Below are 265,201 nucleotides of genomic sequence, written 5' to 3'. Positions count from 1 at the left end.
AGGAGGAGCATTTAACCTGCAGCTCAGCCCTGCCCCACCCTTGAGCACCAGAGGAAGGGCTAGTCAAGGAGGTCCCGTGGTTTAGAGAATAATGGTAGCCTGGATCCCAGTCTCCAGCCCACACCAGCTTCCCAGTAGCTGTCATTACCTCTTGCAGACGTGCTGAGCCCCCTGAGTGTCCCGTCTACCTTCTGCCTGTCATTACACTCTGCTTGGCCAGCCTGTGCCAGCCTGGCTGCACCTCCTGCATGCCCATCAGCTGGGCTGGATCTCCATGCATCTGCTTCACCTCTTTGATTTCTAGGCATGGCTTTTTTTTTTTTGAGATGGAGTCTCACACTCTGTTGCCCAGGCTGGACTGCTATGTCACGATCTCAGCTCACTGCAACCTCCATCTCCCAGGTTCAAGTGACTTGCCTGCCTCAGCCTCTGAGTAGCTGGGATTACAGCCATGTGCTGCCACACCTGGCTAAATTTTGTATTTTTAGTAGAGACGGGGTTTCACCATGTTGGCCAGGCTGGTCTTGAACTCCTGACCTCAAGTGATTCTCCCACCTCAGCGTCCCAAAGCACTGGGATTACAGGCATAAGCCACCATGCCTGGCTCTAGGCATGTCTCTTTACCCCAGAGCTCCATGTTGTCAAGAGGAAAATTGCTGTTAGCAAACATGTATCTAGGTTCTGCTGTGAGCCAGGCACTGCTGTAAGCACTTTACCTATGTGATCACATAGCCCCACAACAAACGTATATGACATGTACCACATATTAGCATTCCTGTTTTACAGATAAGAAACTGAGACACAGAGAGGGTAAGAAACTTGGTCAAGGGCACACAGCTAGTATGTGTAGTACCAGAATTCACACTCTAAACCCTTGTGCTATGCTGAATCAGGCAATAAGGAGGCTGAGTAGTTCAGCACAGTGAGCCACTTGCAAGACAGGGGAGTGATCACATACAGCAAGAGACAAAAGGCTTCCAATGGTGAAGAAGGCATGATGCTTCCTTTCTGGCCATTGCTGCCAGCCAGCATGAACACAGCATGAATAGAGCCTCTCTGCATCAGGCTGGGACTCCAGTGATGGCAGGAAAAAGAGAAGCCTCTGTTAAGGAAAGAAGCCTTGTTATCAGAGCCGACTGTCTCCATGCTGGGCTTTGAAGCTGCTTCCCAGCGAAGTTCTGTCGTGGGTCAGGCCCTGCCGAGACCACAGCCAAAGGTCCCTGCAGAGGTAGGAGGGAGCCAGCCCTGCTAGAGCTCCAAAGCCAGTCTTGTGACCTTGTCATCTCCTCCTCTTCCTCCTCCTTTTCCACCATCACTAACTTCTGCTTCCTTTTTGTTACCTGACCTTGCCCGTCACTGGAATGTAAGCTCTGGTGGTCCATAGGCCTCATCAGGTTGTTTTTCCTTTGCTGCATCCCAAGCACCTGGAACCATGGTAAGATACAGCAGAAGTACAATAGATGTTTATTAGATATACACATGGGAATGAACGAATGCAATAACACACACTCTTTCAATCGAATAGAGTCAAGTGAACTGGTCATTCTCCAAATTTGTTTTGCAGCCTTTGTGGGCCTGCTCTGTGCCTAGGAGGCCAACTCCTCTGGCCTGCACTGCTCAGGCCCTATGGCTGGTGGCTGCCTGTGCACCAGTAGTCAATAGGAAGACAAGACCAGAGAGGGTGGGGACCAGTTTTATCCATCCCTCAAAAGCTCCCCGCTGGGCTCAGATGACACCACTTCCTCCCTCCTTCCTTGGGGCCTAGGTGGGGGAGGGCAGTCATCCCCCTGTTGCTGGCGTCTGAGAGCCTCACCATCCCCTGTCAGTTCCTTATCCCCACCCACTGCTTGGAAAACCGCTTTCATCAACATCTCTTCATCTGCACGGTTTAGGATGAACTGCTTCTTGTTTGAATCTTGTGTGATACATTAGCAGCCCTCCTTTTGTGTGTTTATGATTTAGATCTCTTTTCTGTATGTACAAATTTGGTGTGCACTCAATTTTTTCTTTCTTCACTTATTTATTTTAAAAATGTTTTTAAAATCGTGGCTCTTTTTATTTTTACATTTTCCTCAAGTACTGACATAACAATTGAAAGTACCTTACATCTGCATTGTGGGGTGTGTGTGTCTGTGTGTGTGTGTGTGTGTGTGTCTGTGTGTACAGGTGCATGTGACATTAAGGGAAAACTTGTTTTTTTAATTTTACTTTAAGTTCTGGGATACATGTGCAGAACGTGCAGGTTTGTTACACAGGTATACATGTGCCATGGTGGTTTGCTGCACCTATCAACTCATCATCTAGGCTTTAAGCCCCGCATGCAAGGGAAAACTTTTGACTGTATAAAATTTAGAAATGTTTAAACAACAAACAGTATCTTAAACAAAACAATAAAGTCTTTAAAAATTACAAAATAAGAAAAAAAGTGGTTGCAAAATATCGACTCCCCTAAATCAATCTATGAATTTAGGGCTAATCTAATAACAACATTATGATGTTTGAGTGGGGAATTGTTGTTGTTAAGGGGTGTTTCCCCTCAACTTTTTAAAACCAATCAAAATGTATTGTGGTGCCGGGCACGGTGGCTCATGCCTGTAATCCCAGCACTTTGGGAGGCCGAGGAGGGTGGATCACGAGGTCGGGAGATTGAGACCATCCTGGCTAACATGGTGAAACCCCGTCTCTACTAAAAAAATACAAAAAATTAGCCAGGCATGGTGGCGGGCGCCTGTAGTCGCAGCTACTTGGGAGGCTGAGGCAGGAGAATGGCATGAACCCGGGAGGCGGAGCTTGCAGTGAGCAGAGATCGCGCCACTGCACTCCAGCCTGGACAACAGAGCAAGACTCTGCCTCAAAAAAAAAAAGTGTATTGTAGTAAATATGAAATTACTTGAACAAATGTCTAATAGCTGTCCCTAGCGTACAGAAATGGTCTTTGTTGTTCTAAACATTGTTATTCAATGATAGTTTAAGTAACAGCGGACCCTCCATTTAAATTAAAATACAATATTTTGCTGGGCATGATGGCTCATGCCTGTAATCTCAGCACTTTGGGAGGCCAACGTGGGTGGATTGCTTGAGGTCAGGAGTTTGATACCAGCCTGGGAAACATGGCAAATCTCCATCTTTACTAAAAATACAAAAATAAGCTGGGCGCAGTGGTACACACCTGTAGTCCTAGTTACTCAGGAGGCTGAGGCCCGAGAATCTCTGGAACCCAGAAAGTGGAGGTTGCAGTGAGCCGAGATTGTGCCCCTGCCCTCCAGCCTAGGCAACAGAAAGAGACTCTCTCAAAAACAAAACAAAACAAAACAAGATTTCTATGGCCTAACTGTAGAGAGTTCAACAACATGAAAAATAATGTATTCATAAGTGTTATATAAAATAAACCTTTATTTGAAAAATACTATCTTAAAGGCCGGGCACAGTGCTCACGCCTGTAATCCCAGCACTTTGGGAGGCCAAGGCAGGTGGATCACATGAGGTCAGGAGTTCAAGACCAGCCTGACCAACATGGAGAAACCCCATCTCTACTAAAAATACACAAAATCAGCCGGGCATGGTGGTGCATACCTGTAATCCCAGCTACTCAGGATGCTGAGGCAGGAGAATTGCTTGAACCCGGGAGGCGAGGTTGCAGTGAGCCAAGATCGTGCCATTGCACTCCAGCCTGGGCAACAAGAGAGAAACTCCATCTCAAAAAAAAAAAAAAACTGTCTTCAAATTATAATGCTATGTCTACTTGAATAAGAGCAATGGTAGCATCCATTAAATAAGAGCAGCTGAACTAAAAAGAAATACATCAAAATCACTTTAAAGAGACAGCACAGGCGGATGTCCTGCTGTGATTGTGGGTGTTCAGGGCCCCCCTGCTGTGAGAACTGAGTGAAATCTGAAGGTGACCCAGATCCTTGAGCCTCATAGCACCGTCCTCCTCCTTCCTGGAGAACGTGATGATTCAGGGGACCCCCTGGTAGTTCTGGGCCTCTGTGTGTTGTGCTTGGAACAGCAGGAATAAAAAGGCCACTTGGGAAAGGTGAGACTTGAACTTGACGTTAGCCAGGATTTTCCTGCTGCGATCATTTTTTTTTTTCTTAGCACGTTGAGTTTTCTCTCAGTCAACAGAACTGCCATCCAATTTTTCCCGTACTGTTTCCTCATAGAAGAGAATCTCCTTTTGATAGAAGAAAGTGGTTCTTCCTTATTCTTTGTCCATGTCTTGGGTCATCTTCTTGTAGAGGTTGTGAATCTGATGTATGTAATTCACATTTCTACACACGCTGGGAAGTTTCTTCTTAATTTCCAAGCAGTGTATTTCCTCCTCAGCCATTTTCTCTCTGCCATTGCATTACATGTTCCGGATGTAATTTAGGCAGTATTTGAAGCTTCAGCTAAAGCTTCTATATCTCATTTTCAAGCTGTGAATTTTCACACTGCCAAAATGCTTCAGTTTGGGGCCTTTTTATTTGTCCGGCAAGCTCTTCATTCATTTTTATTTTCCTCGCACTATTTTCTGTATAGTTCTTGTTCTTTTCCTTCAGGCCTTTCAAAGGACACATTTAAGTCAAATCATCAATGTGACTCTTCAGATTAACTTCTGACCCATAGATGGGTGGTCTTCAGCATGGTTCAGCCAAAGATTCCAACCGGCTCATTTTATCACTCACGGCCGGTTTCATTTGTGTGTTCAAGGGTTTCAGCATTTGTTCCTTTTTATCTCAAATTCTTTGCTTCCATGCTACAGTTTCTTGTTCAAGAAGTTCTGGACTTCAGCGTCTTCAGAAACACTGTCTCCAGAAAGAAAAGTGTTTTCATTCAAACCACCTGGCATCTCCTTCTGAAGTTGTTCTTTATGTATGTAGTGCTGAATTTCTGATGTGTATCATTTTTGTTCTCTCTTAAGAAACACAGTTCTTGCAAGGCAAATCTACTTGAAACAAATTTCCTCAGTCTTTGTCTGGGAAAGTCTTTCTTCCTCCACTTTTGAAGGATAATTTTACTGGGTACAGAGGTCTAAGTTGGTGATTTCTTTTTTCTTCTTTCAACTCTTTAAATAACTCTCTTCTTGCTTATATGGTTTCTGAAAAGACGTCTGATGTAATTTTTATCTTTGTTCCTGTATAGGTAAGGTGCCTCCCTGCTGTCTGGCTTGCTTCAGGATTTTCTCTGTGCCTTTAATTTTCTGTAGTTTAAACATGAGATGCCTGGGTGTAGAGCTCTGATCTTCTGCACACGGCTTTATGACTACCAGATTTCTGTGGTTTTAAAGTGGGAATTTTCCCACATACACCAAATCATGTCAGGAAATTCTGAATCAGAAAAAATAAGAGGTTCCCTCAGCATCTATAAATATTCCCCTTTATACGAACAAGTTCCCAGACTTTTTTTTTTTTTTTTTTTTTTTACTGGAAACCTGAGCCAAGGCACTCCACAGCCATTCTGTCTATTCTTGGGCCCCACAAATAAACGCCTTGAATTATGTGGTGCTTTGGGCTTCAGCAGCACGTTTCGCCCAAACTAAACATGTGTGTGCACACATGCTTCTCCAGTGTCCTTTCCGGGGGAGACAGGTGGCCATGGAGAGAAGGTTGATGGTGCTGCCTGCATCAGGGCAAGGGTCAATGTGGCCGTGGGGATGGCTGTCCGCAGTCTCTGGACACGTGGGGATGCTGCGTGCTCCAGCTGCGTGTCAGGGGGACCAGGTATCAAGCAAGTTCATGTCTTGCTGTCTCACACTTCGTGGAGTGGGGAGGCGGGGCATGCGGCCCAAGCACACAAAGCGCAGGGGCCAGGAAGGGAGTAACACCCCGGGCTAGAGCAATGTTTTGATTGACACCACATGTGTGGGGATCCAGGTCACACCATGGAAGATGTGGAGAGTCCCTGGCCTTGGAGTGACCCCATTCACTTGGCCGGCGTCCCCCCGGGGTGCATCGGTCAGCTCCCCTGCACAGCGGAATTCCGCTTTCTCACTCCTCGGCCTCCCACCGCGTGGAAGGGAAGCCTTGGGCTGTGTCCACACACCATCTTGTGCAGGTCCTAGCAGGCTCCTGAGCCAGGCCAGGGGGTACTTATTTCAAGATCTGGAAGAGCAGTCTGTAGTTGAGTCCTGTGAACAATGGCAGGATGTCCTTTCAAGATGCCCGGTGACAAGGGCCTCCATCCTCAGGAGAGTCCTGCAAGGAATGAAATCCGGACAAGTCTGTCAAGGGGAGGGGAGCCAGGCCCCTGCCTGCTCCGCTGCACTGCTCCACGTGCACACACACTCATGTGTACATGCTCACACACTCACATATGTACACTCAAACACGTACAGTTACGTGTGCGCTCACACACATGCATACACTCACACACTCATTGTACACACACTCACACGCATATGTACACACGTACACACACGTGTGCGTTCACACGCTCACACTCGTATGTACACATACTCACATGTGTATGCTCACACACGTTTACACTCACAGCTGTGTACATTCACACACGTGTACACACGCATACACACACTGACATGTGTATGCTCACACACGTCTATGCTCACACACTCATGTACTCTCATATATGTATGCTGACACTCACGTGTACATTGCACACGTGTACACTGCACACGTGTACACCTACACACTCACATGTACAGTCACACACATTTGTATGCTCACACTCAGATGTGTACACACACTCACATGCATACACTCAGACATACACGTGTATGCTCACACACGTGTACACTCACATAAGTACACTAACATGCTCACATGTAGTCACACACATTTGTATGCTTACACTCATGTGTACATGCTCACACACTCACATATGTACACACATGTGTAGTCAACACTCATATGTGTATACTTACACACATATGCATGCTCACACACGTACACTCACACACTCGTGTGTACACATGTGTATGCGCACACACATACGTGCACACTCACACATGTATGTGCTCACACACGTACACTCTTACACACGTGTGAATTCACTCAACACTCTCAGAACTTACCCACACTTATACTCTTGCACATTTTCACACATATGAAGACACATATATATATACTTATACACACATTCATGGACACACACAAACACGTGCACTGTCATGCTCACACAACTCTCACATGCGCATACACACTCAAACACACACACTGTTACATATGTGCACACTGTCATGCTCACACGCATTCACTCACACACACCTCGCTTCCCTGCTGGAGACAGAGCCCCACCTAAAGAGGTCATTGACTTGTCTTAACAAAGCCCTTCATGTCAAACCTCTCTTTCTGCCCTGGCAGGACATAGCAGCCAGGCCAATCCACAGAGCGTGAATCAGGGAAGACTCCCTCAGCAAGACCACTCTAATTTTCTCGAAGCCACCAAGAGGCTGGTTTGCAGGTGGGCTACGGAATACCATCTGCTGGTTGGAATGGGCTTCAGTACCAGCTCTGCCCAGCCGGGCACCATGGGCTGGGGGACTCTCAGCCTAGTGTAAGCCTGTGTGAAGGGGGTTTCCCCGGGCAGCCCTCAAACAGTCGCCCCACCCACCCCCTTCTGCCCGCCCTGGTCCTCTTGCATGTCTCTTGGCCACTGTCATCAAGGTGATCAGCTTTTTTCCCTCGAAGTCTATATTCCTGGGATCCCAGACTTCCCAACACTTTTTTTGCCTGTCCAGCATCTCAGCTGTGGCTCGCAGTTGTTTGGGAGATCGCAGAGGACGAATTAAACCATTCGTTGCTCCTTCATTCTTTCTCTCATTCAGTACATAAACACTCACCTAGCACTCCTTGAAGCCAGGCTTTGCTCTGGGAGCTGAGAATACGGCAGTGAACAAAGCAGAGAGGGCTCTGCTCCCATGGAGTGGATGTCTCAGTTGTGGGGTTGAGTGGAGGAGCAAAACATCACTAAAAGAAGCACACATACCCATTCAGTATGATATTGGCCATGGGTGTGTCATAAATAGCTCTTATTGAGATATGTTCCATCAATACTTCTTATTGAGAATATTTAGCATGAAGGGATGCTGAATATTATAGAAGGCTTTTCTGCATCTATTGAGATAATCATGTGGTTTTTGTCATTGGTTCTGTTTATGTGATGGATTACATTTATTGACTTGCATACATAGAACCAGCCTTGCATCCCAGGGATGAAGCCGACTTGATCGTGGTGGATAAGCTTTTTGATGTGCTCCTGGATTTGGTTTGCCAGTATTTATTGAGGATGGTGGCATTGATGTTCATTAGGGATATTGGTCTCAAATTTTCTTTTTTTGTTGTGTCTCTGCCAGGTTTTGGTATCAGGATGATGCTGGCCTCATAAAATGAGTTAAGGAGGAGTCCCTCTTTTTCTATTGTTTGGAATAGTTCCAGAAGGAATGGTACCAGCTCCTCTTTGTACCTCTGGCAGAATTTGGCTGTGAATCCATCTGGTCCTGGGCTTTTTTTGGTTGGTAGGCTGTTAATTACTGCCTCAATTTCAGAACTTATTAGTCTATTCAGGGATTTGACTTCTTCCTGGTTTAGTCTTGGGAGGGTGTATGTGTCCAGGAATTTATCCATTTCTTCTAGATTTTCTAGTTTATTGGGATAGAGGTGTTTAGTATTCTCTGAGGTTAGTTTGTATTTCTATGGGATCAGTGGTGATATCCCCTTTATCATTTTTTATTGTGTCTATTTGATTCTTCTCTCTTTTCTTCTTTATTAGTCTAGCTAGTGGTCCATCTATTTTGGTAATTTTTTCAAAAAACAGCTCCTGGATTTGGTGATTTTTTGAAGGGTTTTTCACATCTCTATCTCCTTCAGTTCTGCTCTGATCTTAGTTATTTCTTGTCTTCTGCTAGCTTTTGAATTTGTTCACTCTTGCTTCTCTAGTTCTTTTAATTGTGATGTTAAGGTGTGGATTCTGGATCTTTTCCACTTTCTCATGTGGGCATTTAGTGCTATGAATTTCCCTCTTTACACCGTTTTAGCTGTGTCCCAGAGATTCTAGTATGTTGTCTCTTTGTTCTCATTGGTTTCAAAGAACTTCTTTATTTTTTCCCTAATTTTGTTATTTACCCAGTAGTCATTCAAGAGCAGGTTGTTGAATTTCCATGTAGTTGTGCAGTTTTGAGTGAGTTTCTTAATCCTGAGTTATAATTTGATTGCACTGTGGTCTGAGAGACTGTTTGTTATGATTTCTGTTCTTTTGCATTTGCTAAGGAGTGTTTTACTTCCAATTATGTGGTTGATTTTAGAATATGTGCTATGTGGCCCTGAGAAGAATGTATATTCTGTTGATTTGGGGTGGAGAATTCTGTAGATGTCTATTAAGTCCACTTGGTCCCTAGCTAAGTTCAAGTCCTGAATATCCTTGTTAATTTTCTGTCTCATTGATCTGTTTAATATTGACAGTGGTATGTTAAAGTCTCCCACTATTATTGTGTGGGAGTATAAGTCTTTGTAGTTCTCTAAGAACTTGTTTTATGAATCTGGGTGCTCCTGTATTGGGTGCATATATATTTACGATAGTTAGCTCTTCTTGTTGCTTTGATCCCTTTACCTTTGAAAACTGGCACAAGACAAGGATGCCCTCTCTCACCAGTCCTATTCAACATAGTATTGGAAGTTCTGGCCAGGGCAGTCAGGCAAGAGAAAGAAATAAAGCGTATTCAGATAGGAAGAGAGGAAGTCAAATTGTCTCTGTTTGCAGATGACATGACTGTACATTTAGAATACCCCATCTTCTCAGCCCCAAAACTCCTCAAGCTGATAAGCAACTTCAGCAAAGTCTCAGGATACAAAATTAATGTGTAAAAATCACAAGCATTCCTATACACCAACAATACAGAAGCAGAGAACAAAATCATGAGTGAACTCCCATTCACAATTGCTACAAAGAGAATAAAATTCCTAGGAATACAACTTACAAGGGATGCGAAGGACTTCTTCATGGAGAACTACAAAACCACTGCTCAAGGAAATAAGAGAGGACACAAACAAATGGAAAAACATTCCATGCTCATGGATAGGAAGAATCAATATCATGAAAATAGCCATACTACCCAAAGTAAGTTATAGATTCAATGCTATTCCCATCAAGCTACCAGTGACTTTCTTTGCAGAATTAGAAAAAACTACTTAAAATTTCATATGGAACCAAAAGAGAGCTCTTATAGCCAAGACAATCCTAAGCAAAAAGAACAAAGCTGGAGGCATCATGTTACCTGACTTCAAACTATACTACAAGGCTACAGTAACCAAAACAGCATGTTACTGGTACCAAAACAGATGTATAGACCAATGGAACAGAACAGAGACCTCAGAAATAACACCACACATCTACAACCATCTGATCTTCGACAAACCTGACAAAAACAAGAAATGGGGAAAGGATTCCCTATTTAATAAATGGTGCTGGGAAAACTGGATAGCCATATGCAGAAAACAGAAACTGGACCCCTTCCTTACACCTTATACAAAAATTAACTCAAGATTAAGACTAAAGACTTAAATGTAAAACCCAAAACCATAAAAACCCTAGAAGAAAACCTGGGCAATACCATTCAGGACATAGGCATGGGCAAAGACTTCATGACTAAAACACCAAAAGCAATTGCAACAAAAGTCAAAATTGACAAATGGGATCTAATCAAACTAAAGAGCTTCTGCACAGCAAAATAAACTGTCATCAGCATGAAGAGGCATCCTACAGAACGGGATAAAATTTTTGCAAGCTACCCATCTGGCAAAGATCTAATGTGCAGAATCTACAAGGAACCTAACAAATGTATAAGAAAAAAAACAACCCCATCAAAAAGTGGGCAAAAGAAGACATTTATGCAGCCAACAAACATGAAAAAAACCTCATCATTGGTCATTAGAGAAATGCAAATCAAAACCAAAATGAGATACCATCTCATGTCAGTTAGAATGGAGATTAATAAAAAGTCAGGAAAAAACAGATGCTGGTGAGGCTGTGGAGATATAGGAACGCTTTTACACTGTTGGTGGGAGTGTAAATTAGTTCAACCATTGTAGAAGACAGTGTGGCGATTCCTCAAGGATCTAGAACCAGAAATACCATTTGACCCAGCAATCCCATTACTGGGTATATTCCCAAAGGATTATAAGTCATTCTACTATAAAGACACATGCACACGTATGTTTATTGCAGCACAATTTACAATATTGCAAATACTTGGAACCAACCCAAATGCCCATCAGTGATAGACTGGATAAAGAAAATGTGGCACATATACACCATATGCAGCCATAAAAAAGAACACACTCATGTCCGTTTGCAGGCACATGGATGAAGCTGGAAGCCATCATTCTCAGTAAATTAACACAGTAACAGAAAACCAAACACAGCATATTCTCACTCATAAGTGGGAGTTGAACAATGAGAACACATGGACATGGGGAGGGGAACATCATACACCGGGGCCTGCCAGGGCATGGGGGGAAAGTGGAGGGACAGCATTAGGACAAATACCTAATGCATGTAGGGCTTAAAACCTAGATGACGAGTAGATGGATGCAGCAAACCACCATGGCACATGTATACCTATGTAACAAACCTGTACATTCTGCACATGTATCCCAGAACTTAAAGTAAAATAAAAATTAAAAAAAAAAAAGAAGTGGAGATGAAGCTGAGTGCTATGGACAGGCATAAAGTCTGGAGGAGGCACTGTGCATTGGAGCAGGGGCTTTGGTGAAGGTGACAGGGCAGGGCCTTGGCTTCCTCCCTGCTAAGGTGGGAAGCTGCAGGGCAGTGCCAGTTTCATGCTCCCAAGGGGTCACTCTGGCTAATGGCGGGACAAAGTGGAAGAAGGGAGAACAGCCCAGGAAGAGGACGGCGGTGGCTTGGACCAGGTGTTTGGGGCAGAGCTGGTGAGCAAGGGTTGGGCCTTCTGCCCAGGCACTTGACACAGGGTTCATTACGTGCCCGAGCCCTGCTCTTCATTTTCTCCGGGCACACAGCCCCTCATGCTCAGGCTTGGACTGCTCTATTTCAGTTCCCAACCTCCCCCCGACATCAACCCTTTCTCCTGATGTTGTCAGTTGGTTGGTTCAGGTTCTTGACTTGGCTGCTTAAGAGATTTTGAGAGTGAGTCAAAAGCAAAAGTAAGTAGTTTATTGCAAAGCGAAAAGTACACTCTCATAGCAGGTTCAGAGTGGGCTGCTCGAGATAATGAGACAGCACCCACCGACACTGGGGAAGCTCCCTTTACGGGAGTCTTACATGATTATTCATGAAGGGTGGGAATGGGCATTGTTGTTAAGCATGCCATGGGAGGTCTCCTGGATGCCCATGCACTATTGCTGTACACGCTAGCACATACATCCCATGTCTCATTAGCGTCTGAAATCTCTACCCAGGGGTGTGTTTTTAGCATTAAAATGAGGATGGTTCAGCTTAAGGACATTGGTCATGGACTTGTGCACCTGTGTGGGCTTGGGGATTTTTCCCTTTTGCCCCTGCTCCTCTCTGCTCCAGGATGTCTTAACCAGGAGCCCCAGATGCAGTTTGTGCACTGTCGGGTGGTTTGTTCTCTCCATCAATTTGGCAAGTTTCCTGTTTCTTTTCAAGGGAGGCTATGACTACCTTCTCCAACCTACCTCCCAACACTCTGTCTTCCAGCTGCCCTAGTCACTAGGAGAGCAAAGCCTTTCCTCTAAACCCAACTGGCTGCATCTCCCTTACTCCAGAGTCCTTGCCTTGTGGGCCTCGAACTCCAACCAGACACCGGGGAGGTCTGGTCACTTTCCCACTCCTGTTGCCCAGTGACAGGCCCAGAATTTGTATAGAGGAAAGTCTTGGGGGCAACATCTCATTGGAAGCAGGTCTTGAAGCCATTGATTCACTATGATGGAGATAATGTTGGTGGTCCATATCAAAGAAAGGTGGGGGAAGGGTGAAGACGGGTGCGAAAGCCCCTTCCCAAGCTGCCCTTGGTGCTGCTATTGTGCGCTCTGCTACTCACCACCCCTAGACTGGGAGCATCTTAGGGCTGTGGTGTCACATCACTTTGGAAACCCCAGCTGGTAACTCAGGCCAGGCTCCCAGTAAGCAAAGACATGAAGGATGATTGGATCTCAGAATTGGATTGGTGTCCAGGCAAATGTGAAGAGAGGGAAATTGTCCTCATATTCAGACACTTCCTTGTATTCCAAACTATAGTCCATCCTAAAGCTCTGAGATTCATTGCAATAGAAGCCAACTCTAGCCCCTGGGGCCCACTAGGTCTAGCTGAATTCTCAGACGACATTTTATGTCACATTAATCTACTGCATGCACAAAAACACTTCAATCACTCCCATTCCAGCTAGACATGAATTGTTCTCAAGCCACTAATATCTTCTGCCACAGAGAATCTTTTCTGATGCTTTCTTTATAAAATAAGATTTAAACTCTCCTGTGTCTTTGGGGTATATGTGTAGGGGGAGAATGGGAAGGCACATGAGAAATGGTCTTTGATAAGAGCGTGATTTGACCAGGAATACTTCAGTGATGAAGCATCACATGTCAGAGGGTCAGGGACATTTTGCTGAGTTATTTCAGTATGCATTCAGCTTCTCTGAGCTGAGACTAAATTTGCAGGACAGATCCAGTAAAAAGCCCAGAGTAAAGTGCAGACACTCAAAATGCGAGCTGGACACATTTAGCTTCTTTATGAAGGCTGTTGCTGAAGCTTGATCACGTCAAGCAATCAATTCTGAATTATCCACTTTCATCCAATTAAATAAACTTATGTATCTTGCAAGATACCCTGTTAGGTACTAGGGAGGGATGCTGAAGTCCCTGCCCTTGAAGGACTCGTAATTGGGTTGAGAGTCAGATGCCCCACAGCAAGCTCTAATGCAAGACAAATTAAGCAACAAAAGGGCACCCCTTGAAATTACTAGAAGCATACAGAGGACCCAGGTGGACTTCATGGAGGTAGTGGCACTTGAGCTGGTATTTGAAGGAAGGTGAGATCATGCTCACGTGAAGGTGTGGTGGAGAACGCTGCAGATAGAACCAGCCTGTGAAGTAAGGACCTATGCTGATGGATATTCCATTGTGAAGGTTCAAAATGGGGGGGTGTCAATTGTTTGGGGAGGGAGGGTGGAAAAGAAAGGCATCATCAGGTGATGTTAAGGGAACATCTGCAAAAGGGCAGGCATGGGTAGCCCAAAGGGGTCCAGCAATTCTTGAGTGTCATGTGGACCCTGGAGAAGATGAGAGAGAATGCTGGTCCTCCGCCCTCCAAGGTTGATGTAACAGCCTTCAGCATCTTACATCTGTGCTCACTTTCTTTTCTCTATTCCTTAACCTAACAGAGGGCCCCTCCTTTATCTTCCCAAGCCCATTTAGCATCTGATATGCAGAAAAACCCAGAATCATATAGAAAAACCTTCCCCAAACTAGGAGGGAGCCAAAAGAACACAGAATGACTCAGACACAAGTCATTCTTAGTGAGTAGATTAGTTTATTAGAACTTACATGTGAGGCTCTCCTGGATGGCAGCAGAATAGCTTTAGAGATCTGCACTGCCTCCCATCCTTAAGCTAATTTTCTGGCTCTTTGCCCGCTGTGTGTGTGATGGGACTGTTTTCCTTGATGGGTTCTCAGATACACTACAAGATGTTTGGGTTATCAGGGACGTCTGCTGTTTGGCTGGGCATGATGGCTTTGGCTCATCAACTGGCCTTCAGAGTTCAGGCAGTGGACATACACCCTGAAGTAACCTGGTGGGGGGCCTGCCACACTGCACAGACAAGCATGGGGTAACCTGGTTGTTGGTCTTGCCCAGTACTAGCTGGGTGACATTAGGAACCTACTGTCTCTATCTGAGTCAACTTCCTTGTGTGTCTGTCGGTGATGGCAATACCTGCTTCCCAGGACTATTGTGAGTGTTAAATGAAGTAATGCACGTAAGGGGACAAATAGTATATACACAATAAATGGTGGCTGCCATGATATCAGCCTGCACAGACATCAGCCACGGGCAGAACAACCTAACACACAACTGACCAGACAAGGCACCGTCACTCAACAGCTCTATATCAATGCAAGCGCCCACAGTGGTTGATCACAAGCACTTGAAGCATAACCAGCGGTTTCTTTGTGTGGCCTGGCTGTTATTAATAACAGCCAATTTATTAATAATGCTGATGTTGGCCTCTGGGCTTTGGCAAACACTTTTGGTCAAAGCATGAATCGACTCGGCAACCATAATGAACTGTTCACATGCTGAGGCAGAAACCACTCGTCCCTTTATCAGTCTGTTCTTGACACAATGTACTTTACTATGACATTATCAAAAGCAGCCTCAACTTGGCTTTCTCATAGAAAGAACTCCCCACCCCCAAAAAAGGCAGTTTCTGTGACTGCAAAGAGAAGAGTATATTTTATGGGTGTTATGAAATGGATGAAAGAGGGTCAGGAAGACCTAAGCTTGGGACATGGTGTGGCAGACACCATTAGCTGAATCATCAGCAGTTATTCCATTTAATTTCCTGCAAAAAAATAAAAAACTAAAAAATGGACTTTGCAGGTAAGTGGGTGAGCATACAAAAACACTGCACCCTAGAGAATGAGTCATGATTGGCCAAGCCTATCTTGCAATCACCTTCCTTTTGATTAGTGATTGGTCTTGAAGTGAGCATGTGACACCTTGCTGGCCAATGAGAAATAGGAGGAGTCTGCTGGGGCCTTTCTGGGAAAGACACTTCATTCGCAATCAAGAGTGAGGCTCGGCTGGGCGCGGTGGCTCACGCCTGTAATCCCAGCACTTTGGGAGGCCGAGGAAGGCGGATCACGAGGTCAGGAGATCAAGACCATCTTTGCTAACACGGTGAAATCCCGTCTGTACTGAAAATACAAAAAATTAGCCGGGTGCGGTGGTGGGCTCCTGTAGTCTCAGCTACTCAGGAGGCCGAGGCAGGAGAATGGCATGAACCCGGGAGGCGGAGCTTGCAGTGAGCCGAGATTGCGCCACTGCAGTCCAGCCTGGGCGACAGAGCGAGACTCCATCTCAAAAAAAAAAAAAAAGAGTGAGGCTCAGTAAGGACCGCTTTTAGGCACCTACTTTTTGTCTTCTATCCAGTCATTTGCGGGACATTCCCAGTCCCACATTGCAAGCTCACAAAGAACAGGGATAATGTCTTAGTCACACTTTTACCCCTCCAGTTCCTGGTTCAGGTAAGATGTTTAAATATTGAATTATCACACGGGTATTTGATACATATTTCCTGTTTGAATAAAATTGCTCTAACAGCAATGGTTCTCAACCATGGGTGGTTCCCCACCTCCACCGCCCCGGGGACATTTGACAATGTCTGGAGACGTTTTTGTTTGTCATGAGTGGCTGGGTGTAGTGGGTGCTACTGGCATCTAGTAGGTAGAGGCCAGGGATGCAGCTCAACATCTTACAAGGCACAGAACAGCCCCACTCCAAAGAATGATCAAATCCAGAATGTCAATGTGCCAACGTTGAAAATCCCTGCTCCAGACAACCAAATAGGAATGCATTCTCTAGATTCCTTTTGGTAAGGCTGAAATAAATGTTTGAAATTTTTTTAAGGGTAAAATTGTAAGACCCTAGACCCAGGATCATCTTATCTCATTAACAAACATACATGAACTGTTCTCTGTCAGTAGGGAGAACCCTGTGTAGTTAGTCTATGCTTCCTCAACACACCAGCAGCATCTCATGGCAAGAAGCTCCAAGGTGATTTTTCAGTAAAGAGGTGGGTACAGCTGGGGCCTCCCAACCTCAGGGTCATGTTCTGTACTTACAGGTGCAGTGAGTCATGGTAGCCACACTTCAGGGCCATGTAGGGGAATATCTACTGAGGGAGATGGTGGGAACTAAAATCTTTCCCTTCGTTACTCAGAAGAATGACCTCCTAAACAACAAAGTGCAGGCTGTGAGGAACACGCCTTGTGTGGCCTTTGAGGCAAGGAGGGCCCAGAAGAACACATTGGGGTGACTGTCTCTGGCAAAGGCTATGTGGCAGGGCCTCCTGCAGGGTTGGGCAGTGATTTGGGGGCTGCCTGAAGAAGATCAGAAGATGGCTAGTCTGGTCATGCTGAACAGGATGGAGGTCCAGCCCCCGCCAGTGGACAGAGTCCTCCCTGGGGCCTGAGGATGACGGGTCTGGTTGCCTGCCCCTCCCAGGCTCTCACCCCACCCAGCTTGTATGGCAGCTTGTTTTCTTTTCACCCCCAGAAAAGCAGCCCTTGCTGTTTCTTCTGCCTGATTTCACAGTCTTGGGTGATTAGTAAGCCTCTACCCTGGCCTTTCTGGAAAATGCAAACCTGGCCTGTACAATACAAGCAGAATTCCTTATGGAAGCATGGTTTCTGTGCGTTGCCTCTCTCCTGCCCCACCAGTTGGCCAGTGCAAGTCTAGCTCACAAGCAAGGTGCTTCTACACATCATGAGCGTGGTGGGGCTGTCTCTTCTCACACATGTTGAATCCTCACTTTTAGTTCCAGGAGCACTTTAGCCAACAAAGATTGTCTCTGGATTACCATTTTCCTAGCTAAGTCCGGGACCTCCCTGGATGAAGATGAGATGAAGGAGAAAGAGGGTGCAGGGGTTCTCACCCTGCCCGAGCAGACAGGAAAACTCACACTTCCTCTAGAGAAGCCCCCAGGGGCTCCTGGGCTGTCTGGTGAGTTTCCATTTAGGATTTTAGAAACAGATGCTGGGCTTGGGTAAGAGTCTGCAATAGCCGAGGCCCATCTTAACAGCCTTCACCTATCCCTGTCTCCTCCCAGGTCTGGGGCCCCCTGCTTCCATGCTATAAGCGCTGCTCCTGTCTGAGACACAGGGGACCTAATAAATGCATGCAAACTGAGGCACCAATGACATCATGCTACCTTTTCAGGATTTAAAAAGCAGCAAGGGGCCTCTAAAAATGCTATCCTAGACTCTGCCATCAGAGTGGAAACAGTTTTGTTTTGGGTCTTGGGAAATGTTCCCTAATTATTCCATTCTCGGGGTTCTCTGTTCATCAAACCTCTAGCTTCCCTTCACACACCCTAACCTCCCACACACAAAATTGGGAACTCCAACATCTGTAGTGTCAGACAGGCTGAGGCCATCCCTGTACGTCTGGGGGTGGGGGGTGGGGGGAGCAGGGAAACAATTGTTAGGAGTATCTTTCCAACAATTCTGCCTCAGCTGCACGTGACACTGAGCAGTGCTTACCCCTGCAAGGAGGAAAGTGCATGAGGGAGAAACCTCCTCTTCATTTCCTGGGGCTCAGTGGCCACCAGCACCAGCAGCAGCTTTGACCACATGCTGGAGCCCATCATCTCCAGAAGAGCCAGTTAGTAAGATCTGTGGCTGTCATCCAAGCACTATGGACCAAAGATACACTTGCATGCATGCACATCCCACAGATGGCTAGCACTACAGGCAAAACAGCAGAATGGGAAGAAAGGGGTCATCTGAATGAATGACTTGGAAGAACCTCATGCAATTTAGCAGCTTTCTCTCTCCAGATATTACTCTGGATCACCCACAGAAAGGATAAGAAGGGGGCAAGTTCTCTGTAGCTACAAGGGGCTTAGTTGTATAGCTGATGGAGGGGAGGGTGTTTGAGTTCATGAAGGCCTGGGCTTTCAAAACCCTTTCCCTGGGAATATGGTCCTCTGGATATGCTATGATAAATGGTCATGCCAGTGATTTCCATCTATCCTCCTGCCTTTGGCACTAAACCCTGAAAGGTGGGCCTGACCCACGTAGGTTGTATCACAACCTCCCTCCACTCTGGCTTCCAGTGGGAGGCACCAGCACAGTGAGAGGGAGCAGAGGATGGATAAGGGAGAGAGCTCCAGATATTTATTTTCCCAGCTCCTTTTCTGTTGAGTTGCTCAAAGTTGGCTGGGTCAAGCCAGCAGATGACACAGCCTCTTTCAGATAGCCCTTGCTGTTCTGCTGCCCTCTTTGATTGGGGGTAACCACTTCCTGTCTTTGCCCCTCCAAGAAAGGGGTATGTACTAGTCCATTTGCCCTGCTACAAAGAAATACCTGAGGCTGGATCATTTATAAAGAAAAAGGTTTATGTGGCTCATAGTTCTGCAGGCTGTAGAGGAAACAATGCTGGCATCTGCTTCTGGCGAGGGGCTCAGGAAGATTGCAATCATGGTGGAAGGTGAAGGGGAGCTGGTCTGTCTCATGGCGAGAGAGGGAGCAAGAGAGAGGGGGAGGAGGTGCCACACTGTTTTAAACAACTAGATCTCTTGTGAACTCATAGAGTGAGAACTCACTTTACCACTGTAAAGACAGTGCCAAGCTACTCGTGAGGGATCACCCCCATGACCCAAATAACTCCCAGTAGACTCCACCTCCAACATTGGGGATCACATTTCAACATGAGATTTGGAGGAAACAAACATCCAAACTGTATCAGGGTAGTAACAGCACTATGCTCTTGCTGGTCCCCAGGCTTCTGCACTGTCTTTTGTGGTTTCTCTAAACCAGTCCACATCTTTGTCAATAGGTTTTTTCTTTTAAGCAAACATCCCTCAGTTTGAGTATGCCTATGCTGGGACTTAGATAGAGTGGACCTGGATAGAGTGGACCCAGATAGAGTGGACCTGGATGGAGTGGACCCGGATGGAGTGGACCCAGATGGAGTGGACCCAAATGGAGTGGATCTGGATGAAGTGGCTCTGGATGGAGTTCACCTGGATGGAGTGGACCTGGATACAGTGGACCTAGATGGAGCGGACCCAGATGGAGTGGACCCGGATGGAGTGGACCTGGATGGAGTGGGCCTGAATGGAGTGCACCTGGATGGAGTGGACCTGGATGGAGTGGATCTGGATGGAGTGGACTTGGATGAAGTGGATCTGGATGGATTGGACCTGGATGGAGTGGACTCGGATGGAGTGGACCCAGATAGAGTGGATCTGGATGGAGTGAATCCGGATGGAGTGCACCTGGATGGAGCGCACCTGGATGAAGTTCACTTGGATGGAGTGGACCTGGATGGAATTCACTTGGATGGAGTGGACCTGGATACAGTGGACCTGGATGGAGTGGACCTGGATACAGTGGACCTGGATGGAGTGGACCCGAATGGAGAGGACCTGGATGGAGTGGATCTGGATGGAGTGGATCTCGATGGAATGGACCTGGATGGAATAGACCTGGGTGGAATAGACCTGGATGGAGGAAATGAGCCTCTGGGATTCCAGCTGGGTCTATGGAGCCTGACGTGAACCATCACTGTGATTAAAATAACATGGTATTTTCACCCTTCTAGCTCATTTCCACCCCTCACCTGATACTGAACTAGCCAGCAAGACCTCTCATTCATTCTGGTTTTGTCTCAAGAATTAACAAGCCACACCTATTTCAGCAACTGCCCCAGTGCATATCCTCTTTAACAGGCAGAGGTAGAACTCAGACTTCTTCCACGTGAAGCAGGAATCCTCTGCCCCTTATTCTTCAGTTGTAGAGGAAGGGGAAAGATGTTAAAGAGGGAATGACAAAGCCATTAAAATATTATATTTTATTCCTGGGAGAATATCTTCCTAACAATTCTGTGTCCTTGAAGTTACCACTTCCCCAGAAAACATTGTCTCTCTGTCCTCACTGGGATAGAGGCTCCCTAAGAGCAGAGATGTTTGTGTTGTTCATTTCTATATCTCAAGTGCTTAGTACAGTACCTGGTGCACAGGGGGTGTGGGATGTGTGTGTGTGTGTGTGTGTGTGTGTGTGTATGAGAGAGAGAGGGGCGAGGAGAGAGAGAAGAGGAGCAGGAGGAGGAGGAGAGAAACAGACGGGTGGATGAATGGATAGATAGATGATATAGTTGGCCCTTGGATAATGCAGAGGTTAGGAGTGCTGACCCCCATGCAGTGGAAAACCCCAGCACAGCTTTTGACTCCCCCAAAACTTAACTTCTAATAGCCTACTGTTGACCCGAAGCCCTGCCAATAACACAAACAGTTGATTAACACACATCGTATGTTACATGTATTATATCCTGTATTCTTACGATAAATAAACTATTGAAAAGAAAACGTTATTAATACAATCATGAGAAAGAGAAGATACATTTACTATTGATTAAGTGGAAGTGGGGCATCATAAAGGTCTTCATCATAATTGTCTTCGGGTTTTGTGGGCTGAGAAGGAGGAAGAGCAGGGGTTGGTGTTGCTGTCTCGGGGGTGGCAGAGACAGAAGGAAATCCACGTAGAAGTGGACCTGCACAGTTCAAATCATGTCATTCAAGGGTCAACTGTGCATGTAATCAGACCTGTCCCTTAGGCTGAGGGGAGGTTTGAGGTATTTCAGAGCTCCAACATCTCACAAGATGTGAGAGTCAGAGCAAACCTGAGACACGGAAATCCAAAGGGACGGGGCCAGTGCTGCCAGGGAGACCAGCCTGCTCCATGTGGTCCCTGGTCAGTGATGGGGGTGGCCAGCCTGGGCTAAGAGATGTGAGAAAAGGGAGGTCACTGACCCTGTGCCCAGGCAGCCAGGTTGAGTCCCTTGGCTGGTTCTCAAACTCTGGGCGCATAGCAGACATCTTAGGGAGAGGCTCTTGTTTAAAATGTTGACTCCCATGATCCACCAGCAAAGAGTGAACTGGTCTAGGGTGGGCCCAGGACCTGCATTGAAACAAACATCCCTTTGTTGTTTAGAAGCAGGTGGTCCCTGGACCATATCTTGAGAAACGTGACCCTAGAGGACAGAGAAAACTGTTTTTCCAGGTGGTGTCGAGAAACGTGGCCCTAGAGGACAGAGAAAACTGTTTTTCCAGGTGGGGACCCCAGAAAAAGTGCTCTCCTCTAGGTAGTTGCAAAGAGCTAAGAGGGGTCTGCAGGTGAGCCCACCTGGGAAAACCACCCAGCCCCAAGGGCACCTGAAGATGGGCACTGTCACTCGGAGGTATAACCCCAGGTACAGCTGTGCAGAGCGATGGGCACGGATGGAAAGGAAGCAGAGTGGCTACGAGTTAAGGGAACGGGGCTCCCTGCTGTCCCAGGATCTCATCAATGCCTGGCTCATGGTCAGCCCCTGGTAAGAGTCTGTTAAATGACTGGGGCCCATGAGGAGGGATGACTGATGATTTAGTAAAACCCACATATTTTAATTTGTTTTAGAAATTCTCAGCCTTGACTGCCTCTTGAAACCTCCTGGGGAGTGTTAAAAATCTTGTTGCTTGAGTTCCAACCCTAGAAATTTCAATTTAATTGGTCTGGGGTATGGCCTGGACGTGGTTTTTGTTTTGTTTTGTTTTATTTGTTTTGAAAGCTCCCCAGTGTATCTTATGTGTAGTCAAACTGAGAACCACTGCTTTAGCTGTTGGTGAACTTGTATGTATGAAGTTGGACTGTATAAATTTGGCCTACAAAAAACGGCAATTTTGTATGGTTGAACTTGATACTGCCCTTGATGGGTTGGCTTTGCTTCTCTTTAATTCATTTCTGCGTTCAGTTGTTGAAGTAAAAACACCTGAAGCCAAACAAAGCCCAAGTGGTTCTGATTTGCAACGCTGAATGAGATATATCTGAAGATGAGCTGGTTCCAGCTCAGGCATGGCAGGGAAACCCTCCCTCCTGGGAGCAATGACCCTTGTCATTGGAAGCTTTGAGATGCTTGCTCTTCGCTGGGGCCAAAACACGAACCTATTCTGTGCCTGAGAGCAGACAAAAGGTGTCAGTATGAACCCAGTTTCCTAATTCACCTTCTAACGTAGGAAAGGCTTAACAGGATGTATGTGCAAAATGCTCTGAAATCCAAGACGGTAAGTGCTCTGCCAAACATTTTCACTTCTTCATTGACAACTGGAAATCTGGCCCCAGTGGGGTCCCATGCAAGACAAATAGGGGGAAGGGAAGGGGATGATGGAGAAGGGGAAGTCCCAAACTTAGTCATAAGGGAAACACTAAGCTTCATTCTTTTTCATCCCTTTCCTGTCTGTCTCTTGCTTGGAAAGATGCAGTGTGGGAGCTATCCATCCACAGGACTCTCACTTTTGACACTAACTGCAAAGTTCAAGGGAACACAGTACCTATCCTGAGGCTCCGTAATTCACTAGAAGGTCTCACAGAGTTCACTGAAAGCTGTTATCCTTATGGTTATGGTTTATTCCAAGAAAAGGATACGGAGTCAGCCAAGGGAAGAGGAGCATAGGGTGAAGCCCAAGAGAGTTCCCACTGTGGAGCTTCCATTAACCTCTCCCATGGAGCTGACAGTGACACTCTCCCAGCATGGGTGTGGGACAATATGCACAGACTGTTGCCAACCACGGAGGCTCTCCTGAGCCTTGATGTCTAGAGTCTTGAATGGGGCTCCATCACTTAAACTTGGTTGGCTGCCCACATGGCTGACTTCAGTCTCCAGCCCCTCCAGAAATCAACAAATACCACATGGCCCTAAGCCCCCACACTGTATCACATTTTTGGTGTTGCTCAAAACTTCCGGGCAAACAAAGACACACCATGCCATGAAATCTCAAGGGCTTAGAGATCATCTCCCAGGAGCCATTGGCAAAGGCCAGATCTCTGTTTGATCAAGGTTCAAGGTTTTACTACACAGAAGATGAGATTTCTCTCTCCCTTCAGGGGAGTCTCATCCAGTTCTCTTCACTGAGCCTCACTCATCTGGACATACTCAATTCCTCAGCCTATTTATCTTATTTAGATCAGATACCACCTCCAAACCCTAATCTAGGTAAGCCCTGGGTCTTTGGGGCCCACCGGTGATGTGGGCAGAGACTGACGAGAACTGCAATGTGTGCACTCTGCCAAAACCTTCCATGCAGATGTGATGTCCAGATGCCTTAAGTATAAGCCAACTCTAATTCACTTTTTTTTTTTAAATCTTGGAAATTTGTCACCTTCACTAAAGTGAAGTTACAACATTAGTCATATTAATTGAGGATATTCAATTCTGTAATAGGTGACAGGAAAATGAATGGGTTGTATAAAACTGAAAAGATGAAGTGCAGAGAACGAGTAAGCAAGTAGCTTGTAAGATGAGCAGAAGCCATAAAAGATGTCAAGTACAGATAATAAGTTAGTGACATGTAAGAGATGTGTGAGTTTTTAAAAAGAATGGAGTAGCAAGAGCAATTATAGATAGAAAAGGATGGAAAGGAAGGAAAGACCAGGTTATAAGGCAAGGGGTCATGCAACCTCTAAGCTGATGGTTTTGTCATTTTTTACTGGCCACCCACCGGTAACACTCAGTATGTCCCACTCGAGATCTCACATGCTCTGCCCAAGGAATACAGATAAGATCCATAACTGTTCATTGAACTAGTTGGCAAACTACAGGAGTACCCCTTTATCCACAAGAGATATGTTCCCAGGCCCCAGTGGATCCCTAAACCACAGATAGTACTGAACCTGGTCACCATCAGTCAAGATACGTGTGTGTTCATATCTTCCACCCACAAATTTAATATATTTTCCATCTTAACTGAGCTCTGTCATCATGCACTGTGGCCATAACTTTTGCAGTTTAAGCTGAAACAGCAAAACTAGCACACACTTCTTTTTCTTTCTTCACAATTTCATGGATAGAAGATTCATCTTTACCATAGGTCTTAGCAACCTCAGTCAATGATCTTTTTCTTATTAAGTCAAGAACTTTCACCTTTTCACTTATAGCAAACATTTTACGGCTTCTCTTTGGCATATCTGAACTGCCAGCATCACTACTCTTAAGCTTTGGGGCATTATGAAGTCAAATAAAGGTGATCTGAAGGCAAGTACTGCAATACCTCAGTGGATCTGATCATCGAGATGACTTCTAAGCATCTACAGGGTGGAGACGCTGGACAAAGGAAGGATTCACATCTCAGGTGGGATGGAGTGGAACAGTGCAAGATTTCATCACACTAATCAGAATGGTACATGATTGAAAACTTATATATTGTTTATTTCTGGAATTTTCCACCAATATTTCATTTCCATTCAATATTTTCAGACCATGGGTAAATGGAACTGCAAAAAGGAAAACCTCAGATAACGGGGGAACTACTGTGCTGCTGTGACCAGGTGTAATTTCTCCTGCATCTCTCCAATAAAAGAAGCAAGTGTTGATTGCAGGCACCTCTGCCTGCTGAGCCGCTGTTCAATATTCCTTGGGGGAGGTAGATGCAGACAGCAGAGAAATAGGATGCATGAACATCATGTAACTCCGGACTGAGGTGTGTGGTCTTCCACCCCACCTTCACACTATACTCAGTGTGGCTACCTGTGATGGTTAATACTGAGTGTCAACTTGATTGGACTGAAGGATGCAAAGTATTGATCTTGGGTGTGTCTGTGAAGGTGCTGCCAAAGAAGATTAACATTTGAGTCAGTGGACTGGAAAGGCAGACCCCCCCTCAATCTGGGTAGGCACCATCTAATCAGCTGCCCGCATGGCCAGGATATTAAGCAGGCAGAAGAATGTGAAAAGACTAGACTGGCTTAGCCTCCCAGCCTCCATCTTTCTCCTGTGTTGGATGCTTCCTGCCCTCAAACATCAGACTCCAAGTTCTTCAGCTTTGGAACTCAGACTGGCTTCCTTGCTCCTCAGCTTGCAGATGGCCTATTGTGGGACCTTGTGATTGTGTGAGTTAATACTATTTAATGTACTCCCCTTTATACGTATATATACACATATATATGTGTGTGTATATATATATATAATATACTCCCCTTTATACATATATATACATATATATACATATATATACATATATATACATATATATACATATATATATACATATATATACATATATATACATATATACATATATACATATATATACATATATACATATATATACATATATATACATATATATACATATATATACATATATATACGTATATATACGTATATATACATATATATACATATATATACATATAATATACTCCCCTTTATACATATATACGTATATATACATATATACTAATACACTACCTAACCCATCCCTATCCCCTTGCTTCTTCTTGTGTGTTTCACGTAGATTTAATAAACCATGAGATTTGAGCATCTTAATTGGGCCTCTGTGCTTTCTGTTTTGAGACCACCAGAATTGTTTTCAGGGTGATATACTTGGAGGCTACCACTGGATCGTGGTATTTCCTACAGGATGACAGCAAGAATTAAGTGTTACAATCTATTTTAAAAGCAAACTTGACATCCAACTACGGGATGAACCCAGCTATCGTGACCTTTAAGGAAGGGAAGAGGAAGGTGTGGGCAGGGCTCCCTGAGGCTCCCGCAGTAGCATTTGCTCCCTCACAGACCCGAAAGGAGACTGAACGTTCAGGCAAATGTTGAGCCAGAGACAACCCTCGGCCTTAGCAATTCCTAAGCAAAAGGAAGATTCAGAATGCCAGAATCTGACTACTTAGTTTGCTTATCCCAAACTATACTACCAGTATTTTACTTTTTAAATGAGACAGGGACACTGGGACCACTATACTTTGTCCTCAGAGGAAGTTTCACCTAAAAGGAGGTCAGGATCCAAGACTAAAGGTCCTCTCCCTTTACCTGGAATGATTAAAAGCAAAACAAATTATTATAAGAATCACTTCTCAGCGTTTCGGCTAAGATCAAGAGTAGTAAGTTATTAGAGGAGAAGAGGGACTTATCCTAAGAGACTTGACATGGCCTTCGAGGAAAAATAGGAGTGGGGTGGAGGGAATCTAGCCCTGGGGAAAGAAAAGTCAGAGGGAGCTGGGGGAGGGCTTGAGAACAGTGCTCCCCACCTGGTTTCACCTCTCCCCCTTCATCCCCTACTGTGCACTTCTTCTCTTTCCCTTAATAATTCTCCATAATTCTAAAATGATTCTAGGAGAGAGTTAAGAAAACAGATGTGGGTCGAAGGCTCTGGAAGAATTGCAAATGGCTAAAAAACATAAGATGTTCAACCTTGCCAGGCTCAGTGGCTCATGCCTCTAATCCCAGTACTTTGGGAGGCCGAGGCCGGCAGATCACCTGAGGTCAGGAGTTCAAGACCAGCCTGGCCAACATGGTGAAACCCCGTCTCTACTTAAAATACAAAAATTAGCCGGGTGTGGTGGCAGGCACCTGTAATCCCAGCTACTTGGGAGGCTGAGGCAGGAGAATTGCTTGAAACTGGGAAGGCAGAGGTTGCAGTGAGCCAAGATCACGCCATAGCACTCCAGCCTAGGGGACAAGAGTGAGACTTTGTCTCAAAAAAAAAAAAAAAAAAAAAAAAGACGTTCAGCCTCACAAGTAACTCCAGAAATAGGAATGAAAAACAATATGATTCCTTGAGAAAAACAACAGAGGGATATGGTTTTCACTCTTACCAGATAAGGTAACTTTAAGCCTGTAACTCGCTGGGTATGCCTCAAGATGTAAATGATTCTGATTTGGGGTTTTTTTAGTGATAGTGAAATAATATTATACCAACAAAAGCTGCAGGTATTTGGGAATTTAGTAAAAGCACGGTAGCTAGAATCTATTGAAATCATAACTCAAGGCAGTTTTGTGAGACGACAGTGCTTTCTCTTTGCCATTGGTCATTTGGAGATTTCATTTGGTGAAATTGAAGCCAACAACAGCATTGAATTTTATAGGAGAAAATTATCCAGTCCCTGTGTTGCTCAGACTCTCCCGCACTCTACTGGCCCATGCAGCCCTGAGCCTGAGTCGGAATAATAGAACTAATAAGCTGTCAAAACCTAGGTAACTTCCTTGTTGGCAGCTCTTCCTCCGTCCCTGTTCACAGAAAATTGGGATTTGGAGGTACAGCGAAGAGGCTGGGTTTCTTCTGAAAGGACAGCTTAGCATCATCTAAGAACAGGAATATAGGAATGTGCTAGATGAAATGTTCACGTGTCCCTTTCAGCCTTCATTTGTTGAAGGACAGATTTTATTCCGTATGCTGGAATGAATTTCCTAATCCCCTTTTTTCTCGACTTCCTCTAATTCCACTCAAAAAGAGGAAGTGGTTAAGAAATGAAGATCTTGTGTTGCAGAAACGCCATGAAGCATTGTTCTTATGCTTTGGTCTATCCACATCCTACCTCCCAAAGTGGCAGTTCTACAAGATATCAGGGTTCCAGGATGAGGGAGGGCCCCAGGGAATCAGGCCAATCCCTTGGAAAGTTTTGCAATAGTTCCGAATGGTGAAAAGGGGAAAATTACTGCATTGTGATCATTAAGGATTCTCCAACCATGTTCTGGGCAGAATTAGCACAGAAAGGTTTGGTAGGATTTCACTGGCCACCAGCATCATGACCATCAGGGCAGTTCATCAAAACATTTAAATCAAAGAGCAAGACGATGTGAAACAAATACTGGCAAAACCTCCCACCTTGGTGTTCTTTTATAAACTGGTCTAACTTGTTATAATGGTACATTTGACCTCAAGCCTTTGAAACTAACAAGCCGGGGTTTACGGCCAGCAGGGAGGACTGCAAATACAGGCCTTGCCTTAAAATTCCCGGTTGTGTCTGCCCAGGAGCTGTTGGCACCACATAGACGGGGCGGGCTGGGTGCCAGAGCGGCCTGCCTGTTCCCGGCTACAGATTATGATGTCTGTGCAGCTGCCTTTCATTCACAGCTTCCCTGAATGGTGCCAAAGTTAATTCCTCCAGGAATAGCCCCACCAGTCACAAGGAAGGGGGGTAATGCCCAGGATGCCCCCTTCATTCTCACTCCTGGTGCGGGCTTGCTGCCATCAACAGCCAAAGGGAGAAGTCAGGCAGCAGAAAAGCTTGGGAGGCCCTGGAAACCCCCTAAGCTTCTCCACAACAGTGCCGGTCTTATCTGTTGCAGCCACGGCGAGAGTCCCACATCATCCATGTGAGTACAGAGACATGAACCTGATGCCAAGGGCAGGATGATCACTCAGAAAGGCTCCTGCTAGGCTCCTGTGACTTGATAGTGTGTCTATGACCCACCTTCATGGGGACTTCAGTGCTAAAACTGGGAAAGGCCTGGGCAAACTGGGATGCGGTTGTCACCCTGCCTGGAGGACCCCATGCCCTGTATCTCTCTATAAAGCCTCAGGTGGGAACCCTGCAAGCCTGTATTCCACCATGGGAAGACCAGCATGCTGTGCATTGGCTCCAGGGAGCACCACGCAGTCCCCGGCACTTCCAACTCTATGTCCTTTGCAGGTGAAGCAGCTCTATTAGCAGGTGTCTGAAGAAGGTTGCAGGTGCGAGCAGGTAGAAGGAAAGCACACAGAAGCTGCGGGATGCACACACAAAATGGGTAAAAGGGATCCCTGGAGGTCTGGGCAGAGCACCAGGAGTGTCCTGGGGTGCTCTTACCCTCCTATTGGACAGATGAGTAAAGTGAGGTACAGGGACATTAAGTAACTTGCCCAACATTAAAGAGCTTTAGTTTGGATGCCTTGATTTGGAACTTCTGGCCACTAGAACTGTGAGAGAATAAAATGTGTTGTTCTAGGCCACCCTGCCAGTGGTACTTTATTACAGCAGCCACTGAAAACTCAGGCAGGAGGGATCTGTGGTGACGGACTTGGAGGCGTGGTTGCAAGGGTTGTTTCACTGAACAGACACAGCAGGGGCAGCTGCTGGGGTATTGAGGTCGAGGTCAAACACGGTCACTGCTGGAGCAATTCTGTAATCAGCCATGGTTAGCTGAAACCTCATTCTCTATGCAAACCCCAAATGGCTGTTTTCCCTTTTGAACCTCAAGAACACACGCTAGAAATCAGTGCTCCCTGTCAGCCAGCCTCTTATGGTGAGATTTCCAGGTCTGGTGGCTTATTGCACCAATAAGCTAATAAGGAGATTGGCAATGCCAAACACACATCAGGGAGCATCTGTCCTCCCACTGTGCACCCCTGTTCCAGGTCACTAGGCTTGAGAAGTCACCCAGAACACAGGAAACCCAGTGGCCTGCCAGACTTGCAGCCCAGGGAGAGGGAAACTGGGTGTCTTGGAAACTCCTCCCTGCTCCTTCAAGTTCACTCATAGCAGGGAAGCCAGGGCCCCTTGAGTCCCTAGAGTAGTCAAATTCACAGAGACAGAAAGTAGAACGGGAGTCGCCAAGGCCTGTGGGGAGAGGGAAGGTGAAGTTGTTTAATTGGCACAGTTTCCATTTTGGAAGATGGAAAAAAGGTCTGGAGATGGATGCTGGTGATGGCAGCGTAACACTGAGAATGGTTTTTTTGTTGTTGTTTTTATTGTATTGTATTGTATTGTATTGTATTGTATTGTATTGTATTGTATTGTATTGTATTGTATTGTATTGAGACAGAGCCTCACTCTGTCTCCCAGACTGGGGTGCAGTGACACAGTCTCGGCTCACTACAACCTCCGCCTCCCGGGTTCAAGCGATTCTCTTGCCTCAGTCTCCCAAGTAGCTGGCATTACAGGCACCCGCCACCACGCCTGGCTAATTTTTGTATTTTTAGTAGAGATGGGGTTTCTCCATGTTGGCCAGGCTGGTCTTGAACTCCTGACCTCAGGTGATGCACCTGCCTCGGCCTCCCAAAGTGTTGGGATTACAGGCGTGAGCCACCGCGCCTGGCCTGAATGTTCTTAACGCCACTGAGCTGTGTACTTCAACATCTTTAAAATGGTCAATTTTGTGTTATTTGTATTTTACCACAATTTTAAAAATAAAAAATTTTAAAAATGTTATCGCTGTGGAACCTGGGGAAGAGTACAGAGGAATTCTCTGTACTCCTTTTGCCACTTATATGTGAGTCTAAAATTATTTCAAAATAAAAAATTTTTTAAATGAACAAACCATATAAAAGGGTAACACATGCATTTCTAAAGGTATAGAAAAAAATTATAAGAGGATACACCAAATTTAGGTCATGGGATTTGGTGGTAACTTTTTTTGTTTTTTTTTTTCTGCTCTTCTGAGCTTGTTAACTAGCACAATTAGGGTGAAAAAAACTTTTAGGAAGTCGCTACTTTTCCAGTAACACATAAAAATGTGATTCTCTTTTTGACATTCAAGGACCACAACGAAGTCACAGCTTAAAATCTCCAACAATCTTTACAATGCCCAGCGTGTTATAGATGCAAATAAATTTTTGTTGAAGAAATTGTAATCACTATTCCTATTATAATCATGATAAGATGAAAACCAGACAGACCAGTGGCTAATGAAGGAAACAAAAGGCATCAGTCCCAGCCAATGTTATATCCTGGGCAGGAAAGAATGTCATCGCCATGAACAGACTGGTGGCCTTCACCACTGGCGATCAGGAAGCTTTTCTATAAAGTTCATCACAACGTCGGGGCTCTGGTATCTTTCATCAGATCCTCTGTCCCTTTCCACACTCCCATCCTCAAGCCAGCCCATCCCACAAATTGCAGAGAAAAGTTTTCTCTGGAGTCACTGTGGGAAAGTTTGAACAAAATTTCTCACCCCCCAGCTAGCTGGCTGTTTTGGATTGAATTGTTATCTCCCTTAAATCCATATGTTGAGGTGAGAATGAGACCTTATTGGAAGACGGGTTCTGTTATAGACCAAATATTTTTGTCCCCCCAAATTTATATGTTGAAACCCTAGCCCCCAAGGTGATGGCATTAGGAGGTAGAACCTTAGGGCTAAATTTGGTCATGAGAATGGAGGCTCCATATGAGATTAGTGCCCCTATTAGAAAAGGAAGACATTAGATCTCTCTCTTTCTCTGCTGTGTGAGGACACAGGGAGAGAGGAGAAAGGAATCTCACTGGAACTCAGCCATGCCAGTACCCTGACCTTGGACTTTGCAACCTCCAGAACTGCGAGAAATAGATGTCTGTCGTTTAAGCCACCCAGACTATGGCACTTTGTTATCACAGCCCAAGCAGAATAAGACAGGGTCTTGAGACAGGTAATCAAGTTAAGACGAAGTCATCAGGGTGGTCCCTAATTCAATATGCCTGGTGTTCTTTTTTATTTATTTATTTTTTGAGACAGAGTTTTGCTCTTGTTGCCCAGGCTGGAATGCAATGGTGCAATCTCAGCTCACCACAGCCTCTGCCTCCCAGGTTCAAGCGATTCTCCTGCCTCAGCCTCCCCAGTAGCTGGGATTACAGGCATGCGCCACCACACCCAGCTACTTTTGTATCTTTAGTAGAGACAGGTTTCTCCATGTTGGTCAGGCTGGTCTCGAACTCCCGACCTCAGGTGATCCACCCGCCTCGGCCTCACAAAGTGCTGGGATTACAGGCATGAGCCACCACACCTGGCCCCCTGGTGTTCTTATAAAAGGAGAAGTTTGGACACAGAGACAGACATACACGAGTGGGGCCCTCAGAGAAGACAGCAGATGCGCGGGAAGGAGCACCCTGAGCATGGCTAAAGCACAAAGTTGCAGGCAAAAAAGAGTAAAAGTTGAGCTTGGAGGGTGAGCAGGAGCCACGCTGCACTGGGCCCCATATTCTTGCTAAGGAGTGAGGACATTAGCTGAGAGTTATTCCAGAGGCACCAAAGATGTTAAGCTTTAATGTTTAATGTCAAATGTTAAGGATTGACATGGTCAAAATTTAATATTGGTTAAGGGCAGTGGCCGGTAGGACAAGGGATAGATTTGAGAAAGCCCATCAGATGGTTGCTGTGATAGGCTTGGCCAGAGGCAACAAAGGCCTGTGTGATGGCTATTGAAGAAGGGGAGAGGCTTCAGTGAGGATGGGACAGAGCAAACTCTTGAGGCTTGTTGAATGTGGGAACCGAGGGAGAAGACAACTTAGCACAATGGCCGGGATTCTGGCTTGGGGGCGTCTGGGAAATACAGATAGAGGCCATAGGCATGGGGGCAGATTTACAGGCAAAACAGGTGAAACAGGGCCGGGCGCGGTGGTTCACGCCTGTAATCCCAGCACTTTGGGAGGCCAAGGTGGGCGGATCACCTGAGGTCGGGAGTTCGAGACCAGCCTGACCAACATGGAGAAACCCCATCTCTACTAAAAATACAAAATTAGCTGGGCGTGGTGGCGCATGCCTGTAATCCCAGCTACTCGGGAGGCTGAGGCAGGAAAATCACTTGAACCTGGGAGGCGGAGGTTGTGGTGAGCCAAGATTGTGCCATTGCACTCCAGCCTGGGGAATAAGAGTGAAACTCCGTCTCAAAAACAAACAAACAAACAACAACAACAACAACAACAAACAGGTGAAAAGGGGTAAGTTCAGCTTTGCACGTGTTGACTTTGAGGTTCCTATGAGATACCTGGGAGACTTCCAACCAGAAATTGGACACTCACATCTGAAGTTCCAGGGGACATAGATGTTGATGACTTTGGCTTGGGAATAGGAGTTGAAATGCTTGAAATGCTATGAGTGAGAAGGCTGTGGATGGAAGACAGAGACAGCAACACTCAGAATACTTGAAAGAGGAAATCTCCAGGAATCGTTGGAAAGGTGGGAAGAGAATCACAGAGCTGGGATAATAGAGTGTTTCTAGAAGGAGCGTGTGTTAGTCTGCTCAGGCTGCCATAGCAAATACAAGACTGGGTGCCTTCCACGAGGCATTGATTTTCTCACAGTTCTGGAGGCTGGAAGTCCATGATCCAGAAATTGGCAGGTGTGGTTTCTCCTGAGGCCTCTCCTTGGCTTCCAGATGTTCACCTTCTTGCTGTGTCCTCATGTGGCCTTGCCTCTGTGCACGCATCCCTGGTCTGTCTCTCTCTCTCTCTCTCTCTTCCCACCCCCACCTCCTTAGAAGGGCATCAGTCCTATTGGATTAGGGCCCTGCCTTTATGATCTGATTTAACTTTCATTATCTCCTTAAAGATCCTGTCTCCAAATACAGTCACATGGGAGGTCAGCGCTTCAACACATGAATTGGGGTGGGTAGCAGGGGACACACAATTTCTACCATGACAGACAGAGAGAGCCCAGAGAAATAAATGAAAAATGTCCATTATATTTTGCCACAAGGGAGCTCCTGGTGAAGCTAGAGAGCAATTTCAATGAGGCAGTGGGAGAAGAATCCAGAATGTGGGGGAGCAAGATGCACTGAACAGTGCTTAAATATGGGAGCAGCAATTTCTATTTCGGTCAGTTTCGATTTCAGCATTTTCATTAAATTTGGGTAAGTTGGGATAAGAAGGGAAAGAGAGAAGAGACTCACGCTGCAACTGTGTGGGATTGATCTAGGGCAGTACTGGCATGGTTTACTGTCATTGATGGGGGCTCTGTGGAATAGAGTTTGATGGGGAATTTCTGGGGGTGTCTCCTAGCTGAGTGACATGTAGTCCTTCTAAGGGCAGCACAGACATTTCTAGCTCTGCACTGTGAGTATCTGTCCAACCAATGAAATGGATTTCTGTGTACCCAAGGAGGTGTCCCTTGAGGCCAGTGGAAATCAAAGACCAGTCTTAACAGGGACTTGCTACAACCTGCCTTGCAGGCAGATTTGTGCCAGAGGGTAAGGAAGTGCGGGTGCTCATGCCTGAGTAAAAATGATAGCAGTTTTAGGAACAAAGAGCCTCACATTTTGCATAAAGTAACACAGTGGGGCCAGCAAGACATTTGACATGTTAAAAAGGAATATGTGGAGAAAGAGCCAAGCACAGATGGCAAAGACAAGAGTTAGGGGTTGTCATGGAAGGTTTAAGGAAGGAAGGAGATGGCTCTGCCATGGAGCCTCGTCACTCACAAGGGCTGTGGAAGTGCTGAACCAGGCAGTGCGCTGAACAAGTAATTGTGAGCACGTTGGCCGGAGTGTTACATTCAGAGGGAAGAGAACTGGGACAGCAGGGAAATTTCTGTGAAAACTTGCCAACAATTTTGAATGATAAACTTACACTCAAAAGCCTTGGCATTTGCTCTGATTTTTCAAGGGAGGTTTGAAAAAACAAAAAGCACATGTTTTAGAGAAAAATAATGACCGATCGTAGAACATAGTGTTTCTATTATGGTCCAGAAGTAAAGCATCAACGTTCGCTGTAGAAAGCCTCAACATCCCTGAGACGTAAGAAAAATACTTATTTCAAAAGTGAAGAGAATGCTCATTTGCTCCTTTAACATCAGTGACATTGTTCATGCTCAATGCATCCCACAAAAGCAGAAAGCTGATCAGATTGTTTTAGGCATAAATACTAAAGTGACTGGAAAATGTTAAAGCCTTTTTTTTTTTAAGACGGAGTCTTGCTCTGTCACCCAGGCTGGAGTGCAGTGGTGCCATCCCGGCTCACTGCAACCTCCGCCTCCCAGGTTCAAGTGATTCTCCTGCCTCAGCCTCCTGAGTAGCTGGGACTACAGGCACCCGCCCCCACGTCCAGTTAATTTTTTTGTATTTTTAGTAGAGATGGGGTTTCACCGTGTTAGCCAGGATGGTCTCTATCTCCTGACCTTGTGATCCACCCGCCTCGGCCTCCCAAAGTGCTGGGATTACAGGCATGAGCCACCATGCCCGGCCAAGCCTTTTTTTAAAAGAAACTCTGGCTGTGTTTGCTTCTCAGCCTTGACAATTCTTTGGGCTCAATGCTTACTTTCTGTCACACAGTGTTGGTTTTTTTTTTGGGGGGGGGGTTTAATAATTAATTTTTATTTTTATTTCAATAGTTTTTGGGGTACAGGTGGTTTTTGGTTACATGGATAAGTTCTTTAGTGGTGATTTCTGAGGTTTTAGTGCACCCATCACCCAAGCAGTGTACACTGTATCCAATGTGTTGTCTTTGATCCCTCACCTGAGAGAGAAGGTTGGGAAGGGGGGTGAGGGATAAATGAGTCCATTATATAATTCTTATGTATTTGCATTTTCATAGCTTAGCCCCCACTTATAACTGAGAACATACAATATTTCGTTTTCCATTCCTAAGTTACTTCACTTAGTTAGAATAATGGCCTCCAGCTCCATCCAAGTTGCTGCAAAAGATATTATTTCATTCCTTTTTATGGCTGAGTAGTATTCCATGGTGTACATATACCACATTTTCTTTATCCACTCACTTGTTGATGGGCACTTAGGTTGGTTCCATATCTCTGCAATTGTGAATTGTGCTGCTATAAATATGTGTTTGTATGCCGTCACACAGTTTTTGATGAAAGATGTTATTTAATGCTCTTGATTACCAATCTATTTCACCAGATATGATTCCAATTGACTTTTGGTTGTTAATTCCACCCACAAAGAAATTGAATTTGCCACTATTGGTAACATTCAAAAGAATGTAATGAACGAGGGCTCCTTGGAGAAATGGCTGATTCTAGGGCTGGAGCAAGGGAAATACAACATGAGCTTGGAATATCTTGTAGTGCCAGGAGGTGAGGAAGTGCTCAAAAATCAAAGGGAAGGAAGCATGTCAAAAAGAAACAGGAATCAGCCTGAAAGAGCTCCCAATGGCCAAAGCCGCAACAGTTTGAGCAACAACATAAATAATGCTGTATTGGATTATAACCCAAACTATAAAATAAATATCTATGACTCCATACTGATATAAATAAATGATCAAGTAAATAAAATAATGGGGGAAAAGAGACACATCTTCCTTAAAGAAGAATTTGAAATAATACATGTAAATATTCACCCCTCTAGGGGGTGGCACTCAATCCCTCCCACACCTTAAGGGTAGGCTAGACTTAGTGACTTACTTCCAAAGACTAGAGAAAGGGAGAAATAGAAGCTTTGCAATTGAGAAACCTGGGAAACTCCACCTTAAATGAGTGATGGTTAAGGTAAACTCTTCCTTAACTGAGGTCAATACCATAAGTAATATCATCTGGCTATCATGTACTCCCTGATATGATGTGATGAAAAGGACACTTCGCCTCTATGGCATTCTTAACAAAAATCCATAACCCAAGTTTATTCATGATGAAAGCAACAGGCAAACCCAGACGGGGGAACCTTCAATAGGATACTGGGCTAGTTCTCCTCAAGACTCTCAAGGTCATGAAAAGCAAGAAAAGACTGACCAATTGCTTCAAACCACAGGAGACTGTAAAGACATAACAACTAAATGCAATTGAGTACCCTGAGTTGGATCCTGGAACAGAAAGAGGACATTAAGGAAAAAACTAGCGACACCCAAGTAAAGTCTGGAGTTTAGTTAATAGTAGTAACCCAATGCCACTTCCTTCATTTTGACAAATGTAATGGATTATATAAGATGCTAACAATGGGAGAAACTGGATGAGGGGTATTTGGGGACTCTCTATACTATCTTTGTAACTTTTCTGTGAATCTTCAATTATTGCAAAATAAAAAGTTGATTTTTGTTAAAAAAAAAAAAAACATGATGAATTCCGTGGGCAAAACGGAATTCCACAAAACCATTTTGAAAAATGGTAGTGACACTAGAACATGTGTTCAGTCTCTCAAGGGGCCAAAATCAATTCTGATTTTGTTTTGTTTTGTTCTGTTTTTTGTTTTTTATTTTCAGTGAGGAATCTGTCCCTTGGTGGTGGGGGGCAGTGGGGGCAACTTGTCCATAGCTGCTTAATGCAGATCAAGGTTGAGAACCAGACCCCTTGACTCTATCCAATAGTACAATCGCACAGCCACCACCATGCAATAGCTAATGCTTCTGTAGCACCCACTTTGTACAGCTTGTCCTAAGTGTCTTGCATATATTAACTCTTTAATCATAGCATTGATCCTATGTCTTAGTCAATTTTCTGTTGCTGTAACTGGATACCTGAGACTGGGCAATTTATAAAAAAATTTATTTCTTACAGTTCTGGAGGCTGGGAAGTCCAAGGCCGAAGGGCTGCAACTAGTGAGAGTCTTCTGCTGGTGGGCACTTTCTGTAGAGTCCTGAGGTGGTGCAGGGCATCACATGGCAAGGGGCTCACAAGAGACAGCCAACTTGCTCTCCTACAACTAACCCATTCCAGTGATAAATCACTAATCTATTAACCCATTAACTGGGGAATGGGTTAATTCCTTCATGAGGGTAGAGCCCTCATGACTCAATCACCTCTTAAAGGACTCCCACCCCAACACTGTCACATTGGGGATTAAGTTTTAATATGAGTTTCAAAAGGGACAAAAATTCAAGCAATACCACCTTATTACCTCAAATCCCTGTTTTGTGGATGGTTCCTGATTTGATGTGTATTTCACTGCACCATGCTAAACGTCAAGCATAGAAAGAGAGTGGGCTTCATCCTCCCCTCTGGAGTTGGTACTGGTGGCCCTTGATAGCCCTTCATCTTTGGGGCACTTGACTTAGCAAGAAGCAAACAAGAGGTACAACTGGTAAGATTTGTAAATGGACTAGATGCAGGAGAGTGTGGTTCAGGATGATGCTCAGGTTGGCGCTTGGGCAAAGTGGAGTCTGTGATGCCCTTCATCATACAAGAGGGAGCACAGGAAGACCTGGTCTTGGGGAATGAGCTCATTGGCTCTGGACATAACGAATTGAATGTGGATCTCCTCTGGGTTTGATAAACCTGCCTGATGCTCCAGGGAATATTCTGTTCTAGAGATACAGTTTTGGGGTCAACAACTCATGTTGACAATCTATGTGCTTTTTGAAGACTCACAGGTTATGTCAAGACTCCATAAACCCCTGGCACAGCATTCCCACAATCAAGAGCCCCCACCCCGACCCCCAAGTCATCCTAGTTGTCTCTCTGATTCCTTTGTGAAAATCTATGTTAGGAGATCACCGGATCATCAGCTTGGCCCCAGGATCTGTGTTCCTTGGAGTGGGCCTGTCAATCACTCCACATGATCAGATGTGGATTCCTTTCCTCCCTTTCGTAAGGGTCCCAAAGTTTCCACCCAAAAGGTCACATCCTACCATCTTCTACTCTGGATGTCCCAAGACGTCACAGAGTTGAATCCCCCATTGTGGCCCCATGTCAGGTCCTGATTCATCAGGCGTTAAGCCCCGGTGACAGCAAAAGAGGGCCCTTAACTAGTATACTGGGTTGAATAGTGTCTCCTCCAAAATTCATGTCTGCTGGGACCTCAGAAGGTAAGCTTATTTGAAAATAGAGTTATTGCAAGTGTAATTAGTTAAGGTGAGTTCATACTGGGTTGGGGTGGATCCCTAACTAGATCCAGTGACTTGTGTCCTTAAAGAAGGACATGTGAAGACACACACAGGGAATAACACCATGTAAAGATGGCGGCAGAGAATGGAGGAATGCTCCTATGGCCAAAGAATGCCAAGGATTGCTGGGAGCCACCAGAAACAGGAAGATGCAAGGAAAGTTCCTCCCCTACTGCCTTCAGAGAGAGAGTGGCCCTGCTGACACCTTGATTTCAGACTTCTTGTCTCTAGAATTGTGGGAGAATACATTCCTGTTGTAAGACATCAAGTTTGTGATAATTTGTTATAATAGCCCTAGGAAACAAATGCAGCCAGGCAGACATGAGTGAGAAGACATCCCACCACTCCTGTAAGACACTGAATACATAAATGGACGACGGCCAGATCACACACAGCAATAGAACTCAGGCCCTCAGCCTCTGCAATAACCGATCCATGAAGCCAAACCTCTGCAGCTGTGGGCCCAGAGTGGTCAGGACTTGGTCAACGACTGCCAGCTTTCCTACTTTTGCCCTGATTTTCATCTCAGAAAAAAAGTCAAATATTTCGCCAAAACCAAAATCACATAAAATGTCTGATATGGTTTGGGTCTGTGTCCTAGCCTAAATCTCATGTCAAATTATAAGCTCCAGTGTTAGAAGCGGGGCCCAGTGGGAGGTGGTTGGATCATGGGGGAGGGTTTCCCCTTTGGTGCTGTTCTCATGATAGTGAGTGAATTATCACTAGATCTGGCTGTTTAAAAGTGTGTAGCAGCTCTCCCATTGCTCTCTTCCTCCTACTCCAGTCATGAAAGACAAGCCTGCTTCCTCTTCACCTTCCACCATGATTGTCAGTTTCCCGAGGCTTCCCCAGAAGCTGAGCAGATGCCAGAATCATGCTTCCTGGACAGCCTGTGGAACCACGAGCCACTTAAACCTCTTTTCTTTATAAATTACCCAGTCTCAGGTAGTTCTTTATAGCAGTGTGAGAATGAACTAATACAATGTCCTACTGCTAATTAGGCCACCTCCAGTTTCCCTGTGCCAACAACCTCCAGTCAGATCCTAGTTGAAGCCTTCCCTTTTCCCCCAATGACACTTTCCCACTCCTCTGCCTGCCTTTGAGTCTCTGCCCCATGCAAGTGATGGTGGCCAACTCCCTTGCTACAGCAAGCTCTGAATAAACAGCCTGTTTGTTCTCCGTGAAGGGGCTTCATTATTTCCACACCTGGGTTTGTGGGTATATCAGTTTACCAGGGTTGCCATAACAAAACACCACAGACTGAGTGGCTTAAACAACAGAAATGTATTTTCTCACAGTTCTGGAGACCAGTAGTCCAAGATTAAGGTGTTGACAGGTTCGGTTTCTCCAGAGGCCTCTCTCTTTGGCTGGCAGACGGCTGCCTTCTCACAGTGTCCTCACATGGTCTTTCCTCTGTGTGCCTGAATCCCTGGTGTGTCTTTTTGTGTGTCCCAATTTCCCCTTCTTATAAGGACACCAGTCACACTGGATTAGGGCCCACCTTAATCACTTAATCACCTCTTTAAAAGCCCTAGCTCCAAATGCAGACACATTCTGAAGTACTGGGGGACAGGCTTCCACATGAATTTGGGGGGCATAATTCAGCCCATAGCAGTGGAGAAGTGAGCAGGTTAGCTGGGGTGAGACATAGCTGTGTGAACATCATCTTGATTAGCTACCCATCTCCTGTGAAAATGCCTAATTAACCAACTATAGCTTTGAGATGGTTTTGCACAACACAGCTGGAAGCTTGGGCTGACAAGGCATGAAAGTGAGGCTAACACAGTACTTCAGTCAGGATTTACTTTGACTTTACAGAGCAGTTTGGGCCTCAGTACACTGGCCTCATAAACAGCTGTGTGGGTGGAGAGAGTGGCAGGGTACCTGTTCTGGCTTATTTGATAGTCACCTTATCTCCTTGCCAAATCCCTGTAAGGTCACCAAAAGAAAACAATCAAATAGACACACATGCGTTTGACAACAGGGGCAATGGCCTCACCGTGCAACCGGGGTTTGTGATTCCTTGCTTTCAGGGTGGTGAGTGAGTGGATCCATGGTAGGAGGAGGCAATGCTGTAAAGGCTATTTGTACCCAAAGTTAGAGCTCTATTTGTTTTCCAGGCCCTCTATTTTTTTGTTTATTGTGTATTTGAGAGTTTACACTGTGGATTAAGGAAGTATTTTCCTTTCCTTGAACTGCCCTCCCAGAAATCCACTAATCTGGTTCATCTAACTCCCCTTAACATTTATTATCAACTCAATTCATCCATCCATCCATCCATTCATTTGCCCACCCATCCATCCATTCATCACCTACCCATTCATCCATCATCTACCCATTCATCCCACCAACCATCTATCATCTACTCATCTATCCTTCCATCCAGCCATCTAACCATCTATCCATTCACCTACCCATCCATCCATTCATTGTCTATCCATCCTGCCATTCATCTATTCACCATCTACCCATCCATCTATACATGCATCTACCCATTCACCCATTCACCATCCATCCATCCATCCATCATCTACTCATTCATCCACGTGGTTGGATCACTGGGTATAGTTAAAAAGATATGTAAGACAGTGTCCCAGAGCCCTGGGAGAAACAGTAATGTAACAATTATTACACGTAATCATTGCTGCTAGGAGTACTCAGAGGAGGGCAAGACAAACCAAGCTTAGGAAGGTGAAAAGAGCACTCACATACACCCTCTTCATTCAAACACTCCTCACAAATCAATTTCCTTCTTCCTACTATGGCCATCACCATGTCCACCCTTTCTGTTGTGCAAAATTTTGCAAAAGGGACTGAGTAGACCTCAGACATCATGACACCCCAAGCACCCCAGATCCTCTTTTAATTCTGGGTTCTTTGTCCAGGTTCCTGGGAGGAGAACTGAGCTTGAAGGCAGAGGCTGTAACTGACAAGTTGTGAGTTCTTCAATGCATCATTTCTCCATTCTGGTCTCAATTGCATCACCTGCTTATTAAAATGATTCCCTGAATGCTTAGAGGACAATAAGGATTGTACTGACAAAATTCAACTGATTTTGTATCTGGGATACATAATATATTAGTTTTAGGTAAAAATGCTTTGTTTTGTTTTGTTTTGTTTTAAAAGTAGTAGTGAGGCTGGGTGGGTTAGCTCACACCTATAATCCCAACACTTTGGGAGGCTGTGGGCAGATCACCTGAGGTCAGGAGCCTGGCCAACATGGTGAAACCCTATCTCTACTAAAAATACAAAAATTAGCTGGGCATGGTGGTGCACACCTGTAGTCCCAGCTACTTGAGAGGCTGAGGCACAAGAATCGCTTGAACCTGGGAAGTGGAGGTTGCAGTGAGCCAAGATCGCGCCACTGCACTCCAGCCTGGGTGACAGAGGGATACTCTGTCTCAAAAAAAAAAAAAAAAAAGTAGCAGTGAGTTGTGAAAAGGATGCTCCAACAAGTTGCATTGTGCTTAGCCTGAGAATCTGAAAATCCAAAATTTCTTCATTCAAACTTCTGGAGATCTAAGCCCAAGGCTGGGTGACCACCATTGTTCCTGTGATTCTCTGAGTTGGCCTAATGCTTTGAACGTGAGAATGGCTCAGATAATTCAAGGGGCTCTGGGTGGTAAGGACTCTGAATGGCTCTTTGAAATTCTCTGACTCAGATGACATGATTCATCTTTCACTGGCGGGGACACTCGTCCATCCCAATGGCCCGCACGTCACCCAGTTGTGAGTAATGGTAATGATCTGTCTACAAGCATCATCCAGCTTCACATCTGCTCCAGATTTAGACTTGTTTCCTGAGACTTTGAGTAAGCTCTGTCTTTTTATAAGCAATTAAGAGCCCATTTTTGAGAGGCTATTCACAAAAGAGAAAAGGGAAACAGCTTGAATGGAAAACAGCTTGGGGACTAGGGCCATGTTCCATTCTGCACAGATGAAGACAGGATTGAATCTAAAGGTGGGGAACAAATAGTAATGACAGACTCGAGACCAGGATGGCTCTCCTGTAGCACTGCCATTCCTGTGGCTGGCAACCAACCCTGGAAATCTACAAAAAGCAACGAAGGAAGGAGTGGCAAAGAAAAGAGCCAGGGTCTCTCCCCACCTCCAAGTTCCCTTAGATTGAATCATTTTGCAAAACTCTTAACAAATTTGTTACCATTAGCCACAGGCCCTTCTGAGAGCCCACTGGCCCAGATGTCACAAAAGGAGCCCTCTCTGTCTTTCAAGTGGTGAGTTCCTAACATGAAAGTTGTGGTGTGTGATTGCAGAAGTCCTGATTGTGTCAACTGGGCATGATGGCTCACGCCTGTATTCCCAGCAATTTGGGAGGCTGAGGCAGGAGGATTGCTTGAGCCCAGGAGTTGGAAACCAGCCTGGGCAATATAGTGAGACCCCATCTCTACAAAAAACTTAAAAAATTAGCCTAGCATGGTGGCATGTGCCTGTAGTCCCAACTACTTGGGAGGCTGAAGTGAGAGGATCACTTGAGCCCAGGAGGTCGAGGCTGCAGTGAGCCATGATTGTACCACTGTACTCCAGCATAAGTAACAGAGTGAGACTCTGTCTCAAAAAACAAACAAAAACTAAAAACAAAAACAATCTATAAAACCCACAAAACTAATCTATAAAATAGAGAAAATATGACACTTCACGGAGTTTTTGTGAAGATTAAATCAGGGGTTAGCAAAATAACTACCTGAGGGCCAAAATCTGCTATGGCCTGTTTTTGTAGGTCCACCAGATAAGAACAGTTTTCATATTTTCAAAGGGTTATAGCAAAAACAAAAACTAAACTAAACTTAAAAACAATGCAGAGTAATACGCAACAGACTAATATGCAACAGTCATCTCCTAAGCCTAAAATATTTATTTTCTGGTCCTTAACAGAAAAAGTTTGCAGACCTCTGGATTAAAGGAAGAAAGAAACTTGAAAATAATTGGCACACTGAGCTTAAAGCACAAGAAACACTTAGAAAAGGTGGAATTTCAGGCTGGGCACAGAGGCTCACGCCTGTAATCCTAGCACTTTGAGAGACCAAGGCAGGCGGATTGCCTGAGCTCAGGAGTTCAAGACCAGCCTAGGCAACATGGTGAAACCCCGTCTCTACTAAAATACAAAAAATTAGCTGGGTGTGGCGGCGGATGCCTGTAGTTCCAGCTACTCAGGAGATTGAAGCAGAATTGCTTGAACCCAGGAGGCAGAGGTTGCAGTGAGCCGAGATCGCGCCACTGCACTCCAGCCTGGGTGACAGAGTGAGACTCTGCTTCGAAAAGGAAAGAAAAGAAAAGGAGAGGAGAGGAGAGGGTGGAATTTCACTCCAAAAAAGAGAAATTTTCTGGGAGTGATTTAGTCAGAAAAGGATAAATGGAAATTTGGCATATGGGGCAAAACATATGAGATTCCTAGAAGATGTAAATTTTACTATCTGACCTTTTCCCCGTGTTAGTCGGCCTGGGCTACTGTAATGAAATACCTCACCGGGATCTAAGCAACAGACATTTATATCCTCCCAGTTCTGGAGGATGGAAGTCTGAGATCAAGGTTTTAGCAGAGCTGGTTCGTCTTGAAGCTTCACTCCTGAGGCTGCCTTCTCTGTGTCCTCACCTGGTCTTTCCTCCGTCTGGTGTCCCATTGTGTATCCATATCTCACATTTTTTTTTGTTTTTGTTTTTTTGTTTTTTTTGAGATGGAGTCTCGCACTGTCGCCCAGGCTGGAGTGCCAGTGGCGCGATCTTGGCTCACTGCAACCTCTGCCTCCCAGCTTCAAGCGATTCTCCTGCCTCAGCCTCCCAAGTAGCTGGGATTACAGGCACCTGCCACCACGCCCAGCTAATTTTTTGTATTTTTAGTAGAGACGGGGTTCCACTATGTTGGCCAGGCTGGTCTCAAACACCTGACCTCATGATCCGCCCACCTCAGCCTCTCAAAGTGCTGGGATTACAGGCATGAGCCACCACGCCCAGCCCAGACCTCACATTTTTATAAGGGCACTTGTCAGATTTGATTAGGTTCCTCCCTAAAGGCTTCATTTTAACTTACTCACCTCTTTAAATGCCCTATCTCTAAGTAGTCACATTCTGAGGTACTGGGGCTGAGGGTTTCAACATATGAATTTGTGGAGGAAAGAATTCAGCCCAAAACACTCTCCTTAAATATTAACATTTACCAATGCTAATTCTTTTATTTTAAAAAAGTAACTCTTTACTAAGAGGTGCTATAATTGTGTGACAATGGGAAAAGGCTAGTCCAGTTTTGGGGTACCTTTAAATGGTAGGCATCTCGGCCAGGCACGGTGGCTCATGCCTGTAATCCTGGAACTTTGGGAGTCCAAGGCGGGCATATCACTTGAGGTCAGGAGTCCAAGACCGGCCTGGCCAACACGGTGAAACCCTCGTCTCTACTAAAAATACAAACATTAGCTGGGCATGGTGGCATGTGCCTATAGTCTCAGCTACTCAGGAGGCTGAGGCACAAGAATCGCTTGAACCCAGGAGGTGGAGGTTGCAGTGAACCGAGATTGCGCCACTGCATTCCAGCCTGGGTGACAGAGGGAGACTCCATCTCAAAACAAAAGCAAAAACAAAAACAAAGAACAAATAAATGGCAGGCAGCTGTACCTTCCCTAAGATGGGAGAAACATTAGCTGCATCCCAAGTAGCCCTATGCTCCTGTATTTCCCAGCCTCTTGCTCACAGACAAGGCAGTGTGACCAGTTCCAGTCAATGGGCTGTGGGAGAAGTGATGAGTCCCCTCATAGAATGTTTAAGGGCTGGTGGAAAACTCTCCAGCCGTGCCTTCCTGTGCTGGAGCAGCCAAAGACGTTTCATTTTGAGGGGACACAGCCACAAGTTGGATGTAGCCTGGATCCCTGAGTCACCATATGGAAGACAGCCGTTTTGTGGTCAGCCCAGCCTCATAAAAATATTTTAAGAAATAAACCTTTATTGGGCAAGTCACAGAGATTTGGAATTAATTTGTGATCATAGCAAAGCCTAATCTTCTAGCATACTGGTTGCCAGAGGAGGTGAGCACTGAACACTGATGAAGGAGTCAGGGGAAGGCATTCTCATCTCAGATCTGCCAAGAACTTCACTGCCCTACTTTCGGCAAGAAGACTTGTTCCCAATATAGGCTTGCAATTTGCCCTTTCCAGCTGGCTATGGTAACAAGACTAGAAAGAACACATTTTTAAAAAAAATTATAGAGTTTAAATGTAAACCAAAGCCTTTGCTTTCAAAATTGCTAATAGCCCATCTTCCAAGTAGGAAATACAAAGAGCTGAGGCCCTGAAGTCAGACCCATTTATTTTTTTCACCTGTAAATGATACAGCTTCCTGTGCCATCTTTAAGTTTTAAACCACTCAACTCCAATTGATCCTCAAGTTTGCTCCACATAAAGCTATTCTATCCTTCCAAAATTGGTTGCCCCAAATGCCTCATTATTGGAACACCACCAGCTCAGATGTGGATACATGTGGAGGGGGACTGCAAATCCTGAAATGCTCCTCACCTTCTCTTCCAAAGCCTCCTCAGCTTTCTCCCCCAACCTCAGTCCCTTAGTGCCCACAGACGTCAACTCCTAGAGATAACTGTGTGTCACAAAAACATGTCCACAGAGAAGAAGTACAAATATATATCCTATTTGTCTTTGCAACCAGATGTCTGGAAAGCTCCCTTAACAGAAAAGCTGCCACAAATAATATACTCATTTACTACTCAGGAAATGCACTCCCTTCATTGAAAAGTGATGACATGAAATTGAACCAACTCCCAGTACCGCTCTGAATTATTCTTACTGTGCCTGTAGCTCACAGAAGACCCCACAAAGAAAATAAATACACTAACCAACAGGCTTCCAGACTCCCCCAAAAGATAGCAGTTTTGCATTCTTTCTGAATTTGCTTCAGTGTATGATATGGCTCTATAGGAAATGTTTTATTGATTTAATCTAGTAAAACCCAATAGCCTCTTAATACCTAAAGTAGATAACAAGGCTATCCAGGGGTTTGCTGCTTACTTGGGAAGTCAACTGAGAAAGACAGAGTTCCCAAAGAAAGCTGTCTTTCCCCAGCTTCAAGAGTGGATGGGACAAACAGCATAAGGTTCAGGAAGCTGCACAGTTTTGAAAAGGACTTAAAAATGCAAGACCTAGTCCCTGCAGGAACTTCAGAAATACCTGTTGTGATGACGGCTTGATCTGTTGTTGACATCCCCCTCTGACCATGGCAGCCACTCTCTGATTTCTCTGTGTTCTTTGAGGGAGAAACTCTGCTCCAGACCAGCTCAAATGCCAGCTCATCTGGGGACTCTGGGGTGTCCTTAAACCATCTGGGTCCCTAGTTTTCCCTTCTTCAGAAAGGCTGGGGCTGAGCCAGAGAATCTTAGGTCCTTTTCTATTCTAAAGTGTTGGGATTCTTACAAGAAAACATTGTCATCAAAACTAGATACTTGTTCTTTTCCCCGGAATCCGACTACTGGGGCTTTGCACAGTGAACAGTGAGCTTCTCCACTTTCTAGCTATGTCACCCTCTAAGGCTTCGTCCCCTCACTTCCCAGGGGAAACAAGGTGGTATATATGAAAAACGTTTTGTGAACAGTTATGAAGGAAGCAGTAACTGGGACAATTTCAAGAGGTCATCTAGATCCCACCCTCCCATTCCATCCCATCATCCCTCTTCCCCTATCCATGACCAAGGCCTCCTACAAGGACAAAATCTAGAAGTCACGTTCATAACTGCCATTCTTTGTGTGCCATTTTCAGAGTCTCCAAGGAAGATCCTAATATCCCCAAATGAAAAAGGTTGATTCTTCTTGAACTGCCACCTGCAGTGTGTATGTCAGAAAGACTTTTGTAGGCACACCTATTGCAGGTAAAATAAGGCAGGGAAACTGGCCCAGAAAATGCCCCCCAATGCAATTCCCGCTTGTTTCCAGTCAGATGCTAGGTCAAGAGCTTTACATAAGGCCAGGCACAGTGGCTCACGCCTGTAATCTCAGCACTTTGGGAGGCCAAGGTGGGCAGATCGTTGGAGCCCAGGAGTTTGAGATCAGCCTGAGCAACATGGCGAAACCCCATTTCTACAAAATACAAAAAAAATTAGCTAGGCATTGTGGTGCACAACTGTAGTCCCAGCTACTTGGGAGGCTGAGATGGGAGGATCACTTGAATCTGGAGAGGTTGAGGCTGCAGTGAACTGTGATTGTGCCACTGCACTCCAGCCTGGGTGACAGAGCAAGACCCTGTCTCAAAAAAAGAAAAAGAACTTCACATAAAAGATGGTACCTGTACTATTATTTGCAACGTACTTAGTTGTTTTAAGATTTATCAGCAAATAAAGAAGCAGTCGTAGTGAGGGAAAAGTGTATTTCACAGTCATTACAAAAGTACATATATCTAATAATGGTGACATAAATATAGTCCTTACTTATGACCAAATCATACAATTAAAATGGACATTTCCTCCTAGACTTCACACAATGACAGTCCAGTCAATTTCTGTCAGTAACTACAGGGTGACTGGAATCACAGGCACAGACTGAGGAAGACAGTCACGGTCGAACAGACAACATGCTTCGGACTTACCAAAGGGAGAGTCGAGCTTTCCATATAAATATAATAAAATAATAAAGAATCTAACATTTCTCCTTTCACTCGGTTTCATAGATTTGTCAGGTGCTCACACACACACACACACACAAATACAGCTGATCCCCTTTCATCACTCCCCCTCACCTCTCACTGGGTTTAGAATAAACCTGAGTTCAGAGTCCAGGTCGCCAATGGCAACGCGGTCAGTTAGCGGCACATGTGCAGCTGTTCTTGAAGCCTGCCAGGAATAAGAAGCACGTTCTCCACAAGCTAACGGCAAGGCGGAAGTACCCCTGCTCTCAAGGAAAATGCATCAGGGGTTCCAGCAAGTTCCCAATGCGCAGGTATACACCCTGCAAGCCTGCAAAGTGGAGCCGTTGCAGCTGGAAACCGTCTTTAGAAAAGGTACACTTCATGTCGAATGGAGAGATGGTCTTAGATGATTATTTTCTTCTCTCTGCTTATAAAGCTCTATTTTCTTTTTTTGGAGACAGGGTCTCACTTTGCCACCTAAGCTGGAGTGCAGTAGCATGATCTTGGCTCACTGCAGCCTCGACCTCCTAGGTTCAAGTGATCCTCCCACCTCAGTCCCCGAAGTAGCTGGGACTACAGGCACGTACCACCACACCCAGCTATTTTTTTTTGTATTTTTCGGTAGAGACGGGCTTTCACCATGTTGCCCAGGCTGCTCTCGAACTCCTGAGCTCAAGCGATCCACCTGCCTCGGCCTCCCAAAGTGCTGGGATTACAGGTGTGAGCCACCACACCTGGCCTAAAAGCTCTGTTTTCAATGGTAAGTTCTGGAACCCAGTCTGAAGCTATACAAAAAATAACACCAATGGCCAAGGGGTCTGACCTCATCCTAGAATGCCCTAGAGCCGTGGTGATCCCCTAGGGAAGAAACAGGCAGCTCCAGGTCTCACCAAGGTCAGCCAAATATCCATTCTGTCCCGCTCTGTCAGAGATGTGAGGGACTGAAGGATGTCACCACTGGTGAATGAGAGAATGATTCAGAACTGCCTCTCTGCCTTCTGGCAAGGCTGCCTGCCAGGGAAATAAAGGCTGGCTTTGCAATTCTAGATTTGTGTTTTGGGATCCTTGGACTGAGATGACTATCTGAGGTGGCCACAGAGGTGGTCTCTGGTCACACCTGCACCGGTCAAAAGTTGAAGACTCCAGGCCATTCTGTAACTGGTCTCCTACACTAACCCCTATCCAACCTGTGCTGATGGGTCTTCTTTTTCTGATTCTTCTCACCAATGACTGCACCCTGTCAAGTGCCAGCTGGATACAGTCAGACAACACGGCTGTCCACAAAACACACACAGGGGCACAGACACAATACTGGAGACACATCTTTGGTTCGATCCTTGGAGAAAGGTGTGAAAACACAACGTGGACTGAACCCTGTTTGAGGAGCTTGGCTTTCCTCGAAGAAGAAACTGGCCTGTATCTGAACAGGTTCTCTGCCAGGCAAGCCTGCTCCCAGCTCCCAGCAAACTCGCCGAGCTCTGAGCCGCACCAGTTCTGTGGGCAGCTTGAAATCAGCATCGCACAGAGATAATGCTGCCTTCTCGCCATCTGAGTTATGCTCTGAATTGTCACAATCATCTTTTCCCTCTTTCTACAGAACCAGCTGTAACCGTGTTCTATGCCTTCCAGAAGGATCAGGGCTATGCCTTAAACAACAGGATGAACACAGGGCCACCGAGACTTGCCCTGCCTGTGGGCCACAGCACTCAGCAAATCACCACAGTCAGCTTTTTTGCTCTCCACACTGAACCCTCCTGTGAAAACATGAGTTTGGTGGAATTGCTTCTCATCTCTCCATCCAAGTTTTAAAAAATTATGTTATTTCAATTTACCGACATCACATTTAAAAAAAATCTTTGGAAAAGATAATTCAATCATTAGCATGTTTCAACAACAACAACAACAAAAATCTATCAAAATCTTGCTTGGGAAATGAGTGTCTCCTTCAGTCTTTCTCTTCTGTTGGGGTCCCCACTGTTTGGTTTGATCTTGGTCCGAAGCTCCTCTCCATCTTCCTCTGAGGATCCTGGGCCTGCCCCCGGCTCCTGCTGGCCTTCAGGTAATCCCTGCTATGAAAGGCAGGGCTGCTACACTCCGCAGAGGAAACGTGGCCTGGATGAATGACTGTGATATTGTTCTCTCCCTGTAACTGTGGCCAACTGCTGTGAGAGGCACACATGTAGCACAGCGTGAAGAAAGATCTGGTAACAGTCCATAATCTGAGTGCCCCAGAAGGCTCATGCCCTGTTTTCCCCCCAAGCCTGGGGGAAGTGGGAAGTGGAAGGGGTTGGTGAGTACTTGGGAGGAAGGAAGATCTGAATGATAGGAATTGGCTGCCCCTGGAGCCAACCCTCCTAGCGATTCCAGCATCTCTGGGGGTCCCTAAGCGAGGTTGGGTTGTGCAGGCTTTGGGTCTGTGGATTCAGCTACAGGTGGGACTAAGGATGCTCCACGCGAGGCCTTGGAGTGCTCACACCCTGACAGATGTGTGGAGCTCTGTTCAGTTGCTGTTTTCTAGAGATACCCCAAACCCCGCTGGCCCAAGTTAGCACTGGGTCTTGACCCCATCGGCCATGTCAAAGGCAAGGTTCACAGGGGCTAGGGGCTGCAGTGGGGGCAGGCTGGCCTCCAGGGGCCTATCTGCAGATGGCTGCAGACTCTGATGGCGCTTCCTTAACATCTGTCCGATGCCCATCATAGGGAACCGGCCTCGGCTTTTCACACAATTGGGGCTCCCCAGAGGCTGCATGGGGCCATTGCTGGGAACCGGAGGTGGGCAACACAGGCCCTCCTCTTTTGGGGGGCTGTTCTTATCTTCGTGAGCAAAAGAGACCAGAGTTGGATGCAAAGGAGTATGGAGAGGCGACATGCTTCCGGATGGCAGACCCGGGGACAGCGTCCTCTCGCTGGAATTTCTGCGAGCCAAGCTGACCGGGGAGTTCAGAATCCTGTAGTGATGAGAGGGAGACAGCACTTCTACGTGGTCGTCGCGATCCACAGACTCGAAGGAGCGCACCATGTCCAGCATCAGGGGGTCTTCCTTGTGGGGGATGCCAGTGCTTCCGGGCCCTGGCTGATGGGGCTCCGGTTTCTTCACAATCCTCGGGGTCCTGGGCGGTGGCACGGGGATGAACTCCATGGAAGAAGAAGCCACACAATTGGAATCTGAGGTTTTGCGGAAAATATTGCGGCAGCCAAAGGAATCTGCACACCAAGAAAGCATAAACAATCATGAGGACGTCCGGACAGTGCTCACGGCCCTTCTCCTGCCTGCTGTGACCTCCAGCTTAACTGAGACAGTTCCCGCCAAGGTCAGAAGAAACCAACCGGCAAACAGCCTTGGCTACTTTGCAAAAGTCACCAGCAGCATGTCACTCTCCCCACAGAGGTCGGGCAGTCTTCCTAGGATGGAGGGACAGAGGGCTGGCGACAGGACGTCTCCTGGATTCCAATTTGCCTCATGGCCCCAGCCTAACATCGTCCCTGCTTTTGGTTGCTTAAAATTCTGGACCCTAGGCAGCGGTGGCTCACGCCTGTGATCCCAGCACTTTGGGAGGCCAAGGTGGGAGGACTGCTTGAGCCCAGGAATTCAAGACCAGCGTGAGCAATATGGCAAGACCCCGTCTCTAAAAAAATTTTAAAAAATTAGCAGGGTGTGGTGGCATGCACCTGTGGTCCTAACTACTTGGGAGGCTGAGGTGGGAGGATCACCTGAGCCTGGGAAGTGGAGGCTGCAGTGAGCCGTGATGGCACTACTGCACTGCAGCCTGGGTGACAGAGTGAGACTCTGTCTCAAAAAAAGAAAAAAAAGAAAAAAAAATTCTGGACCTTGCCAAAGGATCTTGGAATAAAAAAGGTACATGCACTCAACAGCACATCCATAAAACTCCCAGAAGCACACCAAGGTCCCTTGACTGAATTCCTGCCAATCTGGTCCTTGGACAGCCCACAGTGGAAGACATGTTTCCCTTGTGACATTTAAAAAATTTATTTATTGTGGTAAAAAACACGTAGCAGAAATGTTATCATCTTAACCATTTTTAAGTGTACAGTTCAGCAATAATAAGTATATTCACACTGTTGTAGAATCAATCTCCAGAACTGTCTTCCTGTTGCAAATCTAACACCCCATATACATCCCCATTCTCTGAAACCCCCAGCAACCACCATTTTACTGCCTGTCTCTATGAATCTAACCACTCTAGGGACCTCATATAAGTGGAATCACACAGTATCCGCCTTTAGGGACTGGCGTAATTCACTTAGCATAATGTCCTCCAGGTTCATCTGTGTTGGAGCATGTGCCAGGATTTCCTTCCCTTTTAAGGCTCCCTCGTGACTTTTGATCTGGATGGAACCTCATCCAATTCTGAACGGGGGAAGAATATCATCCATCCATACAGTTAAGGCAACCTGCCAGATCCCCATGGTTTCTGTCTCTGGTTGGCATAGACTAGAATCCAGGTTTGGAAACTGGGCCAGAAAAGAAAGGGGAAACCCCCTACAGATTTGGGGATGAGGGAAATAAAGCCAAGTTCATGCGGAATAAGCTCTGTCTTAGCTTCTTTCTTCTCCCATAACGTTTTATAGGCTCTGTGGAGGCCCAGCTGCAGGAGCAAGCTCCTGCCCACTGGGATCGATTTTGGGAGTGGCTGAGGGCACTGGGAAGCCTCCCTGCCTTGCAGAAATAAACACACAGGCACCGAAATGAAAGGCCGGCGCAGGCACCTGAGATGCATCAGCAGAAAGAAGTAAAACTTCATTAATGGCCAAGGTCTCCAGTGTTCCAGCTGCCACATGGACACTGCTGCCCCTCCCCGATCCACTGCATGCTCTGCCCCAGGGAAAGCAGGTTGCTTTGGGCAAAGTGGGTACAGTGGCTTCTCTCCGGGAGCAGCATGGGAGATAGAAGGACAGGAGGCAGGTTCAAGTCCCGCTCAGGGACTAACTGCCCGCTACACCTGAGTGTATCTCAGACAGCCACGGCCCTCTCTGAACCTGGTCTTTCATATTTTAGGAGATTGAACTCCAAGAAGTGTCTCATCCCCCTCAGTAATAAGAACCTCTCCTCTACTTCATGGCTCTGCTTCAGGACGCCCTCAGCTCCTGTGTCCCCTCTTGGCGTTTCTACCATGTGTTAAGCCTGTGCCCAGTAAGGTCTGCCTTTTGCATCTTTTAGCACTCGTCCCAGAGGAGGGAAACATATTTGTCAGTTATCTGTGATGGGCTGGATTCTGACTCAGGTGAGGGAGCTTATATATGCATCTCATCTCATCTACCCAACAGCTCCAACAGGTGGGAGGCCTTACAAATAATCCAGTGAAGATCCTCAGCACTAAAGGAACTTGGACCTCTGCAGGCAGTAGAGCTGGGATTTGAACTCAGGGAGATACCCGGTCTCTGCTCTGCACCCCATCTCTACTCCCACAATTCCTTACAGCCTCATCTCTGCCCCTGCAGTACCACACACCCTGATCTCTGCTCCTGCAATACTGTGCCTCCCAACCTCTGTTCTGACAATATCATCCACCCCAATTTCTGTTTCCGTAATACTTTGCACCCCATCTCTGTTTTCTCAAATTCTTCCTGCACAGATGGCTAATGCCACACAGCTTGGTCCTGGACTGTGCTCAGGCAACCTCAGGTCCATTAATCCTGCTTTTCTGTGGGCACAGGAATCATCTCTGCTCTAGGGCCCATTCGACCATCCCCTGTGAGGGCTACACAGCGGACACACAGCCCAACACGAGTGGCCTGAGAGAGTCCCCAGAGCTGACCCACCTTTGTCGGGGAAGCTGGACTTGGAGGCCTTCCGGTCCTTCAGGAGGGCTTTGGTGTTCTGAATCTGTGTCATAAGCGAGCCTGAGGGCTGTTTGTGCGAGGGCAGGTTCTTGTCCAACTTCTTGGAGAATGGTCGATGAAGAAAATCCCCTCTTTTTTCTTGTTCTTTGGGCTTTTTATCCTACAAATCAGAAGCAAACATATGCACTTAGACACATACTAGAAGACACAATGGGATTCCTCTTTGAAAAGTCATCCAAACTGATTAGAGAAACTCCACCTTTTCAATACTCTATGCTCTCAACTGTGTGTTGAATGAGGGAGGAGCTGTGGCCCAGCCAATGCTCCAGGAAGCCCATCTCCCTCTGCCTGGGCAGCGAGAGGCCTTCAATGGACCCCAGTTCCCTTTCACTGTGCTCTTCCAAGGCATTCCAGCAAGGGCAGGGCATTCCTAGGAGGTCAATTCTTCTGGAACAAGCCCAACAAACCAAGGTGAAGCAGAGCAGGACTTCTGGAAACCCACTGTCTACATTTAAAGATTGTGCCTGCAATAACGGCTTTGCAAAGGCAACTGGAAACATAACTGCTTCCACCTTCACATCAGGTTCTATTTGGGGCAGTCAAGCCAAGGAGGTGCCAACACAACATATACAACAAATCCAGAGAGCCCTGAGCGGTCCTGATGGGCTTCCAGCCCTTTCTACCCTAATCGTGTGAGCACTTACTTGCGTACTTAGTACTCGTGTGTATGAACGTGTGTATGAAGCTTTTTTTTTTTTTTTTTTTTTTTGAGGCAGGGTCTTGTGCTATCACCCAGGCTGGGGTGCAGTGGTGTCATCATATCTCACTGCAACCTCGAGCTCCTGGGCTCAAGTGATCCTCCCACCTCAGCCTCCTGAGTAGCTGGGACTACAGGTGTGCATCACCATGCCCAGCTATTTTTTAAAAAAAGATTTCTTGTAGAGATGGGGTCTCGTTATGTTATCCAGGCTGGTTTTGAACTCCTGCCTCAAGCAACCCTCCTGTCTCTGCTTCCCAAAATGCTGGGACTATAGATGTGAGCCAAAACGCTTGGCAGTGGCCATTCTTTTGGTTTAAATCTTGCCTTCGTTGTACTAGAATATAATCCATCTGATAGGAATGAATTTGACTATTTTATGTATCTTCAAGTCCACAGCCTCTGGCATAAAGCCAGATGCTTACAGAAAGCTTAATAAATAGTTATTAAAATGTTTTTTAAAAGGGCTGGTAGAAACTGAACTGAACTAAAATTAACTCAGTTCAAGCTTCTGGGAAGGGTGATGTCACTAAGAAGCAGCAGCAGTTCTTTTTCCAGCCCTAAAGCCTGTGTTTGGTGTTTACTATTAAAGCAACTCCACCTCTGACCTCACCGTGGGTGAGGAGGAAAAAAAGACTCTTCTTTTTCACATTTTTGCCCTCAACTTTAAGAGCATTTGCAAACCAAGAGAGCTCGTCTATTTTTTCATTCATGTTGTTGAGAAGCTTCTCAGGGAAATATCTCTCTACACTTTTGCAGCCCTTTCTAATAAGGATGTTCAAAGTCTGCAGATAAGAGTTCATGATGTCCAGTTTTTGAGTGGGAAAGACGACAGGGTAGATGTGGGAAGTGGGGATGCTGAGCCTCGTGGCAAGTGCCACTGTGAGGGGCTACAGCTCTCTAGGGCCCTGGCCTGTAGCTGATGTGGCTCCTCCCTAACAAAGGGGTGACATGGGAAGACAGGAGAGGCAAAGCTTCCTCAAACTCCCTCCTCAGCACCTTCACAGCTGCCACCAGCCTTTTTTGAGAATATGCAGGGTGCCAGACACTGCACTGAGGGCATGACCCACCACAAGGCAAATTCTGCTACCTCCTTTACATGTGAAGAAACAGCCTGCAGTGCTTATGTCATCCACCCATGAGCCCGGTGGAAACGCGGATTTTCCCGGCCCTGAAGTTGATGTTGTCAACCCTTGACTTGACACCACACTCTCAGAGCCTGCAGCAGGGTCAGGCGGTTCCAGAGATGGAAAGGCCCAGAGGCAGGAGCATGCCACAGTCCTAGGCTCCTGCAGTGGGATCTGAATGTTCCAGAGAAGGTTATGTGCTCCAGGACGTTATCTGGGATGCCATGAAGGGGAACGTGTCCTCCAGGTCACCTTGGTTGAAGCCAGCAAAGGACAATCACTATTTTCCACGGCTTTCCTCTCCCTTTGTGTGCATGACACACCAACAGGCCACCTTCTCCAAGGCAAAGGAGAACAAGCTTTTGCACACACGCTTACACACACAGAGACACACACCCATCCAGCAGCAAAGGCAATGTTACCGGCTTTCCTGAAAAATCTGGCACAATCTCCTTTTACTTGGTTCCCTTTCTCTACTTTTATGCTAAAGTCACCAGCTCTACCTGCTAACACCTTCTACAGGAAAAAGTAATCAAATGCACCTTTGTCATACATTTCCAAACAATATTTGGTAGAAAAGACAACACGGCAGTTCCTTCTGTTTTAGGATTGCTTTTTAAATCGATCAGCAAACATTTTTTTCAGGCTGCTCTGTGGCCCACAGCCTTGAGAGCTGCCGGTGGCTGTCTAGGTTTATTTTCATTCCTTTCTAACCCTCCTTGGGTTCTCAAAAGCTTAACAATCAAGATGCAAAACTTCTGCGGACCAGTATCGCCACCCAGTTAGGGTCTATGGGTACCTAGTGGTGTGTAATGCGTGGGGGTTTGCTGTGCAAAGAGACCAAGGTTGGCCTGTAAGACCAAATTTCTCCCGTCACTGACAAGGGGGCTATTTGGCAATGAGCAGAAAGCTGCTATGGGGGCAGAAAAAAGGAAAAATGCACCCCCAGACAGAAAATTCCAGGAAACCCTGCCAAGACCACCCTTATTAAACTTCATCCCAACATCCTGCACCCTGGTATGTCCTCCAAGAACCCCTAGCATATCCTTCTCCAGCTGAAAAGAATCAGTGATTTCATAGTAACTGGTGTCTAAGGAGAAATCAAGAAATTCACCCCACCTGCTCCCTGTCGGGGACAAACCTCAGAGTCAGTCCACGCAGAAGGGTCAACCGCCCAGAGAAAGCATGTTTATTTACAACTAGCCAATCTCCCTGCCCTCCAAGCACATGTTACCAAATGCAGCCAATCACCCAATTAGACTTTTTCATTTGCATGGCCTGTTTTCTCCAAAAGAAATTTCCTAGGGAGCAGGATGCTAAATTGCCTTACATAACAGAAACAGATCTTCAGAGGGACTATCACCTCCCCCTTCCACATGCAAGCTCCTCACACGGCAAGGCTGCCGCCTGCAGAGACTCCTGGCTTCCCTCCGATGCGCTCCAGCACCCACATAGACTTGAGGGTGGGCGATGGAATTCAAGCTCTCGGTTCGAAGCCCGCCCTCTCGCACCTTCATGGCACAGTTCCAAATCCCCCAAGGCAGATCAGAGAAAAGACCACATGAGGCCCCAGAGGCAAGCCATACACTAAACACCTTCTTGTTCTCTATCAACTATTTCCACCCACTGCGGATGTGCACGGACATTTGCAAAGTGGGACATTTTGAAAACGCAGCCCCATGAACAATCATTTACCCAGGATCCTTAATGTTGTATATTGTCCTGTGGAGGAGACGGAGATGCCTACAGGAGGGGGAAACCCATCCTTAGCCTCTGAGGTCTGAGCTCCAGAGAGCTGGTTCCCTTCAGAGTCTTCCCTGATGGCTGTGCAACTGGGGGTATGATGGCCAATGAAGAATGACCCCAGGCTTCTGTGTTCCAAAGACCCATAGCGCCCCCTTCTTTCCCGGCATGGCTGCCACAGGTGCTCCACCTGAGGATCCCAGCCATGGTCACAGCTCGGCAGTCCGGAAGTCTGGAGTCCATTCCTCGCTCTCTCCATAATGTGTTGGGTAACCTTGGGCAATTCACTTCTCCTCGAGGGAGGTGTTTTCCCACGTGTAACCAAAAGTGTGGATCCTTCCCAGCTCTGGGAGGATAACAATGAACACACATCACACTTGCTTTATCGCCTGAACAGCAAATGCATCCATTTAACAGGGACGGATGCTTGCTTTGCATCCTCATCACCCCAGGCCGGAGGATGGATGGCTGCCTGGGAAATCTGCCTGTTTCCACATGTGGCAGAGGAGCCCTGGGAGCTGAGGTAAGTTTTCTTTGAGTAACTCTATCAAGTCCAGTTCGACATGGGCTTTTCTGGAGCTTTCCTTCCCTCTGATGATTAATAAGCCTCACCAGGCTGTTTGGTCTGTCAGAACCAAGTGCTGACTGCTGCCACCTGGGATGGCCCAGGGCCCAGATGTCGTTGGCTGGTTGGTTTTGGTTCCTTGTCACCCATCACATAAGAAGAAACCTGGTTTTGCTGCAGAAAAACCTACAAGTGAGTGGATAAAAAGAGGGCTTTGGGCCGGGCGCAGTGGCTCATGCTTGTAATCCCAGCACTTTGGGAGGCCGAGGCAGGCAGATCACTTGAGGTCAGGAGTTTGAGACCAGCCTGGCCAAGATGGTGAAATCCTGTCTCTACTAAAAATACAAAAATTAGCCTGGCATGGTGGAGAGCGTCTGTAGTCCCAGGTACTTGAGAGGTTGAGACAGGAGAATCATTTGAGCTTGGAAGGCAGAGTTTATAGTTAGCCAAGATCACACCCACTGCACTCCAGCCTGGGTGACACAGCAAGACTCCACCTCAAAAAAAAAAGGTGGGGTTTTGTTCATAAATTAGGCCATTGAGCCAGGAAGCTCTAGATAGCTGCAAACTCCATTTCTCATACAGGTGGTAACAGAAATGCACAGGCAGGTGTAGAGTTGTAACAAGACAATAAAAAACAGCCAATTCCGCATAGCAAGAACCAATGTGATCTAAAGGGATTCTGATAAACTCACTCACAACAGGATTCTGCATGTTTTAATTCTGGATAAGGATGGGGCTGGCAGAGCCTGCTGCCCTGGGCAGAGACTGACCAACCCTTAGGATCATATGTGATGGTTAATTTCATATGTCAACTTGCCTAGGCCATGGTACCCAGTTGTTTGGCCAAACACCAGTCTAGATGGTTCTGTGAAGGTGGTTTTAAAGATGTGATTAACAGGCCAGGCACAGTGGCTCACACCTATAATCCTAGCACTTTGGGAGGCTGAGGCAGGTGGATGGCTTGAGGTCAGGAGTTCAAGATCAGCCTGGTCAACATGGTGAAACTCTATCTCTACTAAAAATACAAAAGCTAGCCAGGCGTGATGGCGGGCACCTGTAATCCCAGCTACTCGGGAGGCTGAGGCCGGAGAATTGCTTGAACCTGGCAGGTGGAGGTTGCAGTGAGCCAAGATCACAACATTGCACTCCAGCCTGGGCGACAGAGCGAGACTCAATAAATAAATAAATAAATAAATAAATAAATAAATAAATAAAGTGATTAACATTTAAATTAGTAGACTTCAAGTAGATTATCCTCCATAATGTGGGTGGGTCTCATCCAATCAGTCAACGGCTTTAAAAAAAAAAAAAGAATGAGGTCTTCTGGCAAAAGAAATTCTGCCTCTAGATGGCCTTCAGACTTGAAGCTGCAACATCAATTCAACCAACCTGCTGGTCTGCCCTGCAGATTTCAGACTTCCAGCCAACCCCCACAAAACTGTGTGAGCCAACTCCTTAAAATAAATCTCAGTCTCAATCTCTCTCTCTCTCCATACTCTATTGGTTCTGTTTCTCTGGAGAACCCTGACTAACATAATAATCCCCCAAGTTCTTACCTGCACGGCATGGAATTCAAGATCTCGTGTCCAGGTGTCCAGAGAGGCCTGTGAAAAGGAACATCCTTCAACAATTCGAGAATCTGCACCTGCTATTTATTCCCTAAATGCTTCCCCTACGGCCCTGCAGCTCTGGTTGAGAATTATTCGTTTCGGTTTTCATAGACAGAAAGCAAATCCTGAAATTGCCATGGAAGTAGACAGCAGATGTCCTAACTCGTGTGCTGAATAGATTTTCTAGGTAAACTTTTTATTAAAATCTAAGATGCCGTATGGAGGAGTGCTCTAATGATAAGTCAGCAGCTCAATGTTTTCTCAAACAGCAAAGACACCCACAGAAATGGCACTTGGATCAAAAAACAGAACACAGCCAGCATCTGGAAGGTCCTCCCTGCCATCCCCATGTCCTCTGCCAGGCATTCTGTCCCCCAAAGTAACCAGGCTTTTTTTTTTTTTTTTTTTTGAGACCGAGTCTCGCTCTGTCACACAGGTTAGAGTGCAGTAGCACGACCTTGGCTCACTGCAACCTCTGCTTCCCAGGTTCAAGCGATTCTCCTGCCTCAGCCACCTGAGTAGCTGGGATTACAGGCGTGCACCACCACACCCAGCTAATTTTTGCATTTTTAGTAGAGACGGGGTTTCACCATGTTGGCCAGGCTGGCCTTGAACTCCTGACCTCAAGTGATCCACCCATCTTGGCCTCCCAAAGTTCTGGGATTACAGGCATGAGCACTGAGCCCGGCCAAGTAACTACACTTCTGATTTCTAATAGCACAGATTGCTGGATCTGATTCTGAACTATATTTTTTAAAGTTATATAGATTTTGAAATAAGACACAAAGTGAATATTTTAATATTTGCCTTTAAATGTTTCATCCCTGTGTGGGTTGAACTGTATTCTCCTAAAATTCATAGGTTAAAGTCTAACCCCAGGACCTCAGAATTTCACCTTATTTGGAGAGAGAATCTTTACAGAGGTAATCAAGTTTAAATGAGGCTATTAGGTTGAGCCCTAATGCAGTATGACTGGTGTCCTTTAAAAATGTGGAAATTTGGGCCAGGCATGGTGACTCACATCTGTAATCCCAGCCCCTTGGGAGTCTGAGATGAGCAAATGCCTTAAGCTCAGGAGTTCAAGACCAGCCGGGCAACATGTTGAAACCCCCTCTCTACAAAAAATTAGCCAGGCATAATGGTGCATGCCTGTAGTCCCAGCTACTAGAGAGGCTGAGGTGGGAGGATCACCTGAGCCAGGGAGGTCAAGGCTGAAATGAAATATGATTGTGTCACTGCACTCCAGCTTGGTCTGGAAACCGAGAAAGAAAAAGGAAGGAGGGGAGGGGAGGGGAGAGGAGGAGGAAGCGAGGGGAGAGGAGAGGGAAGGCAGAAAAAGAGAGAGAGAGAAAGGAGGGAGGGAGGGAAGGAAAAAGGGAAGAAAGAAGAAAGAGAGGAAGAAAGAAAGAAAAAGAAAAGAATAAAGCAAAAAGAAAAAGAAAAGAAAGAGAAAGAAAGAAAAGAGAGAAAAGAGAGAAAAATGAGGGAGGGAGGAGAGAAAAGAACAGGGAAATTGGGACACAGATACACACACAGGAGAACACTGTGTGAAGATGAAGGCAGAGATCATAGTGATGCATCCGTAAGCCCTGAACCTGGCCTCCAGAACTGTGAAAAGTTAAATTTCTACCCATTTTGTGGTGCTTGTTAGAGCAGCCAAGCAGACGAATCCAGTTCCCTGCCACCCTCTCCGTCAGTTTTCTTCCAAAACGCCAACATTACTTTGTCATTGCAGAGGAGACCTCCTAGCTGGATTTGACATTTTCCTATAAATTAACATTATTTTTCAAAAGACTTTAATAAAACTGGCCCTGGGCTCTCTAATGGCTTTGATAAGCCAATTTAAAATGATAACCTCCCCACCTCGACCCCCAAAGTCCTGGGGGGTTCTCTTTTTCAGAAAAAGGAGTCCGTCGGGCACACACGATAGGTGTCCTCCTCAGATGAGAAATGCACCCCACTTTTATAGATACAGTCTCTGCCTTTGACAGGAAAAAGAGGTAGAGAAAATGGTAAAGTTGTAAAATCACTGCACGGTTACCCCAAGAGGGAAGTTTTTGCAACTTAATTCAGCTCCTTTGTCTCCTAGGAGAAAACGAACTGGAATCAAAAGGAACAAAGAGGCCACTGCTTGCACTCAGTGCCCGGGACACGGGTTGATGACAGCCCTAGGGGACACGAGCCCTGGGCCACACCCTGGTTTGCTCACAATCTGAAACCTCTCCACCACTCCCTCTCCCCATCCAGCTCCACCCCCTGCCATGTGGTGCGGAGGACGACTGGAAGGTCCTCTGGCTCCGAATGGACTTTCCCTGTGAGGCCTGGGCCCTTCCCTTTCCTGAACTAGCCCCACTCCACTTTCTAGGTTCCTCGGGAGACAAGTTGGATCATCTGGTAATAGCTGTCATTTAATTAGAGAAGTATCACTGCAGTTTAGAGGAAACAAATGGATCATAGAAAATTGAATGCTGTTTGCCCATTAGGGTTCCTATTTAAATCCTAACCATTAAATATTTCAACAAATGTTTAAAACGCTCACCATGTGTCTTCAGGACAGAGGAAATAACACAGAAAAGGAATCGAGATGAAAGAAGGGCCCCTTTCCCACTATAGTTCTGGCCCCTTCCGACACACACTCGCAGTGGGGCAGGTGTCAGGTCAGCGTGGACCAGGGCATCGGCAAGTTGGCTTAGGGGCCACCTAGGGTACACACATTGGGCTCTCCATGCACCTAAGTTTGCATTGTTATTTGAGGTCCTCATGAGTGACATGCAAAGCACGAGGCAGGAAGTCTAACAGTGAATTCTGCATCCCCTGGACTCTGGCTGGGGTGACCACCCTCAGTGCAGGTGACCATAAGAGGTCCCTCCCTGCCGTAAGGCACGGCCATTTGGTGATGATAACGTCATATGTGTGCTAGGCTGCAGGTATCCCCCTGCCTTTAATCCAGCCAGGTATCCCACCTGGAATGTTCTACCTATTCCGGTTGCTTATCCCAGACCTATCCATTTTCTGAGACTCTGATCAGGGCCCACTTGATCTTTTCATTTGTTTATTGAGCAAATATTTATTGAGCACCTACATGCCAGGCATCGTGTGGCCTCTGGGAATATTGTGAGGAGCAAAAGGGACTCAGAGCCCACTCTTCTGGAACTCACAGCCCAGAGGGAGAGATGTTAATCAAACAACCCCAAAACAAATAAACAGCTGCAAATGGGACAGGCCCCAGGATGTAGAACGTGGTAGGCAGATAGGATCGATAGGATAAGACTGGATGGCAGAGGTCAGGGAACAGCAGGTGCCCATGGGGAGGTGATCTTGCTCTGGGATCTGAAGACACTTAGGTTCAGCAAAGAGGAGCAGGGAAAACACTCTGGAAGAGGGAGCAGCATGTGCACAGCCCCCACAGGCAGAGAGAGCACAGCAAGCCCGAAGGCTGTGGACTGAGCACAGGGAGGGATGCAGCGCTGTGTGTGTGGGCCATGTGGCTAGGAGACAAGGCAGGAGAAGCAAGCTGGGGCTGAACCACACAGGGCGACCATGCACGGAGTCTGCCTGGCAAATGAAGGAAACCTCCGAAGGTCTCAAGCAGGAAAGTGACATGATGCGGTGCGAGGGTGAAAAGCTCGCTCTGACGGCCAGGCAGGAGAGAGTGGCGGGCCACCATCCCGGAAGCAAGAGAGTCGGTTAGGAGGGCATAGCAGAAGTCCAGGACAGAGGTGATGTGGCTGGGACCAGGTGTGGGGATGGAGACAGAGAGAGTGCAGGGGTTGGAGGGGTTTAGCGGTCAAATTGGCAGAATGTGGTGATGGGTTGGCTCTGGGGGTAAGGGGAGGGTCAAAGTCAAGGACTCTTGGGTTTCTTCCTTGCACTGCTGGGGAGGATGGGGCTGCTACTGTGGTGGAGGGCGGAGGGCGGCGGGGGGAGAGTCTGGTTCAGAGCGTGCTAGATTCAAGACCCCTTCATTCATGCAAGAGGGGGTTAACATTTAGTAAGCAACTGGCCAGAGGGGTCTAGAGTTCAGGGGGCATCTGGGTCCCCACCACCTGGCTCTCTGGCTTTAAGCCTGAAAGCCACACCTGGGCTTGTGGCTTAGCTTCTGTGGCCACAGCCCACCTTCCAAAGGGCTTGTCTCCATCCTCATCTTCCCCGAGCCCCACAGCCTGTCTTGAGGAAGGGGGCATCCAGCCTGGGGTCAAGGCTAAGGCCCACCATTCCTGCCTGGCCTTGAGCATCCTTCTATCGAGGTCATGTTCTCTCCCTTCACTGCAGTGTCACTGACGGAGAGGCAGATGCTCACTGACTTCCCTTCCCCTCTCCCACCCCCCAAATCCATGCAACCTCTCTTCTGCCTTTGGCACTTCACGAAGCTGTTCTTTCTAACATCCTCAGGACAACTAGCTGCCCAGTAGACAATGCTGACCATTTCACATGTGACCTTTCCTCTGTTCCCACGGGCCCCACTGCAGCATCACTGCCTTCTGGCTGCCCCGCCCCCTGCCGGCTGCCCACTGCCGGCCACCTCCAGCCCTGTCTTTGCCAGTTTCTCCTCTCTCTCTGCCCCAGGGTCTGTCTGAAATGGAGACCTGTGCCATTGCCCACCTCTATGCCGGGGGCAAGTCCCTCTCCTGAGCTCCCATCACATTCGCACAGAGTCCTGCAGCTGGGCACTCCCTGTCATCAGTGTCTCTGGACACCTGCTTCACTGGCTGCCTAGGAGCCCAGTGTGGGCCCCAGTAACCACCATGCTCCACTGCAGCCCTGCGTGCAAGACAAGCCCAGAGAAGAATCTTCCAGAGCGATGTGCACCGCTCATGGGATCAGGATGAAAACTTTACGTTGGAAAAGGAAAGAGGGGAGAGGCCAGGCTCAGTGACCTCACTGGGGCATAGACAAAGGGTCCCTTTTTGATCCCTTCTCAAATGAAGGAACTTCTGGGTGGGTGACTTGATTTGTCCCCACCCAAATCTCCCCTTGAATTGTAATAATCCCCATGTGTCAAGGGCGGGGACAGGTGGAGATCACTGAATCATGAGAGAGGTTTCCCCCATACTGTTCTCATGGTAGTAAGTCTCACAAGATCTGATGGTTTTATTAAGGGGAGTTCCCCTACACAAGCTCTCTTGCCTGCCACCATGTAAGACGTGACTTTGCTCCTCATTTACCTTCTGCCATGATTGTGAGGCCTCCCCAGCCATGTGAAACTGTGAGTCCATCAAACCTCTTTCCTTTATAAAGTACCCAGTCTCGGGTATGTCTTCATTAGCAGCGTGAGAACAGACTAATAGACCTGGGTGTCCCAGGAGAGAGGTTCCTGTGGCAAGGACACTCAGGGGACATAAACAGGCTCCAGAGGGAAAAGGGAAGGTGGTTCCCAGGAAAATCACTGAGAGAAAGAAAAGCTCACTTGGCAAAAAGTGAATGAGGGGCCCTGAGGCTGCACCCCACTCCTGGCCCCCTCCCTGGATCTGGAATTCACAGACACAGTTTCCTAACAAACATGGATGTGGGATGTTTGCTACAGGAGCCTAGTTTTTATTCTGAAATCAGAGTTGTGTTCTTTTTCTCTAGGTACGTCCCAGGTTACATCAGGTCACCAGGGACAGCTGGCCAGGAAAGCCTGCCTGATCCCAAACTTTTGCGTTCCTCATCTCACTTTCTTCTGATGCCACGTGTTACACTCAGCTCTATTTTTAAGCATCTCATTTTTTTCTAGCATTTGCATTTTTTTCCTTTTATTTTTAGTTGACGCATAATCATTATACATCTTTTTTATGGGACAGAGAATGATATTTCCATCTATGTATTCAATATGTAATGATCAAATCAGGGTGATCAGCATATTTATTACCTCAAATATTTATCATTTCTTTTTATTGGGAACATTCAAAATTCTCTTTTAGCTTTTTGAATATACATAATAAGTTACTGTTAACTATAGTCACCCTACAGTGCCACAGAACACCGGAACTTATTCCTTCTGTCTAGCCGTAATTTCATGTTCGTTAAGCAACCTCTCTCTACCCTCCCTTCCCCCTGCCATTCCAAGCCTCTAATAACCACAGTTTTACTCTGTACTTCTATGAGATCAATTTTTGCTAGTTTCACTCACATATGAGTGAAACACTGAAACATCTCATTTTCATTTTGGGAGATCCTGACAGTGGTTTTCAACTTTGGCTGCTCATTGGAACATCCAGGGAGCTTTAAAAACTCCTGATACCCGAGTCTCACCTCCCAAGATTCAATGGAATGGGTCCCAGGTGCGGCCTGGGCATCCAGATGTTTAAACGCTCCCCGTGACTTTAACATGCAGCCACAGCTGAGAACCATGGTTTAGACACCGCAAAGCTGGTTCCGCTGTAAACCATTTCTCAAGGGCTCAGTTATGAGCGTAAGTATGTGTCTTTTGCTACTTCAGTGTCCCACAGTAATTGGTTTCTTTTCCAATTACTGCAAATGGAAATCCACCCTTCCTAAGAGACCCTGAGGTTTGCTTCAGGGGTCACTCACCTCATAGGACTCCTTGGGGGCCCTGTACTTTTCTATCTGGTAGAGCCGGGTCTTGTAGCAGAGGCTGTCCTGGATGTCAGATTTCTACCAGAGGAGAAAAGAAAAAGCACAGCTCAACTCTCAGAAATAGAAATGCCCATTAAGCAGTCATTAATTTTTAAACCAGCGCTTGGCTGAGAGAATGCTGGAAATGTTTGGCAGTCCAGTAAATTGCAACATCAAGTCTCACCCCAGGAAGGCCTGCAGGCAGGTTGCAGTGTGGGGAGAGCCCTGGGCGCAGAGTCAGGTCACCTACTTTGTGTTACTATCGCTGCCAGTAAAGGGCCAGGTGACCCTGAGTAGATCACTGCCCCCTGCAGGGCCTCAGTTCTTTTATCTGTGCAGTAAGACTACTCAAAAACACGAACAGAGAAACCAAGAAAATGAGCTGGAAAGAATAACTTATTTTATTGAACCACTGCATAGAACATAGATCTTGCTTGTTTGCTTTATTTTAAAACAGCACACGGCTGGGTGCAGTGGCTCATACCTGTAATCCCACCACTTTGGGAGGCCGAGGCGGGTGGATCACCTGAGGTCAGGAGTTCGAGACCAGCCTGGCCAACGTGGCGAAACCCTGTCTCTAGTAAAAATACAAAAATAGCCAATCATGGTGGCACACGCCTGTAGTCCCAGCTACTCAGGTGGCTGAGGAAGGAGAATCACTTGAATCCGGGAGGTGGAGGCTGCAGTGAGCCAAGATCGTGCCATTGCACTCCAGCCTGGGTGACAGAGTGAGACTCTGTCTCTCAAAAAAATAAAAATAAAAATAAACAAAAAACAGTGCACACACACACACACACAAACACACATGTACACACTGCTCCCCACTACCACCACCCAAATGAAAGCCATAACAATTCATAACATAGCTCAAAGAAGATAAACAGCTGCACCTAAGCTGAGGAAGGTGCAATCCTGTCTGGAAATGGGTGAAATAAAAACATGGATTAATTAATTAATCAACCAACAAATAGTTAATAAATGCCCTTACAGGCTCTCTATCTTAAAATACGAACTTCGTGGTTTTAAAAAGAGGAAACCAAAAGAGAAGGGAAGAGATGACAATTAAGAGATAACATTTTACTTTTTAGTTCACTAGATTGGGCTTCAAAATTATACACGGGGTGTAAATAATTGGTTGATAAAATTAATAACCGGGACAATGCATACAGTACAATTAAATTAGCCATGTGCAGAAATTACTGAGCAGTTGAGTTGTCTGTAGGGATTAATTCACTCCAGTTAAAAACAGCCACTCGCCTAGAGTATGGATTCTCAGACTAGGTATGCCCTATGATTTAAGCATTAAATGTGAAACAGACATCATAAAACTCACAACTGGTCTGAGAATCCACACTCTAGGCAAGCAGGTGTTTCTAACTAGAGTGAATTAATCCCCATAGACAACTTGTTCAGGAATAAGACAAAGAAGCCCACTCTTACTACTTCTATTCAACATAGTACTGCACGTCCTAGCCAGAGCACTTAGGCAAGAGAAAGAAATCAAAGGCACCCTCAGGAAGAATAGCTAAGGAACGCTGGGATTAATGCCTAGGTGATGGGTTGATCTGTGCAGCAAACCACCATGGCACATGTTTACTTATGTAACAAACCTGCACATCCTAAACATGTACCCCAGAACTTAAAATAAAAGTTGAAGAAAAAATAAAAATAAAAATATTTGGGAAATTGTTAAACTAAATAAATAAGTAAATAAATAAATAAATAAAAGGGATCAAAATTGGAAAGGAAGTTCAATTGTCCCTGTTTGTAGATACACGATCTTATATATAGAAAACCCTAAAGACTACCAAAAAACTGTTTGAACTACTAAATGAATTTAGTAAAGTTGCAGAATGCAAAATCAATATACAAAAATCAATAGTGTTTTCATACACTAACAACAAACTATTCAAAAATGAAATCAAGAAAGCAATGCCACTTACAATAGCCATAAAAAAATCAAATGCTTAGGAATAAATGTAACCAAGGAAGTGAAAGATCTGTACACTGAAAACTATAAGACACTGATGAAAGAAATTGAAGAAGACACAAGTAAATGAAAAGATTCCATGTTCACAGATTGGAAGAATTAATATGATTAAAATGTCCATACTATACTAAGCAATCTACGGATTCAATGGAATCCCTGTCAAAATTCCAATGACGTTTTTCACAGAAACAGAAAAAAAAAAAAATCCTAACATTTGTATGGAACCACAAAAGACCCTGAATAGCCAAAGTCATTTTGAACAATAAAATCAAAGTTGATGCATCACACCACCTGACTTCAAAACACATCACAAAGCTATAGAAACCAAAACAGCATGATACTGGCATAAAAACAGAGACACATAGACCAATGGAATAGAAAAGAGAGTCCAAAAATGAATCCATGCACTTACGGTCAATTACTTTTTGACAAAGCTGCCAAGAACACAGAATGGGGAAAGGAGATCCTCTTAAATAAATGGTGTTGGAAAACTGGACATCCACAGAGAATGAAATCAGACCCTGTCTCACACCATCTGCAAAGTCAACTCAAAATGAGTTAAAGACTTAGGCCCGGGCCACAGTGGCTCATGCCTGTAATCCCAGCACTTTGGGAGGCCAAGGCAGGTGGATCACCTGAGGTTGGGAGTTCAAGATCAGCCTGACCAACATGGAGAAACCCCATCTCTACTAAAAATACAAAATTACCTGGGCATGGTGGCGCATGCCTATAATCACAGCTACTTGGGAGGCTAAGGCAGGAGAATCGCTTGAACCTGGGAGACGGAGGTTGCGATGAATGGAGATCTCGCCATTGCACTCCAGCCTGGACAACAAGAATGAAACTCCATCTCAAAAAGAAAAAAAGACTTAGGCCCAGGCCGGGCATGGTGGCTCACGCCTGTAATCCCAGCACTTTGGGTGGTAGAGGTGGGCAGATCACGAGGTCAAGAGATCAAGACCATCCTGGCCAACTTGGTGAAACCCCATCTCTACTAAACATACAAAAATTAGCCACGTGACAAAAATTAGCCACGTGTGGTGGCAGGCAGGCGTCTGTAATCCCAGCTACTCAGGAGGCTGAGGCAGGAGAATCGCTTGAAGCTGGGAGGCGGAGGTTGCAGTGAGCCAAGATCGCGCCACTGCACTCCAGCCTGGTGACAGAGCGAGACTCCATCTCAAAAAAAAAAAAAAAAGAAGAAGACAGGCCTGGTGCGGTGGCTCACGCCTATAATCCCAGCACTTTGGGAGGCCGATGCGGGCAGACCACAGGGTCAGGAGTTTGAGACCAGCCTGGCCAACATAGTGAAACCCCGTCTCTACTAAAAATACAAAAATTTGCTGGGCATGGTGGTGCACACCTGTAGTCCCAGCTACTTGAGAGGCTGAGGCACAAGAATCGCTTGAACCCAGGAGGTGGAGGTCACGGTGAGCTGAGATCACACCACTGCACTCCAGCTTGGGTGACAGAGTGAGACTTCATCTCAAAAAATAAATAAATAAACAAACAAACAAGATCCAAAACTATAAATCTACTAGAAGACAACCTACAGAAAAGGCTTCATTACATTGGTCTGGACAATGATTTTTTGGACATGACTCCCAAAGCACAGGCAACAAAAGCACAAATAGACAAATGTAATTACATCAAATTCAAAAGCTCTGCACAACAAAGGAAATAATCGACAGAGTAAAGAGATCTATGGAATGGGATAAAATATTTGTAAACCATACATCTGACAAAGAACATATAAAGAATGCAGCTGGGCGTGGTGGCTTATGCCTGTAATCCCAGCACTTTGGGAGGCCAAGGTGGGCAGATCACGAGGTCAGGAGATTGAGACCATCCTGGCTAACACGGTGAAACCCTGTCTCTACTAAAAATACAAAAAATTAGCCAGGTGAGGTGGCAGGTGCCTGTAGTCCCAGCTACTTGGGAGGCTGAGACTGGAGAATAGCGTGAACCCAGGAGGCGGAGCTTGCAGTGAGCTGAGATCACGCCAGCCTGGGTGACAGAGCAAGACTCCATCTCAAAAAAAAAAAAAAAAAAAAAAAAAAAAGAATGCAAACAACTCAATAGCCAGAAAACAACCCAATTAAAAAGTGCACATAGGATCTGAAGACATTTCTCAAAAGAAGACATAGAAATGGCCAATAGGGGCCGGGCGCGGTGGCTCACACCTGTAATCCCAGCACTTTGGGAGGCCGAGGCAGGCAGATCACAAGGTCAAGAGATTGAGACCATCCTGGCCAACATGGTGAAACCCCGTCTCTACTAAAAATACAAAAATTAGCTGGGCATGGTGGTGTGCACCTGTAGTCCCAGCTACTCAGGAGACTGAGGCAGGAGAATTGCTTGAATCCAGGAGGCAGAGGTTGCAGTAAGCAGAGGTTGCAGTGAGCCGAGATCACGCCACTGCACTCCAGCCTGGTGACATAGCGAGACTCCCTCTCAAAAAAAAAAAAAGAAATGGCCAATAGGTATGCTCAACATCACCAATCATAAGGGAAATGCAAATTAAAGCTACAATGAGATACTGCCTCACATCTGTAAGAACAGCTTTTATCATAAAGATGGAAGATACCACATGTTGGAGAGGATGTGGAGAAGAAAGAACCTTTGCACACTGTCGGTGGGAATGTAAATTAGTACAACCATTATGGAAATCAGTATGGATCCTCAAAAAATTAAAAGTAGAACTACCATGTGATCCAGCAATTCCACTTCTGGGTCTATATTCAAAGGAGATGAAATCAGTATGTTGAAGACACATATGCACCCCCACCCCATGTTCAATGCAGCATTATTTACAATAGCCAGGAAATGGCTATTGTGTCCATCAACGGATGAATGAATAAAGAAAGTGTGTGGTACCTATATATAATGGAATACTATTCAACCTTTAAAAAGACAGAAATTCTGTCATTTTTGACAATATGGATGAACCTAGAGGACATTATGCTAAGTGAAATAAGCCAGGCACAGAAAGACAAATAGTGTACAATCTCACTTATACATGGAATCTAAAAAGTGTAGGTCACAGAAGTAGAGAGTAGAATGATGGTTACCAGAGGCTGAAGGGGATGAGGGAAAGTGGGCAGAAGAGATATTGGTCAAAAGATACAAAATTTCAGTTAAACAGGAGGAAAAAAATTTAAGACATGATTGAACAATGTGGTGACTATAGTTAATAACAGTGTATTTATTCTTGTAAATTGCTAAGAGAGTAGATTTTCAATGGTCTCACCACAAATAAATGATAAATTTGTGTGGTTACACATATATTATTTAGCTTGATTTAGCCATTCCACAATGTATATATATTTCAAAGCATCATGTTGTACAGGATAAATATATACCATTTTTTTGGTCAATTAAATAAATTTAATTGAAAACAACCCCCAAACCTTTTCCAGTTAGAATGACACCAGCTGAGTTTCCAGAGAATGTTCTCAGATGACAAAGCCACACTCTGCTTTGCAACACTTGCAGCCTGGATGCTGGGCAAAGCAGACAGGCAGAAATGCAGCAGCTGGCAACACACCCAGGCACCTCAGGACACAGTCTAAGAGCTTCAGGCCAGGTGCAGTGGCTCATGCCTATAATCCCAGCGCTTTGGGAGGCCTAGGCGGGCGGACTGCTTGAGCCCAGGAGTTAGAGACCAGCCTGGGCAACATGGCGAAAGCCCGTCTCTACAAAAAATACAATTAGCCTCGACTTCCCAGGCTCAAGCGATCCTCCTGCCTCAGCCTCCTGAGTAGCTGGGACTATAGCAGGATGGCTTGAGCCCAGGAAGTCGAGGCTCCAGTGATCCATGATTGTGCCACTGCACTCCAGCCTGGGCGACAGAGTGAGACTCTTTTTGTTGTGTTTTGTTTTGGTTTGGTTTTAAAAGACAAAAAAGCTTCAGATAAAATGTCTCTCTTGCTTGGCATGAGCTATGTATTTGTTTAAGAAGAGCGTGAATCACAAAAGCTTGTATCTCTAAATGTGGAAGTAAACATAGGACAGTTTTTTAAAACCTAACACCCCTCCATCTTACTTGGTCAGCACCTGAAGAACTAGTTCCACCAAAAGAAAAATGTTTGGAACTGTTAACTTACTTGGGAAAGTAGCAATGTCATTCTCTAATAAGCAAAATCATGAACTTTATAATATAGTCAGTTTCATGAAAACACATTTGAATAACTAAGTTTTGAACAGTATTCATCACCTGAAAAAGATTACCAGTGCATTAACCCTCTTTTCTTCCTTTTATCTGAAGACTATTTAAATTCTTAACTTTCATCCTCTATAGCATGGTGGTGTCCAAATGCTATGACCCTAATCCCTTATGTGTGACAAACTTGTAAGCAGGCACCTGCAACATATGCATATTTATAAATTATAAGCATGTAACATTGTACGAATATATCATGTACGCTATAAGATATATAATAAATAGAAATTTTAAAGTATGAGAAAGAAGTTTGGGGAATATAGTCTTTTTGCAAAAGAGAAATGGGGTCGGGCATGGTGGCTCACAGCTGTATTCCTAGCACTTTGGGAGGCCAAGGTGGGCAGACTGCTTGAGCTCAGGAATTCAAGACCAGCCTGGGCAACATGGCAAAACCCCATCTCTACCAAAAATACAAAAATTAGTTGGTCATGGTGGTGCGTACCTGTAGTCCCAGCTACTCAGGACACTGAGGTGGGAGAATCACTTGAACCCAGGAAGCAGATGTTGCAGTGAGCCGAGATCATGCCACTGCACTCTAGCCTGGGTGACAGAGTGAGACCTCATCTCAAAAGAAAAAAAAAAAAAAGAGGGCCAGGTGCTTTGGCTCACGCCTATAATCCCAGCACTTTGGGAGGCTGAGGTAGGAGGATCGCTTGAAGTCAGGAGTTTGAGACCAGCCTGGCCAATATGGCAAAACTCCATCTCTACTAAAAATACAAAAATTAGACAAGCGTGGTGGCACGTGCCTGTGGTCCCAGCTACTCAGGAGGCTGAGGCAGGAGAATCACTTGAACCTGGGAGGCAGAAGTTGCAGTGAGCCGAGATCGTCCCACTGCACTCCAGCCTAGGCGACAGAGAAAGACTCCGTCTCCAAAAAAAAAAAAAAAAAAAAAAAAGTCTCAAAAAACAATTAAAACAAGAGAAATGAGAGAGAAACAGCTTCAAGTCCAGTATGTCTTTTATGTTCCTTGTGATGAGAGAACAGAGAACTGCTGTGTGATACAAGAGATTTTCTGAATCTCTCCTCATCATATAATAAAATAAAATAAATAGTATACTATATGTTGAAAGTCCTGTCTTTCTGGATTTGACATCTCTTCTCCAGTAGCTTTCTATGAGCAAGGCAGCCACAGTGACACCATCTGTGAAATCTAACTCAAAGCGTTGACTCTGTCCCCATCAGAGAGGTGCCACCCCATCATACAGACCACGTTTTTTCCCCCATAAAACATTGTTAAATCTCTTTATTGTTGAGAGTACTTCTTCTCATGTAGATCTTTCCTTTGGTGGTTCACAAAAAAACAAAAACAAAAACAAAGGAGTTCTGTGGATAATTTCCTGCGGAAGCACAATGGAAGCACAATCTAGCCAATATTCTGAGCTAAATCAGCTTAGAAACATCTGTACTTTCATCCAAATGTTTAACCAACCTCCCGTGGAGCATCTTCATCTGTTCAGCAATGTTTTCTAGACGGCTCCCAAATCCATTTGCTAACAAAAGACACACACTGACTACCTTGTCCTCCGGGTATTAATTTGGTCATCTCCACCATGCCAGCGAGAATATCATTTCCCCAACTGCAGGTAGATTTTCATCTTTAGCTCTCATATAGAAACCTCAAAAAGGTTTCTAAGCCTATTGTCTAGTGAAATTTGGTGACATATTGGGCTATCACGTGACTTCAATAGCACATGTTCTGGATGGTAAATGTCTTCCTAACAGTGACAACTCCACGCCATCAGATGTCAAGGTGCAACAGGCCCAGGGTGAAGGTGGTCCCTCGTGAAAGTGAACACTCAGTCAAATTTCAGATAGGCTTCCTGGCAATTCTGAATTTCTTTGGCTGACTCCCTGTTAGAGCTGGTCAGCACCCACCATTCTGAGTAAAAGCATGAGCTGCTGTATGCAGACTCCATATTGTCTTGGATCCAATTTGCAGAATTCTTTTTAAGCCATTGTCCATTTGGAGAGAGACAATTTAAGGCACATAAATTCTCTTACTCAGGCACACAGAAACTGCTTGTGGCAAAAATGATGAAGGGGACAGGGTGTCAGGGTCCCACCATCCACCCCACGCTGTGGAAACCCCAAAGGTACCTCGCGGGTGACACCAGACACTTGGACTTTCTGACACTCAGACTGAGGGAAGGTGCCAGAGTCAGGCCAGGCAAGTCCAATTTTGTTCTTATTTTCTGGAGAAGTTAAACCTAAATAGTGGCTTTCTCATATATAATACCATAGTTCAGAGACAAATGCCCGGGAGGCACTGCTACCCGAGTTTTAGGACCAGAGAACCCTCCAATGCCTCCAACATGGGGAACCCAAAGACCTAAGAGGCAGCAGAACAAAAAAAAAAAAGACAACAGAGATGCTGTTGAAGGAAAAAGAGGCTTGAACCCCTCCCAATTCTGCCCAGGGCTTAACTCGGTGGGAGAGTATTTGAAAAACATTGCAGATAAAAGGCACTCCCTGAGAAGCAGGTTTAGCTACGACTTTATCCCACATTCAGAAAACTCAGCCTCACATTAGATTAAATTAGCAGCTTGGATCAAGTGTCAGCAACTGAGAAGCACTTTGGGTGTAGGAGCTCTTTTTTCCACAGACAGCAGAGACGATCGCCTCTAGGGTCGCACTTACCCCTGACAAATAGCGCTCCAGTTTCTTGTTTAAGAGGAAGTAGATGGCCAGGATGTGGCAGGCGCGGTTGGAGAGCACAGTGTTGATCACGTCGCTGTTCTTGTAACCCAGCTTCTCGGTCATGTGCAGCACGACGCTCGGGCTCAGATCTTCCAGAGAAATCCTGCGAGGTGCAGAGAGAGAGGACCAGTCACCCCTGCACTTCACGGAGAGCCCCACACAGACCCCCTGGGCACAATCAGCTTCATTCATTCACTCATTCATTCACTGACTTGAGTTTTTATTTTGAAAATGTTCTCGTATTCAGAAAAGCGGAGGGAATAGTACAATCACTTTATGTATACCATCATCTAGATATACCAGTGATCACTTTGCCATCCTTGCATTTTTTTTTTGCTGAAGTATTTTAAATTACAAACATCATGACATTTTACCCCTTAACCCTTGAGTGTGCACCTTCAAAAACCAAAGATGTCCCCCACAGAACCGCAATACCATCAACATACCCAATAAAATTTTAATAATCACTTAATAGCATCTAATACCCAGATTATACTCAAATCTCCCAACTGTCCCCCAGATTTCCTTATGATCACACATTCTTTCCTTAAAATGTATTGGTTGTCATGGACAGAAGCCACTCTGACTCTGGATTTTGGGGTGGAAAAGGAAGGTATTCAGGAACTAGCCAGATCATGTTTAGGGGAACAGAAAGAGTTCATAAGTTCATACATGGGGGGTTCAGGGCTCAGCGGCAAAGTGGGGTCCTCTCAGAGGAAGAGAGTTAAAGCTACTTCACAAGGGGACTGTGAAGATAAACTCCTTGGGATAAAATGGCAAAGAAATACCGGGCTTCATTCATCTACGCATTCATTTGTTCACCCTCCCAGTGGGGAAGAGAGGATGTAAATTCACTTAGTCATCCTGATAGTCCTATGAGTAGGTACTATCATGACCCCAACTTTACAGATAACAAAACCAAAGCCCACAGCAATGCAGTACCTTGCCCAGGGTCACACAGGCAGGAAGTGACAGCCCTAGAATTAAGAACCGGCAGCCGGGTTCAGTGTCTAGATGCTCACTGCTTCCCAAATAAACAGACACATCCATCATCATCATCATCATCATCATCATCACCACCACCATCACCATCATCCAATGGCTATGGAGACTGAGAAATCAGGGGGAGGGCTCTAAGGGAGTGTATGTGTTGGTAGTGGGGCTGTGTCAAAAGAACATTCTAAATCCCTTAAGAGTGATACAAAGAATGATGGCATTCTGAACAAACTATCGCAAGGACAGAAAACCAAACACCGCATCTTCTCACTCATAGGTGGGAATTGAACAATAAGAACACTTGGACACAGGGTGGGGAACATCACACACCAGGGCCTGTGGTGGGGAAGGGGGAGAGATAGTATTAGGAGATATACCTAATGCAAATGACGAGTTAATGGGTGCAGCAAACCAACATGGCACATGTATATATATGTAACAAACCTGCACGTTGTGCACATGTACCCTAGAACTTAAAAGTATAATAAAAAAATTAAAAAGTATAATAAAAGTATAATAAATAAATAAAAAGAGTGATACAAAGAGGGCAATCGGAGCAGAAGGCAAGTTATCTGGCTGGAGAGCCACTAGCCTCCATGTCAAGGGGTCTGAAGACATTTGGATAGAACCTCAGAACCATAATGCCCAGAGAGGTAGCCCCATAATTGTAAAGAAGAGGAGACTTTGCAAGTTCTTCTGTAAGAAGAGAACTTGCCCACTGCACACGGCCGGTTGGCAGGGGCACCGAGAGCAGAACGAGGTCTCCTGACCATTGCCTGCCACCGGTCGGTGTAACCTACATCAGTTCTCCCTCCACTACTTTTGCCTAAGTGCTGTCCCAAAAGACAAACAAATGAAAACACACCCAACAAACAATGAGATCAGCCTTCCTCATTCCTGTTTGTCACAAAATTACACATTCCAGATAACATGTGGGAGAGGGATTGGCACGATTACTGGCTTAAAAAGTGTATTAATAACAAGTTTGTTTATTAAAATAACTACTTGAGGTCTACCAAAACAATGCAGAGGGAACAGTGGTTTGGAAATACCTGGGAATCCCAAGAGCAGTGCACCCGCCGAGGGTATGGGGTGTTCTGGAAGAAAAGTCAGCAGCATGGAAAGGAGAGGTGTGCACAGGGGCAGACACCCCATCTCTGCCTTTTATGTCCAGTATCTTCAAAAACGAGCTCTGCCAAAATGTAAATGGTCAACTGACTCTGGACTGAGAGGAATAGTTTAAATGTTTTCCTATAAACCATGCATAAACCTGATGCTTTCAAGTATCACTTAACCAATCTGTATATGGCTTCATGTTTGGATGACACAGAGAATGGTACAATGTTCCAGAATACTAGATATAATTTGAATTGAGCAAATTCACATGCAATCCATTTTGATACCATGGATCTAATTTGGTCTAATTCTGTCCTGTATTGCCTGCGACCTCCTCCCCTCCCACCAGTTCCAAAGCTAACTGGAGGGGTGGAGAGACTGTCCAGGCCCCTGCAGGGAGACAGAAAGAGGCAGCAAGCTTGGCTCTGTACAAAAGTCTGAAACCCAGCACTTTAGGAGACTGAGGCACAGAGAGTGCTTGGAGCCAGGAGTTTAAGACCAGCCTGGGCAACACAGAAAAACCCCCATCTCTACAACAAAAATAGAAACACTTAGCTGGCGATGGTAGCACATGCCTGTAGTCCCTCTACTATAGAAGCTGAGGCGTGAAGGTTACTCGAGCCCAGGAGTTCTAGGTCACAGTGAGCTGTGATTGCGCCACTGAACTCTAGCCTGGGCTATGAAGGAAGACTTGTCTCAAAAAAAAAAAAAAAAAGTCTGCACCTGGATCAGGAGGGGAGCTGGCACCTAGCAAACATCTGTTGACTGACTGGCATAAACATTTATTTATAAAAAATTTACTTCCAAAGACATTTCCCTCTTTGCTTTTAGAGATCAACTTGGAGGCTGAAATGACTTCACAGGAGAAGGCTTTATAGAAGAGTGATGTAAAATACGAGACCTTTATTTTCCTAACTTTCTCAAAAGAAAAATATTGACAACACTTAAAATACATCTGGGGCTAGGTATGTTGGGAAACTATAAAACATACTTTATAAAGAAAATATCCCTTTCTCTGTTTGTATGTTCTCACTCCCTTTATCTACATGCCAGTAAAACCAGAAAAATAAATATAAAAAATACATTTTTTTTGTCTTAAAGATAAATGTTTTTCAAAATAAACACTGTAAATAACATGTACCTCCCCCAACAGCCTAGAATTCTGGTTCCAGGCCAGGCACGGTGGTGGCTCACGCCTATAATCCCAGCACTTTGGGAGGCTGCAGCAGGCGGATCACTTGAGGCCAGGAGTTTATGACCAGCCTGGGCAACATGGTGAAACCTCATCTCTACTAAAAATACAAAAACTAGCCGGGCGTGGTGGCACTAATCCCAGCTACTCAGGAGGCTGAGGCAGGAGAATCGCTTGATCCCAGGAGGCGGAGGTTGCAGTGAGCCGAGATTGCACCACTGCACTCCAGCCTGGGCGACAGATCAAGACTCTGTCTCAAAATAAATAAATAATAAATAAATAAAAATAAAGAAAAAGAATTCTGGTTCCACGCTTAAAAACCAAACACTGATTTGCCTCTAGTGTAAAATCAGCAATGGGCCTTATACACACAGAAGACACTGAGTGCTGTTTTCCTGAGCATGTGAGATCTCAGCCAGTTTTACAATCCACTTAACCAGTTTCATGTGCAGCCATTATGCTTCTGACCAAGTCCAAATGCAAAAACCATTACAATAATCTGGCAACAACAGGATAGGAGTTGCCTATCCTGTTTTATAAGTTTTAATCTATCAAAGCCTGTCTGCAAACTGTGGGAAAGCTACAAAATGAGATGTCGCCTCGTAATTCTTTGTGAATGAAGATGCAGCCAACAAGGAGGGGAAATACTGTCTAACACCAACTCCACTTCCTTCAACAGTTGCCGCATTGAGTGGATTGATTATGCTCATTTAGGCGGTGATTACATGAGCTTAATGACTCATGTGGCCACCAGCAAGGCCCCCTCCTTTAACAGAAAGCATACCTGCGTGCTGCTCTCCATCATGAGTATGGATAATGAGGCAAGGTCCTTTCAGCTTTGCTCCCTGCCTCGCTTTGGAGTAGTATTTCTGGTGTCTGTTTCAGATCCTGGCCCACATCGAGCTGTTATTGGAAAACAGCAATCTATTTCCAGGTTCCCTTGGTAACCTAAGTCACCTAGACTTTGTTTAAATTACCTCCCATGAGCCAAATGCTAGAATTCTAGATGGCAACGGAGTGAAACCACCTCCTCTCTGGGCACGGTGAGTGTAAATTTGGCACTGAAGTGTGGATGCAGACTCCCACGCCCCTTTAAAGTTTTTCTAGAGCTTCCATCCCAAGCAGAGCCCTGCCTGGCCATCTTCTTTGAAGGACTCAGCACTTCTGCTTTCATAAGGCTTGGTGGGTGTTTCTAGACCTTCCTAGGCATTGAACCTATGACCACACAGGACACCCCTTTCTCTGCCCTTTCAGTCTCCTATCTGCCCCTCTGGGTCAGTGGTTCTCTTGTCTTCATCCAAGCCTGGTCAAATGTGCAAGCCACCCTAGGTCTGAAGGAAGAAGGAAGGTGGGTCCCAGTCTTGGAAGGTACTGAACCCACGTGGTTTCCTTGTTTGCTCAAAAACAGCCAAAATAAGGGCCCTCATTCCCTCGCTCAGGTTAGTTAGAAATAGGACAAATGAGTAGAAAAAAATATACAAGGAAATGTTTTTGGCCGGGCACAGTGGCTCAAGCCTGTAATCTCAGCACCTTGAGAGGCAGGAGGATCACTTGAGCCCAGGAGTTTGAGACCAGCCTGGGCAACATGGCAAAACCCTGTCTCTGAAGAAAAATAGAAAATGTGCCTGACATGGTGGCTCATGCCTGTGGTCACAGCTACTCAGGAGGCTGAGGTGGGAGACTCCCTTGAGCTCAGGAGGTGGAGGCTGTAGCGAGCCATGACCATGCCACTACACTCTAGCCTGGGTGACAGAGTAAGGTTTTGTCTCAAAAAAAAAAAAAAGAAAAAAGAGAAATGTTTTTTAATCTGTAGTTAGCGCACCAGCATGGAGAAGCGTGGGCTGCACAGGGAGCCCATCAGTGCTCCTATGCTGTGGGTTCCTGTCTGCAAGCTTTGCTTAAAGAACCCTCCTCATGGAAACTGATAAAGTGAAGCCTTCACGGAAAGTTCATAGGGACACCCGGCCTAAAACGAATGACTCCTATGCCTTTCCTTCCTGCCTCCCACATTTTAAGGCAGGGGTCTTAGGGCTGAAATAAACATCAAGAACAAGGCAGAAGAAGGCATCTAAGGGTGGTTTGGAAAGGGAGGGGCGATCCCATGTTTCTGTTTGATGTTGGCAGGTGGGCTCGTGAGCTGATCACACACACGCAAACACACTCACAACACAAGGACTGGCCGGGCACGTTGGCTCACACATGAAATCCCAGCACTTTGGGAGGCCAAGGCAGGCGGATCACTTGAGGTCAGGAGTTCAAGACCAGCCTGGGCAAGAGGTGAAACCCCGTCTCTACTAAAAATACAAAATTAGCCTGGTGTGGTGGCACGTTCCTGTAATCCCAGCTCCTCAGGAGGCTGAGGCATAAGAATCGCTTGAAACCAGGAGGCAGAGGTTGCAGTGATCTGAGATTACGCCACTGCACTCCAGCCTGGGTGACAGAGCCAGACTATGTATTAAAAAAACAAAACAAAGACATACACACACACACACACACACACACACACACACAAATTTACACACAACACATACACACACACAGACACAACACCCATGCACATGGAGACCCAAGCAGACATAGACACTCACTCTCTCTCTCTCACACACACACACACACACACACACACACACACACACACTCGGGCCACAGCTAGTCTCAAAGGTCCCTCTGTGTGAACTAGAAAAAGGCAACCCCTGGGAAGATACAGACCCTCAAAGCCTGGATATCAGCCTCCACTCACCTCTCCTCCAGGTGCCCCTGCAGGGCACACGGCATAACAGCACATGGTGGCCCTGTCTACGCTTCCTCTTGTGGATGTGTGGGTGTGGGTGTTAGGGGGAAGGGGAGATAGCCAAGAGAGAGCGCGGCTTTTCCTTCAATCACGGACAGCTTTCTGTCCGGAACTGCTCAGGGCTAGTAGGACAGGCCCCGTCTCTCCCGAGGAGTTCCTCTGGGTGCACGAAATTACCTGTTGGGATAGGTGACATTACAGGGCACTTTGCCCGTGTAATTCTCATTAAGCCAGCGATTCGCCAGTGCCTGCTGAATATTTGGCCTCTTCACAGGATCCGGTTCCAGGAGAGAGCGCAGGAAACTGATGGCACCTGGGAGACATTTGGGAAAGAATGCACGCATGTTACAGGCTGAACGCAGACACCAGTGAAAGCCACCATCACAGGGGACTCGCCACCTTGCCTGCCCATCCCGAGTCACTGCTGGGGTGATCTCTTCTCTAGGTCTCTGGGCAGGGTTCCGATTCAATGAATCGTGGAGCTTGGTTTCAGCCCCACCTCCCTTCAGACAGGAGGGGTGTGGAAAATCCCATTTCCCCCTCTCTCTCTTTAAAAAATACACACCACATAGCCAAAGAATTTAATTTCTCTGTCCAAGGGGAGCAACTGGTACATGATACAGCAAGAACCAGTTTGGGTCTCCCCATTCCGTGTTTCCCAAGACAACCTGTGGTCTTTTCTTGTTGCTCATAGGTGAGCCAAAGAGATGCACTATTGACAGGCTTGTAGGAATGAAAGAAAATAAACAGAAAATGCCTGCTCGCAAGGTAGGTTTTTGAGCACTCAGGGAGAAGCCAGAAGTGTACAGGCATCCTAAGTTAGACCTCTCAACTGGGCACCACAGGACACTCAGAGTCTCAAGGGGCCAGAGAGGTCCTGCTTTCTGATCCTTTCCTTTAAAGCCATTCTGCACCGCCGCCCACCTCCCCGCCTCAGCCTCCCAAAGTGCTGGGATTATAGGCCTGAGCCACCACGCCTGGCCAAAAATAATGTTTTAAATGCCCTGGGTTTCCTTTCATTTCACAAATATTTACAGAGCACTTGTCCATTCAAGCACTGGAGATAAGAAGCTAATTCATCTCTAAGCAGAACATTTGCATCCTTTAAGATTATAACAACGGAAACAACTGTATGAGAGGTAAAAATGCGTTTATAATGCACACGAAGCCTTTTATTTTGTATTTATTTTATTCATTATTTTTTATATTTTGGAGACAGAGTCTCACACTGTCGCCCAGGCTGGAGTGCAGTTGTGCCATCATGGCTCACTGCAGCCTTGATCTCTCTGGCTCAGGTGACCTTCCCACCTCAGCCTTCCAAGTAGGTGAGACTACAGGCATGCACCGTCACACCTGGATACTTTTTTTATTTTTTTGGTAGAGATGGGGTTTTGCCATGTTGCCCAGGCTGGTCTCAAACCCCTGAGCTCAAGCGATCCTCCTGCCTCAGCCTCCCAAAGTGTTGGGATTAAGTGTGTAAGCCACCACACCCAACCCATGAAGGCCCTTCTAAGGCTGCAAAATTGTTCAGCAGAAGAATATACAGCATACCCACATGTGGGCAAAGAATGGCAGGGATGACTTCAAAATGCAGACGGTCTGTCTTGCTTGAGTTGTGGGACTGTGATCTTTTCTTATGCTATAGCCCTTATTTTACAAAGTATTGCGGTAATGTTTTTGCAATATGAAGAATTCTTTTACGTAGCTTTGTACTTGATTTCCAACATACCAAATAATAGATCCCAGAAAATAATAATGTGCTTGGTCCCCCGATTTTTCTATCCTTCTCTTCAAAGTTATTTTTTCAGTTTTCTAAAGTAATCTTCTTTGCAAGGAGAAGCCATAAAATGTCCTACTTTCTCAAAAGCTTTAAGTTGTCATTTGAACATTGTTCTTGAGGAAATGCTGAGCCTTTTGTCAACTCATTTTCTGCAGGGTAAAAATGAGGCCATCAAAAAAGGGGCCAGTTGTGATGCCAGAATCAACTCAAGAGAAACAATCTTTGCTAGGTCATGCAGCCAGGTCAACCTCCATGGTCAACCCACCACCAGGGTGGGTTCCCATACTGTTGAAGAGGTTACCAGGTCATCTCCCTTTCAATAGTGGGTAGTCTCTACTGGGTATCTACCCAAAGGAAAATAGGTCATTACATGAAAAAGACACTTGCACACATGTTTATAGCAGCACAATTCACAATTGCAAAAATATGGAACCAGCCCAAATTCCCATCAATTAACAAGTGGATAAAGAAAATGTGACATATATATATACATGTCATATATATAAACACCAAGGAATACTACTCAGTCATAAAAAGGAGCAAACTAATGGCATTCACAGCAACCTGGATGGAGTTGGAGACCATTATTCTAAGTGAAGTAACCCAGGAATGGAAAAACCAAACATTGTGTATTCTCACTCGTAAGTGGGAGCTAAGCTATGAAGGTGCAAAGGCATAAGAATGATACAATAGACTTTGGGGACTTGGAGGGAAGGGTAGGAGAGGGGCAGGGGATAATAGACTACACATTGGGTACAGTGTACACTGCTCAGGCGATGGATGCACCCAAATCTCAGAAATCGCCACTAAGGAACTTATCCATGTAACCAAACACCACCTGTTCCTCAAATACGTACTGAAATTTTGAAAAAAGGAAATATTGCCAGGAGCAGTGGCTCACAACTGTAATCCCAGCACTTTGGGAGGACGAGGTGAGTGGATCACCTGAGGTCAGGAGTTCAAGACCAGCCTGATCAACATGGCGAAACCCCGTCTCTACTAAAAATACAAAAATTAGCCGGGTGTGGTGGTGCATGCCTGTAATCCCAGCTACTCGGGAGGCGGAGGTGGTAGAATTGCTTGAACTCAGGAGGCAGAGTTTGCAGTGAGCTGAGATCACGCCATTGCACTCCAGCCTGGGTAAGAGAGAGAGAATCCGTCTCAAAATTAAAAAAAAAAAAAAAAAAAGAAAAACAAAGAACAGTGAGGTGGGTAGAAATGCATGTGTAGAGGCCATGAGGTACATTTACCACTGTAAGTGTTATCGCTGGATACTCAGCTAAAACTTTCCAGCAACGTACTTTAAAAAAAATTTTTTTTTAACTTTTACTTTAGGTTCGGGGGTACATGTGCAGGTTTGTTATATAGGTAAACTCATGTCATGGGAGTTTGTTGTACAGATTATTTCATCACCCAGGTACTAATCCTGGTACCCAATAGGTTTTTTTTTTTTTTGCTCCTCTCTCTCCTTCCACCCTCCACCCTCAAGTGGGCCCCAGTGTCTATTGTTCCCCTCTTTGTGTCCATGAGTTCTCATTACTTAGCTCCCACTTCTAAGTGAGAACATGCGGTATTTGGTTTTCTGTTCCCGTGTTAGTTTGCTAAGGATGATGGCCTCCAGCTCCATCCATGTTCTATAATAACCCGAAAATCAAACAGATCTCTGCTTTTCAGAATGTCTATCTCCCTTCCTTTAACAACCCTGCATTGGAAGAGTCATTTAGATCTTAACTGGGGGCATCTATTGGTCAGATAAAAAAGATGAGGGCTTAATGAATTGGAGCGGGTGGGCTGTTGAGTTAATGTTTTCTGAGACATTGCTGTTGCTTACCCTCAAAGGACTTGGGCAACAACCCAGGGTTGCCTCAAAAGACTTGGGCAACAGGCCAGGCTTTTTCAAAGTATGATGAACCAGAAGTGCTAAGGACAAACTAGATGTGCATTTTTGTTCTATTTTCATAACCGAGCGCTCTGCATCTTCAAAAACTGCTGATGAGCACAAGTAATTTTAGTTCAAATCTCCGCTGACGAATTTTCTTCCTTTGGACGTCACAGACATTGCATTACTATCCAAAAAGGACTTTGAGAAGTCCTTAGAGCTCTTTGAAGTTTGTTTTAGGGTCCTGAAAACCCCTGCCTTATGGGCAAAAGAGATTAAAATATTCCTCACCATCCTGGAAAGCCATGCCAGGCATGGCCACAGGCCACACGCCACCCTCCACCCCTCTGAGATAACACTTAGGTTCTCCACTGAAGCCTGGAAAAATAGTACCACCCTGCTCAACGTAACACACAGAACACCTTCCTCCATCGCAAACCCCACTTTCTTTCATGAACCATCAGCTTTCCAAAGTCTGGACTGGCTTGTGTGAGCACCTGAACACTGTACCAAGTGAAAGGGCTGCAGGTCTGTCATCAGACTTTTCACATTAGTGTAGCCTGATAGATGCAAATAGAGACCCCTCCCCACTTGAAGCTCCCTCCTCATCACTTCCCAAGCTAAAAAATTATTTGATAATCTGATCATTGTGCCTTCTTGGACATCGTAATTAGCACTGACTCAACCCTCATAAAAGCTAACGCTTCTCCTCCAGTTTGACTTTGGAGAATTCACAGCACAAAACCATCATAACCTGAAGTGACTGCTTGGAATGTATTATAAATGCTAGTGTTGAGGTGTAGTGATGAAAAGGTAACAGTCTGAAAAACTGCTCAGCCATAAAAGGCATTCGCTACTCTGTGACATACAAGTGCCAACAAGCAAAAAGAAAGTGTGTAGAAGAGAGACTTAGAAAGGCCCTCGAAGCTTAAGTTTGCAAACGGCATGACAGAGATGAATGAAGGGCAGTTCTTTGGAAGCATGTTCTGTGGATTCACAAGGGCAATAATGCTGTTTTCAACTCAAGTTTGGTAAAAATTCTTCCAACTTAATCTTTAAAAAGAGCCGAAGAATTAATAGATATGATCATTACATATATGAGTGACAGGGCCAGGTGCAGTACCCCAGCAGTTTGAGAGTCCGACGCAGGAGGATTGCTTGAGCCCAGGAGTTCAAGACCAGCTTGAGCAACATAGGGAGACCCTCTCTCTATAAAAAATATACCCCCCACCAAAAAAAATTAGCTGGGCATGGTGGCATGCGCCTGCAGTCCCAGCTACTTGGGAGGCTGAGGCGGGAAGACTGCTTGGTTTCGGAGGCCGAGGCTGCAGTGAGCCATGATTGTGCCACTGCACTCCAGCCAGGATGACACAGTGAAACCTTGTCTTAAACAAAAACAAAAACAAATATGAATGACAGAGTCATCCAATTAATAAAGATGTGCATTAGTGAGACACAATAAAACTGGCATATTTTCTATTTGGATTGACATTACTCAAAACATAAGGTCATAGAGACAATAGATAATACCTCCAACTTTTTGTAGGGGGGGTGCGTCTTATACTAAATAAAATCAGAGAAGAGTGAAATAACACAGCATGGTAGGAAAATCTAGGTTTTCAGTCAAGCAGACTTAATCTCTCTGAGACTCAATTTCCTCACTGGTAAACAGGGACTTACCTTGCAGGATTGTATAAAAACAACACCACATGAAAAACACCTACAAAGGATTATTCAATAAGTGGCAGCTACTCATGTTACTGGTAAACTAGTATTTTTGGATATAAGCAGGGCCAGGCTGGTTGGAAGGGAGAGGAGATAAACTTAGCGGGGTGCAAAGGATTGAAAAAATGGGAGGCTGTCAGAAGGGCAGCAGCTGATCCTCAAACCTGAAGACATTCACTCTATGAACCAGATAAGATGCCCTGGGCTGCCTCAGCAGCTGGTGCACTGCTCTGGGCCCTACTGGGTCAGGACAATTCCCAATCCTGAGTAATCAAAATAATCTATGGGCCACCTTTCCAGGTCACACAGACACATTAACACCAGAGTCAGCAACCTAGATTCCCTGAGTGTCTATCATGTGCAAACACCTCACTTGACACCTGGCTCAAAGGATTTCAATCCTAGTTGAAAAAAGATATTTCTATATCCCAATAGTTATTTTAAAAAGGAGGAGATGGGGAGAGCATCAGATTCCCTAATTAGAAAATCAGATATAGAAATGCAATTCATGCTTGACAAGTGAAGACAACAAAGTCCTGTAGGAATGTGAAGATCTTTAACAAGCACACACAGAGCTTAAGGCCAAGGCAAAGCTGTCTGCTCAATGCAGGAGCTATGCGAGGTTGGACAGCAATTCCAGTGATGCTGAAATTGCTGGGAACATTTTTAATATGTCTCCTTTGGGACTAACTTTGGACCATTTTTTAACATCTTCAGAACTGCAACTCCTGCTTCTTTAAGGTTAAATTTAATTTTCACAAAAAACACTTAGAGCCCAGCCTGCTAAGACTGCGTGATGTTATTGAAAGTAAAAACAAGGTATGGTTCTGAAGCAATGAGATTGATTTTCTTGTGTTACTAACCTACCTGCGCTTGTCTGCTCCTTTTCCCACAGCTGTGTGGGGCTCATGCTAATGCTAATCAACAAATATTTCTGGCTTTTCACTTTCAACGCACATGGTAAGGTTGCACTGCCCCATTCTCTTTAGTTGGGTGAAGCCGCATGCCATGTTTTAGAAAGCTTCCACTTACAACTGGAAGATTGGTGGAAGATTTAATTGCTGGCGAAAGAACTTCTCTTTCTCTTTCCCTTTCTCCCTCTGCATGAACCAGAAATGTTGGAAGTGGTGGCTGCTCCATCAGCCTTGGGCCCTTGGCTGGGCAGAACCTTTCAATGTTTGATCCAGCTCTCAACTGAGATGTAGCATGACTGAGAAATAAACCTTTGTGGTCCTGAGCCACTAAGACTTGGGGGCTGATTGTTACTGCAGCATAACCTGGTCTATTCTGACTAATACAATGAAATGGCAGCAGATCAGCAGTTCTCCAGCTCCTCAGGCTGTCATCGGGTTCAAAGAGAGCACTGTCTGCCTTTCCCCACTGTGGGGGTACATTCATCCTCCTTTTGTCCTTTGTTATGGGTCACTTGAATAAAACAGGCTCTGAACCCTCAAAGAAACTTTGGAATCACTCTGAGAGATGGCAATATTTATGACTATATAACCCCTACAGAGACTGCTTTGAAAGACTGCATCTATTTGGAAACATCACATCTTATTTGTACTGCAATGAGATATTATTAGACCCCTATCAGAACAACTAAAATAAAAAATAATAATAGCATCAAATGCTGGCAAGGATGCAGAGATCATGCACATATTGCTAGTGGGAATGCAAAATGGTCCAGCCACTCTGAAAAAGAGGCTTGGCAGTTTCTTACAAAACTAAATACGTGCTTACTACCCAACCCAGCAATTTCACTCTTAGGCATTTGTCCCAGAGAAATGAAACCATATTCTCAGAAAAACTTAAACATGAATGTTTACAGCATCTTTATTCATGATAGCCCCAAACTGGAAACAACTCAACGGTCCTTCAGTGGGTAAATGGTGAAACAAACTGCGGTATATCCACACCAGGAGATACTACTCACCAATAAAAAAAAAACAGCTCAGATTATCTCAAGGGAATTATGCTGAGTGGGAAAAAAAGTGATTTACATATAGCATTTTTGAAATGACAAAATTATAGATGATACAGGGTAGTGGCTGACAGGGCTTAGGGAGAGCAGGAGGAAGGAAGGTAGCTGTGGCTACAGAGGAGCAGCACGAGGGATCCTTGTGAGGGAACTGTCTTGCATCTTGACTGTGGTGGCTGTCACACAAATTACTCATGTGAAAAAACTCTATAGAACTAATATACAGCAACACACAAGATTGTACATAAAACTTGTGAAATCTGAACAAGGTCAATGGGTTTTATCAATGTTAATTTCCCAGTGGTGATATTATACCACAGTTATACAATATATTACTATTGGGGGAAACTGGGTGATATGGTTTGGCTGTGTCCCAACCCAAATCTCACCTTGAATTGTAATAATCCCCACATGTCAAGGGCGGGGCCAGGTGGAGATAATTGAATCATGGAGGCAGTTCATGCTGTTCTCATGGTAGTGAATAAGTCTCACGAGATCTGATGGTTTTATAAATAGGATTTCCCCTGCACAAGCGCTCTTCCCTGCCACCATCTAAGATGTCCCTTTGCTCTTCCTTCATATTCCACCATGATTATGAGGCCTCCCCAGCCATGTGGAACTGTGAGTCTATTAAACCTCTTTCCTTTATAAATTACCCAGTCTCGGGTATGTCTTTATTAGCAGCATGAGAATGGACTAGTACACCAGATGAAGGCTGTTTGGATCTCTTTGTATTATTTCTAGCAATTGTGTGTGCATCTACAATTACATCACAATGAAAAGTTTTTAAAATAATCTTATTTGTTAAAAAAAAAAAAACCTTTTTACTCTCTATCCCCTTGTCCCAATTTATTTTACTTTCTTTAGAGCACTTAACATTACCAAATACCACACATGTTTATTACCCATTTATTTATTTTTAGCTTCCCCTGCTGATATATAAGCTTTATAAGGGTAGAGACTGGTTTGTTCTCTGTCTTGCTTAATCTAGAACACACCTAGCACATAATTGGTGCACAACACATATTCACGGAATAAGCTAATGAGTATGAAATATGGAATGAATGAATGAATGGGCACACCTCAGAGTGCTCTGCCGCACTTTCAACATTTCTGAAAGCTCTAAAACTTAAATATGACAATTGGTTTGACATTTTGCACATTTTCTAACTCCAAGAGTTATGACTCTCAGTGCAGAAATATTTCTTGTATAATGACAGAGCTGTAACTCATCTTCCCAAGGACTTAATGCCTCCTTTGCTTTCAAGCCTCCAGAGAGTCTCCCCTCCCTTGAGGTGACAGTATGGGCTGAATTAGATAATTGCATACAAGAACGTGTCTCCACTTGGATTCCACTTGCCAAGATAAATTCAGGGGCAGCTTCATGCATGCTTTTAAACTCAGAAGAAAAATGCATAACAGTAGTAAAATAAAATGCTATATTTTAACTATCGCTAAGTATCATAAGTTGCAGTTAAATAACTGCTTTCTTCTTTGGTCAAAAGCCTTATCTTAGTGAAGCTGAGTTTATTCTAAGGAGCCAATTAAATGCTCATCAAAGCCAAGCCAAGGCCAGGACTTGAATTGTGAACCAAACAAAAGAACAAATTGTACTGATTTACTGGATCTGAAACCAAACCTTAATACAAACTGTTTACTGAAATGTGAACCAGCTAAAGCTTGAGAGAACTTTTCAAACACACCTGATGATTCAGTCCAATCAAGTAACTTAACCTCTATATATTTAAAAGCTTTTGAACGGGCTCAAAACCTCAACTCACAAAACAAATCACAGCCCCAACTTGAATGCAACAAACATTTCTTGACAGTAATTGCAGAAAGAAGCCATATTGGAAATGCGACCATAAACCCTCTTTTCCAAGTCAGCATCATAAGATGGTGAGTTTTAAAACAATCAAGCCTGCAATCATTTTTTAAATGGAGAATATCAGATCCTTTGGATCTACGTGTTTTGTGCAGAAGGAGGAAGGAGAAGTTAGGGGTTCAGATAGAACAGAACAGGAAAGGATACAGGTGAAAGGCATGAGTGGCCATTGAGAGACGGGAAACCCAACCACCCCTTGACACTTCTATTTAACACTAGAAAGAAACTTATAACCATGGGATAGACATAACACCATTACTGCAAAACAAATACTGTTTCACAGGTAGACCCGAACTGGTCACGACAGCAGTCCTGAACCGTGATCTAGAGCAGCTGGTGCATTACCTGTGGAGAGCTGAGTGGGGAGGGGGTTCATTTCTTTGTCTACCATCTTCTGGTACAAAGCCCTCAGGCTGAAAGGCTCCACCGTGAAAGGCAGCGTCCCGGTCAACATGGCATACATGTTCACACCTCTGAAAAGAGAGACATACACATGAAAGCGGAGTCAGGTCCCCTGGGGAGGGGAAGACTGGGGACACGGGCTTCACCGAAGCGTGGGAGCTGCTGCTTCCATGCCAACCTCAACAGGCCCTCTTCAAAGTCATCTTTGTAGAATGCTCAGTGTCATGTTGAAAGAGTTGGGTGAGGTCGGACATGGTGGCTCATGCCTGTAATCCCAGCACTTTGGGAGGTGGATCATCTGAGGTCAGGAGTTCGAGACCAGCCTGTGTAGCACCTCCATCCTCAATCTCTGCCTCATCAGCCTGGACCACTATCTCGCTGCTGTGCTACAAGCTGTGCATGAAGCCCCCGCACACCCTGGCACCCATCTCTACTAAAAATACAAAAATTAGCCAGGCGTGGTGGCGGGCGCCTGTAATCCCAGCTACTGGGGAGGCTGAGGCAGGAGAATCACTTGAACCCAGGAGGCGGAGGTTGCACTGAGCCAAGATCACGCCATTGCACTCCAGCCTGAGCGTCAAGAGTGAAATTCCGTCTCAAAAAAAAAGAAAGAAAGAAAGAAAGAAAGTCTTGGGTGAGAGCACTTGAATGTGAAGACCCGGAAGGGGACCACAGAGAAAAGCAGGAGTTTCAAGAGCATCAGGAGCCACCTCCTGAGGAGGGGAACCATGGCCCTCTGCTCTCTCCGAATGTTATGGCAGGAAGAAGTCAACAACAAGGAGGCCCAGACCAAGCAATGTAAGAAACACCTGGGAGACATCAGGGACTTCAATTAAGAGTAGTACTGCCATTATGTGGTTTTCCAAGGATGGCTTACAAGGTGGTACCTGGAAAAGGCTGACCAAACAATACAGGAAAAGCCCCCTACAGTGGAAGCTCCAGTCACAGCCAAACTGTGAGCCAGGTTACCACTCAGCCCTCAGAAACGAAGCCTCATAACAAAACCTGGCGTTTTGCTCTACTCTTAAATTTTGCCTTGGCTTGTAACTACAGAAATTTCTGGGGAGGTCCCCTTCCTTCCTGCCCTGATTTTTTTATTGTTTATTGTGAGATTCTGCCACCTGGCCCCAACCCAACATCTCAGATGTGGTTGAAATACCTTCTGAGTAAGCTTAACTGCACCTATCCAAAGCCAATCTACAGAATAGAAACATCTTCTTAGAGGATCTTTATTTTCCTGATGTGTAAATCTAATATCATTTTGATGAGATTTCCTGATGAGGATGAAATGCCTGCCTACCAAGAGGTCTCAAGTGTTCAAAAGCGCCCAAGGGAATATACTTTAAAAACAGGCACTAAGATTTCTAGTCAAAACAAATCCAATGAGACTGATTGAAATTAAGACCCTCGAGGCCCAATTCCACAGAGGCACCTCTGAATTATGGCATTTCAGATAATGACAGGTACTGGAGCCCACCGCTCCCACTAGAAATCATTCGCAAATTTCAGACATATAGTAAGACCTGGTTCCCACTCACAGTGGAGTTAGTTCCAAACTCACAGTGGAGTTAGGGGGACAGATGCATAAACATCCATTCCACAAATACTTGCTGGATGGCTCTCTGCCCCAGGCAAGACTATAGGTGCTGGGTACTGGGGACCAGAGAAAGACCTGCCCTCTTGGGTTTTGAGTGGGGAAGAAGACAGGCAAGCAACGTGCAAACAAATAGATGAGCACAGTCCTTTCAAGCGGTGATGAGTGCAAAAGGAATAAGAAAATGCTGAATTGCACCACTTTTGACCACAAGAGGAGTGCAATGAAGGGAGACTGAGAACTTAGAAACAGGTACATGAAGAGGGAACATGCCACACAGGTAGTGACTGCATGTGTGTGAGCTCATGTGTCTTTGGCTGGCTGGTTGTATGGATGGAGAGATAAAAAGTGCATAAACAAAGAAATGGAAACAAGAATGAACAAGGCACACATAGAGCTATTTGGGTGGCATTTCCCTGTGTGTGTTTAGTGGAAAACGTACCCCAGGGGAGGAATAGGGGTTCGGCAGATACAAGTGGTATGACCAAATAATTCAGGGAGTAGTTATATTGTATAAGTGGATTAAAGGGGCTCAGAATGGAAAGTAGGAAACTATGGCAGGAAATCAGCAGGTTGCTGTTAAAATCGGAATCGGAATGATGGCACGCAACAGAAAGGGAAAGGCAAAGACGCAGTGGAGACATTTGAAGGGCACGTGCCAGGTGGCAAACTCAGAATGCAGGACCAATGGTGGTAACAGAATGGTACTGAGGAGGCTGAGGAGGAGAGACAGGTTAGGGGTGCAGGGAAGGAGTATCAGGGCTAGTGATATATTTGAGAACGTACTATGCGATGCTGCACTTTGAGTATGTTTGAGGTAGAGCTAAACACTCTTGCTTCGAAAAATTCTTGGAGATCGGTAAGAAGGAATGCTAAAAGGGTCCCAAAATTGTAGAGTTTTGCATACAAAGAGGACTTGGACACATCGCTTTTATGGATGGAAACCTTCTGGCACATCCCACAAAGTTGTTGCTGGGGACCACTGAACAGCCTCTGAGACAAGCTGTTCCCAATGCTTCTGAGCCAGCCTGTTCCATCCAGGGCGATTCTATGCAAAAATAAAGCTTTCCAAGGCTAAGCCAATGTCTACATCTTCTATTCATTGGTTGTGGAACAAGACCAGTTGCTCTTCCATGATCAGCACTTCACATCTTTGAAAACTGGAACCAGGATCTTCCCACCTTTCTGGGTCTTCCCCAGGCTGGGACCTCAGGTCTTTTGCCTGTGCTTTATTTGACATGATTGAGAGTCTCCTCAACAACCCAGTCCTCTGCCCTGAATATACACCAGCAGGTTCATGCAGTTAATGAGCTTCAATGTTTCCATGCTACATAGCAAAGACCTCATATTTCAACAGAGTTGGAGTGAATTGAGTTAAGGGGAGGAAAAAACAAAACCAAGATTCTGTCCCTGCTCACCACCTCTGAGTGCCTAATCTTGGCTCTAACATTCACACCTAAAGCTGAAGAGCCTGCTACTTATACAATATCATTTTTTTCCGCAGTAAGTGCTTCATAATGCCTAACTCATTCAGTGTTTCTCAAACTGAGGTACACAGACACATCCTCACGGGTGCAACAGTTCTAATTTTTATTTTCTTTTTGGTAATTGACTAAAACATTTCACAAAGCATAACCAGAGGCATTGGATGACCACCATATAACTAAGAACACCTTCCACCACACACACCCAATTTCAGTGTCTGCCTTGGTATTTCTTTTTCTTTTTTGAGACGGAGTCTCGCTCCATCGCCCAGGCTGGAGTAGAGTGGCGCGATCTCGGCTCACTGCAAGCTCTGCCTCCCGGGTTCACGCCATTCTCCTGCCTCAGCCTCCCGAGTAGCTGGGACTACAGGCGCCTGCCACCAGGCCTGGCTATTTTTTTTTTTTTTTTCGTAGAGACGGGGTTTCACTGTGTTAGCCAGGATGGTCTCGATCTCCTGACCTCGTGATCCACCCGTCTCGGTCTCCCAAAGTGCTGGGATTACAGGCGTGAGCACCGCGCCCGGCCCTGCTTTGGTATTTCTTTATCAATGCACTATTTTTGCCAAAAAAAAAAAAATCACTTTTATTGTCATAGCCTAATGAGAAGGAAGCAGAGGTGGACTTAATGTGTCAGTGATGCATCTGTGCTTCTGTCAGTGGAAAGTCTCCTGGTGACTGGAATAGCGTGTGGTTCGTCCTCAGACCAGTGGCATCAGCACTACCTGAGAACTTGTTGAAAATGCACATTCAGCCAGGCGCAATGGCTCACACCTGTAATTCCAGCAATTTGGGAGGCTGAGGCGGGTGGCTCTCTTGAGCTCAGGAGTTCGAGATCAGCCTGGGCGGGCAACATGGTGAGACCCCATTTCTACAAAAAATACCAAAATTAGCCAGGCATGGTGGCATGCGCCTGTAAGTCCCAACTACTTGGGGGGCTGAGGTGTGAGGATCACTTGAGCCCAGGAGGTTGGGGCTGCAGTGAGATGTAAGTGTGCCACTGCACTCCAGCTTGGGCAACAGAGCAAGACCCTGACTCTTAAAAAAAAAGAAAAGAAAAAGAAAGAAAACGCACATTCCTGGATGCCACTGCACATCTCCGGAATCAGAAACTCTGCAGTGTTTTTGCAAGCCCTCCAGGTGCTTCTGATGCGTACTCAAAAAATTGGAAAGCCCTGGAAGAATGAAAAGTTTTAGGGGAGGTGTGGCATCACAAGATGGGCCTGACAAGCTCAAAGAACCTGTGCCCAGCAGTGAGAACTGCACTCATGCTGTGTACAGCCATTCCCTTCCCACAAAACATTAGCCATTGCATTAACGTTGCTAATTTGAATATTCTGGGGTTCTTTTACTCTTGGTTCTATTTAACCTGTAAATGAGTTTTGGTTTTTCAGTTGTACAGGGCCATAAATAAAAGGAGTTTGATTTGGGGCTCATGTACTTATAACTAACATTTAAATAAAAATAACTCACGTCAACACACACAGTTATCGAGAACGTTCTTCCTTTAAAAACACAGTGTATAATACTCAAATGTGCAGACCACTGCTCTACGACCTTTTATATTCCCTTTAATCTTTACGGCACACCTAGCTTCCTGTCCCAGGTGGGGGTGTCGTATAGTGCAGATGCCTCTAGGAAGTAGGACATCATGATAATGGGAGGACAACCCCACTAAAGGGGTTTGGAGACCATATGAGGCCAGAGGAGCAACTCTAAAGCCTTTATGAATGTTTCTTTCTTGAAGGAGACCCTGAGACACCAAACTGCTTGCCTTCTTGTCACCAACTGGCTTCAACAGACGCCAAAAATCTCCTCAAGTCACTGCATATTACACTGGTCTTTGCCTCTCTCCATCATCTGGCTGGGACCACAGATAAGATTAACAGATGCTTGTCTTCAAGATGGCGCCAGAGCCATCCAGGTGGCAGGTCTGGTCAGGGTTGAGCAAGCAGTTTTTGTAGTAACTTTAATTGATGACTTTACAAACTGATTCCAGAATTCCATTTCTTTTGGAGGAATTTATCATCAATGAAAAAAAAAATTGTCACAAATCCTTAAAGAGGACCCACCTCTCTCATCCTAGGGTCTCTCATCCATAAGATGTGGATAATAATAGTACCTACCTCTCAGATCGTATGAGGCTCACATCAACTAAGCCACAGAAAGACCTGAATTCTGTAGTTGGAATAAATTAAGCTTGATAAATTGTGATCTATTGTTTCATCAAAAAACCTTTCTTAAAATAAGAGGGAAAAAGCTACAGTTTTATTTGTACTGTATTGCCAAATAAGAGTGGAAACCTGGCCGGGCACAGTGGCTCACGCCTGTAATCCCAGCATTTCAGGAGGCTGAGGTGGGCGGATCACCAGAGGTCAGAAGTTCGACACCAGCCTGACCAACATGGAGAAACCCCATCTCTACTAAAAATACATAATGAGCTGGGCTTGGCGGTGCATGCCTATATTCCCAGCTACTTTGGAGGCTGAGGCAGGAGAATCTCTTGAACCCGGGAGTTGGAGGTTGTGGTAAGCAGAGATTGCGCCATTGCCTGGGCAACAAGAGCGAAACTCCATCCCAAAAAAAAAAAAAAAAGAATGGAAACCTATGTGAACAGTCAAACACTCCTAGCTAGGAGATTTTAAAAAGGGAAACCAGATTAAGCATCTTAATTCCTCTCCCCCGGAGTTTCCATACATGTTTAATATCTGGATAAAGAGAAACCTAGTCCATCTGACATTTCAGAAGTATGTGAGGATACCAAGGGAAAAATGTGGAATGCAGTTTATAAACCTCTGTAATCCCATAGAATTAGTAGGAGTTTCAAAACATGTTCAGAATTTCCTGATGGGTCTTTTGAAATATGGCCCAGGGGCTTTCTGGATTCTCCGTGGCAGACATGGGATTCCCAAGAATCAAAGACAGTCTTAACAAATGAGAGGGATGAGAGACTGGGACAAGAGAGGGCAACAATCAAATACGACCAGGGGTTTTTCCAGCAGAATGAAATAAGGATGAGCTATCGCAGGACAGAAGAAAACCCAAAGATACTAGGCAGCATAGAATACTCTGATCTCAAAAGAGGAAGAAAGGCAGACACTGGGTGGGGGGTGGGGGCGGCAGCTGAAAGAAGAGGAAAAGGGCCCTTACTTATGAAATACAAACGGGAAAGCTTGGAGTTAAGTCAAAAGCCAAATGGCCATCCTGATATTTAGTCTGGTACACAAAAAAAAATACTCCCTGGAGGAAAAGTTGTGGTATCACCTGCCATCCCAAAGAGGAAAGACATGGAGTCACTGCTCCCTGGAGAAGTCGCTGGCAATTTTAACAAGATGCAAGGGACAAAGCAATGGACAGAGCCACCCCGGCAGGTGGAGGGAAGGTCTGATTACTCGTTCTTAAGGGGCATGTGGACAGGAGCCTCGGAAACTGCCCAGTTTACACAGAGTGCAGCCAAGAGGACCTTCGGGAGATGCACCTTGCTTCTGTGTGGCTCTCCAAGAAAGGAAATGCCTTGGAAAAATTAAAAATAACTTCCACCTGAAAGCAATATCTTTCCATCTTTCAGTATCAACTTTTAATAATATAACTTCCAATTTAAGGCCTTGAAAGTAGACTAGGAAAAAAAAAAAAGAAAGTAGACTAGGAACCAATTCATCCATTTGGAAAATCTCAGATCTCACCACTGTTCCATTAAATGGTCTATGTTTAGCAAGAAATTATTTTCTTGCGGATTTCAAAATGGTTGTTTCTTTTCCTTTCCTTCCTTCCTTTACTCTATGTTAAATATACATGCTAGCTATAAAAAAAAAATCTCGTACTTTATAACTGAATAATCTCAGAAGCTAAGGGAAACCTCTCTCTCAAAAGTCAAAAGGCCTAAGGTTCCCCAAAGGAGTCATAGCTTTACTCTTCCCACTGCCTCCTGCTAGCCTTCATTTTGAGAGGGTCTCAACACAGAGAAAACACTAATACCATCCTTCTGTATTTGACCCCTGCCAGTAGCTGATGATATCTGGTAGTACTTTTACAAAACACTGAGTCTGAGGCCTAGAACAAATTCTCTCACTCTCCCTCCTGAACACCCAGTTCTATATGGAGACAGGAGAGCTATTTGGAGACATGGTGCCTCTTGGCCGAGTTGTCCACCCACAGGTACAGCACTGGAGACAGGGATTTTTTTTTCCACTATGTGAAAACAGATTCACTGAGCTAGGAAGGTGGACTGAGTGTGTTGTGTGTGACTCTCCAGGAGGCACCAGGCCCTCACGCAAATACTTCACCCATCCATCCCAGGGACCCCCATGAGAGCAAAGGACAGCTTTAGTCCAACAACGTTGCATTCTCAATCTTCTCGGTATAGAACTCTCAATTTCTGTTTTCCTTACCAGTAGGGATTCACTGAAGGTTGCACATGAGTATTGTAATATTCTGAAGATAAAGTTAATTTTGATTCTTTTCAATTAAAAAGCACATCTGCATTAAAGTTGTTATAAATTAGCATATATGTCACTCTGAGGAAAAGTCAATTCACAGTAATAAAAGTTCAATGCACCAGAATGAATATTTTTGGTTTTTGTGTCTGAAACCTCAAAGTTCATTGGAGACACACACATCTATATGTTATTTTTATATATATATATATATTTATACATATAATCTGGGGTAAAGGAAAGAAGTGAATTATTTTACAGCTATTCTTTACGGTCTTGAAAATAACCACCATTGAAAATAATGGAAAACCCCCAAGAAATACAAACCCCCAAGAAAGCGCGCCATTTCCCATTTCCATTGTTAATTATGGCTTCACTAGCGGAGGGTCCTGGGGGCCCTATTTGTAGGGAAGAGCTTTCTTTCCCAAGGTTTCTTTCAATGACAGGCTGATTTTCTTCCTAAATCTATCTCAGAAGTTGTGGATAAAGTCTCTGCCATCCATCAGGTCCAAAGCCTCCAGGGAGGGGAGTTTGCTTTTTTGGAAGTGAACTCTTCATTCTGTTTTTGTTTCTGAGCCATAAAGAGAGAAGCCATTTTATAATAACAGTGTCTAACCCAGCAAGAAAATCGGTTCCATTTTCACTCTCATTTTAAACAGCCTTCTACATTAAATTCAATTTTGGTTTTCCATTTCCACTTCTGCCAGCAAAGTCATGGGCACCAAACAGAAACCTAACTTGTATCTCAGACACAAAATCAGACCCCAAGTTTAGACAGATAGAAAGTTTGCTCAGACCCCAAAGCAGTAGGAAATTCATCTCTTAAAAGGTGCTGAAGTTTTATGTTTTCGCCAAAATTAAGAGGAAGAGAAATCAGATGTGTCACACCTACCAGCCTTTTGCATATGCTGTTCCCTCTGCCTGGAACGTTTCCCCACCTGTTCTCCACCTGGCCGTCTCCACTCATCTTTGAGGAACAGATCATACTTGACTACAGATGCCTTCCTGACTTAACCCAGCTGTGCAGCCATATGTGCTAGGGTTGCCATAACAAAAGAATCTGGTTTTTTTTCTCACCAGTTTACTTTTGACCTTTCCTGGCCTTCTTCCCTGACACCTTCCTCTTCCCATAGCTGGTTCCTTCTCATTCTTAGGATCTGGCTTTGAAGTCATCTCCTCAAGAGGCCACTCCATCTTGTTCCCTGAATCCCTCTCACTTCCTCCACAGCCATTACCACACTCAGTTTATAGCATTTTAAAATACCAGCTGTTTGTCCCACTAGCATGTAAACCCCACCAGAGGAAGTACAACATCACAGATGCAGTAGAGGGTGGTGATTCAGGGGCCTAGGGCAAACCACGTAGGTCAAATCGTGGCTCTGTCACACGCTGGCTGTGTCATGGGGGCAAGTGGCTGAGGTCTTTCATGCCTCAGTTTCCACACCTTTAAATTGGGAGTAATACAGCACTACCTTGAAGGGTTGTTAGGCAGATAGGATGAGTCAATACATGCTGATCATTACAAAGAGCCTGGCACCTCCCCTCTCTCTTGCTTCCTCTCCCACCATGTGATCTCTGCACACACTGGTCCCCCGCACCTCCCACCATGAGTGGAAGCGGCCTGGGGCCTCACCAGAAGCCGATGCTGCCACCATGCTTCTTGTACAGCCTGCAGAACCATGAGCCAAATAGAGCTCTTTTCCTTATGAATGACCCAGCCTCAGGTATTCCCTTGCAGCAACAAAAGACAGACTAAGACAGGGGACCTCTTGGTCTTTCAGGCTCCCATAGCCTTTTGTGCTTTTGTGTGCGTGTGTGTGTGTGTGTGTGCACAAATTCTTCCTCTCATAGCTTCCCATTTAGCATAAATGACTTCTCTAACTGTTAAGAAAGTGATTATAGACCCACATATTCATATTCATCCACTCAATACATATTTATTGAGGGAAGACAGTGTGCCAGACACCTTTGAGAGTTCTTAAGGGTTGGAAGAAATCCATAATGGATTTCCTCCCATATACAACTCTGATCCACTGGCATTAGCTGCCGGGAGGGGCTGTGTTGAGGGGGATTCAGAGGCCTTCTCAGAAGTGAAGTCTATGACTAGCAATGCCCTAGAAGAGAAGGCATCCTCTGCTGCTCCCTGCTCCATTCCACTAGCTCCACATGACCCCAGCCCACCTGGGCCCGTCATCAGCACACCACACACACCCCATATGCAGCCTGCACACCAGACCACACCTGCAAAGTAACTGGGAGCCCAGCCTTCAGCAAAGTGTGGCTCCACTACATTCGGGCTCGTGTGTGCCTCTAGGCAGTGCTCACCACTCTCTTCTATCCGTGCAAACTGGGGGCAAGAGATGTGTCTCACAGGACTGTCCTGAGGTTCAGGGGTGACTAACCAGGGCACCCAGCCCGCTCAGGAGCAGCAGCTGATTCCTGACGTGTTTCACCTCCTCGCTGACAAGCAGGTCCTCTTAGCCAGGGTTCCAGAAGAGTCGGCCCCTTCTGGGAAAGTTCCAGGAATTCTTTATCTCTCCACATCTCATTCTGGTCTGTTTCTTCTCAATCTCCAACCGGAACATCCTGAGCTCATCTCGCTTCTAGAGCCTTGAGCTGACCCACATTCCTCTGCTTGCTTTCTCAGCCAGCTTCAGCCCTGACCTTCCAGCTTCTGTTTCCCTGGATGAAATGCCTGCTCCTTCCTCCTGTCCCTCTTTCCCTTTTCTCTTCCTTCCTCCCTCCCTCCGTCCTTCCTTTCCTTTCTCCTTCCTCTCTCCTCCTTCCCACCTCCTTTTTCTCCTCCCTCCCTTCCTCCAAGTTCCACCAGGTGCTGAGGAAATCCTGGGAGTGAGCCAAGTGGTCCCTGCCCCCTCAGCTACAGCCCAGAGGGTTCCAGCAGGTGGACTGAGACCTCACGGTGAGGCCCAGGAACACAGATAGCCAGGCACTGGAGGGTACATGGGAGGGCCTCAAAGCCAGCCAGCTGGAGACACAGAGGGCTGCCCAGAGGAACCTGCACCCAACAACACAAGAGGGAAAAAGAGAGGGTTCCAGGCCGAAGGAACTGTGCATGTAAGGGCTGGAATGTAGCAGGAGCAGGCTGTGTTCAGGGAATAGGAAACAATGCCAGGTTAGCCAGAGAATGGATGGGGAGAGGAGGGGAGCGGGCATGCCTTCAGCGAGGCCACAGGGCAAGCAAGGGTCCCCACACGCCACGTTGGAGAGCTGGGGCTGTATCTTGAGACCCTGAAAGGACACTGCTTGGTTCAAATCCCACTCTACCACTTAGCAGCTCTATGACCTTGGGCGATTTTATTCATTTCTCTTATGATGGGTTTCTTCTTCCATAAAATAGGGTAATAGAGAGTAATGATTGCACTGGGTCATTGTGAAACTAAGTGACATGGTGTCTGGCACACATCAAGCACTAAGTAAGCGTTAGCTTTTCTGCCAACCTGGACAAGGGGGTTACAGTGAATATGAAGAGATGCAGGGGAATTCCAGAAATACTCCGGATCAACACACCCTTCACGCAAACGAGTCTTTCTCGTCTATATCTTAATCAGAACCTCACTCTCTCTACAGCCCATTTCCCTATGGCAAAGGATTGAGTCCTATCCAAGAATCCAAGACTCTGAACTGACCCTGTACCATCACTGACAGGGGATGGTGGAGGGGGTGACTCACTGTGACCATGGGGGACCCAGGCTCTACCTTTGGTGCAACTGAGGATTCATCCTCCAAATATTTATTGTGCTTACCCCTGGTGGCCCTTCCTGTACCAGACCCTGGGAACAAAATGGTGAACCAGACCAACCAATTCCCTCCCTTCGTGCAGAGTCCTTGCTGGCTGGGGAGACAGGAGAGGAATGGATTTAAAACAGGAAAAGGACAGGCATTGAGAGGTGCCGAGAACGAAATTAAAAGGGTGAGGACAGAGTACGGGGGACTCCCTGGCAGGGAGCTCAGAAATGATCTCGGCAGTGACGCCATTGGCTTGAGAATGGGATGTGGGAATGCGCAGGCGCCACTGGCTTGAGACTGGGATGTGGGAATGCGCAGGCGCCACTGGCTTGAGACCGGGATGTGGGAATGCGCAGGCGCCACTGGCTTGAGCCCGGGATGTGGGAATGCGCAGGCGCCACTGGCTTGAGACTGGGATGTGGGAATGCGCAGGCGCCACTGGCTTGAGACTGGGATGTGGGAATGCGCAGGCGCCACTGGCTTGAGCCTGGGATGTGGGAATGCGCAGGCGCCAATGGCTTGAGAATGGGCTGTGGGAATGCATAGGCGCCACTGGTTTGAGACTGGGATATGGGAATGCGCAGGCGCCACTGGCTTGAGCCTGGGATGTGGGAATGCGCAGGCGCCACTGGCTTGAGAATGGGATGTGGGAATGTGCAGGTGCCACTGGCTTGAGAATGGGATGTGGGAATCCGCAGGCCATCCAAAGAGCTGGGAAAGGACATTCCAGGCATCACCAGTGAACGGCCGGGCGCGTGGCTCATGCCGGTAATGCCAGCACTTTGGGAGGCCGAGGCGGGTGGTTCACCTGAGGTCAGGAGTTTGAGACCAGCCTGGCCAACATGGTGAAACTTCGTCTCCACTAAAAATACAAAAATTAGCTGGGCATGGTGGTGCATGCCTGTAATCTCAGCTACTTGGGAGGCTGAGGCAGGGTAATCACTTGAACCTGGGAAGGGGAGGTTGCAGTGAGCTGAGATCACACGACTGCACTCTAGCCTGGGCGACAGAGAAAGACTCTGCCTCAAAAAAAAACAAGCCCAGAGGTGGGAGCGACAAAAGGGAGGTCAATATGTCTGAAGAACTGTGAGCAGGACAGGGGGTAGGAGAGATGGGCGAGCAAGTCCCGCAAGGAGCACAGGCCAGGCAGCAGGATGGAGCTTCACACAGAGGGCGATGGGAAGCTAAGGGCAGGAGGATGGGGCATAAATGAGTCGCAGAGCCAGAATGTGAGCTCTGTGAGGGCAGGACGTGGTTTTCTTCTCTTCTCAGCACCGCAGTGAATTTTGGTAAAGGCCACTCTGACAGTTTGTGCAGAAAAAAACAGAAGGAACAGAGATGGAAAGCCAGGCCCCAAAGAATCCCTGATGACATACTCCTGGGCCTGTCACCTATACATGCCATCCAATACTCAGGCATGATTTCATAAGGAAGGCACGGTGGAGACAGCAGGAGGAACACTGACTTTCAGAAGCTTGATAACTCACATGGACCAGACATCGATTTTGGGGCCGTATTTCTTCCTGGCGAGCAGTTCAGGTGCAGCGTAGGCAGGGCTGCCACACTGTGTGCTGAACGGATCCGAGTAACCCAGGATCCCTGCGCAGTTGCTCAAACCAAAGTCTGCAAAGAGAGGTGAACAAAACAAGCTCCGAATTAGAAAACTGCGGAAATGAAGAGGGAGGAACAAAAGGAAAAATAAAAAGGGCAGCAGGAAAGGAAACATTCTCTCAGGCTAACACATCATTTAGCATCCTAAAGAAAACTGTAGCAGCTGCAAACCATAACGTCTGGATACGAGACTCAAGGCAAAAGAATTCCCTGGCTTAGCTGAGAGCATTTGACATCGGGCCTCACTGTTAAAGCCAGTTAGAGCAAACAGTATGCTGAACTAAAACCTATTTCCATCCAATCTTGTAAATGAGTCATCCAGGAAAAAAAGAGAGAATTCGCTTTCTAGGATGAAGGCAGGAAGAAAGAACAAGCAGAGGGGATTTGAGTTAGCTCCCAAGCTGCCAAGTGGGGAAAAGATGAGGGAAGATTGATTCTCTCTGGCTGCCTGTGTCACCCTCAGTGACATGCAATCCAGCCACTTACAGTTGACTTTTTCAGCTGAATGTTTTCGTTTCATGAAAGTCTTTTAAAAATTCCCCCTAAGTTATGCAGCACATATAGTGACTTGAAGAGGGGAAAAATACACCCAACAGTTTAAACAACCCTGAATGCTGGCTGGAAAAGTAGCACCAGAAAGATGGCAATGCAAACTAGACTAAGCGACCTCATGGCACTGCTTTGTTCCTGGATGATTAAGATGCCCAGGAAGAGGGGGGAGAAAGCCCACTGCATCGAGTGACTTTGGGTCTATTATGCCTTCTGCGCCATGTTTATCTTTTGATCTTAAAGATACTGAAACTGACAGGTAATTAAAGAGCTGTTACTGTTATGCCCTCATCTGAATCTTTCCTTAATCTTTGTTGATCTCAGAATTAAGATCGCAGCTCATCCTTTGAACTTCAATGTAAATATTATGGTCCATCCCCCACAAACAGAAGACTCGGGCTGCAGGGCTCAGGCAGAGACAGGCTTCCAGTCTTGAACAAAACTCTCGCACTTTCTCAATCGGCAGTATTTATGTCCAGTTTCACGAATGTATTCTCACCTCACTCTAACATGTCTCCACCTGCAAGGCACATGACCATTAGGAACGTTGTAGGAAATCTCAGGGAAGGAGAAATACAGTCCAGTCTGTGAAGTTAATTGCACACCATGGATCAAGATGTCACAGCCAAAATGTTTTCCAAAAGTCATTGCGTTAAGCTTTTCTAAAAAGAATCTCATCTAAGCAGAGCTCAGAAAACTCTTGAAGACTCTAAATATCACCCAGACTCTTCAGCCCAAACTATAAGAGGGAATGGCAAGCAAACCAACCAGGCATGCTGCATGTCCAAACACTGAGCTCTTCTTTTGTTTTTTTATGATTCCATATTTCTCCCTTAACCTCCCTCCCCTTCTCCTCCTTGACTCCCTTACTCTTCCCTCCCCAACCCTCCCCCCACACCCCATTTCCTTTCCCATCAACCCAGCCAGACCCATAGACCCCACAAACCCTGTCCCAGATAAGTCCTTCAGGAGTCATGGGTGTGGGACTGTCTCTGGATTCCCACCTTAGGAGGAGATATCAGTTAAAAAGAACCTGAGAAACCCTGTTCTCAGACCCCACCCCTCAGGATCACTGAAACGGGAAGAAAAGGGGGTGAATATTTTTATAAGAAGAAAAATCTGCCGGGGACAGTGGCCCATGCCTGTAATCCCAACACTTTGGGAGGCCAAGGTAGGCAGATCACCTGAGGCCAATAGTTCAAAACCACCCTGGGCAACATGGCGAAACCCTGTCTCTACTAAAAATACAAAATTAGCCAGGCGCGGAGGCGCACACCTGTTGTCCCAGCTACTCGGGAGGCTGAGGCAGGAGAACTGCCTGAACCCAAGAGGCAAAAGTTGCAGTGAGCCAAGACTGCGCCACTGCACTCCAGCCTGGGAGACAGAACGAGACTCCATCTCAAAAAGAAAGGTGGGAGGGACAAGAAAAATAGTATTGTGCTTTAAATTGGAGGGTTGTTTGACGGCTTTCAGTTTGAAAATGAACCTAAAAGAATGTTAATGAACAAACAAATGTGTGAGGAGCACCTACTGTGAGAGACAGCACCATCAAATAAACACAATAATAGCTGGGGAGGCCCAATTTCATCAGAGTCCTGGAAATTGTTATCTCTAAACTTCTGAGATCAAAGCAAAAGACTCTGTTCCTAATCTCAAAGCAGTCCCTTCACAGCAAAGGGCTGCCTCGATCTGTTCACTTCCTCACCACCCTGAGACCTGAGGTCCAGAAAGAAGGACTTGTTCTCAGAAGAGGGCAGAGAGAGAGATAAGAGGCCAGATCACCCTCCACCATCCCAGGCAAGTTTGGGAACAGTCTGGCCTTATCTTGAGCACAGTTTCAAGAAGAAAACTTAGCAGAGGATCTGGGAGGTGGAAGAGAGAGAATCTGCATGTTAAGCAACTTATGTTGATCTAGCCAAAAGGGTTTGATTTAAAATATATTTGTAGAGAAACAACCAGTTTGCTTCACATTCATAATTGAAATTATTAAAACTGTACACATCTGCCTATAATTGGAATTGTGGAACTTGAGAGAAGGCCACCTCCCAGCAATGTCACATGGGTCTGTCTCAATTAGGTTTGGTAAATATATCAACCAACGACGACTCAATTTTCTGAGAGCTACAGAATGAATCTCACAAAACGCCCAAGTGAACCTGTTTTGGAATACTGAAGTGCAAAACTCTCCTAAGTTGCAGCTCTTCCATTTTAAGATTAAACTTACCAGACATCAGACTGCTTTTTTTGAAAGGGAAAAAAAACCTCCTGATTAAATCACATCTTACTCCTGGTAATTCTAGTTAATTTGAAACATGGCTTAAGTAGATTTATTTAAACCAAATTCTTTCAAAGAAAGAGAAACTATTAAGAGGCAATCATAATAGCTATAATCACCTTTGAAAAAAAAAAGTAGGTAATGCCTTTGAAGAAAAGAAGGTTCAAAGAGCTTTCAACTTACAAAAAAGACAGGAGTTGGAAGATCTTTGATCTAAATTGCCCAACCCAGGGGCAAGAAACCTCACAACACACTGGGCCTTCATCTCTCCCTCCATGCCTTCCGGAAATGCGGTTCTTTCTTAACAAAATGCAGTTCCTACCAGCCCTCAGGTGTGGTCTAAGGTCTCTCTCGGGGCAGGTATGAGGTAGGGTTCCTCAGTTTCCACTGCTCAGTAGAGAACTGGCAACCAAATTGGCATCTTTAACAAAGGGAAATCCAATGGTCACTGCCTGCTTTCTAGCAGGTGCGGGCATCCTGCTTTCTGAAGGAGCCGATTTTGTCCCAAATACCTAAAATGTCTTTGTAGTGCCCACCCAGCCATTGCCAGCAGAGAGGTGATGACTCTGAGAGATTTGAATAAAATGGTTCCTGGCACCCAAAGAGTGACCATAACATGCAGCAAGAGGGGAAGGGGTGGGCTCTGATTTAGGTGTATAATTTCCTCACTTGACTGGACAGGTCTCCTCTAAGAGGTTCTATTACTCAACCAATCCGTGAGCTCCTTATAAATGCATCCACCGATTGCAGCAGTGAAATGATTGGTTTTCCTAGAATCCCCTGAGCAAACGTCCAACCAATAAAAAGGTCTGTGCATTTCACCATTGCTTATTCCACAAGATAGTTCTGTCAGTGGTCACCTAGGGCTACCACTTAAGGAGAAAGCAGAGAGACCAAGCACAGAGGAGACAGAGGGGCAAGAGGAAAGGGAAGAAACAGGATGGGCAATGCCCACCTCCTGAGATGTGGAAACTCCGTCTGTACCTTACACGACTCACCAGCCTCAGTCTTTTTGAGACGGAGTCTCGCTCTGTCGCCCAGGCTGGAGTGCAGTGTCACGATCTTGGCTCACTGCAACCTCCACCTCCCAGGTTCAAGCGATTCTCCTGCCTCAGCCTCCTGAGTAGCTGGGATTATAGGCGCACGCTACCACGCCTGGCTACTTTTTGCATTTTTAATAGAGACGGGGGTTTCACATGTTAGTCAGGCTGGTCTTGAACTCCTGACCTTGTGATCCACCCTCCTCGGCCTCCCAAAGTGGGATTACAGGTGTGAGCCACTGCACCTGGCCTATTCTAACTTTTATTGTCATATAAATACTGCTGTTACAAAGTCTGTTCTTTTATAGTCTCTGGTGCTGTTAGGACAACTCTATCACTGTCACCTCCACATTTTCCAAAGAACAGTTACAGGGAACCTAAAACAAAAAACTCCTTTCCTCCATTCCCTACCCCACACCAGGAGGCCCCTTTGTTTAACACTCCAGATCTCGGAAATGAGGACCAGAGAGACTTCCTGCAAGCATTTCAACACGAGTGCCTTGTTTTCCAGCTTCTGCACTTGGCCCCTCAAGACAACTAAAATGCAATAGTAAAACAATTTAACAAAAAGAAAATCAGCCAGGCATGGTGGCTCATGCCTGTAATCCCAGCACTTTGGGAGACCAAGGCGGGCAGATCACCTGAAATCAGGAGTTCGAGACCAGCCTGGCCAACATGGTGAAACCCCATCTCTACTAAAAATACAAAAATTAGCCAGGCGTGGTGCTGGGTGCCTGTAATCCCAGCTACTCGGGAGGCTGAGACAGGAGAATCGCTTGAACCCGGGAGGCAGAGGCTGCAGTGAGCCAAGATTGCACCACTGCACTCCAGCCTGGGCAACAGAGGGAGACTCCATCTCAGGAAAAAAAAAAAAGAGAGAGAGAAAAGAAAAGAAAATCCTTTGAATTATCTAAGAATCTTCTAAGAATAGATTCTTCTAAATGCTTTTGGGGAAAAATTGGTTTCCTCTTCACGATTAACTCTCTAGTAATAAGTGTATCCATCAACACCTATCAGTGGTGTTTAATTATCCAGAGTCTGTGCATCCTCTTGCCCAGTACTGAATTGGGAGCTGACTGTAATCCCAAAATATCTAATAAGTCATTTTAATGATGTGTTTTGGAGAATCTTGTGATGACTTTCAGCATTTGTCAAACAAAAGTTCCTTCTTGGGCATAAAAGTTAAATTCACAAAGTCCTATTGATCCTTCTCTTTTCCCCTCATATAAAGTCTTTTCAAGCCATTGAGGTAAAAGAAATTACTTGCATCTGAGGTGGGAGAAAAAAGAAAAGAGGGGAATAAAAGATGGTGCCATCTAATATCTGGATATAAAAATGATGCCCTGAATTCTGCCCAGAGCGACCACAGAGGGAGAAAATAACAACAACAGAACCACCTGAATTCGTCTAGAAAACGAGTTGTGCAGTGAATTTGCTATGGACCATGAATTATGAACCAATTATGATGCCCCATCTTGTAGCTTCCTTCTGATTGGTTCAGACTTCTAATTATCCCTTTGTGGGGACTTCTCTGCACAGCTCCCATTGTACCAACAAGCCTGAATAAAGATTGTATTAAAAAGAGAAGGTCAATTGCATTCTCCCTTACTTTAGGCATCCCTGCATTCACCAAGAAGTGGAATGAGATATGGCGAAGCTATGGGAAGCATTTCTAAGCCAAACTATCTTTCACTATTTTAAAGAAGTTTTCCAGTTAATCCAAATAAAAATAAATTCTACAAAAGGTCAGCTCCATCTGAATTTATGGAGAAGCTATAGTTTGAATAAGACAAGGAAACACATGACCCATTTTCAAAACCATTATTAAATATTGGAGGTAAAAGAAGATAATCTAGAATATTGTCTGGGTATTAGAGATAGACCATGGATAATTTTCAAAGTTGAGAACTGACAACACAACACTTAAAAGATACTTTTGCTTAAAAAAAAAAAAAAGTCATACCAATCAGCTTGATATTATTGTCTTCATCTAGTAGCAAATTCTCTATCTTCAAGTCTCTGAAATAAACAAAACCACACAGCATTTCAGATAAGCATTCGAAATAATGGAATTACATTTTGCTTCTGAAGGGAAATGAACTGTTTTTAGAGCCACTTCTAACCAACCCATAAAGCTTTCTGCCAAAACTCAATCAACAAGTAAATATTTAAAAGACATGATATATTAATAATTAATTGCTGTAGACTATAAAAGCTGAAGAATTTCAGACATGACAGACAGCAAAGAGGACAGAAGGGATCATGAAAAGTTTCTGGAAAAAGCAAGACCTAAACTGGAACCTGGAAGTTAAGCAGAACCAGGGTGTGGGGAGAGAGGAACACATCACTCAAGATGGCACAGCCTGAGCGGCCAGGCAAATATTTCATATGAATGTGGCCCTGGGTTGGTGACACTATGAGCAACATCAGATTTGGGGAAGCAATTTAAAAAAAAAAAAAAAAAAACAACACATGAGGCCGGGCACGGTGGCTCACGCCTATAATCCCAGCACTTTGGGAGGCCAGGGTGGGCAGATCACCTGAGGTCGCGAGTTCGAGACCAGCCTGACTAACATGGAGAAACCCTGTGTCTACTAAAAATACAAAATCAGCTGGGCATGGCGGCGCATGCCTGTAATTCCAGCAACTCGGGAGGCTGAGGCAGGAGAATCGCTTGTACCCGGGAGGCAGAGGTTGTGGTGAGCCAAGATTGCACCATTGCACTCCAGCCTGGGCAATGAGATCGAAACTCCATCTCAAAAAAAAAAAAAAAAAAAAAAAAAACACATGAAAGCCAACTTAATTGATGAGTCCAGTGACCTCCATGTTTGGAGCCCAAGGGTCATAACAAACTGGCAGGTGATGATAAGTTAATCTATTTAGCAGGCAGATATTATCATGGGCAAAATAATGGACTCCAAAGATGTTGGTGTCCTAATTCCTGCTGTCACACCCGAGAACATGTTAACTTTACAGAGCTCAAGGGAATTAAGTTCCAGATGGAATGAAGATTGCTAATCAGATAATGGGTGATGCCATGCATTGACACTGAGGTGACGGGAGGAGGTGGAAGGGAGAAATGAGCCCAGGGTCATGTTGAGTGTGAGGTGTCTCTGGTGTCTGCGCCTGCGACTGTAAGCTCCTAGAAGGCAGGAAACATGTCTACCCTGCTTCCCATTGCACCCCAGTACTTTTGCACATTCCAGGTACTCAGTAAATACCAATGAATCCAGATTACCGATGAGATCATTTGAGATTTCAGAAGCAGAAGTATTTATGTGGGCAAAGGATGTACTTGGACATCAAAACCATCTAGGTCAATTATTATCAGCTCTGGCATCTTAAATTGTAGCCTGCCAATGCAGGCATACCTTGAATGTTAACTATGTAAAAACACTCTTACACACACGCACACACACAGACACACACAAACACACACATACAAACACACGTTCTCTTCCACCGTTTTTAAACATACCATTCTTGGTCCAGCTTTTATTTTCTCACTTTTGAATAGAGAGATAAGCAAGAGAAATGTTTCTTTTTCCTCTTATCTCTATTGTAGGGAACTGAATGGCGTAATCATGTTAAAACAAAAACGGCAACTGATACACTACGTCAATGTCTGAAACAAAAAGGAGCGATAGCTAGGACTGGCTGTGGCAAACAGGACAGCAGTGCCCCACTTAACGGGGACAGCTACTCACGGCTCGGTCCCAACACTGCCAGCTCACCTCATTCTACAGAAGAAGCCAGAGGTCTGGATTTGATCTCAATTTTTAAATGTTGGCAACAAACTCATATTTAAAACAACCATAACCCCAACCTTGCAGGCTACCAGTTTTCAACCTCAATATGGGCAGATGCTGAAGCCTTGAAAGGACGTGAGATTGTGAAGGTGAGGGCAGAGAAGTGGTGCGGGGGAAAGACCCAACAGGCTGGTGGGGAACACTGGCATTCACAGCAAACTGGGAAAGAACAGTTGCGGGGTGGGCAGGGGTTATGTCAGCCAGGCTGTTGTCACAGGAAGGGCAGGACTACAAGATGGTAAGAATTAAGGAGTCAAATGCAGAAAAAAAGGTGAACTCTAAAAGGTGTCCAACAGATTCAGAGTTGCCAATAGCCTTAAGGCTGGGCACTGGCTGAGAAGGAAGATCCATGTTCAAACTGGGGATATAAACAGACATTCCCCAATCCAATGTGCCCACCAATGGGAAGAAGAATTACATACTTTCCCTTCACTCCAAATGAAACAATACACAGAATACTTCAAAACTGTGTCTGCCTTTTAAAGATATCACGTGTCCAAATATAGGGTGACTCCAAATATACAGTGATATCCTCGCTTTTCCAACAGGAAGACTTTGTCCCTCAGTAAAAGGTTTTTGGAAAACACAAATGTATAATTTTTAGGAATGCAATAGAATTATTAAATGACTGTTGATACTACTTATCTTTGAAGCTGCATCCTCCTATTTAAGACCATACATTAAAAGGTTAACATAGTTAATTTAAGAAATACTGTTTCCACACTGTCACATTTCATGAAACAATTTTATTCAAACTAGTCACAGGCAGAACCAGGATGACTTTTTGAGTCCTTGTGCAGTGGTTCAATGTAACATGATCTTTCAGGTGACTGGATATTTGAGATAAAGTATTTTTAAAATTTGCATATGAGGCACTTGCTGGAAATCTTATCCCAAATCATACACACCCATTTAAAATCTCCATAAATTAACCACTCAGTGAACTGTTTTGAGACTGGTCTCTCAAACTCTCACAATCAAGAGGCCGTATCTCTAGAAGTTATTATTAAAGCCCCATAAATGCTTTTACCTTCCTTCCTACTGGGTTCCTCGAGTGATTTCTAGAGCACCCAAAGTCATCAGTGAGCCAAATAAAGGTTTATGTGTCTTCTCTAACTAGTACTTTGTTATTGAAAATAAAATACTATGATTGAAATTGTGTCCTTATCATATGAGAGACTTGCAAGGACTCTGTAAGGCACTTCTTCTTTTCTGAAGATACTGAAGATGTAATATCAGCCTGACTTCTATTCAGGCATAAACAGTAATTCCGAAACACACACATGCATACACAAAATAGTATGCCAGCAATATCCCAAACTGTGATTCCGTGAACCCTGATTATAAACAGCAGTACTCTCTAAATCTAAAGGAAGGCCACAGTTTGTTTCAAACGAAGTTAAGCCCTCTTTGCCTGGGAAGAATGGAAGCCCCTCTAAGGCATTAAAGGAGAAATTTGGTTCAGAGCAAATACTGTGGGGAAAAACATCCTAAAGAGGCAAGGTAAAAGACAGCAACTGCCAAGAACAATAAAACTAAGTTGGGTAATTCTGGGGCCACAAAAGCCTAGAGAACAACCACAGTGATTAGAAGAATGATATAAACGAAAGACCAAAAATAAGAGAAAATGCAAAAGAAAAAAAAATATCCGCTTTTCAAATCTAGGAAATGTCCTAAAACTAGGGCAGGACATATTAAAAATAATTATTAGGCAAACTGAGAAAAAAATAAAATCAGTTCAAAGTCACTATCTTCCCACCCATAGCATCCCATTATAACCAACTCCCATCCCCTAAGAAAAATGCACAGAATAAACCTGGTTAACCTGGGTTATTTGTCCAGATTTCTAAAAGGTTTCAGTGACAACCAATCCAACTGCTTAAAGGTTCCATGGCTAGTTAATGGGAGGGTGAGCTACTTCTGTCTCTGTCCAAAAGATCAGTGTACTTACCCACGCAAAAGAAAAGAACATTCAATAGCCTTTGGCTTTATTTACTTCCACTTCCTGCTCTGTCCTTTGTAACTTATCCAATAGGAAGAGAGAGAACACTTTCTTCCAGACTTTAGGACAAAAGGCACTAAAATCTCATTTTTTAAAATAGCTTTTACCTAGGTATTTACCTAAATGAGTGGAAAACTTATGGACATAAATGTTTATAGCAGTTTCAATCATTCTTTCCCCAAACTGGAAGCACCCAAGATGTCCTTCAGCAGCAGAATGGATAAACAAACGTTGGCACACCCAAACAATGGCATATTCAGTGATAAAAAGAAATAAGGTTGGGCGCGGTGGCTCACACCCATAATCCCAGCACTTTGGGAAGCTGAGGCGGGTTGATCACCTGAAGTCAGGAGTTCAAGACCAGCCAGGCCAAAATGGTGAAACCCCGTCTCTACTAAAAATACAAAAATTAGCCAGGCGTGGTGGCACACACCTGTAATCCCAGCTACTCGCCTGAACCCGGGAGGCGGAGGTTGCAGTGAGCCAAAATTGTGCCACTGCGCTCCAGCCTAGGGCGACAGAGTGAGACTCCATCTCAAAAAATAAAAAAGAAAAAGAAAAAAGAGATAAGATATTACAGAATATCTTTTTATCTTCAGTGATAAAAACAAATAAGATGAGCCAAAAATGGTGTGATTCACTTGGAAAGACATGGAGGAACGTCAAATGCATGCTTTTAATTGAAAGAAGCTAGTCAGAAATGGCTACATACTGTTTGACTCCAACTGTATGACACTCTGGGAATCTATGGCGATGGTAAAAAGAGCAGTGGCTGCCAGGGGTTGGGGTGTGAGAGGGAAAAAAGGACAGATGAATAGGTGGAGTATAGAGGGGTTTTAGGGTGTTAAAATTATTCTTTATGGTACTGTAGTGGTGTTACATGATACTGTGCATTTATCAAAATCCACAGAACTGGACATCACAGAGTGAACCCTAAGGTAAACTCAGACCTTAGTTAATACGACTGTATCCATGCTGGTTCATCCATTGTAACAAATGTGCCAGGGGAACACAAGATATTCGTAACAGGGAAAATGTGAGTAGGGGGAAGGTATGCGGGAACTCTCATAGTTTCTATGCAAGTCTTCTGTAAATCTGAAACTGCTCTAAAAAACATTGTCTATAGATTTTTGTAAAAGCAGCTTTTGGATACATTTCCCTTTCCTAAGCAATCCACACTAAGAATGGTACAACTACAACCAAGTGCCTCACTCAGGCAGTTCACTGTGGGACATCCTTAGCCCCCTGAAGTTATGTCCCTGAGTCCATTCAGAACAGTGAGCAACCCAGACCCTCTGCTCAGCTACTCAACAGTGATCAAAGAGGACACAAATGATCCAAAGAGGCAGAAAAATTGAGAGACAACTGGAATAAAAAAGGGTGAAAATCAATCATTCTACCCAAAAGACACTACAGCGCTATTCACAACCGCAAAGACACGTAACCAAACTAGGTGCCTATCAAAGGTGGACTGGGTAAAGAAAACGGGGTACATATGTACCATGGAATACCATGCAGCCATAAAAAAGAATGAAATCATGCCCTCTGCAGCAACATGGATGCCGCTCGAAGTCATTATCCTGAGCAAATTAACAAAGAAAAAAAAAATCAAATATTGCATGTTCTTCCTTGTAAGTGGGAGCTGAACATTGGGTACATATGGACACAAAGACAGGAACAACAGATACTGAGAACTACCAGAGAAGGGTGGGAAAGAGGAGGACGAGGGTTGAAAAACTACCCGTTGGGTACTATGCACAGTACCTGGGTGATGGAATCTGTACCCCAAACCTCAGCATCACGCAATATACCCATGTAACAAACCTGCACAGGTACACCCTGAAGCAAAAATAAAAGTTGAAAGTTTTAAAAGGGGTGAATTTCTTCATAAGGTTTCAGTGTTCGTGTATTTTTTTTTTTTTTTTTTTTTGAGGCAGAGTCTCACTCTGTTGCCCAGGCTAGAGTGCAGTGGCGTGATCTCAGCTCACTGCAAGTTCCGCTTCCCGGGTTCATGCCATTCTCCTGCCTCAGCCTCCTGAGTAGCTGGGACTACAGGCGCCCGCCACCGCACCCGGCTAATTTTTTGTATTTTTAGTAGAGACAGGATTTCACCGTGGTCTCGATCTCCTGACCTCGTGATCCGCCCGCCTCAGCCTCCCAAAATGCTGGGATTACAGGAGTGAGCCACCGCGCCCAGCCTCAGTATTCGTGTATTATAATGGACCTTTAAAAAAATTATGAGCAAGCCTATATTATCCAGAATACTGGCTCTATCAGAAAACCTCCTTGTGGTCCATGTGAAAAGCCTGATGTTTACTCTAGCTCCATCCCAAGAGCAAAACATTTGGCTCTGCTAAGTGTGAGACGTGCTTTAAGGGAAGGAAGGTGAAGGGCAGGCTGGTCGGCACATGACGATGCGGTGAGGGAAGTAGAATGCCCACTTCACGTGAATGGTCCTTGATCTGATTAACTTCTTTCATGGAGGGGAGAGGGAAGTGGGAGGATCTTCCTTCAGTCCTGCCGTCTGAAGAGCTCCCCCTGTGGCATATAAACTGGAAATTCAGTGTTAACCTTTTTTTTTTTTTTTTGAGACAGAGTCTTGCTCTGTTCCCCAGGCTGGAGTGCAGTGGCACAATCTCAGCTCACTGCAGCCTCTGCCTCCTGGGTTCAAGCGATTCTCCTGCCTCAGCCTCCCGAGTAGCTGGGATTACAGGCATGCACCATCACACCCAGCTAATTTTTGTGTTTTTAGTAGAGACGGGGTTTCTCCATGTTGGTCAGGCTGGTGTCGAACTCCCAACCTCAGGTGATCCACCTACCTCGGCCTCCCAAAGTGCTAGGATTACAGGCGTGAGCCACTGCGCCCGGCCAATTTGTGTATTTTTAGTAAAGATGGGGTTTCACCATGTTGGCCAGGCTGGTCTTGAACTCCTGACCTCAGGTGATCCTCCCACCTTGGCTTCCCAAAGTGCTGGGATTATAAGCGTGAACCACTGTACCTGGCCCAGTGTTAACTTTTAACTGAGAACAAATGTGAAGGAGAAGAGAATGGCCCTGGGATAGATGGGAAGTTGCTTTTTCTTGGCCAATGGGCCTTCAAAGAGGAGCTAGGAGAAGCAACAAAGGGGTGTGGCTCAAGGCACAGAAGGTAGTGCAGGGCCAGGCATGGTGGCCCACACCTGTAATCCAACCACTTTGGGAAGCTGAGGCAGGTGGATCACCTGAGGTCAGGAGTTCAAGGCCAGCCTGGTCAACATGGTGAAACCCTGTCTCTACTAAAAATAAAAAAATTAGCCAGGTGTGGTGATGGGCGCCTGTAGTCTCAGCTACAGGCTGGAGAGACTGAGGCATGAGCATCGCTTGAACCTGGCAGGTGGAGGTGCAGAGAGCCGAGATTGCACCACTGCACTCCAGCCTGGGGGATTGAGCAAGACTCTGTATCAAAAAAAAAAAAAAAAAAAGGAAGAAGGCAGCGCAGGAGGATGGGTTGGTGAGGACAGTGCTGGGGGTGAGGATGCAGGGGTGCAGGGGATGTCTTAGGAACAACAGGCAACACCGATATACCAACCAGAAGCCACGGTGAAGCAGGAGCAGGGAGCTCAGCAGAGAAGAGGCCACTAGAGAGACAGTGGTGTGGGTTCAGAAGGCTTCAGGACCCTTCTCTGCTCATTAGGCAGTTCCAGGAAGAAATGCTCAAAGGGGACCCATCACAGCAGACAGACCAGATGTTGAGATAAGTGCAGGGTGTTTTTACAGAGATCCGGAAAGGACCTAAGGGGAGAAGACTCCTCCACACCCTCTAGGTATCACCTAATCACAGCCCTTTGTTTGAAGTTCTTTCAAAAGCACAAGCATGCAAACAGGCCATGACTAACCATTCAAGGTTCCCCCACAGCCTACCAAGCAACCCCTTCCCCTCCCCTCCAGCCACCCACCCAGACTCTCCTTGCATCTCTTTCAAGATGGTCAGTTGGAAAGTTCTGAGACTGGCCGCCATAAACTGAGTCACTGCCCTTCAGGACAGAGGGTGCGAGGGAGGAGAGTCAGGGAGGGTCCTGTTGCCATGACAAACATACAGGTGATCCCCCACCCCTGGGGGCAGAAAGGCAGCTGCTCCAACCCTGTGGAGCAAAGAGGCAGACAGGAGCAGTGCTGGGGAAGTGGAAATCAGGAGTGTGTGTGTGTGTTTACGCCCGAGTGTGTAAGTACACATGAGTTTGTGTGGGCACATTGCAAGTGTGAGCACATGTTCATGTGACTATGTGCACGTATGTGCATGCACGTGGGGGAGAGCATGAGTGTACGTGTGTGGGTGTGTGCATGCATGTGCACGCATCCATGGGTGTATGAATGTACACATGTTTGCACATACGTGTTGCATACACACGTGTGAGCTCTGTGTCAGCGTGCACCCTGTGTATATGGCGGTGGGCGCGCGTGTGTGTGTGTGCGCGCGTGCATGCATCACATGCATCCAGGGTTGTGGGATGGGAGAAGGCAGATGGGAGAAGGCAGTCTCTCCCCTGGGCCTCCACAGACCATGCCCAGCCCAGGAGGTCTAGGCTGAGGGGCAGGAACTCAGGAAAGAGCCTGGGGGAGCCGCTCAGGGTTGAGTCCAAAGAACTGAATGGTGTAACACCGAGGCATCAGGAGAGGAGGGAAGGGGAGGAGAGCGTGAGACGTGGCAGAACCAGTGAACACCCCGAGTGAGGAGGCTGAGCAAAGACAGGCAGCCAAGCAAGGGGGCCTGGGGAAGGGAGTAAGGACAGGTGCTGGGGTCTGGCTCTCTCTAATGGACCCGCCAACCCGGCCCGGGCAAGTCATTTAAACTCTCGGAGCTTCTGATTCTCCCCTGGAACCCGACCATCATGAGAAGGGTTACCCAGCAGGGCCACTGGCAGAGGGAGATGCCACAGTGGATTCCCGAGGGCTTTGCGGGCCACTCCATTTACGAGGTGAGAGGCTGGAGGTGAGGATAATAAAGTGAAAGATTCTAAGACAAGGTGAAGAGGAAAGACTCCAGAAAATACTTAAAAGAGGTGATTAATTTGGCCATAAGCAAAGAGTATTGGGGGGCATGCCCCCCAGCCCAATGAAAGGTAAGAGAGAAGGGGCCCAGGGAAGGATAGACCCAACTCAGACAGGATTAAGTTGGATGGAAAAAGTTTTGCCTACAGGGATGGTCACAAGATGGATTTTAATAATAAACTAAGAATAAAGCATCCCAAACTCCCCAAGCACATAACTCCCCAAGGCAACAGGCATTTTGCAGGGAACATGATTTTTTTTTTTTTTTTTTTTTTTGGTTAGGTCTTATCTTCAAAAGCACTGTATTAAAAGCAAATGATGTGCAAATTCTTGATTTATTTACAATATGGGTATTTTGGTAAAATACAAGAATAATGTGTCATCCATGAACCTGATTTATTTATTCAAAATGAAACCTTTATTGAGTTCCCGTAATGTTCCAGAAACAAATTCTGTTTATAAAACTGAAAGACCCATTCACTAGAAAGATGCCACTCTACAAATTGTGACCTAAAAAATAAACACATTGACACTAAGTCAATGAAGAAACTCCTTTGAAATTCCAGGGAGAATATGGACTATTCCAGAACATAGGACTGGCTACCAGAAAGCTTCCATCCCAGTGCAAACTCTGACACTAGCTGTATTCATTCAATTTTCCTTCCTTCATTCAACAAAGTCTTACTGTGTGCCCACTGGGCTGAGCACTGGGCTAAGCTATGGCCTGTGCAGAAGGCAGATAGAGAAAAGTAACCATGGGATACGTGCTCAGAAAGAAAAGTAGAGGGTGCTGAGAGTCTATGGCCAGGGGGCCAAGCCTGGAGGGCTTCCCAGAGAAGGTGAGCCTGGAGCTGGGACCTGAAGGATGAGTAGAATTCAGCCAAAGCCAACAAGGGCAGTGCAAGCAGAGAACAGCTGTGGGACCCTCAGCACGGAGAACTGTGGGTCTCAGCTTCCCGTGGATAAAATGAATGGGCTGGACTGAGTAGTAATTACAGAGAACATGGACTCAGTCCTTACACAGAGTCTCAGTTTTTAGTGCTTTATGCAGATTGACTTATTTAATCCTCACAACAGCCATGTGAAGTGGATAATCCGCTTTCCCTGTTGTGTAGCTGTGGAAAGAGAGGCACAAAAGCCTGAGCGATTTGCCCAGCGCCACTTTCGAGTGGTCAAACCAGCATATGGACAAGGGGGTCAGGCTTTCGCATCAGCACTGCGGACCACTGTACATCCCAATCCATGAAGCTGTTGGGCTGGAGCTTTGCAAGAGCTCACATTTCCAATGCTATTTTTTTAAACCCAATTAAACACAAAACTTTTGCTGTAACTGATGCCTCCAGATATGTGCTTGCTCTCAGCAGAAGGCCCTGGGATTCCACCCAGCTCCTGGATGTGAGCAGAAATCCAAGAAAACCTGAAAGTTAACAGAACTTCTTAACCCCCTAACCAGCACAGGTTGTGCCTGCTTCTTGTCAGGCCCAAAAGAACAAAGAAGGGCCTCCTCTCTTCCACTGCCTTCCTCTTAAGCGCAGAGAGCCCTTTTCTCCATATTGATGAATGGATAAGGTCATGGCCCTGGGAGCCACGGTGTTGACACACATCCGAGCTCAGGCTCGGGCTCCCTTTGATCATGTGTCTCTTTCTCCTGGTCCTGCAGCCCCGTGGCTTTTCTCTTCCTGCTTAGGGATGGTGGTATTGTATTACCCAGTTGTGTTTTATCTGTATAGTTTGATTGGACTTTGTTATTTTGAATGAACACATGAATCTCAAATTAGCCTCTCAGCAGAATCGGCGTTCTTGGTGATTCACGTTAAGAGTTGATGCTCTATATACAATAGGCAAATCATCAGATTTTGGCATCCTGCTCAGTAAGCACGTTTAGGGGAAGGAAAAACAACTCGTTATATTTTAGAGAAGCTTAGACAATTCTAAAATAGAATAATAAAGAAGTTAGAACACACTCTACCTTTGTAAAAATGAACAACAGCCCTAGACACAGAGGCTGTGGCAAGTCCAATCTAATAGGAAGCTCTCTGCCAGCAAAGTGAATCTGCTTTATACATGCTAAGTTTCCTTTGTATTAAAAAAAAAAAACAAAACCTACTTGTCATATTTATTGTTTCTTTTAAATGATGTTTAAATAGTTCTGGAAAGATAAATAAATATTTCCATTTAATGCCACAGGAAATGAGGGCTCTGCTAGCATTAAGTTGATTATGACATAATAACATAATATCAGCCTAATCAGGAACTGCATTTTTAAAGCATCCCCTAACACACACACAAACACACACACACACACAACCAAAAGCCCCTTAAATCACTGTACACATATAGCCACAAAAAATCATCCTGCATCCTTTTGCATCATCCAATGTATTTACTTAGAAATCTTCCCACCAGGGACTCCAGGGCCTCTCTGAAATGCAATACTCTCTTATTCATTTGAAAAATCTAACCTCAAAATAATTTATGAAATTCATTCCACCTTTGCAGCATAAAGGAGAAAATTCTTTATGAGAAAGCGCTCCAGCAAAGAACATACCAGTGGTCAGCTGAAATACGAACACCCAAAATTAGTGGTATAGAGTCTTTGAAAGTCAAGACATTCCGTTAAAGCCACTATGAATATATTCTAAACAAGCATTTTAATGTGAGGTCTCAACCACCTAATCACCTATGTCCGTGTGCGGTGACACACATTAACATGATTTTTAGAGGGAAAAGTGAAAAAAATCTTCCTAAATCGTCCCTGTATCTCCAGTCTTCTCTAACTTTAAAAGATCTGAGCCCTTGCCATTATTGGATTATAAATATATTCCTGAGGAGAGAGAGGCAAAAGTAGAAAAAGCTGGAGATCAGAGAAAGAAAAAGTATACCGTCTTTGCTATCAAAACATTATTAAATTCATTGCTTTGACATTCTGACAGTAATTGCGCTGAGAGGGATTGGATTTTGTTAAAATTACTTTAAAAGGGCTGTTGAGAATTTCCTGCAGGAGAGGCCAGTGCACAAGGCACAGCTTCCACTTGGTTTTCTTTGTTGTTCTCGCGATCCTGAGAAGCTCGGTGCTCATCCTCTTTTTGACAGCACAAAACCCTTGGAAAAAACACCCTGAGTACTACAGAAAGATCTGCCGCTCCCAGTCCCTGGTTCTATTTTCCACTGTGACCTGCGGAGTCGGTGATCCAAGCTGATTCACTTGTGAGGTTTCTGCCTTTGTCATCTTAATAAACAAAGACAGAGCCAGGCACACTTACGACTATCATTTTCCTAATAACAGCAGCGTTATGACACCTCAGGCTACCCAAGGGTATTGTTGGGAAGAGCCAAAAATAGCGTGATTCACTTACCATTTCTGAATGTTCTCTTCCTTGCTAATCTAAGCCCAAAGAGTTCTAATGAAGGGTGATCTCATGACAACATGCATGACTAAGAATACGTATGTGAAGAGGTGCTCTCACCTTGGTGAGGCGGAAATGATTGGCCTGAATGGTGCCTACCCAAGGCTGGCTCTAGAAAAGGCCTGGACAATGGTCCTCCCCTGGGTTTAGACATGAGAGGGCAGAGCATCCCACGGCACCAATCCCGTTAGTAAGGAGGCAGCTCTCTCCACCTTGGAAGTCTAAGTTCTATTAAGTAAAGGCCTGGAGCTGCTTTCATCACTGATCAGAAAATAAATGGCTTTTTTTTTTTTTCCAGACAAGTCTCGCTCTGTTGTCCAGGCTGGAGTGCAGTGGCGTGATCTCGGCTCACTGCAAGCTCTGCCTTCTTGGTTCATGCCATTCTCCTGCCTCAGCCTCCAGAGTAGCTGGCACTACAGGCACCTGCCACCATGCCCAGCTAATTTTTTTGTATTTTTAGTAGAGACGGGGTTTCACTGTGTTAGCCAGGATGGTCTTGATCTCCTGACCTCGTGATCTGCCTGCCTCAGCCTCCCAAAGTGCTGGAATTGCAGGCGTGAGCACTGCGCCCGGCCTGAAAATAAATGGCTTTCATGGCTGGGCACGGCGGCTCACACCTGTAATCCCAGCACTTTGGGTGTGGCTGAGGAGGGTGGATCATTTGAGGTCAGGAGTTTGAGACCAGCCTGGGCAACATGGTGAAACCCCATCTCTACTAAAAATACAAAAAATAGTTAGGCATGATGGCACGTGCCTGTAATCCCAGCAACTTGGGAAGCTGAGGCAGTAGAATCTCTTGAACCCGGAAGGCGGAAGTTGCAGTGAGCCGAGATTGTGCCACTGCACTCCAGTCTGGGCGACAGAGTGAGACTCCATCTCAAAAAAACAAAAAACAAAAAAGAAATAAAGAAATAAGAAAGAAAAAAGAAAGAGAGAGAGAGAAAGAAAGAAAGGAAGAAAGAAAGAAAAAGGAAAGAAAGAAAGAATAATGGCCTTCAAATAGAGCTAGATTATCATTATTAAAATTAAAATTAGATTTATCATTAAATGTTGAATTTTTTTAAAATATATATTTCCTCAAAAGGATAAAGAAAGCTGACATATGACCCAGCAATTCCACTCCTAAGAGTGGAGTTTTCTGAGAAGTGAAAACAGCGCTCATAGCAGTATTACTAGCCAAAGTGTGGGAACAACTCAAATGGATCAGCCAATTGTGGTATATCCATACATGGAGTATTATGCAGTCATAAAAAGGAAGGAGACACTGACACATGCTATAACTTAGACAAACCTGAAAAACATAATGCTACATGACAGAAAGCAATCACAAAAGACCGGGTATTATATAATTCCATTTATATGAAATGGCCAGAATAGGCAAATCCATAGACACGGAAAGTAAATTAGTAGTTGCCAGGGCTGGGGGAAGAGGGAAATGGGGAGTGACTGGTAATGGGTACAGGGTTTCTTTTGCGGGGGGTAATAAAAATATTCTAAAATTAGAAGGTGGTGATGGTTGCACAACTCTGTGAATACACTAAAAAACACTAGATTATACACTTTTAAATGGTGACTTTTATAGTATATAAATTTATTAATTTAAAAATATTTAAACATACATGTGCACACGTGTGTGCATGTTTATATATATACACACACATAAATATGTCATGCCTCAATCTTGCTTTTTAAAATAAGCACCAATTAAAAATGATTTCTATGCCGGGCGTGGTGGCTCACGCCTGTAATCCCAGCACTTCGGGAGGCCGAGGAGGGCGGATCACCTGAGGTCAGGAGTTCAAGACCAGCCTGACCAACATGGAGAAAGCCCATCTCTACTAAAAATAAAAAATTAGCCGGGCGTTGTGGCACATGCCTGTAATCCCAGCTACTAGGGTGGGTGACACAGGAGAATTGCTTGAACCTGGGAAGTGGTTGCAGTGAGCCAAGATTGCGCCATTGCACTCCAGCCTGGGCGACAAAGCGAGACTCAGTCTCAAAAAAAAAAAAAAATATTTCTGGTTGTTCTCAATAACCCAGAGTAATTATTGATCATAATTCCACAAAGGAAGAACCATGCATTTATTGGTGAAGCCAACACTCCCTTGGAGGAAAAGAGGGAGCTTTTATTTCTTTAAATTTGTTTGATTTTATTTTCATACAGTACTAAAAGCAGGCACCCACTACCAATGGCAACATTGCCAAGAACGCTGTTTCCATTCACTTTCTTTGTAGAGCCCCTTCCTAGGAAACAACAGGATATTAAAAACAAGCTTGATTTTCCTAACTATTTGCAAGACTGGTTTGGTTTGTGGAAAACACTCCTTGATTTCAAGGGCAAGTTCAAAATTCGAATGGTGATTCAATTTCATTGAATAAAACTGCTATTGAGTGTCTACTATGTGTAAAGCAAAGACAATGAAAGCACCATCATCCCTAGCACGAATCTCATGCCATTTTAACACTGGCTCTTTCAGGCACCTAAACAACTGGTCTCATGACTATGCAAACAAGAAGAAAAGCAGCTAACACTTACCTGATACCTACTAGGTAACAAACACTGTCCCAAGCTCTTCCCATATATTAACTCATTGACCTTTACTCCAACTGAGAGAGAAGTGTTATTATTATTCCCATTTTACAGATTAAGAGACCAAGGCTCAGAGAGGTTAAGTAACTTGCCCAGGGTCACATAACTGTTACAGGGCAGAGCCAGGTTGCAAGCCCAGTCACTCTGGCTTCAGATTCTACTCTTTTAACCCTCACACTGGCATTAACCCAATTCACAAAACAATTCCATGGAATAAAAATACAGAAAAATTCCCAGCCTGGCCAACATGGTGAAACCCCGTCTCTACTAAAAATACAACAAAGTTAGCCAGGCATTGTGGCAGGTGCCTGTAATCCCAGCTACTTGGGTGGCTGAGGCAGGAAAATCGCTTGAACCCACAAGGCGGAGGTTGCAGTGAGCCATGACTGCGCCATTGCACTCCAGCCTGGGCAACAAGAACAAAACTCCGTCTCAAAAAAATAAACAAATAAATAAAATTAAAATATAGACAAATTGTAAAACAGGCTGCAATTGCTCAGCCTTTCTCAGAGGCTCAGAGGGTGCCACAGCCCAGTGCCACCCACGGAGCACACAGTCAGCGATCACCAGCGTGGCCTGGCCCTTACCTGTGGACCACCCCGGCCCGGTGCAGGTGCTCTACGGCAGAGATGAGCTGTCGGATGTATCTGCGGGCTTCGGACTCCTCCAGCCGCTTCTTCTCATAGATCTTGTGCATCAGGTTGCCCCCAGGGCACAGCTCCATGACCAGGTAGTAGCTGTTTTCCGTTTCTAAAATATCAAGGAGCTGAGTGATATTGGGGTGGCGGATCATCTGCTGGATCTGACCCTCTCGCCGCAGGTTTTTGGTGACATAGGTGTCCTTTTTGGCTCTCTTCTTATCAATGACTTTTATGGCCACCTAAGGAGAAAACAAGAACATGCCTGTTATCAGACATTACAGACAATAGCGATGCCTTGGCTACTCACAGGAACCCAAGAAAAATGCTAGCTATGTCTCTGCAGAGGAGAAACACCTTACCTAAAACAGCATCAACAGAAAATATATATATACACATTTATATTTATGCATATACCACACAAACACACACACACACACACATATAGGTACAACATTAGGAAAAATCAAAAGGTCCAATTATTAAGGAAGACAATGGAATTTACCTAAGAAAACCTGAATGGCTGTCTGGAAGGCACAGTGCAGGATTAATGTCAAATTTATTTTTCTACAGGATGGGAAGATGAAATAACAATTTCTCTTCCAGCAAAGGGCTTGTCCCAGTCCCCCTCAGGACTCACCATCATCTCCCTCCAGGTCTGAGGACCCCCAGCCACTTCAGAAACAGCTAAATCTTCCCCCAATCTTAGTTCCAAGGCATGGTTGGGGGACACTGCCCAAAGATGCAGCACCCCTAGCCTTGCCCGCCCCCGCTCCGCCCTGCCCTGTGCACACCCTCAAGCCTCAGGGTCTACCTCCTTCCCTTGATGAATTGCCTCCTAGGGAAACTTGGCCCCCACTGTCAGGACCCAACCTTTGTTGTTACTCAGGATCACATTTCTACTACCCTCAGGAAGCTCCTCCTGGGCCATTGCCCCTACAATCAACTTGTCATAAGAGGTACGGTGGGAGGGAGGGAAGAACAGAAGGAAGGATGGAGGAACAGAGGGAAGGGAAGATTGTCTATTCCACCCAAATCCGCATCTGTCCCCAGTCCTCTTTCCTTTAGGGGAAGTCACCTCTCCATTGTATTCACCCTTTTCCTTCCCTTCCCTCCCTCCCTCCCTCCCTCCCTCGCTTCCTTCCTTCCTTCCTTCTTTCCTTCCTTCCTTCCTCCCTCCCTTCCTCCCTCCTTCCCTCTCTCCCTCCCCTTCCTCTTTCCTTCCTTCCTTTCTTTCTTCTTCTATCTCTCTCTTTTTCTCTTTCTTTCCTTCTTGACAGAGTCTCTCTGTTGCCCAGGCTGGAGTACATGGTGCAATCATGGCTCACTGAAGCCTCAAACTCCTGGGCTTAAGTGATCCTCCCACCTCAGCCTCCCAGGAGCTGGGACTATAAGCACACACCACCACGGCTGGCTAATTTTTTTCTTTTTGTAGAGACCGATCTCCCCATGTGGCCCAGGCTGGTCTTGAACTCCTGGCTTCCAGTGATTCTCCTTGTCAGCCTCCCAAAGCACCGGCGTCAAAGGCGTGAGTCACCACGCCGGCTGCCCTGTTCCTTCTTTTTTCTTCACTCCCCTCTCTAATGTGATCAGCCACTGACGTCAACACATGATGTCAATGTCTTCTTCCAGCTGTCTCGCCACCTGTCCTTCCTCTCTGTTCCCCTACACCACCCGCCTGGTTCATTCCAACCACTGCCCCAGTGCCCAGATGCCCTGTCATGAACTGAGACATGAGCATCCCAGGAACACCTTCATACACAGCTATGGAGCCTCCGGGTGCAGGATGAAGTCAGTGGACCTTCCATTTCTTGTTATTTCTCTTTTTTGTAATTACATTTTGTACCTGTTTCACAACGCACTCAATATGCATTATATGCAATATGCCATACACAGAGGTACAAGTACAGAAATAAATAATAAGTAAATAAATACAGATGAATACATGTTTTCAGTGAGGGGCTCAAATATTATTTTGTGGACATAGTTCATGATAAAGAAAAAAACAGAAGTCTGAGATCCAATGTACAGCATGGTGACCAGGCTTAACAATAATGTATTGCACACTTGAAAACTGCTAAGAGGCCGGGCGTGGTGGCTCGTGCCTGTAATCCCAACACTTTGGGAGGCCGAGGAGGGTGAATTACTTGAGGTCAGGAGTTCAAGACCAGCCCGGCCAACATGGTGAAACCCTGTCTCTACTAAAAACACAAAAATTAGATGGGCGTGGTGGTGGATGCCTGGAATCCCAGCTACTCGGGAGGCTTAGGCAGGAGAATCGCTTGAACCCAGGAGGTAGAAGTTGCAGTGAGCCAAGATTGTGCCATTGCACTCCAGACTGGGCAACAAGAACAAAACTCCGTCTCAAAAAAAAAGAAAGAAAACTGCTAAGAGGCTGGGCACGGTGGCTTGTGCCTGTAATCCCAGCACTTTGGGAGGCCAAGGCGGGTGGATCACTTGAGGTCAGGGGTTCGAGACCAGTCTGGCCAACATGGCGAAACCCTGTCTCTACTAAAAATATAAAAATTAGCTGGGTGTGGTGGTGGACGCCTGGAATCCCAGCTACTCAGGAGGCTGAGGCAGGAGAATCGCTTGAACCTGGGAGGTAGAGGTTGCAGTGAGCAGAGATTGTGCCATTGCACTCCAGCCTGGGCAACAAGAACAAAACTCCATCTCAAAAAAAAAGAAAGAAAATTGCTGAGAGATTTTTTAATGTTCTCAAGACACACACAAAACTGATAACCCTGTCAGGTAATGGACATGTCCATGAGCTTGACCATGGTAACCATTTCACAACATGCTCACTTATCATAACCTGCATACTATAAGCACACGCGGTTATCTGTCAGTTAAACCTCAATAAAGCTGAAGAAAACCTTAAAAAACAAAAAGAAAACAAAAAAGGGAAAAAGTCCAAACTAAAGGCAAACTTTAAATTAAACAAAATAGTGAACGAATCAATAAAAGTCTGGCCACCCCCAGGGTGAACTAAGGCATGGATGTCACCTCTTCTTGAGGCTCCTCCTGGCCTCTTGAATTCATTCTACACTCTGCCTCCAAATCAGTGGGTCTAGAACTCTGATTTCTTGCAGAAGCTCTTGAGGTCTCACTGCTGCCTATGGGAGCACCCAAGCATCTTCTCCATCAGCCCCACCACCACCCGGTCCCAACTCCTCCCAGCTCTCCCTCCTGGCATGTCTTGTCACTCCCTGGGACATGCATTCTATCACTCTCCAGGTACTCCAGCCACCCCCTTCCCCCACTCAAGCCCCCAACCCCAGGTCCTTCAGAGGCTAACCTCCCTACCAGAGAGACTCCCCCGCACCTTCCTTCCCTACGTCCCTATACAACAGCATCTGCAGTAAGATGTAAGTCATGGCTTAATGCAGGGACCACTCCCCCTTCACGACACACAGCGCTTCATAAACAGCAAGTGACTAATAGTGACTAACCAATGGAATCACCAAAGCAAAGATGGCTATAAACAGCATAATGTATTATCTCCTCTATAGAGCAGTGTCTCCTTCTTTTTTTTTTTTTTTTTTTTTTTTTTTTGAGATGGAATCTCGCTCTGTGGCCCAGGCTGGAATGCAGTGGCACAATCTTGGCGGCTCCCTGCAACCTCTGCCTCCCGGGTTCAAGCAATTCTCCTGCCTCAGCCTCCTGAGTAGCTGGGATTACAGGCACCCGCCACCACATCCAGCTAATTTTTGTATTTTTAGTAGAGACAGGGTTTGGCCATGTTGGCCAGGCTAGTCTCAAACTCCTGGCCTCAAGTGATCCGCCCACCTTGGCCTCCCCAAGTGCGGGGATTATAGGAATGAGCCACCGTGCCCAGCCCAGAGTCTCATTTTAATAGGGAGGTTCAGGCCCTTAATCCAAAGATGGGAGTAACAAAGAGTCAATCAGCCCCCAAGGGGACCAGACAGGCTAGAAGAGCCCCTGCCATCCACACCTCACAGCATGGGGCCTGCACTACCTCAAGTCAGCTCGGGCTGATGCTCTCAGCCCCCAGGAGGTAAAGTTACACTCTGGCTGTGTCTGGCCCCAAGTAGTTCAAGGGATGCTAAACTAACAGCTTTGTTAACTGTTACCCTCCAAAAACACATAGACACACACATATTTCATATCCATCCTCTTGGGGAGGTGGAGAAAAAAGAATGCTGAAAAGTACAATTAGGCATTGTCTTTGCTCCACTCCGTGTGGCAGTATCTAAAAAATTACACCCTCTGGCAATGAAATTCTTACAAGTACTGTAAACAAACAAGTCTAAAGGCCCAGCAGTAATACAATCTGCCTTTTTAACAGAGTACACAATTATAGTTAAGATACCTTATTGAGTTCTTCAATTGCCTGTACCAGGTTGAATAATGGCCTAATCTCTGGATCATGTGACTTTATTTGGAAAAAGGGTCTTTGCAGAAGTTATTAAGTGAAGAATTCTGAGATGAGATTAGCCTAGATTACCTGGGTAGGCCCTAAATGTCCTCATAAGTGTCCTTATAAAATAGAGAAAGAAGGAGTTTTCACACAAATAAGCAGAGGGGGCAGCCACAGGAGGAAGGAGGCAGACATTGGGGTGAGGGGCGACAAGCCAAGGAATGTTGGCTGCCACTGGAAGCCAGAAGAGGCAGGGAAGGATCCTCCCCTAGAGTCTCTGGAGGGAGCGTGGCCCTGCCAATACTTTTTAAGACTTCTGGCCTCCAGAACTGTGAGAGAATCAATTTGTTACTTTAAGCCACCAGAGTGGTAATTTGTTATAGCAGCCACAAGGAACAAATAGCTTCCCTGAAAATATAAGGAATCTATCTGATGCCCTTTGGGACGCATTTCCAGGCATGGAGAGACCCTCCTTGGCAGTGGGGAATGACGCCACCTTTCACCGGCAGCCTCTCTCTCCTCCTCACTCTAGCCCTTCAGCGTAGTCTCAGGAGCCTCTGACAATTCCTCATTGACTCCACCGTCCCCTCTGCTCCCGCACGTCCATGAGACCCACGGAGAGCAGAGTCTTCACGAACTCCCTCTCAGGCTCCACTCCCAGGGCTGAACCAGCCCATATCAGGGTTTTGCACCTCCATGAGCTATGTCAAAATAGGACCCTATGAAGCTCCACAATTGGTTAGCAAGTGTCTACACTGCAGACCACTCTGAACAGAAAGGACAGCCCAGGTGGCTCTTTCCATGAATCTAGACCTCATTATCACAGCCGTACGATTACAGTCATCCTAACAATTGGTGTTGGTTCCCACATGCCAGGCTTAAGGGTGCATGCTAGGCTTTTCTTTAGGCAGTTCTTCCTGTACCTTCCAACTTCTGTGCAAATGCAGTATTTCCAAGCATTTCTCCCCACTCTCTCACTTCTTGCTCTTTCTCTAGCCCATCCTCCTCCCTTTCCTGAAGGTGAAAGGACAAGGCAATGAGGTGATCTATGGTGCTGGGGAAATACCCCCTGGAAACCCCATCCAGCCCCTCATCCTCATACCACTCATTCCAGCCCCTCCTCCTCATACCGCTCAGTCCAGCCCCTCAACCTCATACCGCTCAGTCCAGCCCCTCCTCCTCATACCGCTCAGTCCAGCCCCTCATCCTCATACCGCTCAGTCCAGCCCCTCCTCCTCATACCGCTCAGTCCAGCCCCTCATCCTCATACCGCTCAGTCCAGCCCCTCCTCCTCATACCGCTCAGTCCAGCCCCTCCTCCTCATACCGCTCAGTCCAGCCCCTCCTCCTCATACCGCTCAGTCCAGCCCCTCAACCTCATACCACTCAGTCCAGCCCAGGCCTTGGGCCGTCGTACCAAGGCCTTCCGTGAAGCAGGCCCAGTGTGGTAAGTCGAAAAATGGCCTCCCAAAGATAGGCCCACATCCTAATCCCTGGAACCTGAAAATGTCATCTTTAGGGGGATGGGACTCTGCAGACATGATGAAGTTAATGGTCTTCAGATGGGGAGGCTGTCCTGGATTAACTGGGTGAGTCCTAAATGCCATCAAAAATGTCTTTAAAAGACGGAGGGGATCAGATGGACAAGCAGAGAAGAAAGCAAAGTGAAGACGGAGACAAGAGAATAACATGGCCACAAGCCCAGGAGATGCCCATGGCAGCCACCAGGGGCTGGGAGAAGAAGCAAAGTCCAAGTCTCCCCTTAGGTCTCTGGAGGAAGCGTGGCCCTACTGACACCTTGATCTCCAATGAGACTGATTTTGGACTTCCAGCCTCCAGACTGTGAGGGAATCACTTTCTGTTGTTTTAAGCCACCAAGTTTGTGGTCATTTGTTACAGCAGCTGCAGGAAACTAACACCCCTGGTGTGTGCCCTACCATCATCTGACACCTTGATTCCCAAGTTCTGCCATCAAGGTTCCCTCCATGAAAACCCTGAGCCCTTAAGCTACCTCACCTTGGAGAAGGTTTCCTATTAAGCTCCCTCTCAATTTTCAAATACCAGCTCATTATCAGCTTGTTTTCATCCACCCCCTGACTTACAAGCTCCATACTTACAAGTTGATAATACTGAAATGGAATGCCGTTCTTGATTACACAAAACCATTTAATCGACTTCATCTATAACAACTGAAATGGGGAAAAAAAATGAATGGGAAATTAAGGAAAAGTCAATCAGTGATCAGCAAAGGGAGACATCTAATTCAATTTGACAGTAATCAGAGGTTTGCAGGCAAAACAAAGCTAACACTGACTCTAACTGGGTAAAGCCTAATGCAATAATGGATCTCTAGCTGCAAAATAAACTACTTGAGTCGGGGGAGTTTTACAGAGTGAAATTAAATCTTTGCTATCAAATGGCAGTAAAATAAGCAAGTTTAGCATGTTCCAGGCAACAGGAGTGATAGCACCACACCAATCAATGGCTCTTACCAACGCTGCAGGTTCCCCGATTCACTTAAGGATGAGGCCCCCAGCCAATGCCGCCAGGGAACTCCCAATTCAGTCCAGGGGTGTGTGTGTGTGTGTGTGTGTGTGTGTGTGTGTGTGTGTGTGTGTGTGTGTGTGTGTGTGTATGTTTGGGAATGGGAGTTTCAGGAGGGTATCTAAGCCTGGATGTCATCATGAGCACAAGAAAAACAACTTTCTGTCAAAGATCAGTAAAACCGAGACTCATCAACAGATCCAAGTTGCAAGCCTTTTCAAAATTTTACAAAGGAATCAGTTTTCCAAAGATTTCCCCCATATTTCCAAGAAGATTAGTAGCAAAGTCCTGCAGTGGTGGAAAATTAGTAGAAAGAGAAGAGCACAGTTCCAATATATGACAGTTGAAAGAGATTATTCATCAACTTCTTTTATTAATTAAGAAATAGCAGCTTGTGCAACATGGCGAAACCTCATCTCACAAAAATTAACCAGGCGTGGTGGCTCGTGCCAGTAGTCCCAGCTGCTCGGGAGGCTGAGGTGAGAGGATCGCTTGAGTCTGGGAGTTCCAGGCTGTAGTGACCTATGATCTCACCACTGCACTCAAGCCTGGGCGACAGAGTGAGACCCTGTCTCAGAAAAAGGAAAAACAGAAAGCATTTCTCACAACACGGTAACTCCACCCTCCTCCTTCCCTGCCAAACAAACACCACCAATCAATGATGATGGATAAAATCAGCAAACCACTTTTAAATAAATAGCTAAGCTCATAAGAAAGCAATGGAAATCCCCCAAGGCCAAAAAATCACTAGCAGCAGCTACAGAGATAACGAAATACAAGATGCAGGAGAGACAGAAAGAGAGGAAACCCGGCCGGGTGTGGTGGCTCACACCTGTCACCCCAGCACTTTGGGAGGCTGAGGCTGGTGATAACTTGAGGTCAGGAGTTTGAGACCAGCCTGGGCAACATGGTGAAACCCCATCTCTACTAAAAATACAAAAATTATCTGGGCGTGGTGGTGCATGCCTGTAGTCCCAGCTACTTGGGAGGCTGAGGCAGGAGAATCACTTGAACCTGGGAGGCAGAGCCTGCAGTGAGCCAAGAAAGCTCCATTGCACTCCAGCCTGGGTGACAGAGCAAGACTCCATCTCAGAAAAAAAAAAAAAGAAAGAGAGAGGAAACCTTAAGGAAGGAGAGGAAGAGGAGGAAGAGTTTGCCCTGCACGAAAGGGAAGCACTGCTCTCCCCAACACAGGACAGGAGGAAGAGGCCATGTGTGTGGATCCCAACCCATCAGGAGAGAGGTCACTTGCTGACTGCCGAGGAATCCATGCTTGACGGCCTTTGTTAGGTATTAGGAGAAAAAAATCCAATGTAGAATTTTACTTAGAATAAGGGATGCTCAAAATCACCCAGGCCCAGTAATGCACCCGGTAATGACACACACTTCCATCTACCAATAGTCCCTAAGATAATGTACATAAAGAAAGCACTTAGGGCCGGGCGCAATGGCTCACACCTGTAATCCCAGCACTTTGGGAGGCCGAGGCGGGCGGATAACGAGGCCAGCAGATCGAGACCATCCTGGCTAACATGGTGAAACCCCGTCTCTACTAAAAATACAAAAAATTAGCCGGGTATGGTGGTGGGTGCCTGTAGTCCCAGCTACTCGGGAGGCTGAGGCAGGAGAATGGCATGAACCCGGGAGGCGGAGCTTGCAGTGAGCTGAGATCGCGCCGCTGCACTCCAGCCTGGGCGACAGAGCGAGACTCCGTCTCAAAAAAAAAAAAAAAAAAAAAAAAAGAAAGCACTTAGTACAATGTCTGGCACATACGAAGTGCTCCTTAAATTGATGCTGTTATTATCATTACCAATTTACTTTCAATGAATCAACCCGTAGAGAGGGTGAATAAGCATTCAAGCTCAGTTCAGCTAAGGAAAACAATATGCATTTCCTTGACCGGTGGCTTCAGCATATTAAAAAAGAAGGCTGAACTCTATCTCAGGGTTTTCAACTCTCTGGAATAGAGTAGCTTTTAAATCCCAAGGCAGTGACTTCCTATCAGGCGAGTCTCTCATCTTCTTTAAATATTGACTTAGCTGAGACTGTCTACATAGGATCAGAGTTAACAGGATTTTAAATTCATCCCTTCCTCCTGTATCACCCTTCACTGCCTTTAAAATTCATTACTCTGAAACACATCAAGTATTGATGTATCCAATCTCCAAAATGAGAAGTCAGATGTAAAATGGATCTTCTGTACAACTGAGAGGAAGAAAAAAAATATACTGATCAAAGAGACTCCTCTTTAATATCGCAGAAATATACATATGTGTTTTACACATTATACAATGTGCTGTATTTTAGAAAGTTCATAGCCTTTCCTTAATCAAAGCACTTTTACACCATGTTTTAAATAATCAAAATGCACAGGGAATGGGAAGCCCTGATCAACTGAGTTTTCTTTTCATATGGAAATTATCCCCAAAAAAGCTTTCTTCCCAGAACACTTTGGTTTCTTAATGAATACTGTATACTAAACTCAAATGAATCTTTCCTTCTTCAACAAACATTTATTAAACACCTAAAATATACCTGCCAGGGTTCTAGGTATAAGTGTATGCAGGTTGAACATCTCTAATCTCTAACCTGAAAACCCAAAATCCAACATGTTCCAAAATCTGAAACTTGTTAAGCATCAACACGACACCTGTAGAAAATGGTCACTGGAGTATTTGGAATGAAGGGTGCTCCACTGGATACTAAGCAAATATAAAAAAAAAAAAAAAAATCCCAAATCTAAAACACTTCTGGTCCCAAGCAGATAAGAGATAATTAACCTGTACTATAAAAGAGTCCTGGATCTTTAGGACCATTTGTCGGGGAGGGGAGGATAATTCAGATTCTTTGTCATGGTTCAAGATTGCCATCTGCAATAGACTGAATTGCGTATGTTGAAGCCCTAACCCCCAACGTGACTGTATTTAAAGAGAGAGACTTTAAAGAGGTTATTAACGTTAAATGAGGTCATTAGAGTGGGGCTCTAATCCAGTAGGACCGATGTCCTTATAAGAAGGAGAAGAGACACCAGAACTCTCTCTGTCTCTGAGCCTGCACAGAAAGGTCATGTGAGGACACAGAGAGAAGGCAGTCATCTAGAAGCCAAGGGGAGAGCCTTGGGAGAAACCAACCCCGCTGGCACCTTGATCTCAGACTTCCAGACTCCAGGACTGTGAAACATGAATTTCTGTTGTTTTAAGCCACCCACTCCATGGTATTTTGTTGTGGCAGCCTGAGCAGGCTAATAGACCATCTGAGCATCCTACAATTCTACGGGATTCCCTGCAGAAGAGTAAAAATGTAAGAACAAAGGGCTAGCATTCATTCACTGCGGGCTAGGGCCGGGTCTTTTTTTTTTTTTTTTTTTTTTTTTTTTTGAGACAGAGTTTCACTCTTGTTGCCCAGGCTGGAGTACAATGGCAAGATCTCAGCTCACTGCAATCTCCACCTCCTGGGTTCAAGCGATTCTCCTGCCTCAGCCTTCCCGAGTAGCTGAGATTACAGGAATGAGCCACCATGCCCGGCTAATTTTGTATTTTTAGTAGAGACGGGGTTTCTCCATGTTGGTCAGGCTGGTCTTGAACTCCTGACCACAGGTGATCCGCCCGCCTTGGCCTCCCAAAGTGCTGGGATTACAGGCATGAGCCACTGCGCCCGGCCTAGGGCCAGGTCTTACAGTTCCTCTTCCACTCTCCTCCTGCCTTCCCCAGTCTGGGGACGTCACAGCAACAGCAGCTGGGCACACAGCCTCTGAAGCTGCAAACCCTGGCTCTGAGAGCATTCATCAGAGTCCTCAATAAGTGGTGGTCAGTAGGCTCTGCGTGTTTGGTTCAGAGGAGTGGGTAGACACGGAAGCCCAGACAGCCCCTGCCCCGGACTGCCACTCCCACTACTCCCTGTGACTACCTCACCAGGGTCCCTGGCACCCGGAGGCTACTCTCCCTGCTGACCTCTCACACCCTGCTTGCCCTCCCAGGTCCCACACCTCCTGCTTCTCCCCCAGTAGCCTCCCTGAGGTTCTATCCCAGGCCTTCCTCTGCTGGGGAGGCACGCGTCCACCCCTCCACTTCCAGCACGCTCATGACTGTCCATCTGCCCATGAGTGCCAATGCCTGTCCTGCTCACACCTCTTCCTGAGCTCTGACGTGCCTCTGGCCATCTCCACCTGGATAATCTGTGGGCCTCCGAGCCTGTCACCTCCCCCGGCCCCAACTCCTCTCTGGGGCTCCCAGCTCAGCCTACAGTAACCATCCACAGGTGGCCCTACTGTAACATCCTCCTCCAGCCACCCTGCCCCTATTCCCACACCTCATTCATCACCAAGAGTCTGTCACCTCCACCTTGGACAATTTCCCTCCCCTTCCCCTTCCTTCCTGTACTCCCCTGCTGCAGCCCCACCATCATCCCTCGGGCAGAGTTGGGCCTCCCTGCTAATCTCTCTGCCTCCTGTCTCCCACTCCCACCCAGCCCAGCCTGGAATTCCCTCCCACACACTCTTGGCCAGGTCAACCCCAATTCCCACCCGCCACTGGCCTCAGGTTACAGTTTGCTTCCCCATCCAGACTGGCTGGGGTCACTCCGGGCCTCTCCAGCTGTCACACCCATCACACACACGCTTAGCTGCTATGATACCCTCCACTGTACTTTCCATGAAAGTAGGAATGGTGTCTGACCTCCCAGCACCCTAGGACAGTGCTGGGCTCATGGGAGCAAGGGAAAGAGGGAATCAATGAATAAATGAATGCATGTGTGGAAAATCCCACCAGGGCACTACAGGAGGCCAGTATAAGTTCTTGGCCATCTCTACTACTGCCTTGGGAAATCCCACGACTTCAGCCCTCAGATTTCCCAATTACAATGTAGGCAGACCAGTGCCTTCCCTTCAAACATTAAAATCATTTAAATCAAATATGAGTGCTATCTGTGGACACCGTTTCAGCTTGTGTGCGATCGTGATGCAGAGTCGACAGACCTCTGTGTGAGAAATGTCCCCCAGGCAGATGGCTTGAGCCCAGGAGTTCCAAACCAGTCTGGGCCACACAGTGAAACCCCGTCTCTACCAAACAAATACAAAAACTTAGCCAGCTGTGGTGGTGCAGGCCTGTGTTCCCAGCTCCTTGAGAGGCTGACGTGGGAAAAGGGCTTGACCCTGGGAGGTTGACGCTGCAGTGAGCCGTGATCACACCACTGCACTCCAGCCTGGGAGACAGAGTGAGGCCCTATCTCGAACAAAAAAAGAGAAATGTCCCCTTCTCAGAGAGGCTTCCCCAACCAGCCTAATTACAACTCTACCCCTCTCCTCCCCCGACCGAGGCATTCACAATCTCCTAACCCTATTTTCCCCTGTAACTCACTAGGCTACAATAGGTTTTCCTTCGTCACCACAAGAAATTCTCCCATCTCCAGACCCCTGCTGGGATCAGCCCTTTTGGCTCCTTCTCACCCTTTTTCAAGGCCAGGCCCATTCTTTTCCTAGAACACTTTCAGAACCCCCTTCCAGGCACCAAACCCTCGGTCATTTCAAAAATGACTGAACCTGGCGTGTCCAGTGTCCAGCACCGCGTCAGGAACCTGGAAGGAGCTCCATCAGCATGCCCTGGATAACAACAGGGCCAGCATGGACCTGGAAAGAAGATGGGGAGGGAGGAACGGTGGGGGAAGGACAGATGCATGGCCACGGCCAACCCCAATCCCAGGTGTTTCTTCCAGATTCCAATTTGGGGTAGACAGCAGCCGTACAACTGACGCCAAATGCCAATGCTAGAAAGTAGGTACGAGGAGACCGAGCAGCTCTGGGAAAGTCCCAACAGAAACAGAAATTTAGGATCCGCGCTGAGCCCAAGGCAGTGACTATCGTCCCTGCTTGCCGTCCAGCCTTTTCCTGCTGCAGAAAATGGTTTCTCACTTCCTAAAAGTGTGACTAAGAATTGGGGACAGGACATGGGGAGAAGGGGTGGTGGGGAGACCTCACAGGCGCAGCATTACAGCAGGCGATCCATGACAGAAGGACCCTCATTCTTCACCACCAGCCCCCACACGCCCCCCTAAAATTCCTGACATGCCAATGTCTAATTCTGGGTGGTCCCCTTGGTAGGCACCCCATCTCTCTCCCAAACTTGTCTGAGCTGTCACCTTCTCCAGAGCAGCGAATCTAGAGGGACAGGAAGGCTACCCAAAAGTGAGGACCATGAAAACACACCCAGGCTCCCCGTGGCTCCCAAAGGAAAGAATCCACGTCATGAGGATGCCTGCGCCACTCCCATCAGGCAGCCCACGGCTCCCTCGGCTTGACCCGCCTCCTCGTTGTTCCTCAGCAGCAGAAACAGGGGTGTTCCCTCCTGGGGATCTTGGCCACATAGCACTCCCTCAACCTCTAAGATCCTGACGAAATGTCAGCTCTCAGAGAAGCTTCCCTGACTCACCCACTTATAACCACATCATCTGGAGCTCACAACCCCTGTGCCCCGAGGCTATTTGTTCCATAGCACTTATCACCTCTGAAGTCCCACAGAACTGAGTGAGCATGGAATCTGCCTGACGCTTAGAAGCCCCAGAAGGGAAGAGATGGTCCCTCACTGACATGCTTACCACATCCAGAACAGCCCCCGCACACAGGCGGCGCTCAATGAGTATTTCTTGAATGAATGAATCCACGTGCAGTTGGAAGAAGAAGAATCTATTAACTATTTCAGAATCTGTTATGGGCTAAGTCGTGTCCTCCCCCAAAATTCCAGCCCCAATGTGATTGTACAGTTGACCTTCCATGGGTTCCAACCTCAGATCAGAAATGTTGGGGAAAATAATTCACAAAGTTCCAATAGGCAAAACTTGAATTTGCCGCATGCCAAGTGCTAAGTTGAATCCACGTGAATGAAGTGATGTGTAGGCATTGCATTAGGTATTCTAAGTAAGGTGGGGATGATTTAAAATATACAGGAGGATATGTATAGGATATATGCAAATATGACACTATTTGTTATCAAGAACTTGAGCATCCTTGGACTCTGGTATCAGAAGGAGATCCTGCCCAGCACTTTGGGAGGCAGAGGCAGGCAGATCACCTGAGGTTGGGAGTTCGAGACCAGCCTGGCTAACATGGCAAAACCCCGTTTCTATTAAAAATACAAAAATTAGTCAGGCGTGGTGGCGCATGCCTGTAATCCCAGCTACTTGGGAGGCTGAGGCACAACAATCACTTGAACCTGGGAGGCAGAGGTTGCGGTGAGCCGAGATCGCGCCATTGTACTCCAGCCTGAGTGATGGAGTGAGACTCAGTCTCAAAAAAAAAAAAAAAAGGATATCCTGAAACCAATCCCTGCAGATACAGAAAGATGGCTGTATTTGGAAACAGGGCCTTTAAACAGGGAAATAAGGTTAAATGAGGACATGAGGGTGATGCCCTAATCCAACAGGACTGGTGTCTTGATACGAAGAGAGAGACACCAGGGATGAGAATACAGAGGATGTCTGTGCGAAGACACAGTGGGAGGGCAGCCTTCAGTCAGCCAAGGAGAGGAGGCCTCAGGAGAAACCAAACCTACTGACCCCTTGATCTCAGGTTTCCAGCCTGCAGAACTCAGACAACATCAATGTCTGTTGTTGAAGGCCCCCCAGGTCTGTGTTATTTACTGTACTAGCCCCAGCAAACCAAAGCAGAACCTTTATGAAACCTTTATGATGGTTATTAGTAATAACAGAATGGCTTGCTTTGTAAATCTCATCATAAAAATTCAAACCTGGTTGACAGCACTGGAGGAAATGATTTGGGCAGGGTGGGCAAAGGGAAAGCCCCCAGAGCAATGAAGGAAATGACAAGGGCCTGAGGGCTCCCGGCTCCCGGCTCCAGCCCAAGCCTGAATTCCGCATAAAAGGGCTGAAAACTGTGGTGATTAGCATGACCCAGTGGGGAGTTTTGAAAATAAATTGGTTTCACGCCATCTTCCAAAGAAACGATGTGGGTAAATGCATCCGAGTGGAACGTGCTCCTGTGTGGACAATACTTATTTAACAGAAAGCAGAAAATAGCCTTTGCTGGCTTTATAATTAATTTCAGTGTTGCTCCGATTTGCAGAGAAACGATGCTAGACAGCAAACACACACATCCCTGTCTTTTACAGGGGCCCATTAATTGCTGCTATTTATGTAGCAGGGCTCAACTGCCTCTGACCCCTGGCTCCCCACTGGCCACCCTCCTGCTGCTGAGCTAAAATTCGCCTTTTTGTTGAGGGAAAAAGTTTCCTTCCCCAGTTTAAACAACAAAGCTCATTAGGACTGATCTTGGCGATGCTAACAGAACCAGGTGCTGGGCAAAGGCAAAAAGCAAGACTAAGGAAAAAACAATGGCAGCTCCCAACGCAGGGCTGGGAAACCCTCCCACGCCCACCCAGGGGAGTTCTCAAGCCACTTTCCCGGGGATCCTCTGCGCCTGGGCTCCAGCCCCAATTCAGTAAGCAGATCACCCTGGAAACGTATCCTGCTGGTGAGAGACTAGAAACTGGTTCCTGCAAGAGAGGAATGCAAAACGGAGAATATTGAGATAGCAAGGTAGAATTGCTGGGCTGTACAGACAACGGTGGGGCTTGTGCAATTGCTGGAATTCTTATCAGAAGGCTGCTACTTAGTTAAAATATGTGTTCTTCCTTTGTCCAAGATGCATTTATTATCCACAAGGATAAAATTAACCCTCAGTCCCTCCGGAGTGCTGCCCACTTACAGTGCACAAAACTCGGGAATCTTAAGGGGAGATGAGTATTGTTAAAACAGGTAATGCTAGCATCCTGTCTCTTTGGTTTGGAAAAGTGTCAAAAGGGCCCAGTTTACAAGTTTTTTGAGACCGTGTGTGATTCATCTTGGTATGCCCCAAAATATTTAACTCCTGAAACACAACTGATAAATATATTGGCAAAAAAAACCCTGAACACCCAATGGTCTTAAATCCTCAGACACTCCCATTCCCCAGTAGCCCTGTCTGTTCCCAGTCTCTTCCAACTCTGCCCCATCTTTAATCATCCAGAGTGTAACTCCGCAACAACAGAGAGGAAGCCTCAAATGACATAATCTAAAAGCAAACAGATCCACGGGATCCAAAAAACAATGGGCTGGTTATGCACAACCACCCCTCGCCAGCCATGACGGGGAACTTGCTGAGAATCCCAGCTGGACACCCCGACGTGGTGGGCAGCCTGCACCCCACTCTCCCTCCCTGCCTTTCAAAAGTCACACATTCACAACCGTTCCTCCTCGCTGAGGCCTGCCTTCTCCCCACCTGTTGCCCGACCGGTTCATCCCCTTTCCCCTTGCCCCTCCCCTACGATGGATTGCCAAGTCTCCTCCGAAAGGTTCCTTCCTGGCCACCACCCTGCCCTGGCCAGCCTCCTTACAGGCCCCTAGCACTCCCCCACCCTCCCGGCTTTCAGCACTTTCACGCGCTGAGGCCCCACAGTCTTCTTTCTAAAGACAGTTACGGTCATCGTCTAAATAAAGTCCAGATTCCTCGATGAGAAGTTGAAAGTCCTTCATGATCTGCTGCCAGCACGCCCCCACTCCCACCCACACCTCCCTCTCCACTTTTTTTTTCTTGGAACAAAGTTTATTTTGACTAGCTTACATTCTATCAATTTTTGTTTAGCCCAATTGCCTATGGTCAAATAAAATTTTCATTCTTTAAATGCTTTTATACAATAGTCATAGTGAGACACATACTCCTTAAGTTTTTGTTCATTTAAAAAAAATTTTTTTATTGCGGTAAAAACACCTAAATAAAAGTTACTGTCCTCACCATTTTTTTTTTCTTTTGAGATGGAGACTCGCTCTGTCACCCAGGCTGGAGTTGCAGTGGCGCGATCTCAGCTCACTGCAACCTCCGTCTCCCGGGTTCAAGTGATCCTCCCACCTCAGCCTCCCTAGTAGCTGGGACTACAGGTGCCCACCACCACGCCTGGCTAATTTTTGTATTTTTAGTAGAGACAAGGTTTCTCCATGTTGGCCAGGCTGGTCTCAAACTCCTGACCTCAAGTGATCCGCCTGCCTCGGCCTCCCAGAGTGCTGGGATTACAGGTGTGAGCCAGCACGCCCGGCCCATCCTCACCACTTTTAAGTGCACAGATCAGAGGTGTGAAATATGTTCACGTGGTTGTGACTCCTCTCTACTTTTTATATCTTCCAGGTATGCCCCGTGCTGGCTCCCTGCTTCTCACATGTCCAACTCATCAATGGTCCCCACCTGGGCACTATCACTCTTGGTTCAGAGGGAACAACCGGTACCTCTGAGCAATCTCAGAATGGCACAAGAGAATCCACAGGAGACATCCTCGCCTCAGCCACATGTCCAGTGCCATCCAACCAAGATCTGTAAGCCACATAAGTCATGTTACATTTCCTAGTAGCCACAGTACGTAAAAGGACACAGGTGAAATTAACTAACACTCTATTTCCTATAACCCCATTTATCTAAAATATTATCATCTCAGCATGTGACCAATATTTTGAAATTCTTAAGGAGATATTTTGCATTTTTTTTTCATACTATGACGTCTTGAGATCTGGTGTGTGTTTTACAATTGGAGCACATCTCAGTTCGGACAAAGCACATTTTTTCTGTTTGTTTGTTTTTGAGATGGAGTTTCACTCTTGTTGCCCAGGCTGGAGTGCAATGACGAGATCTCAGCTCACTTCAACCTCTGCCTCCCAAGAAAGAAATTCTCCTGCCTCAGCCTCCCAAGTAGCTGGGATTACAGGTGCCTGCCACCACACCAGGCTAATTTTTCTATTTTTAGTAGAGCCGGAGCTTCACCATGTTGGCCAGGCTGGTCTCGAACTCCTGACCTCAGGTGATCCACCCACCTTGGCCTCCCAAAGTGCTGGGATTACAGGTGTGAGCCACCACACCGGGCCAGACCAGGCACATTTCAAGTGTTCAACAGCTACATGTGGTGAGAGGCAACTGTAAGGGACAGGGAAGTTCTGGCTGTCTGGCTTTGGGCAAACCACACACCCTCTGAGCCCACGGACCAGCTGACTGCCTGCCTGAGACCTAGCACTCAAAACACAAAGTCTGGGCCAGGTGCAGTGGCTTACACCTGTAATCCCAGCACTTTAGGAGGCTGAGGTAGGCGGATCGCTTGAGCCCAGGAGTTCAAGACCAGCCTGGGCAACATGGTGAAGCTCCATCTCTACAAAAAATACAAACATTAGCCATTTATGATGGCACACATCTGTGGTCCCAGCTACTTGGGAGGCTGAGGCAGGAGCCTGAGCCCGGGAGGCAGAGGTTGCAGTGAGCTGAGATCGTGCCACTGCATTCCAGCCTGGGCGACAGAGCGAGATTCTCTCTCAAAAACAATTAAACAAACAACAACGGCAACCACAAAATCTGGAGAATGAAGGAAGGAAGAAATGCTCTGTTTTCTCATCTGCAAAGTGCATATGAGATTACCAGTCACCCACATTTGTAATGAGAATTAAATCATGCCTTTTGGAACCCAGCTGAGGTCAGAGTCCCAGCACTGAGAAATCCTAGGCAAAAAACTTAACCTCGGTATGCCTCCGACTATTCATCAGTAAGCCGGGGATAATAATGGTGGCCAAGGTAAATAATGGAAAGTGCTTGCACATAGTGACCATCCATTAATTGTAGCTAAAACTGAGCCAACAATAATAACAACACAGTGGAATTAAGATATAGCTAATAGATGCAGATGATGCTAAGGGGAAATATCAAAGCAAGCCAGTGCATGGCAGGGGCAGCAGTGCAAAAACCCAGGGGAGGGAGAGACACAGCAGCTCCAGGAAAAAAAAAAATTAAAATAACAGTCGTACACTAAACTGAACACAGGAATCCTTATCACAGCTCCTCCCAGCCCCAGGCCCGCTAGTGACCCATTCACAGGAGGTCCTCAATAAACCTCTGCAGATGGCTTCTCTATGCTATGAGAACACGAGGCTTCCTTCCTCCCCCACTAAATCACACACTAAACATCGGGGCTAGCCCCCATGCCTGTGTTCATGAGAAAGGGAAAAGTAGGTCTTTTTTCCACTCTGCCCTGATTTATTCATGTGCGTTTATGGTGTCCGTCTGTACAAAGCAGAATTTGTGTTCCTGCAATGACTCCATAAATCCTCCTGGCCTCCCTGCACTGGCTGGGAATAATGAATGCTCTGCTTCCACTGACAGCAGATAATGGCTCTCAGGAAGGGCCAGGAATCCATAAGCAGATAACAGGGAGCTCAGTGGGAGGTGGGCGCAGGTTTGCACACACGTGTGCACATGGTGGGAAGAACGACATGGAGATCATAAGATGCCGGCCTTGACTCCTTTTTCTTTTTCAATACATTTTGCTCTTTCAACCATTTTAATTACTATCTCCCAGTGTGTTTGTTTGCTAGGGCTGTCACAACAAAGTATCACCGACTGTGTGGCTTACTGTCTTACAATTTTGAAAGGATACAAGTCTGAGATCAAGGTGTGAGCAGGACTGGTTACGTCTGGAGCCTCTCTCCTAGGCTTGTAGGTGGCTTTAAAAAGTAACAGGTGAAATTAACTAATAATCTATTTCCTATTACCCCATTTATCATCTCCTTGTGTCTTCATGCGGTCTTCCCTATGTGTCCGTGTCCAAATTTCCTCTTCTTATAAAGACACCAATTAGATTGGATCGAGGCCCACCCACAGGACCTCACTTTAACTCAACTACCTCTTTTTTTTTTTTTTAGACACAGTCTCACTCTGTTGCCCAGGCTGGAGTGCAGTGGTGCAATCTTGGCTCACTGCAACCTCTGCCTCCCGGGTTCAAGCAATTCTCCCATCTCAGCCTCCCGAGTAGCTGGGATTACAGGTGTGCACCACCGTGCTGGCTACTATTTTTAGTACAGACAGGGTTTGAGGCCAGGCTGGTCTCAAACTCCTGACCTCAGGTGATCCGTTCACCTTGGCCTCCCAAAGTGCTAGGATTACAGGCATGAGCCACCACATCCCGCTCAACTATCTGTTTAAAGACTATCTCCAAATCGAATCACATTCTATGGTACTAGGAGTTAAGGCTTCAACATGTGAATTTGGGGGTGGGACACAATTCAGCCCATAACACCAGTAAAATTTATCACGAATTCTAGAACTAAGGAAAAAAGAAATAGATCTAAAACACGGAAGACCCACGGAAACTCCGGAGAGGAAGCAACATGACTCAAGGAAACGCCAACAATCCCAAGACATCTCCAAGCAAACCTGATACTTTGAGTTCCTTTTCTCTCTGTCACATGTTTTCCCAGCTTATGACTTTCTAAATACGATTTTAAGCTATTAACTTTTCTGCAAATAAGCCTATCGCTGGCATCTTTGGAGACATCTCTACTTCTTGCTTATCTTTGCAAAAAGAGGTCACCATCTTTTTATTTGCATTAGTCACCTTGGATTTTCATTTTCTCAGCTGCTTTCAGTGAGGCATAAAGTTTAGGAAACATCAGATAAATGTAGTTTCTACTCTTTACCATTTGTTCAACCATTTAAAGTTTAGCAACATGTAAACAGAGACAGAAGGGGCCCGAAGAGTAGACCCAAAAAGATTTCCTGAAGCAAAATACATGTCAAAATCTCCTGGGATTTCAATATTTGAACATAAAAGGCCAATCTTTTGTGGTGAATAGCCATGATTTGTATACTAGATGGAGAACCGAGACTAATTGCTTAGCTTACAGGAAAAGGGGAACTCAAAATACCTCCATGAAGAGGTACTTAAACTCTTGCAGTAACTGTAACTACTGGATGAGAAATTCACAGCTACCAGCAAGTGGGCTATTTCTTTAGTTGATTTTGTTTAGTTTTCTTAAACAGCATCACGACTGAAGAGTAACATCATCTAAATCAGCTATCAGAAAACAAAAAGAAGAAACTAATGACTTTCAACCAATACTGTTGATCCCATTAGATACAACCTGAGGACGTTTTAGAAAAACTAACTTAAAACATTCCTCTTACTTTCTCCAAAATCTTCTGGGTCTCATCTTGTGAACATGCAGAAATAGCACAGTCCTTTTGAAACTGTGATCACTGAAGGAACAATTGGGGGTTTTACTTTTGTTTCCGTTAACGGAGGGGTAAATTTTATTTAATAGAGGTTTGGGGACTTGCCTAGAGTCACACAGACAATTCCAAGACTGAAACACAAACATTTCTGTTCTATCCAGGACACTAACTTTCAAAATTCTTTTAAAATATAGACTTCTTATTCATCATTTAGTCAACCGCCTAGCTGTAAAGGTAATTTTTTTTTTGGCAAGAGTAAATTAATCTGTGTGGCCAAGAATGAAAATTATTTTCAACTCCACAGTATTTTTAGTACCTAGCGAACATTTTTTACTATTCCAATGACTAAAAAGTAACTAATGAAACAATATGAAATATACACACGCAGCACCATGAATATTTATATAGTCAAGTTCAATAAAAGAATTATTTCTAGAGAGCAGAATATCATCGACTTCAAAGGGATGTTTTCCACTTACAAGAACTAATCATTATGAAAATACATTTTAAATTCTGAGATATCTTTTTTGATTTGTGGTGGAGGGGTAGCTGTGATTGGAGTTATTATTCTCAGTTTATGATTTTCTATCCCACTGGGCCCCATGCTCTGAATTTGGGTCAAGCATAAGTTATCCATTGCTTTCATCAACATTAATGGAGCTTTGTTATGTTAAAATCATGTTAGAAAGAGTTTAATGTGGCTTTCATCGAATCAAGATTTATTGGTTGCAAATTCCACCTCTCTCCCGCACCGAGAAAAAAAAAGTAAAATTAGACACTTTGATCATGATCACATTTTCAAAAGTGGATCAGTAGTGTTAATCTCATTATATTAAACACATTTTATCATTACATAAAGAAAAGATTAATAGTGTGAGAGCTTATAATTAAGCAGCACACAGGGCGGATCTCCATGGTCTAGAAAATCAATAAATAAATGTAGGCAACTGTCTGATTAACTTAAGCTTAGTAAATATTCCAATGGCTGGGAGATCCATTTAGTGGCCTAAATTAACTAGTTTAGCTGTCAATAAGCATGCAATTGATGAGCTCTTTGGACAATCGCCATTTCTCTGTAAATTTCATGGTGTGAAAACAAAAAGGCCTATGTGTGGACCACAGCATGAAGCCATATAAACCTCCAACTGGGACTAGTTTCATTGAATAAGCACTTGACCAGCAAGACCCTACGAAACACTATACATGCTTCATGTAACTCCCACAAGCCCTACGAGGAAGAAGATTTTTTTTTTTGGAGATAGAGTTTTGCTTTTGTTGCCCAGGCTGGAGTGCAATGGCACGATCTTGGCTCACCGCAACCTCCGTCTCCCAGGTTCAAGTGATTCTCCTGCCTCAGCCTCCTGAGTAGCTGGGATTCCAGGCATGCGCCACCACGCCTGGCTAATTTTGTATGTTTAGTAGAGATGGGGTTTCTCCATGTTGGTCAGGCTGCTCTCGAACTCCCAACCTCAGGTGATCCACCTGCCTTGGCCTCCCAAAGTGCTGGGATTACAGGTGTGAGCCACCGCGCCCGGCCGTGGCCAACTTTCTTAATCTGTGTGAACCAAAAGTTTCCCCTCTGTAAAAAGGGGAAATAATGGCATATTCTTCCTCGTAGGGCTTGTGGGAGTTACATGAAGCATGTACAGTGTTTTGCAGGGTCTTGCTTATCAAGTGCTTATTCAATGAAACTAGTCCCAGTTGGAGGTTTATATGGCTTCATGACTGTGGTCTACACCTATGCCTTTTTACAGAGGGGAAACTTGCCCACAGTCTGTCCAGCTGGGACATGGTCAGGCATGGATGTGACTCTCAACCGACAGCTAAGTAGCCCCTTGCCATCTAGAGGGGTGGTATGACCTGGTTGAGGCCTGAGCTGGGCCTCAAATAACCCAGTGGGTTATTTGATCATTGTGAACACCTAAATCAGGTAGTAGTTCAATGTGACCAAAGAAAAACAAAAACATCTTACTCTCCAAATTTGTCACTTTAAAAGCATAATTCCCATATCTCTACACCATGGACATCCTCGCAAGACAACCTATGCTCTCCTGGCATACAGAAGTAGCCTTACTACACCTGAGCATCATAGTTTAGTTTGCAGAGGGAGAAACAGTATAGGTGAGAAACAGAACAGGTGAGCTACAAGTTTAAACATTAGCTAAATACAGATGTGACTGGCCCTGGGTCCTTAACTTTGAGACTTCAAAGCTCCCTCTGAGGCGGCCTGCCAATCTCTGTGGCCTGTCAAGCAGAGGTGACACAGGCTGCCTGCTCAGCCCAAGCTCATCATTCCTGCCACCAAGCCAAGGCCTCCACATCAGAGAACTCCTGGCAATGCATTAAAAGCCAGGTGTACAAACCGGGAGTTGCTTTCCCAGGGCCTAGAGGGGGACAGTACAGGTGAAGATGGTCACACCCTTCTACTCACCACTGAGGGTGTATCTCTACCCTCTGCAAACCTCAGTGACCAACCAAGTCACCCAGCAGACACACCCCAGACTCTACAGAAGAACTCAAGCTGAGAACCTGTTATGTGTTTGTTATGTGTCCCCCAACAAATTTCATGCTGAAGTCCTAACCCCCAGCAGCTCAGAAGGTGACCTTGTTTGGAAATCAGGTCATTGCAGATGTAATTAATTAAGACGACATTATTTGTGTGTACCCTAATCCAATATGACTGGCGTCCTTATAAAAAGGAGAAATTTGGACACAGAGACACACAGAGAATGCCATGGGAAGGCTGGAGTCGTGCTGCCAGTAGCCACGGAAGTGCCAGAAGCTGGGAGAGGGGCCTGGAAGAGACCCTTCCCCAAAGCCCTCAGAGGGTGCAACTTGATTTTGAACTTCCAGCTCCTTCTGGGTTACCGTGAGACAGTTTCCGTTGTTCTAAGGTCTGTGGACACTTTGTCATGGCAGCCCCAGGAAACGAATGCAGTACTCAAGGGCTACAGGCATCTGATCCATACTGAAACTACCCTGGGAAATTCTTCCCAACCACTCCGTGTCCAGTCCATCAGAAAGTTAAACAATAAACACGATAAACCCAAGGCTGACTCTGGATAAAGGCTTACTTCCAGAGTACTGATTAACTCAGGTATCACTGCACGCGCAGGGCTCTGTAGTAGAGTGCTGTTGTTAAGAGAGCCAGACTCGAAGAGGAGACCTTTGGACCATGACAAAACCTCAGAATTGTAGCCAGAGCTTCCACATGGAGACCTGCATTCTACCGAGTCTGTCAAAGTACCCACTATTCGTGAAAAATCATGACGAGCACAGTAGAGTTTGTGTGTGTGTGTGTGTGTGTGTGTGTGTGTGTTTCAGTAACTAAGACCTGGTTCTAGCCTAAATAATCCTGCAACCTGGGAGGCAGCTACCACACGCTTGCTTGTGCTCAAGATGTTGCATGGAGTAAGAGAGGTGACATGGAGACAGAACAAAGAGCGGGGAGAAACTACCTCCAGCTGGGCAGAGGAGGGCAGGCTCCAGGAAGAACTAACGTGGCATTTCAGTGGGGCTGGAAGGAGCTAGGAGGGTGGGCCTGGAGAGTTTGTGGACTCATTAGAGTTCATTTCTAGGCAATTAGGATGGATTATGCTGCGAGGAACAGGGGATGGGGAGAATGAACGAGGATTAAACTAGACTGTGTCAAAGGGACTCAGTAGGAGATAAAAATCAAAAAGCAGCCAGAGGCTGGGAGCAGTGGCTCATGCCTGTAATCCCAGCACTTTGGGAGCCCAAGGAGGGTGGATCACTTGAGGTCAGGAGTTCAAGACCAACCTGGCCAACATGGTGAAACTCCGTCTCCATTTAAAAAGAAATTAGCTAGGCATGGTGATAGGCACCTGTAATCCCAGCTACGTGGGAGGCTGAGGCAGGAGAATTGCTTGAACCTGGGAGGCAGAGGTTGTAGTGAGCCAAGAACGCACCACTGAACTCCAGCCTGGGTGACAAGAGTGAAACTCTGTCTAAAAAAAAAAAACACACAGCAGCCAGAGGTGTAACTTACAGGAGCTGAATAACCCAAAAGGGACTGAGAAGATGGAGGAACCAAGATGGTGCTGAGCAGGAGTAGCAGGGAATGAAGAAGAGGCAGATTGGTCAGTGGCAAAGGCAACGAGTTTGGTTTAGAACACATTATAGGTTAAATTGGGTTTCCCATAAAGATACATTGAAGTCCTAACCACCAGTACCTCAGAATGTGACCTTATTTGAAGATGGGGTCATTGCAGATGTAATTAGTCAAGATAAGATCATAGTGGAGTAGGATGGGTCCCTAATCCCATAGAGCTGATGTCTTTACAACAAGAGGAAACACAGACACACACACACAGCAAAGGTCACGCGAATTTGCAGGCAGAGACTGGAGTGAGGCATCTACAAGCCAAAGCAGGCCAAAGACTGCAGGCAACCACCAGAGCTAGGAAGAAAAGAAGATTCTCCTCCCCTACAGCATTCAGGGAGAGCATGGCTCTGCCAACGCCTTGATTTCATACTTCTGGCCTCCAGAACTGTGAGATAATAAATTTCTGTTGTTTGACACTACCCAGTTTATGGTACTTTGTTATGGCAGCCCAGGAAACTAATAGAGAACGTTAAAAGGGAAGATCTAAGTAAAATCAGTGCAGCAGGAAGTCGTTGCCAGCCTCGACTTGTTAAATCATTTCCTCCATGGCACCAAGTGCAGAATGAGTTTTTCCCCTTTTATACTCATAAACCTACCGAGAACAAGGGAAGAGGGTGGGAACTTAAGAGCAGCTTATCATCATTCAGTTTCCACGATAACATACATTACAAGTGTTTGTAACGTTAAACCATAAAAGAGAATAAGCTCACAGATGGTATTTCTTAAGAGGAGCCTAACAAACTATTTAGGCATATTGATCGGATGCTTTGTGGATATTAAAAGCTTTGCTTTCATATCAGTCTTCTAGCATCAGTAGACACTGCCCTTTCTCTCAAACTTCTCAAACTCATTCCAAGCAGAGCTGGCCTGACATTAATCATCCTCTCTCCTTACACTTCCAGAAGCTTGGACCCCACTCCTGCCCTGTTCCACCCCACTCCACAACAAAGCTCAATGCAGGGCCTCTCCATAGGGGTGACCAAAAGACGGGAGAGTCCTCCAGGGTCGAGAAGAAAAGTGAGCTGAAAAAGGCACATTCAGTCCACCTATTTTTGCCCTAATAAAAAATCCACGGCCGGGCGTGGTGGCTCATGCTTGTAATCCCAGCACTTTGGGAAGCCGAGGTGGGCAGATCACTTGACGCCAGGAGTTTGAGACCAGCCTGGCCAACATGGTGAAACCCTGTCTCTACTAAAAATACAAAAAATTAGCCAGGCATGGTGGCGGATGCCTATAGTCCCAGCTACTCGGGAGGCTGAGGCAAGAGAATCACTTGAAACTGGGAGGCGGAGGTTGCAGTGAGCCGAGATCGCGCCATTGCACTTCAGCCTGGGCAACAAGAGCGAAACTACGTCTCAAAAATAAATTAAATAAATACCCACAAAGTATAAAGCTTGTCCTAATGGTAATCACAAAACATAAAATGGTTTTGCCCAGGTGGGGTTTCACTACAGAGTATATGGATTAAAAAATAAGACTGAGAAATACTGCCCTGTGTGACTCACCTCTCGGCCTTCTCCTGGAAGCCAGACCAGCGGGGGGTCTTGCACCTCAAGTCTGTTTCCAGAGTCTAAGGTCTTCCTTAACAGAATGTCAGCATAACTGTCGTATCTCTGCAATGCATCCCTACTCCACGTAGCCTCCCTCTTTCTCTCTCCAAGAGAACTGCCAATGAACCATAAGCCCAAGTGCACTTAACAATGATGAGCATCCCAGGGCAGGGGAGGAGGTGAGCATCTCGGAAAGATAGAACATGGTGGAACAGAGGCAATGAAGCTACCTAGAAGGTCCAGGCAGCACCCTCCACCCAAAGCCCAAGAAACATCAATGCCCAGGGCAGTCTACCTTTTAGCCCTGACCACCCCACCTCCTTCACTGTCCTCTTGGCCTTTGCCTGTCTCTTGCTCTTTGCTTCCAGGGTCCAAAGACCTTTTTGCGGCTAATGAGATGGGATAAGAAAAACAATAACATGGTGTCATGAGTCAATTCTGTCCCCGCAAAAGATGCTGGAGTCCTAACTCCCAGCATCTGTGAATGTGGCCTTATTTGGAAATAGAGTCTTTGCAGATGATCCAGTTAAGATGAGGTCATTATGGTGGGCCCTAATCCAACATGATTGTGTCTTTATTAAATGGAAAATTTGAACAAGAGGCAGACATGCACAGAGGGAAGATGATGTGAAGACAGAGGGAGGATGCCCTTCAAGCCAGGAATGCCTGGGGCTATCAGAGGCTGGAAGACAGGCCTGGAAAGAGCCTTTCCTTGCAGCCCTCGGAGGGAACCAACTCACCTTGATCTTAGACTTCTGGCCTCCAGAATGAGACAATAAATTTCCATTGTTGAAGCCACACAGTTTTTTGTTGTTGTTGCTAATTTTTTTTGTTTTGGTTTCTTTGAGACAGGGTCTTGCTCTGTCAACCCAGCTGGAGTGAGTGGTGTGATCTCGGCTCACCGCAGCCTCCACCTCCTAGGCTCAAGCGATCCTCCCACTTCAGCCTCCCAAAAGTAGCTGGGACTACAGGCCTTCGCCACCACTTCTGGGTAATTTTTGTATTTTTGTAGACACAGGGTCTCCCCATGTTGCCCAGGCTTGTCTCAAACCCCTGAGCTCAAGCAATCCACCTGCCTTGGCCTCCCAAAGTGCTGGGATTACAGGTGTGAGCCACCGCGCCTGGCCCTAAGCCACACAGTTTATAGTACTTTGTTATGGTAGCCATAGGCAACTAATCCACATGACATCATGCTACTAGCAACAACATTTTTTAGTTGATCACTTTAAGAGTGTTCCTAAAGAGTGAACATTTTAAGAGCTACAGAGAATAATCTTTTGGGTTCACACAAATCATACGCAAAGTAATCACAAGTCATGTGTCAATATCCTACAAACAATATAAAGAGCTTTATGGACCATCCTAATAATTTCATACATTTATATGTGTCCATGAAGAAATTCTAATAGCAACCTCAAACACCTTCTTCTTTTGACGGTGTTTTGTAGAAATATGCCAGGGAAACCAAGAAACCACTAGAGGGACAACATTTTCTTGTTTTTGTTTGTTTGTTTGTTTTTTTCTTGACCCAACATGGAATGAGACAGCACACAACACCATACAAGTCAGGAATCCAGTGAATATTATTGATTTCCTTACTCAAGGAGGAGATTGTTTCCAGGTATCGTGGTATCTGCACAGAATGTGATTTGTTACAGAACAGAGTTTAGTGAGGCAAGAAGTAAGAGAGAGAAACCCCAGGTTCCTTCCCAGAGGAAAAAGTTACTGAAGAGGAGGATCCCATTAGAAAGTGGTCTCGTGAATCAGGTGAAGTTTCCCGGCATGATTCCTGAAGCCGACCTTAGCTTCTGGGACACTCAGCAAATGGAGGTGTATGAAGAGTGTATTAGTTGGCCCGGGCTGCCAAAACAAAGGATTATAGACTGGGCAGCTCCAACAACAGAACTGTATTTTCTCACAGTTCTGGAGGCCCAAAGTCTGAGATCAAAGTGTCAGCAGGGTTGCTTCCTCCTGAGGCCCTTCTCCTTGGCGTGTGAATGGCCACCTTCTCACTGTGGCCTTCGTGCAGTCTCTCTCTGTGTGTGCGCACATCTGTGTCCAAATTTCCTCTTCTTCTAGGCATACCAGCTACATTGGATTAAGGCCTATCCAGATAACCTCATTTCGCCTTAGTTACCTCTTTATGATCCTATCTCCAAATGCAGTCACCTTCTGAGATACTGGGGGTTAGGACTTCAACATATGAATTTGTGGTTGGGGGTCATAATTCAGCCCATAGCAAACACCTTGACAGATACAAGACTTGTCAGGTTCAAGGTAATGCCCTCCTTCACACTGACCCTCTACCAGGGGTGATCAGGATGACAAGAGCTCAGCAACCACTGTGAAACACACAGCAGCTCACTGGCCCTTTCAGATGCAGAAGCCACACTGAGCAACTCTATTTCAAAGGCTGCTTAAGCCTGGGCACCAGTGAGGCATGGCCCACCCAGCTGTTTGTGATAAATCAGAAGTTACTCTCCTAATGCTGAAATTTTCCTCTGTCACACAGAGATGGATGGGCCTCTCCCATTACACATAGAGAAAGCCAAAACCACCACGTACCATTCCCAGAAAAGAAAAATCTCTGTTCCAAGGCTGGTTTTTCATTCTCTCCACTTGCATGTAATTGTCACAGGCCCGTTATTAAATTGTCACACCATTTCCCCATCCAAGAAAGGAACCGGGCTGATAAGTAATCAACACTGGGGAGAATTTTTCTCTTCGAATTTGCAGACTGGAGTCTCTGAGACCCTAGTTCAACAGCTGCTTCAGCTCTTAACACACAGGAAGTCTGAGAGCCCTGGGCCCCTGAAGCAGGTTGAATGATGACTCAGGAGACACAAAGTTCACAGGTCTCGTGAAGGGCATTCCCCCAAGACCCTAATTGTTACATATGCCAGAGCATGTCTTGTGTCTCCTGGGCCTTGAGTGACATAAACACACTGAATTTATTTATCATCCAAATTCTTCACCTTGCTTCTCTTTCTCTTACAGAACAAGCAACGAAGCAGACTTTGCCAAAGAAAGAGACCAGGACTGATTCTGCAGATTTTTACCTGAGATTCGCTAAAATCCTGGGACACTTAATCAGTCACTGTTGGAAGAAACATGGCCTTTTCCACTGTAATAACATGAGTTCCGTGTTTGTGATTCACAGCTTAGCTCTAACTACTGGGTGCAGATCAGATTGTTGAGCCTGTTCGCGGTGCATTTGGTGCCTCAGACAAAAGCACCCAATGGAGGGGGCCATTTGGGGGAAGAAATCCAGACCCCACTTGGCTTGCCAACTCTGTGCCCTAGAGCAAAGGGTATATTTCCTCCCGCAATGCTGTCTGCTTGCTAAACCATGCACCTTGCAGCTGCATCCATTCAAACAGGAAGCCTTTGTCCAACTGGGCTGCCCAGAGGGGACACCTTTTCTAATTGGCCCACTTGAGGAAGTGCTTTTTTTTAATTGGTTCACCCAGAGGGGATGTCTTTTTCTAATTGGTCTGGCAAGGCACAGCTTTTCCAATGTGTACAAAAGCCCATACAGGTTACCAGCAGCTCTGCATAAAAAGGGCCACCATTAAGTGTTTGAATGACAAAACAAATGATCATCTCCAAGTAAAGGTAACGTTTGTTTTATTTTTTAAGCTAGTTACAACTGGGAAATTTCCCCAGCAGTGAGTATTCTGACATCACAGTACACCTGGCAAATGGCTTGAGATGCAGAATTCTGAGTCTAAAAATGGATTTTACGAAAATGGAAAGAGCATTCCATGAGTGTAGAGGGAATGATCTGGAAGAGGGAGAAGTCATCAGCTATTTTCTCCTTTCTCTTTTCTTTCTTCCTTTCCCTTCCCCTAGGCCCTGGGATGACCTTCGCTTCCACAACAAAGAGGTCTTAGATGTGCTTTCTTTCAAATTTGACATTTAATACTTTAAACTCCAAAATTAGCTCTAATTCAAGAAGCATTCCTGTCCCACAGGCAACAGGAAGCAATCAATACTCTATTCTCACACCAGAGGACAACTGGCAGCCAAAAGCAGTTGAAAAGGTACAAGAATAACGCAGCCTCGGGGAAGAAGGGAGAAACCACAGGAATTGGAAACCCAGAGATTTTGGCAATAAGAATCCAAGACAAAATTCTCAACCCAGTCCCGGAAGCTAAAGAGGCCTTCGATGCACATTGGAAATGACAGAACTTCTAGCAAAGGGTCAGTGAAAAAAATGCATTAAGCTATCCCTACAACTACAAACATGGGAGAAAGTATAACCCTTAAAGGCAGTAACATGTTTTCCTGAGTGTTGAGGCAGGTGTTGCCTACCTGATCAAAAACATGGAGAATTAATTGTCCCACAAACTTTCTCAAACCATACTAATCTGGTAACTCGTGTAGAATCATCTATAAATAGCATTCTTTATTCCACTGTGAAAAGGATTCTCTGCTGTTAAAGGACGCTCAGTGGCAAAAAGGTGACAAGGAGGTGAGGCCAGTAAGGATTCCAGTATCACACTTCTACCACGATGTCATCAATCCCAGAAATACAAGACAACCCAGTAATACCCATGTTGGGGCTCAAGACACACCAACCACCCCGAAACATGACTATAGGAGACCAGAACATGACACTCCAATTAGAGTTCTTTGGCATAGTTTGAGCTGCTTATCCTGAGAAACTGCAAACAAAGAAGCAGCTCCGAAAAGCTGTCCTTTTGCAAATAATATCTATAAAGAAAATTCATGTATCGGGAAAAGAGTTGCTCCAGGTAACTTTTTATTACCTGGAAGACTTTTATCTGCATAACAAGACAAGCTTTATTCACCACCGTACATTCCTTCCCCTCATCCTCCCAGAACGGATTGCCACCACCCCCAAAGCCCCAAGCCCCTATTCTTTTCTGTAGCTCGGGTTGCTGTAGAAGCTTCCATGACCTGGCCCTTCTTGGAGTCTCATATTCTGTGGGACTCCCATGCATACGATGTCCTTAAATGTGGTTTTCCTCCTGCTACTCTGTCTTATGTCGATTTAATTTGTAGCCCAACCAAATAAGTAGACGGGTGGAGGGAAGACATTTTTCCCTCCCCTACATCCAGAAAGAGCAAAAAGTGAAACACAGGAGGAGGCAGAGAAGCCAGGAATAGTGAGAAGCCTTGAGGCAGGGGGCAGGGTGAATGGCAGGATGCGCCCAAGGAACCACAGAAGCTGCCAAGAAAGGGAGGTCTGCGGCAGAGGTGGGCAAGAGGAAAGTGGAATCCCAGGAATGCAGACATCCAGAGAGGCATCGCGGTCCTCAGGGAGGTGTTGACGGAAGAGGCGTCCCCATCATCTTTTTCCTCACCTCCCTTTATCCTTAAAATAAAATGCCGTTATCTATGATAAACTGAGTGGGTATCTGTTTCTTACTATCTAAAAGACCATAAATAATACATACTTTTAAGGCGGAAATATAACTATGAAAGTCTAAATGAAGAGAACAACCAACTACCATTTCTTTTTTTTTCTTTCTTTCCTTTTTTTTTTTTTTTTTTCAGAGAGAGTCTGGCTCTTTTGCCCAGGTTAAAGAGCAGTGGCGCAATCTCGGCTCACTGCAACCTCCGCCTCCTGGGTTCAAGTGATTCTCCTGCCTCAGCCTCCCAAGTAGCTGGGACTACAGGCATGCGCCACCAGGCTTGGCTAATTTTTTGGTATTTTCTTATAGAGGCAGAGGTCTCACCATGTTGGCCAAGCTGGTCTTGAACTCCTGATCTCAGGTGATCTGCCCACCTCGGCCTCCCAAAGTGCTGGGATTACAGGTGTGAGCCACCACGTCTGGCCACTTTTTTCTTGACTAACACAATAATGACTGTATTTTCAGGCTACGTGCTGTACACACACACACACACACACACTCTCTCTCTCTCTCTCTCTCTCTCTCTCTATATATATATATATATATTTTTTTTTTTTTTTAACCAAATTCTCATTGAATACCATGAGGTATCTTTGTCACCATTTTGCAGATACAGAAGCTGAAGTTTAGAGTTTTTGAACACTGTGCCCAAGATCACACAGATACCAAGTAGCAGAAAGCAGATAGGAGTCCCAAGCTGTCAGCCCCCACAGCCTGTGCTTTAGTACATAACACCAACAGGTTAAATCATTATGTAACGGATTAGAATATATAGTCAAATATCCCTACCCAATGCAAAGATTTTTCTGCAGACAACTATGAAACACTGGACCCACTGATCATTTATAAGACAAAACCAACAACAAGCCCTCTAGTTTACTTATGCATAAAAGCAATAAGAGAAAACTAAAGATAAAAGACTACTGGATTGGTTAGACAAAACACAAAATTTCCATGTGCCTTTGCCCCCTTCCTAAAATAAAAGCACCATAAGATGAATCAAAAGGCAAATGATCACCTGGGAGACAATATTCGCAACATAACAAAGTGTTAAATAAAGTTTAGCTAAAGATGCTTTCTTACATATTTTAAGTTCAGCCTAATGGTTTCTCTGCACATAGTGAACTGTAACCTCACTTGTATGTGTAAACAGGATCCTAACAGGATGTGTAAACAGATGTGCAATAATACATTTAACAGTATTATTAAATGTAACCTGCTCTTGTACCAGTCAGAGTCTGGGCCAATCACGGGTGTGTTCGTATGTTCAAATAAGGCAAATGCCAAGCTATAAGCAATCCAGCTGTTTCTTTTCTTTTTGTTTGTTTGTTTGAGACACAGTCTCACTCTGTCGCCCAGGCTGGAGTGCAGTGGCGCAATCTCCACTCACTGCAACCTCCGCCTCCTGGGTTCAAGCTATTCTTGTGCCTCAGCCACCCAAGTAGCTGGGATTGCAGGGGTGGGCCACCACGCCCAGCTAATTTTTGTATTTTTAGTAGAGACAGGGTTTTGCCACATTGGCCAGGCTGGTCTCAAACTCCTGACCTCAAGTGATCCACCCACCTCGGCCTCCCAAAGTGCTGGGATTACAGGCATGAGCCACCACATCCAGCCTGTTTCTGTACCTCACTTCCATTTTGTCTGGTTGGGGGCCAGGGCTGGGGGGTGCTCGGTTCTCAAATCATTCTTTGCTAATTAAACCGTCAAATTTAATTTGTCTAAAGTTTTTTTTTTTTTAAACAAAAGATTAAAAAGCTAATATCTGTAATCTGAAAAGAGTTTCTATAAACCAATAAGATAAACAGGAGAAAGATAGGGGAAAATTACTAGTAACAGTTCATAAAAGAAGAAACACATTTTCAATCAAGTACACAAATTATGATTAGCCTAATTATCAAAATGCTCAGTTAAAAAGTCACTTTCATATCTGTTGTGTCACTTGGTACAACCTTTCTGAAGTGCAATGTGGCAATATGTCAAAAGCCTTCCAAGTATTTATGTTAAGGAATGACTCAGAGATGAACATACAAGGATAGCAACAGCAGTATCATGTATCCAGGGAAAATTTTGTAACAACCTCAATGTCCAACAATTGGGAACTGGATTTAAAAATTACAGCAACTCCAAATAATGGAATGCTATGCATCACCAAAAATCAAACTTTAAAAGAATATTTACCGGCCAGGCGCGGTGGCTCATGCCTGTAATCCCAGCACTTTGGGAGGCCAAGGCAGAGTGGATCACCTGAGGTCAGGAGTTCGAGACCAGCCTGACCAACATGGTGAAATCCCGTCTCTACTAAAAATACAAAAATTAGCTGGGCACGGAGGTGGGTGCCTGTAATACCAGCTACTTGGAAGCCTGATGCAGGAGAATCGCTTGAACCCGGGAGACAGAGGTTGCAGCGAGCCGAGACTGTGCCGTTGCACTCCAGCCTGAGCAACAGAGCGAGACTCTGTCTCAAAAAAAAAAAAGGTATCTAAAACAGAGAGAATGGATAATGCAATGTGATTAGTATAGTAACAAGTGGCAAAGTTGACAATAAAAAAGTATGTATAAGTGGCCATGATTTAGATGGCAACTATCAAATATGAGCCCAAGACTTCTTTTGATCTGTTAAAAATCTCAACTATTCTGGAATATACCTGTGACTTAACTGATTTAAAGAATTTTAAAATTCTTAATGCTTGGTCAAAAATACTTAAAAATATATTATTTTTAAAATATTTATAGTTGATCATAGAAAAAACACTGATTTATATTAGACTTTTTAAAAATAAATGCACTGTTGAGTAATATGTCCCTTTGAAATCTGGAGGACATAATTCTAAGTCTGAACACTGGAAAGAAACTATCTGTTACCCCGCACATTCTCAGGTACTTTCTCAGCTGCTTTAATGGCCTTTATGATAAAAAGCTCATTCTTGATCTTGGAAAAAGCATCTCAGAGTAATAAATTAGGTGGGAGTAAAATAGCCATCCAGCACCTTCCCTCCAGAGAGAAATTCAAGTTTTATTATGTCAAATTGGCCTTGAAATTGCAACTACTTCTCACAAATGTTAGCTTTTAATAGAATAAAATGTCACCCTATGGGAATGACACTATGAAAACCTGGAGATGTGTTTTCAAAACAAGTTTTCTTTATTAGTATTATTAAATGTAAATGTTCAACTGAGAACTGAGTCATCGACTAGTTTCTCTAATTAAATTTTTAACCTGGAAACAAGAATGCACTGAGAAAGCTACATCAGAGCAGCAGTAATTCCAACTAAAAACCAGATTATATAAGTGATAACACTTATCTTTATCCATTTGGTTTCACTAAAGTAGGGCTCAGATAAAATGTTAAAATATTCTGATCTCAGACTCCACAGCTAACTTTCCCTAAGCTTCCTTTTCACCTGAGGCACTTCCTCATTCCATTTGCCTCTCATGTCCTTTCTCAGCCCAACCGGGGACTAAGCAATGGCTTGGGAAAGCTGGTCTGCCTCCAAATCGTCAGCATAATAAGGCAAAAGCACTGGGTATTTTGTTTTGTTTTTAATAAGTAATCTGTGTTCATTCTCGTAGGAGGATGGTTTAACGAGGAGACTGGAAGGGACTGTTCACTGTGTGACGTAAGAATGCACTTCCAGCTTCACGATGTGATTCAAAAACCTCTCTCCCCTCCAGTAGATTTTTCAGCCCCCAGCGCAAAAGAGAAGTACTACTAGAGTTAGACTGATGCGAACCAGAGCTACTCAGAGAGCTACCAGTCCCCACTGCTTCCTTCATTGAGGAAGTCTGCTAACAAAAACGTGTATGTATTTAGCATAGTATTATATAATTTATATTTAATGTTATATATAATACACATATACATCTGTGTATATGCATTTATATATATATACACACATACATTTGTGTGTGCACATACAACCCCCTTTTTTTTTGCATTTTTTTGTTTGTTTGTTTTTGTTTTTGTTTTGAGATGGAGTTTCACTCTTGTTGCCCAGGCTGGAGTACAATGGCACAATCTTGGCTCACCATAACCTCCGCCTCCTGGGTTCAAGCGATTCTCCTGCCTCAGCCTCCCGAGTGGCTGGGATTACAGGCATGCGCCACCATGCACGCCTGGCTAATTTTGTATTTTCAGTAGAAACAGGGTTTCACCATGTTGGTCAGTCTGGTCTCAAACTCCCGACCTCAAGTGATCTGCCCGCCTCGGCCTCCCAAAGTGCTGGGAATACAGGCGTGAGCACTGCGTCCAGCCTAACACACATATTATTAATAGCTCAAGCTCCTCATCTCATGTGAACCCATAAAGATGGTAGATCTGTACTACATATGTGAGAAAAGCACCTCTCAGTCCCTGGGAGCACACAGGGACATTATTATTACCAACAAAAGCATCCCAGTAACGCCCAGGGCTTTGGGCTTTACTTCTTCACTCATTCATGACCTGATTGGCTGCTTATTAATACTGTTATTCGGAAACCTGCAGTTTGGACTCCAAACACTCTGATGAAATATTTTCCTGGGTGAATGTGGTTTTGGCATTATCTGAGGGGCTTCCTCAAATCCAAGACTTCCTACATTAAACTTAAGAGAGTCCTGGGCAAACCAAGATTCTGGTCATCTTAATCTGCAAAATCAGGACAACAGTACCTACCACAAAAGGCTACTATGAAGAGTAAGTTGTCTCATGCAGCAAAGCATCCAAGACATGGCCCAGCAGATGGTACGAGATCCACAAATGTTCATTATTTTCGTGATCAGTATGACCTCCTCATGATCAAAGCAAAAACCATGTACCCATTTCTTTCCTGCAGGTTTTTACTGATTTGGAAGGTTATGCAATCATAACCTGCCTACCCGTGTTCTGCTCCAGGTAGACAAGGGAATCGCTAAGAATCCAAACTTCATTCTATCATCCCTAAACAGAGCTGGCGAGGCTCCCCGAAGGCGGTTACAACATCCACTGTTCCTTTATCTCTTAGCACCACGCTCTGTGTTCACGGGTCACCCACTACTGCTGCACGCTTTCAAGCTGCTACACACAGAGCCCCGGCAAAGAGCCGACGGTGACAAAGAGAGGAGCGTCACATACAAGAGCGTCTGAAGAAAGGCAGAAAGATGGCCTGACGACTTACCAAAAAGCCTTGGGGTTGGACATAAGACAACAAGAACTCAAAAAGAGGACTAAAATGGCAGTGGTGATGCAGGGAGGGAGCCCAGAATGAATCAAATGGCTCAGAAAATGGGCAAGAGAAGCAAGCAGGATTGCAAAATGTTTTGGCAGGAATGTGGCTTAGGAGACTAATAAACTTATAAAAAAATTACAGTCAAAGAGACAGACTCCAAACCTACATATATCTCCATGGGAAACATCCAAAATAAAATGTATGTTTGCAAATAGCAACTTCTCCCATCTGTTGCAGTGTTGCTACATTTTCTCAGGAAAGAGAGAGGGTCCGTTAACATCCCCTGACACTGCAAAATACTGTCTGGTTCTGGTTAGTCACCTGTCACTCAGATACCTAGGTGCCTAACTAAATCCCCGCAGAAAGCACAGCTGTTCAGGGGCCAGGATTTTTCTACAGAGCACCAGCCAGACAACCCATTCAACATAGTCATCACCCAGACAGGCACACCCAGAGCAGCAAGGAATGAGAGAAACATACAGCGCTTGCAGAACCAGAGCCTGCCAACTTGGACATTACCCCCTAGAAGGCTGTCCACATGTCTTGGGAAGATCAAACCATGCTTGGATCCATTCATAAAATATTTTCTGGCCGGGCACGGTGGCTCATGCCACCCAGCACTTTGGGAGGCCAAGGCAGGTGGATCACCTGAGGTCAGGAGTTCGAGACCAGCCTGACCAGCCTGACTCCGTTTCTACTAAAAATACAAAAATTAGCTGGGCGTGGTGGTGTGCACCTGTAATCTCAGCTACTCGAGAGGCTGAAGCAGGAGAATCGCTTGAACCCGGGAGGCGGAGGTTGCAGTGAGCCAAGATCCAGCCTGGGCAACAAGAGCGGAACTGTCTCAAAAAAAAAAAAAGTATTTTCTGAGCATATTCTCTGTACCAGAAACTATTCTTGGCACGGGGAATAGAGCAGTGGTCTCTTCCTCATGGGGCTTACACTCTAGTGGGGAGACAAACACATCAACTCTAAATATATTCCATGGGATCAGGTGATGTTAAAGGTTTAATTATGTCCCCCCAGAATTCATCTGTTGGAGTCCTAACCCCAGTACCTCAGTACTTTATTTGAATATGAGGGGTCTTTTTTTTTTTTTTTGAGACAGTCTCATTCTGTCTCCCAGTTTGGAGTACAATGGCGCAATCTCGGCTCGCTGCAACGTCCGCCTCCCAGCCAGGTTCATGTGATTCTCATGCCTCAGCTTCCCGAGTAGCTGGATTTACAGGTGTGCACCACCACACCCAGATAATTTTTGTATTTTTCATAGAGACAGGGTTTCACTGTGTTGGCCAGACTGGTCTCAAACTCCTGACCTCAGGTGATCTGCCTGCCTCAGCTTCCCAAAGAGCTAAGATTATAGGCGTGAGCCACTGCGCCTAGCCCCCTGAATATGAGGTCTTTAGAGAAGTAATCAAGTTAAAGTGAGGTCATTAAGGTGGGCCCTGATCCAATTTGAACTGGTGTCCTTATCAAAAGGGAACATAGGCCAAGCGTGGTGGCTCACGTCTATAGTCTGTAATCCCAGCATTTTGGGAGGCTGAGACGGGTGGATCACGAGGTCAGGAGTTCAAGACCAGCTTGATCAACGTGGTGAAATGGTCTTTACTAAAAATACAAAAATTAGGTGGGTATGGTGGCGCGTGCCTGTCATCCCAGCTACTCAGGAGGCTGAGGCAGGAAAATCGCTTGAACCTGGGAGGCAGAGATTGCAGTGAGCCAAGATTGTGCCACTACACAACAGCCTGGGCAACAGAGCAAGTCTCTGTATCAAAAAAATAAAAAAATACAAAAGGGAACATTTGGACAGAGAGACAGACACACGTGGAGGGCAGACGATGTAAAGAGACACAGGAAGAAGACAGCCATGGATAAGCCGAGGACAGGGGCATGGAACAGATCCATCCTGCACAAGCCTCAGAAGGACCCACCCTGCCAACACCTTGATTTTGGACTTCCAGCCTCCAGAATGAGAGACAGTAAGGCCTTGCTATTCCAGCCCCCGGGTCTGTGGTGCTGTCTTATGGCAGCTCTAGCAAACCACTCCAGGTGGTGAGGAGGGACAAAGCAGAGTGAAGGGGCAGAGAGTGACAGGGGACAGGGCATTCAGAGACGGTCGTCAGGCCGAGGCCACAGGAATTCCAACAGCAGGGCCCGCCTGTCGGCCCCACCAAGGCTGCTCCTCAGAGGGCATCTCAAATAGACAGAGCCCCTCGAAGAGTGCCAAGGCGCATGCACTGTCACACACACGCATTAATGTACTAATACCTGTCTTAGTGCATTTTATGTCCAAGTTACGTAATGGCTCTTGCTCCTTGAAAGGTTTTCATTTCCCTCGATATTCCCCCTTTCTCTTTCTTCTCAACCACTGTCTTAGTCAGCTTGGGCTGGTGTAACATAGTACCATAATACCATAGACTGGATGCCTTATAAAGAACAGACAATTTGGCCAGGCGCGATGACTCGTGCCTGTAATCCCAGCACTTTGGGAGGCTGAGGCGGGTGGATCACCTCAGGTCAGGAGTTCGAGACCAGCCTGACCAACAAGGCAAAACCCCATTTCTACTAAAAATACAAAAATTAGCCGGGTGTGGTGGCACGCACCTGTAGTCCCAGCTACTCGGGAGGCTGAGACAGGAGAATCACTTGACCCAGAAGGCAGAGGTTGCAGTGAGCCAAGAGGGTGCCACTGCACCCCAGCCTGGCCGACAAAGAGTGACACTCCATCAAAAAAAAGAAAAAAAAAAGAAGAGACGTGTCTTTCTCACAGTTCTGGAGGCTGTGAAGTCTAAGCCTAACACACCTGCAGATCCAGTGTCTGATGAGGGCGTGTTTTCTGGCTCATAGAAATGGCACCTTTTCACTGAGTCCTCATATGGTGGAAGGACAAACAAGCTCCTTTAGGCACCCTTTATTTATTTATTTTTTTTTTGAGACAGAGTTTTGCTCTTGTCACCCAGGCTAGAGTGCAATGTCATGATCTTGGCTCACTGCAACCTCCACCTCCCAGGTTCAAGTGATTCTCCTGCCTCAGCCTCCCAAGTAGCTGGGATTACAGGTGCCCACCACCACGCCTGGCTAATTTTTGTATTTTCAGTAGAGATGGGGTTTCACCATGTTGGTCAGGCTGGTGTCAAGCTCCTGACCTCAAGTGATCCACCCACCTCGCCCTCCCAAAGTCTGGGATTACAGGTGTGAGCCACCATGCCTGGCCTTTTTTATTTTTTTATTTTTTCACTGCAACCTCAGTCAGGCACCTTTTATAAGGGCACTAATCCCATTCATGAGGGTAGATCTCATCACCTCCCAAAGGCCCCATCTCCAAATACCATCACACTGGAGGTTTGAATTTCAACAAAAGAATTTTGGGGGACACAAACATTCTGATCATAGCAACCATCCACCATAAATGGTACCACCTTTCCCATGAAGAGATGATGGGACATGGACTCACAGTTGTCTTACTTAAACCAGCAAGAGTCAAAGATTTCCAAAGACCATCCCACACAGTATCATGCCTCTCCCTTGCAATCCAGGCATGGTAAGGGTCGGGGCAGAATCAAGGGTGCTTACTCCAGGGTCATGGTTGCAGAACCAACCTGCCTAGCCTGAGTGTGTATAATCTACAACTGTAGCCCAACTGGCACCGGTGTTAACAAACCAAGGTGACCCAAACCCTCAGCCCAGTAATCTGCAGACTTCCATTTAGTCAGCAGAGCCAACAAGGGTGGGCAACAAAGCAGTGGCTCTTAATATTTTAGAGGTAAATAACTCCATTTAGAGTATGACGAAACCCATGGACCCTCTCCTCAGAAATATGTTTACATGCACACAATTGATAGGGCTCCATAGACCTCCAAAACTTATCAATTATCCTTCTCTAGTTCATGAACTCCCAAGAAATAACTTCTGCAAATGGCAAGAACCACAAAGAAAAAGAGAAAGAATAATGGGGAGCGAGGGAAGGTGGTAGACACTGCAAAATATATCACTCAAAGACGACTAATTTCCTTAATATATAAAGAGCTCCTATAAATCAATAAGAAAAAGGCCAAAACCCCAAAAGAAAATTGGCGAATGGACATGAACAATGAACAGAAATGAAGTACAAACAGTTGAGAAGGTATGAAAATATACTCAATTCCCATGTAAATAAGAGAAACAATAAATAAGACAAGATACCATGTTTAATACACTCGATTGGCAAAGATCAAAATGAGTACCCTGTTGGCTGACATGTGGAAAAGCAAACACTCCCATACCAGATGGGTGTGGTTATAAGTTGGGAACCCTTATAAATTATAAGGGTTATCAATGTGATTATAAATTGCCAACCTCTATGGCAGGCAATTTGGCAATACTTATCAACAGTTAAAATAGACATACCTTTTGGCCTAAGACTAGGAATTTACCCCTCAGATACACTGAGGGGTCACATTTACAAAGTGACAAATGGTCATGGATATTTACTGAAGTATGGTTTGAGAATAACAAAAAAAAAAAAATTATGTACTCCCTAAATGTCCATCAACAAGGGATGGTTAAGTCAACATGATACTTCCACACAATGACTACTATGCAATAACTAATTAACATAAAGAGTGAGGCAATTCTGTAGTAGTCATGGGGAAGAATGCTCAAGACATATTGCTAAGTGAAAAAGCAAGATAATGAACAGCATGTACAGTTTAAAAATACATCTGCCCTGGTGGGTGGGAGGGATGGATGAAGAGAAGCTGGTTCATGGGTACAAACATACATAGATAGAAGAACTAAATTCTAATGTCTGTTAGGGTGACTATACTTAGTAGCAATACTTTGTATATTTCAAGGTAACTAGAACAGAGGACTTGATATAATACCAACCCGTGGAAATGAATACTTAGGTGATGGACACGCCGATACTCTGGCTTGATCATTACACACTCCATGCATGGAACACTCACATGTACCCCATAAATATGTAAAATATTATGTATCAATAAAGAAGAAAAATCTGCCCCTAACTACGCATTTACAAATATGTATGTGGGTCTCTATGCATATAGGGTATCTCTGGAGGGATACACAAGGACTAGAAGGAGGAGTGACCTCTCACGAGAAGATCCAGGAACTGAAGAGCCCAGATAAGAAGCAGTTACCTCTCACTGCAAACCCTCTCAGAACCTTTGAATTTCAGACCATGTGTCTGTATTACCAATTCCAAAACTTAACCAAATGCATCTTGAAAACACAAAGATGATTAAAAACCAAAAAGAACCCAGTGATTAGAAGTTGCATAGCTAGGGCACAGTGGCCACCGTAAGAGTGCTAAGAGGATGTTAACAGATGGCTCTACCCTGAGTAGTTTTTTTTGTCCATGAGAATGTCCCAAACTGTTACTCTACTCATCAAAAATCCAAATTCCCACAACTCCTTCAACAACTTTTCCCACCACTCACGAGTGATGGGGGAGGGGGGGTCTCTTCCCAGGAAAGTGCCACCGTCTCTGAAGTAGGCATGCTGGCCCACAACTTGGCCCAACACTCAGTTGCCCCAGAGTTCTCAGGAAAAAACCCATAGAGCATACATATAAAGTGAGCTTTCAATCTTGTAAGTACTGAGAAACACAACAGAGCCCTGATGATTCTAACCTAAGAGAAATGTGAGGCCAGAAAATCCCCCAGCGTGTGGCACATAGAATCTGCTAATGAGATGCCACGCCGGCTGCTCCCTCATTGCAGGGAGAGAGACCACAGTCGAGCAGCAAGGTAGGGCAGGCTGAAGAGAAGCTGGTTCATGGGTACAAACATACATAGATAGAAGGACTAAATGCTAATGTTTGCTACGGGGACTATATTTAGCAGCAATAATTTGTATATTTCTTTGTTGTTGTTGTTGTTGTTGTTGCTGCTGCTGTTGTTATGGAGTTTTTGCTCTTGTTACCCAGGCTGGAGTGCAGTGGCACAATCTCGGCTCACTGCAACCTCCACCTCCTTGGTTCAAGCGACTCTCCTGCCTCAGCCTCCCGAGTAGCTGGGATTACAGGAACACACACTTGGCTAATTTTTTTGTATTTTTAGTAGAGACAGGGTTTCACCATGTTGGCCAGGCTGGTCTCAAACTCCTGACCTCAGGTGATCTGCCTCCCTCGGCCTCCCAAAGTGCTGGGATTACACGCGTGAGCCACCACGCCTGGCCATACTTTGTATATTTCAAGGTAACGAGATGAGAGGACTTGATACCAACACATGGAAATGATGACCACTCATATCCAAAATGCGCATGGAAAAGATGCCCACGTTGTCTACGGTCCATATGGTATGGACTCAGATGAAAAGCCCTGGACTCTGACCCTGTCTCTTTCAGTAAACAGCAAATGCTGGGCTGCACCCCCAGATTCCCCGTCAGTGCTGAAGAACTGACTGCCTCAGCTGCAGGCTATCAGCTGTGAGCTCTCCCCAGGAACCGCCCTCAGCAACTGTCCCGTACGAGGCCATGCCCCTTGCCTGGGCAGCCCCCATCAAGGACTGGCCGATGCGGAAATATAAATCCCAGTCCTCTCAACCCAAGTTGGTCAGCTCTGAAGGGCCAGCTCAGCTCCAGCACTCACCACGGCATGGGCAGGGGCTTTGGCTGAGAGCGGTATTGGAGCCCAGCTTCTCCCTCTGCCCAGTGCTGCTTTGCCCCTTCCCTTGCAGAGGTCAGTTCTGAGAGTAATCCCTAAAAGCACATTCATCTCCTTCCCAAGATCCGCTTGCCACAACCCAATACTGACAGTCTAAAAAGGTGCTGGAGCTTGAACTATGCTCCCCCAAAAGATACCTTCAAGTCCCGTTGGTACCTGTGGATATGATCTTCTTTGAAAATAGGGACTTTGTAGATGTCATCGAGTTAAAATGAGGCAACACTGGATTAGGGTAGACCTACATCCCATGACTGGTGTCCTTATAAAGAGACATAGGAAAAGATTAAGAGACAGAAGAGACACTCAGAGGGAGGAACACTGTGTGAAGACAGACGCAGAGACAGAGCGCTGCAGTCATAAGCCAGAAAATGCCAAAGAGTGCTGGCCACCACCGGAAGCTAGTAAGAGGCAAGGAAGGATTCTCCCTGTGGCTGCAGAGGGAGCATGGCCCTGCCAACACCTTGGTTTTGGATCCTAGCCTCCAGAACTGTGACAGAATAAATTTCTGTTGTTGAAGCCACACAGTGTGTGGTAATTTGTTAGAACCATCCTAGCAAACTCATAGAGAATGTCAGAGAGAAGATCTACTCAGGGCACCCTTCTACGTAATCAAGGCAGGCAAGAACACCAGCAAGCTGGCTGTTACCCCCTCCACCAGGGCTGCTGCAGGCATCTAACAAGAATGTGCACGGGAGGGGCACCCTGAAAAAAACCGTAAAACACTGTAGCACTGGGCTGGTGCTGGTGATGGAGGAGAGGGAACAGCTGTCTCGAATTCACAGAGGCATCCCCCTCCTCGGGGACTATTCAGTCCCTGTGTTTCTAGCTCTTTCCTGCTGGTCATCGTACCACCCAGTGGCACCTCCTATCAGAAAGCGTGAAATTCAATTCAGGTCAGTACTTAGACCAGGGCTGAGTAGAGAAAGAAGTTTCACCCATCAGCTAACATAAGGCCTGGGGATTATCTACGGGTTTCAATTAGCCAAGAGAGCAGGTCTCTCCGTTACCATAAATAATCGACAGAGGGAATATATGTCCCAAGGCAAATGATAACCCTGTGCCCAAGCCTCCTTCCCATGGAGAACACCCCAACCTGTCCCTCTCTTCGGGGGCACATGGCTGCCACTCCCCACCCCTTCTGGGCAGATAAACCCTGGGACAGATGATTGCCGCGCTGACCTCCAATAGCTGGCAGCATGCAGAATTCTATAGTCTCACAGACCTGAGTCGGATTGGTATGCACGGGTAGCTATAGCCGTGACTCAACACCTGCAGAGAAAATGTAGGGTTGTACTCCTCTCCGTGGGCACCGTTTCTGCACTGTTGCGCTGACTCAAAGCACCCTTTGAAGTCCGTGGGACCTGTATCAATGAACACTAGGAACCAGGCCCTACGTGCCAATTTCCATCATTCACAAGTACTTCAAAAAGATGAGGCAGGGCAGGAAGTTCAAAAGAATCCGCCTGCAACTGCAGAATGCAATCCTCGAAATTACAGGCACTGCCTTGTCACACAGGGCTCACCAAGCAGGTGCTTTGCAAATGCCTCCTTCTTGCCAAGAAGTCCCTGCCAAGGATTAATAGGAATTTCCAGTTCTCTAAGCATTTCTTGTTCCTCAGAGCGATTACCCCTAAACTTCTAGCACTTCAAAAATACAGGATTTAGCACCTGTTTGTTTCAGAAATACTTGCTAAAAACAGATCTGCCAAAAGGCCACCTCTAAAATTAGTCATATTTCTTGCTCTGCAAAACATAGTAAATCGTATTTTTAGTAACTCCTTCACTCCAGGTATCTGGCACTGTCATGCTCTAAGCATGATTACTGGCAACTTAGTAAGCAGGCAACCCTTACTCTTAGCCTAAAAATAGTTCTGATGGAAGTGACAAGCCGGCTTATTATTCTTTAACCAAGGGTTAGAACAAGATATTTCAACATCTTAACCAATCATTTTATGTACTCAACTTTGTATCTCAGTGAGACTCAATCACAAAAAAGGTAACAGTGGCATGGACTGTCTGTTCTTGTTCTGTAGTTTGCCTGCCTACAACACTGGCTCAATACCTGAGATACACCTACTCTTTTCTCGATTCAGCTTTTCCAACTATATTTTTTCAACTTTTATCAATTTTTTACAAAACACAATAACCTGTCATGTGCCAGAGACCATGCCTCTTGTAGGTATCACGAACCATCACCAGGGTTCAAGCAATTCTCATGTGTCAGCCACCCAAGTAGCTGGGACTACAGGTGTGCACCACCACACCCAGCTAATTTTTGTGTTTTTAGTAGAGATGGGGTTTCTCCATGTTGGCCAGGCTGGTCTCAAACTCCTGACCTCAAATGATCCACCCACTTCGGCCTCCCAAAGTGCTGGGATTACAGGCATGAGCCACCGCGTCCAGCCACTAAACCAAACTTCTAAGGAATTATCCAAATATATTGCTGATGATAAAGGACCATTGTTTTACTGATTCCTTACAAACATTATTTATAATGTCTGTATTAGAAACATTATACGTGGTTTCTAAGTTGCTTCATTTAAAGTTTAACGTTTATGGAAATTTAAAATCTTAAACTCTTTTTTTTTTTTTTTTTTTTGAGATGGAGTCTCATTCTGTCACCCAGGCTGGAGTGCAGTGGCACAATCTAGGCTCACTGCAACCTCCACCTCCCACATTCAAGCGATTCTCCTGCTGCAGCCTCCAAAGTAGCTGGGATTACAGGTATGCACCACCACACCTGGCTAATTTTTGCATTTTTATTAGAGACAGGGTTTCACCATGTTGGCCAGGCTGATCTAGAACTCCTGACCTCAAGTGATCCACCCACCTTGGCCTCCCAAAGTGCTGGGATTACAGGCATGAGCCACCACGTCTGTCCTGTTTCTGGACCTCACTTCAATTTTCTGTAAGTCACTTTCCTTATTCTGTCGACAGATGATATTATCTGATCATGCAGCAGCCCCCAAGTCACTCTGTCTGGTTGGGGGCCAGGGCGGGGGGCACTTGTTATGTGCCAGAGACCACGCCTCTCATAGGTATCACAAATCAATACCAGGCTCTGCAAGCACAACCACTCCAGGTGTTTCAAAGTCATTACCCCATACTGTTGCTCAACAGCTTTGCTCTTCGTCTCAAAGCCAGAGAGTGGTACTTTTCAGAATCTGGTTTTGTGATCATTTTCCCTGGTCTAATCATCAACTTTGGTCAAAGACACTCAGCCCTGACTGTGAAGGTACCTATTAAGAGTTTCACATGGCCAAGTGAACTATTTATTTTTAAAGCCAGATTAACAGAGATTGCATTAACTCAAAGGAGGACACAATTAGGTCTCAGCCGCAAGCCATCTTTCCTTTACAAGCAGTAAAAGAGCCATCTAGATTCAAATGGCTTCTAAACAAACAACTTCAGAGGAAAAGCAGGCAAAAGATTGTCCTACAGGCAGTGGTGGCAAAAGCAGCCTCTTGATGAGATCAAATTGAAACCTAAAAGGAAAGTTGGGAAAAACTGGCTCCCTTTGTCATCTGGACTCAGACAGTGATTCCCAGCAAACCATGAAGGATTTCACCCAAAGCTTTTTGGAAGTGTAACCAAGTCGAAACACAACACGCTACACACACACACACACCCCCATACCAAATGCCTTCAACTAGCAATGCCCTAGATTTTAGCACAAATCACCCAAAACTAATTCTCACAGTTTGAGAATGCAGCTATGAAGCAGGCCAAACTTGGGGTGCCCTCTCAACTTCTGTTTCCCTATGCCCTCTTTCAGCTTTTTCATGGACTGATTTCCCAAGACAAGCTGCCCTGAATCCTTTCGCTCCACGTGGGCTGGGAGTACTTCTCACTACAGTATTAATGACTTCATTCCCCTCCTAATGTGGAATGGATCCTTTATAAAAGGATGGGCCAGGTGCAGTGGCTCACATCTGTAATTGTAGCACTTTGGGAGGCCAAGGTGGGAGGATCACTTGAGGCCAGGAGTTGGAGACCAGCCTGAGCAACACAGTGAGACCCCTGTCTTTATAAAAAATTTAAAAAATAAATAGATAGGACAGGAGAAAAGTGAAATTCTAAATCCAAAATGTACACACCCCAAGAAAAGAGGAATTAATGAGGGAGAGAGGCCTCCCTGGGTCACCCACAGTGGGGGACACTGGAGGCTTAATGACCTCCTTTTCCTCAGCTCTGCTCACTGGAGGAAACTTTCCCCAGGCCAAAATCATCTTAGTAGCTCACCTTTTAAAAGAACTTCAGGTTGTAAATAGCCTGAGGCTGTGGTCATCTTTGTTTTGGCCTTAGTTAGGCAATACCCAAAACTAGAGTGGGAATGAGGACTCATTTTAATTTAGCAATCTTTCTCAGAGTCAAGCATACACACACAACCATTTTAATCCCCACAATCTGCTAAAACCCAAATCTATTAGTTAAGCATTAAAGGTGCTGGATTTGGGAGATAAATGTTATGAATGACACCATTGTTTCTTTAAAGCCAGCAATTGAGTGAACTAAAATCCAGATTTCTCCCAATGCCCGCAATCCCTGGAGCACTGATTCTCCCCGCTGGGGAGGAGCATCCCGGGAAAACCAAGTTTTTCAACACAGACATCTCTCCCCTGCCTCCTTCTCCACCCAAAGAACCACCATCCTTACCCGCAGTCCACCAATGGGTCCAGGGGAATAATTTTACATCCAATTAACATCTCCTGTCATTGCAACAATGAAGTGAGATTCATCATTTAAGAAACATAAGATGGGAGGGAAGGGGAGTGGGCACCTGGGGAAGCAGCGAGTCTCTTCATGTGAATCCTATTTGGGCAAGAATTCCCTGCATGTCGGGGTTCCCAGTGGGCCCAGCACAGAGCTCCAGAACCCAAGCGCTGGCTGAGCTCTGAATCCACCCCCAGGCAGTTCAGCCAAAGCCAAGAGTTTTATGGTGCAAAAATGCGCTGCTACAGAGCCAGAGGCACAGCACAACACAGCAAGGTGGAGGGAAGCCAGAAAAGAAGTCTGTGCACCAGGGCAGGCGAGAAGAATGTACTTGCAGTGTTTGCCATGACGTTGTGAGCATAAAGACTCGCTTCTTTCCGTTATGTTTAGAGAGGAAATATGCACAACCAGCCTGAATCCTATACGTTTCCAATGAAAATAAACTTCCATCGCCAGTGCCAACAGGAATTTACACAGGGCCAGGAGAAGAGAGCTCACTCTAATTAGCCGCATCCTCGCGCCCTGAACGGACCCGCAGTGTGGAAGTCAGACAGCTCACTACGAATCGAATCGAATCGAATCGAGGAGTGTAAGTGTGCCTCGCTCCTGCGGACTAGAACGAGGTTTGGAGGTTTTTCCTTTTTCTTTGAAGACTTACTCAAGTTCATACTGAACGCTCCTTTTTTGCATGGGAATTCAGGCAGGAGGCACTTCTAAAAACTACTCACTCTATCCCCACATACCCATAATAAAGCGGTGCCTCACTCAAAACGGCTGTAGGGAACACAGGGAAAATGACAAGGGTGACGGAGACCTGCATTCACAGGCAAAAGGCTCCAAGACAAAGAGGGGAAATGGGGTGGGGAGGGAACTACAGGTGGGGTGAGGCTAGAGACAGGCAGGAAGGGCAGGTTGGCCCTGTGACCAGGGGTTTCACAGGGCAGCCCCAGGCTGGGCAGAGGCCCCCAGGTCGGAAGGCAGAGGGCTCGGCTCCCAGGCCACCTGCTCGGTTGGGAAGTGAACTCCGCCTTCCCTCCTTGCGGCTGACGCCTCCCTGACCCACGGACCACACAAAGGAGCTGGTCCCCCTCCAGGTTTGAGCCACCCCCAGCCTGGGGGCAGTCTTGAGCCCGAGATGACAGGAGCTTGGGACAGCTCCAGCCTGGATTGGCTCTGAGCTCGGGCAGCTCCAGCCTGGGGTGACCCGGCCTCAAAAGCGAGTCACCAAGCTCTTGGGTTTCTTCTCACAGCTCTAAGTTACACCTTCCATCTTACCTGCCCCTCGCCTGGCAAGGGTTCACAACCATCTAACTTCCAACAAGGCTGGAGAGGTGCCCCTTTTGGTCTCGCGGAGGTCCCCTTTCCTTTCCCCTCTTCTAGAAAGATAAGAAGGCATCTCCCAGTCTCTGGGGGGAGGTATCTGTAGTTCTGTTCCTGCCAGTAGCAGGGTCTTCACTGCAGCTCCCACCCTGAGGCTGGAGGGCACAGAGGAGCTGGGGGAACGGAGAGAAGGGGATGAGAATGGCGGGGATGAGAATGGTGGGTGATGAGGGGGCAGGGGTGGGAGGGTTGAGTGGATAGAGAGGAGCACAGGTTGAGGGATGGACAAGTGGAGGGCGGAGGCAAAAACCCTCCTCTGAGCACGAAAAATTCCCTAGCTGCCAAAAAACATTCCCTAGCTGCCGGAGCCCACAGGTGGGAAGGAATGCAGGATCTCAGCCTTCTCCCACCTCCTCCGAGAGCCCAGGACGGGGATCAGACTCTAAGCTCCCCCCAGAGGCTGGCTGTTAGCTTTCCTGCCCCCCCCGCCCCCCGACATAAGAGCCCACCTCCTCTAGCCCTGGTTCCCGCCTCGCCACGGATCCGCCGCCCCTGCCGGCCTGAAGGGCAGAGGGGCCCCATCCCGCCCCCCGCGCTAGTGTCGCCAGGCGGCGCCCTTCCACGAGCAGAACGGCCGCGCGGGACGCTTCCCGGGGCAAGGCCGTCCCCTCCCAAGCCCCCAACCCCCGGGCAGCGGACCGCAGGCCGCCTTCGGGAAAGGCTGCGAGATGCTGAGCGCGCGTTTTAACCCAACAGGAAAGCCGGGCGGAGGGGGAAGGCGCTTGGCCCGGGACTGCACACTGGGACTCCCAGTGCAGTGCTCCCCGCGGGGTCCTGGCCGCCGACTCCCGCCCCTGTGCCCCAGCCCCACGGCGCCCGGGAGACTCACCTTCTCCCCGGTCAGCACGTGCAGCCCCTCGCGCACCTTGGCAAAGGAGCCCTCGCCCAGCTTCCTGCTGCCGATGAGGTAGTTGCCCACGCGCTTGTGGTGCTGGAAGTCGCGGAGCCGCTCGCGGGGCACGCCGCTCACCCAGGCAGGCAGGAAACTTCCCTCGCAGGCCGCCGCGGGCCTGGCCGCGTCCTCCGCGCCGCCGCCGCCCCCAGGCGCCGCCGGCTCCCCCAGGAGCCCGTCCCCCGCCGCCGCCGGCATCGCGCTCGCCGCGGCCCGCGCGGCTCCTGCTCGTCTCCCGCGCTCGCAGCTCCTCCTCCCCAGGCTCTTCGGCTTCCCCGGCTTCTCCCGCCGCCGCCCTGGGCCCAGCCCCGCCTGGGTCTCCGCACCCAGAGCCCGGGGCCGCCGCGATCACGCCCCCCGCGCCGCCCAGCGAGGCGCGTAGACAATAGCGGCTGCCCAGGGGACGCGGGACCGGGGACCCCGCCCCCAAAAGTTCTTCCTCTTAGGGTCGCCCGGGCCCCTTTCAGGACACCAGGATCCCGCCCCGGGTCCCGTCCAGGAAGCTAATGACAGTCGCCCTGCTCGGGCGCGCGGGGTGGGGCGCGGTCCGGCGGCGCCTGGGTCCCGGGGTCCGGGTGCCTGGGTCCGGGAGCCCGGGTGCCTCCGCAGCCTCCGCCTCGCCGCCGCCGTCTGGCCCGCACGGGCTTGGGTCGGGCTCCCGCGATCGCTCCTAGCCGTGCGCTGGGCGGCCGCTCCCGCCGGAGAGAAGCGCGCGGCGGGCTGCCGGCGCCCTCTGGAAGGCAGCAGAAGAAAGCCCCATTCAGTTTGAATTTGCAGAAATTTAATCCGCTCGCGGGCGGCGGGAACAGATGCGAGCTCCACTCCGCAGCCCGTGCACTTTCAAATCCCTAGTAGCCCCTCCTTCCCCGCGCGCCACAGTCAAACTCGACCCTCGCTGGAGAGGGGAGGGCCCGGGGAGGGGAGCGGCGGAGTGGACGGAGAAGCCACCTGAGCGCCAGACAGGGAGAACCTGCGCGGCCTCGGAGGCGCGCGCTCCCGGGCCGCCCAGGTCGGGCCGCCTCCGGCTGCGCCTCTTGCCCGGATTCTGGGCTTGGGTTTTCTGGACCTTTCGGCGGTGAAATCCCCCACTGGCCGCACCCACCCGGGGCGGGGGGAAGGGGGAAGGCTCTCGAACTCCGTGGACTGTGAGTCGGGTTGCGTGCCCGGCCCTGAGTCCGCCACACAGTAGGGCCCCCTGGACCGGGGGTGGAAGGATAGATGGATGGCTGGAAGAAAGGGTGGGGAGGCGGCCAGGCGTCTGCCCGGGCTCGCACGCAGCCTGGTTGGCTGTGTTGGAGGAGGCGCAGCCACAGCAGTAATAGTAGCAGCAGCAATGTAGGAACCAGGGCGTTTGCTGCCTCTGCTTGTAGCTTACACCTTCTTTGCCTTCCATTGAAATGATGCCTGTGATTGCAGGAGGTGGACCGGCGCTCGCCTCTCTTCGATGCTTTTGTTCTGCAAGCGCTGTGACTGTGCTCATCGCATAAACAATTGCAACTGCCCTGACGACACTGGACCCTCTCCCAGGATCCCCAACGTCTTCTCAAACCGAAAATGAAGAATCTTGTGAGGGAGAAGGAGGAGGGTAGGTAGGAGGAGGCATTTACAAAATGCTACCTGTTGAGGTGCCCGCATTTGATGGAAACTTCACCCCGATCATGCAACATCAGAGCTGAAAGGAAGGATTTGGTCCTAACAAAGTTCCTTTCATTGTTTATTCCTGAGTAAACAAGTATGACATCGACCCATAGCAATGCTTTGAGATTGGGAGTGGGGGGTGGGGGAACAACAGCTGTCATCAATCCAGTGTCTGGGGGTCTCGCTGACCCATCTGAAGAGGGACGCAGAGAAATGCCTGCTTTCAATACATCTAATTTTAAATACGCTACTATATTCATCCACCTACCTGTTACAAGTCACCAGCCTCAGTTATTATGACGGAACATACTGCGTTTTCTGTTGTTCTGTCTCATTGTTCCCGTTTACCAATATTAAAGATACAGCTTAAAATGTTTTTCTTGCTGTGCTGAAGGGACTTCTTTGCTCCCACCGGCCTTGACTATTTCAGTAACGTTCATTCAATCCTTTTAATGTCTCTAATTCAGTAATCAAATCTTAACAGGACAGTTGCATGGGAGGGGAATGGTAACTAGCGTGGTGCCAGCAGAATAGATGTCCAGCAACTGTCTAAAGAATGAGGAATATGGAGCTCACTTTGGGGTAAAAACCACTCTGAGGCCGGGCGCGGTGGCTCACGCCTGTAATCCTAGCACTTTGGGAGGCCGAGGCAGGTAGATCACGAGGTCAGGAGTTCAAGACCAGCCTGGTCAAGATGGTGAAACCCTGTCTCTACTAGAAATACAAAAATTAGCCGGGCGTGGTGGCGGGCGCCTGTAATCCCAGCTACTCGGGAGGCTGAGGCAGAGAATTGCTTGAATCCAGGAGGCGAAAGTTGCAGTGAGCTGAAATCTTGCCACTGCACTCCAGCCTGGGCGACAGAGCAAGACTCCTTCTCAAAAAAAAAAAAAAAAAAACCACTCTGAATCTTCCATCAGAAACAGTTTGGGAGTCCACCCAATGTTGTGTTAATAGAGTATGATTTTTTTTAATGTTAGGACATGCACTCTTTATGAAAATTTAGAGATTTATTTATTAAGGTTTAAGGGAAATTTCTGAGACTGTTCCCCAAAGTATTTTTATGGTCTAAAAAAAAAAAGTTTCATAAAAATGGTGGATGACATTTACAATGAAATAGAGATTTTCTTTCCTTTTAATTATCCTCTCAGGGTAGAGGTCAGGAAAGGGGTGAAGAAGAGAGAAAATCCAGGCCCATTAAATCTTTTTCAAGCCTGCTGCCTGGGTTTGATTCAAGTTCACTGCTAATTCCATAAGCTGGGATGGATGCCAAAGAGAAGTCCAAATCCTATCCGTGCGTCCCCTTTGTAACTGGTTTTGGAACTACAAGTCCTAGTCTCTGAAATGGCCTGTTTAACAAGAAATCACCCCAGAAATGTCTTTATGTAAAACAAATTAGTACACAATATATTGCCCTCATATTCAGTGTGCAGAAAGCATCTGATTATTCAATGCAACAGTAATGCAGCCTTGAAAATTCTCTGCTAATTAGCCCAAACTAATTTCTAGCCTTATCCTCCTGCGGAGTTCCCGGGTAGGGGGTGGTGCTGGCCGGGATCCGGCCTCCCTACTGCCACACCTTTGCCTGTGCCTTGCCCGCCCCCAGTCTGCTGTCTCCGACTCATTTCCACCTAGCACAGGTGTTCCCTTTCCCATGAAGACCTCCCCAACCAATAAGCTGCAAGAAGCCCATCTCCCTCTGTTGTCTCTTAGTTCATATAGTCATTTCACATTCCTCTTATGTCCTGTAGTACTTATTATCTATGACTTTCTTCTCTTTTAGACTTATTGAGGACAGGAGCTGTGTCTAATTTCATTATTTGCCCTACAGTACCTAGCACGGTGTCTGAGACATGATCATTGTTCAGTAAATATCTGTTGAATAAATGAATGAAAGTAATCATTCACTGATTCTCAAGTGGGGTTTTACTGCTCCTGAGAGCAAGACCCCATCAAGTCCTGGGGGAGACAAGTTACCAGTGACTTTCTAAAAGCATTTTTAGGTGCATTGTTGGTTGCCTTTGGGGATCAACAAATATAATTGTTTGTCTTGTCGAAGATGGATCATTCTCTAACTTGGATGAGTTAACCCTTTCAGAAACAGGAGCAATCCCAGTGGGCTGTGAAGCCTTGGGAAGCTTTCTCAGTTGACTCGTACCAGCTGCTTCCTTCCTTCCCTTTTCCTTCCCCATCTCCTCGCCCCATATGGCTGGGAGACTGCCTCTGTGCTCCCACAGAACGCCAGCTTCTAGACCCAGCTGGAAGCAGTCAAAGACAATTAGAAGTAATCAGGCTGGCACAGCCAGGAAATGAGAGTTGGCTAGAAGGGGTTAGGCTGGCAGAAGCCGTCTGGTAACTGGAGAAGGAACGGATGGCAAAGCAAAGACGGCAGACATGGATCAACTTTGCCTGGAAGACATCCTGTGAACTCTATATGTTCATGTTCCCAAAACAAAGTGTCCCATAAATAACAGACTGGACTTGAACCCGTGTCCCCAGAGTTCGTGTCCAGCATTATTCTTTCACAACACCCAGCTGTTGAACGTGCACAATGCAATGGCTGAGGAAGAAAGGGTTCCTCAGGCATAAAGACTCGTGTGCAAAGGCAGCCCAGTGTGCTATTGCAGAGTAGGCTACTGCCAGCATCCCCACAATGAAATGCTTCTCTAAAAATGAGTCGTGACACTTACCTTTTGATGCTTCAGTTTCCTTAAGCTGCAAAAATGGGATATTAAGGAATTGTGTGGAGTCAATCAGATTGTGCACACAAAGCACTCAGATCAGTGCCTGGCACATTATAAGTACAAGGTGAATTTTGGCTTTCACACCTTCCATCAATACGACTATCATCATCATAAACTAAGAGAAGTCACTCAAGAATGCCCCAGAGGTCCACCAGCACAATTGCCCTGGTAAATGATGAATCCAAAAGCATAATCTCCAGGTTGGATCTCTTCCCTGAAACCAGAGTCCTATGTCAACCCTCTTCAACTCTGCCGGGCTGTCTGATAGGATCTCACTCACATTTAACTTGGGATACACACACACACACACACACACACACACACACACACCCACACACACCCCTCTGTGCTTCTTTCCTAAGGCTTCACCCAAATTCACCCCAAAATTTAGCAGTCATCCTTTGCTTCCTCTGCTTCTCGATTCTCATATCCAACCCATCAGCAAATCCTATACCCGCCTGTGACCCTTTCTCTCACTTCCTAAGTGGCATCCTTTGCTTCCACGCCAAAGCCAAAACCAGTTCTTCAAAATGGGAATCAGTAATCCCAGCACTTAAGGAGGCCAAGGGGGAAGATCACCTGAGGTCAGGAGTTCAAGACCAGCCTGGCCAACATGGCGGAACCCCATCTCTACTAAAAATACAAAAATTAGCCGGGCGTGGTGGCAGGCACCTGTAATCCCAGCTACTCGGGAGGCTGAGGCAGGGAGAATCGCTTGAACCCTGGAGGCAGAGGTTGCAGTGAGCCAAGATCATGCCATTGCACTCTAGCCTGGGCGACAGAGCAAGACTCCATCTCAAAAAAAAAAAAAAATGGGAATCAGATCATATCACTTCCCTGCACTCGAAAGCTGTTCAACAGACCCCTGCAGAAAAGATTCCCCAAGCGCTTTGTCATGATATGGCCCTGCCCACCTCTTCACTGTCACCTCCTGGGAGCCAGACACCAAGCTCTTCCCTGCTTCAAAGGCTTTACCTCTGTGTCTTTGTCTGCTCAGACTGCCATAACAAAACACCTAGACTGGGCGGTTTAAACACCAGACATTTCTTTCTTATTGTTCTGAGGAATCCAAGATTTAGGTTCCAGCAGATATACATATATAGAGATTTACTCTAAGGAATTGACTCACATGATGATGGAGACTGAGAAATTGACTCACGTGATGATGGAGACTGAGAAGTCCAGAACGAAAGTGCTAGCAGATTCAGTTCCTGATGAAGGCTGTCCTCCCGGCTGACAGACGAGTGCTCTCGCCACGTGCTCTCATGGCAGAAAGACACACAGCCCTGGTCTCTTCTTTTTCTTATAAGGACACCAATCGGATCATGAGGGTCCCACTTTCATGCTCTCTATTAAGCCTAAATGCCTTCCGAAGGTCTCACCTGCAAATACCATCACATCAGAGGTCACAGCTGCAATGTATGAACTTGGGCCAGGGGGATGCAAACATTCAGTTCATGACACACTTCTTCAACATTGCTGAAGTTTCTTGCTTCATTCAGGGCTCTGCTCTCTCAATCAGAAAATCAGAAATCAGGCAGACTGTCCCAGGGTCGCTAACTACCACACTCAACTTTTCATGTCATTCATCATTAGCTAACAGAAGAATGTGCATTCACTTGTTTATGTGTTTATTCTCTCTCTCTCTCTCTCTCTCTCTCTCTCTCTCTCATTTAATGTCCATGAAGCGAGGGACTTTGTATCCCAACACCTATGCATGCCTGGTACACTGTACATGTGCAGCAATGGCAATGCGGAGCTTCATCTCAACTCTTGATCTGTCCATGTGGGAGAGGAAGGAGTTGCTGAGCTTTGTGTGGTTGTGGCACTGCAGCATGATGGTGTACGGATGGTGACACCAGGCCAACCTCCGGCAGCTGCTTCCCAGCAGCCACTGAGCTGATATTCAAGAAGAAAAAGGTGCATTCTTCAAACAAGATGCTGATGGCTTCTCACAGGACTCATCACAGTTGTACCTCCATCGGTCTCCAAAAGATGAATGTAATGGCTATTTCAGTAAGAAAAATGTACCTGCCACCTCCCAACTACAGATGGGCCCAGGGCTTTAGGACGTCTTGATGTGTGGTCTCTTCCTGTAAATCCCTGATAGAGGCTATTGAGAAGGAATGGAACTTTAAATATTCTATAGGAAGAGGCCATCACACATACTGATCTGGACCATTCCCCCTTGTATGCATGTCTCATTTGAAAGTGGCTTCCCATCGTACACTGACACCAACATCATCCCTATGGCCCTGCCAGGCCCAGCACAATCTGCATCCCACCCTGCAGGGCTCATCTCTCTTCCCTCATCCCATCATGTCTCTGATCTCACTTCCTCCTATTCACTGCCCTCCAGCCACACTGACCTGTGTGTGGGACCCACTCCCCCAGTGGGCTCTTTTTACTTTTTTGGAATATTATTCCAAGAAATATCTGTAGAGCTGGCTTCCTCATCATCTTCCGGTCTTTGCTCAAATGTCACCTTCTCTGTGGGCCTTTTCTCTGACCTTTTCTCTCTGATGCAAATTTCCCCTGGGCTACGCCCCACTCCCCTGCACCCCACCTCCTTATCCCCTTCCCTGCTTTATTTTCCTTCACAGCACTTATTGCCATCTGACAAATTACATCATTTCCCTCTTTGTTTTGCTTTTTGTCTGGCTCCTTCCCTAGAATGTCTGCTCCATGAGGGCTGGGACTTTGGTTAAGTCCACTATGCATGGTGCCTGGCTCCTGGGGAGTGCTCAACACAAATTCATTGTGGTTGACTAAATTTGTAATTCACAGGGAGTCTCGTTGCAGAAGCAGACGACCATAATAAATGAGAAGGCAGAAAGGAGAAACGCAACAAAACCGGGTCCTGCTGGAGAAAGCACACATCATAAAGACATATGGCAAAAGATCAATATTCATGCCTCAAAGAGGAGCCTCGATGACAAGCTCCACATTTGTATTATGGCAGGGAGGGAAAGGTTATTGTTAGCGCTGAGGCTTATTTACAGCCTTTCGCTGGGTGCTGACTCCTGTCCATTTCTTAGTAGGGATTGAGTAGAGCCTGCAGCAGCGAGGGGTCTGGGGATACTTAGAAGTGAGCACATACAACAGAGCATGGTCTACGGTGTGGCCAGCAGGTGGAGATGCAGTGAGGCGGAGGGCACCCTGGAACTGAGCCCACTCACCAGTCACAGAACTGGGCACGCGTGCTGATTGCAGAAGCCTGCCTGGCACAGCCAGGTGGACAGATGTAGACAAAAAGAGGCCGGCGCCCCCTGCTGGTCAACTCGGCTCTGCTTTCCCTCCGCAGCCCAGAGGGGCCCAAGAAACCGGGAAGAGAATGCAGGACCGGAGGCCAGAGCTGCCTCCGTGGCCCTGGGCAGGGCTCTTACTGTCTCTAAGCATCCGCTTTCTCCATCTGGAAAGGAAGAACTTCTCCCTGTCATTCCTAAGTCCCAGGACTGCTGCCAGGGTAAAATGAGGCAAATTATGGGCATATGCTACGAAAATAGAAGCTATTTTGGTTATTGTTCTTAGCACGGCATTCTTACATCAGAGCGAAAAGTGTCTGGGACATAAATCTGAAAACGATACATTTAAAATAAAGCAAAGAGTGAATGGGTCAAAAGACCAGTTTGTCCGGGGCTTTTTCATTCCGTGGCGGAGGCTTTCTGCTGAGCATTAGCATGTGATACACACATCTGCAGGCTTTGGGCCCACTGCCATGCAGAGCGTGCCACTATTCTAGGCCTGCTCCTCAACCCTCACCTTCCAGTTTCCCTCCTTCCAGGCCCCTGATCAACTGCCCAAGCCATTTGCTACTGCCAATGAGTCCATGTGTGTAGAAAGATAGTGATGATAGATAGATAGATGATAGATAGATAGATAGATAGATAGATAGATAGATAGATAGATAATAGATTTTTTAGCTAGGGTCTCGCTCTGTTGCCCAGGCTAGAGTGCAGTGGTGCCATCACGGCTCACTGTAGCAGCCTCTATCTCCTGGGCTCAAGTGATCCTCCCATCTCAGCCTCCCAAACAGCTGGGACTATCGGCATGCACCACGACACCCGGCTAATTTTTTGTGTGTTTTTTTTTTGCAGAGGCGGGGTTTCGCCATGTTGCTCAGGCTGGTCTCAAACTGCTGAGTTCAAGCCATCCTCCCTCCTCAGCCTCCCAAAGTGCTGGGATTACAGGCATGAGTCACTGTGCCCAACAAATAATAGATAATTAGTAAAGAGACAGACCAATAAATAGATGATAGATAAATAGATGATTGATAGAAACAGATGATAGATTCAATAGATAGAAGGATGATACATGACAGATACATAATGAATGACCAATGGATGATAGATAATTAGTAGATACGGATAAAGAGATAGAGAGATAGATGACACCTAGATAGGTGATTAATAGAAAATAGATCAATAGACACATTGATCAGTAGATGATGAACAAGAAGAAGGAGGAGGAGAAGGGAAGGAAGGAAGAAAGGAAGGGGAAACAAGGCAGGGAGGGAGGGAGGGAAGGAGGGAGGGAAGGGGGAAGATACGTATTCTTTATCTAAACCAAGTAGATGACCTGGTGCACCAATGAAGCTCCACCCATCAGGGTTTCCCCTTGATGTTGCCTTTCTGGCCCATCCTGAGTACAGCTGTAGGGCAGTCACTGTCCATTTTTGTCCACATTTGCCATCCAAGATCCAAGCTCACTTTTTCTTCCTCCATCTGTGGATCATAAGGATTTCCCCTTCCAAATGTGGCCATAGGTGTGAGTTGAGGGAGTACCCTTGGTGCAACAGTGGTGGGGGCTCTGGAATTCTGAGCTAGCTGCCAGTGTAGCTGGCTTGGGCCTTCAGGCCCTGCTGATATATTTGATCATGGATGCAGAACTTCTGTCTTGCCTTGGATACTGCAGGGCCCACCTAGCCTTAGAACCTGATGAGCCTGTGCGGGGCACCTCTGGAGGTGCATATGGTCACTTGGTGTCCCATGTCCAGCTGCTTCATCTCTACCGTGGTCCAGCAGCAGCACACCAGGAGCTCTTTAATGAAGAGTGTAAAATTTTCTACTGTAGATGGCATGGCGTTGCTCCGGAGCCCTAGGAGTCCTTCATGATTCCCCAGTGGAACTTTCTGTAAACTGAACATGGTGGCCTTTCCCTACCTCTGAGATCACTAGTAACCTAAGGCATGCTGGATTGTTCAGCCCAAGCAGAAGGGCTGTTTGCACTGCAGCCTGGATCTACTCCAGAGCCCTCCTCTGGGCCTTACTTACAGGAGGCAGCCTTCCATGTAATCCAGTCTATGGGTAGGAAGAGTATTCCCAGATATGGAATATGCCGCCTCCAGAAACGATGGGACCTACCAGCACTGTGCTTCCTTCTTCATGGTGGGAGGTGTGAGATGCAATAATTTATCCTTTACATTTATCCCCAGTGCGCCTTGGAACACCAGACTTCTACAACTGATGTGATGGGCCTCTGAAACTTAGGGTTTGTCTCCCATGATCTGAAGCCCATGTGTCTTTCCAAGGCCTTCAGTACACTTGCTGCATCTTGCTCACCCATCTGATATCTGATTGACATGAGGCATGATACAGTGGACCAGGGTGCCGTTCTGCAGGATGTCCAGGAGGTCCAGTTCTCTTCAGACTATATATCACACATGACAGAGGGTAGGAGAGTTAGCACCACCTGAGGGAAGACTAAATACATACGATTGTCTGGTCAAGGGAATGCAAACAGTTTTTTTCCTTTCAAGAGTGATGGAAAATAACGCATTCACCAGAACAATGGCCACATATCATCCCCTAAAGGCTACATTCATCTGTTTTAGTAAAAAATACCATACCAGGCCAGGCTGGGCACAGTGGCTCACGCCTGAAATCCCAGCACTTTGGGAGGCCGAGGTGGGTGGATCACAAGGTCAGAAGTTCAAGCCCAGCCTGGCCAAGATGGTGAAACCCCATCTCTACTAAAAATACAAAAATTAGCCAGGCATGGTGGTGGGTGCCTATAATCCCAGCTACTCGGGAGGCTGAGGCAGAGAATTGCTTGAACTCAGGAGGCGGAGGTTGCAGTAAGCCAAGATCATGCCACTGCACTCCAGCCTGGGCGACAGAGCAAGACTCTGTCTCAAAAAAAAAAAAAAAGTACCATGCCAAGCCCAGCAGCTGCAATCTGGGCTCCTTCTGATGGAGTTTGCAGTAGTGCACTATCATTATCCAGAATCCAGTGGTTTCTGCAGGGGCCAGGCTGGTGAATTAAATAGAGATGGGCTGGGGCCATCACACCTGCGTCTTCTAAGTCCTTAAGGCTGACACTCATCTCTAACACTCTTGGGATGCAGAATTGTCTTTCAGTTTTAGGGCATTCCACTCAGCCTTCTGTTACAACATCTCTTACCTCACAGGCCAAATAATGCAGCAGTTATGGCAGGTACCAAGTGTGTCCATTCCAATTGTACACTTCGCAACTGTGGAAACAACCACCACCTAAGTCCATGGAGACAGTGGACGCACTGTGGCTTGACCTAGGCCTAGACTTAATTAATCATCTTGTACCTATCGGCCCCCACCCTAACAGGGAGTCTACAATGAGGCTTTAATTCTCTGGGTATCAATTCAGACCTAGATAGTCATTGAAGTGTCTGGTCCCTATATTATTTATTTATTACGGTGTAACAAATTACACTAAAATTTAGTAGCTTAAAACAGCAATAAACATGTATTATCTCACAGAGTTTCTGTGGGTCTGGAATTTGGGAGTGGCTGACCTGTGAGGTTATGGCATAAGATCTTTCACAAGGTTGCAGTCAAGATGTGGGCTGGAGGCCGGGCGTGGTGGCTCATGCCTGTAATCCCAGCACTTTGGGAGGCCGAGGCAGGCGAATCATGAGGTCAGGAGATCTAGACCATCCTGGCCAACATGGTGAAACCCCGTCTCTATTAAAATATAAAAAAAATAGTTTTTGTGTGTGTCTCTTCCAGGAGTCTTGCCACCACTACAGTCCTAGCTACTTGGGAGGCTGAGGCTGGGGAATCGCTTGAACTCGGGAGGCGGAGGTTGCAGTGAGCCAAGATCGCTCCACTGCACTGCAGTCTGGCGACAGGGCAAGACTCCACTCAAAAAAAGAAAAAAAAAAAAAGATGTGGGTTGGAGCTACAGTCAACTGAAAGCTTGATTGGAACTGGAAGATCCAGTTCTATGATGCATGGCTGTTGTTCACAGGAGCTGTTCCCAGGAAGCCTTAGTTCCTTGCTACTTGAACCTCTCCAAAGGTTGGTTTGAGTGTCCTTATGAAATGGCAGTTGGCGTCTGCCAAATGCAGTGATGTTTAAGAGCAAAGCAGAAGCCACAGTGTATTTATGCCTTAGCTTCAGAAGTCACACTCCATCATTTGTGCAATGTCCGATTTGTTACAGGTTGGCCCCATTCAACATGCAAGAGGACCACACAGAGGCATGAAGACTAGGAGGTGAGCTAGGAGCTGATCTTGGGAGCTAGCTGCCATGCCCCTTCCTCTTGCATGTGGTTACCCAAGCAAGTGGCCTTAGGTCCCTCTAGGGACAGATTGGCCGAATCATTGCTGTGCATGTTTGCTGTAATATAGTAAAGTCCTCTCCCAAAGATCCAGACTTCTTTTCAGTCAATGGACTCCACGTTAGAAAATTGGCTCAAGTTTGAAAACTGAGCAAAGGATCATTATTTGTTTATTGGGCAGCTGCCCTCAGCTTCCTGATCATCCACCCTTGATTTCTTCTAGTTGTATAAAGTAAATAATATCCTCACTCATTTGCCATCTGTCTTACCCCTAGGGACATCACACTCTTTAACTGTTTTTACCACTCCATGTGGGTGAATCCTCCTTGACTGCCATCCATCTTTGACACTCTTTATCTTAACTGCACCTGCCTGGCTTCTGGTAGAGTGCTGCCACCTGGCCTCTGTTATTTCAATGTCCTATCATATCAATTTATATCAATAAACCAAATTCTGCAGTGGCATCTCCTACTACAGCCCTGGGAGAACCACCACTGAGCTTCTCACTGCTTCCAGCACCCCTCTCACTAGTGCATTTCTTATTGCTTAGGACAATGGAAGGCCCTCTGTGCCTTTGTGTGCAATGTAATCAATTGGTGAGGTTTCTAGCCTTGTGTGTGTATGAGTTCTAGATGCCCACTTCTCTGAGGCCTTCTTCTCTGTCTGCCACGGCAGTTCTGGCATTTCTGGCATTTCTGCTTCCCTTAGTGTAGTACAGTGCTTTTCCCAGGCTCTAAGAGCCATCCCAGTAGCGTGTCTCTTCCAGGGGTCTTGCCAGCATATTAAATTCTAGATCCCAGCAGGATGCTCCCAAATTGATAAGTTCTCCCTTTTCCAACTTTATGTTTCACTCCCCTTGATCCAGCACCTAAGAATCCAGTTTCTTCCATTCTTCTGCCAGCACGCATTGGGTAAATCCTCCCGCTCCTTCAACATAGGGTTGCATTGCTCCCTTATTCAGTTCAGCAGCTGTGCCATGTTGTGACTTAACTCTACTTGTTGGCCTCTTGGCCAGGAAGGGAGGTAGGATTAGGTTCTCTGCATCATCTCCAAGGAAAAGGAAGGAGCTGCCCTTAACAGGGAGATAAGACTATAATAGTGCTTTAGTTTGGATGTTTGACCTTTCCAAATCTCAACATGTAATTTGATCTACAATGTTAATGGGAGGTGTTTGGGCCATGGGGGGTAGATCCCCCATGAATAGATTAGCGCCCTTTCTGGGCTGGGAGGAAGTGATTGAGTTCTTCCTCTATTAGTTCCCATGAAAGCTGGTTTTTACAAAGAACCCGGCACCTCCTCCAGCCCTTTTCCTTCCTCCCTCACCATGTGATCTCTGCACACGCTGGTCCCCTTCACCTTCCACCTTGAGTGGAAGCAGCCTGAAGCCTCACCCGAAGCAGATGCTGCTGCCATGCTTTTTATACAGCATTAGTCAATTCATAATAAATATTACTGTAAAATAAATAATAAAATGAATTACAATGGCTAAAATGCACACAGTAAAATAAGCTAGAGATGTAAACATAAATACCCATTCACTGCAATTAAAATTTACAAACATTATCCCAGCATGAGCCAAATAGATCTCTTTTCTTTATCAATAACCCAGCCTCAGTATTCCTTTATAGCAACACAAATGGACTAAGACAAATAGTGAAGATAAATGAGTGCTCCAGGGTCAACGTAGACACGAAAAGTAGAAGTGTGGAAACCAACTACTCTTTTGAGATCAAAAGCCTAATATCCAAAATAGGAACCAATCTCAAAAGAGAATTAATACATTTAAGCTTATACAAACAGAAATCTAGATGCACAATAGAAAATTCAGGGTCCAGACTTGAACTCAAAAAAATGTAATAAAAGATTTTAATGAGGTCTACCTTAATTAAAGTAAAAAATCTAGCTTTTTGAACTAAAAGTAGAACTACCATTTGATTCAACAATCCCACTACTGGGTATCTACTCAGAGGAAAAGAAGTCATTATATGAAAAAGATACTTGCACACACATGGTTATAGCAGCACAATTAGCAATTGCAAAAATGTGGAACCAGCCCAAATGCCCATCAGTCAATGAGTGGATAAAGAAACTGTGGTATACGTATGTATTATGGAATACTACTCAGCCATAAAAAGAGATGATTTAATGGCATTCACAGCAACCTGGATGAGATTGGAGACTATTATTCTAAGTGAAGTAACTCAGGAATGGAAAACCAAACATTGTATGTTCTCACTCATAAGTGGGAGTTAAGCTATGGGGATGCAAAGGCATGGTAATGCTACAGTGGATTTTGGAGGCTCAGGGGGAAAGGGCGGGAAGGGGGTGAGGAATAAAAGACTACAAATTGGGTTCAGTGTATAGTGTTCAGGTAATAGGTGCACCAAAATCTCACAAATCACCACTAAAGAACTTACTCATACAACCAAATACCACCTGTTCCCCCAAAACTTATGGAAATTAAAAATTAAAAAAATTAAATAAATTTTAAAAATTCTAGCTTTTTAGTGATACAGTACATTGCACAAAAGAAAACAGGTATAAAATTCAAGCTTTGGGCAGGGCGCAGTGGCTCACGCCTGTAATCCCAGCACTTTGGGAGGCCGAGGTGGGCCGATCACTTGAGGTCCAGAGTTCGAGATTAGCCTGGCCAATATGGTGAAACCCCGTCTCTACTAAAAATACAAAAATTAGCCAGGCGTAGTGGCGGGCACCTGTAGTCCCAGCTACTCAGGAGGCTGAGGCAGGAGAATTGCTTGAACCCAGGAAGCAGAGGTTGCAGTGAGCCGAGATCATACATTCCAGCTTGAGTGACAGAGTGAGACTTTGTCTCAAAAAAAAAAAAAACACAAAAACAAAAAAATTAGCCGGGAGTGATGGCACATGCCCGTAGTCCCAGCTACTCGGGAGGCTGAGGTGGGAGAATCACTTGAACCCAGGAGGCGGAGGTTGCAGTGAGCCGAGATTGCCCCATTGCACTCCAGCCTGGATAACACAGTGAGACTGCATCTCAAAAAAAAAAAAAAAAAAATTCAAGCTTTGGTGACTTGGTGACTGGCCAATGGTGTGCATTCACTTCCAAAAAAAAGTGCTGAAGACTGACAAGGAAGAAAAACCCAGGAACCAAAGTAAAAACAACATGTAATACTTCCATGGAAGTATGATTAGAGGAACCATTAGGCTTTTTTGCCAGTTATTCCTCAGGGGAAAAAAAAAATGTGGAAAGGAGATAGCATTTGTGAATTGAGATAGTAGAATATTTCTATTTCTATTTTTATTTATTTATGCAATGAGCCTCTGGGCTTCCTGAAATTTTAATTAAGAATTCAAATATCCCAGAAATATTTTTTACAATTTCTGTAAACTCTAAGAATAATCAGACAGTTCTGATGTGTAAACTAAGAATAATCAGACAGTTCTGATGTGAACTTAAGCCTTTGTGTGGGGCCTATGGAAACATCTGGAATTCTTCACAGGTGGCAGGAGAAAGACTGAGATGCAGTGTCTCAGATGAGATGAGACTTATGACATATCATGGCGTCATAAGCTATGAGAATATAACCCATCATCAACAGGAATCAACTTCCTTCCCAAGGGACTTCTGAGTCCCTTAAGAATGACGGGAAACAATACAGACACTTCTAAGTACCCAGTATTGTCTTTCGGGTCCCGGGAACCCTGTTAACCTAACCCAGCCAGGACCACCGTGTTGCAAGTGCATAATCCTTGAATAAGTCAAGCCGCCAAAGTCCCAGCTGATACAAAGTACCAGTATGTTGTTATAACAGAAATTTCCTTAGCGTAACAACAACAAAAAAAAGTCTTGGCTGGGTGCAGTGGCTCACACCTGTAATCCTAGCACTTTGGGAGGCTGAAGCAGGCAGATCACCTGAGGTCAGGAGTTCAAGACCAGCCTGGCCAACATGGCGGAAACCCCGTCTCTACTAAAAATGCAAAAATTAGCGGGGCCTGGTGGCAGGCGCCTGTAATCCCAGCTACTTGGGAGGCTGAGACAAGAGAATCACTTGAACCCAGAAGGCAGAGGTTGCAGTGAGCCAAGATCACACCACTGCACTCCAGCCTGGGTGACAGAGCAGACTCTGTCTCAAAAATAAATAAATAAATAAATAAATAAATAAATCCTGCCCAAATCTGTTGAGTGAGTCTACATAAACTAATATTATATCTGAAAATTTGAAGTTTATTTTTTGTAACAAGAATCTTAAATGGTTATTTATTTCATCTTTTAAAACTTATTTTGAAACTTCTTGGCCGGGCATGGTGGCTCATGCCTGTAATCCCAGCACTTTCGGAGGCCGAGGCAGGTGGATCATGAGGTCAGGAGATCGAGACCATCCTGGCTAACACGGTGAAACGCTGTCTCTACTAAAAAAAAAAACAAAAAATTAGCCGGGCGTGGTGACGGGCGCCTGTAATCCCAGCTACTCGGGAGGCTGAGGCAGGAGAATTTTTTGAACCCTGGAGGCGGAGCTTGCAGCGAGCCGAGACAGCGCCACTGCACTCCAGCCTGGACGACAGAGCAAGACTCTGTCTCAAGAAAAAAAAAAAAACCTCTTTATGTGCAAATTTTTCATATTCTTCCCAGAACCCAGTGGAACAGCTAGCAAAAAAATGCCAACATTCCTATGGTGCTGTAAGGGAAAAGAAGGAAGCAAAGTTTGAGCCTATAGTCACATACTCTAGCATGTGTCTGGAACATGATTCCAACTATTGCAAAGAATTCCTCACAACGCCAGTGCTCACTTCACCTACACAGAAAGAAGACACGGTAAAAGAGCAGGAAGTTGGAAGACATAGTGGGAAACCTCTGCTGAACAGAGATCTTAAAAGTATTCATTAGAGGCTGGTGTCAGTAGTAGTGATAATGTCACTACAGGCTGTCAAGCTGATGCTGCTATAACACTACCAGAGAAAACAACTATAAATCATTTTATTTTCAATCTAAGAACTTGGAGCCTTTATTCTTTTATTCCACTATCATTTGCTCTAAAGAAGATATACATACAGATATATATATACACACACATATATATTTGCACTGAACATTTTGCAAAGATGTGATTTTTATGTTATATAGAGATATTTATTTTTATGTGATATATAGATATGTTTATATATAAAATATGCATATTTTATATATATGTGATAGAGAGAGATGTCTATTTTATGTGATATATATATATATATAGAGAGAGAGAGAGAGAGAGAGATCTTTTATAAGTCATCTTCCTGATACTGTTGAAGTGATTTGACATCACACTGGCCAGACTAAATATTAGATAGTTGGCCGGGTGTGGTGTCTCATGCCTGTAGTCCCAGCACTTTGGGAGGCCAAGACAGGAGGATCACTTGAGCCCAGGAGTTCAAGATGAGCCTGGGCAACATGGTGAAACCCTCTCTCTACAAAAAATACAAAAACTATTTGGGCATCGTGGCACACGCCTGTGGTCCCAGCTACTCAGGAGGCTGAGGTGGGAGGATCACTTGAGCCCAGGAGGCTCAATGAGGTTGCAGTGAGCCATGCTCACACCACTGCACTCCAGCTCGGGTTACAGAGTGAGATCCTCTCTCAAAAAATAAATAAATAAATAAATAAATATTAGATACCATAAAGCCAAACATAGAATGTGCAGTTTTAAAGCAAGTAGAACTTAATATATGTGTATAGGGAGAGCTTGATTATACAAAGATCATAAATTTTAAATACAGCTATCTTATAGTACAGTACAGTATAGTATAGTATCATGTTTCTTTACTATAAAAATTAGAGACTATAAAAATTAGAGTATGCATTGGTACAACACCCATCATTAATATAACGAAAGTTGTGAAAAATGAGATAGGGTGGTCCCTAACAAGATTAAAACTCATAGAACGCTATCATGTTCTAAGAGATGAAGCACTGTATCACTATCGCACAATAAAACCTGAATTTTCTCTTTATGTATATCTAGGCTCCAGATCTTTGTTCAAGCAAGTTTGCAAGTCATGGGTAATGTGCTATAGTCACGACTCTCGAGGTGCAATTTTCTTTGCTCCTAAGAACTGAGATGAATAGGTTTGCAGTGGAATTCAATTACTAGGGACACATTTCATTTTCAAATCTGAACATTTTGGCAAAGATGTGATATTTTTAGAAAGCCTCCTGATATTTCCTTTCAGAAGCACTACTGATTCGACTGAAATACCAACTGTAACAAAGCAAAAACCATAGAAGTAAATACTTAGAATAAAGGAGAATACCCTTATGTTTTATTGCTTTTGTTTTTATTGTTTTTGACCGAAATATGTGTTTAGATAGCTTTATTGTTTTTAAATAAAAGACATCTAACTTAAAATATGCAAAAAGGATTTTGTTGGATGTTCAGTTTTGGTTCCTCCAAAATGAGAAAATTATATTATATGAATATATACCGGTGATCTTGGAAATGCACATACTTTTTGACCCAGCAAGTTTACTTCTAGGAATTTATCCTTAAAAGAATTCCTAGAGGCTGGTTATGGTGATTCATGCCTCTAATCCCTGCACTTTGGAAGGCTGAGATAGGAGGATTGCTTCAGGCCAGGAATTTGAGACAAGCCTCAGCAACATAGCGAGACCCCATCTCTACGAAAAATTTTAGAAATTAGCTGGTTGTGGTGGTATGTTCGTGTAGTCCCAGCTGCTGGAGCCTGAGGCAGGAAGATTGCTTGAGCCCTGGAGTTTGAGGCTGCAGTGAGCTATGATTGCACCACTGCACTCCAGCCTGAGTGACAGAATGAGACCCTGTCTCTAATAAAATAAAAATAAAAAACAGTAAGTAAATAAAGCGCAGCAGATCCAGCTGTTTTTTAGACCCTATCTCAAAAAAAAAAAAAAGAATTCCTAGAAAAGTGTGCAAAGACGTTCTCATAAATATATTTATTGCTGTATTTACTTAGGATATTTTACAAAACACTGAAGACATCCACTTATCTAATACTAGGGGAATTAAATAGGTAAAATATGATATCTTCAAAAAGCATGCAACTACACAGCCGACTACACAGTGATTCCACAATTATTATGGTGTAGAAGAGTATTTATGAGCATGGGAAAGTTATAATACTAAGTAGAACAATACTATAATGTTAATAGTACTTATAGAAATAATTGAGTAAAAATAATATATGCAAATTAAGTCCAAGCATTGAAAAAATAGGTGGAAGCATATTCTAAGAGTGATCATCCCTAGGTGGTAAAATAAGTACAATATTTATTTTGTTTGGCTTGGGCTTTTCTGTTTATGCAATCAACAAACATTTCTTGAATACTTTTATGTGCTAGGAACTACGCTATGTGTTAAGCATGGGAGATGGTTTTGGAACATGGCCTGAAAATTTTGGACACTCTTTCAATTGAGAGATCCGTGTACCCCTCCTGTTGAATCTGGGCTGATGACTGCTTGAACCAACAGAGTGTGACAGAAGTGAAGCAATGTGACTTTTGAAACTAGACCATAAAAGGTCAAGCCACTTACACCTGGCTTTCTTGGGATGCCCACTGTCTGAAGACCCCCTTTGGGAAGTTCTCTCTCCAAACCCAGTCACCCTGCTGTGACACACCCAAGTGCCATGGGAGGCCACACACAATGCTCCATCAACTGTCACAGTTCAGCCCATTTTTCATCCATCCAAGCCCAGGCACCAGAAGTGTCCATAAAGAAGCCAGTTTAGGGGTGTTTCCTACAGCCCCCACTCTCTTAGCCCCCAGACTAAAGTCTTGCCAACAAAGGCCAAGACATCATGGAGTAGAGGATAACCATCCTCATGGTGCCCTTTCTAAATCTACACTCACAGAATGTGTGAGTATAATAAAACAACTGCTAACAGCTGTGCCACTAAGTTTGGGCTGCACTGTTACACAGCAAAGATAACCAGAACAGCATGTCACAGTGAATAACACACTGGTAGACAGGGCCGAGAGCAAAAAAGTTATCAACCTATAACCATAGCTGCAACTATCTGTACACTGGTCAGATAACTGTACCTGTAACTAACAAGCAAGATAGCTACAAGTGATGCTATGAAGAAAATGAAGATTATGGGGACTTGTCTGTTGCATTTATCACTAACTGCTGCACTATGTAATCTACTTTACTGATTTATCGTCTCTATTGTTTTAATTAGAGTTCTCCAGGGAAGCAAAACCAATAGGAGATATATATATATATACACACCATATATACACACACACACACCACATATATATATATGGTATATATATACACACACACACACCATAATATATATATATTGTATTATATATTATGGTGTATATGTACATATATATAAAGTATATATATATGGTGTATATATATACACTATAATATATAATACTATATATATTATGGTGTGTGTGTATGTGTGTGTGTATATATATACACAATGTGTACACATATATGTGTACACATAGTGTGTGTGTATATATATACACACACACACAGTGTGTATATATACACATACAGGAGGTTTATAGATCAAAGTGTCTTATATATATAGGAGGTATATAGATCAAGGTGTTTTATACATATATATACACACACACATACAGGAGGTATATAGATCAAGGTGTTTTATATATATATGAATTGATCTATATACCCCCTGTATATATGTATATCTATCTATCTATCTATCTATCTATCTATATGTGAATTGATCTATGTACCCCCTGTATATATATCTACATACCCCTTGTATATATGTATACCCCTGTATATATGTAGGGGGTATATATGTGTATCTATATACCCTCTGTGTGTGTATGTGTGTGTGTATATATATATATATATATATATATTCAGTGTCTGGTAAAGGACTCCCCATCTATGAACCAGAGACCCCCTTGCCCGTTGATAGATGGTGGCTTCTCACTGTATCGTCATTTGGCAGAACAAAAGCTCTCTGTGACCTCTGTATTAGTCCATTCTTACGCTGCTAATAAAGACATACCCAAGACTGGGTAATTTATAAGGGAAAGAGGTTTAATGGACTCACAGTTCTACATGGCTGTGGAGGCCTCACAATCATGGTGGAAGGCGAAGGAGGAGCAAAGATATGTCTTACATGGTGGCAGGTAAGAGAAGTGCCAAGCAAAAGAGGGAAAAGCCCCTTATAAAGCCATTGGATCTCGTGAGAACTCACTCACTATCATGAGAACAGCAGCATGGGGGTAACTGCCCTCATGATTCAATTACCTCCCACCGGGTCCCTCCCACAACACATGGGGATTGTGAGAACTACGATTCAAGATGAGATTTGGGTGAGGACATGGTCAGACCATATCAACCTCCTTCATAAAGGCACTAACCGTATTCATGGTCCAATCACCCTCCAAAGGCCCCACCTCCTAATACCATCACATTAGGGGCTAGGATTTCAACATGGGAATTTTGAGGAGACAGAAACAGTCCATAGCAGAGAGTAATAGGGAAATCATTATCAGTAACTCCAAACTGAAGTCTCAGCAGCTGGGTGTGTGACATGCCATGACTGAGATAGGCCGGTCTGAAGGAGGAAGGTGTATCAGATGGAGGGTGGCTTGGGGTCATGGAGGTGGAGAAAGATCAGGAGCTCAGTTAGACACCAGGTGGACATAGTAAATAGGTTTTGGACATACAAACCTGGAACTTAGAAGAGAAGACTGGCTGAAGATATAAATTCAAGAGTCTGCAGCATATTCTTATTTTTTTTTAGATGGAGTCTCGCTCTGTCACCAGGCTGGAATGCAGTGGCGTGATGTCAGCCCACCGCAACCTCTGCCTCCCAGGTTCAAGCAATTCTCATGCCTCAGCCTCCTGAGTAGCTGGGACTACAGGCGCCCACCACCACGCCCAGCTAATTTTTGTATTTTTAGTAGAGACAGGGTTTCACCGTGTTAGCCAGGATGGTCTTGGTCTCCTGACCTCGTGATCTGCCTGCCTCAGCCTCCCAAAGCATTGGGATTACAAGCGTGAGCCACCGCGCCCGGCCTGCAGCATACATTAATAGATGGATTTGAAACTCTGGGCCTAGATGGGACTACCTAGGGATGGGGGATAGAACAGAGAAAAGAAGAACACTGGGGATACAGCCTGCAACTTTTCTGCACTGTGCCTCCAATTCCCTTCAATAATCATATTGCTATGGTTCAGATGTGTGCTCCAAAACTTGATCCCCAGTGTGGAGGTGTTGGGAGGTGGACCTTTAAGAGGTGTTTAGGTCACGAGGGCTCTACTCTCATGAATGGATTAATGCCATTTTCACAGTAGTAGTTTCCTTATGAAAGGACAGGTTCAGCCCCCTTTGTCTGTCTCCATCTCTATCTCTACCTCTAGCCCTCTCTTCGCAATTTCTCTTCTGTCATAGGATAACACAGCACAAAGGCGCTCACCAGATATGGCCCCCTGATCTTGGACTTCCCAGCCCCAGAACTGTGAAAAAATACGTTTCTGTTCTTTATAAAGTGCCTGGTCTCAGGCCTTTTGTTACAGCAGCACAAAATGGACAAAACTACTTATGTTAAGGCTTGAATTAGGAGAAAAATGAAGAAATATCATCTTCTAAAAGATGAGAGGGCATCACACTGATGTTCCTTTCCATTGGGAACAGATGGTGCATTTGGAAGGGAAAATGGAAGATGAGGGAATGAAGCGAGGATTCTGAATAAGAGCATGGGCAGAGTTGAGGGAAACAGACAAAGGAGGGGAAGTCCTCTGAGGGGAACAAAAGCCGGGAGCACATCTCGCCCCTGGACTTGGAGGAGCAGAGGAGGGAGGGGTGTCTAAGTCCAGCACATGCTGTGGCCAAAGGCAGGGAACTGCAGCGATTCCACAAACAGCGCCCAGCAGGGAGGCAGCCAGGCAGGCAATGCTCCCACAAATCTCCTTGTCCACTCGCAGCTCTGGCTGGGGACTTGCAATGGCCAAGCCCAAGGAGAACCTAGGGGGCAAGGAGAGAGGTGGGAGAGACTCAAGAGTCACCAATAACGCTAAGGACAATTCTCCTCCAACTTCAATCTTAATTATTTTATGCACCTATATTATTGATAGGTTAAGGGTCTACCTTTTTTTTTTTTTTTTTGAGACAGAATCTCACTCTGTCCTCCAGGCTGGAGTGGAGTGGTGTGATCTTGGTTCACTGCAACCTCCGTCCCCCAGGTTCAAGCAATTCTCCTGCCTCAACCTCCTGAGTAGCTGGGATTACAGGCACGCACCACCACGCCCAGCTGATTTTTTGTATTTTTAGTAGAGACAGGGTTTCACCAATATTGACCAGGCTAGTCTTGAACTCCTGACCTCAGGTGATCCACCCACCTCGGCCTCCCAAACTGCTGGGATTACAGGCATGAGCCACCGCACCCGGTCCAAAAAAACTGTCTTGAGATATCCCTTTTTCAATCCTTTAGATGCTTCCGCATGAAATGTGAGACAAGGCGTCTGCACTCTTGGGGATTCAGCAAAAATATGATAAAAACAGCTCCATTATCACTTCCTGTCATGCCTTGTATATGGGAATCTAATATTTGACAACAGTGGACGTTTAAATCAGAAGGGAAAAGACCAGCCATTCAATAAATGATGATGCGACGTGGTTATCAACTGAAGGAAAAAAAATAAGTTAACCCCTACTTCATACCAATAATACAAATAAATTCCATCAGGATTAAAGCCCCAAAACATTTTAAAGTATTAGCTAGAAATAGAGGGTAACATGCTTATCTTCAGCTTTCTTAAGAGACAAAAAGCAAAAACCATACAAAAAAATAAAAAATTTGTTCATCTGTAGGAACCATGAGAACATGCCTAGAAGTTCTGTAACTACAGGGAGCCATAATTGTCCAAGGGCTTGGCTGCTGATTACTAAGCACAGTGGGGATATACTAAGATAGACCACACTTGGTTTCATGGCTGTGAGACCCATGCACTCAGTCAGGATCCTGAACTCAAAAGGACCCTGCACTCCGTTGAGCACTCTGCTATTTTGTCTTGAAATTCTCTCTCTGTCTCTTTTTTTTTTTTTTTTTTTTTTTGAGAAAGGGTTTTACTCCATCGCCCAGGCTAGAATGCAATAACCCAATCACAGCTCACCATAGCCTTGACTTCCTGGGCTCAGGTGGTCCTCCCACCTCAGCCTCCTGAGTAACTGGGACTACAGGTGCATGCCACCACGTCTGGCTAATTTTTTGTAGAGATACAGTTTCACCATGTTGCCTAGGCTGGTCTTGAACTCCTAGGCTCAAGCAATCCACCCACCTTGGCCCCCCAAAGGGCTGGGATTACAGACAGGAGCCACTGCGCCCAGCCCAAAATTCTTAATACATTTTTAACACTGAGTCCTGCATATTATTTTTGCACTGGACCGTCAAATTATGCAGCTAATCTTGCCTGGAGACAGGACCCTTCTGATGGCAACGTTGGCTGAAGGACCACATGGCATTCTTGTGGAACCTTCTTTAAACTTCCTATCAGTAGAGGAAACTTCCACTCACCCTTCCCTCCTTTCATCTCTCAAGGTTTGAGGGTGAGGCCAGGTGTGGTGGCTCACACCTGTAATCCCAGCACTTTAGGAGGCTGAGACAGATGGATCACAAGTTCAGGAGTCCAAGACCAGCCTGGCCAACATAGTGAAACCTGTCTCTACTTAAAAAAAAAAAAAAAACACACACAATTAACCAGGCACGGTGGCACGCATATAGTCCTATAGTCCCAGCTACTCAGGAGCTTGAGGCAGGAGAATCACTTGAACCCGGGAGGCGGAGGTTGCAGTGAGCCGAGATCATGCCACTGCACTCCAAACTGGGCAACAGAACAAGACTCTGTCTCAAAAAAAAAGATCTAAGGGTGAGGGGTATCCCCTTCCCATTTTCTCACAGGCATTTGCCCTAATAAAATTCCCACACACTTAATCCAATGTTAACGTCTGTTTCTTGGAGGACCTAGAAGCTTAAGCAGTAACTAAAGAAGTCAGACAATACATGTGGAAAGACAAGAATTTCTGACTTCCTCACTTACTGCCTGGCAGGCCAAGAGCATAAGGTCTGTGTGGTAGGTAGGGCAAGGATAACCGCTGTTACGTGGTATGGCTCTTAATATGACAGATTTCACCAGCAGTGGCCTGGCCAAATGTCCAGTGGCAGAGAAGCTTGTGGCAGGTGCAATGATGTGGGTTTTGAAAAATCTGGGGGAACAAATCCTATAAAGACAACAGCGTTGCTTGAGTAATGTTAAGTCATGCTGCCACCCTGCAGAAAGATGATGAGAGACTGAGGGTTGATTACCAGCAGTAAATGGCCAAGGATGAGAGCCAGAGGACCTGGGTGGCAGCCCACAAAGAGGCCCTATCAGCTGCAGAGAAAGAACTGACACAGGCCAGCAGCTGGCTAAAGATGCAGTTCTGTTGCAGATAGCTCTGGAGATGTTTAAAAGCACAGCCAAGGCAAGCGTGGCAGGCAACAGGCAAGGCCCTGATGAGGCAAAACTGGATGGATGCAACCCAGTCTGCAGAATAAAGCCAAACAAAAGCAAGGTGAAAGACAGAGAGTCCTGGTAATATTGCATGAGCTCCTGGATCCAGTCATATCTAAAGGCAAAATCCATCTCTGGACTTTTCAACTTTGAGAACCAGAATCATTTCCTTTTGCAAAGGCAACTTTGAGTTGAGATTTTTGTCGCTTACACTGCAGATTTCCAACCACAGCTTTCTCTTGTATATCTTTTTACACAGAGAAGCATCTTCCCCTTATGAAATCCAGCCACAACAAAAATTCTACATGCTTTCTTTCATGTTTTTGCAGAGAAGGGGGAAATGGTGGACTCACACAGAGCATGGTTCCATAGGTTGGTCTTGTTTCAATCAAGAAAATCCTCATAGCAGCCTGGAATCCATTTCATTCCTTCATAATCTGCACCCTGTTTTGAGGCTTCCTGTTGGCGGACAATTTGTTTTACATAAGATGGCTCCAGATTAGTTTTGAAGCCCCGTCTTATACAATCTGGCTCTGGAACTGAGCTCTTCAGCTCCCGGGGGGTTTACAGTCTTGCTTTCTGCTGATGTGAATTTCTTCTTAATCCTTAGAAGTTCCAGACCATTTTCCTTCTAATATTTTACAACACATTTTGAAAAGGCAAAATAGATGTGGGTTTGGGGACTGGATTTGTGGTTTCCTTACCCAGTTGGTGGGGAGTGTTGAAGGCCAGTTGTGACTTAGTTGTAACAGTAAAAATCTTGAGATTATTTTCAGCTCGTTTCAGCTCTCCCCATAACACAAAAAGCACAACATCTCAGAGACTCCTACTCAGAAAAACTGGTTTACAGGGTCGGGAGCTGAGAATGCACTGATACATGGTTGTTGATTGTATATAGTTGTTTAATCAGCACATATTTACTGAGCACTAGAGCACTTTGCATTGTTGTTACCAAATATTTGCTATCACTCCCTGTGGAAAGATTATATTTCCCTGTGCCAATGACATCCAGTGAAGCCATTTAACTTGTTTAGCCCAGGAGATGTCAATAGCAGAGACCTGTCTAACTCCCAGGCGGAAGCTGTAAGGACAAATGTTAACTCACTGTGTTTTTAATTCACCCCCACTATGGACAAGTGATGCTCCAGAAAGAGGCTGCTCCGTTAGCTGGAGTCCAAAAGTCAGATCAGACTCAAACTGGAGACAGAGACAATGCACAACGAACGTATAATATGAGCAAGAAATAAACCTCTCCTGTTGTAAGTCACTGAGATATAGGGGACATTTGTTACAGCAGCTTAATATAGACTACCCTGAACTACACACATACTCACTATGTGCTCCTCATTGTACAGATGCATAAACCTACAACTATTAGGCCACGGCCCCAAAATAGCTTTGCTTAATAAGAACTTCTATTAAATAAGGGCATTCCCTATGCCACAGAAGCCTTCAAATTTTCTTTAGGCAGCAGAACCTCCTCCCCCACATACCCAGATTGTCAACTACAAAGCAGACACCAGCAGAGCTGCTCTGGTTGAAGGAGTGAGGGCCAGAAACTTGGCAGTCCTGTCTCCCCAAAGACCAGGCCCAACCCAGTGTCAGATAACTGGCCAACACTCAGTGAATATTTGTTGAATAAATAAACAGATACACTATTTCCTGCAGAATTCATTAAGGACTCTCTGGAAACCTAGTGTTCCATGGAAGAAAATTTAAAATTCCCTTTAGCAACAGGACCCTACAGATTGTTTCAGATGCAGTTGTCAAATTTATATGTATAGAATAAGAGAACAAGAGCAGAGACAGTAAGGATTCAGATCTTATTTCAACCAGTGGTTCCATCTTTCCAGTCACGGTTCTATAAGAGACGTTAATGATTGTTATTAAATAGTTTTGTTAAGTGTTTCCTATGACATCTTTTTCCATGGTCCAGCCAACTGCAGACATGCTAATAAATAGAGAAGAGGGATGAAGACAAAAGGTCTAATAATTCACACATTGAGTAATTAGTCCTAAAGCAATCATTCAACCTCCTGTGTGGACAGTGTACGTTAGAGAAAATGCTGGAAAAAAAAACCTGATAAACTCTAGAGAATTGGCTCAAAATTATACTTTCTATTTTTTGTTCTTTGAGACAGAGTCTTGCTCTGTTGCCAAGGCTAGAGGGCAATGGCATGATCATGGCTCACTGCAGCCTCCATCTCCTGGGCTCAAGTGATCCTCCCACTTCAGGCTGCTGAGTAGTTGGGAGAATAGCCATGTGACACTGCACCTACCTAGTTTTTTAATATTTTGTAGATATGGAGTGTTACTCTGTTGCCCAGGCTGGTCTCAAATTCCTTTGCTCAAGCAACCCTCCCGCCTTGGCCTCCCAAAGTTGTGGGATTACAGGCATGAGCCACTGCACCTGGCCTCAAAATTATATTTTCAATATAAAATGAATTCCTCTTCTTACTAAATCTCTGTTTCTCCTTCTCTCTCTTCCCATAAGTGTAGCCTGCTATACACAATGAACCCAATGCTCATATTATTCTAGTAACAGTGATCTGTTAGCAAAGGATTCTGTGAAAAGAATAATGGGGGTGGGAGCTCTGCTGGGAAGATGGTCGACTAAGATAATAGACAACAGCAAAAAGCTCCCTCAATGGACGCCTTGCTATGCTGCCTAACACACAAGGATCTTTAAAACCCTTTTAAAATTTATAGTTTAGCCCACAAGGAAAAAGGAAAGAAGAAACTCTACTGGCCACATAAAGGAAAGAACTGAAAAGTGGTTATGTAAGCTGGCACTGTAGATGTGCAGGGGCCTGGTTGTTGGTCTAAATAACCAAGGTACTTGGGTTTCAGTGTTCATGTGGGAATAGTTGCTGAGGCATTGGGCAAGATGAAGAGGGAGGAACTAAAACCCCTGTGTGGATCTGAATTGTCAAAGAGCTGTAACCTCGGAAAATGGGTGGTACCTCAGCTCAGGCTACTATAACAAATTACCATCAACTGAGTGGCTTATAAGCAACAGAAATGTGTTTCTCACAGTTCTGGAGGCCAGTGGTCTGAGATCGGGGGCCAGTATGGTCGGATTCTGGTGAGGGCGCTCTTCTGGGTCACAGACAGCCAGCCACCTTCTCGTCAGAGCCTCACGTGGCAGAAGAGGGTAAGCTACCTCTCTGGGATCCCTTTTATAAGGGTCTTAGTCCCACTCATGAGGGCTCCACCCATTACCTCCTAAAGGCCCCACTTCCCAGTCCATCACAATGGTGATTATATTTCAACATATGAATTTTAGGGAGATAAAAATCTTCATTCCCTAACTGGTGGGCCAGAAAACATTCATCTATCAGCTCAGTAAGTATTTAAGAAAGGAAGCTCATACCATCACCTTTTAAAAGGAGAGAACTATTTACTTTAACATTTCTTTTGTTGTTACAAATTTACATCTCTTTTTCACTCCTAGGTTTGTCTTTACTCACACTCTTGTTATAAAGTACTTTAGGTTTTGGGTAGTCTGCTCCTAGCCCTATTTTTCCCATAAACCCTTCTTCTTTTTAGTGTGTAATTTCCTGAATGCAAGACCCGATTTTTTAATATACCAATCGTGTGCAAGACGTTGTGCCTGGTGTCCTTGGAGAAACATAAATGACTGGCACAGGCCATACTACTGAAGCCAATGCAACCTAGGAGAGAAAATAAAAGCAACTAAAATAATTACGATATGACCAAAAACGTGGCAAGGTCCATGTAGGAAAGACAAAAAATTCAAAGGAAATTCAGGTAATTTGGGCTTTTTAGCCAATATTTAAAAAGAAAATCTAAGTACCTACTAGTTATTCTGGAAGAAAAGTTAACATTGCTATTACAAAGTTGCTGATTGTTTTTAGCATTTCTTAATTTTATTGGCAACACCTTGGATTTCATGTGGACTTCCTTTTTCATGTCCAGTTTTATTTGTTTAATATTTTAGTCAGTAATTATTCTCTACTAGTTCATTATTCATCTTCAGAATATATAAATGGTCTTGGAAAAAAATCAAAGTGACCCTCCAGTGAACCTCTACTTATGCAGAATGTTTATATGAATAACACATGGTAGATACAAATCTTCATCAAACATCTCTACTGTTGAAAGGGATAAGATCATAACCATTCATATTTAAAGAAAAAGTCTCTGTACTTAACATCTGTACTCTGTGAGATGAATCCAAAGAACCACAGATCAATAAATAGCACCCAAAATGTAATGATGGTCAAGACTGTCAACATTGACAGAGACTCATCAGATTGACTCTTCTAGTGACGTTGAAATGATGCCTACTAGTTGGATCAGTTTTCAGATTCATGTCACACCTCCTATGCTCATGTAAAAACGGCCAGTTTAGTAGTTGTTAATTATGTTAAAGCTTATTTTATACCCCAGTGTTTACTAATTGTTTTCTTATTTTATGTAAAAGCGAGTCTAAAAAAAAGGTCTTTCCAAGAACACACAACATAAATGTATACTTCTATTTGAAACTCTCAGAGACTGTCTCTTATTAGAAACGGCAGAGAGACATCACCAGGAATGGCAGAGTAAGGATCTCCAAAAAGCTGCTTCTCCACAAAAACAACAAGAACACACACAAAAAAAAGAAAAAGAAAGAAGGAAGGAAGGAAGGAAGGGAGGGAGGGAGGGAGGGAGGGAGGGAAGGAAGGAGAAAGAAAGAAAGAAGAAAGAAAGAAAGAAAGAAAGAAAGACAGACAGACAGACAGAGAGAGAGAGAGAAAGAAAGAAAGAAAGGGAAAGAAAGAAAGAAAAAGAAAGAAAGAGAAAGAAAGGGAGTGAGAGAAAGAAAGAAAGGAAGAGAGAGAAAGAAAGAGAGAAAGAAAGGGAGCGAGAGAAAGAAAGGGAGAGAGAGAGAGAAAGAAAGAAAGAGAAAGAAAGAAAGACTAGCAACAATAGTCAGTATCAACTTTGTCAGAACTCTAGAAATTAGGCAAAGGTTTGCAACAATCCATAAAGAAAACATAATAATTATAAACATATATACACCTAACAACGGAGCCTCAAAATACATGAAGCAAAATCAGACAAAATGAACAGATATGAAACGAGAAATAGATAAGTCAACAATAATAGTTGGAGATTTCAAAATAGATAGAACAACTATACATAATCCAATACATATTTCAAGTAGGAAATAGAAGACTTGAACAACATTGTAACACAACTAGATCTAACAGACATCTATAGAACACTGCACGCAATGAGAGAACAACACACATTCTTCTAAAGTACACATGGAAAATTATTCAGGAAAGACTATACGTTAAGCCATAAAATAAGACCTTGATATGCTTAAAAGGGCTGAAATAAGAAATGCCTGTTTTCTGACCACAATGCAATGAAATTAAAAATCAGTTACAGAAGGCAATTTGGGAAATTTACATAAATATGAAAATTAATACAACTAAAGAACCAATGAGTCAAAGAAGAAATCACACAAGAAGATACTTTTAGATAAATGAAAATATCTACCAAGAAAAGAGATTAATAAATTTATTGATTTATTATAAATTTATAAATGAATTCTCATTTTTTTTAAAAAAGCAACTGCAGAGCTCTTAAAAAAAATTTTTTTTTTTGAGACAGAGTCTTGCTCTGTTGCCCAGGCTGGAGTGCAGTGGCGTGATCTTGACTCACTGCAACCTCCATCTCCTGGCTTCAAGCAACTTTCCTGCCTCAGCCTCCCAAGCAGCTGGGATTACTGGCATGCACCACCACGTCCAGCTAATGTTTGTATTTTTAGTAGAGACAGCGTTTCACCATGTTGGCCAGCTGGTCTTGAACTCCTGACATCAAGTGATCCATCTACCTTGGCCTCCCAAAGTGCTGGGATTACAGGTGTGAACCACCACGCCCAGCCTTTAAACTTTTTTTTAATTTTTATTTTTTTAGCTCCCAACCTGATTTCTGAATGCAAAGCTTTTAAAATACTATTTTTTGGGTTTTTCGTCTTCCAGACAGTTTTCAACTCACATTGACACTGATTTTCAAAGAGCAATAATCAAGCCTGCTGCTCTATGATAGTACTAAACTGGAAAAGGTTTTATTACTAATTTTTACGGCTGCCATATGGAGCTGAGGCATTAGGAGAGGGAAAGAACCAACCTACTGTGCCCAGCAGAGAGGGCAGAAGGTGAAAAACACCCCAAATTCACTCTTCTACCTTCTCATCTTTAGCCAGTGCCTTCCGCTGGCCAAACCCCAATGGAAGGCAGATGTTAAGGAAGCCTTCTGATGTAGTCTATAAAGATGAACCTTGCAGAACACCGAGTAAGGTGGAGAGCTGGAGAGCGGAGATAGAGACACAAGTGAAGAATGCCCAACACCCATTCTTATGTCACTTTGCATGAGATTTAAAGTCAGAGTAGAAGCCGAGTTGCCTAATTGGGAACCAGTTCGCAAGTCTTGGGTAGGGAAGGGCAGAGCAACTTGATCTGCCATTACATTAAAACAATAAGAAGTACATCAAGGTACCTTTAGAAAAACAAGGGGTCCTGATTGCCAAACAGTGATGTCCATCATGGACATCTTTTAGAGCCTTTTTTTTTTCTTTTGAGACAGTCTCGCTCTGTCACCCAGGCTGTAGCGCAGTGGCGTGGTCTCAGGTCACCACAACCTTCAGTTCCTGGAGTCAAGTGATTCTCGTGCCTCAGCCTCCCAAGTAGCTGGGATTATAGGCATGCACCATCACGCCTGGTTAATTTTTTTATTTTTAGTAGAGATAGGGTTTTGCATGTTGGCCAGGCTGGTCTCAAACTCCTGGCCTCAAGTGATCTGCCCGCCTCAGCCTCCCAAAGTGCTGGGATTACAGGCATGAGAAGAGCTTTATTTTTAAGGATTTTAATACTGTTGTAATCCCAAACAACTGGCTACACCACAAAAATGAAAAAGAAATGGATTGTAAAACCACTTGCACCCGATCACTGGGTCTTCCCTATCCGTGACTGGTTAAATATGGGGCACAGATCATGAAGTCAAGAGATCGAGACCATCCTGGCCAATATGGTGAAACCCTGTCTCTACCAAAAATACAAAAATTAGCTGGGCATGGAGGCATGTGCCTGTAGTCCCAGCTACTTGGGAGGCTGAGGCAGGAGAATCACTTGAACCCAGGAGGCAGAGGTTGCAATGAGCCCAGATCGTGCCACTGCACTCCAGCCTGGCAACAGAGCAAGACTCCATCAAAAAAAAAAAAAAAAAAAATTCCAGTGAAAGGTAAATAAATAAATAAATAAATAAACCTCTAAAAAATTCTAAAGAAATTTTGCTTCTCTCTTTCGCGGAGCTCCATGTGAGTATATATGTGGGTTGGGGAGGGGTAGTTGACAGCTCCAGTCTAGGTCACAGAGTTGTATTTTTTTAACTTTAAATGTATTTTATTTTTAGACAACCTATATATGCTATGGTTTTTTTTTTCCTCAAAAACAATGCCTCTACTCCAGATAAATCATGGTCAAAATAAAGTGCTCAAAGTGACATCAGTCCCATTTGTCTTCAATGGTGTTGTGTGGATGACAAGTGGCAGCCAGTTATAATGACAGGTGATAGATCAAAGCAATTGCCAAATCTGTTAACATTTTTCCATTTCTAAATCATCCTTAAAGAAAATCATATATGGGGTCACGTCATCTTCCTGGTAGTCCAATAGAGCCAGCATGCCATCTGGATTCATGTCCTCACAAATAATGAACTGGTAGTTTTTGAAATTAGCAAGGATGTGCTTGATTTGTTCTGCAGTCTGTCATAAAAGATTTTACTTTTTACGGTCTCTGTTCTTCACGTTTGCCTTTGACTCTTCTCACGTAATTTTTGATGTATTTCCTGTAGGCTTCTTTTGCGGAGCTGGTTTCTGGCGAGTGATGTTTCATGATGATAACAACAGCATCAAATACTGTGCTTTCTGTACCTTTACCCTAGGGGTCTTCAGTGGAGGCATTCTCACTAATGGGCAAGTCTTTGATGTTACCCTCTGTCCTACTGACCTTTTTCCCCTCCATCTCAAGGCACAGCCTGTCCCTGATCTCCAGGATCTTTGTAAAAGTCAGAGGATACCTCTTTGTGGCTGATGAGATCTCGGTAGGTAATCATGAAGGCAGCTGGAGGGAGTCGACGGTGGTGCTAGCTTAGCAGGAGCCTGGAGCTCGGAGCAAGCTCTGTGCAGCTGGAGCAGTGCTCAGGCGGAAGTAGAGAGCAGGTGGCAAAGCCAGAGTTGTATCTCTTAATGCCAGTGCAAGGGATATTGACTTCCAGGTCCTTTCTGTTGAACTGAAGGCATGGGAGATGGGGGAGAGAGTCACGGTTCCCTTCTGCAAGTTCTACCAGCAACTATAAAAACAACTCTGAGCACAGCATTGGCTGATGGACCACTTCCCCCAGCTAGTACCACCCTAGTGGGTATGAGCACTGGCATGGCCTGGAAGGCATTGAAATCTTTCCCTCTGGTGACATCATCAAGGGAGTACAAATAGGGTCCTGATAGTTAAATTATCTCTGATGGTAATTTCTAGAAATTGCAAGTCTGACACAGGGTGCAAGCAAGCTAGATTAGCTGTCATTAAGTCACCTTCCTTCATGTTTTAACACAGACTCGAGGAGTCTTTGCACACGAAGGAATCTTAGAGATAACAAACAAAACAGCTAACATCGAGAGGTGCTTATATTCCAGGCACTGTTCTAAGGGCTTTGCATAAAATGATCACCAAACATCCTCATTTTGCTAATAAGAACCTGTAGCACACAGTGGTTAAACTAAGTTATCCAAGATCACTCAGCTGGTAGGTGGCTGATCCAAGATCAAAATTAGAGTCCTTGCTTTCTCCACTGTGCCATACTGCTTAGAAATAACCTAGGCAACATTAAACTCAAATGTCAAATGAGGCAACTAAGACTGGAGAGAACAGAATTGTCCAATGTCACACAACTAGTTACTGAGAAAGCTAAAATTAGACCATCTTCTGATTCCCACGCCATGGCGTTTTCCATGATACAATGGAGAAAGGAGAAAATTCCACTATTTGACAGTTGCCTATTCTACCCACTATGACATGGAAGCAAAAATGATGAATGAGCGAGAAACAGAAGAGAACATCTAACTGAGCTCTGTATTTTATCTAAGTCTAGGACTTGATATAATTCCCCTTTTCTTTCTTTGGGGTTGCTTGAGCAAAGCTGACATAAATAGCTCTCTATGTTCTTCTAATACTGGAGGGCACCACACAGAGCAATAAGCGTATGCACCATCAGAAACAGTATGCAAATTTGAATGTGAAGAAAACTCATTTGATTCTCCATCTGTCTCCCTGTTTAATTACTTAGCCATAAATTAGCACTTTTTACTAACTACATTCAGCAAATATGATCAATTCGCTGACTTTAATGTCAAATAAGGAATACTTTTGACTTTCAAGTATTTAGCCTTTTAATTTACATTCACATTTTGAAATACAAATTAACTGTTGAAATCTACCCAAATACAATGTTGGAGGACTTTTTTTTCTCTCTTCTCATTAATGACATTTCTTTGATTGAATCATTGATGGGATGCTTTTTTTGAAACTTGGTTTTTCCCCCTAAAGGGCAAGAAAAGAAAGCACTTTCAACATTTAAAGGAAATAATTAGGAAACATATCATGAATAGTGTGAACTCGGGGCCTTAAAGACACAGCGCCTGTAAGCCTGCTCACATTTGCTTATAGCCTAAGGCCACATCCTGCCATCTCTACTTCACCAGGCACCAAGCCACCATCCAGGCCCAAATGGAAAAATAGATAGGACGAGACAATTTCTGGTTATTCTATATTCTTAGAATAGCAGGGATGAGAACAGGCCCTCAGAGGTAGAAACTGCTTAAGAAAATAGATAATAAAATAACCATATAAGTGTATATACCTAAGCAGTACACTGATATCTTGCTGCTCCTTATTCCTTGCCAACAAAATTCCAATTTTATTTAGGAAGGTAATGTGCTCAGCTTCAGGCAATGGATCAGGATTGGTTAAAGCCAATCATGACAATCCTATTCCCTAAGGTTCCAGTTCCTTTTCACCTACAGAGAGCCATGGGATACAATTCTAATTAACAAAAGATAATGGAAAGTCTTCTAGGGCTTCCTGGAAAGCTTCTGTCTTCTCAATATAAGCTCTGGGGTGCTTCTCCCACCCTTTCCTGTTATGAATGTAGATGTGATATTTGGCGTGGTGAAGCCATCTTGAGATCGTGAGAGAAAGACAAAAAGTACTGCAAGGATGCCAGCCCTGAGATCTTTGAGTGCCTGAACTAATGCCAAGAGCCACCTACCTTTGGACTTCTCGTTGTGTGAAAAAATAAATCTTCTGTTACATGCAACTGAATGCATTCCTAGCCTATATATATATATAGCCTATATATACATATATATGTATATATAGGCTATATATATATACACACACACACATATATATATGTGTGTATATATATGAGCTGCAAAATATATTTAACTACAAAAGTGATAAAGTACATTAACAAAAGGGGAAAACTTACTGGAAATCTAAGAGCTAGTTCAGTGTCTGCTTTCCAACTGAGCCTCTAAACACCCAGCTGGTCCAATTTCAGTTCCTCAATTGGATGCTGATTCATCAACCCACTAAGACAGTGGGTTCTAAAGTGTGGTCTCCAGGCTGGAACAAATGCAAGAGAGATGTGTTGGTATTTTGAATGTTGTGTTCAGCCAGCTCTGGGAGAAAAGATAGGCAATGAACATTCTGACTGATTTCCCTGCTCCAACCTCACCATGTACAGAGTGTTGAGAAGTTATTAAGCCTCCTGGCTAAGGAGATTCAAGGTTAGCACCTCTGGAACCAGGTAAGAAGCCTTCCCAATAATTCTAATAGTCCAGGAAAAAAAAAAAAAAACAGAGTTGTACCCAAAGTGATCTACAGATTCCAAGCAGTCCCTGTCAAAATTGCAACAAACTGTTTTGCAAAAATAGAAAAACTGATCCTCACATTTATATGGAATTCCAAGGGGGCTCTGGATAGCTAAAATAATCTTGAAAAAAAAAAGAACAAAATCAGAGGGCTCAAGTCCCAATTTCAAAACTTACTTCTAAAACAAAAGTAATCAAAGCAATGTGGTACTGGCATAAGGGTAGACATATAGACCAATGGAAAAGAATTAAGAGTCCAAAAATAAATCCATGCATATATGGCCAATTGATTTTTGACAAGGATGCCAAGACCATTCAATAGGAAAATAACAGTCTCTTCAACAGATGGTGCTGGGACAACTGAATTTTCACATGTAAAAGAATGAATTGAAGTTGGACCCTTATCTTACACCATATAAAAAAGCTAACTCAAAATAGATCAATGACCTAAATATAACAGCTAAAACAATAAAACTCCTCAAAGGAAATATAAAGGTACATTTCTGAGCCCTTGAATTTGGCAATGGCATCTTAGATATGGCACCAGAAACACAAGCCACAAAAGAAAATATAAATAAACTAGACTTGATCAAAATTTGAAACTTTTGTTCATCAAAGAACATTATCAAGAAAGTGAAAAGACAGCCAACAGAATGGGAGAAAATATTTGCAAATTACTTATCTCACAAGGGTTTAGTATCCAGACTATATAAAGAAATCCTGTAAGTCAACAACAAAAAGACAAACAACTGAATTAAAACACGTGCAAAGGACTTGAATATACATTTCTCCAAAGAAGTTACATAAATGGTTAATAAGCACATAAAAGATGCTCAGTGTCATTAGTCATTAGGGAAATGCGCACTAAAACCACAATGAGATACCACTTCACACCTAATAGGATGGCTGCCATTTTTAAAAATTGAAATGAACAAATATTGTAGAGCAGGTAAAGAAACTGGAACTTTCATACTTACTGGTAGGGATGTAAAATGGTGCAGTCTTTGTGGAAAACAGTTTAGTGGTTCCTCAAAAAACTAAACATAGAATTACCATATGACACAGCAATCCCATTCCTTACCCAAAAGAAGTGGCAACAGTGACTCAACCAGATACGTGTACACCAGTGGTCATTGCAGCATTATTCATAATAGTCAAAAGGTAGAAGAAACAACCCGTGTTCATCAACAGATGAATGGATAAACACGATATGGTTTATTCATACAATGAAATATTATTGAGCCAAAGAAAGGAATGAAGTTCTGACACATGCTACAACATAATCGAACCTTGAAAACATTACGCTGAGTGAAATAAGCCAGACACAAAAAGAACTTCCGTATTTCTGTTTAAGAAGTTCTGTTTAAGGTGATGAAAAAGTTTTAGAACCAGATAGATAGTGTAACAGTTGCACAACATTGTGAGTGCACTTAACGACACTTTAAAATGGTTAAAATGGATAATTTTATGTTATATATATTTTACCGCAATAAAATAAATATAAGCAAACAAACAAAAGCAAGGTCCCCAAAAGCTGGGACCCAGAGCCCTGGTAAAAGGTATCACCTCCAACCTTTCGGTGTGGGCACTGTATTAGTCCATTCTTGCACTGCTATAGAGATAGTATCTGAAACTGGGTAATTTATAAACAAAAGAGGTTTAATTGACTCACAGTTCCACATGGCTGGGGAGACCTCAGGAAACTTACAATCATGGCGGAAGGCAAAGGAGAAGCAAGTAACTTCTTCACAAGGTGGCAGGAAAGACAGAAGAGCCCAGGGGAAACTGGCATTTATAAAACCATCACATTTCATGAGATCTCCCTCACTATCACGAGAACAGCAGCGTGGAAGCCACCTCCATGATCCAGCCACTTCCCACCTGGGGTCTCTCAACACCTGGGGATTACAATTCAAGATGAGATTTGGCTGGGAACACAAAGCCTATAGAACACAAAGCCTAACCATATCAGCCACCTCTCTTGATGTCCTGCTCTTGTCTTCATGAGAATCCAAGGATTCCTGATCAAGAGCTCCGAGCTAATGCTTAGCTACAAGAATGGAGTGTCTTAAGGTTGCTGCCCTGAGGAAGTTACTGGGGTTTTTCCCTCCCTTTTAATTCATGAGCATGATTAGTTATCATTGAGGTATATTTCTCATGGGCTTTCTTTCTGACAGAAGATCTACAGACCAATGTTTGAGAAGCACAAAAAGCACCATGGTTTGACCCCAAAATTGAGTCTAATCATGGAACCCTTCTCAGTTTGGGTAGCTGAGTAATCCAAGTGTCTGCTGACTAAACAGGCCCTATTCATATAACAGTAAGGGCTGTCCTTCCCCTATTTTCTTCTTAATTAATTAATTAATTAATTAATGTGTTTATGGTTTTTTTAACTTTTATTTTAGGTTCAGGGTACATGTGCCTAGTAGGTGCAGGTTTGTTGTATAGGTAAATTGCATACCACTGGGGTTTTGTGTACAGATTATTGCATCACCTGGTAAGACGCATAGTACCAAGCAGGTAGTTTTTTTATCTTCTCTCTCCTCCCACTTTCCACCCTCAAACAGGCCCCGGTGTCTGTTGTCCCTTCTTTGTGTCCACGTGTTCTCAATGTTTAGCTCCCACTTATAGCTGAGAACATGCAGTATTTGGTTTTCTGTGGCTGTGTTAGTTCGCTTAGGATAAGATCAGGCTTTTCTATGTAGAGCCCATGTGCTCCATGGCTACTCAACTCAGTTGACTGGAGTACAAAAGTACATTATTAGAACTTTTATGCTGATTTCTTATTTTTACCCTATTTTTTGTAATGTCAATAATACATTAGTACAGTAGCATGCATATTATATGTGTTATATAGTTATAAGGTTCATCCTTGAATAATGTGGAGGTTAGGAGGGCTGACCCCGTCGTGCAGTCTAAAATCTGTGTATAACTTTCACTCCCCAAAAACTTCACTACCAGTAGCCTATGTTGACTGAAAGCCTTACCAATAAAATAAGCAGTTGGTTAATACTAATTTTGTATGTTCTATGTATTAGACACTGTATTCTTAAAATAAAGTAAGTTAGAGAAAAGAAAATGTTATGGAAATCAAAAGAAAGAGAACATATATTTACTACTCATCAAGTGGAAGTGGGTCATCATAAAGGTCTTCATCCTCATGATCCTTGCATTGAGCAAACTTAATGTAGAATCAATCAATTCCATACAATGGAATATAGTGTCCATGTCCAAAATTTTTCTTTACTGATAGAGGTGCCTGAGCAGAAATGGTAAGACACCACTGCTTTAGTACCTCTGGCGAGAAAGAGGGTGTGGGTGTGTTGCTCCCCACTTTGACTGGGGCTTGCTTCAGCCAGCTTCCCTGCCTTCCTGCCTCCCAACTAAGGCTCTCAGTTCCCTCTCTGTGCACCCTCTCCGCAGACCCATCACCTCCTCACCCACTTCTGGTCCAAGACCAGTTTGTATAACAGATTTACTGGGGATTGGAGGGCCATTGAAGGGCATTATGATTTATAATGGCAAACAACTTAAATAGGCAACATCACAGTTCTGAAAAGTTTCTTGTTTACTCCCACCACTGGGAACTTTTCTCAGCCCATCTTTTCCCCTGGCTCTGGCCTCCTACCAGTTCACTGGGCTCCTCCTCTCTCATGAGAGAGCCTCTTCCACTTTTAAGAAGCTTCTAGGCTGGGCATAATGGCTCATGCCTATAATCCCAACACTTAGAGAGACCGGGGCAGGAGAATCACTTGAGCCCAGGAGTTCAAGGCTGCAATGAGCTATGATCATGCCACTGCCTCCAGCCTGGGTAGCAGAGCAAGACCTTGTCGAAGAAAGAAGAAGGAGGAGAAGAAGAGGAAGAAGAAGAAGAAGTTCTAGCAATTCTAGATTCTTATTGCTTGATCACACATAACAATGCAGTACTGTCTTTGCTCACATCACTTCTTCCAAACTCTAGCCACAGAGGTGGACAACCAAAATCTGCCTACTAGGGTATTCCCATAGACCAAAAGAGCAGAGGTTTTTTTTTCCCTAAGTGGATCCCACAGTCTTTCCAGACAGTGATTTCCAAAGTGTGGTCCAAGAGCCTCGAACACCTAAATCACATAAGTACTTATTTAAAACACAGATCCCAGGGCCCCAGTCTAGTGCAACTGAATTCAGTGAAAGCTGAGGTTTAACCTAGGAATCTGCCCCTCCAGGTGATTCTGATGCACACTGAGATTTGAGAAGCACTGCCCTGCAGGTAGATGACTCAACTTGCAGATAGTTATTGTTCTTTTAGTTACAGTCGATTTGATACTGAATGTGTTTGAGCAAATTAATCTTTTGCCCTGTCTTACCCATTCCTTTGTGTTTTGACTATTTTTCCAAAACACATCTTGAACTGGTGTTTAAATGCAACCCTGCAGGGGAATGGGCCCAACAGGTGCACACTTTGGTGAACTGATAGTGCTTCTGCAAAGATTAAAAAAAAGGCATCCCTTCTGGGGACACAGCTCTACACAAGAGCAAGACACAAGCCAAACAGGTGTGGGCTAGGTTCAACTGGGGACTCTTGTCAACAACTTACACACCCTTGCCTTTGGAAAAACCAAGTAAAATAATAATTATCTTAGCTCTTCTTTCAGGTTTGTGCTATCCTGAGGAAAATGGGCAGGAGCTAGTGCCTAAATTTCCTGGAACTGGGACAGCAAATAGCTGAAACATCTGCATTGAAACTACTGCAATGAGTTTATGTTCTTGATTACTACTGAAGAAAAAAATTATTCTGACACTTGTTAAAATGGTAAGGAAGACTTTATTTGGGATTATTGCAATTTGTGTCAAAACTACTGCAATAGAGGAAGGAGATTAGGCTCATCACCAAATATAGCAAAGACATCTGGGGATTTATAGCCAGTGAGCAGGGGAGAAGGTCAGTGGAAGGGAAATTACTACGAGGAGACATCAGGGGTATGAGGACTCTCTAAACTGACTTAACAGGATGCTTGCTGAAGGCAGCCCAGGGTGGTAAGATAGCAAGGGTAGGGGGACTCTGTCTAAATGGACTTAGCGGGATTCTTGCTACAACTGAGCTAGGCAGGCCTGGCAAGAACAGTGGCCAAGGCCGAAGCCTAGTTGAAAAGAGGACTTGGAGGAGCCTGACTGAAGTTTGGCCAAGTAGAGAGTCTTTGGCATTACTCAGTGGCGTCATGGCTTTCCTTCTTGATTACTCAAAGGTGTCATTGGGTCTGAAACACCATCGTGCCCTCAGTGGCTACCGAGGTATGCAGGGTGGGTTCTTCCTGCACTAAATGGCCCCAGGAGATGCCTTCTCAGGTTGTTAAGTCTAGCTGTAATATTTTGGTCGTCACTCTTCTGATTATTCCAGTAGCTGTTGTCTTTGCTCTTGTCAGCATGCTCGATTTTCCAATTTACTGTTCCAGTCTGCTGTGAACTAGGGAATCAGACTGCTCGGTATGTGTGAAATATGTCAAATTAATATGGTAGAATGAGGATGCTAGAATTCTGGTTGTTTATTCTGAGAGACGCTGGGCCAAATTCCCCTTTAAAAGCCTAGTGCTACTTCTCCTCACCATTTATAATTCCCCCTTCTCATTCTGGGGGGACAAAAGAACAAATTAACACAGACAGATGTTGTATTTAAGGAATAAGAACCGCACATACCTGGTTCAGAGAGAGAAATTCCACAGCACTGCAAGAAATTCAACACATAGAGGCTTGCAAAGCCTGTGCAAGAAATCTATCCCAAAGACCAAAAAGGGGCAGGCCTAGTCATGGAGATGTGATTAAATGCTGTAGCTGTCAGTCACATTTGCCCCAAGAGAGGCCCTGAAAGTTCCAGCACTTTCCCCTCCTGAGCAGATCCCAGTTTCAGGGTCCCCTACAAGTTGGTGGCTCTTGTGTTGCTTAGACTCATGCAAGCATAAATGATCTCACCAACAGAGCACAGATCTGTGTGATTATAGCTAAAAGATGTATTTTTCTGAGATGGAATTTCACTCTTGCCGCCCAGGCTGGAGTGCAATGTCATGATCTCAGCTCACTGCAACCTCCGCCTCTCAGGTTCAGGCAATTCTCCTTCCTCAGCCTCCTGAATAGCTGGGATTACAGGCACATGCCACCACACCCTGCTAATTTTTTTATTTTTGCTAGAAATGGGGTTTCACCATGCTAGCCAGGCTGGTCTCGAACTCTGGACCTCAAGTGATCCGCCCGCCTCGGCCTCCCAAAGTGCTGGGATAACAGGCGTAAGCCACCGCGCCCAGACTAAAAGATGTATTATAATTTCTGAATGAAAATAAAGAGAGAGCAAAATGACTCTTTGAAGAATCTATGTCTGCAGACATCCTACAACATTTATCCCATCCCCAAGAATTCACTGGAATTAAAGGAAAGACTCCACCCCGGATTTTGGCCAACAAATACAATAGCTTTTCACATGTTTTAAATTTAAAATAATACTTCTTTTTAAACTATTAGGGTCTAAAATAAGAATAAAGAGACTGAATGAGAGCCAGAGGAGTTTTCCTGCGAATAAAGGTGAACTTCAGGGCATGAATTTTAAGACACTTAGGCTCACTGACTCGTAAACTTTCTTGCTTTCTTCTAGGCTCTTGGGTGAATTCCAAATGGAACTGGAATTCACTGTGTAATAAGTTGCTCCCCTTTTAAAAATCAATATGAATAATTTTCATTTAGAGATTGTTGCTCTAACACACAATTTTTTTTTTTTTTTTTTTTTTGGCCCTGGCGAAACAGGAAACACTGAATTTCACATACGGGGATAGGAGATTTCCCTCTGCCAAGTCAAGGCTTCTCTTTCTACTGAGGGATAAACAGGCAGCCCTTGCTTGCTCTGATGGTGAGAGTTTACTTCCTGTCTTCACTGTCCTCACCTGGATGAGTGCAAACCATCTCTCTGGTTGCTCCCTGAATATGGAAACATTGTGGGCTCACTCCCACCCAGTATTTTTCAATCATTTTAGGCTATAAATCTTAAGAATGTGTGTGTGTGCATGAGTGTGTGTATATGTGTGTATGTAAAATCAAAATTAAGTTTCCACAAAATAATACTTACCCCTTGTATTAGTTTGCTCAGGCTTCCATAACAAAGCATCACAGACCAGGTGGCTCAAACAACAGAAAGTTATTGTCTCACAGTTCTGGAGGCCAGAAGTCCAAGATCAAGGTGTCAGCAAGGGTGGTTCCTTCTGAAGCCTCTTTCCTTGGATTGTAGATGGTTGTCTTCTCCCTGTGTCCTCACATGGTCTTCCCTCAGTGGGCGTTTGTGTCTTAATCTCCCTTTCTTATAAAGATACCAGTTATATTGGAATAGGGTCCACCCTAATAACCTTATTTGACCTTAATTACCTCTTTAAAAAACTCTATCTCCAAATAAGGTCATATTCTGAGCTACCGGGGGTTAGGACTCCAACATATGAATTTGTGGGGATATGATTCAGCCCATAGCACTCCTTATGCATGTATCCAATGCAGTCTGGCATTTTCTATTCTATTCTGTTTTTCAAAATTACATATTCAGTTGTGCTAATTTGATTTCACAATCCAAAAACTGGGACACAACCCAATAGTTTGAAAAGCACTATTTATCACTTTGATTGTGCCCTTTGGCTTAGTAATTGGCAAATATAACCTTTTTTGTTTCTTGAGTTGGAGTCTCGCTCTATCACCCAGGCTGGAGGGCAGTGGCGTGATCTCAGCTCACTGCAACCTCTACCTCCCAGGTTCAAGCGATTCTCATGCCTCAGCCTCTCAAGTAGCTGAGATTACAGATGTGCACCACCGCACCTGGCTAATTTTTGTATTTTTAGTGGAGATGGGTTTCACCACGTTGCCCAAGCTGGTCTTCAACTCCTGACCTTTATTTGGGCCTGCGCCAGGCCCAAATAAAACCTTAATAAGGAGTCAGAAAAATGGCCCTCAGATCCCAATCCTTGCCTGTCCTCAAGAAAACTTGCTGAAATGCAAAGAACAAAAGCTTTGGGTGAGACACCCCCAGACAGAAATCTCACTCTTATCACCCGCTGCGTGCTCCTGTTCTGCGAGAAAGCTGAAGGCTGTGATTAGAGGGGCCACCCAAACATTTGACTTCTTTCCTTTCTGACTTCCTAAGTTCAAGATGGTGAGCCCTTAGGCTCTGATCCCAGAATAAAATGTCGGTCATGCTATGTCCTGTGGTCTCCCCAGAAACGATCAGACAGTGATCACAGATCTGAGCAGTAACTCCTCAAAGGAAATTGCATTCCTTGTTCAAACAAATTCCTCCATAAATCAGAAACTTTGTTCTCTGAGAGTTTGCTTTACAGCCAGCCCTCTTCACCATGCCTCAGAGAACTGTGTTTCATGTTATATAAAGGAGTTCCTATAATTAGTGTTTCTAATTTGAATTATTTTTTAAAGGATTGTTAACATCCTTACCTTTTTTTTTCAATTTAATTCCTAGTGAATTAATTCTGAGTGAATTGCTCTTGTGCATAATTAGATTTTTTTCTTTTGGAAAAAAAGTCTTTAAAGTATAAAAAAGGCAAGCTGGTTATTAGGTATGAATTTAAATTATTGCCACCTACATCTCCATGTTCAATGAAGTGTCTTGGGTTGATGACATCAAATTATTCACTCTCCCCAAGGAAGGAAGAAAGGTGTTGTATACAAAGCTGAAGATGCTGGTATATTCCCTGTGAGAAATTATGTACATAGAAGAGGAAAGAGTAGACCCAAGATTTGGAAACCCCTAGGTTAAGAAAAAAGGAAAATTCAAATGCAAGTGCCCAGAAAAAGCCATGTACACAAGACAACCTGTATTAGTTTGTTTTCACACTGCTGATAAAGGCATACTGAGGCTATGTAATCTGTAAGTAAAAAGAGGTTTAATGGACTCACAGTTCCATGTGACTGGGGAGGCCTCACAATCATGGTGGAAGGTGAAAGGCGAAAGGCACGTCTTACATGGCAGCAGACAAGACAGAATGAGAGCCAAGTGAAAGAGGTTTCCCCTTATAAAACCATCAGATCTCGAGAGACTTATTCACTATCATGAGAACAGCATGGGAATAACCCACCCCCATGATTTAATTACCTCCCACTGGGTCCCTCCCACAACACGTGGGAATTATGGGAGCTATAAGTCAAGATGAGTTTTGGGTGGGGACACAGCCAAACCATATCACAATCTAAAAGGAAGCCCTTGTTTGGAAAGGAAGAAATACGGGCAGCATGGTGCATCCAGCAGCTGGGGCCGCAGACACTTTCATCAAAACCCACATTGGAGTACTTTCCACTTCCTAGCTAAGGAAATGAGGTGAGAAGTGCACTTGAGAAAGAAGTAATGCCAGCATCATTTTTAAGAAGAGAAAGGACACTAGTGGTGGCTGAGAAAAGCATTTCTGCACTATTCTTGAACTACATGGGCCTTCCTTCCTCTGCATCTTCCCCTCTTTCTCCATCTTGTCCAGGCCTGCATGCAAGTTTGCATTATGCCTTTCCCATGCGCTTTTTTCCATCTCTACCATCTCACCCCATTCTCTCATCCTACTACCCCATTTCCCATAATATTTGCCTTCTCCCATAATAGTGCCTTTTAGAGGCATCTTCCTGAATTTTTTAACACCACCCCTAAGTCCTCACCCATTCACCCATTCACCTTTACCCCACGGCATGGAACCTAGGGCATGCTCTTAACCCAGATTCAAGATTTTGTAGTAAACACACTGCTGTGCTATGCCTTATGAGATGTTATCATCTATAATAGAAAAATGTATTGCTGGATTACAAGCAATTCTAAAATCTCAGAGGCTTCCACATCAAACCTCAATTTCTCGTTTTGGTTACATGAAGGCAGCAGGTCAGCTGTGGCTTTGCTCCAGGGGTCAGAATGTCTTCAGGTTGCCTCTGTATATCTTTTCACTTTGGGCCCCAAGGTTAAGGAACAACCCCTTCATTCTGTAAGCCAGAAATAAAATCCTAAGCCTTCCAACCAACTTAATGGATCCCCCTTTGGCCAAGAAACCTTAAAAACTGAGTTCTTAGCCATGATGGGATGGGAGGTCAGACATGCCTCATGATGCCCCTTACCTTTTACAGTTTTGTTGTCGTTGTTCTTGTGGTTTGAAACAGGGTCTCACTCTTCCACCCAGGCTGGACTGCAGTGGCACAATCATAGCTCACTGCAGCCTCTAGCTCTGGGGCTCCAGCAATTCTCCTCTCTCAGCTTTCCAAGTAGCTGGGCTACAAGTGTGCACCACCATGCCCAGCTAATTTTTAAATTTTTTTGTAGAGATGGGGTCTTGCTATGTTGCTCAGGCTGGTCTCAAGTTCCTGAGCTCAAGCAATTCCCCTGCCTCAGCCTCCCAACGTGCTGGGGGATTATAGGCGTGAGCCACCACACGCAGCCCCTTTTTCAGTTTAGACACAATGCTGACAGTCAATTATGTTAAAATATAGATGATAAGACATAAGAACAGACTATTTGTGGCAATGGGATGCCAATTTGTAAACAGAACCTAAGGCCATGAGAGGCAAGGTTAAGTCACATAGCCTCCACTTAAAGAATACAGCATGTTCTAACTACCACAAGGTTTTTCTTTGTCTTTAGCAGTTAAATAAGCACTGGCTTATTTAGATAAGCAATATTAAAACAATTACAGCTCATCCTCCTCTAGATGCTGACTAAATAACCCCCTGTTCCACAAGCCGTAACTACAGCTTTGAGTGGACAAGGGACAGATTTCAATAACTTTCTCCTGATAAGACGACCGCTGTGTATGGACTGGTTCCAGCCAGTTTACAGAGGCTGCACACTGAGTGCCCACTTCACCTTTTGACATACAGGGCCTAACAGTCATACATGGAAATGTTGAGTCTCCACCCCAAAGTGAACATGGGTCACTTGGAACACATGTGTGCTTGTCATGCATGTGTACAACCCCCTTTCATGAATATTCATAGCTCCTCCTATATCCTGTTGAATATGTATATAAGCCCAACCTATTCAGCTTACACTCCTGTCTTTCCTCTCTTTTCCTTGAAGTTCCTGCTAATAGCTTCAACAGGAGACTCCTCTCTCCAACCTGTGAGAACGGCCACCTTGTAGGATATGACCTTGATATGAAATAATGCTCTCCTTTTTCTAAATATACAAATTATGTAATTATTTTGTCTTGTTTGTTTGTTTGTTTTGAGATAGAGTCTCACTCTGTTGCCCAGGCTGGAGTGCAGTGGTACAATCTCAGCTCACTGCAACCTCCGCCTTCCAGGTTCAAGCGATCCTCCTACCTCAGCCTCCCAAGTAGCTGGGATTACAGGGATGTGCCACCACTCCCATCTAATTTTTTGTATCTTTAATAGAGACGGGGGTTTCACCATGTTGGCCAGGCTGGTCTCGAACTCCTGACCTCAGATGATCTGCCTGCCTCAGCCTCCCAGAGTGCTGGAATTACAGGCATGAGCCACCACGCCTGGCCACATTGTGTAATTTTTAAGCTAACAATTCTGAGAAGACATCTTGCCTTTCTCTTGCAGAAGGAAGTGGCCAAGCCAAACCAGACAACAACATCTGAAGCATTTTGCTCCAGTGTGGCCTCCATCATGTTTGCTAACATTGTGCTAGCTAAAGCAAGTCACATGGCTAAGAATGCCTACATCCTCCACCTACAGAGAGGGAACAAATCACTGTGACCAAAAATGTAACCTACGGCAGACATAATGAACAAGCAGGAACCCAGCCGTAGACAGGAGCAAACATCCAGTTGATGGTTTTGAGTCAATATTGTCACCAATCTGGGTAATTCTTTGTCTTTAAAAAAAAAAAGTGTTATTTCCTGGGTAAAAATGTTAATTGTGTGTTTTTTTAAAAAAAGATTTGGAAAATAGGAGGAGATAAAAGAACAAATAAGAATATAAGAGCCACGCATAATATTACTGCCTATAGACAACGTAGTACATTTCCTTCAAGAATTTTATCTACAGGTGGGTGTGAGGGGGAGAAGGTGGTTAAATTGGGATTCCATTTCAAGGTTTTATAACCTGCTTTTCTTCATTAACATGTTGTGTGCCTTCTCCTGTATCCGCAGAAGTTCATCACAAATCTCATATTATCTAAATACATAATACTTATTTTTATGATAGACAAATACTTTATATCCTTTTATTATTGGGTGTTTGATCTGCTCTGATTTTTTTCATGCTAGTATAAATATTTCTGCTATGACCATCCTTACAAGTAAATTTTTATGGTACCTATGATTATTTCCCAACAACAGAATGGTACTGAGTTATAATACAATGCACTGTATATATTTAAAGTGTGTAATTTGACATGTTGACATATGTAACCATACATGAAAATAGCACCAGAAGCAATCATGGATAATGAATACATTCATTACCTCCAAATTTTCTGTGTGCCTCCTTTTCTCTCTCCATCCCATCCCACTCAATCCATTAAAGAGCCTTCTGTCAACATAGATTAGCCTTTCTAGAATTTTATAAAAATTAGTAGCAGTCAGTATGTACTATTTCAGCTGGCTTCTGTCACTTACATAGTTATTTAGAGATTCATCCATGTTGTTGCATGCATCAATTCAATACTCCTTTCCTTTTCTTTTTATTGTGCAGTAATATTCTAATGTATGACTATACACAATTTGTTTATCCATTTATCTGTTCATGGACCTTTCAGTTGTTTACAGTTTAGGTCTATTACAAATACAGCTGACATTAATATTCATATTCAAGTCTTTGTATGGACACATGCTTTCATCTCTTTTGGGTAAATGTGTAAGGCTGGAATGACTGGTGGTAGAGATATTTTTAACTTTTAAGAAACTGCCAAACTGTTTTCCAAAGTAGTTGCACCATTTGACATTTCCACAGTAGTGCATATGAGTTTCAGCTGCTTCACAACATCATCACTTGGCATGACAGGTCTCTTTAATTTTAGCCATTGTAATAAGTGTGTAATGGTACCTCATACTGGTTTTAATTTGCATTTCCTTAATGACTAAAGATGTTGAGCATCTTCTCACGTGCTTATCCATATATCCGTATATCTTTCTGGTGAACTGTCTGTTCAAATCTTTTGCCCATTTAAACATTAGGATTGTGGCTCACGCCTGTAATCCCAGCACTTTGGAAGACTGAGGCAGGCAGATCACCTGAGGTCAGAAGTTCAAGACCAGCCTGGCCAACATAGTGAAACCCCATCTCTACAAAAATACAAAAATTAACCAGGCATGATGGCGAGTGCCTGTAATCCCAGCTACTTGGAAGGCTGAGGCAGGAGAATTGCTTGAACTCAGGAGGCGGAGGTTGCAGTGAAAACACACCACTGCACTCCAGCCTGGGCAACAGAGCTAGACTCTTTCTCAAAAAAAAATTTTTAAAGATAAAAATAAAAATTAGGATTGTTTATTTTCTTATTATTGAATTTTGAGCATTATTTATATATTCCATACACAAGTCCATTATCAGATATGTGATTGGAAAATAATAGTTTTTCTCTGTCTTTGGTTTGTTTTCTTATTCTCTTAGAGGGACTTATGAAGAGCAAAAGTTCTTAATTTTGATGCAGTCCAATTTAACAATTTTTTTCTTTTATGGATTATACTTTTGGTTTGTATCTAACAAATTTTTACGTTACTCAATGTCACAAAGATTTTCTCTTACGTTTTAGTCTAAAAGTTTTATAATTTTACACTTTATATTCAGGTCTATAACCCAGTTTGAGTTATTTTTGTACATGTTATGAGGTATTGGTTGAAGTTAACTTTTTGCAGGTATATGTTCAATTATTCCAACATCATCTGTTGAAAAGACTATCCTTTCTTGACTGAACTGCCTTTGTACCTTTGTCAAAAATCTTTGCCTATATACATGAGGACTAATTCTGGACCCAAGTGTATTCCCTTTATCTATTTGTCTCTCTTTGTGCTAATACTGCACTGTGTCTTTGTTACTATAACTTTATAATAAGTTTGAAGTCAGGTGGTGTAAGTCCTCCAACTTTGTTCTTATTTTTCAAAGTTGTTGTTCTGGGGTCTTTGCATTTCCATGTGAATTTTAACACAGTTTATCAATTTTTACCCAACCCCCCAAAAGCCTGCTGCAATTTTGATTAAAATTGCATTGAAACTGTAGATTAATTTGGAGATAATTAGCATCCTAACAATATTGAGTCTTTCAATCCGTAAACATGGTATATTTCCCCATTTACTTAGGTCTTCCTTAATTTGTTTTGGCAATGTTACGCAGTTTTCAATAATAGGTCTTTCACATCTTTACCTCAAAGTATTTCATATTTTTGATAAAATGTAAATGGTGTATTTTAAAGTTTCAATGTCTGATTGTTTGTTGCTAGTATATAAAAATACTATGATTTTTAATCTTAAATCCTGCAACCTTGCTAGACCCATATATTCGTTCTAGAATCTTTATTTTTATGAGTTACAACTGACAAATAAAATTGTATATATCTGTGGTGTATAACGTGATGTTTTGATATATGTATACATTGCAAAATTATTAAATTGAGCTAATTAACAGATCCATCACCTCACATACTTATTATTTTTTGTGGTAAGAACATTAAGTTACACTCTCATAGGAATTTTCAAGTATGCAATGCATTATTATTAACTGTAATCATCATACTATATAGTAGCAGAGCTTATTCATTCTGTCTAACTGAACCTTGGACACTTTGACCAACATCTCCCAATTCCCATCTCCCATAACCTGCCAGGCCACTGACAACCACATTCCATTCTTTGCTTCTATGAGTTCAACATGTTTAGATCCCACGTATAAGTGAGATCAAGAAACATTTGTTTTTCTATGCCTGGCTTATTTTTCCTGGCATAAGGTTCTCCGGGTCCATGCATATTGTTACAAATGACAGGAGTTTCTTCTTTTTTAAGGCTGAATAGTATTCTATCCACATTGCCTTTATCATTCATCCATCGGTGGACACAAATTGATTCCATATCTTGTCAATTATGAATATGGGAGTGCAGATATCTCTTTGATATTTTTATGTCTTTTGGGTATATATCCAGAAATAGGATTGCTGGATCATATAGTAGTTCTATTTTTTAATTGATATATAATAATTGTACATATTTATAGAGTACATGTGATACTTAGATATGTGCATACCATCTATAATAATCAACTCAGAGTAATTAGGATATCCATCGCCTCACACATTTATCATTTCTTTGTGCTGACAGCATTTCAACTCCTCCAGCTGTTTTGAAATATACAATAAATCATTGTTAATTGTAGTCACCCTACTGTGCTATCAAACAATAGAACTTATTCCTCCTATCTAACTGTTATGTTTGTACCCAATAACCAACCTCTCTGCATGCCTCTGACCCATCCCACTGATGCTTCCCAGCTTCTGGTAACCATCGTTCTACTACCTACATCCATGAGGTCCACTTTTTTAGCTCCCATTTATGAGTGAGAATATGCAATAATTGTCTTTCTGTGCCTGGTTTATTCAGTTAACATAATGATCTCCAGTTTCATCCATGCTGCTGCAAATGACAGAAGTTCACTCTTTTTATGGCTAAATACTATTCCATTGTATAACAAAGACAGTCCGGAAGTATACCTTTCTCTTCCATTTTTAGGAAGATTTTGTGTAGAATTGGTTTAATTTTTCCCTTAATTGTTTGGCAGAATTTCCCAATAGAACTAACTGGGCCTTGAGTTTTCTTTGTGGGAATTTTTTTTTTTTTTTTGAGACAGAGTCTTGCTTTGTCACCCAGGCTGGAGTGCAGTGGCGATCTTGGCTCACTGCAAGCTCCGCCTCCTGAGTTCATGCCATTCTCCTGTCTCAGCCTCCCGAGTAGCTGGGACTACAGGTGCCCACCGCCACGCTCGGCTAATTTTTTGTATTTTTTTTTTTAGTAGAGACGGGGTTTCACCATGTTAGCCAGGATGGTCTCGATCTCCTGAACTCATGATCCACCCGCCTCAGCCTCCCAAAGTGCTGGGATTACAGGCGTGAACCACTGCGCCCGGCGAAAATTTTTAACTAGATATTAATGCTCTTAAGAGATACGGGAATTTTTAAGTTACCTATTTATTCCTCAGTGAGCTTTGTGTCTTTTAACAATTTTTTTTCATTTGTTATCAAATATATTGGCACAAAGTTGTTACTAATATTATCCTTTTAATGTCTATAGAATCTGGAGTTGGACCTTTTGTTAGAATTGGACCTTTCATTCTTGATATCGGTGTCTCTATTTTTAAAATAAACTTTTAATATTAAAATAGTTTTAGATTTACAGAAAATTCTGATAAATCCCAGGCCCACTTTGCCCTATTATTAACATCTTTCATTAGTATGGTAAATTTGTCATAATTAATGAACCAGTATTGATGCACTATTGTTCATTAAAGTCCATACTTTATTCAGATTTTCTTTCTTTTCACCTTATGTCCTATTTCTCCTCCAGGATTTCATCTAGGATGCCACATTACAGTTAGTAACCATTTCTCCTTGGGTGCCTCTTGTCACAGTTTCTCAAATTTTCCTTGATAGTTTTGAGGAATACTGACAAGAAATTTTGTTTAGAACATATTTCAACTTGGGTTCGTCTGATGTTTGTCTCATGAATTAGACAGAGTTGTGGGTTTGGGAAAGATCAGACAAGACCAGAGAGAAAGTGCCATTCTCATTACATTATGTAAGAGGTACATGCTATCAACATGACTTATCACTGTTGACATTAACTGTGATCACCAACTGAGGCGGTGTTTGTCAGCCTTCTCTACTGTACAGTGACCCTTCTCTCCACCCAGTGTACTTATCAGAAAAAAGCCATTATGTGTAGTCCACACTTCGGGAGTGCGGGGGTACATTCTATCTCCTTGAGGACAGAGTAGCTATATAAATTACTTGAGATTATTCTGCACAGGAGTTTTTTTATTCTTCATTTATTTATTTAATCATTTATTTACATCAGTATTAACAGATATAACCAGAGTTTGTTAATACGGAGGTTAAACTAAGTTAAGGTTCAAGATTATTTTTGTTTTTCTTTTTCACTAGCTTCAGTGTGTTGGCTTATCCTTTTGGGCGGGCATCTCTCATGGCCCCTAAAAGGCTGCCACAGGTGGTGGGTTCCAAGATGGCTGAATAGGAACAGCTCCAGTCTACAGCTCCCAGCGTGAGCGATGCAGAAGACGGGTGATTTCTGCATTTCCAACTGAGGTACTGGGTTCATCTCACTGGGGCTCATTGGACAGTCGGGGCAGGACAGTGGGTGCAGCGCACCAAGTGTGAGCCAAAGCAGGGCGAGGCATCGCCTCACCTGGGAAGCGCAAGGGGTCAGGGAATTCCCTTTCCTAGCCAAGGGAAGCTGTGGCAGATGGCACCTGGAAAATCAGGTCACTCCCACCCTAATACTGTGCTTTTCCAATGGTCTTAGCAAACAGCACACTAGGAGATTATATCCTGCGCCTGGCTCAGAGGGTCCCATGCCCACGGAGCCTCGCTCATTGCTAGCACAGCAGTCTGAGATCAAACTGCAAGGCAGCAGCGAGGCTGGAGGAGGGGCACCTGCCATTGCTGAGGCTTGAGTAGGTAAACAAAGCAGCCAGGAAGCTCGAACTGGGTGGAGCCCACCGCAGCTCAGGGAGGCCTGCCTGCCTCTGTAGACTCCACCTCTGGGGGCAGGGCATAGCTGAACAAAAGGCAGGAGAAACCTCTGCAGACTTAAATGTCCCTGTCTGACAGCTTTGAAGAGAGTAGTGGTTATCCCAGCACAGAGTTTGAGATCTGAGAATGGACAGACTGCCTCCTCAACTGGGTCTCTGACCCCCGAGTAGCCTAACTGGGAGGCACCCCCCAGTAGGGGCAGACTGACACCTCACACAGCCAGGTACCCCTCTGAGATGAAGCTTCCAGAGGAATGATCAGGCAGCAACATTTGCTGTTCAGCAATATTCGCTGTTCTGCAGCCTCCACTGCTGATACCCAGGCAAACAGGATCTGGAGTGGACCTCCAGCAAACTCCAACAGACCTGCAGCTGAGGGTCCTGACTGTTAGAAGGAAAACGAAAAAACAGAAAGGACATCTACACCAAAACCCCATCTGTACATCACCATCATCAAAGACCAAAGGTAGATAAAACCACAAAGATGTGGAAAAAACAGAGCAGAAAAGCTGAAAATTCTAAAAATCAGAGCACCTCTCCCCCTCCAAAGGAACACAGCTCCTCGCCAGCAATGGAACAAAGCTGGATGGAGAATGCCTTTGACGAGTTGAGAGAAGAAGATTTCAGATGATCAAACTTCTCTGAGCTAAAGGAGGAAGTTCAAACCCAACACAAAGAAGCTAAAAACCTTGAAAAAAGATTAGACGAATGGCTAACTAGAATAACCAGTGTAGAGAAGTCCTTAAATGACCTGATGGAGCTGAAAACCATCGCACGAGAACTATGAGACGAATGCACAAGCTTCAGTAGCTGATTCGATCAACTGGAAGAAAGGGTATCAGTGATTGAACATCAAATGAATGAAATGAAGCGAGAAGAGAAATTTAGAGAAAAAAGAGTAAAAAGAAATGAACAAAGCCTCCAAGAAATATGGGACTATGTGAAAACACCAAATCTACATCTGATTGGTGTACCTGAAAGTGATGGGGAGAATGGAACCAAGTTGGAAATCACTCTGCAGGATATTATCCAGGAGAACTTCCCCAATCTAGCAAGGCAGGCCAACATTCAAATTCAGGAAATACAGAGAATGCCACAAAGATACTCCTCGAGAAGAGCAACTCCAAGACACATAATTGTCAGATTCACCAAATTTGAAATGAAGGAACAAATGTTAACGGCAGCCAGAGAAAGGTCAGGTTACCCACAAAGGGAAGCCCATCAGACTAACAGTGGATCTCTTGGCAGAAACTCTACAAGCCAGAAGAGAGTGGGGGCCAATATTCAACATTCTTAAAGAAAAGAATTTTCAACCCAGAATTTCATATCCAGCCAAACTAAGCTTCATAAGTGAAGGAGAAATAAAATCCTTTACAGACAAGCAAATGCTGAGATTTTGTCACCACCAGCCCTGCCCTACAAGAGCTCCTGAAGGAAGCACTAAACATGGAAAGGAACAACCGGTATCAGCCACTGCAAAAACATGCCAAATTGTAAAGACCACCAATGCTAGGAAGAAACTGCATCAACTAACGAGCAAAATAACCAGCTAACATCATAATGACAGGATCAAATTCACACATAACAATATTAACCTTAAATGTAAATGGGCTAAATGCTCCAATTAAAAGACACAGACTGGCAAATTGGATAAAGAGTCAAGACCCATCAGCATGCTGTATTCAGGAGACCCACGTCACGTGCAGAGACACACATAGGCTTAAAATAAAGGGATGGCGCAAGATCTACCAAGCAAATGGAAAACAAAAAAAGGCAGGGGTTGCAATCCTAGTCTCGGATAAAACAGACTTTAAACCAACAAAGATCAAAAGAGACAAAGAAGGCCATTACATAATGGTAAAGGGATCAATTCAACAAGAAGAGCTAGCTATCTTAAATATATACGCACCCAATACAGGAGCACCCAGTTTCATAAAGCAAGTCCTTAGAGATCTACAAAGACACTTAGACTCCCACACAATAATAATGGGAGACTTTAACACCCCACTGTCAACATTAGACAGATCAACAAGACAGAAAGTTAACAAGGATATCCAGGAGTTGAACTCAGCTCTGCACTAAGCGGACCTAATAGATATTTACAGAATTCTCCACCCCAAATCAACAGAATATACATTCTTCTCAGCATCACATCACACTTATTCCAAAATTGACCACATAGTTGGAAGGAAAGCACTCCTCAGCAAATGTAAAAGAACAGAAATTATAATAAACTGTCTCTCAGACCACATTGCAATCAAACTGGAACTCAGGACTAAGAAACTCAGTCAAAACCACTCAACTACATGGAAACTGAACAACCTGCTCCTGAATGACTACTGGGTACATAAAGAAATGAAGGCAGAAATAAATATGTTCTTTGAAACCAATGAGAACAAAGACACAACATACCAGAATCTCTGGGGCACATTTAAAGCAGTGTGTAGAGGGAAATTTATAGCACTAAATGCCCACAAGAGAAAGCAGGAAAGATCTAAAATTGACACCCTAACATCACAATTAAAAGAACTAGAGAAGCGAGAGCAAACGCATTCAAAAGCTAGCAGAAGGAAGAAATAACTAAGATCAGAGAAGAACTGAAGGAGATAGAGACACAAAAAACCCTTCAAAAAATCAATGAATCCAGGAGCTGGTTTTTTGAAAAGATCAACAAAATTGATAGACTACTAGCAAGACTAATGAAGAAGAAAAGAGAGAAGAATCAAATAGACACAATCAAAAATGATAAAGGGGATATCACCACCAATCCCACAGAAATACAAACTACCATCAGAGAATACTATAAACACCTCTACACAAATAAACTAGAAAATCTAGAAGAAATGGATAAATTCCTAGACACATACACCCTCCCAACACTAAACCAGGAAGAAGTTGAATCCCTGAATAGACCAATAACAGGCTCTGAAATTGAGGCAATAATTAATAGCCTACCAACGAAAAAAGTCCAGGACCAGATGGATTCACAGCTGAATTCTACCAGAGGTACAAGGAGGAGCTGGTACCATTCCTTCTGAATCTTTTCCAATCAATAGAAAAAGAGGGAATCCTCCCTAACTCATTTTATGAGGCCAGCATCATCCTGATACCAAAGCCTGGCAGAGACACAATCAAAAAAGAGAATTTTAGACCAATATCCTTGATGAACATTTATGCAAAAATCCTCAATAAAATACTGGCAAACCGAATCCAGCAGCACATCAAAAAGCTTATCCACCATGATCAAGTGGGCTTCATCCCTGGGATGCAAGGCTGGTTCAACATATGCAAATCAATAAATGTAATCCAGCATATAAACAGAACCAAAGACAAAAACCACATGATTATCTCAATAGATGCAGAAAAGGCCTTTGACAAAATTCAACAACCCTTCATGCTAAAAACTCTTAATAAATTAGGTATTGATGGGACGTATCTCAAAATAATAAGAGCTATCTATGACAAACCCACAGCCAATATCATACTGAATGGGCAAAAACTGGAAGCATTCCCTTTGAAAACTGGCACACCACAGGAATGCCCTCTCTCACCACTCCCATTCAACATAGTGTTGGAAGTTCTAGCCAGGGCAATTAGGCAGGAGAAGGAAATAAAGGGTATTCAATTAGGAAAAGAGGAAGTCAAATTGTCCCTGTTTGCAGATGACATGATTGTATATCTAGAAAACCCCATTGTCTCAGCCCAAAATCTCCTTAAGCTGATAAGCAACTTCAGCAAAGTCTCAGGATACAAAATCAATGTACAAAAATCACAAGCATTCTTATACACCAATAACAAACAGAGAGCCAAATCATGAGTGAACTCCCATTCACAATTGCTTCAAAGAGAATAAAATACCTAGGAATCCAACTTACAAGGGATGTGAAGGACCTTTTCAAGGAGAACTACAAACCACTGCTCAATGAAATAAAAGAGGATACAAACAAATGGAAGAACATTCCATGCTCACGGGTAGGAAGAATCAATATCGTGAAAATGGCCATACTGCCCAAGGTAATTTATAGATTCAATGCCATCCCCATCAAGCTACCAATGACTTTCTTCACAGAATTGGAAAAAACTACTTCAAAGTTCATATGGAACCAAAAAAGAGCCCGCATCACCAAGTCAATCCTAAGCCAAAAGAACAAAGCCAGAAGCATCACGCTACCTGACTTCAAACTATACTACAAGGCTACAGTAACCAAAACAGCATGGTACTGGTACCAAAACAGAGATATAGATCAATGGAACAGAACAGAGTCCTCAGAAATAATGCCGCATATCTACAACCATCTGATCTTTGACAAACCTGACAAAAACAAGAAACGGGGAAAGGATTCCCTATTTGATAAATGGTGCTGGGAAAACTGGCTAGCCATATGTAGAAAGCTGAAACTGGATCCCTTCCTTACACCTTATACAAAAATTAATTCAAGATGGATGAAAGACTTACATGTTAGACCTAAAACCATAAAAACCCTAGAAGAAAACCTAGGCAATACAATTCAGGACATAGGCATGAGCAAGGACTTCATGTCTAAAACACCAAAAGCAATGGCAACAAAAGCCAAAATAGACAAATTGGATCTAATTAAACTAAAGAGCTTCTGCACAGCAAAAGAAACTACCATCAGAGTGAACAGGCAACCTACAGAATGGGAGAAAATTTTTGCAATCCACTTATCTGACAAAGGGCTAATATCCAGAATCTACAAAGAACTCAAACAAATTTACAAGAAAAAAACAAACAACCCCATCAGAAAGTGGGCAAAGGATATGAACAGACGCTTCTCAAAAGAAGACATTTATGCAGCCAGCAGACACATGAAAAAATGCTCATCATCATTGGCCATCAGAGAAATGCAAATCAAAACCACAATGAGATACCATCTCACATCAGTTAGAATGGCAATCATTAAAAAGTCAGGAAACAACAGGTGCTGGAGAGGATGTGGAGAAATAGGAACACTTTTACACTGTTAGTGGGACGGACTGTAAACTAGTTCAACCATTCTGGAAGACAGTGGGGTGATTCCTCAAGGATCTACAACTAGAAATACCATTTGACCCAGCCATCCCTTTACTGGGTATATACCCAAAGGATTATAAATCATGCTGCTATAAAGACACATGCACACATATGTTTATTGTGGCACTATTCACAAAAGCAAAGACTTGGAATCAACCCAAATGTCCAACAATGATAGACTGGATTAAGAAAATATGGCACATATACACCATGGAATACTATGCAGCCATAAAAAAGGATGAGTTCATGTCCTTTGTAGGGACATGGATGAAGCTGGAAACCATCATTCTCAGCAAACTATCACAAGAACAAAAAACCAAACACCGCATGTTCTCACTCATAGGTGGGAATTGAACAATGAGAACACTTGGACACAGAAAGGAGAACATTGCACACTGGGGCCTGTCGTGGGGTGGGGGGAGGGGGGAGCGAAAGCATTAGGAGATATACCTAATGTAAATGACGAGTTAATGGGTGCAGCACACCAACATGGCATGTATACATATGTAACAAACCTGCATGTTGTGCACATGTACCCTAGAACTTAAATAATAAATAAATAAATAAATAAATAAAGGCTGTCATAGTTCCAGGCATCACCTCCTCACCTATGCACACCAGAAGCTGAAAAAGGAGCTTGCTGCCTTCTTTGAAAAGCAAAGGAAAATTTCCCATAAGACCCCTATGGATTCCCTTCTCATCTCATTGGCCAAAATTCTGTCACATGACCATTCATAAACCAATCCCTGGGTGGAGAAGGATAAGATTCCCTACACTGGGTCTGGGGCCACTGTAAGGACCATCCTCATGTGAGTAACATTGCCACACTCTAGAGGATAATTAAAAATGGGATTCTATTGACGTAAAATAAGGGAGATAGCTGTTTGCAGGGTAACTAACAGTGTCTGCCATAGGAAACCATTATAATTAGAGACCTCAAAAATATGTCTTCATTGATAGAAGAGACTGCTGGTGTAAAATCCTGAAATGCCAGTGATACAAAAGACTTCTTTTCATCCTCCCTTTCCCGTTCTTCCATTGTCTTTGTCATTTTATTTTTATGCCTGCCCTCCTCTCCACCCCAAAGTTTTTTGTGACATTTTCTCCTTTAGGTATTTTTCTCATCAAAGAACCATCTAAGTTTCTAAATTACCAGCTTCCTTTCAAGGCGCTAAATAAAATAAGCAAAGCATCTGTAATGACCTCATGAGCACAGTGGAAAAGTTTAGGTCTCTGCCCTTGAATATTTTTGATAGCTTCATAGAAGTACAATGAGAATTAAAGAGGGGAAATTTCTTTATTCAAAAAAAATGATTGTTGAGCATATGGGCTTAATATGGGTTAGAGGAAAAGAAGAGGTGAGGAGAGTATAAGTGGGAAGGGGAAAACAGAAAAGAAAAGGTGACTCTGTCTTCAAGATGTGCAACACATAAAACAATTAGAAGGCGGGGCACCAGTAGCTCACCCCTGTAATCTCAACAATTTGGGAGGCTGAGGCGGGTGGATCACCTGAGGTCAGGAGTTCGAGATCAGCCTGGCCAACATGGCAAAACCCCATCTCTACTAAAAATACAAAAAAAAATTAGCTGGGCATGGTGGCAGGCACCTATAATCCCAGCTACTCAGGAGGCTGAGGCAGGAGAATCACTTGAACCTGGGAGGCAGAGGTTGCTGTGAGCCAAGATCGCACCACTGCACTCCAGCCTGGAAAACACAGCAAGACTCTGTCTCAAAAAAAAAAAATTAGAAAACAAAGCAATGTTCCTAACACATCACCCTGCACTCCAAATAGGTTCACCTTTCCTTCCTACCTCATCTCCACTGTGCTTATTATACCAGCTGGCACATGGTCAGCTAGAAATAATGCAAACACATGAACTCCTAGAAGTTTACCTTTTTCACATACTAAGAAGTCTGGAAGGAAAATTTGCTGCCATTAGTTCAACTTCTCAGGCTCATTAGGTGTCTAGCTTTTTCCAGTCTCCACCATTAATTTGTTGGTTTTTTGTCTTTGTGATTATTGCTTCATGGTCACAAGACGGCTGCCACAGCTCCAAGAATCATGACTGCATTCAAAGTCGGCATACAGTGAGGCAGCCAGATAACATAGGATCTCCTCTTTTCTGCCTTCTATGGCAGGGATCAAAAATATTTTTCACAAGCCCTCAACAGACTTCCTTTTCATCTCATTGAGCGAAATTTGGTGCAATGGCTCCCATTAGCTACAAGAGGAGACAGCGGCAAAGTGAATACCTGGCAAATGGTATTGGCATAGCCATGACTGGCTTAAAAGCAATCACAATTCATTCATAGGAGCTGGACACATGGCTACCCACCCTCCCAACCCCTCAAGCCAACCACCAAGAAAAAGAAAATCAGAGATCCATTAGCAAGAAAGAAAGCAGAGAAATAGCAGGTGCCCAGGTTTTCCAAGTTCATTCCCAAGTGCCTTTTATCCTCTGCATGTCACCTGTAGTGGCCTCACTGACCCCCGCTTTTTACCCAAGATCAGTTCATACTTCAGGACCCTGGCTCTTGCTGACCTTGCTGCCTTTAAGATCCACCCAGGACCTGCACCTCCACCCCAGGGAGGGGGCTTGGCTGAACCATGCCTCAGGCCCAGTGGACAAGCCCTGGAATCTGCTTTTGTGGGTTTGAATCCTGGCTGTGCCTCTTTCTGGTTACAGCCTTTTAGGAATTGATTTGACCCTCTGGGAGTGAGAACTCTTCAGTTTCCTCATCTGTCCAATGAACGTAAATATAGTGACTGGCACAAAGTGGTCCCTTAATTTTAAAAACTATGAGATGGATGGACAGAAGGATGACACCTACCCCCATGGAACCACTGAAAATATTAAATGAGATAATGTATGAGCCGGGAGCGGTGGCTCATGCCCATAATCCCAGCACTTTAGGAGGCCGAGGCAGGCGGATCACAAGGTCAAGAGATCAAGACCATCCTGGCCAACATGGTGATACCCTGTCTCTACTAAAAATACAAAAATTAGCCGGGCATGGTGGTGCACACCTATAGTCCCAGTTATTTGGGAGGGTGAGGCAGGAGAATCACTTGAACCCAGGAGGCAGAGGTTGCAGTGAACCGAGATTGCACCACTGCACTCCAGCCTGGTGACAGAGTGAGACTCCGTCTCAAAAAAAAAGAGAGAGAGATAATGTATATGAAAGACCAAATGACTCCTGGCACACAGTAAATGCTCATTAGATGCAGGTAGAAACCGATCACATCACCACCCTGCTTCAAAGCCTTCAATAGCTTCAGTTACACTTAGGGTGAAGGTTCAAGTCCAAACTGCTTGAACAACATGGCCTTTTCCTACCTCTTGGGATTCTGCCTTGTTGCTTCAATCATCCTGTCTCTCCCTTGGGCAGCTGTACACTTGCTCCTCCCACCCAGTATGGATGACATCTTCCATTCATCCTTGATGTCCTATCTAAGAGTCTCTTTCCCCTATAGGCCTTTGCCTCAATTCTTCTCACACACTAGCCAGGCTAGTTTCCCAGGGAGACAAGAAATGAGGAGCCAGAGCATTCAGGAAGAATGTATTCAGGGAGAATTTTTGGAGTTGGGAAACAGGAAAGCATTCTCTCAAGTCTGCACTGCCAGGGCCCCAGGCGAAGCCCCTGAAAATGCAACAGGATGGCCGGCATGGTGGCTCACGCCTGTAATCCCAGCACTTTGGGAGGCCGAGGCGGGTGGATCACCGGAGGTCAGGAGTTCGAGACCAGCCTGGTGAAACCCTGTCTCTAGTAAAAATACAAAACCAAGCTGGGCATGGTGGTGGGTGCCTGTAATCCCACCTATTCAGGAGGCTGAGGCAGGAGAATCACTTGAACCCAGGAGGTGGAGGTTGCAGTGAGCCTAGATCGCGCCATTGCATTCCAGCCTGGGCGACAGAGCAAGACTCCGTTTCAAAAAAAAAAAAAAGAAGAAAAAAGAAAGAAAGAAAGAAAGAAATTGTTCTTCTATCTGGAAAGTTGTGGGAGCCAGGACTGCAGATCAGAGGGGGATATGGAGTTCTCTAGATAGGACTACCAATAAAGAGCAGATTTCTCAAGGAAACAAGCACAGAAAGAATTTATAAAGGCCCCGTAATTATCCGGGAACCTACAATTTGCCAAGTTATAGTTACAATCTCCCCACAGTTTCTTATATTTCTTGCATGTCTAAGACTAAACTATTCATCTTCTGTTTATTCCAGCTGCTCCTCCTGAACCCCTATCTCTGCCCAAGGTGCCATAATTGATCTTTCATCTTCAACTTTACCCTTCTGCCGGTGGTCCTCAGACTTCCCACAAAGCACTCCCATCCCTGCTACCCTACGAGATACCCAGATCCTATCACCAGTCTCCTAGGGCTTCTCCCCACCACTGGCCCCTCCCTGCCCCCATGCATGTTGCATACAGAGCCTGGATCCCTTCCTAGCCTGCTGCTCTCATCCCCTTGGCTGCCTGCTCAAGTATCTTTGCTGGCTCCCTGTCTCCTTCGTTAAACACGAATGTCTTGCCTGGAACTCTGAACTCTGCACGCCCTCTCCATATATATTTCTGACTGTCCTCCCCATTTTTTCTTTCTTTATTTTAAAACCTGTCATACATTCAAAAGAGCGTTCCTAAGAGTTGTACAAATTATTGTTCTAAAGACCACACCTGCAAAACCACCTCTCACAGTAAATCATCAAATATGTCGAGTTTGTTAGCCATTCCCCTCTGCTCCCTCACTTAGCATATTCCCCTCCCACCTCCTCAAGCTAACCCATCCCTGACATGTTCATAATCATTGTCTCGATTTGCTTAGAGTCCTACCACGTAGCTCTAAATGACATATTTGCTCGGTGTTGCCAAATTCTGAATTTTCTATTGACTGTATCATTCCACATTTATTTTGCTGTGACTAGATTCTCCTTCCCCTGTTTCTCAGCCTATTTGAGATATAATTCACACAGCAATTCACTCACTGAAAGTCTACAATTCAGTGACTTTAGTATATTAACTGCAACCATCACCACAATCTGAAGTTAGAAAAATATTATCACTGCAAAAAGAAGCCCTGTACTCATTGGTGGTTACTTCCCATTTCTCCCCACCCCTCAACCTTAGGCAACCACTAATCTACTTCCTGTCTCTGTAGATTTGCCTCTTCTATTCTATTTCATATAAGAGGAATCATACTCATTCTATATACTGTGTGCTCTCATGAAACTGACCACTCTCTTTCCCCAGGCGCGGAACACCAGTCATTCTGTCTAGAATAACCTCCCCACCCCAGCCATCGCTGCCCACCCAGGTCTGACAGCTTCTGTGTGATCCAGCCCCAAGCATCACTCTTCTACTTAGCTTTCCTCTTTTCACTCTACCCCCCTGTAATTTTTCCCCTGTCAAATTCTCAAAAGACACTATAACTTTGTCTCAGGAGGCCTAGTGTCTTCTCTACTAAACTGTCGGCTCTGTGAAGGGTCCATACCTTGCCTGGTTTTATTCCCTGCCGTTCTCCAGAGTCCAGTCAGTGCCTGGCACATAGCAGATGTCTGATAGGTATGCATTGAGAGGATGAGGACCATGCACATTATTCTGCCTGAGATTATCACTGCTTGTGCACATAACTAGAACTTGAATGTGAGGAATTAACTAGGTGTGTCTTAGTCCATTTTGTGCTTCTGTAAGGGAATACCTGAGACTGGGTAATTTATAATAAGCAGAGATTTATTTCTCACAGTTCTGGCGGCTGGAAAGTCCAAGATCAAGGGGCTGGCATCTTGTGAGGGCCTTCTTGCTGTGTCATAACATGGCAGAACGCATCACATGGCAGAAAGGCAAGGAGAGGGTGAAAGACAGAGAGAGAATAACTCGAGCCCTTTTATAATCAGCATTAATCCATTCATGAAGATGAAGCCCTCATGACCTAAACATCAGCCATTAGGCAACGTATCTAACACTATTGCATTAAAGATTAAGCTTCCAACATATGGGGACACATTCAAATCATAGCAAGATACAATCAGAAAATGATGTTTTCTTTCCCCTGAAAGGGCCTGCTCCACCTGCTCTGTGAGACTGAGTCCTTCACCATTCTGGGAAGAAATCACAGGTGGTCCCTGTGGCTTACTACTCACTCTCACAAAAATGCATTCATGACATCTAGCCCATAGAATCACCAAATCTCTATTTTCAAGTCCACACCCCTCCCTGGGTCAACCTAGGCCTCTTTCTGGCTGGTGCCTTGGGAATCATGGTTGGCTTCTTGTCTCTTTCCCTCACCTCACAGGCTGTACCTTCTGCCCTCTCCACGGTTAGACAGGGGGAGGGGCAGAGGTAAACACACATCTGATGTTGGTTTTCCCCAGGCCATGGCTCATGTAGAACACCAATTCTTTCCCTCGGCTCTCCCTCCTGTCCCCCATCACTGGGAATATTTCTCATCTGTCCTGCTCTTGACTTAGGCAAAATCATTCCATCGACATGGCCACTTAAGAGCTCTCTCTTGGTCCCTGGCTATCTAGCAATACCACTAGCTTCCTACTGCTCTGGGAATTATCTGATAACCCTAGCAGGGCTTTCTCTCTCATATGACCCACCTCTGGTCCACAGTGAACTTGTATCTTTGGCCTGTGGCCAGTGGAAGGGCAGGCACATAACTCTCTTCTCTGTGACTTTGGCCAGCCTCTGCCCCTTGAGACTGTACCTGTGAAATCAGCCTCCAGTACCCCAAGTTACCTAAGTTTCTGGGGACACCTAATATGCTCTCTGAAAGGTGTCTTTGAACCCATGCTCACAGACATGAAGGAGGAAGGTAGCATGCAACCTGCCTCCATGAAGGGACAAAACTTTTTACACAAGGATTATTTCTATTCCAAGAAATCATTTCTTTAATCTCCAACCCCTCTCCCGGCCTCTCCATGTGGTATATAGGTTGCAGCTGGGTGGTCAACTGGGGGCCCTCAAAGCTGGTTTTCAACCACCTCCAAGTCCTGCATCGGAAACCACACCCTGACTTTGGAACACCATTGTTTTTGCCACCTATTGACTTGAGGCCTCAGCCAAAACTGAGACAAGAGTTTCATTTTAGCCTCCTGTCCTTGTCTCATCCCTTCACATAATTGTAGGCTCCTGAAAGGCAGAAACTCTGCCACACCCATCTTAATTGCCTTTGCCCCTCTTACCTAGTGTTTAGTGGTGCCAGGCTCAAGATGCCAGCAGGCATTTTAGAGAAAAATAGCACTGGTGATGACCCAGCATCAAAAAGGAAGATGGAAGAGGAAAAAGTGGGAGACTTTGATTCTGCAGTGATGACTCAAAGGGGAAGCTTTAGAGGGTTCACGTTAGAAGTTAATCAGGCTTGGGAGCTATGAAAGCGAGCTCTCCCAGGTCCATTTTCCCCTGGCATTGACTCAAGAACAAGTACATAACACAAGTAATGTTATACAGGTTGGCCTTACAATGCTGAGAATGCACAGATAGCAATATTGAGGTTTAAGAGGGGAAAAGGGTCACTCTAACTGCATCTAAGTCCTTTCAGTTATTTTCCTACATGTCCCTGTTTCTGAAATCATATCTATCACCAATGTCTTCTTTAGGATATTAGGAAACGTATTGGTCCCTTTATTTTGGCCTGGTTAAAGCATGTGCTGAAGGTCTCAGGCACATAGAGAAGCAAGCATTTATTAGCAGGATGAAGAGTTCTCGGATAAGAAATTACTATTAAAAAATGTCAAACTTTCACGTAAACAACACATGCTGGGTGCTACATAGAGCTGGAGCTCATCACTTTGCAATCAGAGTGTCTGTTACATTCTAAACTCATAGGATTTTACCTATACCCATTTATTTGTCAATAATTCATTGACAGTAGCTAAGAATTCTTAGTTAAGACCTCCAAACTTATTCCCTCTACTAAATTCCTGCCGTTCGTTTAAGCCGCCAGCCTCCTCTTAAAAGGTCCGTGCTAGAAATGGCCCAGCATCACAACCTCCTCTTCCCCACATTATTGACATGGAATCCACCTTCCGAATACCTTCCCCATCTGCTGCCTCCTGATTATGTCCACGACGGCTCCCAATCAGGTCTCCACCCTCACTCAACAAGTGGACTTGCACAAAAGAGCTTTATCACTGGCTCACCACATACCAGTCCTTCCTACCCAGTCCACCTCCAACACAGATGCCTGACAAGGCTGAATTCCATCCTCCCAAAATTCATATGTTGAAGTCCTAACCCCCAGTAAACAGGAACATACATACAAGAAAGAATACATGAGGACGCAGTGAGAAGGCGGCCATCTACCAGCCTGGGACAGAGGCCTCAGAAGGAACCAACCCTGCTGACATCTCAATCTCGTACCTGTAACTTCCAGGACTGAGAAAATAAGTTTCTGTTAAGCCACCCAGTCTGTGGTACTTGTTGTTGTTGTTGTTGTTGTTGTTGTTGTTGTTGTTGTTGTCGAGACAGAGTCTCCCTCTGTCGCCCAGGCTGGAGTGCAGTGGCACAATCTCGGCTCACTGCAAGCTCCACCTCCCAGGTTCACGCCATTCTCCTGCCTCAGCCTCCCGAGTAGCTGGGACCACAGGTGTGTGCCATCACACCCAGCTGATTTTGTTTTGTATTTTTAGTAGAGATGGGGTTTCACCATGTTAGCCAGGATGGTCTCGATCTCCTGACCTCATGATCCTCTCACCTTGGCCTCCCAAAGTGCTGGGATTACAGGCATGAGCCACTGCGCCCAGCCAATCTGTGGTAATTTTTAATGGTAGCCCCAGCAAACAGATACAATGCCCACTAGCTTCCTGCACATAAATCGGCACACTTTCCTGGTTAAAACATTTCCAGAGCCCTCAGACTCCCCATTTCCTTTGGGATCAGGTTCAAATTCCTTAATATGACACATTTAGCCCTTCTTCCACCCCCAGCCTGCCTCTGCATGTCATCTCCTGCCTACCTACCCTACCCCATCCATCATTTCTAATCCCACAACCCAATGTATCAACACTGACCTCAACACACATTGCCTTGACCCTCTCCCTGATTTAGTACACACTGTCATTTCTGTCTTGGACTCACCCCCTCTGTGTCTCCCTTGTCCTTCCAGACCCCATTCAAATGTCACCTCCCCATGAAGTCTTCTCTATACCCCCACACAGTGTTTGCCCCTATCCTCTGTGCACTCTAGAACTTTAGTGCTTATTTCTTTGAGTTGCAGTTGTTTGCAATGAGTTTCTAGAGGAAGAAAAGGTGTTTTACTCTGATACAACCCTAGCACATAGTAGGTGCTCAATAAATATTTATTGTATTTTTGGTATTGTAGACTGAATATCTACAATCCATCCAAATTCACATGTTGAAGCCCTAACCCCCAATGTGATGGTATTTGGAAATGGTGGGGTCTTTGGGAGGTAATTAGGTTTAGATGAGGTGATGAGGGTGGGAAGAAGAAGAGACCAGAGGTCACCTTCTCTCCCTCTCCACAATTTAAGGACATGGTTAGAAGGCAGCCCTCTGCAAGACAGGAAGTGGGCCCTCAACAGGAACTGAATCAGCTGGCACCTTGATCTTGGACTTCTCAGCCTCCAGAGCTATTTGAAAATAAATTTCTGTTGTTTAAGCCACCCAGTGTATGCTATTTTGTTATGGTAGCCCAAGCAGATGAACACAGCTGGATAGAAAAAGAAACAAAGGGGGCTGGGTGCTCACGCCTGTAATCCCAGCACTTTGGGAGGCCAAGACTGGTGGATCATTTGAGGTCAGGAGTTCTAGATCAGCCTGGCCAACATGATGAAACCCCATCTCTACTAAAAATACAAAAATTAGCCAGGCATGGTGGCGCACACCTGTTATCCCAGCTACTTGGGAGGCTGAGGCAGGAGAATTGCTTGAACCTGGGAGGTGGAGGTTGCTGTGAGCTGAGATCATGCCACTGAACTCCAGCCCAGGTGACAGAGCAAGACTCTGTCTCAATTTAAAAAAAAAAAAAAAAAAGAAGAAGAGGAAGAAGGCCAGGAGGAGTGGCTTATGCCTTAATCCCAGCACTTTGGGAGGTCAAGGCGGGTGGATCACGAGGTTAGGAGTTCAATCCCAGCCTGACCAATATGGTGAAACCCCGTCTCTACTAAAAATACAAAAATTAGCCAGGCATGGTGGCATGTGCCTGTAGTCCCAGCTACTCAGGAGGCTGAGGCAGGAGAATCACTTGAACCCAGGAGGCAGAGGTTGCAGTAAGCCAAGACTGCACCACTGCACTCCAGCCTGGGCAACAGCGCCAGACTCTGTCTTGAAAGAAAGAGAAAGAAAGAAAGAAAGAAAGAGAGAGAGAGAGAGAGAAGGAAGGAAGGAAGGAAGGAAGGAAGGAAGGAAGGAAGGAAGGAAGGAAGGAAGGAGAAAAGAAAAAGAAAGAAAGAAAGAAAAAAAGAAAGAAAGAAAGAAAGAAAGAAAGAAAGAGAAAAATAAAGGGCTACCTCCTGTTGTTTTAACCAAGAACTCTTCTCCAAATCTAGGAATCGTTCCCGTACATAGTCTCTGTCTGACACCCACGCTCAGGTAGGCCTCATCAATCTTGTTTTCTGACACTGATGAGCTCTCTCGGGTTTTTAGATCCTTTCCAGGTGTACACCATTGTCTGCACTATATTTCCAGCCACTTCCTCCTTTCAGGGTTTCACCATTGCCTTTGACTTTTGCTAAAAAGTCTGAGGTTTTTTTCCACCCTGGAAATGCCTTGTCCCTTTGTCCTCTTTGTATAAACAGATGCTTCCTAATCGTCTCCCTCATCCTAGGTCTTTGCCAACAGTCACCCAATTACAGTCAGATTCCAGTAATGTCTTAGAGAGACAGTGCCTCAGTTGGAAGCTTAAATGCAGCCTTGAGCTTCTTTCCTCCATGCAAACCCGGGACTCTTCAAATTCTTCTCCGGTTATGTAACTGTAATTCCCATAAGCTTTCTCCCAAAATGTTCGTCATATAGTACCTTCAAGCGTACATAACTCTAATAACTTACGTTTGTTTAAACATGCATTAAATTGAAATAGAACTATGAGCCACCTGGGACCCAGGCATTTCATTTCAGGGTTTAGCCATTGCTTTCCTTTATGCGTAAGCAGGTAAACCTGTTGTGTCAAGAAAGAAAATGCTTGGCGAAGAACTGAAATATTCTCACCCATATTAATGACATTTCAGCAAGCTTTTCCGAACCCAACCTCTTACTCACCGTGTGAAGGACTCTCAGAGCTGTAGGAACAGCAGGGCAAAAAGCTGAGTGTTTGCCTACTTCCTCTCATGCCAAGGGGGCCGAGAGAAGGATGAAGGAGTGTGCCTGGGTTGCTCAAGGAAAAAGCAATCTGAATTTGCTGGGATTTGGAGGAGGAGCACCTTGGAGATCCGTACTTGTTCCCTACTTACACGGTTAGCTACTGCAGCCACTAGTCACATGCGGCTATTTACATTTTAATTGAATAGAATTAAGTAAAATTGAAAATGTGGTTTCTCGATCACACTAGTCACATTTGAAGTGTTCAAGTGCTACAGGTGGCTGGTGGCTAGTTTAATAGGACGGTGCAGGTACAGAACATTCCCATCATTTTGAAAAGTTCTAGTGCATCGCTCTGATCTATAATGTAAGTAATGCTTATAAGAAAGACCGATAAGCGAAATTTCTTTTTTTTTTTTTTTTTTTTGAGACCAAGTCTCACTCTGCCACCCAGGCTGGAGTGCAGTTGTGCAATCTCGGCTCACTGCAACCTCCGCCTACCAGGTTCAAGCGATTCTCCTGCCTCAGCCTCCCAAGTACCTGGGACTACAGGCGCCCACTACCACGCCTGGCTAAGTTTTGCATTTTTAGAAGACACGAGGCTTCACCCTGTTGGCCAGGCTGGTCTCAAACTCCTGACCTTAAGTGATCCACCCACGTCCGCCTCCCAAAGTGCTGAGATTACAGGTGTGAGCCACTGTGCCTGGAGAAATTTCTACTTTTAAAATGAACATTGAGAAAATATAAAGTGAACTTTGCTGACTACAGTAAGAGTAAAACAATTTTTTCAAAAGGATGATTCCTAGGTGCTTTGTCAACACAAGTCAAAGAAAGGAATGAAAGACCGAGAGAAAAAAGGAAGAATAACCAGATGGGTATCAGCACTGAAGGGGCTCACCGAAGACCAAGGGAACCCATCAATTCTAAGCGGGTAAAAAAAAAAAAAAAAAACAGTGACCCGAGGTTGACTTGTCTGAAATGCTGTCGGGAGGCAGGAAGCACTTTGTCATTTAGAAAATGTGAGCCTGCAGGCACAGGGTCACAGGCCATGCTGGCCTTTGGTGAGTCAATTTTAAAAACGTGAACATTGTGCGCATGTACCCTAAAACTTAAAGTATAATAATAATAAAATTTAAAAAAAAAGTAATATGAGGGAGGAGATTGTTCCCTTTAAATAGCCCTTAACCCCTATTTACACATCTTTCCCTTTCCTTAAGACCACACTGGGTCAGTTTTGCAATAATTTATGAGGGCACCACTGTTGGGATGGGGGTTGGGGGGACACCCAGAGGCCAAGGAACTCTTGTCCAAACCTGTCAGGAGAGAAACCCCAGGAATCTGTAATTTCCAGGAATCTTTGATATTCAGACTCCAGGGCTCAAATGTCTCCATCTGTCTGTGTTTTTAAACCACTGCTTTACTTGGTAAGACTCCACCCCTCCCTCCACTACCAAACAGTAAATGGCTAGTGTGTATTGTACTGCCATATCGATTTTTCAAGGCTCATGTATAGCAGTCCTGCAAGAGTAGCCTCCATTTCTGGAATTCTACGATATTGTGAAACACGTCTGGTTTTCATCTTGTTTCCTGGCATATAATTCCTAAAATCCTCAGAGTCTCCAAAGTGATGTCTTCTCTATGTAAATGATTTGACTGATGACTGGCAACCCCTAGATAACTTTGGGATGGGGGCTGGTCACCAGAAAGACCAAGGCGGGATTAGAGGGTTGGGACTTTCAGCCCCCTCCCCAACCTCAGCAAAGGGGAGAGGGGTTGAAGGTCAAGTTGTTCACCAATGCCCAATGATGTCATCAATCATGCCTGCGTAATGAAGCTTACATAAAAACCCGAAAGGACGGGGTTCAGAGAGCCAGCAGATAGCCAGACACACAGGGGCTTACACAACAACCATGTGCCTGGACCGTGGCGCACCCCAACTCCACGGGGACAGAAGCTCTGGGCTCAGGACTCCTCCAGACCTCCTCCTGTGTATCTCTTCATCTGAGTGTTTATTTGTATCTTTTCGTTGTTGTTGTTTGAAAGGAGTATCACTCTGTCGCCCAGGCTGGAGTGCAGTGGCTCAATCTTGGCTCACTGCAACCTCTGCCTCCTGGGGTTCAAGCGATTCTCCTGCCTCAGCCTCCCGAGTAGCTGGGATTACAAGCACCTGCCACCACACCCAGCTAATTTTTGTGTTTTCAGTAGAGACAGGGTTTCACCATGTTAGCCAGGTTAGTCTCGAACTCCTGACCTCAGGTAATCCGCCCCCCTCGGCATCCCAAAGTGCTGGGATTACAGGTGTGAGCCACCGTGCCCAGCCTCATTTGTATATCTTAAAATATCCTTTGTAATAAACTGGTAAACATAAGGATTTCCTGAAGTCTGTGAGCAGCTCCAGCAAATTAATCGAACCAAAGGAGGAGGTTGTGGGAACCCCAATTCAGAGCTGGTGAGTCACAAGCACAGGCAAAATAACCAGGGGCTTATGATTGGCATCAGAAGAGGGGGGCAGCCTTGGGGGCTGAGCCCCTGGCCCTGTGGGATGTGACGCTAGCTCCAGGTAGATGGCATTCAACTGGAGTACAGCCAGCTGGTGTCCGCTGCAGACTGATTGCTTGCTTGGAGTGTGGGGGAAACTCACACACATTTGGTCTCAGAAGTCTTCTATGTTAATTGTTGTGGAGTGAGAGAATAGAAATAACACTTTGAGCTTGTTTTTACTCAGGCTTTATAAGAGCTCTGAGGAAAATCGGCTCTGCTGACTGCTCACTCCATCCCACCTGCGTGGTGGGCTGGCAGAGGGGCAGCCTGATCCAGGGAAGCTCTGGAATTGGCATGCCCCCCATGAGCAGGACTGAGGCAGACCTGTCTGGGCGTGCACTTTCTTATTCAGGAGACCCCAGCCGAGGGTGGAGCCGCAAAGCACAGGATCCCATCCGATCTGTGTGTCACTGCTCAGTGACAATAGCCGGGGAGCTGCTTACAGCAGCTCCGCAGATTGGCAGCAGGTCCGAGACTGATGACTGCTAGCAGCAAAATCAGCCTGTCACTCCCTCTGCCTCTCACTCTAACTGGGAGAGGGGTGAGGATGGGAGGCTCGCCCAGGCCTGGAAACCGGCCTCCCGCCCTTCCTGTGCTCCACACCTGGGACTCCCCGACTCCCCATTCTCCAGTCCCCCTGCAGGGCTGTCACCGACTCTCTTGCCAGAACAGGGAGCCAGGAATGTCTTCTGCGCCCACATCTGAGGGCTGGCAAACTTGTGCAACTGCTGGGGCTCAGAGCACAACTATCAACTCTTGGGATCACATGAACACATCATACACATACCATTCCATTCCCCCACACACACCTATACTCACACACACACCCTCTCCAAACACATACATATAGCACACATGCCTCCAAACTCATATGCATACATATATACACATAGACACCCATTCCACACACACACACACACACACACACACACACACACACACACACATCCACACTTACATGCTTTTGAGAGTTCAGCCATTACCACGGTCGTTTTGCCTGGCTAAGCTTGAAGCTGCCTGTGAATAGGAAGCAGGCTCCACGGTGGGGCTCAACTCACCCCCCAACTCCTGTGGCAGCAGCTCTGGACAGGGAGGAAGTCGCCTGTGCTGAAGCCCTTCCCTCTTCTGCCCCACCCAAGGGACATAGGACTCAGCCTGAGCTCAAGCAAGAGCAGGCTGTCATCCAGGGTTTGTGGTCGTTGGGTGACACTAGCATATCTCTCATTATAAGATGTATTACGTAATATCATATGGTCTATGATATCACATGTATGGCATATGAAAGATGTGTGTGTGTGTGTGTGTGTGTGTGTGTGTGTGTGTGTGTGTGTAGAAACCATGTCTACGAACAGGCCAACAAGAGAAGAGACAGAGAGGATAAATGCAACCTGTTCTAACAGGAATGCAGCAGCATACTGTTTGGAAATTGGCCCCGCAGCGGAGCAATAATGCAGCCCAGGCCCAGGGTCAGTTTGTAATCACATTCACGCAGGTGTCAGGCACTGTGTCCACTTGAGTACCAGTGAGAGGCTCATGCTGAAATCTGCAGGAATCCAGCTATTTCAAAGAAATTGGGAAGAAACAAGAGCTGAAGGGACTGCAGCAATGTGGTATTTTTAAGGTGTTGCTAACTGGCTAATAATATCCGGGTTGTGGGGCGTACTGCACACACTCAAAGGCTCTGCCAACACAAGCTAATTAACCTGTACTCAGAGGTGGGTGTGCATATGAACTGTTACCACTTCTGCTCGCAGAACCACTTAGCTGTGTCACACTTCTTGTAGCAACACGCCAAGTGATCGCTAAAAACACACTGGGTTTTAAATACCTGGATTTAAACGAATAGTGCTGGGAATCTCTGAGGCTGCTCATGCATTCAAATTACAGTTCTGCCTCTCTCCTCCTAGCTCCCGGCTGCTGTACATTCTTCTAGACTTTAACGCCCACTCAGATATCTCCCTCATCTACAAAGCCTTCCCCAGCTGTGCTTGCACGCAAATCGATCCTTCTCCATGGTGACCAGCCATCATGTTTGCCTGGGACTATCTCAGTTTAATACTGAAAGCCCTGTGTAGCAGCCAACCCTTTAGTCCTGGGCAACCTGGGACCACAAGACTCTCACCATTCTAACGGATGCATTGCATATGATTTTGCTACTAATAATACTGTCTGCTGTCTAGTAATATAACCTAGTAATTTGTAATGAGTTTGTCTCAAGATTATAAACTGCTCAAGAACAAGGTTCTTTCTTCATCTCCTCGGAATATCTAATCTGGGCACAAAGAATTACATGTTGACTTCATTTCTTATTTCTTTTTTTTTTTTTTTTTTTTGAGACAGAGCCTTGCTTTGTCACCCAGACTGCAGCACAGTGGCACAATCTCAGCTCACTGCAACCTCTGCCTCCTGGGTTCAATTCATTCTCCTGCCTCAGCCTTCCGAGTAGCTGGGATTACAGGCATGCCCGGCTAATTTTTGTATTTTTAGCAGAGATGGGGTTTTGCCATGTTGCCCAGGCTGGTCTCGAACTCCTAACCTTGTGATCTGCCCACCTCGGCCTCCCAAAGTGCTGGGATTACAGGCGTGGGCCATGGAACCCGGCCAACTTCCTTTCTTGTAATACCAGGTTTCTGCTATGACACAAGTCAAAAACAGACCCCTAAAAGGTTTTTCCCTCTGGAGACAGGATAGGGCCTTCCCACCAAATGGTACCTTGAGCCTTAATCCTCCAGATTGAAGGTTCAAACCAAGGACTCAGGAAATTTGCCCTGATTGACAGAAGAGCCCTCGCTAGCCAACTCTTCTGAGTTGATCCCTACAGAGTTTGTTCTGGGCCCACCCTAGAACTTCCAATTCAGGGCTGCAGCTCCCTAGTGATTCCGATTCAAGCAGTCCTTGAAAAATAAGAGTAAGGCCAGGCACAGCAGTGCATGCTTGTAATCCCAGCACTTCAAGAAGCCAAGGTGAGAATATCCCTTGAGGCCAGGAGTTCGAAACCAACCGAGGCAACATAGTGAGACCCCGTCTTTATAAAAAAAATTTTTTTTAATTAGCCAGGTCGTGGCTGTAGTCCCAGCTATTCAGGAGGCTGAGGTAGGAGGATCAGTTGAGCCCAGGAGGTGGAGGCTATGGTAAATTGTGATCACGCAACCACACTCCAGCCTGGGCAAAACAGCAAGACCCTGTCTCAGAAGTAAAACAGAAAAAAGAAAAGAAAAATAGAGTAGAAACACTTTCATTCAGCTCTGTTGGGACTAGTTGTCGACTGTCAATCGAAAAAGCCACTTACAGTGAAAATTCATTTTTAAAAAGAAAAAAAGATAAATATTTAACCTTAAACATTTCATTTTACTGTAAAACAAGTAAAAAATTTTTTGATGTAAGTCCAAGGCCTTCCTTTGGATTTGCTCATTGGATTTCTTCGTTGTTTTTCTTGTATAAATCATGCCTGTATATTTCTAGTTATGATTTCTTTAAAATAGAACGAGAATTTAAAGACACTTGTGAAGTATCCTGAGTGTGGAATCCTTCCAGAGCCTTGCAATATTTTTCTCAATCTTTTTACAGTTGTCTCAACCACACCAAATTAAGCAAAAATTTTAAGCAACTTACATTTGTTGGATCTTACCAAAGCATTCAACTTAATTATCTGTGAAGTAATTATGTTTTTTTTGCATAGAATATAAGTGTCATGAAAAAGGGGATCTTTGTTTTCTTGTTCACTGATTTATTCCAAGCATGAAGAACATTGCCTTGCATACTGTAGATGTTCAATTTGTTGAATAAAGTGGTTCCCCTAATAATTAAATTAGTTAGTTACAGCAATGAGTACAAATGGCAGAAAGAGGTTTGGGAGCTAATGTAACTAACTCTTGGTAAGCACAGCAGGTAAATCAGCAGGTGGGTGCATGGGTGCACGAGAGAGTCATTGACTAGCTATGAGCATTCAACTTGCTGTAAGTGTTAGTGTGTGTTCTTGGGAGGGCGTGAAGAGTGTTCATTAATTTGGGGAGTCAATTAAATGGAGGTTTGTTATGAGATATTCCTCTCTCCTGATCAGATAAGAAGCCCAGGTCAAAGGAGGATTGAGGCAAGAGTCAGTGGAATGAGTCAGAGAGTACTTCTCTCATTCCAGTTCAGGAGGTGCCCTGTTTGGGTTTCTAGAGCCAAAGAAGAAAGAACAGGGCAAGGAGATTCTCTGTAAACCCCAAGTTACCAACCTGTCTTCCTGAATTGCCAAGAAGCTCTTCTCCCAAAGAAATCATTAAAGGTCTTTCAACCTGTTCTAAATAGCTAGGGGCTTCTGTGGTTCCCAAAAGGAGTTATACATCCTGCCATCATTTTATTTATTTATTTATTTATTTATTTATTTATTTTGAGACGGAGTTTTGCTCTGTCGCCAGGCTGGAGTGCAGTGGCATGATCTCAGCTCACTGCAACCTCACCTCCCAGGTTCAAGCGATTCTCCTGCCTCAGCCTCCCGAGTAGCTGGGACTACGGTGAGCACCACCATGCCTGGCTAATTTTTGTATTTTTTAGTAGAGACGGGGTTTCACCATGTTGGCCAGGATGCTCTCCATCTCTTGACCTCGTGATCCGCCCGCCTCGGCCTCCCAAAGTGCTGGGATTACAGGCATGATCCACCCCATGCCCAGCCCCTGCCATCATTTTAAGAGAAAAAAACCCACCCATTTCTCGGTGCTTTTTATTCATGTCCTTCTTTGCCAAAAATGCACTTGAATAAGCTCATTTGAGACCACACCTAGAATGATGTCAATGAGTCAGATCGTCTTGCTGCAGACTCTGGGATTACACCAGCAATGTGAAACCTTCTCTATACCTTGGGGGATAATACTTCATAGGGTTGTTGTGAAAACTCAATGAGATAACATATGTGAAGCACTTAGAACAATGTCTATCCACGAGTTGATCAACACATCATCATTGTTGTATTTGCATCTGTGTTCTGCTTCTTCACCAGAACCTCAGGAGTGTCACAAACAAGCCAACAACCATGAAACAGTTTTGTTAATTGAATTTCTGCTTCTGCCACAGAAGACTTAAGTGTTCAAGCCCTGATCCATTGCAAATAATTAGTCTTTGCTTCCTCAGACCACTTTGGTTTGGGGGAAAATCAAGATTAATGATAAGAGGCAAGTAGTGAATGCTGTCACTTTCAGGCAAGTTTGAAAAGCCTGCAGATGGCTGGGGACGGTGGCTCATGCCTGAAATCCCAGCACTTTGGGAGGCCAAGGCGGGTGGATCACTTGAGGCCAGGAGTTCCAGACCAGCCTGGCCAACATGGTGAAACTCCATTTCTACTAAAACAGAAAAATTAGCCAGGCCATAGTAGCACATGCCTGTAATCCCAGCTACTCGGGAGGCTGAGGCATGAGAATCACTTGAACCCCAGAGGTGGAGGTTGCAGTGAGCCGAGATCACGCCACTGCACTCCATCCTGTATGACAGAGTGAGATACTGTAAAAAAAAAAAAAAAAAAAAGTAAAGAAAAGCCTGCAGAAGAGGCAAGGAATGGCAAGAATCACTTCATTTCCCAACAGTGTCATTCTTAGACCAGACCCAGCTCACTAGAAATGTAATGTTACATTCATTGGATAAAACCTTACCTAGCCATTAAAACTGATTGCATAAAGGTCATTATTAATAATGAAAAATGATTGCAATACTAGTTGAAGATTTATGAAACAACCATTCATTTAGGCATGCATTTATTAGTATGAAGTCAGTGGCAAATAAAACAGATGACATCCCTGACCTCATGAAATATTTGTTCTTATAAGACAAATATTCATTAGAGGATATGTGGAAGAAACGCATCTAAATTTTAATAAATTTTTTATTTCTGAGTTATTGGATTACATTTTATTCTTATGTTCTTCTTTAAATTTTTCTGTATTTTTTCAAAAAGGGTGGAGGAAACATATATTGGAGATATTTTGACTGCCTAACGTCTGAATCCCCTTCTAGTAATTGGAGAAAATCTCTTTTTATAAAGCTTGTCTACCCACCCACTACAGAAGCTGAAAACACAAGATATTTTCTTTCCCAGCTACCCTCGCAGTCAGGCGTAGGCATGTGATCCTAGGTTGCTTGGGCCTCGTATAATCATAGTGCAATTTGCTTTAAGACCAAGTGATACAGGCAAGTGGGGATGACAGTGAATTCTTGCCGGTGGTGCAAACCATTGCAATAAGACTGGATCCTGGGCCAGGTGCAGTGGCTCATGCCTGCAATCCCAGCACTTTGGGAGGCCGAGGCAGGTGGATCACCTGAGGTCAGGAATTCGAGACCAGCCTGACCAATATGGTGAAACCCCATCTCTACTAAAAATACAAAAATTAGCTGGGTGTGGTGGCCTGTGCCTATAGTCACAGCTTCTCGGGAGGCTGACAGGAGAATTGCTTGAACCCAGGAGTCGGAGGTTGCAGTGAGCTAGGATCACGTCACTGCACTCCAGCCTGGGTGACAGAGTGAGACTCTGTCTCAAAAAAAAAAAAAAAAAAAAAAACTAGATCCTAGCCAGCAGTTCAACAATGTTGGTGGCATTGTTGAATGCCAAATGGCCACATGATCTGGATTGCCCCGGTTGAAGTGGTCAGTTTTTCTGCCTTAACAAAAGTCTAGTGTGATCATGTGATCCACAGAGCTCCATCATCAATGGCAGAGGGACAGTCAAGCGGGAGCTTAAGCAGGCTGTGATGACACAAGTTGTTCCATGAGCAGCAGCCTCACCCCTGCCATGCCGCCATCCTTCTCTCCACTCAACCTCCAGCCTCATGGGGCGTTCCCTATGACAGCTTAAAGCCAAGCGTGGCCTCAGATGGATCTGCCTAATCCACTTGCTCCAACCAGAATTAAACAACTGGCTCTACATCCTCACTCTTGAATGGCCCTAAAGGCTGCGGGTAAAGGGAACCAATCTCAGAGGATGGAAGCGTGAGTGGAGCACTTTGTTGGCCACTCTTGCTGGACAGTGAGAGAACTTGAGGTGCAAAAGCATTATCAGACTCTTGGGCTTCAGGCTGTGGCTAATGTTTGGATAGCTGGTCATGAACATGGAAGGAACAAGATTGGAGAATTAGCCACAGGGAGGTTTGAGGAGGTATGTGGATCAGCATCTAGAAAAGTTTCCCGAAAGTGTACTCTCTCCCAAAGACCCTACTCCACAGTGGGAAAGGTAATGAATAAACCAGTGGACAAAATTATCAGCCCTGTAGATATCAGTCAACTTCCTTCCCAGCCACCTCACTGACTGTTTGATGGGCTCATATGCAAAGTGGCCACGGAGTAGAAATGGAACCAACTGATGGACTCAAAGACATTGATTTCCCTTCACCACGGCTAATTTGGAGACTTCCAGTGCTGAGGCCCAACTTGCAAGCAGCATGAACCTTATATCCCAGCTTGAAAATATTCAGGGAAGTCCTGCAGTCTGCTTTCTTCCAGCCAACTGGCTGCCTAGTGAAGGATTCCCTCCTTATCTGCTTCACTCTTCCCTCATTTCATCATTTTAGCTGATCTCCTGTAAACCTCTTCCAAGTTATCTTCATCTTCTTGATACCACGACACTCCAGATTGAATACCAGGCATATTTACCTTGGGTCTCACCTCCTCAACCCATTATGTGCCTCCGGCAGCAAAGGCAACAAAACCATGTAAGCATCTTATCCACAGAAACCACATCTCTCTTGGTTAGAAAAGGCAGGGAAATAAATAATCTTGTAAAATTGATGAATCTAACCATAGGAAGAGCAGTGGATGGAGCTTTGAGGATGTTGGTAGGTGATCTAGCTCTACCCTCACAACCTGGGAGACCTTGGAGAAGTCATTTCACCAGCTGAGCTCTCCCTTTCCTGATGAATAAAAATGAATGGGTTAAATCATCGCAAAAGTCCTTTCTGTCATTGCTATTTGTGAAAAGATAAATGCTGTTTTAAGCTAACATTTAAACCAGTGGATCACAATGAGAGTGAGGCTGAATCAGAACCCCCTGGGGTGTGTTTGCAAAATACACCTGCTTCTCCAGGCCTGGGCCTCCTGCCCCTCCAAGGCCTTTCAACATTTGGAGAAAGGGGAAAGAGGCATTTCTGCTTTATGAAAGCAGATTATGATGGTAACTGTGGTAGGCAGAATAATGTCACCCTCCTAATCACCAGAATCTGTGCATATGTTGGGTTACATGGAAACGAGGGCTGCAGATGGAATTAAGTTTGCTAATTAGTCGACTTTAAGAGAAAGAGATTATACTGCATTATTCAGGCAGGGCCAATGTAATCACAAGGATCCTTAAAAGCAGAAGAGAGAGGCAGAGGAGCAGGTCAGAGGATTCAAGAGGAGAAAGGCTGGCTTTGAAGATGGAGAAAGTGCCACAAAGCAAGATGCAGTTTCTCCTCTAGAGCCTCCAGAAAGAACACAGCCCTGCTCACACCTTGATTTTAGCCCAGTGAGGCCCATTTCAGCCTCTGACCTCCAGAACTGTAAGATAACAAATGTGTGTTGTTTCAAGCCACTATATGTGCGGTAATTTTGTCACAGTGGCAATAGGAAACAAGTACAGTGACCTCTAGGAGCAATGTACCTATACACTGACTCTCACATACAACACACACAAACACACACACACAGACACATATGTGCATTCTCACATTCTATGTAGTCACACTCACATACGTGCATATTCCCACCCACCCACGTGCTCACACAGTCACTCACACACACTTACACACATAATTACACATATGCTCAAACAAATCCTTTCCACTGCTCTGGATTTTATGGAATAATACCCACGGACTTTTCAGCATCCCCAAGAAAAGACTGAATTTCTACTAACTGAACTAAGAAACAAGTTGCAATGAAAGAAGCTATGGAATGTGGAGGGGGCTGTGACATCCAAACTTCTGCCAGGCTCACCTCTGCCTCCCTGCGCCAGTCTCAGTCCTGTGACGACTCTATGCAGCCCCTTCCCTCAGCTCATACAGACCTGTCCTTTCCCACGGAAGAACCTCTCCTGCCTCTCACAGCCTTAACCATCTCCCTCAGTTGGTTTGAGAGGAACTCCTGGCTTTCTGTATCACTCTACGCCGCCAACTCTTAGACCAACTCTTAGCTCATGCTCCCTCATCTTTCCTTTTAATCCATGTTTCTTATTTTCTCCAAAATGCATTTGATATGCTTTTCATGATACCAACATCTGATTTTGCTGGGCACGGTGGCCCACTCCTGCAATCCCAGCACTTTGGGAGGTCGATGCAGGCAGATCACTTGAGATAAGGAGTTCGAGACCAGCCTGGCCAACATGGTGAAATCCCACCTCTATTAAAAATTTAAAAATTAGCCGGGTATAGTGATGCATGCCTGTAGTCCCAGCTACTCAGAAGGCTGAGGCAGTAGAATCACCTGAACCTGGGATGCGGAGGTTGCAGTGAGTTGAGATCGCGCCACTGTACATTAGCCAGAGCGAAATAGTGAGACTTCTTCTCAAAAAAAAAAAATCTGATTTTGTTTTCTTTACTTGAACTCCCCCTCAATATTTAGGGCACAGATTTGTACTGCAGTTGATGGGGCTCATTAGGGTTGGTGGCAGAGTGACCTGATGGGAAAAGTTCCACAGGGAGTCAAGAGGTCTGAGGGCCAGTCCTGGCCATCCCATTACTCTGTAGTCACTTAATTACAAAATATATCACCCTTCACAAACTAAGTTAGACTGCTTATCTCTAAATCTCACATGAAATGTTTCCTTATTATTAGTGTATTTGTGTTCAGCAGGAGTGTTCTGTGTCTCCAGGAAATTAAAAGCTCCTTTAGGGCATGAATTAAGCTTCTATTTATTTTTAGTTTGCCCCCACACCTAGTAAAATGTGCCATACCCTGTGGGTGTCCAGTAAATGTGGACTGACTGACTGCTGACCTGAAATTAAGAAGGCATGACTCTTCCTTCTGCTGCTGAGATGTGAATACAAAAAGGAAAATAAGAATCACAATTTTTTTAAAAAGAAGCATGACTTGATTCCAATACTGCAATCCATGAATCTGCTGGGGAAGGAAGACTGCTTTGTCAGTGTGCATTTGCATCTTCTTCATGTCAACAGAGACATTTTGAGAATCTCTGTCCAAATGTATAAAATAGCTTTTATCAAGCTATAAAACAGGAGTTCTCAACCACCGGGCCACAGACCAGTATCAGTCCACGGCCTGTTAGGAAGTGGGCTGCAGAGTAGGAGGGGAGCAGAGGGAGAGCTACAGAAGTTTCATCTGTATTTACAGCCACTCCCCATCATTCGCATTACCACCTGAGCTCCACCTCCTGTCAGATCGGTGGTGGCATTAGATTCTCATAGGAGCACAAATCCTACTGTGAACTGCACATGTGAGGGATCTAGATTGCCACTCCTTATGAAAATCTAATGCCTGATGATCTGTCACTGTCTCCCCTCACCCCCAGGACCATCTAGTTGCAGGAAAATAAGCTCGGGGCTCTCACTGATTCTACATTATGGTGAGTTGTATAATTATTTCATTACATGTTACAATGTAATAATGATAGAAATAAAGTGCACAATAAATGGAATGTGCTGGAATCATCCTGGAACCACTCCCCACCCCCAGTCCATGGAAAAATTATCTTCTATGAAACCAGTGCCTGGTACCAAAAAGGTTCCGGACCGCTGCTATAAAATAATTATTAGTATGATCATGTCATGCTAATATTTATTAACAGAAGGTGTTTCCTATGAAAACTACAAGGCTTCCATATTTTATTTAGAAGGCAAGAGTAGGGGCAGAATTGAGTCCTCCCTAAAATTCATATGTGTAGGTCCTAACCCCGAGTACCTCCAAAGGTAACTGGACTTGGACATAGAGTCTTAAACAATCATTAAGTTAAATCATCAGGTCATCGGCGGGGGGGCCTAATCCAAAGTTACAGTTGTCATTTTAGGAACAGATTGGAACACACAGGAGGAAGACAGTGTTAAGACACATGAGGAAGACAGCCATCTACAGCCAAACAGAGAAGCCTCAGAAGAAACCAGCCATGCTGACACCTTGAGCTCTGACTTTCGGCCTCCAGAAGCATAAGAAAATGATCTTCTCTTGGTTAAGCTGCCCAGTCTGTGGTACTTTGTGGAGGCTGTCCTAGCAAATTAATACAGCAAGCATATAGACTAAGTTTGTTTATTTTAAATGTTTGGGGGAAAATATATTAATTTTGAAATTACATACTTAATACATAACTATTATGAAAATTTTTTGGAAACAGAAATTTAATGGCATTTAATTTCTCCCCTTGCCATTGATCAATGTCCTTCCAGAACTTTTTATATGTAAATATATAAAAGTTTTGAATTGAGTAATAATATACATATAGTCTATCATCACTAAATATGTTAGTTTTGCCCTTCCATTTTAGTAAATATAAATTTAGTTTTAATGGTGGATAGTTCTCCAGTATATAAATGTAACTTCTGAGTGCGGTGACTCGTGCCTGTAATCGCAGCACTTTGGGAGGCCAAGGTGGGTGGATCACCTGAGGTCAGGAGTTGGAGACCAGCCTGGCCAATGTAGCGAAACCCCGTTTCTACTAAAAATACAAAAATTAGCCGGGTGTCGTGGCCCATGCCTGTAATCCCAGCTACTTGGGAGGCTGAGGCAGGAGAATCTCTTGAACCCAGGAGGCAGAGGTTGCAGTGAGCTGAGATCATGCCATTGCACTCCAGCCTGGGTGACAGAGCGAGACTCCATCTCATAAATAAATAAATGTAACTAGGGCGGGTGCGGTGGCCCAGGCCTGTAATCCCAGCACTTTGGGAGGCTGAGGGGCGGATCACGAGGTCAGGAGATCGAGACCATCCTGGCTAACACAGTGAAACCCCGTCTCTACTGAAAATACAAAGAAAAAAAAATTAGCCGGGCATGGTGGCGGGTGCCTGTAGTCCCAGCTACTTGGGAGACTGAGGCAGGAGAATGGCGTGAACCTGGGAGGAGGAGCTTGCAGTGAGCCAAGATCGCGCCACTGCACTCTAGCCTGGGTGACCAAGTGAGATTCCATCTCAAATAAATAAATAGATAGATAGATAGATAGATAGATAGATAGATAGATAGATAAATGTAACTAATTCACTTAATCGGTGCTCTATTGCTCAACAGCTAGATTTTTCTTCCTGTTTCTTTACTGATAATGCAAACTGTTTATCCATCTTTGCACATTTTCCCAATATTTTTTTCAGAATAAATACCTAGGAGGTTGCTGTATCAAAAAAGAATGCTGTTTCCAGATTTTTGATACCGTAAGGGATGACTTGTTTTTTGATACCCTTAAGGGTGCAGTGCTGCAATCATAGTTCACTGTAGCCTTGAACTCCTGGACTCAAACAGTCCCCCTGCCTTAGCCTCCCTCTTGTCTCAGCCTCCAAAGTAGCTGGGACTACAGGCATGTGCCACCATGTTCAGTGAGTTGTTTTTTTTTAATTTTAGAGATGGGGTCTTGCTATGTTTCCCAAGCTGGTCTTGAACTCCCGGCTTCAAGAGGTCCCCCCTACCTCAGACTTCCAAAGTGCTGTGATTACAGGCATGAACTACCATACTCGGCCATAAGATGTCATTTCTAAATCTATTCTTAGAGGTCATAAACTTAAAAGTGATTTGAAGACCCAAAATTCTTAGAGCATGATAGAAACGATCGGCCATTGGTTTCTTGGATCCCACATAGATCAGTGAATCTTACATGGCCCATTATGAACCAGGGCAATGCCTCTTCCAAATGATGTGTCTCCCCAAAATCTGTGCTTCTGGCATTTTTTGGATCTGGAAAGAGTGGAAGTGGGTCAGCCTAAGTCAGTTACCACTATTAAAAAAAAAAAAAAAAAAACGCTAGGGCCGGGCATGGTGGCTCATGCCTGTAATACCAGCACTTTGGGAGGCCGAGGCCAACAGATCACTTGAGGTCAGGAATTTGAGATCAGCCTGGCCAACATGGCGAAACCCCCATCTGTACTAAACATACAAAAAAAATTAGCCGGGCGTGGTGACACGTGCCTGTAATTCTAGCTACTCAGGAAGCTGAGGCACGAGAATCACTTGCACCTGGGAGGCAGAGGTTGCAGTGAGCTGGGATTGCATCACTGCACTCCAGCCTGGGCAACAGAGAAAGACTCTGTCTCAAAAAAAAAAAAAAAAAAGTAAAACACTAAACACACACATTCACTCATGCACATCCACCCCCCAGCTTAGCATTTTACACGAAGGCCAGCATATAATGCCTGCACCCCCTTCTTCAACAGAGATAAGAAAAGCAACCCTTTGTCTCTATCTAGTGGACTCTCTTTCTCTTTTTTTTTTTTTTTCTTGAGACAGAGTTGCACTCTTGTTGCCCAGGCTGGAGTGCAATGGCGCAATCTCAGCTCACTGCAACCTCTGCCTCCCAGGTTCAAGCGATTCTCCTGCCTCTGCCTCCTGAGGAGCAGGGATTACAGGCACCTGCCACCACATCTGGCTAATTTTCTGTATTTTTAGTAGAGACGGGGTTTCACCATGTTGGCCAAGCTGGTCTCGAACTCCTGACCTCAGGTGATCCACCCACCTCAGCCTTGAAAAGTGCTGGGATTACAGGCGTGAGCCACCACACCCAGCCTAGTGGACTCTCTTTCTAGACCAAATATTGGAACCACCTATTTTATTGTTGTCTGAAATAGAATCCATAAATAGCATGACCACCACACATCCATGACAATGTGACTACAATAGAAGACGTCAGTAAGAAGTCAGATGCGTGCCTTGCATGTAAAATCCCTGTGAACAGGACCACTACCCGTGCATGCTGAACCCAGTGTGCTGCTTTGGCAACTCAGATCCCAGGGGCAGCGCTGTCATTGGTGAGGCAATTTTCAGAAATGGTAAGCAACTCTTGGGGAAGTTTCTGCAAAACAGAGGGATAGATTTCAATTTATGTGATAGTTATACAACTGGGAAATTCTGTGTGTATTAAAAGCACAGGAAAATAATGTGTGTTAGATACAAAATAGAGTTCAGGTCTGGCATTAGATTATTATCAACAGGTTTTTCACCTATATACATGACCAACAAGATACTCAAAACTAGCACAGGCTGGGAGAGAAGTTTTCATCATGAGGGAAAACCTCACACCTCACAGGGTGAATAAGCAATCCTGGCTCCCACCTACCATGTGCCAGATGTGTCCCCACTGGCTGTGATTACTAAGAAATGGCCACAGATTTGCACACCCTGGGAGGAGAGCTGCCCTCATTAAGCATCACTGCACAAATATTCTTCTGAAAATAGAATGCCCTGACCCAAACACTATGCTTCAAATGGAGAGTGATGGAAGGAGTGTGACGTAGAACATCTCAGAAATGCCAAGTTGGTTTTATCTCAAGTGCCATTGATCGCTAGAAGCTGACTGAAGTGGTGTGTTGAGAAAGTATCTAGAACTGCCTTTGGACTCAGTGAGGAAGATTGCCATCATCTATCAACCATGCCATCTGTGAGCACAGAGGAGGGAAGTGTGGCCTGCATGCCACCATGTTTGCTGGCCCAGAAGTGTAAACTCTCTTATCCTAGACACCTTTTGCCTATGTCTGCAGCTGAAAATTGAAATCACTTTTTGGCAGGAAAAAAAATGCAATTGACTCATATCAAGCTCCACTTTCCCACATTTGGCAAAACATTTCAGAAGTTAGAGCAAAGAGGAAAACATCGGGTTCAAATATTCAAAACCATACATATTTCACGGAACAAGAGGAACTCTTTGTGATAGAGAAATTAAAAAATAGAACTGCTTAGCAGATATATAAAGATGGTTTCTGTCAGGGAGAGTCTGGAAGAATTCATACACTGGCAGCTCCGAAATTCAAGGACAGAGTAAAGTCTTGCATTGAACCTTTTTCTTCCACAGCCTGCCCCCTGGTGGAGATGTTAATAAGCAGCAGACACACAAGACTGAATTTACCGAAGGAAAGGGGAAAATAAAGCCGCTGCCCCAAGACCTTCTGAAGTAATGGAGAAAAGAAGCTTTGACGATGATGGTGGTAGTGGTGGTGATGATGGTAATGATGATGATGGTGGTGGTGGTGGTGGTGGTAGTGGGGGGTGATGATAGTGGTTAGTACAATTTGGATTTGTGTCCCAACCGAAATCTCATCTTGAATTGTAGTTCCCATAATCCCCATATGTCGTGGGAGGGACCTGGTGGGAGGTAATTGAATCATGGGGGCAGTCACCCCCATGCTGCTGTTCTCGTGATAATGAGTGAATTTTCACGAGATCTGATGGTTTTATAAGGGGCTTTTCCCCCTTTGCTCGGCAATTCTTCCTGCCACCATGTGAAGAAGGATGTGTTTGCTTCCCCTCCACCATGATTGTAAGTTTCCTGAGGCCTCCCCAGCCATGCTGTACTATGAATCGATTAAACCTCTTTCCTTTGTAAATTGCCCAGTCTCGGGTATGTCTTAATTAGCAGCATGAGAATGGACTAATACAGTGGTGGTAGTGGTGGTGGTAGTGGTGGTGGTGGTGGTGGTGGTAGTTGGTGGGTGATAATGGTGGTGGCAGGGATGGTGATGATGATGGTGGTGGTGATGATGGTGGTGGTGGTGGTGATGGTAGTAGTCAGTGATGATGATGGTGGTGGTGGTGATGGTGATGGTGGTGGTGGTGGTGGTGATGGTGATGGTGGTGGTGATGGTGGTGATGGTGGTGGTGGTGATGACAGTGGTGGTGGTGATGGTGATGATGGTGGTGGTGATGGTGGTGGTGGTGGTGGTGGTGATGGTGGTGATGGTGGTGGTGGTGGTGGTGATGATGATGGCGGTGGTGGTGATGGTGGTGATGGTGGTGGTGGTGATGGTGGTGGTGATGGTGGTGGTGATGGTGGTGGTGATGGTGGTGGTGAT

At 45.0% G+C, this 265,201-nt stretch overlaps 1 protein-coding gene and 1 pseudogene across 2 annotated transcripts, besides 12 other annotated features; both read right to left on the bottom strand.

Annotated features, from left to right (window-relative positions):
- Positions 1–46,213: 46,213 nt before the first annotated feature.
- Positions 46,214–177,258, bottom strand: HUNK (hormonally up-regulated Neu-associated kinase). 2 transcript variants are annotated; one of them, NM_014586.2, is made up of 11 exons: positions 176,343–177,258; positions 125,518–125,810; positions 110,058–110,113; positions 104,107–104,242; positions 91,308–91,435; positions 81,893–82,028; positions 75,561–75,723; positions 66,669–66,752; positions 60,102–60,149; positions 54,330–54,510; positions 46,214–51,752 (listed from the first exon to the last, which is right to left on the bottom strand). In NM_014586.2, the coding sequence occupies exons 1-11, from the start codon at positions 176,601–176,603 to the stop codon at positions 51,094–51,096; spliced, it is 2,145 nt and encodes a 714-aa protein (NP_055401.1). In that variant the 5' UTR covers positions 176,604–177,258; the 3' UTR covers positions 46,214–51,093. The 2 variants fall into 2 exon arrangements, with proteins under 2 accessions (NP_055401.1, XP_011527839.1); XM_011529537.3 differs by lacking the exon at positions 60,102–60,149.
- Positions 75,208–75,732: an enhancer, noted in NCBI's record as "NANOG hESC enhancer chr21:33346858-33347382 (GRCh37/hg19 assembly coordinates)". NCBI's record gives its function as "activates a minimal SCP1, AML or CMV promoter by ChIP-STARR-seq in naive H9 embryonic stem cells {active_cell/tissue: H9 hESC(naive)}" and the evidence as "EXISTENCE:reporter gene assay evidence [ECO:0000049][PMID:30033119]".
- Positions 106,984–107,485: an enhancer, noted in NCBI's record as "NANOG hESC enhancer chr21:33315105-33315606 (GRCh37/hg19 assembly coordinates)". NCBI's record gives its function as "activates a minimal SCP1, AML or CMV promoter by ChIP-STARR-seq in naive H9 embryonic stem cells {active_cell/tissue: H9 hESC(naive)}" and the evidence as "EXISTENCE:reporter gene assay evidence [ECO:0000049][PMID:30033119]".
- Positions 118,367–118,930: an enhancer, noted in NCBI's record as "H3K27ac-H3K4me1 hESC enhancer chr21:33303660-33304223 (GRCh37/hg19 assembly coordinates)". NCBI's record gives its function as "activates a minimal SCP1, AML or CMV promoter by ChIP-STARR-seq in primed H9 embryonic stem cells {active_cell/tissue: H9 hESC(primed)}" and the evidence as "EXISTENCE:reporter gene assay evidence [ECO:0000049][PMID:30033119]".
- Positions 136,811–137,621: an enhancer, noted in NCBI's record as "H3K4me1 hESC enhancer chr21:33284969-33285779 (GRCh37/hg19 assembly coordinates)". NCBI's record gives its function as "activates a minimal SCP1, AML or CMV promoter by ChIP-STARR-seq in naive H9 embryonic stem cells {active_cell/tissue: H9 hESC(naive)}" and the evidence as "EXISTENCE:reporter gene assay evidence [ECO:0000049][PMID:30033119]".
- Positions 141,716–142,249: an enhancer, noted in NCBI's record as "H3K4me1 hESC enhancer chr21:33280341-33280874 (GRCh37/hg19 assembly coordinates)". NCBI's record gives its function as "activates a minimal SCP1, AML or CMV promoter by ChIP-STARR-seq in naive H9 embryonic stem cells {active_cell/tissue: H9 hESC(naive)}" and the evidence as "EXISTENCE:reporter gene assay evidence [ECO:0000049][PMID:30033119]".
- Positions 168,770–169,270: an enhancer, noted in NCBI's record as "H3K4me1 hESC enhancer chr21:33253321-33253821 (GRCh37/hg19 assembly coordinates)". NCBI's record gives its function as "activates a minimal SCP1, AML or CMV promoter by ChIP-STARR-seq in primed H9 embryonic stem cells {active_cell/tissue: H9 hESC(primed)}" and the evidence as "EXISTENCE:reporter gene assay evidence [ECO:0000049][PMID:30033119]".
- Positions 175,985–176,164: a silencer, noted in NCBI's record as "silent region_13247". NCBI's record gives its function as "represses an Ori minimal core promoter by ATAC-STARR-seq in GM12878 lymphoblastoid cells {active_cell/tissue: GM12878}" and the evidence as "EXISTENCE:reporter gene assay evidence [ECO:0000049][PMID:35858748]".
- Positions 177,091–177,140: a silencer, noted in NCBI's record as "silent region_13246". NCBI's record gives its function as "represses an Ori minimal core promoter by ATAC-STARR-seq in GM12878 lymphoblastoid cells {active_cell/tissue: GM12878}" and the evidence as "EXISTENCE:reporter gene assay evidence [ECO:0000049][PMID:35858748]".
- Positions 183,858–183,997: a silencer, noted in NCBI's record as "silent region_13245". NCBI's record gives its function as "represses an Ori minimal core promoter by ATAC-STARR-seq in GM12878 lymphoblastoid cells {active_cell/tissue: GM12878}" and the evidence as "EXISTENCE:reporter gene assay evidence [ECO:0000049][PMID:35858748]".
- Positions 209,214–210,052, bottom strand: TPT1P1 (TPT1 pseudogene 1; annotated as a pseudogene).
- Positions 221,970–222,157: a silencer, noted in NCBI's record as "fragment chr21:33200433-33200620 (GRCh37/hg19 assembly coordinates)". NCBI's record gives its function as "represses an EF-1alpha promoter that drives an FKBP-Casp9 reporter gene in an ReSE screen in K562 erythroleukemia cells {active_cell/tissue: K562}" and the evidence as "EXISTENCE:reporter gene assay evidence [ECO:0000049][PMID:32094911]".
- Positions 249,072–249,572: an enhancer, noted in NCBI's record as "H3K4me1 hESC enhancer chr21:33173019-33173519 (GRCh37/hg19 assembly coordinates)". NCBI's record gives its function as "activates a minimal SCP1, AML or CMV promoter by ChIP-STARR-seq in naive H9 embryonic stem cells {active_cell/tissue: H9 hESC(naive)}" and the evidence as "EXISTENCE:reporter gene assay evidence [ECO:0000049][PMID:30033119]".
- Positions 249,573–250,073: an enhancer, noted in NCBI's record as "H3K4me1 hESC enhancer chr21:33172518-33173018 (GRCh37/hg19 assembly coordinates)". NCBI's record gives its function as "activates a minimal SCP1, AML or CMV promoter by ChIP-STARR-seq in naive H9 embryonic stem cells {active_cell/tissue: H9 hESC(naive)}" and the evidence as "EXISTENCE:reporter gene assay evidence [ECO:0000049][PMID:30033119]".

This window comes from Homo sapiens, chromosome 21 (genome assembly GCF_000001405.40).
Source record: "Homo sapiens chromosome 21, GRCh38.p14 Primary Assembly".
Lineage (NCBI taxonomy): Eukaryota > Metazoa > Chordata > Mammalia > Primates > Hominidae > Homo > Homo sapiens.
Note: the sequence above shows the minus strand (reverse complement) of the source record. Positions and strands in the feature narration are given on the sequence as shown.

Bases quoted from the DNA above. Each gene is read 5' to 3' on its own strand.
- HUNK (NM_014586.2), bottom strand. From the start codon at position 176,603: ATGCCGGCGGCGGCGGGGGACGGGCTCCTGGGGGAGCCGGCGGCGCCT. The intron at 82,029-91,307 runs GTAATGCACCAG...AATGTCTCCCAG, and splicing joins CCCCACTCAGCTCTCCACAG to GTGCCATCAGTTTCCTGCGC. The intron at 60,150-66,668 runs GTGAGTGACCCC...TCCTTTTCACAG, and splicing joins CCCCCAAGGAGTCCTATGAG to GCCTCTCTGGACACCTGGAC.